The following is a 285,340-nucleotide window of genomic DNA, read 5'->3' as shown; positions in this document are numbered from 1 at the left end:
AGGAGCGGGGGGCGGGGGGCGGGAGCAGAGGCGGGAGCCGGGTAGGGGTAAGGGCTGGTGGAGGTTTAAATAGGAGGCCCTAGAACGGCGATCCAGCGCCAGCTGAGGGGCTGAGAAGGCCATCGAGGAGAAAAAGGTTGCAGACGTGACAGCGACAAGGCTCCGAGTCTGAACAGGGGTCTGCGAGTAGATCTATCTGATTCCCCAGTGGTCTGTGCCTCAGCGCTGATCAAGTGCTGATAGCATCTGTGCGAGAGTCGGTGAGTGTCCTGACAAAGCGGGGTGGACGACACCATCTGGGCTGGGGGATGAATGGGGACCCAGGTGAAGGTGTAGAGACCTCCTGGCTGGCAGTAGGTTCTGGCAGGTCCTTCATCCTGAGCATCTTTCTTGACTCCAGGGTCCTGCCTGTTCCTGCGATAGAGCTGCTATCCCAATTCTTGGTTCCTCAGACGGCGTCCGACACGATGACCCTGAATGGAGGCAGCGGAGCGGGCGGCAGCCGTAGCGCGGGCCGGGAGCGCGACCGTCGTCGAGGCAGCACCCCATGGGGCCCGGCACCCCCACTGCACCGCAGGAGCATGCCGGTGGACGAGCGAGACCTTCAGGCGGCGCTAACCCCGGGCTCCCTGGCAGCGACTGCAGCTGGAACTCGGACACAGGGGCAGAGGCTGGACTGGCCTGAAGGCTCCTCCGATTCGCTCAGTTCTGGAGACAGCGGCTCAGAGGATGGCGTTTACAAGGTGCTGCTGCTGGGGGCACCTGGTGTGGGCAAGAGCGCTCTGGCGCGCATCTTTGGTGGTATAGAAGACGGACCTGAAGCAGAAGCAGCAGGTGAGAGAACTGGGCTGTTTAGATTAGATGGTTGGGAGGCAGTGGAGCTGGACTAAAAGTGGCAAATTCTATGAAATTTCAAGGCATTTTTGAATCATGTTATTTCCGCGTCCAAGATGGAGAAACTAAAGGAGAAGAGCCACTTACTTACTCCCTACTTGCTGCCACCCCCTCTCCCCTACCCATGTGCTGGCCCTTGAAGAAGTCCAGGGAAGAAGTGTCCAGAATAGAGTGTAGAGTGCCCGATACGATTTCTCTGTGGCTTGGAGCAGAGAAATATAGCTGCCTGCTGGGGCTGGCAGAAACAAAATCCGGGGAAATTTCTAGAAGAGGAAAGTTAGGTGGCCAAGGTCTCCAGGGGTTTGCGACAGGCACTATGCTAACTCCAGCCAATATGATCACACCCACTCTGTACCCAGGCAGCAGGATCCCTGGACACTCAGTACTTCAATAGTTTGGGGACATAGAGATGGAGGTCATGTCCTCTAGTCCCTAGCTCCCAGGTTTGTCGTGTTGTTTGAGCATAGCAACCATCTGCTAGTGGATGAGAATTATCAGAGAACTCAGAGAAGAAGCAGGGGGCGTGGTCAGAAGAAGAAGGTGGACACTGGGAACTTTGACAGCCAACTGATAACTTGGCTCTTGGCTTCCTTCCTAGGGCACACATATGACTGTTCTATCACTGTGGATGGAGAAGAAGCATCACTAATGGTCTATGACATTTGGGAACAGGTAGGATGCAGACTGGGTCACAGAGAACGAGGGGAAGCAAAGCTGGAGAAGGGTCTTGCTAGGAATTACAAGGTCGTGTATGCATTTGTGTCCCCTCCAGGATGGAGGCTGCTGGCTGCCTGGCCACTGCATGGCCATGGGGGATGCATACGTCATTGTGTACTCAATAACGGACAAGGGCAGCTTTGAGAAAGCCTCAGAACTCCGGGTCCAGCTGCGGCGGGCACGGCAGACAGACAATGTGCCCATCATCCTAGTGGGCAACAAGAGCGATCTGGTGCGCTCTCGTGAGGTCTCTGTGGATGGTAAGCAGGCATTGGGTCAGGAAAGGGAGGGAGATCCTGGCTGGGCTGTGGGCCAGCTGGTCTTGGCTCAGCTTGAGTCCCTGGGGATCATCAGTGGCTAAAAATGTTCAGGAAGAAAACTTGGTGTTGGAGGGTGGGGGAGGTGTTGCTGGTCCATCAGGCTCCCAAAGGCCTACCTAAAACAAAGGGGGAGGAGGAACCAGATCTGCTAGGAGGAATGAGATGCGCAAGCACTTTCCACAACTGCTCATTGGGTCCATGCCTGACAGGAGACCAGAGTGAGGCTGGAGAAATGGGCAAACATGTAGAGAATCAGGAGGTCAGAACCCAATTCCAGGCCCTACCAGTCTCGGCGTAAGCCTGGTGCTTCTTCATCAGGCTTTAGCATCCTCCTTTGTGGCATGCAGTACCGAGACTTCAAACTAGGTGATCTTGCCTCGACCCCAGTACGTTGGGCTATTTGTTGTAGTAGCAAGTCATAAAATACATAGCTGCCGTCAAATAATCTTGTTTGCCTTGGTCCACTATTACAGAATACATTTTAAATGCTGGGCTTTAAATACATGAATGCCTTTTTGTGGGCCACCATAAACTTTGGAGGCATATTCTATCAAGTGACCCCAGCAATGTTTGGGATTCTCAGTATAGGAAATGGGATCTCCATGTGTCTAGGAAGGATCTAGGGTTCCTTCTGTTATCCTTGAGTCATAGCTGCCGGATATGGCCAGGGTTTGAGTTAGCATTCTCCCATCGCTAACTGGTACATGTCTGTCCCCATCACATAGAGGGCCGGGCCTGCGCAGTGGTCTTCGACTGCAAGTTCATCGAAACCTCCGCAGCACTGCATCACAACGTCCAGGCACTGTTCGAGGGTGTTGTGCGTCAGATACGCCTGCGCAGGGACAGCAAAGAGGATAATGCTCGGCGACAAGCTGGCACTCGGCGACGGGAGAGCCTTGGCAAGAAGGCCAAACGCTTTCTGGGCCGCATAGTAGCTCGCAACAGCCGCAAGATGGCCTTCCGTGCCAAGTCCAAGTCCTGCCATGACCTCTCTGTTCTCTAAGGCCCAACGGCCCCCTTGTTTGTGGGCCAGTAGATGGATGGAAGGGCTGGCCCAGCCAACTGCTCTAAATGTCTCAGAGTTGGCCCACCCTCCGTATTTCTCAGAACTGTCAACTATGCACAGCCTGTCTCACGGTCATGGACAGATAGTGCTGACCAGGGAGGCAACTCCAAACGGCCATTGAGGCCTGGGCCTATGGAGATGCATGTGCAGGCCCACGTGCATACCAAGCAGCCTGAACCCTGCTCTTGGACAGGACTCTGCCTTTCTCCATGTGGGTGTCTGCCCTGGAGGGAGGCTGTTCTATATGCTTGCTGTTTGTTTACATGCAGATTTTTGTAATAAAGACTATTTCCTGACAAGCCAGGGCTGTTTGAGTATGTTTCTTTCGTGGTGGCTTCAGGAACAGAAAGAAATTCTGAAATTGAGAGGTAAGGTCTTCCTGCCCAGGTGACCTAACGTGTGGTCTCTATGGCCCTAGTAGTTGGCCTGGACAGAACAGAGGGGAAGTCTGTGATATAGGTAGGAGGAGTGTCTGAGAAGCAAGAGACAAAATACCGCTCCCAGGCTAATCTAGATCCTTCTGCACTGGGGCCTGGCCTTTTCTAGCTCACTGAAGATTCTATTGCTTCCTCGTGCAAGAAGGGAAACTGAGGCTGCCTGAGGAAGCACACTTTGCTTTGGATCTCACAGCCTGGCAAGACTGTGGGCTCAAGATCTGAGGCATGTATTTCCTCCCTGCTCCTCCTAAGAGGTGGAAATCAGCCAAAGTAGGGGCCTGGGGGGGAAGACTCCAGAGATAAGGTAGCTAGTGTTTAAGAGTAGGTGTTGAGGGAGGCCCCTTCGGCCACTGGTGGCTTCTCCGGCTGATTATACGCCACAGCCTCTGTGAGTGCCTATGCTAATGCATTGACTAGTTTGTCTTTGGCGAGGACAGCCCTCTACAGCTTTCCCTGTCTGGAGTGGATATTTCACATTTGTGTAAGAATGTGTCCCTGTGTGCCTTCACTGCTTCCCATCCATCCATGCCTTCCTAGAAATTGAGTATATGACTTGCCCTATAATACTTTTCTTTAAAAAAAAAAATCAACCTGGAGCCTCACTCGTTGTAGGCAAGTTCATTACCACTTAGCTCCATCCTCAGCCAATTCGTTTTAAGATAGGGTCTCTCTAAATTGCCCAGGCTGGCCTAGAACTTGCAGCCCTCATATCTTGGCCTCCTGAGTAGCTGAGATTGTAGCCCTTACCACGAGGCCAGTTCTCCTTTAAGACTCTTTCTCTTTCCTTCCTTCCTTCCCTCCTGCTGTGTCTGTTTCTCTATGGCTGTGTTTGCATATACACAGACTGGTATGTATTTGGAGACTAAAGATGGATGTTAGGTATCTTCCCCAATCACTTTCCACCATATTCTTTGGAACAGGGCCTCTCATTGAACCTGTAAGTTAGCAGTTGGATAGCCTGGCTAACCAGCCACCCCCATGAATCCTCCTGTCTCCACGTCCCCAGTGCTGAGATTACAAGAACTTTACCTGGCTTTGACATGGGTGCTGGGAATCTGAACTCGGGTCCTTATTCTTTATTGAGTTATCTCCTCGGCCCATCTTCATCCTTCTTGGTACAGGTGGCAGCACAGAAGTTTACCTGATGTGTGTGTGTGATTTCAGTTACCCTTGGTTGACCACAGTCTGAAAATATGAAAAGGGAAATGCCAGGAACCAAGAATTCATAATTTTTAAATTGGATGATGATCTGAGTAATGTGATTAAGTCCTAAGCCATCCAATTCTGTCTCCCACAGGATATGAATCAGCCCTTGTCGAGAGCGTCCATGCTGTATATGCTACCCACCTGTTAGTCACCTAGAAGACATCTCGGTTATCGGATTAGCTCTCCAGTGTCACAGTGCTAGTCATCAGACAACCTTTACAGGGTAGTGACACTGGCAGTTTATATATGACAAAGAGAGGCTATGAAGTCCTTCATTTAAGTGAAAAGGCATGTATTGGAAGAAATAGCATACATAGAAAGTTTAGTATTATCCCTGCTCCAGGCCCCCACTGGGAGGTCTGAGAGTGTATTCTCCATGGATAAGGAAGGCTCCTGAACATGTTTTCAGCAGCTAGCATAGCCACTTGCTGATGGGCAGAAAGTGACTGAGTGGGGACTGATATGTCCCACTCATTTGGAAATGTCTGTTCATTTCCAAAGCCTGGAGGTAGCCTGGGGCAAGGGCCCATATGTTTCTTCATTCCACAAATTCTTAGAACACTTTGAGACCTAGACAGAACCCTGTTGCACCTCACTCAGTATCACAGAGATGTTTGAAGATGGTTCCTCAGTGTGTGTGTGTTAAAAGGAACTTCTGAGACTTCCCCTCATCCTTCTCCAGGCAGCGTTAACTGCTCAAAGCTTTACACACACACACACACACACACACACACACACACACACACACACACACACACACACACACTGAGGCTTATAGAAAGCTTGCTCTGCCATGTGAAGGTCCTGAAGAGGAGCCCAGGCCCTGGGCAAACAGCTTAGCCTCTCTGTTCTCCAGGGTATGACGAGGGGACAGTTCCCTTTTCATAATGAGCGGGTGGGATAACAGTGGTGTATGCTCAGAGAAGTTCTGGGTGTTGGTTAGTAGGCCCTTGGTATATATGAGACCACCTTCAACAACCCCACATACAGCACTAACCTAGACTTGGTGCCTCAGTGATCCTAAAACAGACGTTCAGCTTGTCCTGGACCCGCTTCCATCCCAGAATGCTGACCAGATACACCATGAGAAGTCCTCAGGGGAGACCCCAAAACATGGAAGGAAAGTGAGAGGAGGGAGACCAGGATCTTCATACTCTCCACCCTCATCTGAGATTCCCAGAAAACAAAGCTTCTGCGGGGTCTGCTTTTCAGGTCTTACTGGGGAGATGAGGAAGCCCTGGTCAGCCCTGTAACTCCCTCAGAGTCACCTGAGCAGGCTCAATCTTCTCCCTTTCTGCTTAGAGACATGAGACAGGTCGGAGACTCACCCTTGTCTGTGTTCAGGAGTCAGTGTGAGGCTAGGGGAACTACAGGGTAGGTTTCTATTCCCATCCACTGATCTCTCTGATGAATGTTCTAGCGTTCCTGGAGCTTCATCTGCCCTTCGGGTTACACTCCCAGTTCTTCCTTTAGCTCCACAGGCCACTTGGGAACAGATGGGGCAGGACAAGGTCATATGCTACCCAGAAGGACTCTAAAACTAATAAATGGGAGACAAGCTGGTGTCTTCTGGGCAGTTCATGGTATGGAATAGGGGAGCCTAATCCAGCCTGCGAGTGTAACCCCCTGAAGAAGGGGTTATCAGTGCTTGTCCCTAAGCGTAAGCAGGAACTCTCTGTCCTGTTGAAGGGTGGGAAGAGCATTCCAGGCACAAGGAACAATTTCTGGAGAGATCTAGCTACAGATGCCACTGTACAGCGCAGAAGTGGGGCCAAGTCTGAAGCCACAAAATAGAAGTTATGTCCAAGCCCAGAGGGCCAGGAAGTGCTCATTGGGCTGTGTCAAGGGGGCAGTGACAGACCAAGATCTGCCCACCTCCTAGGGCTGGCGGTCACGGATGCTGAGCAGCCATGGCTTTCCAAAGTCAATAAGTAACTTGGGGGGACTAGGTGAAGCCAGGCCTGCTGCTGTGGGCCCAGTGGCATTTTCCACTCCTGAGCAAGCGTGGCCAGACCGCCTACCTGCCTAACTGTCCACCTTGCCTTGCCCCACCTCGCCCGATTTGCCAGAGCTTCCTGAAGAAAGATCTGTCTCTCCTGGAAACTGAACCAAGGAAGAGGCTTTGGGCATCAGTAGGTGAGTGCCTGAGAGCTCTTGGGTGGGTAGGACTGAGGTTGGGAGTAGGGGCACTGCCCTATCCTTCAGATGTCTGGGTAAGAATATTCGGGGATCCATCTTGCAACTCTGTGTGTGTGTGTGTGTGTGTGTGTGTGTGTGTGTGTGTGTGTGTGTGTGTGTAACGTTGCACATTCTTAACTCCCTGCTAAGATCTGCAAAATATAAGCGGAGAACAGAGTTCCTGCCTTAGGGGCAGTCTGGTATCCAAAGGGTGGCACTGGAAAACAGGACAGTCCCCAAAGCCTGGGCCACAGGTCCTCTGTTGCTGAGGGAATAATCATCTTGTGTTCAAGTCCTCCATGACCTTGGTCAGGCTCTGCCAGTCAGTCCTTACCTGAAACATGGAACAATTGCAAGAAATGATAGCTATCTGTCTAGCTTCTTGTCATTTCTGTGACTAGTGGGCTGCTGAATAATTGTCACCTTGGGAATCTGGGAGCTAATGGGCTCGGGGAGATATGGCAGGCAGGAGAAAGGGGTTTGGAGGTGAAAACTTCTATGGCACTGTTTGGAAGAGCAAGATCGAAAAGGCAGGATGGTTGGGCCTCACTTGGTCTGACCAAGGAGGTGAACATGCAACAGAAAACCACAGGCCGCATGGAGAAGAGGAGACTAGACAATAGTGAGGTCCCTTCAGCCGTATAAAGAATAGAACTCTTCTTCCTGCCCTTCTGCCCTAGAGTCTCATTTCTGTGTCCCTTGGGCCTGCCTTGACCATGATCTCTGCCTGGCTGTGGCTACTTTGCTTCTCTGTTATTCAGGTGAGCTGGGCCCTGTCTCTTCCTTCAGATCTCAAACTTGGGGGTTAGCACCCTTGTCCCCAGTCCCACTAGACTCATGACACTAGCCACAAGAGTAGTATGAGAGTTGAGAGTTCAAAGTTGTAGCTGTGGGCCTGCTATGGGAACAGGAAGCCTAAGACCAGGTGGTGGATGGACTAAGATCTGGTAGGCCAGAGGGAAGGAGCAGCAACTCCCTCTTCCTGCCAGTGTCTAAGGAACAAGGTGAGAATTTCCCCACAGACTTTCACCGCTGAAGCCCAGCCTACAGAAAGCCTGCATACAGAAGTCCCTGAAAACTATGGTGGAAATTTCCCTTTTTACATACTCAAGGTGAGCTGGAGTGCGGGGTGGCTTCCCATTACCCCCAATACCATGCTTCTCCTGCCTCTCTCGGTCCAATTCTCTTTCCTGCTTTGGATCTCCTTTGAGTCTTGCTTCCTAGACACTGCATGGATTAGCGTAAGCAACTAACAAGATTTTAGACCCAGAGAAGAGCTGAGCTTAGAACAGAAAGGGTGGTAACTGGGTGTGGCGGCAGGTGTCTGTATTCCAAGCCCTAGGATGACGGGTTTGATGCCAGCCTAGGCCACATGGTCAGACCTTGTCTAAAAAGCAGAAGAAACACGGTTGGAGAGGTTTCAGTTTTAGACTGAGGGTGTCAGGGAACATGGGGGAGTGTCAGGTACTAGAGGAAAAGTTCTCCCTTTGAAGAGTTACCAGGTTTAAGATTGCATGCAGGTGCCTGCTCCTTCTGAGACTCTGTTTCCCCATATTTAAAATGGAACCTGTAGCTAAAAGTGGTATCCCCTAGCCCAGTGGTTCTTAACCTTCCTAATGCTGCAACCCTTTAATACAGTTCCTCATGTTGTGGTGACCCCCCCTAAACCATAAAATTATTTTGCTACTTCACAACTATGATTTTGCCACTGTTAGGGATCACAAGGTAAATATATGACATGCAGGATATTGATATGCAATCCTCGTGGGTTGTTACAACCCACAAGTTGAGAACCACTGAGTCTGACCCTGGCCCCCTAGTTCTTTTGCCTGTTTTCTCCCACCAGCTACCACTACCCTTGGGGAAGGATGAAGGTCAGATTGTCCTATCAGGAGACTCGGGCACAGCAGCTGAAAACACCTTTGCTGTGGATCCAGATTCTGGCTTTCTGGTGGCAACGAGGGCCCTGGACCGGGAGGAAAAGGCAGAGTACCAACTCCAGGTATGACAGAGTGAGACACAGGGGAGGGCAAGCAGGCAAGACCGAGATGGAAACCAACTACCCTTCCCTTCCAGGTCACCTTGGAGTCTGAGGATGGACAAATCTTGTGGGGTCCACAGCTTGTGACTGTGCATGTGAAAGATGAGAATGACCAGGTACCCCAATTCTCCCAGGCCATCTACAGAGCTCAGCTGAGCCAAGGCACCAGGCCTGGTGAGTGACGTGGGCAACATGGACAAGACATCAGACAGTAGAGAGACAGTTGCCACTGGCAACTCAGCAGGATTCTAGCTGTCCCCCAAGTTTGTTCCACTCCATATTCTCCAACTCCATCAATGGTTCCATCTATCTTGGAGTCTCAGTTTGCTCATTTGTGAACTGGGATGAAAAGCAGGCTCGCCTCCAGAACCCTGGTACAGTAATGAACACAGAAGCTCTGAGGAGAGAGAGGGAGGGGAAGACTCCCTGTCCATACCACCCCTTATAGTGTATCCCTACCCCCCCCAGGGGTCCCCTTCCTCTTCCTGGAGGCTTCTGATGGGGATGCACCAGGCACAACTAACTCAGACCTTCAATTCCACATTCTGAGCCAGTTCCCAGTTCAGCCTTTACCAGATATGTTCCAGCTGGACCCTCAACTAGGGGCTCTGGCCCTTAGTCCCGATGGTAAGCATGAACTCAGTTTGCTTGAGGGAGGGGCAGGGAATGCTGGAGAAGGGGCCTCTGAGCTACAAGGGTTGGGTGGGTTGGAGCCAAGATGGAAAGAAAAGGGCATTTTGGCAGAGGCCAAGGCTGAGTTGCTTGCAGCAAGCTTAGAGATGGGATTGATAGAGACCAGATCCGAATGGATGAAGGAGCTGTAGATAAAACGCCCCGGGGATGGTATCAAGATAGTTCTACTTCTGGGTGTTTGATCAGAGGCACACGTTAGAAATAGAAGAGAAAGTGACTTGTACCTTAACCCCAAACGACCTGCACAGCCCGTGTGTCCAACACTTGCCCATCCATATACTCTTCTATCCTATAGACGCTCCACCTAGTCGATCACCGATTCCCTCAGCCTAACACCTACCTATCTGCCCTCCTCCCAACCCTGGTCATCCAGCTACCTCACCAGTCCATCAGCCTTTCACTATGGAGGGAAATTGCAATCTGTCAAGCACTAGTTGGGTGCTCTAACTGGGATAAGAGAGATGGCTCTGTGGTTAAGAGCACTGGCTGCTCTTACAGGGGCTCTGAATTTGATTCTCAACACCCAGGTGTCATTTCATAATCCATCTGTAACTCCAGTTCCTGGGAATGGGATGCCCCCTGCTGGCCTTTGCTGGTACTTGGACTTGCAGATATATACACATAAATAATAAAATACATCTTTAAAAAAAAAAAAAACCTCTCTCATCCCTTAGTATTTTTCTTTCTTTTTATCTTTTTGAGTCTTTTTTGTTGTTGTTGTTTTTACAGGCAAGTTTTCTTTGTGTAGTCCTGGCTCTCCTGGAACTAGCTCTGTAGACCAGGCTGGCCTCAAACTCACAGAGGTGCCTCCCAAGTGCTGGAATTAAAGGCATACACCACCACTGGCTGGCTTCTTTTTGAGCCTTTTTGTTTGTTTGTTTGTTTGTTTTTGTGGGTGAAGCTTTTAAAAATATTGTGTATGTATCTATATAGAGAGGTAGAGAGAGGGGGCATATAGATATATAAATATATTATGTGTGTGGGTATCGTGTGTGTGTGTGTGTGTGTGTGTGTGTGTGTGTGTGTGTGTGCGCGCGCGTGCGCGCGCGCGCGCTTCATGCTAGTAGAGGCCTGAAGAGGTCCCTTGGACATGTTACAGATATTTGTCAGCTGCCATGTGGTGCTGGGAATATAGCATGAGTCTCCTAGAAGAGCAGTCAACGCTCATAACCACTGAACCATCTCTCCAGGCCATCCCCGCAAAGACTCTTTTGAACCCCTGTAATATGCTTGTCTTTCTGTTTGGTACTGAAGATGCCTTGGGCCTTGTTCCCTGGGTCCATGCTCAGCTAATCGTCCGTCTAACCCTTCTAGGAAGCACCACCCTAGATCATGCCCTTGAAGAGCATTACCAGCTATTGGTACAGGTCAAAGACATGGGCGACCAGCCTTCAGGCCACCAGGCTATGGCGACCTTAGAGATCTCCATAGTAGAGAACAGCTGGACACCCCTCGAGCCTGTTCACCTGGCAGAGAATCTCAGAGTGGCATACCCGCACAGCATTGCCCAGGTGAGAAGTGGCTGAAGAAACCCTGCAGCTGGTGCAGCTGGGCCGGAGTCACACAGACACTTGGGAGGAATGTTCAGGACTCAGCTTGACCCCCATTCCTTCCTTCATGTCACGCTATGGAGTGGACGGTGAGGCCTCAAAGAGCCAGCATACAGTCCGTCACCTGCTAGCCTCTGGCAGGTGTGAGTTTGTCTTCTGACATCCCCAGCTTGCCTAAGGCTTCCTCGGGGAAAAGAGCTGCCAACTCTCACTGCCATGGGGATTGTCACCCAAGCCGGAAATGTCTCCAGCCTTTTCTAGTAATGCCTTGGGGTCAGGCCCAGAAAGCAGGAAATAAAATAACTTAGGCACTTAGGCACTTTGGCAAGCTCCAGGCTTGGACCAGGGTACGGCTGTCGTAAGTAGCAAGCCACACGCTCCTTGTCTGGGAATCAGTTGGGGAATAAGGGCTGACATGGATCCTTCCTGCCTCTTGGCCTTCACTCCACATCCTCTGCAGGTGCACTGGGGTGGAGGGGATGTGCATTATCAGCTGGAGAGCCAGCCTCCAGGACCCTTCGAAGTGGATGCAGAGGGGAGGATCCACGTTACCATGGAACTGGACCGAGAGGCTCAGGCTGAGGTGAGGTGAGAGGGAAGCCCAGGGCAGAATGGAGTGTGCTCTGACACATCCCCCCACAGAGGCGGAAACAGTGAAGACATCCCAGAAGAGATGGGGCCGGTCACCAGAAGCGACTTGAATCCACTCCAGGCTGGAGGCACCCTTGGCCCTAATCTGAAGTTCCCCACTGCCCACCACAGTACCAGCTCCAAGTCCGAGCTCAGAATTCCCGTGGTGAGGACTATGCAGAACCCCTGGAGTTGCAGGTGGTGGTGATGGATGAAAATGACAATGCACCTGTCTGCTCCCCACATGACCCAACAATCAGCATCCCTGAGCTCAGCCCCCCAGGTGAGGAGCCAGGAAGGGTAGAGTTCCTAGAAACCATCCATCTTGTTTCTTTGGGATAGGTCTAGCCTCAGAATTGCACCCACGCATGCACCAGGAAGTGGGTGGGGATGTTCTCTTACAGGAACTGAAGTGGCCAGGCTCTCAGCAGAGGATTTGGATGCCCCCGGATCACCCAATTCCCACATTGTGTATCAGTTGTTGAGCCCTGAGCCCGAGCAGGGAGCTGAAAACAGAGCCTTCGAGATAGATTCGACCTCAGGCAGTGTAACACTGGGAACTGCCCCACTCCATGCGGGCCAGAATGTCCTGCTTCAGGTGCTGGCTGTTGACTTAGCAGGATCAGAGGGAGGTAAGTACCCTGACGGTAGGTGACCTTGGCCCATGCCCCCTCTGCTCCTACTGGGACCTCACCAACAATTCCTCCCCTCCAACAGGCCTCAGTAGCACATGTGAGGTGGCAGTCATGATCACAGACATCAACAACCATGCCCCTGAGTTCATCAATTCCCAGGTAAGTTGATGACAAGGTATTGAGATCATTGGAAGGGGACTGACTGGTGGTATTTACCAAGCATCTCCATCTCTCCAGATTGGGCCTATAAGTCTTCCTGAGGATGTAAAGCCTGGGTCTCTGGTGGCCACACTCGTGGCCACTGATGCTGACCTTGAGCCTGCTTTCCGCCTTATGGACTTTGCCATTGAAGAAGGAGACCCAACAGGGATCTTTGACCTGTCCTGGGAGTCAGACTCTAACCATGTCCAGCTCAGACTCCGGAAGGTTAGGATGTGGACAGGTGGGGAAGGGTCACAAGTGTGCCACCCTGATGCACACAGTGACCCAGAACTTGATGGTTTCAGAACCTCAGCTATGAGGAAGCTCCTGATCACAAGGTGGTGGTGGTAGTGCGGAATGTAGAGGAACTGGTAGGCCCAGGTCCAGGCCCTGCAGCCACAGCCACGGTCACTATACTGGTGGAAAGGGTGATACCACCCCTCAAGTTGGACCAGGAGAGCTATGAGACCAGCATCCCAGTCAGCACCCCAGCTGGCTCCCTCCTGCTGACCATCCAGCCCTCGGACCCCATGAACAGAACCCTCAGGTGAGCCAAAAACCCTGGCACTTGCCTACCCTGGACTTTCCATGCTTCCCAAGGATGACTTCAACACTCCCAGAGAAACTCATCTTATATATGGCCCAAAATAGTCCTCAAATGATTACTAATGCCAAGGTTCTGACTCTTGAAGGGTCAGGGCTGGATAGAGTGGGCAGACATGGAGGAGGTGTGACTAGAGTCCATGGGAGCTTCACTTAGTCCTCCTTAAGGGAGCACCACCACCCAGATTGAAACTGTACCTGGATCTTTGCCCTCCAGACTTCTTGGCTGGATGCTCTGGAACTAGTGAAGTTGAACCAGATGCTGCCTTCCATCCGCAGGTTCTGATAATCCTCCCCCCAACTATAGTTCAAACACCTTATCACCAACAAATTCTAAAACTGGGCAGCTGGGCTCACCAGCACTGGTGTTGTCCCTGAATCACAGACAGAATACAGGAATTGAGTACCCAGCCGTACCATCCTGGGGGTTTCTGGGAAGCACCTGTATATTGTTCCAGTGCCTCCCCAAACACCCCTTCTTCTTTGGGCCTCAGGTTCTCCTTGGTCAATGATTCAGAAGGCTGGCTCTGCGTCAAGGAGATGTCTGGGGAAGTATACACAGCCCAGTCCCTGCAGGGTGCCCAGCCTGGAGACACATACATAGTGCTTGTGGAGGCCCAAGACACAGGTATGATCATGCAGCAATGGAGTCTTCTCAGGGGAATAAAACTCCACTGGAAACCTTTACATGAAAACCATCCTTCAAGTTGACACTCACAATCCCCCAACCCTGTCCCTTGGGCTTCTCAGGCTATCAACTGCAGAGACAGACAAGGCAATGAGCACTAGATTAGGAAGGTAGAAGGAGGGCCAGGAGCTGTGACTGAGGCAGGAATGCTAAGAGCTGAGCCAAGTGGAACACTGGAGCCAGGAGAGGGGGACCATGGATGGCGCCTTAATAGAATAAGCAGCTAGCCCTGGGAAGGCAAGTGGGGAAGGGTACATCAGGAGTCCCATGAAAGTCACAAGGGATGCTTTGATCAGTAGCCAGGGCCCGTCTGGGCGGTAGCACCAACAATAGGACACGTTTAGCATCCAGAAAGACACAGGTGGCCCTGATAGTTGTTCAAATAGTGAAGGAAGGAGGAGGAGACTGGATGGAAAGGAGAGTTGGGGTGCAGGAGTATGAAGGGAAGCAACAGAGTAAAACAAATGGGCTGTGTGGGGTATGTGAAGACCAGCCCAGGTTCTCAGGGGCTCACCCTCACCTCCCACAATGCAGATGAACCAGAAATGAGCACTTCCACCACCATTGTGGTCCACTTCCTGAAGGCTTCTCCTGTCCCAGCATTGATTCTGGCCTCTGGGCCCAGCCGACACCTCTGTACACCCCGCCAAGACTACGGTGTGGTTGTGAGTGGGGTCAGTGAGGACCCTGACCTGGCCAACAGAAATGGTCCCTACAGCTTTGCTCTTGGTCCCAATCCCACTGTGCAGCGGGATTGGCGCCTCCAGCCTCTCAATGGTACGTGACAGGGGAAGGAAATAAGGCTGTGAAGGGTGAGTTCATTTGGAAGTGAGAGAGGGTAGGGTTGGAAGTTGGGGAGCAGCTTGGCTGGAGCCTGTCCAGGCTAATGACCCTAGCCATTTTCTGTAACCCAACAGATTCCCACGCCTACCTCACCTTGGCATTGCACTGGGTAGAGCCTGGTGAATACACGGTACCTGTGGTTGTCCACCATGATGCCCAAATGTGGCAACTCCAAGTCCAAGGTGAGGCTGGGACTGGGTGCAGTCAAAGTTGGCATCTTTAATTTCTGCGGGAGCCATTGGGATACAGGGGGAAAGAGCCTGGCTATACACAATGCACTCTCACGTAGACAGCAAACTCCAATGCACATTTCTTCTCTGGGCCGATGTACTTGTGTGTATCCTGCCACACACACAGAGGAGCAATCACCTTCACACCTGTGTAGGTGTGCACAAAAACACGTATCAGCCAGTTTTCCAGACAGGAGGTTCCAAGCAGCTGGGAGCCTCCCCTAATACTCGCATCTTCTTTCTCCACCCCAGTGATCGTGTGTCGCTGCAATGTGGAGGGTCAATGCATGCGCAAGGTGGGTCGCATGAAGGGAATGCCCACGAAGCTGTCGGCGGTGGGTGTCCTCTTGGGCACCCTGGCAGCGATAGGTAACGAGGTTTTTTGTCTTTATTCTGACAAACTTGCTCTTTTGATGGTTTTCTTCGCCGGTTCTAGTACAAGGTTGTGAAGGCTGTACAAGGCTCTTGGAGGTCCATTTGAACAGCTCACTGGCTTTCCTATGAACTCCCCTGATGTTGTAAAAATATAAAAATAAAAAAGTAAAGTTGTCTTTTACCCTGCTAGCTCTGGCACCGTAGCATCCCAAGATATCTGCGAGATATCTTGGTGGAAACACATCCCAACTCCTCAGCAGCCCAGAGTCTCCTGCCGCCGCACACTTTTCTACACTCAAACTGTCACATAAAAGAACACACAACACAATAACCTTTGACCCAATTGATAAGATATAATTGCCCACTTAAACATACAAAGCCCGGTACCACCCATCCCTTAGGAACAGTAATAACAACCTGTAAATACACAGAGCAGAATCTTAACATCACCTGCCATGGCTTCTCACCCTCTCCTCTCTCCTGTCTCCTCCCTCTCTCTAGTCTCCTCCTCTTCCTTCAAACTTCTCTCCCGCCCATCCTTCCTTCTCCTCCAATGACAGGCCTCCTTCTGTCCTGTACCTGCCCTTCACCTGTACTTTACAAATTCAATGGGGAGGCTCTGGTGAAGTCACCTGATTCCGGACTAGGCAGCTGTCCTTGGGGCAGTGGAATTAGCATCAAAATACAGATAACTTCAGGGCAAAAAACAACACTCCCCAATCTGACCCCAGAGGAAATGTGAGTGGGAGACAACTGTGCCTTAACCTCTTTGACCAGACTTATAAATATTATATATATATATATGTGTATATATATGTATATATATGTATATATGTATATATATACATATATATTATATATTTAAACTTATCACTAAGTTTGTCCCCAGGTGGCCTGGACCTTACTGTAGCCTAGGCAGACCTTGAATTTAGCATCTTTCTGCCTAAGCCTCCTGAGAAAGGGGGCTTACGGGAGCCTGGGAAGTTGGGATGTGCTTTGACCTTGGTGAGGTAAGAGAGATTCCATCAGACACTAAGATTCACTCAGCACAGCTTGGGGACTCTGTCTAGAAAATGCCATATTAAGCCAACAGCACTGTCGAGAGGTTTTGTGAGGTGCCCTTCTGATCATCCCCTCTAAGGGCTTGGAGAACTAAAGCTGAGAATGGTTCATTCTGTCCTAATGCTTACCCGTTCTTCTCACACCGAAGGTTTCATTCTCATTCTTGTCTTCACACACCTGGCCCTGGCGAGGAAGGACCTGGATCAGCCGGCAGACAGTGTGCCCCTGAAGACAGCCGTGTGAGTGATCTAAGCAGCCCCAGCTGGGAGGTCTACCCCAGCTCCATTTGATCTCACTGAGAGAGGACCCAGAACCCAAGATGCACTGGGGACCAAGAGTCCTTCACCTTGTTGGAGTGGAGACACTGTCACCAGGCATGTCCCCAAAGCCTGAGCACTTACTTTACAGGACAACCATGGGAATACTCCAAATGGCAGCTCTTTGTCCAGTAATAAAGGCTCAGAGAGCTAGACTGGACCCTGTAAAGAATGTCTGTCCTGTGTCTGCACATCCCTGTGTGCATATGTGAGCACATCTGCCCCTCCACCCACGGCCCATCTCCTGTCTTACAAAATATGTCGGCAGGCTGGGTAGGGTCCCGTGTGAGGAAGGACGCAAGGACATCATCTGGGGTGTTGGTAAAAACTTGGGGTCAGTGTAATGTGGGTCTCCAAGAAACTACCAGCCACAAACCCTAGGGTAACTATAAAGGTAAGATGAGGAAATGTCTTTTCAGGAAGCATTCCATGTGTTCAGGACATCTCTGTGCTGTGGGAGCACCACACTGTCTTGTGAGTGTGCATCCTCCATTCATGTGTGTGCACACTCAAGTCCCTGTTCATGAGCCACCTACATTCAGGAAGAGTGGAGGGCCCTCAGCCTCAGGAAGAGTGCTGAGGGCCCCTTGAGGCAGGGACAAGAGAGCCTAAGCCGGGAATGGTTTCTTCTGTCCTAGTGCAGGCTCCACACAACTCTGGGTCTCACCCACAGGAGCACATGGGCACATGTATGGAAATTTGGGGAAGGGTATCATTCACATAGACAGTTTTGAGGTGAAGCAGGAGGCTGCAATGGTTTACCCCAGGGCTGCCTCAGTCCCAGGTGAACCCTACCACTTGCCCAAGATTAAGAGATGTCCCCTGTGGCCTGACAAACACCTCCAGACTAATCTATGACCCCCTCATTTCTAGACTGACCCAAGGTAGTCCACATGCTCCCATCCTAATGATCCCTAGGGATCTAGAGAGAGACTTGCTGTCCCAGGTACCAAGGGTTGATGGTGATAAGTCATGGGGAAGAGAAAAAACAACACTGGTGGGGCCCAGCCCTATTTTTAGGAGATAATCTCTCTGGCAGTTGCTATGAGATAGGAGCCAAGCCCAGGCAAGACGACAAGGCAAGCATCCTGGCTGGCCTGAAGGGGAGCCTGAAGATTCAAGAATCACTCTGGATTCAAGAACCAACACCTCACACACCTACACTGGAGATTCCACTGGCCACCCCAGCCCAAGCAGGGCCTTCCCCACCCAGCTAACCCCACTCCGTTCTCTGCTTGATTTATACCCACTGCATGCAAAAGACTCTTTTGGAGGTAGCACCTCATCCTATCTCTCTATCAGCCTGCTAGGATTGGATTTTTGGCCCCATATTCAGGTAAATAATCTCAAAGGTTGGAGAGGTTAAGAAACCCAGTATCTGGTAGAACCAGAGTGCAAGACACACCTGTGTGACTGAGGTCTATGTGACCCCTAGAGAAGTGCCCTCATCCCTCAGCTGGTCTCTCTGCTGCCTCAAGATCCCCCAGTAGTGCCTTAGAGATCACTTAACCAGCTCCTTCTGGTAAAACTGGGAAGGTAGACTGAAAAGAGGAGGGTTTGTACAACATGCAGTTAGAATCCTCCCATTCACTGGCTTCTTGCTATGGATGGATCTGAGCAGCTTGGGGGTGAGCATAGAGGTGGGCAGACAGGGATGAATAGGTGCGTGGATTAGTGGATAGATGGATGATGGGTTGGTGAGTAGAGAGATGGAAAAGCAGCAAGGGAAAAGATGAATGACTGGAACTCAGAGCCAATGGAGACATCTGGGATCAGGTAGAGGGTGACCGCTACGGTCTCAAAAAACTCTCTGAGCATCTGTAGACACAAAACTTCCCCATTATGCATATCTCAACTATAGACAAGAAGGGAGCATCCTGTAGGACCACAGCATGCCTGACTCACAGGAGAAAAACATGAAGGGAGAGTCAGTGAATGCCTGAAAGGATTCCTATTAGTGGCATTATGCAGCAGGCAGAGTCCATGCTGCACCATAGTAAGACAAGGTGTGCATGTGGGTGTGCATGTGTACGTGTGTGTACATGTGTGTGCATGCATGTGTGTGCGTGGGGGTAGGGGATGTGTGATCAGTATGAATAGAAGAACACGCCACCATGCCTGGCTCATCCTTGCTTGAGTATCTCCAGACAGATCACTTCTTCCCTCTGAGCCTCAGTTTTCCGGTTTATAAAACAAAGTTTCAGAGAGAACTATATTATGTAATTTCAAAATGCATTTCACAGAGCCATGCATGTTGTAGGGGTAATTATGGCTTTCTCCAGAACACAACAAATGTCTGCAGCCCCACAGTCACCGTCCCTAGAGGCCCAAACTCTGGGGAAGTACAGAGAGAGGACCAGGGCTAGCACTCGTTGGTGTTGTGGGTGTCACTGGTGTGAGCTCTCACTGGTTCTGTGGTGTAAGGGGTGTCACAGAGTTCTGATTGGGCTGGGGAAGGTAGGGTCTACACAGTAGGGGGGCTAAGCTCCTAGTTCTCCCAGGCCCCTTTCAGAAGCCTAGGGCCAGATCAAAGGGACCCAGCACTGAGGCCCAGGAGGCGGACTTGAAAAGAATGTAAACACAGAGATATTTTTAAACTTTTTCCAGCCTCAGCAATAGAGCACTTGAAGCTAGAGGCCCCAAGGTCAATCCAGACCTCACCCCCAAAGAATGAAGCAATCCTGGGACCCCAGAGACCCATATGCATCCGCCCCTATCCCAGAACTGTAGCTTGGGCCTCAGGGAAGAAGGCTCTTTACATAGTCTCACTTCCAAACCATCCTGCTGCTGTGGGAAGACGTTTCTAGTTTATACTTTGAGAACTTCAGAGGGGTGGCAGGACCCCAAGAATACAAGAATGGTGGAGAGCCACCTGCAGGGCTAGTGTTGAGAGACTGAGCTTGGGACCCTTTGGTGGCCCTGCCACTCTATCAAGGCTCATGGCATGTGTGAACCTGTGAGTGTGTAAGTGTGGTTGTGGTCTCCTATGTGTGGTTCGAGAATGTGTATGCAAGAAACCCATACCTTAGCCCTTCTTTCCTTAGCATCTCCAACTGCCTCCCTGGAACTCTGGGGGTTGGCAGACAGAAGGCAGACTGGAGGGTCAAGGAGGGAGGGTCATCTGAGGATGAGGTGAAGAGCGAGAGACTGGGGAAGAGATGTGGAGTGGGACAGGTTGCTGGTCTGTGTGGTGAGTCCAGCTGAGAGAGTTATAGAGACTACTGATGAGAGGACGTGGGGAGGACATGGGGACTCAGATGTCTTAATTACAATCAGGTGTCACAGTGACTCAGAAATAGGGGAACAAGGCTTCCTGGATCTCTCCCATTCCCATGTCCCAGCTACAGTGACCACGGGTTCCATGACTACAGACTTCCCTCAGAGTCATGTATGTGGTCCTTATGTTCTTGCAGGAGTGCGACAGGACACCGATGGTGATAACATGACATACATCTTCCTCCATGGGGGACAGAGGGATCCTGGACTGTCTGAATCCCCACTGGTAGAGTCAGTGTTGTCGATCACGTTCAGAACCTAGGCAGAGTTTTCATTCAAAGGGACCCTAGCTCAAGGAGCCGACCCAGCTAGCGGTCACTCGGCCCTTATAGAATGCTGTGCCACTTTGTCCTGAGAGAGACAGCATCCTCTAGGGCACATAGCTCCCCTCTGGAGGCTGAGGCACCCAGTGTGGCTTTGGCTGCCTGATCCTCCTCTAGAGCCTCAGGAGCTGAGACCGAAGCTGCACGCACTTTACCACATGCAAAGACTTTGGGCCCAGGGCAACTGGCAGCTGGGTGGGGTTGGCACTGATGATGAGGGAACTGAGGAGATGCCCTGTGTGTACCCTCACCAAGCTATGCTATTCTTACTCACTTAGTGATGGCAGTAGGGACAGAGATAGTGACCAGTGGGAGAGAGTCATGAGCACAGGCCCCTTATCTGACACGTTCCCTGGAAACTTGGCAGAGGCAGCTGGGCTCTGGAGGCCCAGGCAGAGGGGGAGCAGGTGGTCACAGGATGAATGGGGGTTGGGTTCTCTGCAGGAGCTGCCTCTCCTACAGCAAGGCAAGGTCCTCTCAGAACTGACTGGGACTTTCCAATGAGATTTGTTTCTGTGTAATCTTTATCCCAGACCCATCCAACCCAGAGCAAACCTCCTTCACCCCCATCACAGAGCCTTTGCCTATTCAGAGGACATGTTGCTGGCTCAGTGTGGGCACTGCCTCTAGTGAACAGCTCTGGCCTGGGTGCTGTGGCCCTGCCTGCTTCCTAGCTGTGAGACCTTCCTTAGGAAAGGCTTGAGTTTGGGGTCGGGGCAGGCATTGTTCGTTTATTTGTTGAGATAGGGTCTCATTTGTTCTAGGCTTGTCTCAAATTCTCAACGAAGCAGAGAATGATGGCCTTGTAATTTCTAACTTCCCTGTTTCTGTCTTCTAACAGTTGGGATTGCAGGTCTGTGTTACCACGCCCAATTCATCCAGTGCTGGGGATGGAACCCAGAACCACCTGTGTGGCAGGCAAATGCTCTACCAACAGAGCTATGTCTCTCTGAGTCTGAGTTTCTGCTTCCTCATCCCTTTCCCAGGTTGCTCTACGGATGGTAGGATCAAACAGTTGGGAAGGAAGGTTAAATGTGTAACTTGTATAGGGGTGTGTGTGTCTGTGTATTTGTGTGTTTGTGTGTAGTGTGTGTGTGTGTGTGTGTGTGTGTGTGTGTGTGTACGTGCACATGTGCTCATGTGTGTGGACTGGGATGGAGAAAGGAGGTCATATGGCCCCCACCTTTGGAGACTCCCACCCATGGATTTTCCATTGGCACGTCGGCACCCTCTCCCCCAAAATAGGCCCTGCAAGCCGAGGGCGACAGTGCCCAGACTGAGGGGTCTTTTTTTAGCCGCCCTTTGGTTGTCAGCTCTTGAGCAGCTGCTATTTCCAGCCCCAACGCCTCAGGGAGTAGGGCCAAGTGGACTGAGGCTCACTCAGTGAGCCTGGCTGGCTCTCTGACAGTATCCCCAAGGGGCCAGCCCTGCTGTTGATACCCTGCAATGCAGCAAGATGTCTGGGGGCAGAGGACTCAGCATCTACCTCCAGAGAGCGGCAGATATTGCGAAACCCAATCACATTTATGGAGTTCATTCCAAGGGCCACTCCCCATTCTCCACCCAGAGAAGAGCACCTGTGAGGATGGCTGAGATAGTACAAAGGGGTAGACACATGGCTTTAAATGAGGTGTTGGTGAGCAGCTACTAGTATTGTTGTTACTATAGTTACAGCTGTTCTAATTTTTGTTACTATGGTAACCTAATAGTCAAGTTTTCTTCCAGTGTTTTGTTTGTTTTTGTTTTTGAGATAAGAGAGGCTTGCTTTCTCTGGGGTTTCAAACTTTTAACTGGTCCACCTTAGTCTTCTAGCAATGTGATTCCAGCATTCTAGTCATTTACCATTATTCCCAGCTTCCTTCCGGTCTTTCTATCTGAGCATCTTTCCTTGACGTGCTCAAGACATACTTCCTTCTCTGTAGACACGTATACATCTATCAGTAGCAAGGAACCCCATGAGGGTACTTCATGTCTATGAACTGCCCATTCTCTATAAATACTTTTGGGGTCCATAAGTCATTGGTTATGGAGCACTTGACCTTTCAGAGTTCATTTGAGTGTGCTCACAACCTCTGTCACCTCCTAATACCATCAGACACTGCCCCCAAAGCATCTCAACACCCTAAATTCTGAAAGTCAAGTTCTAGGTGTTAAATCTCCAAATGGCCTCTGGATTATAGAATCTTCTAACTAGATTAATTGGGGGTAGCTACACAGAAGAATTTCTGACTGTCCAAGTGCATTAGACATCGGACGTCAAGGACAAGTAATGACGCCCTGGGATCTCTGGCCATGGTGTGCATGGACATAGAGGTGTAGAGTGCTGGGATAATAGATTGTAAGGATTCTGGGAAGGGGTTAGGGCAGGGAAAGAAAAGGAGCATGGCTGAGCCAGGCCTTCCCCTTCCAGTCGGGGCATTTCCCAGTAGGGCAGCAAGATCACTTGGTGCTAAGGCCACATGATCCAGTATGTCCCAAGTGGTTACTGCACAAGGTGAGACTTCCTTGTTACCCGAAGGATAAAAATAGGTCCCAGGTGATGGCCTGCAATCCTGCCCAGAACCACCAGGGTTATTTTGGTGACAGGCACCAGGCCAGGCTAGGACCTTGGTCAAGAGGCACTGGGCTGGAAGTGGCTTCCTCAGCTTGTGGGCACACTGCCCTCTGGGAACTTCTAAGCAGGAATGGGAGAGAGGTACCATGTGCTATCAGTAAGTCAGGGCTCTAACCCTGGTGCAGTTACATGGCTTCAGCCAAGCCATGTGGCATCTTAGAGTTTCCACTTCCTTCTCAAATGATGTGAAGACCCCACCCCTGCTTTTAGAATGGCTGAAAGAACTGGTGAGGTCAATAGACAGCACTCTGTAGGTGTGTAAGTCCGAAGCCCAGTGCTCAGAGACAGAGAGGTCAAGGGCCTTGCCTGAGTGGCCCAACAACAGAAAGAGCCCTGTTGCTTCACTTCTGAAGGAGTAGGAGCCATGCACAAAGCACACCGCTAAAAATGCTTATGGGGATTTTTCCAGGAACAACTCCATCCAACCGGAGAATTCTGTTCCCAACCCTGCTGCCCAACACCCTGCCTAAGGAAACATTCCGGCCCATTCTGGTTCCACCCAGCTTCTGCTCCTTGCCTCCTAAGCTTAATGTGCCTCATGTTATATTTTCTAGCTCTGTATGATGGGGCCTGAGAGGCTCAAGGCTGCTGGGTGCCCTGGAGGACCTCACACAGATTAGTACTGAGCACAGAACAGCACAGAGCACACACAGTTAGTGAACCCTAAGACACCACAGCCTTCCCCTGTTTCCTTCATTCAACATGTACTAGACTTTTTCCTAGACACACGCTCTGGCTTCAAGTGAGCATTGATAAACTGGCACGCTGGGTGCTGACTTGGGGACAGCTGGTACTTGACTTAGCTCAGGATTAGGATATTGAGAAAGATAGCTAGAGAGGGAAGGGTAGGAAATGTCTCAGAGAAGCTCAAGGACTAAGTTCCTCAAGGCTGGAACTTGAGTCTTATGTGGCCTGATTAATATTGTGGCTAGAGGCATAGGCTCAGGGGAGGGTGAACTGAACCTAATTATGCACTGACCCAGACTTGAACCTTGATCTCTCCCTAGCCCAGACCTCTTCCTTCTACATCTACCCCTTGCAGGGTTGGAGCCTAAACAGAGATTCTTTAGGGGAGAACCAGGCTGGCCAAGTGGAATCCCAAATACGGATGTTAGAGGATCTGCCAGGGGTGCAGCTCTGCTCTTTCCAAGGTGACTTTTCACTCACAAAATGCACCATCTGCCCACAGAGGCTCCTAGAGAGCTTTAGACACCTAGAGCCAATAGTTGCAAAGTTCCTGCTGGGTCCCAGCTAGACGGTGCCTCCCCCTGCCTCTGCCACTCTGTTTCTACTTAAGCTCCAGCCCCTTCCAGCTCTGGTCACCATCTCTACAGTGAGGAGGGGCCTCATGGCCAATCCCTGAGGCCGGTGCCAAGGTTTATGAGCCAATGCAGAAGTCTCTGAGAGAGCCATATGGGTGGAAAAAGTTACCCAGTTCTAAATCAGCCAGCCTTAGAATGATCTCATCCCCTTCCCAAGATAGTCTCACTCCCCTCCCCCACCTCTCGCCTGGCCAATGGGGTAAGTCACGAGGGAGGAATAAGCTTGAGGGACTTGGAGGATTTCAACTTGGGGTCGCACTGGAGATTCTGTTGATCTCCCACTGAGCTACCTATTTATAATATCTTCCATAAAGTTTAGCAGTCATCGTGTTTGTTTTTCCCAGTCACATTTAAAGCCTGCTGAAAAGGCTGCTTCAGGGTCTGTGTCTTGTGCTGGGTGAAGTCACATCAACACTGTTCCTCTCTTACAAACACGGATGCCATGATCATTTTTGTTCGAATCCCTTGGCCTGGCTCACCCTTCCTCCCTCTCTCTCTCTGAGATAAATTTTCACAGGTGTTGGATAGGAGAGCAAGCCTCACTGTGTGCCTAAGGGTTTCTGGGCCCATCTCCAAGTCAGAGATGCCAGACCCAGGGCAAGATGAGGGGACTGAGTCAGAAACCAGAGCAAGACCATGGGATTAGTGTTGTACAAATATAAAAATAAAAAAGTAACGGTGCCTTTTACCCCGCTAGGTCCGGCACCGCGGTGCCCCAAGATATCTGCTAGATATCTTGGCAGAAACACACCCCAGCCCCACACTTTCCTACACTCAAACCCTCACATAAAAGAACACACAACACAATAATCTTTGACCCAATTGATAAGATATAATTGCCCACTTAAACATACAAAGCCCGGTACCATCCATCCCTTAAGAACATTGATAACAACCTTTAAATACACAGAGCAGAATCTTAACATCACCTGCCATGGCTTCTCCCCTCTCTCTCCTCTGTCCTGTCTCTTCCTCTCCTCCTCCTCCTTCAAATTTCTCTCCCGCCCATCCCTCTTTCTCCTCCAATGACAGGCCTCCTTCCATCCTGTACCTGCCCCTCACCTGTACTTTACAAATTCAATGGGGAGAAAGTTCTGGTGAAGTCACCTGATTCCTGAGTAGTGACTAGGCTTCGGTCCTTGGGGCAGTGGAATTAGCATCAAAATACAGATAACTCCAGGGCAAACCACAACAGATGAGCTGAGAGAGACAGGCCCAGGTCTGCTGACCCCTCTTGCAGGCTGGAGGCATGCGCTCCCTGGGTTCCACTTGCTCTCTTAGACCCAAAGGCCCAGCAGGTTGGGGATACAAAGAGAATCCATACATAGGATCCCTTGCTAGGGGTTTTGTCTTTGTGGTTCCTGCCCCATGTGCAGACAGAAGTTCTCACCTCTGTCCTTTTCCTTCCAGTTCACCCCCTGCCGAGTGCTACCCTAAACTTTTGCTTATGTTGCTCCTGTGGGCCCACAGCTCACGCCTTCCTAAAGTGCTGTAGATCGTTTGGGTTGCTGGTGAGGCACATTCCTACTAGAAGAATAAGCATTCGATATAGTTGTGTGAATATGAGGAGGGAACTTGTGACGCCAAGCACAAGGCTTTGAAGCCCAGCCCTTCCTCACTGTTTCTATGAGCTTGTGTTTATCTCTGCAGCTTCAGTTTTCCTGAATATAAAATGGGAGAGTGACATTTCTTCCAGGGGTTGTGTGTGGGTTAAATAAGATACCACATAGTGTTGGGGTTGTTTTGGTTTGGTTTTGAGAGAGGGTCTCAGGTTAGCTTATGCTGGCTTAGAACTCAATATGAGGATGGCTTTGAACTCCTGATCCTCTTGCCTCGGTCTCCCACATGCTGGCATTACAGATCTGTGCCACAATTGTTTTTGTTTGTTTGTTTGTTTGTTAGAGTTTTAATACATAGCTCGGGCTAACCTGGAACTCACAAACCACAAACCTCTTGCTTCAGCCTCCCAATTACAGGCTGAGGTGGATGGGGATAGAGGCATACCTCACTTAAAGAAGATAATATGTGCAAAGCGTTCTGCACACCATCTAATCAGAACATACAGAAATGTAGTCAGGTTTATTCTTTTAAATGGTCAAAAATTGAGCCCCTGTTATAGTCCCTCCCTGGAGGAGTGGAAGAGTGGGTGGAGTCAGATCACGCATAGCCCCACCCATCAGGAAGGGACTGAGATGTTTTCCTCCCTTAGAAGCAGGAAACAGTGTTAGGTATCTCTGACAGCTTATTTTTAATAGAAAGAATCCACAGACTTGAGTGGGGCTGTGGTAGTGCTCTAATCTTAGCTTTGGGATGGAGAGAAAGGAGGATCGGAAGTTCGAGGGCCAGCCTGGGCTATATAAGATTCTACTTCAAAGAAAACATCATCAAAATAAAGGGGCTGATGAGTGTAGCTCCATGGGAGATTGCTTGCCTAGCGTGCATAGGCCCCTAAGTTAAATTCCTAGTACAGATAGATGATAGATAGATAGATAGATAGATAGATAGATAGATAGATAGATAATAGATAGATGATAGATAGATGATAGACAGATGATAGATAGATAGATGATAGATAGATAGATGATAGATAGATAGATGATAGATAGATAGATGATAGATGAAAGATAGATAGATAATAGATGATAGATAGATAAATGATAGATAGATAGATAGATAGATAGATAGATAGATAGATAGATAGATGATAGATAGATGATAGGTAGATAGATGATAGATAGATGATAGGTAGATAGATGATAGGTAGATAGATAGATAGATAGATAGATAGATAGATAGATAACATACAGATAAGAAGGAGGAGAAGAAAATAAAAGAGGAAGAAGAGGAGGGGAGGAAGACTAGGAAAGAAAATGGAAAAGACAAAGTTAAATTTCCAACATAAACAAAACTAGAGCTGTATAATATAATGTGCATAGCATATATGTTTATACTTTATATACACATATACATATAGTATAATATAATATAGTTTAATAAAGTGTAATCATCAATGGTTGAGATGGCCACTTTACCTCCGCAGTCCCAGTGAATCCTTTACTCTACTCTCTTGTTTACAAGTAAGTCCCTAAGGTCCCCAAGATTCAAGGGAAGGGGAATTTGAGAGATCAGGCCAGCCTCTAATCCCAGGAGCTGGGAGGGCTGAAGAAAGAGGATGGAGCATTTAGAGCCAACCTGAGATATATAGCAAAACCTATCTCAAACAAAGAGGGAAAGGGTAATTACACCCCAGCGATGGACAAGCAGAGTGTGTTGAAATATCATACAAATCACAATCAAAAGCAAAAGGAAGAAGATTCTAGTCTCTAGCCCAGGAGCAGCCAGAAGAATAGCCCAATTCCTGGGAAAATGTGACTTTATCTTACGGAGAAAGGTCAAAATCTTCCTCTTTTTCTTTTTCATTCTTTCATCCTAACGTTTTGCTCATCTATCTACCTATCTAACTACTATCTACCTATTATCTATTTATCACCTATCAGCTATCTATCTACCATTTATCCATCTATGTATCTATTTACCTATCTATCATCTACTTTTGTAATTCTGGGATTGGACCCATGGCCTCATAAGGGTTAGGTAAATGCCCTACCACTGAGCTACATCCCCAGCCTCCTCCACAACATTTTTTTTTTTTTTTTTTTGGTTCTTTTTTTTTTTTTTTTTTTTTTTCCGGAGCTGGGGACCGAACCCAGGGCCTTAAGCGCTTCCTAGGCAAGCGCTCTACCACTGAGCTAAATCCCCAACCCCCTCCACAACATTTTTAAATGAATTTATATTGAATGTACACATCATGCCAGATGCTGGGCTGATCCATGGTTATCCAGGGGAAAGCCAGACCAGAATCCTGGTGCTGCAAAGAAAATAGGCAGACAGATGAGATGGGAGACATTTGGAGAGATGAAATAGGACCGACCATCCAGGGCTAAAAATAGAAGGGGTTGCTTGGGAGAAAGACCTAGAAAGACAAGGGGTCTTCCTGATAAGCTGTGATCTAGCATAATTGGGCTGAGAGATCTGGGTAAACCAAGAGGAGGTAGAAAGTGCCAGGGAGAACAGCAAGTCCAAAACCTTGATAACATTCTAAAAACACTCTACATGACTCTGGCAGGGAGGGAGGCCAGCCTACAGAAGAGGAATCTGAGTTCTCAACCAAAGGGTCATGGAAGGGGGAAGAGAAGGAACGGTCAAGTTTGACCTGTATGGTAGCTGCATCTGACTGCAGGGGCAGCTTCCATTTGAGACACAGAAGTGATTTGGACTATTCTTAAATCTGGGACAAGAAGAGTGCAAAAATTGCAGAGACTGGCAGGCTGTGGCACTGGCCATAAAGAGCAGTTTGTTAGATTTACTAGGTAGTTCACAAAGGAAAACAAGTACTTGAAAACAACTCGTCCAAGTGGCAGCCACTGTACATACCTGCAACCTACGACCTCCTGCTCTGGCAAACCTGGGCTACAACAGCCCCTTCCCCATAAAGCAGGACTGGATGGCCGCGGCACAAGACAGTCCCCACTTAATCTCAGCCCCAAAGGTGCCCAGGGTCCCCTGAGTCTTCCTGAAGGTATATCAAGCTACACCCCAGGGAGACTCCGCTCTAATTGGAATTTTAGCACTCAGAATCTCATCAGCTTGGACAACCCTCCTCAAGCCAGCTTCTGCAGGCACCAGCACAGCTGGATGGCGACATCTAGAGGCAGCCTCCTTGTCTGCCATTGCCTCATACACAAAGCCGACCGCTCCCTACCCTAGTAACCTTCCTATCGCAGTACCCGCGTCAATCACTAATCCAGCCACCAGGTGACGCTCAAAACACCCCATTCTCCTATTCTTCCATGTTACGGCCCTATTTGGAGGTGGTGAAATCCCAAAGTAAACTTTGGATCTTCTTCTCCCAGCGACATGCTGGCTGAGGATGGTAGTCCCACCACCTCACCCGCCACCATGCTGTTTTGTGGTTTCAGAAAGCACTCTTCTCTCGGGGCCACAGTCCACTCCTCTGACTCACCGACTAGACTCATGAGATGTCCCCGGACCCAAGTGAGATTATGATTCAGCCTTTGCTTGCATCTCCTGCGGTGGAGCTTCTTGTAGCTAATTGGCCATTTCTGTCCATCTGTCCATATCTGTGTTCTGGTACCAGATCCTCACGGCCAAACTCCTCTCTTCTCTTTGCCTTCATGCCACAGCTCACTGTTTTCCTCCTATTCTCCAACCTCCTCTTTTTGCTGGTCCTTCTCTTTTCCTTGGTGTCTATCTATCCATCTTTCCTAACTCATTTCACAACCAGTTTTTGTATCCCTGGGGTGGAACAGGAGTGAGTATATGGGAGGGACAGGAGGTACTTAACCCGCATCTGATCATGACCTTTACCTCTTAATCCTTGAGTCTCCACAACACCATGCCCAGATTATCCTTTACAATCCTTTTCTGTCCTGACAAGTCACTTGAGGGCCCCTCTTTGCTCACAGGTCCACGTTTAGAAAACTTTGTTTCCAAATTCCTAGGAGTTTCCCACTGCCACTGCCTCAGGGAAGCCTGGTCTCCAGATTTGACTGGATCAGATCTCAGGCTTCAATTTTTGTGCTCCTTTCCCTGGATGTCTCTTCCCTGTCCCATGTTGCCAATATCATGAGCTTCTTAGCCCCTGTCTAGCCTAAATGACCAGCTCTGGGACACCCAAGGCTTGTGCATTGTGGACAGAACCACAGCCCTGGGAAAACATCCGGTGTTTCTTCCGCAGGGAGCTGGGGGTAGATGAGATGCTTTACAGAGTCTGGGAAAGGCAGGCAGAGTTGTGGACAAAGTGGGCTCCAGGGGGCCCCTCCACAGACTGCTCTCCCAGAATCCCAGCCTGATTATTCCCTTTGCAGTGAAGGTCAGAAGAGGAATCCTGACGTCCTCACTAGGCTCCGATGCCCCATCCAGCTCATTGCTCAGACTAAGTCATGTACGCAGAGAGCAGAAAAGGTCAGAGGCCAATGGGACCAAGACACTCCCACAGTCAATAAAAATTCACCAGTCCCAGATGGAGTCAGTGACCCGGGAACCTGGCCACTGACAACTCAGAGGGCCACCAATGCTCGGCACTACTTAGGGGAATTTAGTAACATCAAGTAATAAAATAAAAATTCTAGAGATGAAAGGTTAAATCTATACATTTAATATTCCCAACTGGGTGATGGTATCCATACCTGTGGTCCTAATGGTTTGGAGATTGGAGCATGAGGATCTAGAGTCCAGGCCTGTTGGCAAAACTCCTGTCTCAAAGAGAATCTGTGAGCACAGTGGGGTGGGAGGGGGGTGTTGAGGGGACTGAGTGTAATGGCTTTTAATCCCAGCAAAGGCAAGTGGATCTCTATGAGCTGAGGCTACCCTGGTTTATATAGCAAGTTTCAGGCCAGACAGGGCTGTATAGTGAGCTCCTATCTCAAAAGCAACAACCAAGGATTTTTGTTTGTTATCTTTATGTTTTTTTCCCTTTCTGCTCTTTTTTATAGTTTTTACATTTTCTGTCTTCTAGTGTGTGCAGGTGCCCGCATGCAGATGCCCCCATGCAGGTGTCCCCATGCAGGTGCATGTTTATATGGATGTGAATGCAGGCATCTTCTGTGTGGAGACCAGGAGATAATCTCAGATGTCATTCCTCATTAGTAATACACCTTGTTTTCTAAGACAGATTATCTCTGGAGCTTGACAATTCGACTCACTAGGCTAGGTGGCCAGTGAGCCCCAAGGATTTGCCAGCCTGTCTCCCCAGCACTGGGATTAAAAGTGCCTTGCTGTCAGGCCTAGGCTTCACCTGAGTACTGGAGATCTAGCCCAGGTCTTCATGCCTGTGCAGACTTGAGCTCTCTCCAGCCTGTGTCCTAGTTTTATACTCTTAAAAAAAAGAGCTGGAATGTGTAAACTGAGGGTGTGCAGGCTGATTCATAATAGCCAAAGCAGTATCGAGAGTTAGCACAGCCTTTTCTTTTATTATCAGAGATAGTGAAGGGGGAAAGTCTAAGACTTGTTGTAAGCATTAAAAAAAATTAGGTTTATTTTATGTATGAGTGTTTTGACTGGATGCACATATGTGCATGGTGCGTGCACAGTGCTGGATGTCAGAAGAGGGCCTAGGATCCCCTTGAACCGTCGTTATGGCTGACTGTGAACCACCATGGGGTGCTAGGAATTAAACCTGAGTTCAGATCCCCAGTGCTGCCAGGCATGATGGTGTGTTTACGCCCTTGACTGCAAAGTCATTTCTCCAGCCACTCCACCTACAGTTTTTAATAAGGACCCACTGAACATATCATTTTGGGTCCATTGAAGCATGGTGTCATCTTGGACTGGGGTCTTCAATTCCATGGAGACAGCAGCCTAGACTTTCCCCTGGGTACTGGCTTTATACTAACACAAAACCTGTTTTTACAAGTAGATTCTCAGTAACAATGAAATCCTAGCAGACCTTGGCCCAGCATGCATAGTGAGCCTCAGTCTTTTTTCTTCTCAGTTCTCTGCTCACATGGCTAACATAAATGAATACTCCTAAGGCTGTTAAAATGGCTCAGTATTAGGTGTACTACTAAAGAGGACCTGAATTTGATTCCTAATACCTACTATGCAGCTCACAATTACCTGTAACTCCAACTCCAAGAGAGCCTCTGCCCTCTTCTTGCTCCCCGAACATCTGCAGTCATGTGACATACCCACACGTAGTTAAAAATAAAATATTAAACATAAACAAGAACTCCCCATGTGCTTAGCAGCAATGATAAGTTTTAGTGCGCCAAGCTTCTCTTTGGAGTAGACTCGTAAATAGTCCAAACTCTTCCTTGGTCTGATAAAAATGTTGAACCCAAAAGTTGGCCTGACAGCCTATGGGCTAGAAAAATTAATGTTCAAACTAAAGGAAGCCAAATTTCATTTTGCCTCTTTTATTTAAAAGTTCTACTTAAATATCCTCAAAGGTTAGAAAATCGGTGTCAGATAGGACACCGGTACAGTTTAAAATACAAGTGCCAGTAATTATTAAAGTACATGGTTAATGATTGTTTGCAAGGAAATGCTTAGTAAGAAACACTTTCCAGGAGGCAAGTTAGACACTAGAAACCAAAAGAAGAAAGCACAGGACCTCAGACCGCTCAGGAAACTGTTACATGGTAACCTAAACATGCCTCCCCCACCAGGCTACACACTTGACCGTTTACGCTTGAACTGCATCACTAGCTTTGATCCTCAAATCCAAAGCTAGTGGCCCGCTTCTACAGCAGCTGCGGCACTTCAAAGACTCAGCACTGCAATGGCTCCATTCCAGAATATTCTGGTTTAACCTGGAAGGTTACAGCTGTCCAATGAAAGAACAGAAACTGATGGTCAAAAGGACAGAACCAGCCTCCTTTTGAATGTTGCCATTCCACATAATTATACCCTTCTTTATCTGAAGGTCAAGCCGGCTGCATTTTATCTTTAAAAGGTGTCGACTTGATTGTGTCCCAATCAAGTTTTGTGCCTAAAAGCTTTTTAGCTTTTATTAAATCAAATGTACTTCTGGGGAAAATGTGCATATATTACAACATCTCAAAGTTTACATTACAATAAATTAGCTTTAGCGTTACAAATAACATCTCCGAAAACTGAATCTTATTAACATGATCTAATATACATTCAAAACTATCATCTTTTCTACAGCTTTATTAACTTTGGAAATCAATAGCACTGCACTGTTTACACATAAACATCTAAATTATACCATTTCCATACGTTTCTTACTGCAAATCATAAACGTCACTTTAAGCACCAAGACATACTTCTTTCAAAACTTACATCTGCAATACTAAATGGTCAATCTCATTATTTAAATTTTAAAAGTCTAAAAATTGAAATCTCTGTATGAAAGGAATGATAAGAGCTTCGGAAGAACGGACGAGGACCATGAGTCTCCTTCCTCATTTCAGTGTCCCAAAGCAAAAGCTCGTTTGCCTCAAGAGAGTCACTGCCAAGACCCATAGCCAGGGGGACAGACAGCCACTGGTGAGTAACCAGAAGACAATACTCACTGGAACAGGCAGAAAAGCCGGGTACAGAGGCAGAGAAAAAGGTAGGCTATAAATTAGCCTTTCTCTCTCTCAATATTTCAGTTGAAAAGCAGGGACAGCTATTAGACAGTGAGAAAACACAGACTCGCTTGGAGATACAGATGGGAGATCTGTGTTCAATCAACTCCAGGATAAGTTACTCCAGGATAAGGCTCCAAGGATGATCCTGGGTTTAGCTGGCACAGAAAGCAAAGGGCAAAGAGAAAAATAAATGTCAAATAGTGCCTTCCATTCAAATAACAAACCCATAAACCTAGTAGTGACTCATGTTTGGGGTTATGTTTTATTTTCTGAGGCAAGGTCTCACTGTGTGGCCTAGGATGGCCTTAGTGCCTAGCTGGGACACACTATTTTTTGTAGAAGGGTCTCACGTATCTCTCTCGAACTTTCTGATCTTCTTCCCTCCTCCACTCAAGTGCTAGAATTAAGGCATTCACCACCACACCCAGGCTTCTCGCTTTTTATTTTGAGGCAGCAGAGTCAGGGTTGTTATTTTAGGTAGACGTTAGCACGAGGATTAAGAGAAAGAGGCACTCAGAAGGTAAGCCACACCTGAGAGCATAAGTGTGGGCCTCTCAGAAAAGAGCCACAGAAAGTAAACACACCCAAGTGTGGGTACAGGCTCAAGGTGAGCTGCCTACATTTTACTTTTGAGTAAAAAAATAAATAAATAAAAAAAATCTAAGAGATCAGATTCAGAACAAAAGGACCCAAAAGAGTTCTTTTTCTTCTTTCTTTCTTTTTTTTTTTTTTAACATAAAACCATTATCACTAAACAGGTACACTGGGAAATGTACAAAAACCGATTCTGGTTTTGTTTTTTGTTTTTGTTTTTGTTTTCTGGTGGGGACTGGAGGTCAAGGCAGGGTTTTTCTGTATTGTCCTGGCTGTCCTGGAACTCTGTAGACCAGGCTGACCTCAAACTCAAGAGATTCACCTGCCTCAGCCTCCTGAGTGCTGCTGGCATTAAAGGCATGCACCATCACTGCCTGGCTCTGATTTTTTTTTTTTTTCATTTTATTTATTTTGTGTGTGTGAGTTCATGTGCCTCGGTGCACATGTGGAGGTCAGTGACATCTTTCAACTCCTTTCATCACGCAAGTCCCACGGATGGAACTCGGGATTTTGAGACTGGCAGCCTTTACCCACTGAGCTAACCAGTTTTGCTAACCCAGTCTGAACTTGGCAGAACGTCTAACCTGCAAAGCCAAGGGGGCCACACCTAGTGTGTGGATGGCACAGCGGATAAGCAACAGAAAGGATCAACTAAGGAGCTTTGCCTACGGCACTGACAAGGGACAGGAAATTAAAATGGCCAAAAATAAAGTGTGTTTCCATTTAGGCACACATTTCCTAGAGTTCAATGCCACAGCCAACCAAGAGAAGAGGAAACGTATCACTTGAAACCGATTCGTATGGATTAGTTTTTAAGCAGACACCAACGACCCATGAGGACTATAGCCAGATGCATTTTAACTTTTTCACCCAACTATCACACTAAATATGGTCTAGTCTTCGGGGTGTAGCCATGGCAACTCAACAGGCAGGGGCAGGTGGCCCATCTGATAAGTCTCCCTCCTCCCTTCCAAGATGCAGAGAGAAAGCCTTGGCTCCTGGCTCTTCATAAGACCTTACTTTCACTTCTCTAGATCCAGGCTGAACTCTCAAGTCCACAAACCACTGAAAAAGTCCGTCCTGCCTAAATGTCCTCAATTACCACCCGACCACGTCATCTTTCTTCCAACCTTTGGATGATAGAAAGAACAGGTAAGGCTTTCCAGTAACATCAGGCTGAGGCCAGGCAGAATAGCAGAGGTAGGATTGTGTCACAGGGAATCAGAGTGTTTGAAGGCTATAATCAAAAGGAACCTAAAATTATGAATAACCCGTGGCTAAGCCTAGGGGGAACCATTTACTAAGCAAAAATGCCAGGAGTTAGGGATTAGACAGAAATCGCCTCCCCAGGCGGCTCCAAGGTTCAGAGGTGAGGCTCAACGGAGGGGAACAATAGCTACACAATTAAATTCAGCTGATCCAGAGGCCTAGTTCCTCTCATCCTCAGCTGAGGTCCCAAACATGCTTCTGGCAGTCCTGCTTACAAGCTTGAGATTCAGTTTTAAAATAAATTTAACCAGCATTAAAACACAAACAGCACAGAATATCCAGAATATTATCACAGTCGTTTCATATAAACACACACACACATACACACACACACACACACACACACACACACACACACACACACACACACACACACACACACACAGAGGGAAGTTAGAATACAACACAGAAAAGTGCCCTGAAGATTGCTTTGTAAACCTAGGGCTTCCTAGTTAAAAAAAAAACAAACAAAAACTAGAGCCAAGAAGTTGCTCATAACGAGAGTTCAGAAGGATCACCTCTATAAAATTTGCAACTGGGTCTCAGAAGATCCTGAAGTTCTTTATTCTTAGACTCATGATTAAATTTATCCTTTAAAAGCACAGGATGACACAATTTAACAGTCTTTATAAAGGACATGGGCTACGTGAGCCTAAGCCAATTTTAGTCTTTATTTTGTCTGCTGCATAGAAGAGCTGACCAACACACAGGACAAAATTCGCTCCTAATGTCTTTTTTTGTTTTTTGTTTGTTTTTTTGTTTTTGTTTTTGTTTTTTTGTTTTTTTGTTTTTTTTGCACTAAGGATGGTTTTCCCTACCTTTCATTAATTACTCAGCAACCTATGTCTGCCTGTTCTTTACTAAGGTTTGGATTGCTCACTAAGGAATGAGTGGAAATGTTCTAAAATAAAGGGCATTCGTGTTAGCCTTGGCAACAGGGTGAGACTCTTAACCCTCCTTAAAATAGGTATCAATTGAATCTGAGTTAAAAAACACCACCATGACAGTGATGTCATCCCGGTACATCCTGGCCACATCCTCTGGCAGCGTCAACATGGCAGCCAGACGCTCTGGCTCCATTTCCCCGTACTCGTTGCTCCCGATGGCATGTCTGATCAGATGTGTGGCTGCATTCTGGTCAGCTGCATGGAGTCCGCTGGCTTTCCTCTGCAGCAGCAGACTCTGCATGTGGCCCAGGTTGGCTGGTCTTTGATCCAGGGCTGGCTTCTGGTGACCGACCTTGGACAGGTGCCCCACCACCAGCCTTACCACATCCTCATTGTCCAGCATGTCCCAGAGGCCATCTGAGGCCAGCACGAGGAACTTATCTTGGGGCCTCAGCCTGTGGTATGTGACCTCAGGCTTAGCAGTCAGGTAGGGTGGAGTGTGGTAGTGGGGCGGGGTAAACTGGTAGATGTTGAGGGCCTCGGTATCAAATCCCCTCTCTAGGACGTTCCGCTGCAACTCTTTACTCCATTTTAGCTGGACGTCCCCGAAGGCCCTGCAGGGTAGGAGGACACCCAGCAGCCTGTCATCTATGATGAGTGTCCTGTCCTCAGACTCGGGGTGTTCTCTCTTAAGCCGGGACAGCTCTGCCTCATTCCAGGCATTGTGGTCACAGGTAAGAGGTAAACATGACCACGCACCATTGTCTCCCTGGACACCCAGGATAGCCCGGCAGTCGCCAGCATTTGCTATGTGCAGGTGAACTCCGTCGACGTGGGCCATGCAGGCTGTTGCCCCAGAAAAAGCAACCTGGAGGGATAAGTTCTTCGTTACCTCATCTTCCAGAGGAGCCTGAATTTCTAGCGAGATGTCGGAGTCCAGTCTCTGGAAGGAGTACATCAATGCCTCTTCAGTGCTTAGTCCCGTTTCCATATGTAGGTCAAGGAGTTCCTGCCAATAGACTCGGAGGTGGTCCAGATGAACCGATGTGATATCCTTATAAATACTGTCTCCGGGGTGCTTGAGCCACTGCAGGATGGGCAGCAAAGGCTTCATGTTCTCCATGGCTTCCTCCATCTGCTCCAAGGTCTTGTGGGACATGAGGGACACCGCCATGTAGTAGAAAAGCCTCTCGCTCACCGCCTGTGCACACGCATGGCCACCATGCCCATCAAAAATACCAAACATCGTCCCCCTCGTCTGCACGCAGGAAGCCACACCTTGTCGGTCTTCCACTGGGGAATTGGCCGCCAACTGGTTGCTCTCAAACCTTAACACTGAATTTGGAACTCCACTGTTGAAATCCAGAACCTTGTGGGATGACTCGCCAGCTCGGAGCAGGTCACTGACCTGCTCGGGGCTGAGCTGCAAGTGGAAATCCTCTTCCTCGGTTGATGTGTGTCTGTAAGCTTTCCGCAGAGCAAAGCCACCATGTGGAGAACTGTCCTTCATGGCCAACGATGCGGGAGAAAAGAGCCTCCATTTCCCTTGATTCCTACTCGTGGCTGCCCTGGAGTACAAGCGTCTACCCACTCGTAACACAGCAATACAATTCCTTGCAAAATCGAAGATCCGGTAGGACGCAGTACTTGACATTCTGAAACAATATTGGCAAGTGGAGGTGGAGTGTTTTTCAGCCTGAAAGTTAAAGAGTTTATAAAAGCTTCAAAGTTCAAATTACTAAAAACACACTGACTGCTACAACATTCCTTTTGCTAATATGCTCTCTGAATTTATAGAGCCAATAAGGGGTCCCAGCCTTCCTCCCAGCCAATTTGTGTCTTCTTTTCCTCTCTTTCCTAAAGCCAGAGCCTATGACTAGCTCTTTTGTTCAGTCTCCCTTGCAATATTTAAGTTTTCCCTTTGGTATCTGCTCCCCCACATAATCTATCTACTCCATGAATTCCAGACATACAGCTGTTTACTAGTGGCTGTCCTGAGTCCATCCCTGTACCTGGTACACATTACTATATATTATATAAATATAGTACATAAATATTACCTCAACATGGTATTTTTTTGGAGCCCCACTGACGCTAGCTACTTAGCAGACGTACCGCTTCACTGTCTCATGGGCACTATATGACTGGCTAAAACATTATTGTCCTTTTGTGCATCACTAAGGACTGAACACTCGGTCTCTTCTATCTGATCTACCACTGAGCTACATTCCCAGCCCTCTTTTTCACACTCAGCCTTGAACTTTAGATCCTCCTGCCTCAGATTCCAGGGTAGCTAGAATTATAGTCACCAGATGCTGGTCTCAGAGTCCCTGTGTGATTTTTATTAGTCATTGTTTTATTTTTTGAGACAGGGTCTTATTCTATCACCCTAGCTGACAAGGAATTCACTATGTAGATCAACCTGTCCTCAAACTTAGAGATCTCCCTGCTCCGACTCCCTCAGTCCTGGTGCGTGCCACCATGCCAAGTTTTTACAACGTTTTGTAAAGATTTAATGAAATATGACACTTCCAGGCTGGTCATGGTGCTAACATGCCTTTAATTCCAGAATTTGGGAGGCAAAGATGAAGAGACAAATTGATCTCTAAGTTCAAAGCCAGCATGATCTACATAGCAGACTTATTTTGTGCGTTATTCTGGGCCAGCCAACGTAACAAAGTGAGGCCATGGGAATGGGGAAGGGGGCTAGGAACTGGGATTGTGGGTGTATGCTTTAATCCCAGCATTTGGAAGGGAAAGGGGCAGAATTGGAGGCCAGGTACACAGAGAAACCCTGTCTTCAAAGGAAAAAAAAAAAAAAAACAACAAAAGGAAGGAGTCACTATTTTTGTCCTTGGGGTATATTTTGTACAGATTATATCTTTGGGCCAACTACTTTGAATGTGACTCTGTATTAAAGACAAAGTTTTCAGTGATAGTACTATTTATGGATTTTGGCATAAAAAACATTCACGATTACTGGGAATTTGGAGTTTGTTTCCACTAACTAACCTGGTACCAAATTACATGGCATTTGCAGCCACCTTTCCCTTACTTAGTTCCAAAATCAGTAGGTCAAAGGGTATAAACGCACTGTCAAACTGATTTCCCAGAGCCATCCCGCTGAACTTGGGACAGATGAGGTCGGTCAGGGGCAGATGGCCTCAGACGCCTCTTGACCCTGCAGAAAGGACAGGCAGCCGTGCGCAATGAAACCCATTCGCCTCCAATGGGACAGAATTTAGGACCCCTTAAGAAACCAAGTCTCTTGATTTCTTAGCTGGATCGCAAGGCTCTAAGAACTCCCAGCTCCCGTTTAGTGGCTGAACCTTGGCTTTCCAAGGTATAAGACAGGAATCCAGTTGGGAAGTCCAGCTCACCCGTGCTCCAGTACTAGGAAGCTGGTGCAGGGAGCCGGCTAAGCAGCCGACTCCTCCACCAGTGCGCGGGCCCACGTGGCGCGTGCGCGCGAGTGGGGTGACCATGACCGGGGACCAGCTCGTCCCGCCCTCTCACCTCATCCCCTCTCCTTCTCCGCCCCATCACCTGAGGCACTCGTAAACCAGGCTAAGGAAGACGGTCAGTCCGCACCCCCAGTCGTCCCCTTCCTTACCTCGTATCCTCGTCCTCTCCTCACCAGCTCGCGCCGCTGACACTGGGCGAATCCTCTCAGCTCAGGTCCTGAGCACAGTTCCGCGGTTGCTGCGACTGGATCTTACTTCCCTGGAGAGGCCCCTAGTTGAGGAACCAGCACCAAAAGAAAACTCCCTCCCGCCATTCCTGATTGGCTTATCTGCGGAGGCGGGCCTTTGACGGACATTGATATTACCCAATGGATGAAGAAGGCGAAAGGACGGCAGAGGGGCGGGGCCGGGAGGGGCCGCCAGGCACTCTACCCCCTGGGGTTAGCATAGCTTTTGTGCTGCTGCTGAGCCACTAGGTCGTCACGTGAGACTCTTCTCCAAGCTTGCCTTATCACCACACCCTACAAGCCCAGAGCCAAGAGACCTCTCCAGTTTCTTACAGTCCGTTCTCACATAGATTCCTCCCAGGTTTTGTTCTATTCCCTCCAGGCCCCTTTCCAAAGTGCCACACCCTAATTATCAATCTTTTGGACACCTACCTTGAAGGCCTTATGGATGACTCCGGGTTCTACTTGCCCTGACCTTACTTTCCAGCCAAAGCTACTCCTAAACTAGCAATGGCTCCGCCGGCCCTAAGAGACCCAAGTTCAAACACTAAGGCCAATTTGATGCCTCCCTTAACTCTCACACCTTAATCCTATCATTCCTGATCCCTAAATATCTTCCCACCCATCCATTTGCCAATGTCAAACTCCAAGCCTCTCCAGCTCCCTATCACCAAATTACACTTAGTCCCAACCAATTATTCTTCCTTTACAGACAGCTAGAATGAGCCTTCTAATACTCAAATTTCTGATCTGAAGGGTTCATTAGCTCCTTACTAACCACCACTTTAAATTCACAATTACATTGGCCTCTTAGTGACAAGTGATGTTAGCTGGCACCTGAAGTCAAAGAGAGATAAGAGATAGAAGAAAAGCCTGAGAATGCTGTCTCCGGAAAGAAAGGCATGCTGGCCTACCTGAAGCCACATCTGAGGTAAAAGTGTCCCTGCTGTACTTCTGCGAATGCTGTGTCCCCTCACTCAGCCTCAGGCCTCTCAAGAAGGTGGTTGCTTGGGACTGTTTTGTTTGGTTTATGATTTTGAAGTAGGATCTCACTATGTAACCCTAGCTGGTCTAGAACTAGCTATGTACGGCAGTCTGGTCTCCAACTTACAAAGATCCACCCACTTCTGCCTCCCAAATTCTGGGATTAAAAATATGTGCTAGGTTGGGGATTTAGCTCAGTGGTAGAGCTTGCAAGGCCCTGGGTTCGGTCCCCAGCTCCGAAAAAAAAGAAAAAAAAATATGTGTGAAAGCCTTGTTTATCTTTTGGACTTCATTTTGGTTTTGTGATAATGAGTATTGAACCTAGAGCCTCCCACGTACTATCAAACACTATTACAGATAGGTCTTCATTTTTTTACCCTGTCCCCATCCCCACACCACACTACTCCTTCTTCTTTTTACACCTTGAGGCAAGTTACCAAAGTCAACCTTGAACCTATGACCCTCCAGCCTCGGCCTCAGGATCAGCCCTGGGATGGTTATATAGGCCTGCACCAAGAGGTGGCCCTAACTGGAAATTCTAAATCAGAATATGTATTAAGTTTCTTCTGGACCCTGGGGTCTCTTTCAGGCACATACTAAAAACCAGTTAAAACAGGCAGGAGAGAATAAAGAGGCAGGCTTTTCGTTTATTTTACAAATGCTTCATCTGGGAATATAGAAGGCTGTTCTTTAGAACAGAGGTGGGAAGTTGCTGCCGCAGTTTGAAATTAATATCATCAACATTTCTCCCTGCCTTTTCCTCCCTCCAAACTCATATGCCCCTCTTCTTCAAATGCATGGCCTCTTTTTTTCCCCACTAAGTGTTACTGCATGCATATGTGTATTTATATACATACGGTTCCTGAATATAATCTACTCAGTCTGTATAATGTTACTTGTATGTATGTTTTCAGGGCTGACCATTTGACACTAGACAGCAAGTTAGTGTGCTCTTCACTGGGAAAAGCCACCTTTGTCACTCCCAGCTTCCTTAGTTGACTGAGGCAACAAGTTTTAGTTGTTCAGCCCACAGTATGATTGACCTTGAGCTGACTCTTAGAGATACACAGATGCACCCCAGAACTTTCTAGAGAAAAATTATGTCATTCTGCTAAGTCTGAAACCATAGAGTTTTCATTTTTTTTATAAAATATTTATTTGAAGGCCAGGCATGATAGTACACACCTTTAATAACAGCATTCAGGAGGCAGAGGCAGGCAGATCTCTGAGTTTGAAACCAGCCTGGTCTACAAAGAAAGTCCAGGACAGCCAGGACTCTTTTACACAGAACAACTCTGTCTTGAAAAAAAAATTATTTGACGTAGGGGAGGGTGGTATATAATATATAGTGCAAAGCAAGGCCAGAAAAGGGCATGGGACCCCTAGGAATTCGAACCTGTGTGAGGGATGCTGAGCTTGCTTGTTGTGTGAGGGGTGGGGTTCAAACCCTAGTCCTTGTGATTTTACAGACAGAGCTCTTTAAAAAAAAAAAAACAGCAAGAACTCTTAACTGTTGAGCATCTCTCCAGCTACCAACTACAGTGTGTGTGTGTGTGTGTGTGTGTGTGAGAGAGAGAGAGAGAGAGAGAGAGAGAGAGAGAGAGAGAGAGAGAGAGACCGCATTATAGGTCCAGCAGTGACCAAAAACCCTTACTTCCAAAGTAAAACTGCATCTATGAGGATATGACATATAATGCAACTTTCACTTACAAAACTACAAATAAAGGCCAGGGAGATGACTCAGTGGTTAAAATTACTTGCCACCAACTCTACCAACCTGAATTTGATCCCTGGAATCCACATGGGGGAAGGAGAGAACCAGTCCCCTTAAGTTGTTCTCTTATCTCCACAAGCAAACTATGTTATGCATAACCCCCTTCTCACAAATAACTAAAGTTTAGAAGAAGCTATAAATACAGTCTTCATTATATATATATATAATATATATTATATATATATATATATATTCAGCAGCTCAAGAAGTCTATATGATCTCTGTGTCCAAAGCTGTTGTAAAAGACAAGGACTTGTTGGGGCTGAAGAGATAGTTCAATGGTTAAGAGCACTGGCTACTCTTCCAGAGGACCCGGGTTCAGTTCCCAGAACCCACATGGTGACTCACAACCACCTGTAATTAGAGTTTCTGGGGATCCAATACCCTCTTCTGACCTCCACAGGTATACACATGGTGCACATCATTGATGGGCAGCAGCAGCAGCAGCAGCAGCAGCAGCAGCAGCAGAAGAAGAAGAAGAAGAAGAAGAAGAAGAAGAAGAAGAAGAAGAAGAAGAGAAGAAGGAAGAAGAAGAAGAAGAAGAAGAAGAAGAAGAAGAAGAAGAAGAAGAAGAAGAAGAAGAAGAAGAAGAAGAAGAAGAAGAAGAAGAAGAAGAAGAAGAAGAAGAAGAAGAAGAAGAAGAAGAAGAAGAAGAAGAAGAAGAAGAAGAAGAAGAAGAAGAAGAAGAAGAAGAAGAAGAGGAAGAAGAAGAAGAAGAAGAAGAAGAAGAAGAAGAAGAAGAAGAAGAAGAAGAAAGAAGAAAGAAGAAAGAAGAAGAGAAAGGGTAAGTAGAGATCAACTTGAACTTATAGAAGGGAAAAAAAACCCAGCAACATTCTCAACCTCACTCAAAATCAAATAAGAATTAAAATGAGCTATTGGTTTAAGCGAATCAACCAAACAAATAATAAATCATAGTGGAGATAGCCGTGTGTGGTGAAGCACACTGATCATGACTTAGAGGCCAGTCTGAGCTACATACCAAGCCTTTGTTTTTGTGTCAAAAAAAAAAGCAGCCAGGGTGGTGCCTTTGATCCTAGCACTCCAAGGTGTCCTGAGTTCAAATCCAGCCACATGTACATAGTGAATTCCAGGACAGTCAGGGCTACAGAGACCCCATTTCAAAAACAAACAAACCAACCAACAAACCACAAAAAACTGATTATAACCCATTAGCTCCTCACTCTCAGTTTTTACCACATTCTGTCCCAGACCTCCAAAGTGCCCACAAGTTTTTCAGTCATCTTCACTCCTAGAACTAGCACAGCCTCAGACAGGTCAACCCCAACCAGAAGCAGTGACCTCACAGACTGTCCCCTTGAACACTGAGGACTTCCGTCCACCTTACAGAATCAGAACAGAGACAATCAAGCAGACTACAGCAGGACCAGGATTGCTGATGCATACAAACCTCTTGCCTCCTGCCCCAAATCTTCATCTATTTCTAGTTTACATCAATACTCACAGATGGATTGGATTTCCGGTTTCCATCTTTGCACCATGGCCACATCAGCTAAACTCCTTTCTACCCTTTCACCGCCAGGTTGCTTTGCTTTCTTTTGAATGAGTGGTCAGACCTGACAAATTGGAACCCTGAGAGTGGGGCCTTCTGTATCCTGGGACTTTGCTGTGCTTTCAATTTTGTAGTAAAGAGACAGAAGTGAACATTGCAATGTTTCTTTCCCCCTTTTTTGATAGCAATTTATTATGATTTAAAAGCAAGGGAAAACAAAGCAATAGCATCTTTAGCAAAGACCAGCATCAATGAAAACCAGCAAGGAGAACCAGTGCAATAGTGCATTCAGTGCAGACCAGTGTCAGCAAAGCCCAATGAAGACAAGCAAGGTGAACCAATACCAGGGCGTCATCCACTGTCTATTGGGTTATAGTTATACTCTTTCCAAGCATCATGTCTCCTCTCAAGTGTCCACTCCAGCAAAACATCACATGCTCTTTCACCAGACAGCTTCCAGAAAAACACCACATGTTTGTTCTCAGCAAAACATCCTCTTATAAGACAGCTTCTAGGGCTAGAGAGATGGCACAGTGGTTAAGAGCACTGACTCTTCTTCCAGAGGTCCTGAGTTCAAATCCCAGCAACTACATGGTAGCTTACAACCATCTGTAATGAGATCCGATGCCCTCTTCTGGTGTGTCTGAAGACAGCTACAATGTACTTATATATAATAAATAAATTAATCTTTTTTTGAAAAAGGAAAAAAGACAGCTTCCAGAAAAACATCAAATGACACAATTGAGTTTCTAAGGAAACCAGAAATTCTCATTTCAGTTCTCTGCTTAGATCTATATTCCTATTTTAAATTGGTTTATTTGTTCTCTTGATGTCAGGGATTTTTTTGTTTTTGTTTTGTTGTTGTTATTGTTTTAGTTGTCTTATATACTTTGCATATTAGCCCTCTGTTGGTCCCAGTCCATAGGCTGCCTCTTTATCTGATTGCTGGTGTCCTTTGCCTTACAGAAGCTTTTCAGTTTCATAAGGTCCCATTTATTAATTGTTGACCTTTGTGCCTGAGCCATTGGAGTTGTGTTCAGGAAGTTGTCTCCTGTGCCAATGAGCTCAAGGTTATTTCCCACTTTCTCTTCTATCAGGTTCAGTGTGTCTCTTCTATCAGGTTTTATGTTGAGGACTTTGATCCACCTGGAGTTAAATTTTGTGCAGGGTGATAGGTGTGGATCTATTTGTATTTTTCTACATGCAGCTATCCAGTTTGACTAGCTCCATGTGTTGACAATGTATGTGTGTCTATGTATGTGTGGATTTATATCTGAGCCTTCAATTCGATTCCATCGATCAACATGTCTTTGTGGATATGTGTGCAATGTCATGCTGTTTTTATTACTATAGCTCTGTAGTACATTCTGAGGGCAAAGAAGGTGAGATCTCCAGCAGTTCTTTTATTGTTCAAGATTATTTTAACTGGGATCTTTATGTTTCCATGTGAAGCTGAAAAATTGTCTTTTCAAGATCTGTGAAGAATTGTGTTGGAGTTTTAATGGAAATTGCATCAGATCCATAGATTACTTTTTGGTAGGATGGCCATTTTCACTATTAATTTAATACTACTGATAGATGGGCATGGGAGATCTTCTTATTTTCTGATATCTTTCTCCAACGTCTTAAATTTCTATCATATAAGTCCTTCACTTGCTTGGTTAGTGTTACCTCAAGATAGTTTATATTATCTGGGGCTACTGTGGTAAGTGATGTTTCCCTGATTTCTTCCTCAGTCCATTTGTCACTTGTATATAAGAGGGCTTATATATAAATCAGTAGGTTTCTGTGAGTTAATTTTGTATCCAGCTACTTTGCTGAAACTATCTATCAGCTGTAGGAGTTTCCCAGTAACATTTTTACTATCACTCATGTATGCTATCATAGCATCTGCAAATAGCAATACTTTGACTTCTTCCTTTCCAATTTGTATCCTCTTCATCTCCTCTAGTCATCTTATTGCTCTGGCTAGAACTTCAAGTACTATAATAGGTATGAAAACAATGAACAGCCTTGTCTTGTTCCTGATTTTAGTGAAATTGCTTTGAGTTTCTCTCCATCAGTTGACATTGGCTGTGGGCATGCTGCAAACTGCTTCTATTATGTTTAGGTATGTGCCTTGTATCTCTCAGCTCTCCAAGACTTTTATCATGAAGGGGTGTTGGATTTTGTCAAAGGCCTTTTCTGCATCTAATGAGATGATCATGTGTTTTTTTTCAGTTAGCTTTTATGTTGGATTACATTTTTCTAATTATATATGTTGAACCATCCCTATATCTCTAGGATGAAATCTACTCGATCACGTTGGATGATCTTTTTGATATGTTCTTGGATTCAGTTTGCAAGTGTTTTCTTAAATATTTATTTAATGTTTATGAGTACAATGTAGCTGTCTTCAGACACACCAGAAGAGGGCATCAGATCTCATTACAGATGGTTGTGAGCCACCATGTGGTTGCTGGGAATTGAACTCAGGACCTCTGGAAGAGCAGTCAGAGCTCTTAACCACTGAGCCATCTCTCCAGCCCCAGCAAGTGTTTTTATTCAGAATATTTACATCTGTGTTCATAAGGAAAATTCGTCTGTAATTCTCTTTCTTTGTTGGGTCTTTATATGGTCTTGATATCAGGGTAACTGTGGCCTCGTAGAATAAATTGATCAGTGTCCTGTCTATATTGAGTACAATAATTTGAGGGGTGTTGTGTCCCCGCCAGCGGGGACCCAGTTATTCAGGGTCCCGAAGAGGCTTTCTACCTGTGGGCCAAAATGGGGGTGAAGAGAAGAAGGAGACCAAGCAAGAGTTCTGTTGTCAAGGTCTCGTTTATTGAGAGGAATGTACAGCATTTAAAGCTCTGAGGCAGGAAATGAAGCAGGAACTGAAGCTTAGGGTGGGGGAGTTTGGAAGTTGGATATAAGGTGAATCACTACACTGCAAGATATCCTCCTATAACAAAGAGGCAACAGTCTTCCAGGGACATGTTCTTTGAAAAGGTGAACCCTTCTCAGGAATCTGCTCAGGGACATCCGGTGTTTTGCTCAGGCTGAAACATCCTGTCATTGCTCCCAGGGTCTTCCTGGGAGAGGCTCTTAGTTCAACAACCTCAAGTCTGTATGGCAGTCAATTCAAGGTTAAACCTCTGTGGCCATGCAGCCCAGAGTCAAGTAGCCACCTTGAGCTAAGCAGTCACTAAGCAGCTAGGCCCAAATCCAATACGGCTCACTGCAGTGTTGGTGTTAACTCTTCTTTGAAATTCTGGTAGAAGTCTACAATAAAATTGTCTGGCACTGTCCTTCTGGTTGGATTCTGCCACTCAGTCAAACAAGGATAGTTTATTATTGTGCACACACCCCAGGACTGGTTGACCGGGGTCATGGTTCAATTCCCAGAAACTGAACCATGACCCCGAGTTAAGATCCTACAGTCCAAACTCCACAAGAAACTGTATCAAGTTTCTTCACCAATCAGAATTTAGGGGTAGGAGATTTCTTTAGGAACTTGTCTTTGTTGTACATTTATCCTATTCCCATTGGTTGGAGTATTCAACTGTGATAGGGGACTTGTCTTGTCTAACATTCATGGACTTAACTTGTCAACCATGATGTCAGTTACCCACATACATGTCTCTTTTGGACAAGTAGGATGTCTATTTCCAGGGAGGTCTTGGAAACTTAAACTTTACTGGACCATTCCTCAAAATGAAAGTCTTATTCCAAAAGTTTCTTTTTTTTTTTTTCTTTTTTTTTCTCAGAGCTGGGGACCGAACCCAGGGCCTTGCGCTTGCTAGACAAGTGCTCTACCACTGAGCTAAATCCCCAACCCATTCCAAAAGTTTCTTATATTGGTTCAAATCTCTCTCTTATGTTGGGTCTATCCCAGGGGTAACTTATACCATAAAAGCTTACACACAGGAACAGAAAGTGATGATGGCTGGTAATTGCAGGTAACTATACAAAACAGTTCTATTGACTTTTACCATGGTTTCCAAGGGCACAAAACATAACAGGATATATAATCAATTTAGCATTAGAAAGTTTCCTAGTGGACTGGAGAGATGGCTCAGCTTTGAACCAAAAAGGAACTCTAGGAGTGGGGACCAGGAGGAGGGGCAAGATTTGGGATGTAAATAAATAAGATAATTAACAAAATATGCAAACAATAAAAAAGACAGTTTCCTGGTAACAGCAGAAAATATGAGAAAGTTTCCTTCTGATGGGCTAGCCAAGTAATTGTTACCTAGGCCTTAAATGTTTACCTAGGCCTATACACACACATATGTTGTTGTAAAATTATAAAAAATAAAATGCTGTCTTTTATCCCCCACTAGATCTGTCACCACAGTGCCCCAAGATATCTGCTGGATATCTCGCCAGAAGCACACATTCCAATTCCATGGCGGCCCACATTCTCTTACACTTAAATCTGCACATGAAAGAACACACAGCACAATAACCTTTGATCCAATTAGTAAGATATAATTGCCCACCTAAACATACAAAGCCCAATACACATCCATCCCTTAGGAACATTCGTAACAACCTGGAAAGGTACAGTGTGGAATCTTAAAGTCAGCTTCCATATTGTCCCGCCACAGCTTCTCTCCTTCCTCTCCTCTTCCGTTCCCATCTCCTCCTCTTCCTTCAGACTTTTCTCCTGCCCATCCTTCCTTCTCGTCCAATGACAGGCCTCATTCTATCTTGTACCTTCCTCATCTGTGACATCATTCCACACATATACACATATACATATGTGTGTGTGTGCTTAAATTGCTTATCTGATCTTGATCTAACTTTAGTAAGTGAAATGTATTGAGAAAATTATCCATGTCCTTTAGATTTTCCAATTTGGTAGAGTATAGATTTCTATAGTATGTACTTAATGATTATCTGGATTTCCTCAGCATCTGTTGTTAAATTTCCCCTTTCATTTCTTTGCATATTCTCTCTTAATTTGTTAATTTGGGTATTCTCTCCACCTTTATTTAATTTACATAATTAGGGTGTGTTGATCTTATTGATTTTTTTCAAAGAACCAATTCTTCTTTTTTTTTTTTTTAAGATTTATTTATTTTATGTGTAGTAAGTACACTGTCGCTGTCTTCAGACACACCAGAAGAGGGCCTCAGATCCCATTACAGATGGTTGTGAGCCACCATGTGGTTGCTGGGAATTGAACTCAGGTCCTCTGGAAGAGCAGTCGGTGCTTTTAACTGCTGAGCCTTCGCTCCAGCCCCTAAAGAACCAACTCTTTACTTCACTTGTAAAAGTAACTTGTTTGCCAGATCTAACTGTCATCCCAGAGGCTTACTGCTGAATAAACTTACCCTTTCTAGTTCTTTCTGAATTCTGGCTGATTGATTGAATTCAGCTGAACTCAAAACTCCTGTCCAAGCTGATGGGTTAAAACTGGCTTCTTTTGGCTTCTCACTGAATTGCTCTGCTTGAAAAAACTGCCTCTGAATTCCATAAACTGAACAGAACTATTGAAGGATTCTCACTGAAGTGTAAGAGCTTTTAAGAGGCTTGGCCTGGTAGAAAGTAGGTAGGTTATGGGGACCCACCAGCTTTATACCCACCACCTCAGGTCAAGATTAGGCCAAGTCCCAGCTTCCCTCCTCGGATCAAGGCTAGGCCAAGTTCCATTCTCCACCCACAGTTCTCCAGAGGAGCAGGGACATTCTTGAAAATCCAAAGAATGTACTGACATAGTCACTTGACCCTCTGGTCCAAGATAGAGTTCAAATGCTTGTCACATGCTTGCTAGCCAATAGATTCAAAGGTCAATTTGCTTAGCCAATAAGTTTAAATTATAACCTTGCTGGTGTAACCTGTACCCCAAAAAGTATAAAAACTGCTTGTGATAGCCGTTCGGGTTGCCTTCCAGTCACTGGCCACGAGGGACTGATTGAAGGCCGACCCCCGTGTGCCAGAAAATAAACCTCTTGCATTTGCATTGAACTTCATTCTCCTGTCTCACTTGGGGGATCTCCCAGTAGTTAAGACTCACTTGGAGCCTTACACTATATGAACTCAACTGAACTCCATTCCCGATGCACTCCATGCTGCTATTAAGTAGCCTCTTTCTTCCTGTCTGTTCTCCTGAGAGTTGGGCATATCCTCTCTGACTCATTCTGTCAAATCTTTTTCTGATTTGTCACTTTGTTTGCCACTCACTTCCAAACATGGCTACATCCTTTTACAACTAACTTTCACCTTCATTGTTTGGGATTAAAGATGTGTACTAAAGGGGAGTTAGAATTCCAGTCAGAGGGAGTACAGTCTGAATCCCAGAGACCTAGTTCTTTGTGTGTGGTCCCTTGCACATAGCAGCCAAGTTGCTGGATTAAAATTCCTTTAAGATTTATTTCTTTTTTTTTTTTTTTTTTTTTCTTTTTTTTTTTGGAGTTGGGGAAAGAACCCAGGGCCTTGCGCTTGCTAGGCAGGCGCTCTACCACTGACCTAAATCCCCAACCCCAAGATTTATTTCTTTACTATATAAAAGTACATTGTATCTGTCTTCAGACACACCTGAAGAGTGCATCAGTTCCCTTTACAGTTGGTTGTGAGCCACCATGTGTTTGCTGGGAATTGAACTCAGTACCTCTGGAAGAGCAGTCAGTGCTCTTAACCACTGAGCCATCTTTCTAGCTCTAAAATTCCTCTATATTCACTGATTAATGTGTTGTTTGTTTCTATTTTATTGATTTCATCCCTGAGTTTGATTATATCTTGCCATCTACTCCTTCTCTGTGTGATTTCTTCTTTTTGTAATAGAACTTTCAAATGTACTGCTAAATTACTAATGTGAGATCACTCCAACTTCTTTATAATGGTATTTAGTGCTTTTATTTGTCAGAGGTAATTGTCATCCCAGAGGTTTACTGCTGAATAAGCTCACTCTTCCTGGTTCTTTCTGAACTTTGGCTGGGTGGTTCAATTCAGCTGTTCCTGATCAAAACTCCTATCCAAGCTGACTGATTAAAACTGGCTTCTTTCAGCTTCTCATTAGCCTCCAAGTTCCATTATGTTGTGTATCCATTTTCACTCAATTCTAGAAAGTCTTTCTTTAATTTCTGTCTTGATCAGTTTTCTTTCAGTAGTGAGTTGTTCAGTTTCCATGGATTTGTAAGCTTTCTGTTGTTAATATCCAGCTTTACCTCAAGGTGGTCTGATAGGGATGTGGGGTGTTGTTTCAATTTTCTTTTAACTGTTTAAACTTGCTTTATGTCTAAGTATTTGGTCAGTTTGGAGAAAATCCTCTGAGGTGCTGAGAAGAAGATATATTCTTTTGTGTTTTAGTATAATGTTCTATGAATATCTGTTTGGTCCATTTGGTTTATAAGATCTGTTAGCTCCAGCATTTCTCTGTTTAGTTTTTGTCTAGATGACCTGTCTATTGGTGAGAATGGGATATTTAAGTCTCCTACTCCTAGTGTGAGGGTCAATATGTGATTTCAGCTGTAGTAGTGGGGTTTTTTTTATTTTGTTTTTGTTGCTGTTTTGTTTTGTTTTTTAATATATAAAATTGTGTGCCCTTGTGTTTGGAGCAATGTCCTTTTGGTGGATTTTTCTTTCGATGAACATTTAGTATTTTTTCCTATCTCTGACTTGGTTTTGTTTGAAATCTATTTTGGCAGATATTAAAATGGCTACACCAGCTTGCTTCTTAGGTCCATTTGTTTGGAACATCCTTTCCCATCCTTTTACCCTGAAGTGATGTCTATCCTTGATGTTGAGGTGTGTCTCTTGGATGCAGAAGAAGAATAGATCCTGTTTTTCACATCTGTTCTGTTAGCCCATGCCTCTTTGTTCGGAGATTGAGACCTGTGTTGTTGAGAAATATTAACATAGTGAGTTGGAAGGCCAGTCCAAGATTCCGCTTCAAAAACAAAATAAATCAGTACAACGTAGAACGGTCAGCTCAGTAGGAACATGGGTCTCTTGGATAATTCCAGCACAGTACCCTTCTTCCTTAGCCATGCTGTCAAGATTTACTTTGTGAGGAAAACTGTATTTGAGGTCACATTTGCACCAGAAAGACCTGAGATACTGCCCAAATAGCAGCATCAGGGAGAAACTTGAGGCTTTGCAAAAGCCTTGGGTGTCTGTATTCTTTGAAAATTAGCAGAGGAATTTAGCTTTGCAGTGACATCCTTGCTACCCAGCACCTTTAGTCTTTCTGGTTTGCTAACTCATCCGAACACTAGAAAACTGTCTCTGCACTGGAGGATTGCAGTGTATTTAGGTTGCTTTATCTGTAAAAACTTTTTAACACATACTGAATTCTGTAGTTTTGTAATTATTTTTTAACTATTCTTAGAATTTTTTTTTTTTTAATTTAGGGGCTGTCGAGTTTTTTAGGCAGGTGTGCTGTGATGCATGGTTCTGGCTGTTCTCTGGTCTGGACTCTGCTTCCCGTCATTCTTTAGGAGAGTCCTGCACTGCAACTGGCTTTTTCTGGCTTTGGTTTGGTTTTGTTTTGCTTTGCTTTGCTTTGTTGTTATTGTTGCTGCTGCTGCTGCTGCTGCTGCTGCTGCTGCTGCTGCTGCTGATGTTGTTGTTGTTGTTGTTGTTGTTGTTGTTGTTGTTGTTGTTTTGTGAGTCTTGGGGATCAAATGTAGGTATTCAGATTTTGAGACACTTTTACCCTGGGTTGCCTGCCTGTCCCCTCTCACTTAGAACTCTGAGCAGAAAGAGCAAAGTGTATCATGAAAATGTCTACCTGACGTTAAACCTTCAGCCTGAAGGGTGAGTGTGAGGGGACCTGGGAAGGAGCGGGGAGAAGTGGCGTTTATAAATCGCAAGGAGGTAGAACTGGAACAAAGACAGAGGCCGGCACAGGGCATCACAGAACACTCTTCAGCATCAGACCTACCAGACAGGCTGGATGGAGCAACAGGGATCCCCCTGCAGTTGACTCTTTGGGGTGATTTCAAGAGAGGATGGGTAATGGCTGGTTTTTATTCATACTATGGCACCACTTTTGTATCCCATAATATAGAAAGGAACCTACATGTAGCCATAGTAAATAAAGTTTAGTGCATACACACTGTCAGTGCTCGCTTGTTCTGAGTTACTCTCCGGCTCAGATGGCCCCGGAGAAATATGGGTTGTTAGTTAGAGACTAACTAAAGAGCCTCTCAAGAAGTGCCCGAGCCCACTTGTCTGGAGACTGAGGGAAGAGTGCAGGGATGGCAGTGAGAGATGTGGATGTCACAGGTCTCAGAAATGTGACTGAGCACCTGACCAGAGGGCCAAGGCTGTGCCCTGAATGACTGCCTTTGTGGTAGGAGTTAAAGGTGTTAACCCACTGCTTTCTCTGACCACTGACTCTGAAGAACGTGCAGTTTACAGCTTCAGTCCTGTCACTGCTCGTTGGCACTGTGTTACCAGGCAGCAGGAGCTCCAGTATTCTGGTTACTATACATCCTCCCTCATCTTAAAAAATGTATTTTCTCACCCATTCAGAGCCTGCCCTACATGTGGCCCATACATATACAGCCACCAAACTAGATAAGATGGATGAAGCAAAGAAGTGCAGGCTGACAGGAACCAGATGTAGATCTCTCCTGAGAGACACAGCCAGAATACAGCAAATACATAGGTGAATGCCAGCAGCAAACTACTGAACTGAGAATGGGACCCCCATTGAAGGAATCAGAGAAAGGACTGGAAGAGCTTGAAGGGGCTCAGAGATCCCATATTAACAACAATGCCAACCAACCAGAGCTTCCAGGGACTAAGTCACTACCCAAAGAATATACATGGACTGACCCTGGGCTCCAACCTCATAGGTAACAATGAATAGCCTAGTAAGAGCACCAGTGGAAGGGGAAGCCCTTGGTCCTGCCAAGACTGAACCCCCAGTGAACGGGATTGTTGGGGGGAGGGTGGTAATGGGGGGAGGATGAGGAGGGGAAGCCCATAGAGAAGGGGAGGGGGAGGGGGGAATGTTGGCCCAGAAACCGGGAAAGGGTATAACATTTGAAATGTAAATAAGAAATACCCAAGTTAATAAAGATGAAAACAATTTTTAAAAAATGTATTTTCTCATATTTTATGCATATAGGAGTTTTGCCTATGTTTATGTCTGTGCACCACTTACGTGCCTGATGCCCTCAGAGGCCAGAAGAGGACATTGACTGTCTGGAACTAGAGATACAGAGAGTTGTGAGTGACCTTGTGGGTGCTGGGAATTGAACCCCAGTCCTTTGCAAGAACGACCAGATGTCTGGACTGCTGGGTCCCAGTTAAAGGAGATAGCTCGAAAAGCTCAGTTGTCACATACTTCTGCACAAGCTTGGATTCATGCCTAGAGGATTAATCCAACCATGTAATTTAGTTGGAGGAGTAGGTTAGGGGCTTATGGTAAAAAGCACAACTTTTGTTCAATATCCTGTCCTGTTCGGGAGGGAGCTATTTTATTTGATAGCCACTTCCTTCCGTTTTCCTTCCTCCCTCCCTTTAGATGAGATCTCTGTTAGATTTCTAGACAGTGTAGAGACCATAATCTGACCTCAGCAGAGGAAACTTTATTTCAACCTCTCTGAGTGGAGAAGTCTGCAGAAAGGGATTACTTGGAGTTTATATAGAGGTTTCAGGTGAGTGAGGTAAATGCAGTCTCAGAGAGCCACTTGGGGATCCGTAGTCTCTCTTTCCCAGTGTTATCTACTCAATTGAGACAGACTGTTTTCCTGGAGAGGCTGTTTCAGCAAAAGGCTTCCTTTCTGGGGCTCACTGAGAATGGTTTGAGCACAGCCACCTGTACCCTCCCAAAAATTCTGTTTTTGCAACCAAGGCACTCTATCAGTCTTACTACGTAGCTCAGGTTGTCCCTGAACTTGCTGGATAGCCCAAGCTAACTCTGAGTTCATGATTCTTCTGCCTCAGCTTTCTTTCTCTGTGCTGAGACTACCCAGACACAATACCAAACCCAGTGGGAAACATTTTATGTCTAGGGAGCCAACTGTGGTGGTTTGAATGAGAATGGCCCCTTTAGGCTTATATATCTGAATATTTGATCCCCAGTTAATGGAATTGTTTGACAAAGTTTAGGAGGTGTGGCCTCACCTGAGTAGATGTGACCTTGGAGGGAGTGTGTCAGTAGGGATGTGTGTTGAAGCTTCAAAAGCCCATGCCAGGTCCAAATATCTCCCTCCCTATCCTCTCCCTCCTCCTCTCCCTCCTCTTCCTACTCTTCTTCCTCCTCCTCTTCCTCATCCTTCTCTCCCTCCTCTTCTTCCTCCTCCTCTCCCTCTTCTTCCTCTTCCTCTTCCTCCTTCTCTTCCTCATCCTCCTCTTCCTCCTCTTCCTCCTCTCCCTCCTCCTCTTCTTCCTCCTCTTCCTCTTCCTCCTCCTCTCCCTCTTCCTCCTCTTCCTCTTCCTCCTCCTCCTCCTTCTCTCTCTTCTCTTCTCTTCTCTTCTCTTCTCTTCTCTTCTCTTCTCTCTCCTGTGTATCAGGAGATAAAGCCTCCAGCTACTGCCCATGCCTGTCTGCCATCCATGGTGATCATAGACTAAGTCTCTGAAAAATGTAAGCAAGTACTTAATTAAATGTTTCTTTTATGAGAGTTGCTTTGGTCATGGTGTCTCTTCACAGCAACTAAAACACCAACCAAATTGCTATTTGGTCTTCTGAGGGGGAGCCAGGGTATAGGTTAGGGTGAGGGGGCCAAGAAGGTTGGGGATTTAGCTCAGTGGTAGAGCGCTTGCCTAGCAACCGCAAGGCCCTGGGTTCGGTCCCCAGCTCCGAAAAAAAAAAAAAAAAGGGTGAGGGGCCAAGGGAAACAAGGGCTCAGCCTTTTTCATATGCCTCCAGGGGCCCAATATACTCTCTGGACTCTTCAGCACCTCCACTCACACATACACATAGTTTTTAAAATTGTAAAGATTTTTATCTTCTTTTATGTTTATGAGTGTTTACCTGCATATATGTATGTGTACCACCTGTGTGCCTGGTGCCCTCAGAGGTCAGAAGAGAACATCGGATTCCCCTGGAACTGGAGTTACAAATGGTTATAAGCCACCACGAAGGTGCTCAGGATTGAACTCGAGTCCTCTCCAAGAACAGCAAGTGCTCTTATCTGCCAAGACATTTCTCCAGTCCTATTTAAAAAAAAGAAAAGAAAAACTAATAATCTAAAAACTAAAAAAACAACTAATTATTTGGAAGTGACATAGTTGGATGAGCCTTGCAATTATCATTTGCACTTCGAATTGCAAATGATTCATATTCTTCCGTGAAAGTGGGTTTGGAGACGAGTGAAAGAACGGTCTTGGAAATTGTGGGCGTGGGAAGAGGAAGCAGAAGAAGCCCTTCCGAGTAGTGTGTGTCCAGGCTGCGCTTTCTCTTGCAATCGCTATAAGCAGAGGCTGCCAGCAGAGGGCGCCTCAAACTCGCACATGGAAAGGTAAAGAGGTTCCAGCTCAGGGAAACCGTAGTACCTCCTATGTGAGCAAGCAAAGGCTGGAATCCAGTTTGTGCTATCTAATGAAACAGTAACTCTCCAGGAAATTGCGAGTGCCAAGAGTCCCTCTCCGCCTCTCCTAGGGAGGCCCTGACTAGAGCTAGCCTGTAGTCAGCTCCAGGCAGAGAGAGGGACCAGCTGGCAGCCTGGAATGTGCATGAGGATGGGAACGTGCAGGGTGTCAACGTCCCAGCCTCCCCTGGCTGGAGTAACCCGGCCTTGGCCTGAGCAGCTGCACCCTGCATCTAGATGTAGGTAGAGTGTGGGGCTGAAATTGGCCGGGACAGAACGTGAAGTAGAAAAGGCTGATTGTGACCAAGAAGAAAGGGCATGTTGATAATGGTCTGCGCCTCTCTCTCTCTCATTTTGCTAGCCTAGCCTATTTATCTAGAAAGAAATGTTTAATGGGGCAGGAAGTTAACAATGCTTGGTCTGGGATGTGAAACTGTAGGAACTGTCACACTATTTATGTTTACATTTCCTTGACTACCTTGCATTGGGGGAGATGGGGTAGAACACAGCCCACTTTCCTACACTTGCACAGAAGAAATGGCTCAAAAGTGTGGACTGGGAGCACCCCTGGCCCCTGGGATTGGCATTTTGTCTCTCTGTCTCTGCCTGAGTGAGTCTCTCTCTCTCTCTCTCTCTCTCTCTCTCTCTCTCTCTCTCTCTCTCTCTCCCTCTCTTTGTCTCTCATGCATATCCTTCCCCCTTTCCTTCCTCTCTCTCTCCCTCTCTCTCCCTCCCTCCCTCCCTCCCTCCCTCCCTCCCCTCCCTCTCTCTCTCTCTCTCTCTCTCTCTCTCAGCTATTTCCCAGCTATTTATATTTATAGGGGCTGGGTGTGCCAGTGCCACAGCTCACTCAAGAAGTCAGAGGCTTTGCAGGACTTGTCTCCTTCCACCACCTAGAGGGAACTCAAGTCCTCAGGCCTAGGGGAAAAGCCTTTAGTAGCTGAGCCCTCTAGTGGCTGGGTGCAGCTGTTGTCCTCTGGGAAATCAGGCTCTCTCTCTGGTAAGGCTTTGGTGGAGATTTGAAGTTAGAGAGGAAGAACATTTCCTACAAAGCAAACAGCAGGGGCAAGGTCCTAACTTGGATGGCCTTGGATCCTATGGCTAGTCCTGCCTGCTCTGTCTCCAAGCTGTTGGGCCGAACTGGATAAGTCTCAAGAGCACGACTTCTCTGTGCTTCCCCTGAGTTTGGCTCTTGTTGGACTTGATCCCACAAAATGTTCTAAGATAAAGAAAGGGCCCTGGCTCACTCCTCGAAAGGAATGGCAGTCGGATAGATTTTCTGCTTATTAGTCCCAGTGGCCTAGTTCAGACTCTGTGGAATCCTGCAGCAAACGAATTCCATCCCACTGTGCAGCAAGTCTGAATGTTTCATAATGGAATACCTTTGCGGTAAAGGCTCTCGTGTCTATAGAGCTCATTTACTTTATGCTTGGTAAGGTGCCTGTTGTTGATTTTAGTCACTGTTATTAATGCATCCCATTGTCCAGGCTGACCTTGGCCTGGCTTTGTAGTCCAGGCTGGCCTCGAGCTCACATCCTCCTGCCCCCACACTCTAAGTATATAGGTTATAGGCCCGTGTCATTGGGCCTGGAATGATGATTGTTTATGATTGTCAGTTTGACTAGATTAACAAAAGCCTAGGGGATGGGTGGACTGCACCTATGAGTGTGTTCATAGTGGTCTTTCCAGCAACACCTAGAACATGGTAACCAGGTGAATGATTTAAACCCTTAATGGCTTTGTAATAGGCTGGCATTATTGAGAGCTGCTGAAAGGTAGAAGATGGGACCCCATTGGAAGGAGTAGATCTCTGGGAACTTCTGTTGGGGGCTGTATCTTGCCCTTGCTCCTTCCTAGGAGCCATTTAATCTGCTTCCTGTGTACCCTTCCTGTGTGAATTGCCCTCCTCTGTCATATTCTCTCTGCCTTGATGACTGGACGTTCTAAGACCATAAGATCAAATAAATCTTCCCTCCTATAAGTTGCTTTTCTTGTAAATTGGATCTCAGCAATACAAAATAACACCTATGTCTTAGTCAGGGTTTCCATTGTGGTGAAGAGACACCATGACCAATGCGACTCTTTATAGGGACAACATTTAATTGGGGCTAGCTTACAGGTTCAGAGGTTCAGTCCATATCATCAAGGCTAGGAGCATGGCGGCATCCAGGCAGACACAGTGCTGGAGAAAGAGCTGAGAGTTCTACATCTTGATCCAACTGCAAACAGGAAAAGACTTGTAGCCACTTGAGTTCTACTGTCAACTTGGGTGCCCCCAAATTAGTTTATAGAGGAGGATCTGTATGTAGCTTCTGGGCCCTGTCCCTTTATTTTGTAAATAAAGGTGCCTGCAGCCAATAACTAGGGAGAGAGAGTTGGGATTTAGGGTTCCTGGGCTTGGGACCAGGAGGGAGCAGGAGAGAAGGAGAAAGAGACATGCCATGCCTTACATGCCTTAGGGCTAACAGAGAAGCTGGGGGTGTGTAAGCAAACTGTTGGAAAGACAAACATTCTTTCATTAAACAAAGCCTGCAAGCTTCTACTTGGTCAAGCCTTCGTAGAAGACTGAGCGCCCACACTGGGTGCTTTTTCTCCCCTATGGAGCACTAGGGTGTCTCCATTAACCCTGAGGCTTGTGAATGGACAGACAGACCCTTAATCACAATTTGCACTTGATTCTCCAAGAGTTTGGAAGCTCTGGCATGGGCTATCCTGTGTGGTGGGAGAAGCTTACTTAGGTGGGGCCTTAGGTCAGGTGGACGTGAGAGAATTGCCATTGACCGGAGATGTGAAGTGGGCAAGGGACCTCTGCTGAATTTAGGGTCCCCATTTCTCCATTCTCATGAATGCATTTGGGCAGACACCTCACCGCCAGCTGTAGGGTGATTGCAGAATGAAGATGGGGGATGTACGTGATGTGTGGGGGTGGAGCTGGCCTCCTTTCCTTGGCTCCAGAGTTATTTCTGTCTGAAGAATTAGGACCTGTGACTGTAATCAGGGCACCCCCATCTCCAGGCTATGATGAAGACTGGGTCAAATTTAATCTTTTTTTTTTCCTAACATTAACCTCCATCTTCACAGAGCTACCTCCAGAGCTTTGCCCTTCCCGTTCCTCTCCCTGGAATGTCCTCTATGCCCCATGACTTTGGGGGATACAGCCATCGAATCAGTCCTCCATGCAAGCCCTTTCCTCTGTCAGTGACACTGGCTAGCTGTCCACTGTATCCACTGTGACTACCTGGGCCAGCAGAGAAAGCAAGAGCGGAGAGCCCCAGGAAAAGCATTACCAACAGCAAAAATATGTCAATAGCTTGTTAGCCAGTAACCTGCTGGTTCTTTTCCCAATAGCCAGGCTCTGCAGAGACCCCTAGCGGGTGCATTACTAACTAGAAAGAACCAGAGACCAAAGAGCAGCTTTACATAGCTTTACATGTGGCCACCAGGGGGCGTGAACATGGCAAGAAGCCCCAGAAGGTCTTTCTCACTTCACAGAGCAGGGGTGTGGGGGGGTGTGGGGCGGTGAGTGTGTGGGTGTGTTTATGTGTGTGAGTGCGTGGTGTGTGAGTGTGTGTGTGTGTGAGTGTGTGGTGTGTGAGTGTTTATGTGTGTGTGCATTTGTGTGTGTGTGGCATAAGTGAGTGTATGTGTGTGCGTGTGTGTGTGGGTGTGTCTGTGTGTGTTTGTGTGTGGTGTGTGAGTGTGTGGGTGTGTCTGTGTGTGTGAGTGTGTGTGTGAATGTGTGATGTGTGAGTGTGTTTGTGTTGTGTGTGTGTTTGTATATGTGAGGGTCTGTGTGTGTGTGTGTGTGTGTGTTTGTGTGGTGTGTGTGTGTGTGTGTGTTTGTGTGGGGGGTGTGTGTGTGTGTGTGTGTTTGTGTGTGTGTGTGTGTGTGTGTGCACTTTACCTACTTCCCAAACTAGCTAAGCACTAGAAAATGACATCATTTATCCTGGTACACATAGCAAGTGTTGGGAGGTCACTTACCTCCTTTTAAGGACACTAAGGAATGACATCAACTGAGACTTAGCTTTGAGGTAGGCCAATCCTGTCCCCATCTAAAACATCTATCCAAAGTGTGTCATCTGCAAAATGAGAATAGCATCTCCCTCTCCAGGTGTGCTGCATATGCCATTAATCTTGGGAGCAAGGCAGGAGAGTCTTGAGTTCTAGGCTGGCCTGGGCTACACATTGAAATACTGTTTCAAAAAAAACAAACTGTTTCAAAAAATCCTGGCACACACCTGCAATCCAAGCCCCCAGGAAGTAGAAGCAGGAGGATAAGGAATTCAAGGCCAGTCCTGTTTATGTAGCAAATGTGAAGCCCACTTCAACTACACAGGGCCCTGTCTCAAAAACAAAACAAAACAAAAAAACTGGAGGCTGGAGAGATGGCTCAGTGGTTAAGAACATTAACTGTTCTTCCAAAGGTTCCTGAGTTCAATTCCCAGCAACCACATGGTGGCTCACAACCATCTGGAATGGGATCTGATGCCCTCTTCTGGTGTGTCTGAAGACAGTGGCAGTGTACTCACAGACATTAAATAAACAAACAAACTGATTTGAATCTGATTAAATGGATCATTGGTGTGTCACTCGTGTGCCACAAAGAACAGGTCCTCGGAGGCACCAGAGAAAGGTACCGCAAAATAATTTGTGCTTCACATTTTAAGTAAGTGTAGCATGAGGGATATGAGGTATCTTCTACATTGTCATCTGTCACTGGCTATTATCTTATATTTAATTACACTTGTTAGGGCTCCTGAATCCTTTTGGTGTGTTATTTAGGTAAGGGTCTTGCATGAAATGTCCCACAGAGGCCACAGAGACTGGGGGTATGTTTCCTGTATGGCCTGGAAGAATAAGAGCTGGATGTACAGGGTCCCAAAGAACACGGGTTCTGGAAGGCATTCTAGGGAGTATCCGTGTGATGGGTGGCAAAGCCCATATAGGATTTCTGAGCTATCTGCCTCCAAAACCAACCTGTTTCCTCTGGACCTCGCTAGTGAGACCAACTCCTCAGAGCTTCCCCCTCTGCTTCAGGCCTGCCCCTCAGTTCCTAGAGTTCATCCTAGAGTGTTTAGGAGAATATTGAGAGATTGGTACAGGTTGGAGAGACTTCTGGAATTTGGAGCAGCCAAGGGTGCTGGCCCCTGAAACTGTGGGTGCTACCTGATGTTCAAAGGAGTCTTAGAACTCACTATGTAGACCAGGCTGGACTCAAACTCACAGAGATTTATCTGCCACTATCTCCTGAGTGCTGGGATTAAAAGGTGTAGTTACAGGCAATCGTGATCATGATGGGTGCTGGGAATTAAACTTGGGTTCTCTGCACTAGAAATATGTGCTCTTAACTACCAAACCATCTCTCTAGCCCCAATTTTTCCTTCTTTTTTTTTTTTTTTTTTTTTTTCGGAGCTGGGGACCGAACCTAGGGCCTTGTGCTTGCTAGGCAAGCGCTCTACCACTGAGCTAAATCCCCAAGCCCCCAATTTTTCCTTCTTTAACACCTTTCAGTCTTTCCAATTTTGTTATTAGTAGAATCAGCACAAGGCCCACACCAGAGGTTGAGTAAATACCAGCTACAGATTTCATTTTTTTCAGCTGTCATAACCGTCAGCCAAGATAAACTTCTTTTGTTTATAAACTACTCAACCTTGGGGAATTTATTATAGCAATGAAAAAGAGTGTTTAGAATTTTACTGACTTATTTACCACCTGAGGTAAACACCCAAGGGAACACTCATACTCTTCTAATAGTCCGCTGCTATGTAATGGAAATCTTGAATATGAGTGACTTCATTGTATCACCTTTACATATCTATGCACATCACATACAAATGACATCATTTGTGTATGTAAATACAGTTTTGGTTATGGCTGCATAACTGAATGTCTATGTTATGGAACACCGTTCTCCAGGTATCACACGACCTTTGGTTTCTCGAAATCAGAGCAGCCATTACTACCACATGAGACCCTTGGGAAAATGAGCCTACTAACCTTTGCTTGTGAAAAGGAGGAGAGATCATAGAGTGAGATTCGGACCCTGCCTGAGGCCTCCATTAACTGGGCAGACAGAGGCTCTCTTTAGTGGTGTGGCCACAAGTAATTAGCTCATACAATTAAGCTCATTTGTTCACCAAGATCAGTTGAGTGGAATCTTTTCTCTGGTCTGTTGTACCGTATCTAGAGTGACTAGACATTCATTTATCTCTCCCCAGAAAATGTAATGCAACAATATCTTACTACATATCATAAATTACTGTTCTTGCTATTACAAATAAAACATTAAATTGGTTTTTTTTGAAATTGTATGTATGGGTAAATTTTATACTTTGAAGTTTTTATTTGAGGCTCCTACTAGGAGACAATTTACTAATATGAAGACATGTTAGAGGGGTCATTTTTCTTCTGTGGGGTAGCCACAGGTAAATTGTACATCCTCCAATAAGTAATTCCACATCACGCTCATGCAAGGAGCTGTCACAGGATATTTGATCACACTATGAAACCTGAAATTGTATTATTTAGTGAAAAAAGCTGTTTCTAGTTGTGGTGTGACTCAACCCTAGGATACAACGTTAATCCAACTAGCTGGAATACACACATACTCTTTTTTTATTATTATTATTATTAACTTGAGTATTTCTTATATACATTTCGAGTGTTATTCCCTTTCCCGGTTTCCGGGCAAACATCCCCCCCTCCCCTTCCTTATGGGTGTTGCCCTCCCAACCCTCCCCCCTTGCTTCCCTCTCCCCAACAGTCTAGTTCACTGGGGGTTCAGTCTTAGCAGGACCCAGGGCTTCCCCTTCCACTGGTGCTCTTACTAGGATATTCATTGCTACCTATGAGATCAGAGTCCAGGGTCAGTCCATGTATAGTCTTTGGGTAGTGGCTTAGTCCCTGGAAGCTCTGTTTGGTTGGCATTGCTGTACATATGGGGTCTCGAGCTCCTTCAAGCTCTTCCAGTTCTTTCTCTGATTCCTTCAACGGGGGTCCTGTTCTCAGTTCAGTGGTTTCCTGCTGGCATATGCCTCTGTATTTGCTGTATTCTGGCTGTGTCTCTCAGGAGCGATATGCATTCACATTTTGATCATCCGTCTTGAGTTTCATTTCTTCTAGGCATCTAGGGTAATTCAAGCATTTGGGCTAATAGCCACTTATCAATGAGTACATACCATGTATGTCTTTCTTTGATTGGGTTAGCTCACTCAGGATGATATTTTCCAGTTCCAACCATTTGCCTACGAATTTCATAAAGTCATTGTTTTTGATAGCTGAGTAATATTCCATTGTGTAGATGTACCACATTTTCTGTATCCATTCCTCTATTGAAGGGCATCTGGGTTCTTTCCAGCTTCTGGCTATTATAAATAAGGCTGCGATGAACATAGTGGAGCACGTGTCTTTTTTATATGTTGGGGCATCTTTTGGGTATATGCCCAGGAGAGGTATGGCTGGATCCTCAGGCAGTTCAATGTCCAATTTTCTGAGGAACCTCCAGACTGATTTCCAGAATGGTTGTAGCAGTCTGCAACCCTACCAACAATGGAGGAGTGTTCCCCTTTCTCCACATCCTCGCCAGCATTTGCTGTCACCTGAGTTTTTGATCTTAGCCATTCTCACTGGTGTGAGGTGAAATCTCAGGGTTGTTTTGATTTGCATTTCCTTATGACTAAAGATGTTGAACATTTCTTTAGGTGTTTCTCGCCATTCGCATTCCTCAGCTGTGAATTCTTTGTTTAGCTCTGAACCCCATTTTTTAATAGGGTTATTTGTCTCCCTCTGGGTCTAACTTCTTGAGTTCTTTGTATATTTTGGATATAAGCCCTCTATCTGTTGTAGGATTGGTAAAGATCTTTTCCCAATCTGTTGGTTGCCGTTTTGTCCTAACCACAGTGTCCTTTGCCTTACAGAAGCTTTGCAGTTTTATGAGATCCCATTTGTCGATTCTACACACATACTCTTAATAGACACCTTTAATCCCAAACAGGGAAGGTAAGGTAGGTTGTAGAAGGAATCACCCATGCTTGTCAGTGATGTCTAATTGAGTGGCAGACAAAGTGACGAATCAGAGAAAGATTTGACAGAAGAGAGAGGAAAGGGAAGCTACTTAAGAGCTGTGCAGAGAGAAGAAAGGAAGGAGAATGAGAGGTAGGAGCAGTTTAGCCAGGACAATTGTACAGGGACAGTCTAGAGAGAGAGAGAGAAAAAGAAGCAGCCAGAAAATGAGGAGCTGGAAGATCAGAACTGATTGCTGCAGTTAGTTTGAGGTCAAGAAAAACTGAGAGAAGCCAGATTGAACCAGTCAGCTTGGAGAGGAGTCTGAGCCAGTCAGTCAGAGCTCAGAGAGAACTAGAAAGGGTGAGTCTATTCAGCAGTAAGTCTCAGAGGCTGAAAACATTCTAGGTCTAGATAAGATTGGGAGGCTAGAAGCTTCCAAGGCCTTGTCTAGGTTGGTGGAAGGAGGAAGTAAAGCTCTGAGAACAACAATTACTTCAAGAGAATAAAAGTTACTGTTACAAGAACCCTAATTAAATCCAGTAAGTCATAAAAATAAATAAATAAATAAATAAATAAATAAATAAGGCATGGAAGGAGGGCAACTTTTGGTAAGAAGGGGTTTAGAAGGAGTGGGAAGGGGTCAGGGAGGGTCCTGAGGTGAATAGGATCAAAATGCACAGTATACATGTACAAAATTGTCAAGGAAAAAGAAATAAGCAAGCACCTGAAAACCCTAAAATGTGGCTTCTTCCTCACATTGCATAATGTAAGTGAAAGAGCTAGAACCTGAGAAGGACTGACGTGAATGTCCTCCCTTATTACAGGTTCAAAATCAGGCCAGTGTGCTTTACGCTGCTGGTGTTGGCCAGGAAGCATCCATGAACCCCAAAAGACCACCCGGGAGCCATCTCTGATGTAATGAGTCAGGGTCTCTTCATTACAAGAGGCTTGGGCTCTCCTCCAACCCAACCCTGACACAGCAGGACAGGAAGGGAAGGCAGAGCAGCCTCCAACCACCAGCAGGGCAGGTTTTATAAGGGATGGGAGTAAGTGAGTGGGTTCCAGCCTGGCAAGTATGTAACTGAATGTCTATTGTAAGCCGACAGGTGAGTGCGCTGCAGTAAGACCACGAACAATCACAAACCGTCTGAAAGAGCATAGGAACAATCAGACTCGTTTTGATTGTCTGTTGCCAGGAGGTAGCTAGGGAGTGACTCTCAGGTACCACCAAGGACAAGCCGTGGGGTCCTTCCTGATGCTTGGGTGCAGCTCAGGTTCAGTTTGAGGTCAAGTTCTCAGACTTCTTTTCCCTTTAAGATGGAGGCCAGTCCCGAGATAGAATAGGTTGGGCCTCTCACAGGAAGTCAGAATGGGCACTTCTCTGAGGAGAGAGTTATTTAGTGGGGCTATTGTAGGGTTGAAGTAGAGGAAAAATACTGTGTTGATCTGGGTGTTGGGTACACGGGTCTGTTCAGTCTGTTCATCAAGGGATGTACTTTTCTATATGTAATTAATTTAGAAATTAATTAAATTTAAAATTTAGAAGGATCTGGGAGGATATATTTGCCAAGGATGTAGGAAGCTCCACACCACAAATGAGCAAGTGAATAAATGATAAATATGAAATTAATAATGTTACAAAAAACAAGTCAATATTACATACCCATTGATATATTTGATATATCACATTTCAAATAACATGGAACCCTCTTTTTTCTGATAGTTTTGCTCTCTTTGTTCTTTCCTTGTTGCTATAATAAAAACCTAGCCAGGGGGTTGGTGATTTAGCTCAGTGGTAGAGCTCTTGCCTAGCAAGCGCAAGGCCCTGGGTTCGGTCCCCAGCTCCGGGGGGAAAAAAAAGTAAAAAAAAAAAAAAAACCTAGCCAAAGCAACCAAAAGAAAAACTAGGTTTGTTCCGGTTCATGGTTCAAGGTTTGTCCGTCACGGTAGGAGATGTCAAGACATCAGGAGCTTGAAGTGACTGCTCCAATCACTACCACAGTCAGGAAGCAGAGAGCAATGAATGCAGGATGGTGCTTATTTCTCCATGCATACAGTCCAGTATCCCAAGCAGGAAATGGTTCCCCCACAGTGGGCAGATCTTCCTAGCTCAGTTACATAATTAAGATCTCCCACAGGTGCAACAAGAGGTCCAATTCCCTGAAGTTAACACTAATTATCAGACCTTGAGACAGAGTGTCCACTGTATAGCACTGGCTGTCCTGTAACTCATTGTCTAGAACGGGCTGACCTCGAACTCACAGAGATCCACTTGCCTCTGCCTTCTGAGTGCTAGGATTAAAGGCATGGGCCACCACCGCTACCAACACCACCACCACCACCACACACACACACACACACACACACACACAGAAAATATCTTTTAGATCTGGGATGTTCCTCCAAAAGTCTATGTGATCGAAAGCTTGGTTTCCATCAAGGTACTTATTACGTATTGTACATATAGGCATATTATAAACAAGAGAACTGGGTAGAGGGATGGTTCAGCAGTTAAGACTGCTTGCTGCTAAAGTCCCAGGGCAGGCAGGGTTTCACAGAGAAACCCTGTCTCAAAAACAAAACAAACCAAAAAACAAAGGGGAAGAAGAAACAGGAGGAGGAAGAGGAGGAAGAAGGAGGGGGAAGAGAGGAGGGGGAAGAGAAGGGTTACTGCTAATTCCCAGCACACATGAATGGCTTACAACTCCTTGTAACTCCAGCTGTAGAGGATCCAATGCCTTCTTCTGGACTCAGAATGCATCAGCACACATTTCATGCACACACACACACACACACACACACACACACACACACACACACAAGAGAGAGAAAGAAAGAGAGAAGACAGAGGAGGAGAAGGATAAAAGGATTACATGGCAAGTCCTCAGATCTATAAGTATTTGTTTTATTATTTCAACTTTACTCTAAGTCCAAAATTTTATTTAAAGGTTTTACATAATATTTTCAAAGGTTTGTCAAGGAACGCTGGGCCTGATTGCAGAGCTGCAAGTGCTGGCCATTCCTTTCTCTGTTTCCACAACTATCATGGCGGTTTTTCGGAATATCAGTGTAAAGAGGGGAAGAAGCCACATCATCTGGTCTGGCGTGGTCTGGTCTTACCAGTTGCAGAGGCTGAGGGCCCATCACTAGGCTGATTCCCTCACACAAGGACTCAGCAAAGCTGAGAGCTTGGTAGAGCTCTTGCTAGTGAACTGACACCTGATTTTTTTTTTTTTTTTTTATCTTTGCTCCAGGCTCCTTATGGTTAAGCTTATTTTCTAGCACTTCTCCATATCTCCCCAACATGACCTCTGACCTCAGACCTCAGGGGTGCCAGACTCCAGATAGGCGCCGTGAAGACTGAAAAGCTTCAGTCTGACCTGTTGATACCCTGACCTGGACCTCCTCGAGTTACTGGAACTGTCAGTTAATGCTAACCTAAAGTGGTCAGGTTGGAGCTGAGGTCTCCAGCCCACCCCCATCTCTGGGGCAAAGGTCACATGTGAGTAACTCTGCTCCCCAGAACCAGAGCAAAACAGGGTGAGAAGCTCCCCTTCTAGGTCCTTTGAACCATTCCCAGAAACCACAAGCTTCTGGATTTAGCTCTGGGGCCAGATCTCCAAAGGCTTGGCCACTCCCAAAATGCTTACCTGTCCCCACCCAAAAATACATTAGAGCTCCACTCTCCAGGGGAGCAATCATTTCCAGGCGTCAGCTTCTTCAAATGTACAGACCTCACTGTGCGCGGTAGGGGTCAGGGGTCACAAACCCTGGCTACGTGAAAAACAGAACAGTGTCTTTGTTTTCCATAAATGAATTAGATTTACCTCTGGGACAATGTTGCCGGCAGCTGGTGGGAAACTCAGCCCCAGCACTCTCTTCAGTGATAGGGAAAGGTCTGGAGGTCTTGACAGTGGCTTTTCCAGTTACCAAGAGCCTGCTTGCTTGCCCAGTTCTATGCGTCTTTTCAATTTGGGGGCGCCTTAGGGACTCACAGCTAAGATCCATAGCTCTTTGCCCCCTATCTCCACCCTACATCTATGTGTATCTCCGGGAAATCTGGTTTTGCTCCTCCCCTAAGTTTTATTTTTCAAGCTCTACCCCCACTCCCCCTTTTTTTTTACAAGTGGGGAAACTGAGCCAGGCTCCAGGCTTTAATCTCAGCACTCTGTGGGCAGAGGTAAGCTGAGGCCAGCCTGGTCTCAGCAAATTCCAAACCAGCCTAAGGCTACACAGCAAGATCCTGCCTAAAATAAAATTAAAAGTGGGGAAACTGAGGCCTAGGGGACAAGTCACATAGCAGAGTACAGCAGACTGAACCGGTGATGATAAAACTGCCCCTGTGGAAATGTTACTGTGTGTTCCTCAGGGGACTTAGGTTCATTCAAAGCCCATGTCTTCACCGTGAATCAGGAAACTCAAATAGAATGATTTGAGACCCGAGGCAGGCAAGCAGGAAGTTGTTTGGGGACATGGGCCTTTCTGATACAGAAGACCCTCCTGATGGAGACTAGGAGTCCTAAGTCCTAGCTCTCCCTGACAGCTTGCTTTGTTCCCTTCGTGGCCTCTGTCATTACATTCGTCTAATAGCATTGGTTCAGATGCTCATGGCTTCATCTGGCTGAAGGTGTTATCCCCCCAAACTCTACCTGAACATTCAGGAGCAGTGGTAGCAAGATCTCACTCTCCCACTTCATCAGGGAGCCTTGGTAAGCAGGGACAGGGTACGGTGCCCTCCAGAGAACTTACAGTTTGGAGTCGAAGCTGACAGAGAAGAAGGGGAGAATTCCAAGTCCTTCTTCATGAAGACCTGAGAGAACTCGGGCTCACTGGCCTTAGGTGGTCCCCTGCTCACTGTTACATAGCCCTCAAGACAAAACCACCTGAGGTAAAGCTGGAGCGATTTAGATCTCCAGGCCCAGACTTGAGCCCCTCCTACAGGTCAAGAAGGCGCGTGGTACAGTTGGTCAGGACCTCACCTGATCAGATTGTGCTGAAATTTCTTGTTTATATGGTAAGCATGTGCCTAGTGGTGCCCAGTACTTCCTGAACCCAGGGAAGAGCTCTCTTCCTTCAAGCCAACGGTTTTGCTATTCTCAGACTTCTGGGACTTCCATGACCCTCAGCCAGAAGAGAAAACCTCCACTTGGCATTGGTAGTCCCTAAAGCCTGAGGGTCTCTGAGTCCCCCAGACCTCCTCTTAGTGACCCCATGCTGTGGGCAAGAGCTTTTGCCCTATCTGCTCCATGTTCCCACCTCTGAGGCTTCCATCCTTCTACAAGGATACCAGCTACTCTGCTCTTGGCCACTCTTCCAGGAAATCCTCCCAGGATGACCAAGTGTTCTCAACACAGGCAGGATCTTTCTTGGGGACATGGCCACCACACCAATCCCCAACAGCTTCCTGGAGCCAGCTCCTTGCCTAGCAGAGGTCTTTCTATATGGGAACAAATGTTCTGCCAGGTGCTAAGGCAGGGCTAGCAGGGTGGGAGTGAAGGAGGAAGAGGCACATGTTTCCTAGCTGAAGAAGGCCTGGCATGGGAGCCAACTTGACATTAAATGACAGTGTCTGCTCTTGTGAAGGAGACAAAGCCCAAGAGGAGGTCTGATTCCTTTCTACAACCACTTTGCCTGGTTGTAGGACCAGAGAGGCTTCCCAGAAGCTGTGTCTGCAGATAACCCAGTAATGAGTGATGTATTTAAGACAGCACTATCTAAAACAATTGCCCCGAGTCACATGTGGTCTTTGAGCACCTGAAATAGAACTCCTTCAAATAGAGAAAGGCCAGAAGTATAAGGACACACCAGATTCCAAAGGTTAGCACAGAAAGTAACGCAAAATATCTCAATGATAGTTTATGTTGATAATGCATAAAAACTGGGCGGTTTAGGATATATTTTAAGTTAAAATAAAACAGATTTTTTTATTCTTGATGCAGTGGTAAGAGTTGAACCCAGAGCCTTCGGTTACTGGGCAATTGCTCTATGACTGAGCTGCACCTCCTACTCTAAAATTTATTAGTAAAATGACTTGTTTGGCATATGCCTAGCATGCTTGAGTTACTCGGTTCCATCTCCTGTACTAAAACAAAAGGCTATTTCCGTTTACTTTTTTTATGTAGCTATAGGAAAATTGGAAGCCACGGATGTGGTTCACATTACGTCATTTCCATTTTACAGAGGAGAACAAACAAGCTTTGCAGAGCGTGAATGGCATGTTCTACAACGTCTGCCCTCAGGTTTGTGCCTCAAAGGGACGACTATGCCTAAATGTTCCATGCCCGTAGTCACCTTGCTCTTCTCGCTGACTTGTGACTGTCAGCAGTACATTCTGCCTTTGAGGGCAGCCATAGCATTGGTGCTGAGACCGGTGGGTGTTAGAAGTCCCTGTGATGTCCCCACAAGAGCAGCCGTTGTCATTTAGGATTGAACCTAGGCTGATATTGCTGTCTGCCCTTTCCCTCTGTTCCCAGACAACTCCAGCTACAGCCCAAGAGCCACTGCTACCTCGGCCCCTATCAACTCAGACACTGGCTGCTTCCAGGCAGCAACTCTTACCAGTTTCCTTCCACCTCATCCAACAGGAGCACCCTAAAGGGTGAGTGTCCACAGCCAGCTCAGTCCATAGGGGATATTCCCAGGTTCCTGCAGGAGCAGCTATAGTAGTGACCATGACATTGGGAGCAGGTTCTTTGTGATGAGAGCTCCAGGAGCTGTTAGCTTCATGGCTACCTCCCCTCCCCATCTCTCAGAGAAAAGAGCTCCTCTAGGGTCCTGGACTTGGTTCCTCTCTGAGGTATTTGGGAAGGAAGCCTGTGGTCCTAGCCAGCACACAGATTCATTTATGCCTTACATGGACCTGTGTCTCTGAGACCCACCCTGACTAGCCAGGGAAGGCTTCTCTGGGTCTTGTGAGCAAGCAGAACCTATCTTGTCTTGTATCCTTGAAACGTAGGGAAGAGCTTGCTCTGGATGAAGATTCAGGACCTAGTCCTAGGTCCCCAGAGGCTAGGTTTGCTGGAGGCATTTGGCATCCAGCTGGGTCATCCCATTTGGATGTAAAAAGGGTTTTAGGCTGTGATTGTAACATAAGGAGGCCACGCTGGGTTTTTAAATAGTTTTAAATTTAAAAAATGAATTAAGAGGAAGGGCTTGTGGAGTAAGGATTCTTGGCAGCCTCGGGATAATTATAAAAGCAGCTCCAATTTACTAAGTCCTTTGCAGTGCCAAGCCTGAGGTGCCCCAACCCCCAGAGGAGCTGGCTGGACAACGTCTTTGGCACACCCAACAGAATGGGACTATATGGGGTATTTCAGGAGAACACCATCATTCCCCACTCCCTCCTTAGATCCAGATGCAAGAGGGTGGTGAGACGTATCTATTTCAATGCCTGCTCTGCTGTTTGTCTTCATAACCTCACCTGTAAAATGGAGTAGCAGCAGTTCTCAGACAGTACAGAGCTGGACCTCTGCCCCAGGCCCTTCCTTGCTCGTACAACTCGCACTGCTCGCTTTACTTCCTCTCTGCCAAAGCCTCGGCCCCCCAGCTGGGGGAAAGGTGCCTCCAGATACATGCCCCCCATCTCCCCACCTCCCCACCCCCATCACCACCATTTCTATGTGCCTGAAAACTGGAGAAAGAAACCAGCCTGAAACCAGAGCACAGCTATGCCTGGCCCTGGGCTAGCGCAGCCACTGCCAAGGGCCTCCTCTCTCCTATTCTCCCAGCCTCGCCCACTCTGGAGGCAGATGTGTCCTGTGCCTGGGAACAGGAGGCTTTACCTTTCTTTTTCTCTCCCTCCCTCCCTTCTTGCCTTTCTTCTTCCTCTTCTTCCTCTCCCCCTCCTCCTCCTCTTCTCCTCCCTTCTCTTTCTTTTCATAGTATTGTGGATTGAACCTAGAACCTCATGCACGCTAGGCAAGTGCTATACTAAGCCACATCCCCAGGCTTCTTTTTATTTTTAAAATTTTTACTTATTCTTTGGAAACTTCATACACGTATACAGTTGTGGGGCCAGGGAGCTGTAGGGCCAGGAGGGGCAAGAGTAGGGTTGAAGTGTGTCTAAACCCAGGAAATCTCGCTTGAGATCCGCAGGAATAGGATAGCTGCTCCCACTGCCCTAGACTGGCATGTCCCTGGGCACGTAACCCTGTGCCCCCAACCCTTGCTTCACCAGTCACAGAGCCAGTATCCAGGCTAAACTTCCTTTTCCCTTATGAGCTCATGTCCAGCAGCACCTCCTTATGCTAATGAGGCATCCCCAGCACCCTGGCACCGGCCAATGATGTACACTTACCCCAGTAGCCCCTCCTTTGGGGAAAGGTTTAAATAGCCTTTGTTTCCTCCCACTCCCAATAAACTAGACTCCTAAGCTGTTCCAGGGTACATGTTCTTTGCCTGCGTACTCTCTTCTCATTCACTGTCCACCAAGATCCTGCCTGCACCCGCCATGTGCAATAAGCCTGACTACCCACAGGGAGAAGTGGACACAGGCTGGCATATAATATATTTTGATCTCCTTCACCTCCTACTACCTCTGCCCAACTCCCTATGGGACCCACCAATCCATCTCACTGCAAACTTCAGCCATTGTTATGAATAGCCCACTAAGTCTCATTAATGTTGACCATGTGAGAGGGAATGTAGAGTCATCCACTGGATCAGTAACCACACCCCCCCCAAAGAAAAATTAACCAACAACTGCCATAGCTCCCCAGAGAGGGATGGTAGGTACTCTGGGGACCCCTCCCTCCTTTTTGCTCTTTTGAGACCTAGTCTCACTGACGTACTTACCAGGTTGCCTTTGAGTCTGCCGTCCAGGCAGATCTTGAACTCACCATTCTGCTTCACCCTCCAAAGTTGTGGGACCATAGGCCAGCCCACACCGCCAAGCCTCGAAAGCTCCCTTCTAACCTTCCAGAACTCAAAGTTAGAGGCCCACAGCCCACGGGCACCCTGTGACCTGGAAGGGCCTTTCTTGGATAATCAAAGTGACAAGAGCTGGGGATATAGCAAACAGGTGACCTGCTGTCGGACTGCCAGCCCTGCTCTTAGCCAGCCTCTTTCTCCCCAAGGTGCCCCTCAGCTGTCCCTCCCCACCCATGCCAAATTTGTACTTCACTGCACTGGTCGCTATCCCAGGTCCCCACCTCTCCAGACTCGGCCCTTTCACTGTCTGGTGCCTGTTCTGCTGCCTTACTGGGGCCATAATGCTCACCTAGACTCTTAACCCAAACGTGAGCAGCCACAGGAGCTCCCTGGACTAGAACTGAGACTGGTCAGAAGAGAGGAAGTGCTTCTGGTGTCGTTTTAAGGGGACACTCGTTTTCAGGTTTTTGTAAATACATTTAGAATTAGATTTTGCGCCACCTTAAATTTTCCTTCCAGCAGCTGATAAATATGGGCACGTAACACAATCCATTCCTCTCAGAGTTCTGTCCTACCTTCTACCTGGGGACATTCTCTGGTCTCTTCTTTCTCACCTGATCTCTGCTTTTCTCTGTCTCCTAGCCACAGGCCACTATTTCCTCCCCTCACTCTGCAGGGATCTGTCCCATTTGCACACCTGGCCCTGCCAATGGCTCCTTAATAGCCCCACCTCCACCCAAACTTTTGCCTTATAGATCAGTTCTATTGTCACTTTAAGCTCTCCCTTGGGAGCCTTACAATTGTCCTACCTCAAACTCCTCTGGGCCTCAGAACACTGGCTAGAAATAATACCTTCTCCCAAAGAGGGAGCTTCTCACACTGTTCCCACAGCTTCTACCCCAGTCAGTGCTAGTCCCTTCTTGACTCACTACCACCCGCTCCCCAGAGCCTAGAACAGTACTGGACACAGCACAGACACTCGGGGAGAATCTGTTCCATGAATAAATGAATTTATTTGCTAGTACATGAGTGGCTTGTTATGTAGGTGGCTTTGGTGGCTGGGTAGGAACGAAGGGAGATAGTATATAAGCAAAAGCCAGGGCCTGCCCGTGGCAGCAGATGGCTGGAGGAGGCCACATCGCCTCCAGCATCTGGGTGCTATAGTAATGGCCTGGCAGTGAGGTGCATGTATGGCAGAGGCCTGCAGAAGAGGTAATGCAGAGTGGGCAGCTCTGCCCACCTCTAATTATTGCTTGAGTCTTTATGGCTGAGACAGCTGCCTACCCCCCGGGGAGCTGTGTCTTGGCCATCACAGTGTGAACTCCAGTTGGGGCTGCTGATACAGCCAGCAGGGAAGACAAGAGGAAGTTCTCAGGGCCTTTGGGTCTGGGGGAACAGAGGCAGTCCAGGCTTGGGCTATGCTCAGTTCCTGTTCTTCCAGCCTCCAGGGCAGCAGGAGGCGACCCCCTACTCAAGAGTTCTATTCAGAACCCTTCAATGTGGTCAAGGAGCAAGCCAGCTGAAGGAGGGCCTGTAGCACCCTCCACCCCTCCGGAGCGGGCCTCAGATGTTTGGTGTCTGCTGACATGGAAGCCCTTGGGAGGATGGTGCCCCAGTGGCTGGCTGGGTGGGTGGGAAATTCAGGACTGGAAGGATGCTTTGACCACTCGGCCCTTAAGCGGCTGTGGTGGCCGGAAGTTGTTCACCATATGAATCCTCTCATCGTCCTCTGAGGTGAAAAGCAGGCTCCGAAATTTCTCCATCTTAAGACAAAAAGGATGGTCAGGGTGGGGATGGGCGGGGTGCTCTTTCTCTCTAGGATCCCAGATGCTGCTCAGGGAGCTCTACCCTCTGCTTCTCCTGTGTGACTCCACTCTCCCAGCCCTTTCTTTTCTTTGAGAGTCAACCTTAGTTATTTGCTTCTGAATGGGCCCCTGAACAGGAGACCAGAAGGCTTGTTCTGATCTTGTCCAACTGAGGCATTTGGGCAACTGCAGCTTTCTGACTGCAGCACTGTGATCCCAGGATCAGGCCACTTCCCTTCCTGCCGTGGTTGGGTCCTCGGGACTAGCAACCAAGCTGACATCAATCAAAGATCCTATGGTTTAGTAGTCAAAATGATGGCCAAACGGACAGGCCCAGACCACATCTTGCTGGTTGGGAGTCATCCTGCCAGGGCTGGAATCTGAATGTTTGTATCCGTGGAACTCTGGGAAGACTCACCTGCCTCTCAGAGATTCTGATAGGCTCGCGGAGCACAATCCAAGTGACACTTTCGCTGAGTGGGGGTGTGGTTAGGGAGCCAGGATAGGTCCAGTAGTGCCGGCTGGTGGGCAGCAGGCACTTGGGGTTGAAGCAGCTGAACTGGGCTTTGGTGTCCTGAGAAGGATGAGAACCCAGGAATTAGTACAGAGCTCCTACCAAGACCAGCCCAGGGGTTTCCTTGCTCATTGCTTTCAGTAACATTTGGGCCTCTTCTTGACATGATGATGTAAACTGTAGGCAAATAGCTGTGACCCTGGGTGCTTCCTCCCAGCCAGGGCCAGGCTCTCTGGTTTGCTTACATGTAAAAACTGTGGCTTCGGAGGCTCTCTGGTCATCCTGTTCATACCCTTCCCATTGGATGCCCTCACTGGGAAGAGGTGCAGACCACCGTCCATATGATTAGATGTCTTATGCTAGGCACCCATGGGGTCCTGATGAAGAAGGCCAGATCCGTGGCCTGAGGAACCAGCCCTCACACTGGGTCTTAGCTAGGGGTGATGCCAGAATGCAAAAGTGAATGGGCCACTCCATGAGCCAGTCTCAACCACCCTCTCTCACCAGCTGGCCGCTCCAGATAGGAACAGCAAACCTGCCGGTCTCACCTTAAACCGAACCATGTAGAGTGCATCTGTCAGGCGGTTCATGCTCGGGTGCTCGTCTCCTGTCTGTCCGGAAGAAGACGGTGTGAGCCCTCATCCCTTCATTCCAAAACTAAGGGAACATGAGTCTCCCATACTCTTCCCAGCCCTGGGGATCCACCACCCACCTCCAGGAAGATGCCAACCACAGCCAGGCCATCAGGGGCTGCAGCCGCCTCCCCAAAAGTGCTGTACTTCTTGGCATTCCAGTGAACCAGATGAAGCTGGAGAGGCAAGAACAAGCCAGGCCAGGCCAGGGCTGAGTGCCTCCAGAAACAGCAAGGGCATGAAATCAGTCTTCCCTTGCTCCCTCTGCAAGAGGTGGGGCTACAACCTCAGGATCCTAGAGAGTCCCTGGAGAACCACAGGCAGTGTCCATCCCATTCTGGGTCTGTCCTAAAACTCCAGCATGTGTAGTTCAGGTACGTGTGGACAGCATGCAGATGGGGCGGTGGGGGGGGGGTTCTCCTAAAGGCTCCAGGTGCTCCTCCACATGTTCTTCAGAGCCCTTCTACAGGCATTCTTGAACCCCAGCCAACCCCACTATCCCATATACCCTTCTTCCCCAGGCAACAGAGGGATGCAGTGAAAAAGATCTCACCTCACTGGGGAAGGACTTGCCATCCACTGTGTGCTCTGAGCCCACGTCACGCTTCTTGCCCCAGTGGAAGTGGAGCTGCTTGAGACGATAGGGCCCTTCCAGAGGGCCCCCGGCAACCACTGTGGAGAGAAGTGTGATGTAGCCATTTATATAGGAGAGCATCAGCTTGGTGAGTGACAGTGCCAGGACCCAGGCAGTCCAGGTAGGGACTGTGTGCTGTGTGTGTGTGTGTGTGTGTGTGTGTGTGATGTTGGGAATCAAACCTAGGGCTGTGTGTGTATCTGTGTGTTTGTGATGGTGGGGATCAAACCCAGGGCTTTATGCATGTTAGACAAGCACTCTATTGATGAGCTATATCCCAACCAAGGGCTTGCTCCATAATTTATCTGTCTTGGGGATTGAATTTAGGGCCTCAAATATTGTAGGCAAGCACTCTACCACTGAGCTAATCGCCAATGCTTTTTGGACTTTTTTATTTTGAGGTAGAGTCTTGCTAAGCTGCTAAGTTGCTACTGTTCTCCTGCGTCAGCCTCCAGAGTAGCTAAGATCACAGGCACGCACTACCAAGCCTGGCTCAGGACTGTATCTTCCATGAGGAAAGCTTGCTGGATAGGACATGGATTTGTCCCTCCAGTCCCTCCAGTGTGACTCCCAGCCTGGGCCAAGGCAGAAGGTGTGAGAGCCTACTGAATAGTTAAGGAGCCTGTTCTGATAGAGTAGGGCTTTGTATTGGACCCTCCCAACCAACTCCAGTCAGATTTCCTGTGGAAGCTGGCCTCCAGTTTCTCAGACCCTTTGTTCCTACAACAATAGGCACCCCATTTCTGGGGGCCTGACCCTCGGCTGAATGGGAACAAATACTTTTTTAGTTATCTCGGTAGCTCAGGAGGCACAGAATTTATTTTGGGACCAATTTTATCTTGCTTTTGTTATTATTTTATTATTTATTTGAGACAAGGTCTCACTACGTATCTCAGACTGGCCTGTGGCTGGCCTTGAACTCACAGAGATCTGCCTGCTTCTGTCTCCCAGTGCTGGGAATTAAAGGGGTGTGTCACCTTGCCTGGCTGGAAAGGAGGAAACTGAGGCAAGATCACATACCCACCGTGCAAACCCATAGCTTCTGTGCCCCACCAACCAGGCTTCATTGCTTCCCTCCAACCGGAGCCTCGCTAGAACATGCCTTGGAACAGGAGGCTCATTCATGAGAGTCCCTACATCCCCAGTCAGTTCTGGGGCCTCCTGTACAAACAGCCTCTTTGGAGGACCCCAGCCATGGTGATTTTGTAACTTTCTCACCTTCAGAGCTGGTGATCTAGGGCTACACATAAGGCCTCTTGGGACTGATAGAATTTCCATCTGAAAGAGATCTGTGTGTGGAAAGGCTCTGCCCTACTAGGCCTGAATGTGAGCTCCTAGGATCAAGTGACATCTCTAAGCTCAGTTCCACTAGGCCACTTCACAATTGGTGACCAGGACAAAGTCCAGAGGTCCATCTCTGCTACTTTATGTCAGAAGCAGGCTATCCAAGGTTATAGTACAAAAGAGATCAGGGCCTAAGCTTGATGGCTCTGCACGGAACATTAGCCTTCTGTGGTCCGGAGACTTGCAGATCCAGCTGCAGGGTTCAACCTGTCTGAGCATACTTCTCCTAACCCTACAGGATGGTGCCAGAGGGGTGTCCCACTTCTTACTTTGTATCAGTGGTTTGCAACCTCCCTAATGCTCTGACCCATTATACAGTTCCTCTTGTTGGGATGACTGCCCCCTACCATAAAATTCTTTTTGTTGCTACTTCATAGCTGTAATTTTGCTACTGTTATAAATAGTAATGTAAATATCTGTGTTTTCTGATGGTCTTAAGTGACCCTTTTGAGAGGGTCATTCGATCCACAGTTCCAAAGGATCAGTTTCCACAGACTGAGAACAGCCACTTTATACGATTGCAGACGTTCTGCTGCTCACTGCGAACTCTCTATGCATTTGAAGCTCTGTGGGTCTCAGCCCACTTGACCTCCACAGTAACCTACAGTGGATCATGGCAGAGATCCACCTGTCTTCCTCTTTCCACTGGCTCCCTGGGGAAGCAGAGCTCCAGCCAGGCCTATAGTGTGAATCCTCAGACCAGTTAATCTAAATACTCACTGAAGACTATTCCCTAAGGCCTCTGCCTGGGCATTTGCCTTGGAAATCTGGACTCCGGTCCTAAGACAAAGAGGCTGAGTTGAACCTCTGAAAGGCTGTTCTAAGGGACAGCCATGAAAACTGCTCCAACATAACTGCCACCCAGGGTCATCCAGGGTCCCTTATTGCCTTCCCGAGACTCTTCTTAGAATACAAAACTAGGTAATATGTAGTCTCTTTTTTCCAAAGCTCAGCTAGGCTTGCCTCTTCTGGAAAAACTACATCCCAGTCTCTTTTCTTTTCTTCTTCTTCTTTTTTTTAATATCTAACAAGGGGACTCAGAGCTAAGTAACTAAAGTCATTCTCCTTGTGAAAGGCTGGGCTTTCTTTTCTCCTGATTTTCTGTTTGACAGCTAAGTTCTCCTGAATGCTTTCATTGGTTAGGGGTCAGGGAAGAGCAAAAATAAATAAAAATGATAAAATAAATTATATTTCCTTACATAAAAAAAAACCTCTAACAGTTTCTCTTCTCACCCCACTCACTCTCTCACAGACTCTGTGATAAGAATGTTTGTTCCTTCACTATACAGTTTTTCCTAAGGCCTTGGCCTAGGATTTATTCTGGAAACCTGGACTCTAGTCCTAAAGCAAAGAGGCCTCTGAAGGTATTGCCACAATTTCCTGCAGGCCTCACTCTAGACCATTATGAAGAGGACCTTGAAGGTCAGGGATAAGTTGGAGGGACCTATGAAGCTGTAGCAGGTATGTTCCGGCGAATAGACTGCTTCTCCATAAACTATGTCTGGGGCTCTGTGTGAAACTTTTTCTAGAGTCAGTATGAAGGGGTGCTTTGTCCTTTGCTCCTAGGGGTCTGCTAGGCTTTCTCCCCTTACTGAGGATTTGCTAACCCATCTGATGGGGTGGCAGAGAGGTATTGTTGATGGGATCACTAACCCAGGCTGGCCTCAAACTCACTATGTAGCCAAGGCTGTCCTTGAACTTGTATCCTTTCACTTCCACCTCTGGAGTTCTGGGATTACAAGTATGTACTAGTGAACCTAGGTTTTATGAGATGCTGGGGCTCCAACCCAGGGAATTTTGCATTTTAAGCAAGCACTGTCCCAACTAAGCTGTATCCCTAGCCCCAGATGGGTTGATGCAGGGCCTTGTGCATACTGGGTAATGCTCTACAACTGAGCCTCAGTCACTGTAATGGGTTCTTGGGAAGACCAAATGAGAGGCTAGCAGAATTCTTTTTGTGTGTTTTTATTTGAGATAGGGTTTCTCTATGTAGCCCTTGTGGAAACTTGCTCAGTACTAGACCAGGGTGGCCTCCAACTCAGAGATCTGCCTGCCTCTGCCTCCTGAGGGCTGGGCTTAAAGGCATGCACCACCGCCACCCAGGTGTGGCTGCCTGAATTCTAGCATGTACTTGGACACAGAGAACACCTCAGTCCTCCTCTTCCTTTGGGGGCCTGTCCTGATCACAGTGAAGAGGGCTGGGGTCCAGGCCACAGGCAGGTCAGTGAGTGGCTAAGAGTGAAAACAAAACTGATCTGAAGCTCTGAGAGGAGCAGAAGGGAGGGGTTAGCATTTCTTGAACATCTGTTTTACTCAGGACTATAAACATCATTTCAATTTTTTTTTTACTGCTTCCTCTATGTCTGTAGATTTTATTGCTCCATTTTATGCAGTGAGGGGCTGAGGCTGAGCTCCAGGCTTTACCACAGCCAGTGAGAGTGGAGAGCTTAACTTCCCTACCACAGCAAGCTGCCCCTCCTAAGACTGCCCGCCCGAGGTGGTGTGAGCCCAAAGGGGATGGATTGGTGCCAGGTCTTGGCAGGGGCCACTTACCGGTTCTGTCATCACTGTCATTGAAGTCCACCTGAACAGAGTGGCCATTGTTGGTGATGCTGAGGGACATGCAGGCTTCATAGAAAAGCTCCAGTGGCTGTAGGCTGGGTGAGTACACTGCCTGGCTGGATATGATATTGATGGGTGACTGGCGGTCTCCCTGGGCGATGGGATACAGCTTGTGCCAATTTGAAGGGCCTATAGGTAGAGAAGGGTCAAGGACTCAGGCCAGCCAAGCTTTTGGGGGATAAGACAAGCTCTGGGGAGCACAACCCTGAATCCTAATCCCACCTCTTTCATTTCTTCATTCACCTGCCATTACCTTGTCAGGGAAACAGCTTTCAAATCCCTCCCATTCCCTTCCCCAACATGGATATGAGCCCAGAGAAGTACTGTAGGACAGGGCATATAACACAGCCATAAGCTCAGAGGTGGTTCCAGAGAGTAACTCCACCCAACCCCCAGCAAACACTCAGGGAAGCCCTTGGGCATCTGAAGCCTCTCTGTTTTACTTAACCCTATCAGCAATTTGGCCTCTTCCTGTACCCCAAGGAACTTAGCACATACTTGACATTTGGAATAATAAAAACTCTCATCAACCTGGCTTTCGGTAGGGGATGTGTTTTCTCCTCACAACCACAACTTTGTAGGGTAGAAAGCAGCATGGGGTTTATGTCATAAATGAGAAACTGGGGGTCAGCCATGCCAGCCATGTGTGCTTATGTATGTATGTATGTATGTATGTATGTATGTATGTATGTATATACCAGTATAAGCACACAGCATGTCACATGCATGGGTATAAACATATAGCATCTGTATGGACTGCCTCTACCTGTCTTCTTCAAACATGTGCTGACAAGTCCATATAGATCTTCTTGTGTACATACATATATGCATGAATATGCAGTGACCAGGACTGAGCAGATCATGAAGGTCCAAGCTTTTCCTGCATACACCTCAACCCTGAGGAATACATCTGACACATACACACATACACCCTCATACATAAACACCTTCTACTGGAATCCCAATGAAGGGACCACAGAGGACCGCATACCCATGCACACATATACCCAAGAATGCATGTATGTACACACACACACACACACACACACACACACACACACACCTGCATGCACACCCACAGGCACCCACCACCTGCCTCCCAGAGACTCCATCTGCAGTGGGGAGGCTCAGCATCTCCCTGGGGAACATCCTGAGAGGCAGCCTATTTTTAGAGCTACTGCCAGCTGGTGCTTCTCCCCCTTTTTGGCTTCTTAAGTTTTCCTGAGAAAACAGCAGCAGGTGCCGACAGAGCTGTGTCCCCAATGGATGACTCAGAATGGTGGCCCAGCCCTAGTGGGTTATTTTTGAAGCCCTGTGAGCGCTGCAGCGTTTGGGCACCTCTGTCCTCTGTCCTTCCCTTTCCTGAGCTGGACCGTTCAGGTCTGACTGCGTGAGGGGTAGGTGCCTGAAGAGAACAAGCTGTTCAAGGATGCTCAAAGCACAGAGCTAGAGGACAAGGCTAGTAGGAAGGTTAGGAACGGGCACTGGGACTACGGGGGCGGCAGGGCGGCAGGGCGGCACTTAAAAGTGGATCCAATGCATTGCAGGCAGAAGATGGTCTTTTATTAACCTGGCATTTCTCTGCCTCTCTTGCCATCTCTGCTGGTCTCTGTCACCCCCTTTTACCCTGAATGTCACTGACCAGTCTAGTATGTCCAAATCTAAGGTTGTCCTTCCAAAAAACATGATTCTTAGTCTTTGAGGGTCCCAAAGAGGGCAGAAAATGCAACAACCATGGGATTCCCTCTGGTCAGTTGCAATTTCCTACCACAGACAGTAAATAGCCCAGGATGTTCAATTGCTCTCACAAAGTCACCATCCCTGGAAAAAGTGGGGCTGGAGGAATAGTACCCCCTCCAGCACTTGCTCCCCTCTCCACTTTCCTGCCTGGGTTCCCCTCCTGACAATCAGGATCCTGGGTGATCATCCTTCTTCTCTGGGAAATAGAGAAGCCCTTCCTTGCCCCGCACCCTATCTCTTCTTGGCAAGAAACCCACCCAAACGGAGCTGACCTGCCCCAGACCCACACTCAAGCTGTCTGGCTCACCATACTCTCTCTGCATGCCTAGGAAACTAAGGTAGAATTGGGGAACGGTCCTCTTGGCCAGACCCGGTACCCATGGCCCCACTCACTTAGGACACACTGAAACACTCTACTAGGTGTAGAAACCCAGACGTTCCCGTTGTGTCCCGAAGTGCCCTTCTCCCTCTTTCCCCGCATACCAGTCTGTACCGCAGCTCGGACACTCCAATGGGGAAACTCTTTCGTGGGGACACGGAGCCCAGCTCCGGGGAGGTCCTTGCATACCCGTTGTGCGCGCTCCCCGCAATGACACCCGCGCACGGCGCTGCGACTCGGCCACCCCCCTCCCGCCCCCGTCGCCCTAAGCCACCTGCAAGCGCTGCGCACGCCGGGGGAGCGAGAGTGCGGGGCCGGGTGGGAGCCAGCGCTGCAGTCCCGCGCTGCGCGGAGGCGGCGGCCGGACGCGCTCAGCTACCCAGTGGTTCGCGGGCAGGCCCGGGGCCAGCACGGACTTTGCGCCCGGATCAGAGGAAGCAGGGCAGGGGTTGGGTTCTGAGGACTGCACGAGAGAGAGAGGTCCGAGTGGGTTCTGGAGCGTGGGGCTTGCGGGTTCCGAAAAACCTGGTCGGACGCGCGGGTCGCAGTGAATCCAGCTGGGTGAGAACCAGGGGTCTGCGCCTACCGTCGTCCTGGCCGTAGCCCCAACAGTGGTGGCCGGTCATGCCGCTGCTGTCTCCGCGGCCCTGCACCTGCCGACTCCGTTCTGTCCGCTCGCTCGGTCTGCCGCTCCGGCCTCGCTTGCTGCTGTGGAGCAGCCTCTTAAGTGGCGGCGGGCGGGGAGGAGGCGGTTCCCCAGGGACCCGCCCCCACCCCCCAACAGTGCAAAGAGGCTGGTCCTGCCCTGCCCCCACCCGCCCACTGGCCAGTGAAGTCCCAGGTCGCGATAGGAGGTCATGAAGAGATAAGCCTACTCCTCATCTCTTATCGGTTCTGAGTCCCCACCACCCTCCTTCCCTTTTTGTCAGCACATATAGGAACTCTGGGACAGGAGATACCATCCACATTGAGGACTACAGGATTTCACACTGCATCCTCCACCCCAGGCTTATCCATCATTGAAGACCTGGATGTTGGGTCCCCAGATTCCCTGCTCCACTGACCCGCAAACGTCTAGAACTGAAGCTTACTTAGCCTGTTTTTCCAGATGCTGTGGTGGTGCTGGGTCAAGCTTTGGGTCCTTCCTGTGATATAGCCACCTCTTCCAGCCATAGCGCCTATACTGCTGCTATAGAACACAATAGGGGACTGAGGCAGGAAAAGGTCGGATGACTTGCCCAAGGTCGGCTAGCTGGAGCGTCAGGCGTTCATACCCAGTTTGTCTCATTTCAGAAGCTTCGAGGACAAGGGGATCCTGTGGATATGAGGATCTGGGCATCTTGGAGTAGATGTGGGAAACAGGCATAGGATTGGCAATCTTTAAACCCTTGGCCCAAGGGCAATTAGAACCCTGAAATAAAAGTAGAAAGTAACAGCATCAACCAGTGTGCTGGCAGGAGGCTAGACCCACTGAAGACATTCTAGTGGAATCGCAGACCCAGTCTTGCCTCCCAGCCTCCTCTCATGCTCTGGAGCCTCCCTCCCTCCTTCAGGGACTTTCTGCTTGTCTTCCTAAAACGTGCTATTTGTGTGTTCTCTTTGCCTCTTCGTGGACATCAATGCCCCTGCTGGGCACTAAGGCCCTTCCCTTTGTAGTCAAGGTACCTTAAGACCTGCCTTGGCCCAACCTTTCCCCATCCACCAGCCCTGGTCCTTGCTGTATCCCTCGTCTTGGTATGTCTTCTGTCTTCCACCCACTGACTCCAGTAGGCCCAATCTGACTCATCTTAACATGTGGCCTTGTGCCAAGGATAAGACTGTTTCTGGATAGGCCTCAGCAGACAGTCTGGGGAAGATTAACAGATGGGTGGATGGAAGGACAGACAAATAGTTGCACCCAGGGCCCTATGCCCAAGAGAACTGATGAACCATGTGTAAAATCTCTCTGCTGGTCAGACATTGGCCAGGGGCTGCTGTTTTTGTTTCTGCTCTTGGCTGACCTTTCATCTCACCTACCTGGCTCCTCTGTATGCCTGACTCTCTCAATTTCCTCTTCCACTTCCCTAGATAAAGATGTTTCATTAATGGATAGCTCGTCAGCTGAGCTGACCTCAGTGATTTGCTAGACCTCAAAGTTGCCCTCTTTGACCCAAGAGCAGAAAGGGGCTCTCAATACAGATCTGACCTCAGGGTAGGGGTACAAGACTCATACTCTGGATACTGGGGTTGATCAGCAACCATAGAGATTCTGACAATACTTGTTTATCGTTGGTTTGAGACAGAGTGTCTTTCTGTAGCCCTGGTTGTCCTGGAACTGGCTCTGTGGACCAGGCTAGACTTCAACTCAGAGATCTGCCTGTCTCTGCCTCCCAAGTGTTGGGATTAAAGGCATGTACTCTCACATCTGGCAATTCTAACATTACTGAAGCTCTAGATCTCCAAGCTAGAAACATCACCTACAGCTTGGCAAGGCAGTGGCCTTCAGGGGAAGTGTAGAGTCTGTCGACTGCAGTGAACAGAATACTCTTTCCCTGAAAGAACTACAATCCCTTCAGGATCTTTGGATGGTACAGAACCTGTTGTCCCTTCTTCTTCATAGCAATTGAGGCCTCTTCTATATATATTTATAATACTTAAAGAATAAAATTGGGTGGCTGGGTGGCTCGGTGGTTAGGAGCACTCGTGCTTGTGGAGGGCCTGGGTTTGGTTCCCAGCCCTGACACGGAAGCTCACAATTGTCTCTAAGTCACAGTCCAGGGGATCTGACACCCTCTTTTGACTCTTACAGGCACCAGGTATGCAAGTGTATATATATACACAAGCTTAGAAGCAAAAATACACACAAAATATGAGATGAAGTAAAATGAAATAGTCTTTAAAAAGAATAAAGTTGGGGGCAGGGAGCTAGAGAAATAAGTCAGCAGTTAAGAGCATGTGTGGCTCCTGCAAAGAGCCCAGGTTGGATTCATTACACCCCATCAGTCTGTGACTCAAATTCAAGTAATCTGACACCCTCTTCTGGCTTCCTCAGGCACCAGACATGCAAATGGTGCTCGGACACACATGCAGGCAAACCACTCATACACATAAAAGTTTAAGAAATAAGAAAATTGCAATTCTCCACCTCGATGTGCATCCACTATCACCTGCATAACACCCCTGGGAGAGAGATTTGCACCCCATTTTACAGATGAAGAGCTCAGGGCCAAAAGTACACAGTGAATGACAGCAGAGCTGAAGATCCAGGCTGCTGGACTCCTCACTCACGCCCTTTGAAATCACTGCAAGGGGGAAAGTGGATTTCACATTCGTTTCTCATTTTAAAAGCATACAAAAGGAGTCAAGGAAAGCAAAGGAGAACGTTGTGTAGATTCTAGGGAGGAGACCAGAGATGGGAAGAGTCGGGGGGATACAAAACGAAAGTGGAAAGAGCATTTACAGAGGAGTCTCTGTGCTTAAAAGGATTAGAGTATGGACAATATATTATACCAAGCAGAAGATCCAATTCTTTCCTGCAGCCATTCCCAGTAATTTCCCCCTGGTGCTGGGAATTTAGGTACGTATGAAGATCCAATAATCTGCCCTTTCAAGTGAAACCCCAGCAGCCCACTCAGGTCAACTTGGGGTAGACTGTCTCCCATCAGGACACCTCCAGGTTCAGTTATGTGCTCTTTTTAAAGCTGTGTTAATTTCTTTGCTTGAGAGGTTACTCTTTGGTCTCAGAGACATCAGTGGTGCAGGGGACAGGGGATGTGGGAGTATGAGACAGGGCTGAAGGAAGAGAGTGTGGGCAGCTTGCAAAGCCATGTCTCATTTGTCATATAACCTTGGCCAGGTCTCATTTCCCTTCTCCAAGAAGAGAGGGGTTGCCCCAGCCTTGCCCATTTTCTGGGGATCTCTGTGGACGAATATTGAAACAACAGATGTCCAGTGCCTCACCAACAGGCTGAACAATGCCTCCACCTCACTCCTTGCTATATATAGGGCTTGTGGGCTAGGCTGGAATCCTTACTTTTAGTACTAAAAAGAAGCTCTTAGATTTGATCCCTAGCAACACACACACACACACACACACACACACACACACACACACACACCACATACAGCTCCACTTCCAGTTTGATTGTATGTGTATACATATGACGTGAAGTAATGAGCCTGGAATGTAGACACAGATAGACCAGGCAGATGCTGTTCACACTCCCAGGATCACTGGCTGTGTGACCTGGCGCAAACAGCTTCACCTCTTTGAGTCTGAACTTTCACTTCCTTTATTTATTGATCTGTAAGATAAGATTAGAGAGCCTAGGAGGCTGAAAAGATGGTCAGATGCTATGGTAACTATGACTTCTGGCACCCAGGATACACTTCTCTGGGTTTTTTAAAGATTTATTTATTTTATGTTATATGAGTACACTGTAGCTGTCTTCAGACACACCAGAAGAAGACATCAGATCCTATTACAGATGGTTGTGAACCATCATGTCGTTGCTGGGAATTGAACTCGGGACCTCTGGAAGAGCAGTCAGTGCTCTTAACCACTGAGCCATTGCTCCAGCCCTAATTCTCTGTTCTTATGATGTCTATCCTTTCACTTTTTCTTAGTTTGTTGGGCACATTTAAAACCCCAAACATCTCTTTTCAAATTGTAGAATATATTTCTACTGCAAAAACTTTGTAAGAATCAGAAAAACATACTTAAGAAAATGTATCTGTTTGTTTATTTTTGAGACAGCCTTTCCCTTTGTAGCTCTGGCTGTCCTGGAACTTGCTCTGTAGATCAGGCTGGCCTTCAACTTGGAGATCCACCTGCCTCTGCCTCCTGGGTGCTGGGATTAAAGGCATGTGCCACCACTGCCCAGCTGTGTGTGTGTGTGTGTGTGTGTGTGTGTGTGTGTGTGTGTGTATATGTGTGTGCGCGCGCTGGTTTTCACTGCATCTGTAAGCCATGTGTGCCCCCAGTACCCTTAGAGTATAGAGGTGTCAGTTGCCCCTGGTAACTGAAGTTATAGATGGATGTGAGACACTGTGTGTGTGCTGAGAATAGAACCAGGGTTCTCTGCAAGAACAGCCAGTGCTTTATAACTTGCCAGCCCCTGTAAGAAAATTTAAATCACTGCCCTGGTTAGGGTTAGGGGTTAGAGGTATGGGGTTAGGGGTTAGGATTAGGGGTTCCACAGCTAATATTGTCAGTGGCCCTCAGGCCAGGTTTTTCTGCTAATTTGTTTTTTGGGTTTTTTTTGGCAAGTAATCAAGATTTCATATATAACCTTTTCTCTTACTGCCCCTAAGTTAGCATGTCAATGCTTGACTAACCTTTCAGAACTTTACACTTACTATTCATTCATTGCTCTGGTATACTTTCTAGTTTTCAACATTGCAGAGTAGCATTGCACTGAACATCCTTTCTTCATTCATCTTTGTATGCGTGCACGTGCACATGTCCATGTATGTGTGCGTGTGCGTGTGTGTCCAGATGCCATGGAACATATGTGTAGATCAGAAGACAATTTTCAGTACTCCTCTTTTCTTCCACCATGCAGGTCCTGGCTATCAAACTCAAGCTGTCGATTTCAGTATTAAGTGTCTTTACTTGAGAAACCATCTTTCTAACTCCAGAACTTCATGATTTGCTTATTTGAGACTGACTCTCCCTATGTAGCTCTGGATGTAGCTCTGGTTGGCTTGGCACTTATGTAGACTGCACTTGTTATATAGACCAGGCTGCTGGCCTTGTACTTGCAACTCGGCTTACCTCTGCCTCCCAAGTGCTTGGATTAAAAGTATGTAATACTGGGGGTTGGGGATTTAGCTCAGTGGTAGAGCACTTGCCTAGCAAGCGCAAGGCCCTGGGTTCGGTCCCCAGCTCCGAAAAAAAGAAGAAAAAAAAAAGTATGTAATACTACACCTAGACCTCAAACAATCAGAACTCAAGAAAATATGGTGAGATGGCTATATGGCTAAGAGCACTGGCTGCTCTTCCAGGGGACCCAGATTCAATTCCTTTATTTTTAAATCTTTTAAGATCTATTTATTTATGTATTTGGGTACTTTGCATGTATATCTGCACACTAGAAGACAACATCAGACAGGGTTGTGAGCCACCATGTGGCTGCTGGGAATTGAACTCAGGACCTTTGGAAGAGCAGTGAGTGCTCTTAACCACTGAGCCATCTCCAGCCCTCCAGGTTCAATTCTTAGCACCCACACGGTGGCTCACAATCTTCTGTAATTGCAGTCTCAGGAGATTTGGTGTCATTTTCTGGCTTCCAGCAGTTCCTGCACATAAACTCACTCAGGCTCACATACATAAATAGAAGTAAGTAAATGTAGCAGGAGTCCTTTATCCTTCTTTTAACATACATTTATCAAACACTTTGTAAAGGTTAAATGGGGAGCCAGTTGTGAACATCGTAGATGTTGCCTCAGGCTGCTCATGAGGTTAGGGGAGGCGAGACCGTGAGCACCTGGGAGGAAAGCAAAGGTGGCAAGGGCAGCAGGGAAGGCTAGAGGTCAAGCAGAACAATATACATACTGTTTTCTCTCTCTCACAGGCAACAGGCTGTCCTCAACCCCCGCCCCCACAACTATAGATCCAATGTCTCTGGATAGAGATCAGTAAGGATGGATGAAATAACAGACTTGAATTGGGCTTGACCAGAAAAATCAGAGTATTTTTTTTTTCTAATTCTTAAGTTGGGCTATTTCCCTCTCCCAATCCAAGCCTATTCTCTCTGTGTGAAGCAGGTTGGGCATGTAAAACCCATTAAATATTAGTCTTTCCCATAAAACACTATAAAAGTTTTGCTTACCAAAGGGAATTAAAATCTTTTTACCACCCCCACGTTGTGAAACCTCCACCCAAATGTTTTAACCCTGTCCTCCTCACACATGGGCTAAAGCTTGCTTCTACAAAGGCCCTTCATTCTTTTTTTTTTAAAGATTTATTTATTTTATGCATATGAGCACACTGTCTCTGTCTTCAGATACACCAGAAGAGGGCATCGGATCTCTTTACAGATGGTTGTGAGCCACCATGTGGTTGCTGGGAATTGAACTCAGGACCTCTGGAAGAGTAGTCAGGTGCTCTTAATCGCTGAGCCATCTCTCCAGCCCTGCTTTATTCTTTTAACGGAAGTGACTACAGTGATAACCCCCTCTTTAATTTTTTTCTTCCCCCTTTCTTTCATTTCCTCTGCACTCATTCTTTTAAAGGGCTGGAGAAAAGGCTCAGCAGTTTAGAGCACTTGTTGCTCAGTACTCAAACTGAATGTTTCACAACCACGTGCAACTCCTATCCCAGGGGGATGGCCCATAGTTAATGCACTCACATGTGAATCCTCACACATGTCCACAATTAAGAATAATAATTTTTCCTTAGAGGAGAGGCAGCAAGATGGCTCAGCAGGTAAAGGTTCCTGCCAAACTGGAAGACTTGGATTTATTCCTGGAACCTGTGTTGAAGGAGAGGGAGGAGAAGTGACTTCTGCAAGTTGTCCTCTGTCCTCCATAAGTGCACCGTGGCATTTTTGCACATGCGCCCATAAATAAATAAATATTAAAAAATTATAAGAAATGCATGCTCTGAGGTGTCCTTTTACAGTTAACAACAACTGAATGCTTCTCAAAATCACACATTCGCAGGCAGTACAACACCCTCTGCCCTGCGCCCCCCCTCCGCACTTTCCCCTACCTCCATGTAGTTCTTTCCAATTACATTTGTCGACCTTTCCTTTCCTGGTGACAATGTGCGTGAGAGAGGCTATGTAGTGCACTTTCACCTTTCACTTTTGACCTTCTCACATTCCCTGGATGGATTTTATTATCTCTCACGTTTCACCTGTTTAACTAGAGAAAGAATGCGACAAGGGACACATATAATAAGCTGGGAAAGCCTTGTCCCCTTCTCTCCCACCAGTTGGGTTCCATAGGGGTTGGGGAGGGAAGTCACAGCAGGATGTGCCCTCATTTTGGTACTGACACCGTGCCCAGGGGAAGTGCATTTGTTAGCACAGCAACATTACTGTCAAACTGAGCCATCTCTTTCGTCCCCCAACCCCACAGGGCTAGAGGGATTGTGTGTGGGGATGTACACTCATCATGTCCTGGGATAATAATCTCGGGATGTGCAGGCAGATATGGCAACCATGAATCTGGAGACTCCTGTAGGATTTGAGATAAGAGGAAGGGAATCTTTATTTGTGACCAAGCCTCCTGTTACCTCCTGTCTTCAACTTGCTCATAAGCTCCTCCCTTAGCATCGGCCACCACAGGACAGTCATCCTGTGTCACGTGGATCAATGGTGGTAACTGCAGCATTAATTTCCTCCTTGCTCATGGGCTTCACAGGCAGCCCCAGCTGCTTCTCACACACCGCCCCCTCTCCCCCATCCACTTTTCACTTGTTACCTAATGCTGTTGAATATTGTTCAAAAGACTTTTTCTATTGCGTCACCACGGAGACCATTCTTGGAGGGAAGCAGTGCAGCGGGTCCTCTCTGTCTACCCATCAGGCTAGCTTCTCTATATAGAATATATAGAATATATAGAATATAATATACAAGTATGCTGGTGTATTACTGTTCCTCTTGGCGGACTCTCAGGAACTGTGAACTCACCCAGAAAAGGATTAAAGTTTATCAGTGATAAGGATTATCACTTGATTTAAAAGACGGGGTTCTCCACAATTACCGCAGGTATAGAGAAACTGTGGAACACAACCTCTAGTTTCCCCGGCTTCCCAGTGACGCGTGCGCATTGCTGCGGCGGCGCCCCCTACTGGCGGCGCGCAGGAGGAGGTCGCTTAAGGGGTCTTAATGCGCCTGCGTGAGAGCGAGTAGGTGGAGGCCTACTTACGCGGCTCTGCTGTTCGTGGGGCAAGCGCGGCCATGGCTCAGCAAGGGAAGATACTCAAGGAGCAAAAGTACGACCGGCAGCTGAGGTGAGCCGGGGTTTCCGAGTAAGCAAGCCGGCGGGCTTGCAGGCTCTCCGGAGGTCGGCGGGGCCTAAGAGCCTAGGCGGCGTGGGCCGGCCTCCCACAGGCCTGCCGCTGCGCCTGGCCGTGCGGGGCGTGGGGAGCCGGCGCTCTGGGCTCTGGCCACTGGGCAAAGTGCTTGGCGAAGGCCGGATCGCCCCTTCCCGCACGGCTGCGCCACGCTGTGCGCGGTTGGAGGTGCACGGTGTCACCGCGAATCTGGGCTGCACGGTACAGCAGTCCACACTCGTTCGCTAACCGAGGGGGTCGGGAGTGCCCCATTCCGACCCCGACCGCAGTGTGCTGCGCCCTGTCAGGTATTGTTCTACGTCCGCGCATAATGCTAGCTTCACCTGAGCAATCCCTGTTCGTAATTATACATTTTACACTAGACACCTTTCAATTATTTGAAAGAAGCCGGACGGACGTGGTAATCCCAGTACTTGAGAAGCAGAGGCAGGTGGATCAGAAATCGAAAGCCAGTCTAGGCTCCATAGGAAGACATTGGGGACAGGGAGAGTAAAAAGAGTCAGAAAATAAGTTTTGCTACTAGTGCCTTCCCCCTCCCACCTTTTATATTGAGAAATGGTCTTATTCAGTCCAGGCTGGTCTTGAACTCAGACATCTACGTCCCAAGTCCCAAGTGCTCAGATTGCAAATGTTCACTGCCAGGCCAGGCTCAAAACTAAGTTTTTGCTCTTCTCTCCCTTTTTTCTGTCTTTCATGCTTGAGTGGCCTGGACTTGCTATGTAGAGCAGACTGCACTCTAACTTGCAGCAATCCTCCTGCCTCTTTGTCCCAACAGCTGAGATTACAAGTGTGGACCATCACATCCAGTTTATTAAGTGCTGAGGGTGGAACTCTGGGCATCGTGAACGCTTGCCAAATTGAGCTACATCCCCCAATCCCAGAATCAAATTTAATAATGTTTATAATAGTATTCCAAAAATACTACAATTTCAACGTAATTACCGTTAAAATTACCAAGCTAAATTTTTGTTGTTGTTCACAGTGACTTATAAATCAAGTACCACACACATGCGTAAAGAATATTTTAATTCATGCTTGCTGCGTTTCTAGTACTCAGTAACCATGTGTGAATACCTTAATGGACAGAGAATATCTAAACCATCAGGTGGATTCTTGGATTACTTTTCCATCCTTGTCTCTCCCCACCTTATTCCTTACTTATTGAGTATATTCAGTGTGTTGTGTCAATGGAGGGTATAAAAGTGCTTGCCACCCTCCTGCCCCTCTTGATCCCAAGAGAACTTACACTATGTCCCTGAGGATGGGAATTTCTCTTTGTGCTGACCACCTCGTTAGCACTCTAACAGAGATTTGGGCACTCAGTTCTGAGAACATCCTTGAAGGCAGACGTCCTTTGATACTGATAGGGAAACTAAGACTTGTAAAAGTTAGGTAATTTGCCTAGAGTTATACATGTTTTCAACTTGGGGTCATCTAGCTTTTTCAGGCTCATCCTTTGTCCAAGCTTCTAGAGAGAGAAATGAGGTAGTGGAACCCCTATAACAACTATGAGTTCTTTGTTTTTCTTTTCTTTTTTTTCCGGAGCTGGGGACCAAACCCAGGGCCTTGAGCTTGCTAGGCAAGTGCTCTACCATTGAGCTAAATCCCCAACCCCACAACTATGAGTTCTTACATACTCTTGTAGGTGTTGTGGGTGTAGGTAGAAGGATAGGCAGCAAAGCCGAGAAGATACTTAAGGTTACTAGGACACCTGAAGAGGATTTTTATTGAGTCCAGTTCCTTAAAGTACTACATTGTATCTGTCATAACAAGAGCTGCTTATTGCTGTAGCCTGTCAGAAGGAAGCAGAGACAAAGTTGAGTAGGCAGGTAGCAGCCAGTGATCAATTCCTGGCTCTTAGGCTAACAAGAAAATGGATGGACCAGTACTCTAGGGCTCATTCTTCACCTACCCAACCATTTATTACTCAGATAAGACTGTGCCCCCATGGAAAAGAAAAAGTCTCTTTCTGATCTCTGATTTTTTTCCAAGCTGTTCTTCTGTTTGCCAGCTCTAGGCAAAGCTCTGTGCCAGCAGCTTGGTCTGGGACCCTTTAAAGTGATGACTGGAAGCTCAGTAAATGGAAAATGAAGTGGTGCAGCTTGTGGTGATAAGCTTTATTTATATTGGTGACAGGGCAAGCTCCTCAAAGTCTTTTGTATTCCCCGGGCATCTGATAGATAGTATTTGTGTGGCAATGGCATTTTCAAATAATTTGGTCTTCCTATTCTGAAGAGAAAATAGTAGATTAGTTGGTTGGGATTTTGGAAGGTATGTATGTGTGTCAAGGAATTGGGGAATAAAGGTGGCAAGATTGGCCCCAAAATTATGATACATGTGTGATCATGAACTTTGCCTTGTAGTGATATGCCGGTATCGATCAGGTTATAACATGCACTTCTAATTCTTGTTGCATCTCTGTGTTGTTAATGTATGCATCTCTTAATCTTCCTATTAGAAATTAGGGTGTTCATCAGCTATTATATTTTTATATATTATATATTATAATTATATAATATATATAGTATAATATATAATAATTATATTATAATAATACAATATGCAATATAGTATATAATTTTATATATTTTTATAAAATATATATGATATAATATATTTATAAAATCTATAAAAGAAAATATATAAGTATATAATATAATATATTATAATTATATAATTATAATTAAATAATATATTGTTTATATATAATATATATATTTCCATCAAACAATATATCATTTTCCCCTTCCCTTTCCCTCTTCCAATCTCTCCCATGTACTCCTTGGTCCTTCTTGAAATCATGGCCTGTTTTTTGCTGTTACACTTACACACACACACACACACACACACACACACACACACACACACACTATGTAAGTACAACATGCTTAGTCCACTTAGTGTCAGCTAGGTGTATATGATCTTAAGGCTGATCACTTGTTATTCGATAATCAATTGGGCACTCATCTGTGAAGGAGACGATTTGGTGCTCAGTATCCCTTAGCTGCTGTAGTTCTTTTTCTATGGGTGTGGGCTCATGAGATTTCCTCCTTCCATGTTAGCATGTGGGATGGTGGTGTAGCAGCCACATTATTGTGGTACCATGGATGTACCTTCCCCGTCACTTCTAGGAGATGTAGTCTCCCAGCAGATTTCCTGGCCCTCTGACTCCTACAACCTTTCTGCCTCCCCTCCCTTCCTTGACGCCCTCTTAGCTTTAGGTACAGAAGTTGTGCTGTGGGTGTATCAGTTGAGGCTGGGCACCCCTTGGACACCTGTTCCCTGCTTTTTGACCAGTTGTGCTTTTCTGTAATGATTTCCATTTGTTGCAAAGAGAAATTCCTTTGATGAATAGTGATAACTACATTTATCTGTGGGCATAAGGATAAATATTTAGAATGCGATTAGGAATTAGCTGATTTAGTAAAATGATGGCCACAGATTTTTCTCTATGGACATCTGTGAGGCCTCTAGCCCTGGGTCATTGGCTAGGTTTCCAGTAACAGTTATTCTCTCTTGCTGAGCAAGCCTTAAGTCCAACTGGACAGCTGTTGGTTACCGTCAATATAAGAGGACCACTACTGCCCCCTCATGGTTGTCATTACATGCTGGTCATCACCTTTGTGATTCATAGCTATTACAGCTAGAAGAACTGTCTGTGGCTCTCTGCCTTGTAAGTTTGTATATCACAAAAGCTGGTCTTCCTACAGAAGGCTTCCAAGTCAAACCTAGCTGAGGTTCTCCAGGTCTTGTGTCTGAGGTGCGTGGTGTCCTGAGGAATAGGGACTTAACCTTTAGTGACTTGAAGGCAACCAAGGGCAATAGTAATAACTCTTATTATCTTTTAAAGCACTTCTGCAGAACTCAATGTGAGGCTTTTTCAGATGATAATAAGTAATTTCCCTTGATAAAATTTTTGCTTGTTTTTGTAGATGTCACAGGGGAAATGCCTTATGGCAAGATCTTAAATGTACTGGATCTGTATCACTTGAAGAAATGAAATTGAGAGCAGACTAGGTTTTAGATGCAAGATGCTGCCTTTATTTACTTATCTGCTTATGTATTTATTTATGTTTGCATTTGAAGGAGATAGGGCCTCACTTTGTTGTTCAGGCTGACCCTGAACTTGCTTCAAAAGATTCTTCTGCTTGAGCTTCTTGAATGGCAGGGACAAGAGGTGCATGCTGCTCTACTCTGCTAGCTAACGCATTTCTTTAATGTTGATGAATATCCCTAGACTTTCTGTTTTATGAATTACCTGGTTTGAAAGAAGTAACAGGTTAGAAAGGCAAAGCTTAGTAATACTGATTATATCATGCGAAGTATGGTTGATTAAAGTTCTCAATTATGTTGTCATGCAACCCCCACATTAATGTCAGCTCCTGTACCACACGTTTGCTATGGTTGTTAAATGTTGTCTTATGAGAGAATACTGTGAGTATCACTGTTCAAATAAGAGAGCCATACTTGAGTGAACTTTTTAATGTTCAATTTGTGTTTTGTTTTATAGGTTGTGGGGTGATCATGGTCAAGAAGCTTTGGAATCTGCTCACGTTTGCTTGATAAATGCCACAGCTACAGGAACGGAAATTCTTAAAAACTTGGTACTGCCAGGTAATGTGACACCCATGATGGTATTCTAGGTGACTCCTTTAAGACTCTGACACAAAGTTATATATTCTTGGGCTGACAGGGTGGCTTAGTGGGTAGTTGCTTGCCGTTAGGCCTGACAAGTTGAATTTGCTCCATCAAGCCTGTATTGTGAAGAAGAGAACCAACCCCTGTTGGTTGGCCTCTGACCGTCTCATGTGTGCCTGGCACATGCGCACTCAGTTTCAAACAGTAAATATAAAAGCAAGCAAACAAGAAAAAACAAACCAAAACATATTTTTGACTGCCTTTTGTCTCCCTAGGTATTGGATCATTTACAATTATCGATGGAAATCAGGTCATCGGAGAAGATGTTGGAAACAAGTATGTCTGTCTTTTAAAATGCAAACGTATTAGAGAGGACAGAGCACGCAGGGTGAGGCTGAGCATTCTCCCTTGTGACCAGATGTTAGATATGGTGAAGAAGAAGGGACTAAAGCTGATGTGTTGAGACGGTCTGGCAAGCCGGCTGTTAGCAGATGGGCTCACTGTCACTCACTGTCTGTCACTGTCCTTACTGCTGTCGGACAAAGCAGTAGTCGTTTTTCTCTTACCTGTGACTTCTGAGTGCTTTCTAAGTCCTGGTGTTAATTCCTTAGTGTTAGTAATGATTGTATGTAGGGATTGTAAGAATAAGAAAATGGGGGTTGGGGATTTAGCTCAGTGGTAGAATGCTTGCCTAGCAAGAAAGGTCCTGGGCTCGGTCCCCAGCTCTGAAAAAAAAAAAAAAAAAAAAAAAAAAAAAAAAGAATAAGAAAATGAATTCAATCCCAACACTTGGGAAGCAGAGGCCAGTGGATCTCTGTGAGTTCAAGACCAGCCATCAGCCAGAGCTAAACGAGACCTTGTCTTTAAAAAAGGGAATAAGAACAGTATCATTCATTTTTATCTTTTTAGTCTGATATATTTCTCATTGTACTATGAAGCTGTATAAAAGCCTCTTTATAGGTGATCTACAGTTTGTCCTTTTTTTTCTAAGATTTATTTACTTCATGTATATGAGTACACTGTAGCTGTCTTCTGACACACTAGAAGAGGATGTCGGATCCCATTACAGGTGGTTGTGAGCCACCATGTGGTTGCTTGGAATTGAACTCAGGACCTTGGGAAGAGCAGTCAGTGCTCTAAACCTCCAGCCCGACATTTTGTTCTTTACATATAGTTATACTTAGATTTTCAGAACATTTCCAAATTTGATTTCATACTTATTTTCAAGTGTTCAGAGTCTAGGAGTCTCTGATTATATTTGTCTATAAACAACAAGTAAGTATTAATTCAAGGAAAATCAGAATTTAGTTCATATTTCCTTTGGGGCCTAGTATGTTCTGCTATCTACAGCACAACTCCCTTATTGGTATCTGTACAATAATAAAAGCTCTATTATCGTTGCTTACCTGGCTGACTGTGCAGGATGGTGTGAGAATGATACAATCATCACTTTCTGCTACACTAAGGAATTTTCTTCCTTACAGAGCCACGTACTTTGCCATAACATTGGGCCCTGACTCTCATCAGCAGCCGCAGTATGGGCCCTTGGGATGTGTGGCAGGAAGTCTGAATGAATCTTTTATAATTTCTTGCAAAAGCAAATAGTTCACTACAGCATTTCCCAGGTGTCTGCAGAACATTGGTTATAGGAAATGTTAATAGCTATTAAATGGAGCAGTGGATTTCATGGTCAAACGAGTTTAGGGGATGGGTCAAAGAGGTTACTATAAACCTCCTTACTGTAAGACGTTATTATCAGGTACATTATGGCTTTCCAGGGAGGAGATACACCTACCCTGTGGTGTTTCCTCCTTTTCATTCTTGGGACTCCTTCTCTCAGGGCATGTTGGGAAATATGTGCCCTAGAAAAGACTGGTTTCCCATCCTCTTCCTTCAGGAAGGCTTACAATCTGTCTGGAAGTGGTGTTTGTGGGCTGGGCATAGCTCAATGGTAAAGTACAGTAAAACACACATTTGCTTTAGCTTTTGAGTACAAGGCACACACTATTATAAATGTTAAACAACTTTTGCTTTATAGCCATATAAATCTTGGCTTTTTTTTTCCTATCCCCTTCAGTTTTTTCCTTCAAAAAAGCAGTATTGGCAAGGTAAGCAAGCCCCTGTTGCTGAATATGATTGTGTGTGAGCATCTAATAATGCCACTGTATCTTGACTGCTAAAAACGTTTTGACTTTAATTATTTTTTGAGGGAAAAGTTGGGTTAGCTCACTTTCTAATATGGTAAATCTCTTGGTAGTTTAAGAATCTAGAGTACTGCCTATGACTTTACACTGTCCTTTATTAAAGTCTTGAGTAGCACTGATGTTCAGTGGATAGAGTACTCTTTGTTATTATTGGGGAACTAGCTAGGATAAAGAAAATCAGCCACTGTATTAATGTACTGCATACATTTATAATAATATTAGTTGTTATAGTCTCTGATTATCTAAAGTGTTCAGATCTAAAATATATATGATGTGCCTTTCCTATTTGTGTGACTCACCACAATAGATTTTTAGTATTTTATTATTCTGATGTATACTTCTCTACCTGTACTATAGTTTGGAAATAAGTACATGGAGTTAGCCAGAAAATCCTCTTTTTATACTTCAAATGAAAACCTTAGTTTTTCTACTATACACACACGCGCACACACACACAAACACATTTTTATACTAAATGAAAACCTTAGTTTTTCTACTACACACACACACACACACACACACACACACACACACACACACACACACACTTTTATACTAAGCGAAAACCTTAACTTTTCTATGACACACACACACACGCATTTTTAAAATTTTTTCCATTTTTATTAACTTGGGTATTTCTTATTTACATTTCGATTGTTATTCCCTTTCCCGGTTTCTGGGCCAACATCCTCCTAACCCCTTCCCCTCCCCTTCTATATGGGTGTTCCCCTCCCCATCCTCCCCCCATTACTGCCCTCCCCACAACAATCACATTCACTGGGGGTCCAGCCTTGGCAGGACCAAGGACTTCCCCTTCCACTGGTGCTCTTACTAGGCTATTCATTGCTACCTATGAGGTTGGAGCCCAGAGTCAGTCCAGTATAGTCTTTGGGTAGTGGCTTAGTCCCTGGAAGCTCTGGTTGGTTGGCATTGTTGTTCATATGGGGTCTCGAGCCCCTTTAAGCTCTTCCATTCCTTTCTCTGATTCCTTCAACGGGGGTCCCATTCCCAGTTCAGTAGTTTAATGATGGCATTCGCCTATGTATTTGCTGTATTCTGGGTGTGTCTCTCAGGAGAGATCTACATCCAGTTCTTGTCAGCCTGCACTTCTTTGCTTCATCCATCTTGTCTAGTTTGGTGGCTGTATATGTATGGGCCACATGTGGGGCAGGCTCTGTTTTTGTTTTTGTTTTTGTTTTTTCTTTTCTTTTTTTTGGAGCTGGGGACCGAACCCAGGGCCTTGTGCTTGCTAGGCAAGAGCTCTACCACTGAGCTAAATCCCCAACCGTGGGGCAGGCTCTGAATGGGTGTTCCTTCAGCCTCTGTTCTAAACTTTGCCTCCCTATCCCCTTCCAAGGGTATTCTTGTTCCCCTTTTAAAGAAGGAGTGAACTTTCGCATTTTGATCATCCTTCTTGAGTGTCATGTATTCTGTACATCTAGGGTAATTCGAGCATTTGGGCTAATATCCACTTATCAAAGAGTGCATACCATGTGTGATTTTCTGTGATTGGGTTACCTCACTCAGGATGATATTTTCCAGTTCCATCTATTTGCCTATGAATTTCATAAAGTCATTGTTTTTGATAGGTGAGTAATATTCCATTGTGTAGATGTACCATATTTTCTGTATCCATTCCTCTATTGAAGGGTATCTGGGTTCTTTTCAGCTTCTGGCTATTATAAAAAAGGCTACTATGAACATAGTGGAACACGTGTCTTTTTTATATGTTGGGGCATCTTTTGGGTATATGCCCAAGAGAGGTATAGCCGGGTCCTCAGGTAGTGCAATGTCCAATTTTCTGAGGAACCTCCAGACTGATTTCCAGAATGGTTGTTCCAGTCTGCAATCCCACCAACAATGGAGGAGTGTTCCTCTTTCTCCACATCCTTGCCAGCATCTGCTGTGGCCAGAGTTTTTGATCTTACCCCCTCTGACTGGTGTGAGGTGGAATCTCAGGGTTGTTTTAATTTGCATTTCCCTTATGACTAAAGATGTTGAACATTTCTTTAGGTGTTTCTCAGTCATTCGACATTCCTCAGCTGTGAATTCCTTGTTTAGCTCTGAACCCCATTTTTATTTTTTTTTCTTTTTTTCGGAGCTGGGGATCGAACCAGGGCCTTGCGCTTGCTAGGCAAGAGCTCTACCACTGAGCTAAATCCCCAACCCTTGAACCCCATTTTTAATAGGGTTATTTGTCTCCCTGCAGTCTAACTTTGTGAATTCTTTGTATATTTTGGATATAAGCCCTCTATCTGTTGTAGGATTGGTAAAGATCTTTTCCCAATCTGTTGGTTGCAGTTTTGTCCTAACAACAGTGTCCTTTGCCTTACAGAAGCTTTGTAGTTTTATTAGATCCCATTTCACACACACATTGTTATACTAAGTGAAAACCTTAGCTTTTCTCTGACACACACACACACACACACACACACACACACACACACACACACACACACACATATATATATATACCAGGCACACATGCATACACACTTTTGTATTTCAAATGGAAGCTGAGGTCACATTCTGAATGGAGTTGCACTTACTTTTGTGGTTAGCCACTCTTCTATGGGATTGTAGATGTCAATGGTTAGATTGAATCTGAACGTGATCCAGCATAACCCTGCTTGCTGACTATTTTTGTCATTCACTCGATCAGAAAAGTCGAGGGCAAATAACGTGGTCATTTAAGAACTCTGATAGTTTAGTTCAACTCTGAGTGATGCTCTACTTGGACCTCAGTTAAATCCTGAGTAGAATTGTCATGTGTGCATGGAATTTGGAAAGTTTCGCAGTGAGTTTTTCTTGATCTGTAAGTGTGGGGATCAAATTGTAGCCAAGCATTTTCTAACCCAAATCAAATGCTTTGTCTTTGAAAAGAACCGAGCTCAAGCTGCCATGGAATTCTTACAAGAGCTAAATAGCGATGTCTCTGGAAGTTTTGTGGAAGAGGTATAACACATATGTGAACGTTATTCTTTCTTTGCTATAGTATGTTTTAAAAGATAATTCAAACCTCAGAATGTAGACATTTTGAATCTTTAGATGTATCATTTTTATTTAGTTGGAATTTAATTTGTCAACTCATTTATATTAAAATAGCTTATGTGTTTCTGCCAACTTCAATATGTGAAATTGTTGAATTTTTCCTCCCTTTGTCTTATTTAGAGTCCAGAAAACCTTCTAGACAATGATCCTTCATTTTTCTGTAGGTTTACTATTGTGGTTGCAACTCAGCTTCTTGAAAGGTAAGTTTTAGATGTTACTATTTTTCTTAGTTGTACTTGGTTTACATAGTTTTCCCTGTGTACATCCTTTTGTATACATATTTTGTCTTGTTTCTCAAATTCTTAAAGAAGCTTTTAATTTGTAGCTTTTGTATAGGGAATAAAAAATTTAGATATTTGGATATATTTAGAGTAGTTTAAGTGAACATTAGATTTTACTAAGTGATGAAAAATTAATTAGAAGCCAGGTATGGTAGTATACACTGTAGTCTTATAAACTCAGGAGCCAGAGAGAGAGGATCAGAAATTCGAGGCTAGCCTGGCCTACATAGTAAGTTTGAGGATAACTTGAGCTGCATAGTGAGATCCAGTGTTTCTGAAACACCAAAACCAAGAAAACTAAAATCAAAGTAGTTACTGATTACAGGAGCATTTGTAGGTGTATGGGTTTTAGAGATGTTTCACTATCTTGAAAATGTTTAGCTAGTGTGTTCACCAGCAATCTTCCCAATACTGCAGACTAAGGTTTCACATCCCTCGAGTGCTGTGCAGCACTTCTGAGTTTGTTGCCCAGTGAAATTGCTTGCTTTCACTGTATTTTTGCCTGTTTGCATTAGACAGTTCCATGTCTGGCATATATTTGCTTGCTTATGTTCTTACTTTGCCTTCCTTTTCAGTACATTACTACGTTTAGCAGATGTCCTCTGGAATTCCCAGATCCCTCTTTTGATCTGTAGGACATATGGCCTAGTTGGTTATATGAGGATTATTATAAAAGAACATCCAGGTAAAATTGTTAAGCATATGGAACTTGCTAATGGTTGCTTGAACAGTAATTTTAGAAACTTACTAATTTAAGAAGTCAGTTTTGAATTATAAAATAAATTTATAGCAGTACAGGTTCAAAGAGGCAATAAGATTCAATAGTTTTTTAATTTATTTACTTTTTTATATGTGTATAGATATTTTGCCTACATGTATGACTGAGTACCAAGTGTATGCAGGTGCCTACAAAGGCCAGATGAGGGCCTCATATCATCCAGAACTGGACTTTCAGATGGTTGTGAGCCTCCATGTCAGTGCTGGGACTTGAACCTGGGTTCTTTGGAAGAGTAACTACTGCTCTTAACCACCAAGCCATCTCTCAAGCCTGATTCAATAGGTTTTTGTCTGCATTTCCCTACATGGCATTAATAATGGATGCAGACCAGAGACATAAAGTACACCTTCTTTGTCTTGTTAAGAGGCTCAGCAGCTATGCAAATGCCTGGTTTCTTTTACTCCCCAACCCAAAGTAGGGCATTTATGACTGCCAAAGTATGGGTCACTTTGACACAAACATTATATCAGTGGTTCTCAACCATCAGTGACCCACTAATCATAAAATTATCAGAGTACTTACATAGTGGCTTAATTGTAACTAAAGCATAGCATAGTAACATACAGAATAAAAGTGACTGTAGTTTTGCCATTCCACTACACCACTGTTTCCCACCTGTCTTTTGTTTCAGTCTCATGCTAGCCTTAGGTGTCCCCATTCCATGTCCAATTACACATGATAAACCTTTTTCCTAGCTACTATTCCTAAGGAAACAGTGTTAAAGGAATCCAGAGTTATTCATAGGCATGACTACATCAGCTCAGAGCTGATATCAGCTCTTCCTAGAGAATCTTAGTCTTAGAGTTTTATAAAACTCACTGTCAGTATTGAGTACAAATTCTTCTAAGTAAAGCGTTTTCATTCTAAGTCAGCTATGCTATGAGCCAGGCACTGTGTTGGTGTAACAGTAGCTATTAACACTGACAGCCTCATAAGGATTGGTGTCACGTGGGCAGCTAGGATAAGCTTTTGGTAGGTAATGTCAGCCATTTAAGAGTTGAAAGTGGAAAGTGACAGGGTAACATTTTTGTTTTAAGTTGGCTGCACTAATGTTAAGCTGAGAGAGAGTGAACTTCGAGGAGCCAAGACTGAAGGCTGTTAAGTTTGCACTGATGTGATGGGAGGAGGGTAATGGAGGGAGGAGGAGGGAGAGAGGGTTAGAGCCTCTAGCTTAGGGGGATGCTAGAGGAAGGGGTAAGAGGAGGCAGGTGGTAATGAAGGTTAGCATTGTTGTCTGGTGTCTGCTTTCATGTACATGATTTCATTTACTCTTTACAGAACCTTTAAGTGGATACTATTATATCTGCACAGGAAGATAGTTGTTACTTGTCTAAAGTGACAAAGCAAGTGGCAGAATTATAACCTCATTACAAACTCACTGAAATTGTACCTTGTTTTGTATCCCTCCTATGGAAAGCAGTGTCCAAAGTCAGATCAGGAAGTTGGGAGTAACTGACATTGAGTAAAAGAAGCAATCAAGGCTAGAGCGAGACTCTGTCTCAAGAAAATAAGTATAGGTTTTCAGCCAGGTGCACTGAGTCATGCCTATAATGACAACAACCAGGATGATGAGGCAGGAGGATTGCCATGAGTTCAAGGCTAGCCTGGGCAATAGAATAAGGCTCCATTTCCAACCATCCAATTCACAAAATGTGTGTGTGTGTGTGTGTGTGTGTGTGTGTGTGTGTGTGTCTGTCTGTCTGTCTGTCTGTCTGTCTGTCTGTCTGTCTTAAGTTCCCATGATGTAGTAGATTACTAAAGAATTGAGTATCTTTTGGGATTATTTGACAGTAATAGAAACTCATCCAGATAATGCATTGGAGGATCTACGACTAGATAAGCCATTTCCTGAACTGAGAGAACATTTTCAGTCTTATGACTTGGACCATATGGAAAAAAAGGTTAGTGTGTGTGTGTGCGTGTGTATGCACGCGCCTTTACAGAAACCTATGCATGCACCTGTGGAGGTCAGAGGTCAGCCTCAGGTTCTCTTAGTTGCTTTCTACTTTGTATTTTGAGACTGTCTCATCACAGTCTGGAGCTAGCCGTTCATCTAGTTTGATGGCCAGTGAGATCCAGGATCTGCCTGTCTTGACCTCCATTCACTGAGGTTCCAGCTTATAGCCATGTCTGGCAAGCACTTTACCCACAGAGCTACTCCACGACCACTCAGAAATCATTTCTAGGGGTTGGGGATTTAGCTCAGGCCCTGGGTTCGGTCCCCAGCTCCGAAAAAAAGAAAAAACAAAAAAAAAAAAAAACAAAAAACAAAAAAAAAAAATCATTTCTAAAACCAGTTTTATTAAACCAGTTCATTTGCCTGCTTATTACTTCGTGTGGATTAGAAGATAACTGTCAATATTGGAAATAAGATGGGTTGGGGAGAGTTAATATTAACTCGTGCTGATATCTTCTTCAATTTGTATCTCATTTTTAGGACCATAGCCATACTCCATGGATTGTGATCATAGCTAAATATTTAGCCCAGTGGTATAGTGAGGTATGTCTTTTTTTTTTTTTTAAATTATATGTGACTGTATTTTCAAGATGTGATAAAGGGTTTCTTTTGATGGTTATGGGAGGTTAATATTTTCCCTTAGGAGGGTGTACTGCAAGCGGGAGCTTTTCAGTTGAAGTCTAGCTACCACTCTCTCAGTACTGATATTTTAATTAACAAATTGGAATTTCAGTAAATTTCATCCTGAAATTACTGTGGAGAATGAATGTAAAAAAATGGCCTGCAGTTAACTCTTTTCAAATTAAGCAAGCCTATTTCAGTGGTTATATAATATTTTATATATAATACATTATATATTATTTGATAAAATCTTACTGTAGAGAATGGGGAAGATGTAGGACACTCAGTTTCCATATTTGGAGTTTTGATAACTAGATCTTTAAATATTTTAATCAATTTAGACAAATGGACGAATTCCTAAAAGTTATAAAGAAAAAGAGGACTTCAGAGAATTGATAAGACAAGGTAATCTTCTGCATTGTAATTATTATATAAAGCATATAAAGTATTACATAGTGAAAAATAATTGCTTGAAGCCAATATTTATTGGACTTTCTTGTCAAATGATACTGTCCTGAGTTCTTATTTTGCTTTCCCTGGGGGTAAAGGAGCCATTTCTTAAAGAGTTTAAGAACAAATTACAGCTGTACTCCTGTTAAGGGTCAGCAGTGTGATCCTTTGTTCAGAGCCCGACAAGGTTTTTCTCTAATGTTAGGAAGCCAGAGTGGAAAGAGACATTTAAACTATATGTAGACAGGCCTATGTCAGCCCGGGCTGGAAGCCTATACTTTTTTTTTCTTGAGACAGGTCTCACTCTAGCCTTGTTTTGCTATTTTTTTTTTGTTTGAATAGGGATTTTAAAGAATGAGAATGGAGCTCCAGAAGATGAAGAGAATTTTGAAGAAGCTATTAAAAATGTGAACACAGCACTAAATACAACTCAGGTATCAAAGGAAGGAATTGCTGAAACCAATATGTTTTCTGACATTTTCGTATGTGAAAGCTGATGTAACAGTTTAACCTAATATTGCTTTGATGTGTATAGTAAGTTAGAAACAAGTACCTATAAGTTAGCTTGACTGATTAAGACAAGGTCTATTTATGCAGCCCAGGCTGGTATAGACCAGCAAACCTGTGATACTTCTGCCTCTGCCTCTCAAGTGTTGAGATTACAGGTGTGTGCCATGCCGAGCCCAACACATCAGTTTAGTTTTAATGAAGTTTTCAGTCCTGCGTGGTGGTGAACGCCTATAGCTTCACCACTTGAGAAGATGGTCAGTAGTCATCCTTACATAACAAGTTCAAACCAGCTGGGGCTGCATGAGACTTGGTCTCACAAAAAAAAAAAAAAACCAAAACAAAAAACCTCTATTGTCCTCATTAAAATTGCGTCAGTGCTTCAGCATATAATCAAAAAAAAAATCAATTTTTTTCACTTAGAGAAATGTATGAATTATTTTAAGTATGACTTATAAATAGTTGGGAATTCAGAGATAAGAATTACAAGTGGTATTTTGCTAGTCAAAAGCTACATTTTGGGTTGTTGGGGATTTAGCTCAGTGGTAGAGCACTTGCCTAGGAAGCGCAAGGCCCTGGGTTCGGTCCCCAGCTCCGAAAAAAAGAACCAAAAAAAAAAAAAAAAGTACATTTTGTTGCCTTGGTTTTTCTTTCAAGGCAGTTATTTAGATGTAGTTGGAGATGCTCTCAATGACTTGTACATTTCAGAAACTATAAGCTGCGTACGGTGGCTTACCTGGAATCTTGGCACGTTGGGGCTATGGCAGGTGGGTTCTGAATCTGAGGCCTGAAGCCAGCCTGGCCTGCATAGTGAGTTTACACCAACTTAGAATACATTAAAAAAGAAATTGGAAAAATAACTCAGACTTCTATTATCATTACTACTACCACTACTCCTACTTCTCCTCCTCCTCCTCCTCCTCCTACTGCTACTAATTTGCAGTTTGCTCAGTTTTTTTGTGTGTTTGTTTTTGAGGAAATATAGAACAGGATGCCTAGACAACTTTTATAGTTTTCTGACAGGCACCGTGACATTCTGAAGACCATGAAATGGTTCCTGGGTGTATGCCTTGTAAATCATTCTAGCTGAGGGACATCTTCTATCCTAATTGGAGACAATGTTGAGAATGTATATGTATACCTGTCAAATTGTTCATGTTAGGTCTGCACTTTTTTCTGAAAATAAAATGTAATAATCCTTTTGTAAAACTGAGGAATGATTGTAAAGCCAGGTGTGGTGGCACATGTTGTAATGCCAGCCCTGAGGAGATGGAGGAAGAAGCTTGAGGCCACGTTGGCTGCATACTGAATTCTAGTCCAGCCTGGGCACAAGAGCCCTCACTCAAAAATCAAACAGAAAAAAATGGTTCTAGGAGTTGGGGGGCAATACACTGAACAGTTGGATATCAATGTCTGAACAAAGTTAGAATGTGAGAAGGTAAGGGGTCTGGGTTTAGGGGCAATATTAGAGAGGGAGCAGGGAAAGAGGAAGAGGTCTGAGTGAAGTGCAGAGACCTGTGGCAAGAGCGTCTCAAGCAGAGGGCAGTGCAAGGTCACAAAGTGAGGTGAAGTTTCACTTCCGTTATAGGATCAGTAGGAAAGTCAATTTGATTGAAGAAGAAAGAAAGTGATAGGAAGGATTTGAGTTTGGAGAGCCAGGAAGGGCCATATCATGACAGAATCTTGCAGACTGTTGAAGGATTTTGAGCAGGGAAGTAGGAAGGTCTGTTTGGTGTTGAGATAAGATCTCACTATATATAGTGATAGCTGGCCTAGAACTCCGTAGGCCATATTGGCCTGGAGCTCACAGAGATTCACCGGCCTCTGCCTCCTAGTGCTGAGATTAAAGATGTGTAGCACTGCCTTGTACCATTCAAAAGACTGTTGACTCTTAGGAATGCAATAGAGGGTGTAGGGTTGGAAGCTAAGACACCAGTCAAGAGGTTATCACTAAGAACTCTTATTTTGTCTGCACAGTGGTAGAATCAAAGCCCATAGTTTGTAAAGTTTTTACTAGTGTGGTGATCTCATGAGTAATAAAATTGAATAAACTTATTTTTTTATTAGAGAGGTTGTCTCTTTGAACAGCCTGGAATTATGGTGCTGAATTTCAGGATTTTCATAAGCTGGGACACCATGAATAGCTTTAAATCTAGCTTTGTAGGGATGTCCATAATCCTTGTTGTTTTCAGATATAAAGTATACAAAATGATTTGTTTGACTTTTCCTTTACTCCATGGAGATATAGGAAGGCTTGTCTGGAATGTTAACTGGACAGGAAAGGATTTTCTTCTGTTCTCTTTCCCATCAGAATCTGATTATAAATAAAACTCAATACATCAGAAGTTGATATTTTACTGCACGTTGAAAATGTAAAGAACTTATTTGAAGAAGTAGTATTGAAAATAAAGGTGGACAAAATTCTTAATTTCAGTAAATGTTTTGTATTCCTTTGTTAGATCCCAAGCAGTATTGAAGATATATTTAATGATGATCGCTGCATAAATATCACCAAACAGGTAACAGCAAGAAGGAAAACTCAAATTGCCTTCAACTCTAGCTTAGAATACACACCTTCACTGTCATTTTTTTCTTGTTCTTTTAGACCCCATCTTTTTGGATTCTAGCTCGTGCCTTAAAGGAATTTGTGGCCAAGGAGGGTCAAGGAAATTTACCTGTTCGAGGCACAATTCCTGATATGATTGCAGATTCAAGCAAATACATAAAATTGCAGAATGTGTAAGTGACTTTTAGTTGTTGTTATTTTGTATGTTTTTCAAAACAGTGTTTTTCTGTGTATCGTGGTTATCTTAGAATTAGCTTTGTAGACAAGGCTAGCCTTGAATTCAGCTGGGATTAAAGGAATGTAGCACCATCAGTGCCTCATCACTGGTTTTAAACTATGCATAACAGGCTACTTAAATCTGCCCTCCTAGAGAGACTCGGTCCCTGGCTTCTGACAGAGGACCCAAGAAAATATGTTACATGAACACCTTTCCTTCTTGAAGTTAAGTCCAAGGAAAATCACATACTTCAAACCTGTCCAATAGTATAGATCATGAAAAACTTTAATATCTAGTTATATTTGACTCTGTAAAAATGATCAGTATTAAGGTTGAGTCTCTCCCAGGTAAGGCCATACCTTTTTAGGGTGAAGGTGGTACTATTGGGGGTTGAACTTGGGTCCTCATATACATGCTAAGTAAGAATTCTACCTCTGAGCAATGTCCTTAAAGTCAGATTGGTTTCTATCTTCCATTGTCCTTTCCCAAATTTTCAGTATTTTGACTCTTAGAATAGGACAACTAACCAAGATGTGTCAAACACTGACCAAGATCATCTCTGTATGGCAACATTTGGGCCTGGAAGAAACCACCCAGGCCAGTTCCCTTGGATTCATCAGCACTGCACCTCAGTTACAAAAAAAGTAACAGTCATGGAGACCCCATCTTATGAGTCCATGTGTGTCAGAGTAGGGGTACTGGATAGTAGATGTTTATCTACAGTCATTGACTCCTTAAGTTATAAAAGGTTAATGATTAAAAGAAAATGACTCAAAATAAAGACTGGTGTTACCTGGGTAGATTTAATCTGGATGCTGCAGGGTATAATGGGAGTCTTGGTTTTAGAGGACTCCAAAGTCTCCTGCCAGCTCTTCAAAGATGCCTAACTACTGAGAGGTGCCACTGCTGGCATTTCTCTAGCATTTTCACATTTCATATTTCCAAATATTTTTTAATTAATTTTTGTTCACTTAAAGATAACTTTAGTTTTGCTAATTTTAGGAGTCTTTAATTATAGGGTTTTGCTGTTGTTCTTTTCCAGTTATCGTGAGAAAGCAAAGAAAGATGCTGCTGCTGTAGGTAATCATGTTGCCAAATTGCTTCAGTCTGTTGGCCAGGTAAGTGGTCAAGACATGGCATCTCTACAGTGCTGCTCCCTACAGCGTGGAACGCAGCCAGGGCGGGGTTGGAGATGGAAGGCATCTGGCTTCCTTGTCGCTAACGAGACCCTGTTACCAGTGAACAGGTGTTTGTAATGATTTCCCGGCTCTTAGGAAGAGCTGCTCATCTTACAGCCAGTGACTCTGTGCTGTTGTTGTTTGCCTGTGTTCGTGCGTGAGAAAAACCTGCATCTGTCTCTTCATAGGCACCAGAGTCCATTTCAGAGAAAGAATTAAAGCTGCTTTGTAAGTCCTTTTAACTTTCCTATTTTGCTTGATAAAAATATGCTATAGAGGGTGTTCTTGGGAGTTTTAAATGATTGAAATTCTTGAAGAAGGGCGTGTCTGTTGTTAAGTAAATTTTATTTTATTTTCTTGTAATATAAAGGGCATTTTAAGACTGGGCCATAGCTATTTATTTGACCTGTGTTAAAGCGATTGTAATGGAATTAAGAATTTGCCATTATAGTTCATGGCTGTGTTTCTGGAGTTTTCTCCCTAATTTTTCAGGAGGCAAAAGCATTTTTCTTTGAGTCAGTTGCAGGTTGGTGAGATAGCTCAGTGGGTTAAGTGCTTGTCTTGCAAACATAAAGGCCTGAGGTCAGCTACTCTGAGATGGTGAGCTTTGAGTTTGTATGAGACTCTGTCTCAAAGCACATAGGTGGGAAACTAATAAAAACAAAAAGACAGATCATACATTGGAGATTGATAGAAGATACTCAGAAGCAATCTCTGCCACCACTTGTATGGGCAAGCACATCCATGATAGACCACACACAGAAGCAACAGTTTCATAAAGTTAGTTGCAGGTGGGGTTGGGGATTTAGCTCAGTGGTAGAGCGCTTGCCTAGGAAGCGCAAGGCCCTGGGTTCGGTCCCCAGCTCCGAAAAAAAAGAATCAAAAAAAAAAAAAAAAAAAAGTTAGTTGCAGGGTTAGAAAAGTGGCTTATCATTTAAGTGAAGGAACCCCAAGAACAGGTTCATGGGCACAGACAATTATGTTTTATGCCTTTCTTACACACCCAACAGAGAATATAACCAAGGCAGGAGTTGTTCTTACCATTAATAGTCAATATCTAAACCCCCAGTACTGTGGCCACTCAGTAAAATTTTTAATAAATAAATGCTTCAATTTTTTATTCTTTTTAAATTATGTGTATGTGCCTATCGTGTATGTGTGCACCTGCAGAGGTCAGAGATGTCAAATCCCCTTGGAGCTAGAGTTATAAGTAGTCATGAGGTACCTGATGTGGGTAGGTGCTGGGAATTGAACTCAGTTCCTTTCCATTAACAGCCAGCTCTTAACTGCTGATCCATCTTGTAGCCCTAACTTCTTGTTCTTAAAGTGACCCATAATTTGGCATGTTCAGTTGTCACAACCATCCTGAAGTCTTTCCTGTTTCCAGGTAGCAATTCTGCATTTCTTCGAGTGGTAAGATGTCGGTCTTTAGCTGAAGAGTATGGTTTGCATACAGTCAACAAAGATGAAATTAGTAAGTATAACAACCAAATGCTAAGTTAAAAGATATTAATAAAATGTGTATAATAGTGTAGAATAAATGGTGCTTTAAAAATAATGTATTTTGTATTTTATGCATTTACCTGAATGATTTTAATTTATTTATACTATATAAAATTGTGTTTAGATTACTGAGTGCATTGTGTGCTGTATAGAAGAACTAATATTGGGCTGGAGATGTGGCTCAGTGGCTAAGAGAACTGGCTGCTCTTCCAGAGGTCCTAAGTTCAATTCCCAGCAACCACATGGTGGCTCACAACCATCTGTAATAGGACCTGACCCCCTCTTCTGGTGTGTCTGAAGACAGCTACAGTGTATTCCATACATAAAATGAATATATAAATCTTTATAAAAAACAAAACAAAACTAAACTAATATCATGTTTCTAACTTGGTAGATACTCCAGCTAGGGGTCCATAAACACACACACACACACACACACACACACACACCCGTGTTATATCTTAATGTATTATTTATAATTTTATACTTTATGTTAGTAAAATATTTAATATTTTTTGCTAATATTCTTATATCCTGAAACTTAAGGATAAATTCAGCCTTTTGCTGCTTGTGTATGTTATTTAGTTCTACTGATTTTTCTTTCCCTTTCAGTTTCTAGCATGGATAATCCGGATAATGAGATAGTCCTGTATCTAATGTTGCGGGCTGTTGATCGATTTCATAAGCAGCATGGCAGATACCCAGGTAAAAACAGCAGTTGATTTACCAGATACAAAGAAAATCTTTTGACTTTGTTGTTGTTTTGTTGTTTTAAGACAGGATTTTACTTAGCTTGGGCTGGCCTTGAACTTGTGATCTTCCTCTATCAGTCTCCTAAGTATTGTATTTATAGGCATGAATTATAAGATTCACTCAAGGGTTGGGGATTTAGCTCAGTGGTAGAGTGCTTGCCTAGGAAGAGCAAGGCCCTGGGTTCGGTCCCCAGCTCCGAAAAAAAAAAAAAAAAAAAATAAGATTCACTCAATAAAATCTTGAATAAATACTTGACTTGATGCCAGGTAGAGTGGTACTCAGTTTAAATCCCAGCAGTGGAGGCAGAGGCAGGCAGATCTCTGAGTTTGAGGCTAGTGTGATCTACAGAGGGTTCCAGGACAACCAGGGATATGTAGAGAACCTGTCTCAAAAGAACAAACCAACCAACCAACAGAACAAACAGGAAAACCCACTTGACCAGAATTTTAGTATTCTGTGGGCATTTAGAGGAACTATTATTTGATTTTTTAAAAAAGGATTTATTTATGTATTTTATATATATGAGTGCATGCCAGAGGAGGGAATCTGGTACCATAACCAATGGTCATAAGCCACCATGTGGTTGCTGGGAATTGATTTCAGGTCTTCTGAAAGAGCAGGCAGTGCATCAACCACTGAGCCATCTCCCCAGCCCAGTGCTCTATTATTTGACCTTTAAGGCTGACTACTTTCAAACTGTTGATTCTAAACTGTTGGGGAGGAGTGTTGGTTGAATATGTATAGATCACTGATATGTCTCTTTATATTCGTCTTTTTAAAGTGTGTGTGTGTGTGTGTGTGTGTGTGTGTGTGTGTGTGAATAAGTGTGTGTGAGTGTGTGCGGGTTTGAGTGTGTGTGAGTGTGTGTGCGTGTGTGTGTGTATGTGTGTGTGTGACTCAGTGTGTATGTGAGTGTGTGACTGTGTGTGCATGTGTGAGTGTGTGTGAGTGTGTGCGTGTGTGTGAGTGTAAGTGTGTGTGTTAGAGACAGGGTTTTACTCTACAGTTTAGTTTGCCCTTGACTTACTGTAGAGCTCACACTGGCCTCAGTCTTGTGGCAATCCTCCTGCTTCCATCTCTTAAGTACTAGAATTATAGACATGGCTACCACAACCAGCTCTTTAGATTTTTAAAGCCTGGCCTGGAATTTGCTGAATATCACAGGCTGGCCTTGAACTCTTGGTCTTGCTTCATCCTTCGGAGGACCATTTATAAATGTGTACCACTATTTCCAGCTCATAGTTTACTCCCATAACTTGCACTGAGCTTAACCCGAAGGAATAGGAAACCCACTAGCAGTATATCAGTGGCTTCTGAACTTTGAACTCTGTAAAGATACTAAGATTTCTTTGCTCATTACTTTTTGTTGTCTGCAAGGGTAATAATTGGAAAACTTGTATAATCTTAAAGATCCACAGTGCTCAGAATATTTTTATTGGTAATCATAATTGTCCAAGATTATTGTATAGCAATATATTCTAGGTAGATAATAAAACCAGTTGCCCCAACTAATAAAATAACCCCAGTTTATAGGCACAGTGAACAAATTTTACCAGACGGAAAAAAGAATCATCAAACATAATTGTTTTATTTGTATCATTTGACTGAAATGTACTTTGGTTATTTTTTACATATCAAACCATTCAAAAACTTAGTGGTATAAAACAACTTAGAATGAGAGAGAGAGAGAGAGAGAGAGAGAGAGAGAGAGAGAGAGAGAGAGAGAGAGAGAGAGAGAGAGAAAGAATATGAGAGAGAGAGAGTGTGTGTGTGTGTTTAGGTCTCAAAAGCTTAGTGGTTTAGAACAGGTTAAAGTGTGTGTGTGCATGAGTGTACACATGTGTGCATTATTAAATGTCTTCTTTAGTTCCTATTCACATTATTTTTTGAGAAAAGGTTTCTCACTGCACTGAGAACTCACAGATTGGCTAGGCTGGCTGGCCAGCAGGGCCTAGGTGTCCTCCTGCCTTTGAGTTTCCCAGTGACAGGATTATGGATATGTACCGCTATGCTCGGTTTTTAAAGTGGGCTCTCGGGGATTGAACTGGGATTCCTCATGCTTGTACAGCAGCACTTTGCCCACTGACCGACCCATCTTGTCAGCCTCTCAATAAATTACCTCTGGTGCTTTATTGTTTGAGCTGAAGCAGTTCTTTTTTAAGAGGGAGGTTCTTCTGTAGTGGTACCATACCTGGGCTTGAGATTCTGAAGGCTTGACTGAGTTGAATATCTAAGAGACCCCTCAGTCTCTACTGAGACGTTTGGCACCTGGGTATGCTGGTTTACCCACTGTATGATGCGTTCATTCAGGAGGCTGAAGTAGAAAGATTGCTGGGAATCTGAGGCCAGCCTGGGCTGCAGAGTGAGACTTTGTCCCAAACAACAAAGAGAAAGAATAATGTCGGACTGGCTTAGTGGTAGAATGCCTGCTCTAGCATTCCTAAAGCCCGGGATTACATTTCCTACATGAGAAAACAACAAAATGCTTGTGTTGTATTCTAGCTTTGCTGTTCCTGAACTAAGTAACTTAATTTGTCTTTGTCCCAGCTTTTCTATCTGTAAATAGAAATAGCTGTGGATACTTAATAGAGTTCTTAGGAGAATTAAATCAGTGCATAAGCATGAGGTATGTAGAAGAGTACCCAGCATCTACTAATGTTCAGTAAATGTTATATATCGTAAGGGCCCTTGGTGCCATTAAATCACTTGAACTGGAAACAAAGGGCTGGGGATCTAGCTTGGTTTGTTGTTGTTGCATGAACGAAGCCCTAGGTTTGGAGATCTTCCTCACCAAGAAAGTGTGTGGCTGTTATCTCACCCAGGAGGTAGAGTCAGGAGAATTAGAAGTTCAGGGTCACCCTGACCACATACAAGTTTGAGACTAGCAGGGATTCATAAGACTTTGTTTCCAAAAAGTAAGAAAATAAAATTTTAAATTAAAGGATATAAGTAAGGTATTTTCTCTTTAATTCTTTTATCAAATAATTATTGAGTATTTTGTGTTAATCTTCCAGAACAACAATTATTATATGCTGTCACTAAGTCATATTTACTGAACTTAAATTTGTGATAGATTTTAGTTTATGTCTTTATTTACAGATTTCTGATATTTTCAAGTGTTGATTTATGTTTGTTCTTTAGTTTCATACCTTACTGTTTTGATTAGACCACCTGAAACTAAGTAAGAGATAACCATTAGTTTGAATCACTTTTTTCCCTGAGACCTGGTCTCTATGCAGCCCTGGCAGCCCTGGCAGTCCTGGCACTCACTAGGTAGTGTAGGGTATTCACAAACGCACAGAGTTCCACCTGCCTTTGCCTCCTAAATTCTGAAATTAAAGATGTGTGCTACTATATCCAGCCCACATACTTATTTTAATGCAAATGTATATATTATACATAATATAATACTTGTTTTTAGGAGTATCTAACTATCAAGTTGAAGAAGATATAGGGAAGTTGAAGTCCTGTCTTACTGGCTTCCTTCAGGAATATGGGTTGTCTGTAATGGTGAAGGACGATTATGTCCATGAATTGTGAGTATCCTTTAGAGCATATAGAGATAATACTCTCCCAGCTTGTTGTTATGAAACTAATAAAAATGTATACTCCATCCTTTCTGTAGTTGCCGGTACGGAGCTGCTGAACCACACACCGTTGCTGCATTCCTGGGAGGTGAGTTTTGTAGACGAGATGACTTATTTGTCATTATACAGTTATTATTTGTATTAGCTTTGTTTTCTTATCCCTTGTGATTAGGGAGGTCAGCAAACCTGGCTGTTAAGCTTACGTTAGTCTTTGCCCTCCATACTGCTCTCCTTGCCCTCCGGCTTCCTGTGCCACCCATAGCAAACCACTCCTGGAGTCTTTAGTCCTTTTGAAGACCTATCATGAGCCTCACTTAGCTCTCTGGGTACACGGACACACAGACCTTCTTCTTCCTCCTCTCCCTCATGTCTTTCTGCCCCATCAGTTCTTAGAAACAAAGACTAACTAGACTAAAAGGCCCTGTGTACCTTCTTTTCTTGAGACATGCCCTAGATCTTTGCACCTCAGGGCCCAGTTAAAACCTGCTGTTTCTTTCATAAAAACTCCCTTTGTCTGTTTGCTCCCACTGTTTCTTCTTTGCTCCAGTTAAGTTAGCTACTGTAATTGCACCATAGATCGGACCTTATAAACATCAGAAATGTATTTCTTATGGTTTTCAGAGCTTCAGATGCCAGCATAGTTAGAGCCCATTGAGAGAGATCTCAGCACCTGACTCATACATGGTGTTTTTTTCTCACTTTGCTCTCACATATAAAAAGAACCCAGCAGGATCTCCTTTATAAGGGCATGAATCCATTTGTGAAGGCTCCACCCTCATGGTCTAATCACGCCCCAGAAGCCCCATCTCTAATACCATGCATCGGGTTCCCACATGTTAAAGTCAGGGAGAAGGGGAGAGGAGCACAAACATGAAGCAAACGATCTCTTTTGAAAAGTGACTCTCCTGCCTGCTACTTCCAATAGTCTGGTCTGTTCACTTATGATATTTTCTTTTCTAGATGTTGAAAGCGGATCAGTTTGATTAATAGTCAGTGTTTAGAATGCTAATAATGTAATCCTAGGAAAGCCATATTTGGAGTAAACAAACTGAAGCCTAATTCTGGGTAACTTATTTACATAAAATCATTCTTTCATGTCTAAATAGTAAAGTAACCTGCAAATTCATAGAAAAGGGCAAATTATTATTTATTTAGATAGGCCAGGTTCTAAGAGACACAATCAGAGATGCTTAATGAGTGTAAGTAGAGGTCTTTAGTTTTAAATGTGTCTTGTAATGACTTTTAACATAATTCTCCGAGGTTTTCCCTATTTAAACGTGAGCTACTTCTCTGCACTTTTCTTTCTTTTCTTCTTTATCATAGCACTTGGGAAGCAGAGGCAGATGGAGCTCTGTGAGTTTGAGGCCAGCCTAGTACATAATGAGTTCCAGGACAGTCAGGGCTATGTAGAAAGACCCTGTCTCAAACAAACAAAAATAAGTATTATTATAGTCTTTTATTTTGTTATGACTCATTAAACTATGTTTGTTTTAGATTTTAAACAGCTTTGCTTTCTTTATGGTTTTTATTTGTTTGTCTTTAGTACTCGTCTATGGTGTATTCATCATAGCCTAGATCCATGTGCACCAGGCTGGCCTCCAACTCCATTTGTATCTGAGACTGGCCTTGAACTCTTGGTCTTCTTGCCTCTACATCCTCAGTCTGATGAATATAGTCATTCATTATCACACCTGATTTTTTTTTTCCCCTGAGACAAGTGTCTCATTGTATAGCCTTGGCCAGCCTGGAATACACTATGTTGAGCAGGTTGGTTTAGAACTCACAGAGATCCACTTGTCTTTGTCTACTGAGTGCTGGGATTTACAGCATGCACCATCAGGCCCAGTCTGGTATATATTACTTAACTCCTAAAATTTATTCTTTTCAAACACTTTTCTCCTTTTTCCTACAGGAGCTGCCACTCAAGAAGTTATCAAAATAATCACCAAACAATTTGTAATTTTTAACAATACTTATATTTATAGTGGTATGTCACAAACTTCTGCAACTTTCCAATTGTAGAATAAGCACCCCGTGTATATGTTAATGGTTGAAACTGTAATTGTCTTCCTGTTGTGCTTTAGTTTGTAAACATCTGTTTAAGGACAGAAGTTGAATTGTTTCCTTAATAAAATTTTTTCTCATTTGTAATATAGTCTTGTTGTTTGGGATGGTGAGGAGAAAGCATCACTTTGCTGAAGAATCAAAGCTAGCTCTTTGTAATTCAGTTCATTAATACTGGTTTGCTATTTTGCAATTACATTTCATGGATATGTCTGTTTCACTAAAAAGAGTAAAAAATTAATTAATGAATTTAAGATCTGGATTTTAGCTGTGGACATTTAAAGATCATTACTTATTAAAATAGAACTTTAAAAGAAGTATTTCAGGAACCTTATCAGAAAACAAAAGCCATTCCCTTGTACTGTCAACCTTTATATATACCTAAAGTTTTGCCACTATACCTACATATTCAAATTTTATGGGGTTGTCCCATCCATAAATTTCATTTTATCAAATAATCATTACTGGAATAATAACATTTATCAGCATGTTAGATGGGAAAGAAAATTCTGTAAAGTGAAGAATACTAGCAAACTAGAAATTCAAAATCGGGAGCAGAACCTGCTTCTGACTTACGGCTGGCCGGCTGAATGTGTTAATGTGACTCGGCATCTTAAAGCCCTAAATTGCCTGCATAGAATAGTTATCAAAGGCTGTCTCCTATGTGAGAACCTGTGTTATATTTGACAAGGGGCACTGGGGGAGGGGGCCATAGGGATTTTATTTCTCGGATACCAGTGTGTCATTCTTGTTTGGCTGTGTCTACTTTATCAAGTGACTTTCGCACAGCAGAGACTGCCCTCTGACAGTACTTCCATCTCTCAACACTCCCATTGGATGAATTCTTTTAGGAAGCATGACAGGACTAATGTTAAACGACGGTACACCTTAACCACATTTACAACACAGAGCTCTGGTTCTTGGGTCTACTCAATGAGGAGCTAGTTTGGCCAGAACCAAAAATTATGGTTTTTGGAGTTAACCCAGTGAAGGGTGTCATCAATGGAATATCCAATGCAACCAAAGATAGCCTGGTATCTGGCAAGGTCAGGAGGGAGCAAAGACCCCTTCCAAGTTGCAAGTCCTAAATATTAAAGTTACATTACCCTCAAATCGTAACTTTCCCCCATCTAAAACCCGGCACCTTGCACTGGACTCCTTCTGCCCTCGGAACACTGTTCGGCCGGAAGTCCCGCCCAGCGGATGTGAGCCTTGCTGGGAAACCCAGTCAGGCGTCGTGGTTTATAGGCTGCCAAGGGGAAGAGCTGGTGCGGGCCTGACAAGGCTCTGGGTTGCAGGAGAAAGGCCACGGCTTCTGCTTCCCAGGTTTCAGGTCTTGCTCAGCTCAGTCCAGCTTCGCTGTCTTGCCTGCTCTCCTGGGGCAGAGCTATGGTGCTGGCGTGGCCCCGCTTCACTGGCTCACCTGAGGAGATGGATTGAGCTGAGGAGGGCAAGGGCTTTCCTGAGCTGGTGCCGGGCCGGGCCTCAGTGGCACAACGTGTGGGAGAGAAGGCGGTCGCAGTCTCATTAGTCCGACGTCTGTGTGCGTCCGCGCTGCTGCAGGTGATTCTGGTGTTGGGAAAGCGTCGGGTCCACGGGATTTCGTTTGCGAGAAAGAGGACGGGACCACGTGTCCAACAGCAGCTGAGGCGCGAAAGCTGGGAACCGGTGATTGCTCCATTGAAGTCCGCCAGAGCCGGGCTTGAGAGCAGTGCATGGTGCCCCGCGGAGAGCTGTGGAGAAGTCTTGGGCCTGCTGCCCTCCCTACAGGAGTTCTTCCAATTCTTTAGGTGAGCCAGGCCTCCATAACCTAGAGCGAGAGTGAGGGAGCCTTAACTATAGAAAGAGGATGGACCAGGGCGAGAGGTGAGGGTTTGGGCCCTCACATCCTATCCGTCCCGTAGAGCAACTGGTTCCTGTTACCCTCAGTATTTTCTGGGACCTGAACGACTTATTTCTCACTCTCTTTAAACTATTGTAGCAGAAAGTTGATAGTGCAAGTTACATGCTTGCCTTTTTGCTCCCATTAGAGGATGCCTTCCACAATATAGGATTCCAAGACAGACATCCACCTTGGACAACTTAACAGGTGGCAGTTAATACTAGAATATTCAGCTTGCCAGACTCACTCAGGAAGATATTTTCTCTCTCATGGGGGAAGGGGGGAATGTAGATTTTTTTTCCACAAAGTTTTCAATGTGACCATTTTTCGAGTATCAAATTTCAGGGGCTGACCTGTTGCTCATTGATAGATTCTACCTTGAGTCCCATTCCAGGACCAAAGAGGTGTGAAGAACAATAATCAGCTAGTTTTCTAATTTATGTTTTCTACTAGTTTTCCTAGTAACGTTTATGCTTGACTTTGTTGGTTTGGAGAGTAAATTGAGTAAAACCTGTTAGGATTGTGTGTCCTATTTTTAATTTTAAGCATAATTATTTAACCTTTTGAAAATTAAAGTTGGTCCTTTACTGCAGATATTTACTTTAATTACATCCATTTGTGTATGTATGTGTATGTACGTGGTACGTGTGTGTGTGTGTGTATGTGTGTGTGTGTGTGTGTGTGTGTGTGTGTGTGTGTGTGCACATGTATGGGTTAGCACATGTATGGTTAAAGATAACCAATGAGAGTCTGGTTTTGCCTACCCTGTGGATCCCAGGGATCATCCCTCCTGTGTTTGTGAGGGGTTTTGTTTGCTTGCTTGTTTTGAAACAGTCTTTCCTTTTATCTCCTCCTTCTCTCTTCCCCTCTCCCCTCTTTCTTTTCTGAAACTTTAAATGCAGCTCAGACTGGCTTCAAACTCATGACCCTTCTTCCACTCCCTTTCCTGCCTGAAGATTACAGACATGCACCATCATGCCCAGAATATTTCATTCTTTACATTTTTTAAACATGGATTGCTTCATGAATTTGTGTCTTATTCTTGTGAAAGAGCCGTGCTCATCCCCTCTGTATCATTCCTATTTTAGTATGTGTGCTGCTGATGCAAGCATATGGTCCAGAATATTTCTTAGAAGCCGATGTAACTAAAAATGCCCTATCTTATAGATGAAATATAAGGGAAAAAGACAAGCATGGAAAGTGAGAATACAAAGAATACACAAGGTGAGAAATCACGAATCATGACTTATATTAGTTTTATGTGTTTTATAGTTGTATAATTGTGGATATATTCACATGTGTATGTGGTATGTGTATATATATATATGTATATATAAAACATACTAATAACATCTAGAAAACAAAAGAATCATTCATCAACTTAATATATGTTCTATGACATTATTCTGAGAGGACACCAACAAACATCTACTTACCCCAGATAGGGAATTGCGAGCAGATCAAAGTTAAGGATACCACCAAATCCAATTGATAAGCCAGTGAGCTTCCTGGGGCTGCATACAAAGTATATGAATGAGGAGGAGTGACTTACAGAAGCAGAAATGACTCAAAGGCAGCTGTACCATTAGAGGCTTCCCCCAGCTCATGAAACCTGGGAAACTGGAACACACAGTATAACCTGCAAGCAGCTTAACAGGTTGGAAAGTACCCCTTTCGGGCAGCTCAGTTGTTCTGTCTCCTCCAAGCAGTTTAGTTGGTCTAAGCCTTTTTGAAACAATTCTTTTGGTCTGAGAGTGTTTCTCAGCAGTCCTTACCACTTATACACGAGGAGGGAGGGGACTAGCACATCAGATTAGTTTCAGGGACTTCCTTAAGCTTCTAGGTTGTCTACTTCCTAACTATTAAGAAGGCTTATCCTGGGTTTGTTTTGTTTGTTTGAGATGGGGTCTCTCAATGTAGTTTTGCCTGACCTTAAGCTGACTATGTAGACCAGGCTGGCTTTGAATTCACAAAAGTCCTTCGGCCTTTGCCTTGGGAGGCAAAATGCTGGGATTAAAGCTATGCAGCACCATCATAGGTCTTAATGAGCTTCCTTGCAAGATGGTATATAAACTTAAAGCAAAATAATATACCACAGCATACATTTGGACACCTGCTTTGTGCCTACTGTGAACAGACACCATGACCAAGGCAACTCTTATAAAGACAACATTTAATTGGGGCTGGCTTACAGGTTCAGAGGTCCAGGCAGCCATGGTACAAGAGGAGCTGTGGGCTCTACATCTTATTCCGAAGGCAAACAGGAGAAAACTCTTCCAGGCAGCTAGGACAAGGGTATTAAAACCTATGCCCACAGTGACACACCTACTCCAACAAGGCCACACCTCCTAATAGTGCTACTCCTTGGGCCAAGCACATACAAACTATCACAATGCCTATAATATAGTTTCTGACATCAGAAATTATGGGAAAGTCATGCTGATACTTAGAGTGGCAATGAGCTGGGTATGGTAGCTCATGCCTTTAATCCCAGGACTCATGATAGAGAGACAGGCCTATCTCTGAATACAAAGCCTGCCTAATTTACATATTTCTAGGCCAGCCAGGACTACATAGTGAGACCTACTAAATTTAAAATCCATATATTTTTTGCTAGGCCAGACATAGGACTACATAGATGAACATGTTTTTGTGTCTGTCTACAATGCAAAATTGGTTTTTATTTTGTGTCAGGCTCTCACTAGAAATAATAATCCCCAAAATCCATTATGATGCCTGGTTTATGTTGTGTATGGTTATGTTATGTAGAGCTTTGTAGTAGGCAAGGCCTTTACCAATTGAACTACATACTGCATCAATAACAGTAAGTTTAAAAGGTACAATGGCTTCATTGGCGTTTATTTGACATGGTGGCACTTTAATTTATCAATGCCTGAGGGTTCTTCATGCAGAAATGCAGATGAATATGTTTGTGTCTGTCTACAATGTCAAGATTGGTTTTTTATTTTGTGTCAGGCTCTCAGGTAGTCTAGGTTGGTCTCAAGTTCATTATATGGCACAGGATGACCTTAAATGTCTGATCTTCCTCTTTCCCAGTCCCCAGTGCTGGGATTGGAGGCATTTGCAGTGATACCTGGTTTATGTTGTGCTGGAGATTGAAACTAGAGCTTTGTGGTAGGCAAGCCCTTTACCAATTGAACTACATACTGCACCTCCACCATAAACACTAATTTAAAAATTTTATGTATATGGTATTTTGCTTGCAAGTATATTTGAACCACTTGCATACCTAGTATCTGCATAAGTTTGAAGGCTGCATCAGATCCTCTGACATAGTTGTAGACAGGTGTGAGCTGGTAAATAGTGCTGGGTTTGATCCCAGGGGATGAACACAAAATTGAATATCTGGTTTGAAAATATTTCCCTCTTGTGGAACACAATGTGAAACTCACAATGAACCAAGAAGTTTTTAAAATAGAAAAATTATTTCCTTCTAGATTGAGCTGCTTTTTTCATTCTGCATAGTATCTTGCAACATAAAGGTTTTAAATGTTAAGCCAGGCATTGTGATGCATACCTCTAAGACATGCCTTTGAGACAGAGGCAGGCAGTGAGTTAAGGTCTAGCCTGCCCTACATAGTGAGTTTCAGAGTGGCTAAAGCTACGTACTGAGGCCCTATCTCAAAACAAATTAACAAACACTCAAACAAAAAAATTAAATTTTAGGTCCATTTAGTCATTTTTTTAAACGATTTATTTATTTTAATGTATATGAGTATACTGTAGCTGTCCTCAGACACACCAGAAGAGAGCATCAGATTCCATTACAGATGGTTGTGAGCCACCATGTGGCTGCTGAGAATTGAACTCAGGACCTTCAGAAGGGCAGTCAGTGTTCCTAACCACTGAGCCATCTCTCCAGCCCCTTAATCATATTTTCTTTTATTGCTTTGTAGCTTTTGGTATTGTGTGCATTTTCTTCAGGAATTGAAGGAACTAGTTTACTCAGCCCAAAAGAGGTTAAATGAAGAGGAAATGTGACAATTGAATAGTTAGGGAGGTGCGTTGGCTAAGAGGAAAGAATGTGATAGGAAATCTTAAAAGACTGAGAAGGACCTGCTGAATGGAATGGAGGAGCATATCTTAAAATGTGCTGGAATTGAAAAGCACCGTGTCTTATTCAAAATTTTCTTTGGCATGTTATCAATGTGACGTTGATACCCAGATGATGTTGATAAGTACAATAATTATGAATAAATGTGGGATGTTGCCCAAAGCCAACTCAGTAATAACCTTTGTACTACATATTGTTCCAACAGATTATATCACAAATCGTTTAATTGAAACAAACTGCTAGGTGATTTTTTTTACAAATAGACTAAAGATTGATGTATCTCAGATTTTTGTAGTTATGCATCTTTTTATTTTTAAGTTTGCCCCTTGTAAATGTTAGTTCACGACACCTATGCCAAAGATGTCAAGATGGCTCAGCACATGCTGCCATGTCCGACAACCTAATTTAATCTCTGGGACCCACATGGTAGAAGAAAACTGATTCCTACATAGTATAGTCTGACCTCCACATGTGCCTCCTCATAAATAAATAAACAAGTAAATAAGTGAATAACAATAAAATACTGTTAAAGCCAAAACAAAAGAAATAAAAAACTTAAACAAAACAAAACAAACCAGGCAGTGATTTTTAATCCCAGCACTCAAGAGACAGAGGCAGGCAGATCTCTGAGTTTGAGGCCAGCCTGGTCTACACAGGGAGTCCCAGGTCAGCCAGGGCTACCCAGAGAACCCCTGTCTGGAAAAAAACAAAACAACCACAACAAAGGTATTCCAACACCTATATGTCATTTACATAATAAAAGGATTTTATTTTAGTTTGATAGGTTATCTTGACTGGTTTTCTTTCAAATATGAAATCCATTCTATTCCTTGGATAAACCAACTTGGTCCTGGTGCATTGTTAATATATTGTTGTATTCAGCTTACTAAAACATCTTATTAGATGTTTTATATGTACATGAAGGATGTTAGTCTATATAGTTTCCTTTGTTTCTAATGATTTTAGTGTTGATACAAGGGTAATGCCAACCTTAGAGTAAGTTGGGAAGCCAGGCATAGTGGTGTGCCCTGGTTACGGAAGAGGCTGAAGGCATGAGGATCTTAAGATTGAGATCGGCATGGAGTATAGTGAGACCTATTTTTTTAATTGGGAAATAACCTTTTAGATACTGTTTCTTCTTTAAATGTTTGGTGGAGTTGTCAAATGTAAACACCTGAAACTAGAGTTTTTGTTGTGGAAAGCTTTGTAACTAAGATTTCAGCTCCTTTCATAAACATAGTTTTATTCAGGTAATGTGTTCTTGTGTGGGCTTGGATGATTTCCATCTTTGAAAGCAATTTACTATTTTATCTAAGTCATTGAATCTGTATGAAGTTGTGCAAAATGCTATCTTCAGGTGATCTGAGGTGATTGAATCTGAGGTGATTGTTTAATTACAATGTCTCTTTCTATAGTTTAGGCTGGCCTGGAACTTACTATGTAGTCCTTGAATTTGTGGAAATCTTCTGCCTCAGCCTCCTAAATGCTAGGTTAATGGGCGTAAGCCATCATATCTGGCTCTTGTCTCAGCTGATACTGGTAATTTGTGTCTGTACTCATTTATCCAAATTAGTCTGGCTAGAGAAAGAGCAGTGTTATTGACCTTTTTAAAGAATTCTCTCTGTGTAATTTTCAAGTTTATTTTTATGCATATTGATATTTTGCTTGCATGTGTATCAGTGCATTCCTGATGCCCAGTGAGGTCAGAAAAGGGCGTTGGATTTCCTGGACTAGAGTTACAAACAGCTGTGAACTGTCACATGGGTGCTAGGAACTGAACCTGAGTCCTCTGAGGAACAGCCAGTGTTCTACACCACTGAGCATCTCTTGGGGCCCATTTTCTTCTATTTTTCTGTTTTACTGACTTCAGCTTTTTCCTTTATAGGTTTTTCCTTGCTTGCTTTGGGCTGAGTTTATGCTTTTTCTAGTTTCTTAAGGTAGAAGCTAAGGTCATTGATTTGAGAGCCATATTTTTTCTAACATGGGTATTTAGTACTATAAATTTCCTCATAAATACTTCTTCATTAGCATCCTCTAAGTTCTAATATATTATGAATTATTCAGTTCATTTAAAGTGCCTTTTAAGGATATCTTTATTAGATTATAAAGCAAATATATGCTTACTTCCTTAAAAAAGCAAGCATTTCAAAGGTGTACAATTATGAAATAGAATTTGAATTGTTGTTTAAAAGAAAACTTTGTTTTTAAAATAATAAATTTTCCTCCAGTAGAAATGAAGACTGACCTGAAGTTACTGTTGGAATGTCTGAAGTATCATATGGGCAACCCTTTGACACAAAAGGAAGTTTTGATCACTATTCATTCAGTTTGTAAACAAAATAGTAAGAAATAATAATTAACTTTATTCATATTCTATTTTTTCTCCTTTTTTCCCCTTTTCCTTTCTCTTTCCCTCCTTCTCTCCCTCTTCTCTGTGACGATGCTTGCCTCTATCTTCTCTCCCTTCCCTCTTTCTTTCCTCTCATCCATCAAGTAACCCAGGCTGGTGATAAGCTTGATCCTCCTGACAGCCTCACCAGCCCAGGACTGCGTGCCTGTGCCACCGCAGCCCACAGCCCCTCTGATTCCGGCTTTGTAGTACAGTAATATATATATATATATATGCATGGTGGCTTCTTGTATACTTAGTGTGTGTTATATTTATTCATTTGATTCTTTTATCCTTAGCAGAGTAAATATAATTTCTTGTTTTATTTGCAAATCTTACAGGTGATGCGGGTATTTATTTCCGGGAAATTGGTGGTTTGATGTTTATAATAGATCTTGCAAAGTCAAGTGAGCATAGCATGGTAAAAGAAGCAGCCTTATCAAAGATTAAAACAGAGACTGAAGGAACACCCATTCAGAGCCTGCCCCACATATGGCCCATACATATAGAGCCACCCAATTAGACAAGATGGATGAAGCAAAGAAGTGCAGACCGACAGGAGCCGGATGTAGATCGATCCTGAGCGACACAGCCAGAATACAGCAAATACAAAGGCGAATGCCAGCAGCAAACCACTGAACTGAGAACGGACCCCCGTTGAAGGAATCAGAGAAAGAACTGGAAGAGCTTGAAGGGGCTTGAGACCCCATATGTACAACAATGCCAAGCAACCAGAGCTTCCAGGGACTAAGCCACTACCTAAAGACTATACATGGACTGACCCTGGACTCTGACCTCGTAGGTAGCAATGAATATCCTAGTAAGAACCAGTGGAAGGGAAGCCCTTCCTTGAACCCCCAGTGAACTAGACTGTCGGGGGAGGCGGCAATGGGGAGGGTGGGGGGGAACACCCATAAGGAAGGGGGGGAGGAAGGGGATGTTTGCCGGAAATAACACTTTAAGAAATACTCAAGTTAATAAAAAAAAAAAAAAAAAACCCCAAAAAAAAACCATTAAAAAAAAAAAAAAAAAAAAGCCTTATTTTAGGATCTATTGGGAAGAAAATGGTAAAATATAAAATATTATTTTTATGTGCATGAAATGATTTTAAATAAATCTTTAAATTTTTTCTCTTTATTTAAAGGTGAATGTCCCTACACCTGGTTGACTCACATTATTTAGGGTTATTTTTGTTTGTTTCCTGTGGAGGTTTTTGGTGGTGTTTTTGGTTTTGTTTTAAGTCAAATTTGCTATACAGCACAGGGTGGCCTAAGTGCACAGTTGCCCTGGTTTGCTTCCAAAATATTGCTATTGCACCATTCCTCATGTTATTTTTGAGCTTTGAAAAGACTCTTACATCTTCAAAAAAGTTTTTTTTTAATATCATAAATATTGTTTGTCTCTCTGGTTTCCAAGCAGATATCTGAATTTTCTTAAGAAAATTTTCTTTTTTTCTCTTGCTTTGTGTTGTGGTAAAAATTAAAAAGGGGCTGAACCAGTTCCCACATGTACGGCAGTTGCACCCTTCACCAGTTCTGGCTCCATTGGGACATTGGAACTAGTGCTAATTTATCTCAACAGCTCCACGCTGCCTCCATCTACTTTCAGATCTGCTGTCTGAGAGCCATTCCAACATGGAACCCTGTCAGGGCGCCCCACCCCACCCCACCCCACCCTCACAGCTCTCTTGGCTGGTTTCCACCACGTCAGGCATACACATCCCAACTCTGTGGTGACCTGGTGCATCCGGCCACCATACACTCTCTTGAGCTCAATTAAGTCACCACATGAAAGAACACATCACACAATATCCTCTGATTCAATTGGTAAGATATAATTTGCCCATCTAGACACACAAAATCCTGTACACACCCATCCCTTAAGAATAGTCATAACAATCTGTAATAAGTGCAGAGAGGAATCTTAACATCCACTGCCATGTTCTCTCCACTCCCACTCCTCTGGCCTCCTCTGCCTCTCTAAAACTCTTCTCTCGCCTCATCCTTCCTTCTCGTCCAATGACAGGCCTCGTTCTGTCCTGTACCTGCCTTCCCCTTCATAATGACATCAACCTATAGCTTTGTTTTGTTTTTTTGTTTTTTGTTTTTTTTTCTCACTTGGCCTCTCTTTTCACTTGGGATGATTTTTGTTTGTTATTTGATTAGGATTTTATTGGCCGTTCTAGAGTATTTTAAACGTTTGGAGCTTAGACCAAGTCATTTTAACTTTAAGGTATTGCTGGGTTTGACAACTAACCAGAGCTCCCAGGGACTAAACCACTACCCAAAGAGTATCCATGGACTGACCCATGGCTCCAACTACATATGTAGCAGAGGATGGCCTTCTTGGGCAACAATGGAAGGAGAAGCCCTTGGTCCTGCCAGGGTTGGACCCCCAGTGTAGGGGAATGATGGGAAGCGGTGAAGGAGGGGTGGATGGGGAGGGGAACACCCTTATAGAAGAAGGGGAGGGGGATGGGATAGGGGGCTTATGTCCGGGAAACCGGGAAAGGGAATAACATTTGAAATGTAAATAAAAAAATATCCAATACAAAAAAAAAATTGCTGGTTTGGGACTGGGTAGATGGTTCAGTAGGTAAAGGTGCTTGCCAACAAGCCTGATGACCTGAATTTGATGCCTAGAACTCATATGATGGAAGGCGAGAACCAACTCCCATAAATTGCCCTCTTATCCACAAGAGTGCTATGGCATGTCTGCACATATGGGTGAGCACACACATGTGTATTTGCACATACAAATAAGTAAATAAATAAATGTAATTTTGAAATATGTTTTAAAATCTGCTACTTAAGCATGCACATCTTCTTAGATTTGACTGTTTCTAATACATGCCAGTTAAATGACCTCAAGTTTAGAAGCATCCTCGGTTTGACAACTTTTGTGTTTTGTTCAATGTAGTTTTGCAATGGTTTGTGCTAATATGTTAAAATGATATTGTATTTTGTGTTTCAGTTTACTGTCAGCAATCGTTGTGTACTTCAGAATTATTTCAAGATTTAACCTTGTTCTTAACTAATGATGATTCAAACACAAATTTGAAAAGAATGTCTGTCTATGTTCTTTTGGTTCTGGTGTCAAATAATAGTAAGTACATTCTCATGAATGCTTAAATACATTTTAATATATTTTTGGAATAGTCATCAATACTTTTAATCCAGTCATTTTTATATTAGTGCCTTTATTTCTTTAAAGATTTATTTATGTATTTTATGTATACAAGTACTTTGTCTGCATGTACATCTACACATCAGAAGACAGCATCAGGCAGTTGTGAGCTGCCATGTGGGTGCTGGGAATTGAACTCAGGACCTTCAGAAGAGCAATGACTGAACTGAGCCATCTCTCTCTAGCCCTGCCTTTATTTATTTACTTACTTATGTATTCATTTTTTGAGACAGTATTCACTATGTAGATGAGACTGGGTCTTGGACTCTGCTTCCCAAATGTATTAGTAACTTTTTATTTCATTGATATGTGAGAGATACTAGTTCTAAGGAAGAAATTAATAGTATATGCATTTTTTAAAGATTTATTTATTATATATATATATATATATACACACACACACTGTAGCTGTCTTCAGACACCAGAAGAGGGCATCAGATCCCATTACAGATGGTTGTGAGCCACCATGTGGTTGTTGGGATTTGAACTCAGGACCTCTGGAAGAGCAGTCAGTGCTCTTAACCACTAAGCCATCTCTCCAGCCCCAGTAGTATATACATTTAATCACAATATCCGTTAATTTTAACAAACAGTGAAGTGATTTGTACTACTTAATCTTTAGAAAGAAAAACAAGTACTCAATGAATGGGTTGACTTTTCAATGAATTGATTATTTTGTTACAAGGTTTACTATTTGTCCCCAATGGTTTTCATTTTGGAATAATTTTAAATTATTTAGATTAATTTTTAGATTAGTACATATACTTTATATATGTGTATAAATTATCAAGAGTTTATATAGTTAAAACTTCATGTGTGTACAAACATACATATGCAGGTGCACGTGTTTGTGCTTGACGTAGAAGCTGGAGGTTGGATGCCTTCCTCAATCAGTTTCTTCATTTGTTTTGCCTTTTGAGGCAGAGTCACTTACTGAGTCTGAAGCTTGGCAGTCTGGCTAGCCTGGCTTAGGGTGAGCCCCGGATCAGACTGGGGTCAGACATAAGCCTCTGCACCTGACTCTTCTTCATTTTTCACACAGCGCTGGGGATCGAGCACAAGCCCTTAGGCTGCCACTTTACTGGCTGAGCCATCTCCCCAGTCCTCCATGTTTTAAAATCTTGCTTCCTTTAACTCTTGTAATTGTTAGCTAATTGAATTACTTCTAGATTTTTTTGTGTGCAGCTTTGGAAAATCTGAAAAAGATTTGCAGTTTTTCTAGTTTAGAGATCTTCTTCATATTGTAACAGAACTATAACTTAGAATAAGCAGTTTGTAATTTTTAGAGGAAAACTGAATGTTGTAAGTTGCTAAGCATAGTGTATTTTCTATAGGAAAGCTGCTGTAGTATTTTTAAAAGAAATTAAAAATGTGTGTGTATGGATGTTTTGCCTACATGTATGTCTATGCACCATGTGCCTGCCTGGTACCCATAGAGGCCATAGGAGGGCATCAGATCCTCTGGAACTAGAATTGCAGATGGTTGTAAGCCACCATGTGGGTGCTGGGAATTGATCCCAGGTCCTCTGGAAGAACAGGAAATGCTCTTTCTTAACTGCCAACTCATCTCTCCAGCCCCTTGATTATAGGTTTTTTTCCTACTGTAATTCTGTATACTCCAGAATACTTTGAAGTACCTTAAAAGCTAATTAAGATACCATTTAAGTGTCTTAATTTGTATAAAATTATTTTTAAATAAAAGTCATGTTCATGTAATGTGGCTCTTTTTTTTTTAAGGAATGGACAAACTCTTGTGAGAGAAATGGGTTGTATTGAAATTCTGTCAGAGATGTTCAAGTAAGTAAATAAAATGTCTTATTAGTCATTGCTTAGGACATTAGAAAATTTATGGAAATTCATTACCTTTTCTTTTTAACCCAATAGGACAGTTCTTTCCAATTATGAGTTGAACTTGTCAGATAATAATGATTTCCAGAGTTATCTGTTATGGTCTTCAGTGTGCAGTACTCTGTGTGAGTGTGTCAACAATCCTCAAAATGGTAATTATTTCAACAGTATAAATCCAAATATAAAAACAAATCGTGACTGATATTTTGCAAAAAACAGATTAAAATATGGTTGTTAATCCTCCTTTCAGATGAGAATCAACTACTTTGTTGTTCACTTTTTCCATATGTAAATGAATGGCTAATGAATTGCATGAAACCTGAGATAATTCGACCTATATGTTCATTTATTGGACTTACTCTTACAAATAATAGTAAGTATTCATTATTTTCTAGATTATATATTAGAAACATATTTCAAAGCATAACAAAAGTCTACTGAATTCAGTTGAGTTTGGTGCTTCTAATTTGGACCATTTTGGATAGGATATTCAAAATGCTGGGAGTCAAACTCAGGTCTGCTGGAAGGATAACCAGTTTTCTTAACCGCTCAGCCATCTTTCCAGTCCTCACTCATGATCTTACCAGAGCTGTGTGTTTGTATAATGTATATGAGTGCTCTGCTGCATGTACACCTATGCCAGAAGAGGGCACCAGATGCCGTTACAGATGGTTGTGTGGGTGCTGGGAATTGAACTCAGGAGCTCTGGAAGAGTGCTCTTATCTGTTGAGCCATGTCTCCAGCCGCATTATCATAACTTAGTAAAATTATAGTAGAATCAGTTTTATATTGTGCAGTTAGAAAATTCTAATGACTTGGACAAATTCTTTAAAATATAGGAGTTACTAGAACTTTAAAATGTAGATAATTTGAATATTCCTCTATCTGGAATGTCTATTTATTCTCTTGTTTTCTTTATTTTTGAAGGATTTTTAAAAAATGAATATTTGCCTGTATGTCTGTATGTGCAGTGCCCTTGGAACTAGAGTTATAGGCCATCGTGACCTACCATGTGGGTTCTTGAAACTGAGCCAAGGTCCCCTTCCTTCAAGAGGAGAGAGTGGACTTAACCAAAGAACCATCTCTCCAGTCCCAAGTTTGTTATTTTTTCAAGACAGGGTTTTGTGTATCTCAGTCTGGCCTTGGTCTTGTTGTGTAGCAGAGCTGGCTTTGAACTGGTTCTTTCTCTTCCTGAGATGACAGTTGTGTGCCATTACACCTGACTCCACAGTTCCATATCAAATAGAACTCACAAATGAAAGCTTTTATAGACACAGGAGAATATCACAGCCTGATGGTTTTACTGGTGAATTCCAACAAACAGGTCAGGAAAAAAACCCTGAAAAATTCTATATAAATTATTCCTAAAAACAAAAGTAAAAGAAACACTTCTGAATATATCCTGTAAAGCTAGCATTATACCCAAGTCAAAAAAGGCATTTCAATAAAATTATAAGTCTATTATGAGCATAGGTATAAAATACTATCTCTTTGTCTGAGACAGAGCCTCATGTGATCTGTGTAGTTGAGGATAAGCTCGACTCCTGACCTTGCTGCCTCTTCTCCCAGATGCTGTAATTACAGATCTGTGCCATCATCCTGCTTGACTTATCTGGGGCTGGGAGTTAAACTCACTGCTTTGTATATGTTACACAAGTATGCTGACTAATGCTGAGTTACATTCCCAGCCCTAGATACAAAAATATGTAACAAAATATTTACAAATCAAATTAGGATGATGCCACCAATTCCAGTCTGTCCTGGACTACATGGCAAATTACAGGCCAGTCTGAGTTCAAAAGAGTTTTGTAAATATTTAACCATATGGAGAAAGGATAATATGTTATGACCAAGTGACCTATCTCATAGAAGTGCATGATTTGTTTAACATTGTAAAACCATAATCACATGCTAGAAAAAAGAGGAAATACTTTCCTTTTAGAGGAAAAGTATTATGCATGATGTAACATGTCTTCATAACAATAGCTATTTTTAAAAATTATTTTTTGTCTTTTTAAAATATTTTTCATTTATTTTATGTATATGAGTACACACCTGCATGCTAGAAGAGGGTATCAGATCCCATTGCAGATGGCGGGTATTGAACTCAGGGCCTCTAGAAGAGAAGACAGTGCTTCTAACCACTGAGCCATCTCCTCAGCACTATAATAAGAACAGTTGGCATCTTTATTTCAATCACAATTAGTTGGGAGCAGGGTCACTCAGTGTCTTAAATGAGGACTTTCTCATCCTGGGGCACCAGTCTTGGGGGCCCAAAATTAGCATTAGAGTACAAGCAGTATTAGGCCAACTGTAAGCAGTATTACTTCAAGAACATAACAAAATAAATAGTATTTCTACATGCCCCAACAAATTATTGGAAACATAAAACTATCATTTGTGTCTCTTTATGTATGTTGCGGGCATGTACTCATATATGCACATGTGGCTTCAGGTACACTTCCCTGTACATTCCAACGTGGAGGTCAAGGAGTAACTTTGGGTATTTTCCTCTATCACTCTCTTCCATATCTTTTGTTTTTTTTTTTTTTTTCCTTTTTTTTTTTTTTTTTTTGGAGCTGGGGACCGAACCCAGGGCCTTGCGCTTCCTAGGCAAGCGCTCTACCACTGAGCTAAATCCCAACCCTCTTCCATATCTTTTGAGACAAAGTCTTTTCACTGAAACTAGAGCTGGCTGTTTCACCTAGACTTGCTGGTCAAAGGCTGAAATCTGCCTTTGTTTCCCTAGCACTTGGGGTATAGGCACACATCTTAAGTATGTTGTCACTGTGATCCAGTTGATTGATAGAGCAAAATATTGCAACGTTTCAGAATTAATATGTAAGTCATGGATGCATGATGTTTGTGGATAGGTTTTAACATTTACTTTATGTAGATGTGTATGATTGCTTGTCTATATATGACTATGTCCATGCCAGCACCCACAGAGTCCAGAAAGAGTTAGACTAAATGAGACCTCATCTCAAAAAATAAAAACTAAACTTTGAAAACCACAAACAAACAAAAACAAAACCTACCTTTTAGAAAAATATAATTAAAAATACTTTGTAGTGAAGAAGCTATTTTGTAGTCACCATAATGCTGAAAATGTTGCTTAAAATGTTGTCCTTAAAACTAGGATGGCCCAGCAAGTAAAGGCTCTCACCGTCAAGCCTGACTGTCTGGGTTTGATGCCCAGGATTTGTGCAAGTTGAAAAACATGTTTCCACTCGAAATGTACATAAGAAATACTCAAGTTAATTAAAAAAAAAAAAAAAAAAAAAAAGAAAAACATGTTCCAAAAGTTGTGCTCTAACCTCCACATATTGCTGTAGTATTTGTATGCACATGCACATGAATAAGTAAATTTAAAAATTTTTTAAATTTTAAATGAAGTTTTTTAAGGGCCATGAAGTCAATGAGTAAAGGTGCTTGCCGAAAACTGACCCCACAAGTTGTTCTCTGACTTGCATATGCACTCCACTGCATGCAGTTTCTACTTTCCATAAGAATAAATAAAAAGTAATCCCATATAAATAAAAAACATTATTTTTGTTGCATTGTATAATATTTTAGTCCCTTTCTCAGATAGTAGCACAAACCTCTACTTCCAGCACTGGTAGAAGCAGAGAAATCAGTCTTAGCAACATAAGGAGTTCAGTGTACCCTGTACATGAGGCTGTTTCAAAAATCAAAGATAACTAAATAATTAATATAAACACAAAATATGTTTAGAAAGGGTCAGTGGATAGAGATGTAAATGAAAATGTTGTATGTATACGTTTCTGATTTCAGTCCCACCAAATAAATAAGTGAGCTGTGTTAAATTCTGGATGTGATATTATTTTAGGCAGATATCTCTTTTATTTACAATATAATTAATTTTTGCTTTTAATCATCCTGCATTTAAATCATCATCCTCAGAACTAGACTAACCTAGGAAAAAGTTTTGTGGCAGGATTTTAGCTACCAGCCTCATATCTCTTGGTCACGAGCCTGTTTGTAGGATAGAAGCTGTAGAGAGACTGACTTCAGATCCTTTCTTACCAACATTTTCAAGCTGGAGCATGGTGACATGGGCCTAGAACATCACTTGGGAAGAAGCAGCACTTGGGGAGAATCTTGAATGTATAGCCAGCTGGGCTAAATATTGAGACTGTCTAAAATATAAACTTATATATACATAATATATGAACATCATTTTTATATATATCTGTTATTGAATCTTTGCTCAATTATATGTTGGAATTTTGTGCTTGAAGAAGCAAAACACAGGTGTAAATAAAAGGCGTACATGGCAGGGCATGATGGCATACTCCGCTAATCCCAGCACTTGTTAGGCAGAGGCAGGAGGATGTCTATGAGTTCAGGGCCAGCCTGGTCTATATAGTGAGTTTCAGGATGGACAGCCAGGAATACATAGAAGAAACCCTGTTTCTCAAAAAAACAAACAAACAAATAAAATTGTCTGTGGTTTTGAAACAGTGAGGCACAATGTTATTTGTAGAGCAAAGCAGTCTGAGTTAGGAGTTATGCTAGAGTTTATAAAATAGGCAACTTGCTGATCAGAATACCAAGATAAAGGGATGAATCTGTTCTTTCATTGTTGTTATGTTGAGTTAGGATCCTGCTGTAAGTTCAGGCTGCAGCTCACTATCTTTTGCCTCGGCCTCCACAGTCCTAAGACAATAGGAGTAGAGCACTTTTCCATTCCCTAACCCTACTGAATTTACTCTTTATGGTCCTACTGAAAGACCAGTTTATTAGTTAGGAAGGGCACTTTATTCACAGTAAAGAACAGGCCAGTTCTCAGAAGTGAAATGAAAGATTTCCTACACAAAGCAAAGCACTGTCTTACTGTACTGTGTCAAGGGGAGTGTTACTATTTGTGTGTATGTGCACATAAATAGACAAAAGTTGAACTTTTAATTCCTTAATTTTAGAGAGTTTCAGTACTTGAAAAGCCAAGTAAAATGTATTTAATTTAAAATGGTGGAACAGTACACCTATTGTCTTTGAAATAGTAATAGTTTTGCTATTTTATTTCTTAAGCACATGTTCAGAACTGCTTTGTGTCTTCCGGTGGACTGGATGTTTTGTCTCAAGTTCTTGTGCGGCTGGAGTCTGATTCACACAGTACTTTTTCCAGTGCTAAGCTTGCAGTGGTAGTGACAAAGACCATGGATGCATGCATTACTGATAACTGTGAGTGAAAATGCGTAGTCAATTTCCTATAATCGAACTTCGTTTGAGCTGAGCATGGTGGATGTTGAAGTACTACATTAAGTGCTATTGTGGGCAAAATTTCTGGCTTCTTAGAAATGGAAAGGATGCATATCTAAGTCTGACTTTAGATCCAATGAGAGAATCAAAATAAGATCCTCTTATTCGTCAATCATTATTTCACTTAAAAAGTTGTCTTATCTAGATGTAGTGCGTGCTATGGAGAAAACACAATGAGACCTTGTCTTTAAAAGAAAAGCAACCTTAATAAAAATTTTAGAGGATTAAATCAAAAGGCATTGAGATATCAGGAATGGAAAACTCAATTTATAAAATTTGGGGGATTATGTAAATAATTGAATTTGAGCAGGGGAGGTGGTTCAGGAGTTAAGAGCTCTGGCTACTTTTTCAGAGGACCTAAATTTTGTTCCCAGCACCCAAGTTAGACAGCTCACGACCACCTGTTACTCCAGCTCCAGGGATCCAACACTTCTGGCTTCTGCAGGCACATGGCATATACTTATATAGAGACACATACATAAAACTCAAAAAATTGGGGTTGGGGATTTAGCTCAGTGGTAGAGCACTTGCCTAGTAAGCGCAAGACCCTGGGTTCGGTCCTCAGCTCTGAAAAAAAAAAAAACTCAAAAAATTAAAATATGCCTTTATGTGACAATCTACCCAGTGCATGAATGCATGAATGAGCAGCAGAACTAGAACCACGGACACATCTGTTTCTCCTTTGTATAAACACTTAGAATGGTAGTCTGTAAATTCTTATAAAAAGAAAGTCTTTACATTTACAAACAACCGAAAAAGTAGATGGCTGGGTTTTTAAAGATGTGTTTTATGTATATGAGTGTTTTACCTTAATGTTTTTATGTATACCATGTGTGTGCCTAGTGGCCATAGAAACCACAAGAAAACTTGGAATTGGAGTTACAGGTGACTAAGCTACGATGTCAGTGCTAGGAACTGAATCTGAGTTTCCTTCTATAAGACCAGCAAGTTCTCTCTCTCTTTTTTTTTTTTTTTTCTTTTCTATTTTTCGGAGCTGGGGACCGAACCCAGGGCCTTGCGCTTGCTAGGCAAGCACACTACCACTGAGCTAAATCCCCAACCCCCAGCAAGTTCTCTTAACGACTGAGCCATCTCTCCAGCTCCTAGAGGCCTACTTAATAAACAGTTACTGAGTACCTCCTGCATGTTCAGATTTGGAGATAAAAAAGTTGTTGAGATGTATCCTTTGACCCATGAGGTGTATCAGCAGGTAGAGGTTCCTGCAGCCAAGCCTGACAACCTGTGTTCAGTTCTGGGACACATGTGGTGAAATGAGGAACCTGACTCATGGATTAAGTTGTCCTCACCTGCATGTTTGTACCATGGCACATGTACAACTGCACACACAAGCACAATAAGTAAAGTAAAATAAATTTTAATGATATATAGTTCCTTGAGTAATCCATAACCTTTGAATATCGTTCATACCAGTATTATTAGACTCTGGATGAACTCTTTTGAAAGCCCTATAAAGGCCATGCAGGGTAGTGCACACCTATGAACCCAGCATTTAGGAAGTAGAGGTAGAAGAATCAGTGTTCAGGTTTAATAATAACTTAATAACTTAATAATAACTGCTTAATAATAACTTTTAAAGCCAGCCTAAGTGGTTTAAGACCCTTTCTCAAACAATCAAAAATAAAATAAATTTATACCTTACGAAGAAAAGTATAGCTTAACATAACCTCCTTGATTCTTGTCCCTTTTTTTTTTTTTTTTCCTATTTATTTTTTTTTTTTAGAGCTAGGGACCGAACCCAGGGCCTTGCGCTTACTAGGCAAGCGCTCTACCACTGAGCCAAATCCCCAACCAATCTCCTTGATTCTTATCACAGTTTATCATAGGTTTATATGTCCTTTAGTGCATCGTTAATATCAGTAGCATCTTAGCCAGATAAGAGAACATTTTGATCTTAAGCACGGTCTGATTATCTAGCAATGTCCTTACTGTCCAGTATAGATATATAAGGTAAGAGTACATATATTCAGCTTTTAGGACTATAGAATTAGTTCATATTTACAGCTCATGCAAAGCAACTAAACAACTTGAAAACATTTTTTAAAAAGCACATAAAGGGTGCTTAGTCATGATGGCACATACCTTTAATTTCAGCACTGGGAAGGCAGAGACAGGTGGATTTCTGTGAGTTTAAGGCCAGCCTGATTACATAGAGAGTTCCAGGTCAGTCAGGACTACATGGAGAAACCTTGTCTCAAAAGAACAAGAAAAGAATATATAATGAGGACTATAATAAGTCATCATTATCTTGTAATATATTTATTTAAATTAATATAATATGTTGGCTTCTACATAACATTTATATATTAGATATTATATAGGCCTATGATATTCTTCCTAAATAAGCTCTGAAAACATTTCATATATGTATACTTAGAAATCTTAAATTTGTAATTATTTTTTTCCTATATTAAACTAGCAGCTGCTTTTGCAGTGATATTATCTAAATACCACATCGTTTCTACACTTATGGCATTACTGCTACATGAAAGTCTTGATTCAGGAGAAAAATTCAGCATCATACTTGCCATTGGTCACTGCACAGAGGATTGTGGTGAGTATTAATTAAGTGTGTGTATTAAAACAGAGGGTGGACAATCACAGAAAAACACACATGGTATGCACTCATTGATAAGTGGATATTAGCCCAAATGCTTGAATTATCCTAGATGCACAGAACACATAAAACTCAAGAAGGATGACCAAAATGTGAATGCTTCACTCCTTCTTTAAAAGGGGAACAAGAATACCCTTGGGAGGGAATAAGGAGGCAAAGTTTAGAACAGAGGCAGAAGGAACACCCATTCAGAGCCTGCCCCACATGTGGCCCATACATATACAGCCATCCAATTAGATAAGATGGATGAAGCAAAGAAGTGCAGGCCAACAGGAACCGGATGTAGATCTCTCCTGAGAGACACAGCCAGAATACAGCAAATACATAGGCGAATGCCAGCAGCAAACCACTGATCTGAGAACAGGACCCCTGTTGAAGGAATCAGAGAAAGAACTGGAAGAGCTTGAAGGGGCTCGAGACTCCATATGAACAACAATGCCAACCAACCAGAGCTTCCAGGGACTAAGCCACTACCCAAAGACTATACATGGACACACCCTGTACTTCAACCTCATAGGTAGCAATGAATAGCCTAGTAAGAGCACCAGTGGAAGGGGAAGCCCTTGGTGGGATGTTGGCCCGGAAACTGGGAAGGGGAATAACAATCGAAATGTAAATAAGAAATACTCAAGTTAATAAAGATTAAAAAAAAAACCCAGAGGGTGGAAATATGTTTTTGCTTCTTTCCCATTTTAAAATCCAGCTTTCCTTCAAGTCATTTAAGCTCCTTATTTTCTTTCTTATACTCTATTTGGTTAGTCACTGAAGCTCCTTGTCTCTCTCCAGTTTCAGTCTTCTCACCATGTCACTATACAAATCTAATCCTGTTATCTCTCACCGAAAACCTTGAAGGGTCAGCTCTTCTCACCTTCAGTTAAAACTTGAAAGGTTTGCTTTCCTCTTTCTGTGTCCATCCCAGTCTCCTGTAACCCACTCCTTCCTACAGTCTCCACTCCGCTCTAACCGTCTCCCTCCTTGCCTCACTTTCCCGCTTCTAGTCCTCCCTTCTCTCTCGTTTCTTCTGCTCTCTTCCCTTGGTTTTTGCTTCCTTTACTAGTTTCTCTACTCTCCTTTCTCCTAACCTTTATGAATGTTATTGTTTGTGTGTATGCATAAGTGTCTCTCTGGGGAACCACAGAAGCCAGAAGAGGAGGATAGCAGATCCCCTAGAACCTGGTTACAGGTGGTTGTGAACCACTTGACTGGGTGTTGGAAACCAAACTTGGGACCTCTGCAAGAGCAGCCAAGTGCTCTTATTCAGAGTCATCTCTCCAGCCCCACTCTTGGTCTTTAAAAAAAAAAACAAATGAGAGCTATTTACTTACTGGTATGAGGTTTGGCCTGTTGTGCCTACATTTTAGAAATCATTTTCTTTTAGAATGTGGCTATTGGTTAGAAATCATTTATGAGACTTATATAGTTTATCTAAGCAGGTTACCACCTAAATCAAAAACACTTTTAAAATTCTTTATTTTAAAGTTTGAAATATCATAATTATCATAGTAATGAATCATTACCTTATACATATGCTTTATCAAAAATATCCGCCATTTTAATTTTTGATATTTTTACAGAGAAAAATCAGTATGAACTTTTGAAAAACAATGGACTTCCAATGATGATACAAGCCTTAGTTGAATTTAAGAATGAAGACCTAAACAAAGCTGCCACTTACGTGCTTCTCAACTGCAAAAAAATTAGTAAGTTTACCATGACTTAGGAAAATCTTAACTGGCCGGGTGTGGTGGTCACACCTTTATCTACCCTTGGGCTAGCCTTGCAGAGCTCAATCTTGCAGAGGTCAATCTTGCAGAGGCAGATCTCTATGAGATTTAGGCCAGTGGCATCTACATAGGGAGTGCCATGTCAGCCAATGCTACATGGTAAGACTTTTATCTAAAACAAATAAATCCAAAATATCAGCTGTCCGGTATATTGACACACATTTGTGATTTCAGGACCAGAGGCAGATCTTTTTGAGTTACATAGTAAGATCCTGTTCTGAAGAAAAAGGAAAGAAAATAACCAAAGTTGCTAAAGAGAAATTTATATTTGCTCCAGTGAGCCAAGCTTTTTCACTTCTTGGTTATGTTTTCAGGCTTGGAAAGAGCATGTATCATTTGGAAATGACTCTTAGGATGTTGTCAGCATACTCATGCCTATGTTGAGGAGAACATGCAGATAGTAGCAGCTGAGAGAATTTACTGTTTTATGCTTTGTGATTTATTTCTAAATCATAAGGTACATTTGCTCATTTATGCAAATACTGAGGTTTTTGTTATATGCTGAGTACCATGCAAGGCATTGGGATTGAGATACAGTTATAAGGAAGCTGTGTACCTGTAAGTCTAAGTAAAGTAAGCCTAGTCAAGTAAAGAAATAGTAATTCTAAAAGCCGAGACTTTAAAAAAAAAAAAAAAAGGGAAAAAAAAGGATAGGGAATTTAGCTCAGTGGTAGAACGCTTGCCTAGCAACCTCAAGGCCTGGGTTCGGTCCCCAGCTCCGGGGGAAAAAAAAAAAAAGCCGAGTCTTGGTATTATTATAAATTGGCATAAAGACTGTGAGGGAATAGATTGTGGATATGTGGAAACTTATAAGCAAAGCTGTCGGATCCAGATTTAAAGTAGTAAAGGTTTTGGGAGAAAGAATCCAAAGTCACAGAATGAAAGTAATTCTTGAACAAAGATCTGAATTGCTATGGGCAAATATCTTAGGCCTAAGCCACAGGTCTTAGCTTAGGAAGGAGCCTGGCACGGAGAACTGATGAACAGTCTAGCTGGAGCCCAGAGAGCTGGTTGTAGCTATAAGATTTCTTTGTGCACAAAAAACTATAAACATAATAAATTCTTACAAAGATGGTGTTTTAAACATACGTATGCCCCTATTTTGCTTTCTACTGTTGTAATAAGTACTATGACCAAAAGCAACTTGGGGAAAAAGAATTTATTTCAGCTTACACCTTACAGTCCATCATGAAGGGAAGTAAGTTCAGGTACTCAAGGCAGGAACCTTGAATGAGGTTCAATGACAGGAGCTGAATCAGAGGCCACAGGGGTACTGCTTACATGGCTTGCTCTGCCTGCTTTTGTATACAACCCAGGACCACCTTCCAGGAACGGCATCTCCTCCAGAGATCTGGGCCTTCCTACCTGAATCATTAACCATGAAAGTACTCCCCAGACTCACACAGGCTTGTCTAAGGCAGTCTGATAGAGGCATTTCCCAGTTGAGGTCCCTCTTCCTAGAAGACTCTAATCTGTGCCAAGCAGATGAAAAGGGAACCAAAACAGTCTACTTTGGGTGGAGAGATGCATCTGAACAATAGCGTGTATGCTTAGCATGTGATTGGCCCGATTTTAATGCTTTCATTCCAAGCAAACTACTTTAAAGCCAACAACCTTGTATCTGGAATAATATTTTCCTATAACTATGAAATGTAGAGTCTAATTTGTGACTAAGTCCTGAGTTTCTGCTATTCACTCTTTCCGTTTATTTTCAGTACCAGTTATTATATATGGATATATAGTTTAAAGATGGAATAGGTGAAATATGTAAGTTGTTTAAAGTGTGACAGTAGCATTTCTAATAATGATAAACTTGTTATTCCCTTTCCCCTCCCTGCCCCACACCATCCCATATCACAAAGCTAGGAAATTATCTCAAAGTCTAGGACAGAATTCTTTTGGTGAAAATGAAACAGAACTAAAGGCCATAAATGAAAAAGAGATTCTTGGAGAACACTGGCAAGCAGCAAATGAAATTATATGCAGACTGAAACGATTTGAAAAAGGAACGAAAGAGGTGAGTTTTTCATTTCACAGAATATAGAACTCTGTGTAAATATTTTTAAAATAATATAAAAATGTTTTCTCCAGTTGTTTTTAAATATGTTTAATGTAAGCCTAGTGGTGTAAATTTTAAAAGTAATACTTAAGGACTGAAGTTTGGACATAAAACAGATTTTTTACATTTATTTTTATCTTTATCACTAAAAATGATTCTATTTGTGTGTGTGTGTGTGTGAGAGAGAGAGAGAGAGAGAGAGAGAGACAGAGACAGAGACAGAGACAGAGACAGAGACTTCTTATGCCTGAAGATGCTAGAAGGACATTGGATCCCCTGGAGCTAGAGTTAAAGGTGCTTGTGAGCTGCCTGATATGGTTGCTGGAACTTGAACTCATATCCTCTAGAAGAGCAGCAATACTTCTTAAATACTGAGCTGTCTTTCCATGCCCTATCCACAGATATAAGGGAGCCCTAAAAATGAAAGGGGGTGTTGAGGTCCCTTGAGCTGGACTTAGGGGTGGTTATGAGCCATTTGATGTGGGTGCTTGGACCTGAACCCTGGTCCTCTGCAAGAGTAATGTGCTCTTTTAACCACTGAAGTGTCTCTTTAGCTCCTAAATGATTTATAGTTTTAAAACTTAATATACATGGGTGTTCTACCTGCATTTATGTCTGTGCACCATGTACCTGCCTGGTACCCAAGAAGACCAGAAGAGAAGAGTGTGTCAGATTCCCTGGAACTGGAGTTATAGATAGTTGTGAACCATGTGGATGATGGGAATCAAACCTGAGTCATTCTGGGAGAGCAGATACTGCTCTTAACCCTTGAGCCATTTCTCTAGATTCCTCACATGATTTTTAAAGAAGTGTGTGTGTGTGTGCGCGCGTGTGCGCGTGCGTGTGCATGTGCATGCATGCACACATATGCCTGAGGAGGCAAGAATTAGGTGTTAGATCCCCTGAGATGGAGCTACAGATGCCTGTAAGCTGCCCAATGTGGATGCTGGGAAGTGAATTCGGGTTCTCTGGAAGAGCATCAAACTTTCTTAAGCACCGAGTCATCTTTCTAGCCCCCCCCCCACAAATGATTTTTTAGAAAGTAGAAATGGTAACAGAAAAGGCAAGCTTTCTAAAAGATAAAACCAAGAGCTCTAACATCTGAATAATAGCTCAACAAAATTAGAAGAAACAATGTAATTTTGATCCCTCTGCCCCACTCCCATTCACAGGCACAGAATCTTGTGTCTAAATTGCAGGGCTATGGTCAATAGATAATTCCATCATCATGAAAGCATCACCCAAGATTACTTAGATGGTAAGGGTCAAGAAGAGGACATAAATTTAAGAGGTGAGGGCCTAGTGGTTCACAGCACTTGCTGCTTATGCAGAGGACCTGCAGGGGTTCATTTCTTAGCATACATGTGGTGGGTCACAACCATCTGTTAACTCCAGTTCCAGGGGATCCAACACTCGCTTCTGATCTTCACAGGTTCCAGATATGCATATAGTGAATATACACATGTGCAGGTAAACGCTCATATCTGTAGATTCAAAATAAAGCAAACTTTCTAGAATGGGGGTGGGATGGAGCACATATAAGACTGCTGCTGACTGAAACAGTATACTGTTTGATAGTAAGTGGGTTGTTTAGTTGGTTGGTTGGTTGGGGTTTGGTTTTTTTGGGGTTTTTTGTTTTTTTTTTTGTTTTTTGTTTTTAGAAGCAAGGTTTCACTGTGTATTCCTTGTTGTCCTGGAACTCACTCTGTAGACCAGGTTAGCATTGAATTCCCAGAGATCTGCCTGCCTCTGCCTTCTGAGTGCATTAGGTGTACATTACACCTAATATTTTTATTGAGGTGTAAGTCATATATAAATACATACATAGAGTATGTGTCGGGGGGGGGGTGGGAGGCGTGTGGCCACACTCATGTGCATGTGTTCATGTATATCCTATTCTCCACGTCTTGTCCTGGAAACCTGACTGGGGTGACACTGCAATAAAGAAATGACAGACACTGAAGTACAGACAGACGCACGTACAGAAAAGTTGAGATTGGGTGGCCTGTGCTTCCTCCGATGCTGCCACCTACTCAGCAGCCTGCCAGCTCCTGGCAGAACACAGGAGGAAGTGGTAACCACTCTCAGTGGGAAGCCTTAGGTTGCAGTCATCCTGGAGGAAGAAGCTACAGTTGCTAGTTCTTACATACTGGTCCATTGTTAGTAAACACTCATACTGGGGCCGGAAGAAGGCCTTGTACATTCCTCTGAGCCTCACTGGGGATTACTCTGCCACTCCCGTGAGTTTAAGGCATTGGGGTCCTTGACATAGCTGTGCCCATGTCAACAGTACACATTCACTCAGGACTTTTCACACATTGTTGGATACAGTGGTACACGTATGTGTGAGAAGACTGTGGAAGTCAGGGGAGTCTTTGGCTTTCCACCTTCTGTTTGAAACTGTTTCCCATTGGCTTGGAACTTCCCCACATATACCAGGATAGCTGGCTTAAAAGCTTCCAGGGATCTGCTGGGCTCCACCTCTTGTCTCACCATCGCTGGGATTACAGGTGTGTACCACCAGGCCTAGATTTGTGTGTGGTTTCTGGGGATCTGGATTCAAATCGACATGTTTTTCAAAGCAGGTACTTTACTGACTGGGCCACCAACAGCTTGAGATGTAATTTTCTTCCTATTCACTTGTTACCTAATTCAGGAGTTTTTAGTGAAATACATTATTCATTCTTTTTCATTGTAATTTTAAATATATATTTTTTCCATATCAAACTTTCTTTACTTTTTTGAGATCAGGTCTTACTTTGTAGCCCTTGCTGGCCTAGAACTTGATGTATAGATTAGGCTGGCCTCATACTTGTAACAATCTTCCAGCCTTTGTCTCCTGTGTACTGGAATTATAGGCATGAATGCCATGCCCTGGCTCCATTTCAGTCATCTTTAAATGCACAGTAAGGTGATATTAAGGACACCTCATAATGCTGTACAACCATGTTCCCTGACCCTTGTCTCTAGAACTTCTGCTGTTTATTTGTTTGAATCACGGTGGTATGCTGGCTGACCTGGAATGCATAGGCCAAGTTGGCCTAGTACATGAGCAGGTTTTTTGCCTCTGCTTTCTGAGTGCCGGGATTCAAAGCTTGTGCCTCACTGCCCGGCTATGTTACAGAGTCTTACAGAGAATCTGAATTTTAGAAGAAGCTGATACTTAAAAGAGATGACTTTTAACGTCTATAAAGCTGTAGGACTGGCAGAGCCATATTTTTTGGGGGGGGGTCTTTCTTCCACTCTTCTTTATCCCTTTTCCACCTTTCAAACCTCTAACACTCTACCACTAACCCCTAATTTATATATCCCCAGAATTCCAAACATCAAAAATCACACCCCTGCTAAAAAGCAAATCATAGTCAGCTGCTATGGACAATCTAAAGCAGTCCTGTATCTCATACCTGGGATTAAAACAAAAATGTATCCTATTTCTGTGTTTTAAAGAAACCAAAATGCCAAGAAAAAAAAAAAAGCCCACCTTACAAACAGACTGGTTTGTAAGATTTTCCATACTGTGATGTCTTTATTAATGTATAATATTGAGGTTAACAGTGACGCATGTGTGTATTGTCAGCTGTCCTGGCTAGTTTTATGTCCCCTTGACAGAAACTGAAGTTCTCAGACAAGAGGGAGCCTCAGCTGAAAATGCCTTATAAAGTGGGCCACAGGCAGGCCTGGGGGCACACTCTCAACTAGCAATGATGTGGAAGGGCTCAACTCTTTGTGGGTGGGGTCGCTCCTGGACTGGTTGTCCTAGGTAAGAAAGCAGACTGAACAAGCCATGTGAAGTAATCCAGTAAGCAGCACTTGTCTGTGACTTCCACATCAGCTCCTGCCTTTGGAATCCTGCCTTGTTTGCATTACTGTCCTGACTACTTTGCATCATGAACAGTGATTTTTTGGTCATGGTGTTTAATCACAGCAGTTGTAATAGCTAAGACAACTACTATATTCCCAGAACATAGTCATCGTTCTAAACTCAAACTCTGTGTAACTGTTTAAATTATCTAATATTTGTGCTAATAAAGACATGGGAGGTGTAAACTGAAGTAAAAACAAGCTAGCTCAGTGAGATAGCTTTATTTTCTCAACTATATACAAAATATCTACTTACAAGCTGATTCTACAACTAAACTGCCATCTTTCTAGGAACCTCTTTCTCTCTCTGTCATTCTACTGAGCTACTGTATTTTTCTCTTGAGTTCTCCAAATGCAAGAGGAGAACTTAGCTCTCTTTCCTAGAATTCTGTTTTACCTGTGCCCTGCCAGCTGCTTCAATGTTGTTCTGCAAGCCCAAAGAGAGAATCCCTATCTTTTACCTAGAGCTCCTTCCATAAAATATCCAAGCCAAAAAAGAGGAGAGCTTTCAAAGGTCCAATGACTATAAAAGAAGTCTCTTACTCCTCTCTACACCCTTGACAGGCTGAGCCTGTCACCATCTTGGAGGGGGTACTCCAAGCCAGGCAGTAGGGGCTGACCCATTCACCTTTACAGAGGGGTAGCTCAAGACTATCCAGCTGCCTTTCCCTTGGGTCAGAGAGCAAGGACCACAGGAACTCTCCCAAGCAGCTTGCCTTAAACTAGTCAGGGACTTTCTGTTCTTTAGCATTCCTGTCTATGGAGGCTCTTAGAGGCACACCCAAACTGCGGCTCTTTATAAAGCACCTAACTGCACCTGACAAATGCAGTTATCTATTTAGGTTTCCATGGTTTGCCAACAATTAGATTTCTATGTGTCATAAAATATCCTGTAACAAGTCTGTGCCCATTAAATAACTCCTAGCTCTTTAATCTGCTTCCACTGGTAGCCAATGTTCAAAGGACAAAACTTATAACAAAATACATACATTAAGGAGAGCTTAAATTTTAAATAAAAGTATGAACTGGTTTATTACTTGCTTCACTTATTATAAAGAATCTCCCACCAGTCATCGTGGTGTACACCTGTAATCCCAGCATTGAGGTGGAGGCAAGAGACAGGAGTTCAAGGCTATATAGTAAATTTGAGGCTAGCCTAGGGTACATGAGATCTGTGATGTGTTTACAGGCATCAGAGGTGAGTAAGCCTACCAATGTTAGAGTCCCATGGTGTGTGCATGGTGGTCAGAGGACAGCTGTATAGAGCCAGTTCTTTCCTTTACCTTTATGTGAGCTCGGCTCATCAGATTTGATTGACTCTCTACTCACTGAGCTGTCTCATTGGCCTGTATTGGAGTTTTTTCATTCACAGCCATCAGGAAAAACAAACTAGATTCTAGAGTGAAGTGCCCCCCCCCTTTCTTAATTCTTTTTAATCCTGCTTCACTGCTCCACTGTGTTGCAGCCTTTGGTGTTATTCTCCTGTCCAAAGCCATTCTAATCCCTTGGTGTGACCTACTTTCTCTCATTAGAACCTTTATAATCCTTATCCCTAGCATTTTTTATTTTATTTTATTACTATTATTCTCTGATATATGATATCTTAACCAAAGTTTCCCCTCCCTTTACTCCTCCCAGACCCTTCCTCTCTCAACATTTTAAAGTTCATGTTGATGTACCTTTTACGGGATTATATCTTAGGTAGTCAGTTTTGGAGTTAATGTTCTCAAACCTGCATAGGTTATTCGCCTGTCTCTGTAGCTTTGAAATTTTGTTTAGCCTTTATTTCTTATTCCATTGCTGCCTGTTATTGTGGGTTTACTCCTTTTAGAAAACTGATCTTGGACTGGAGATCTGGCTCAGTGGTTAAGAGCACTGACTGCTCTTCCAGAGGTCCTAAGTTCAAATCCCAGCAACCACATGGTGGCTCACAACCATCTGTAAAGGGATCTGATGACCTCGTCTCGTGTGTCTGAAGACAGCTACAGTGTACTTACATATAATAAATAAATCTTTAAAAAGAAAAAAGAAAAAGAAAAAAGAAAATGATCTTTAACAGTTGGTGATGGTGTGTGTCTTTAGTCCCAGCACTGGGGAGGCAGAGGCAGGTGGATCTGAGTTCCAGGCTACCCTGGTCTACAAAGCAACTTCCAGGACAGCCAGAGTTATACAGAGAAAGCCTGTCTTAAAAATGGAACAATGGGGGTTGGGGATTTAGCTCAGTGGCAGAGCGCTTGCCTAGCAAGCGCAAGGCCCTGGGTTTGGTCCCCAGCTCCGAAAAAAAAGAAAAAAAAAAATGGAACAATGGTGGTGGTGGCAGCAGCAGCAGTAGTAGTAGTAGTAGTAGTAGTAGTAGTAGTAGTAGGGGGTTGGGGATTTAGCTCAGTGGTAGAGCGTTTGCCTAGCAAACTCAAGGCCCTGGGTTCGGTCCCCAGCTCCGAAAAAAAAAAAAAAGTAGTAGTAGTAGTAGTAGTAGTAGTAGTAGTAGTAGTAGTAGTAGTAGTAGTATAAGTCAAAAGAAAGGAAGAAAACTAATCTTTAATAAGTTTTGTAGAGGACCAAAGTAAAACTACTTAATGCATTGTTATTGGAAACTACTCTTTTGCAGTGTTCTTTGGGATGAATTTGTTGATAAATATTATGTATAATAAATATTATGTATTAGATATTATAATACCACAGTTAAAAACATTGGCATGTAAAAGTAATTTATAGGATTTCTTATACCTTCAGATTTTATTATAAAAGATGTACAGAGATAAATAAAACAAAAAAGAAAAGGCACAGTGGTACTCATCTTTAACTCCCTCTGGAGGCAGAAACAGGGGTTTCTGTGTGTTTGAGGCCAGCTTGGTTTATCTAGCAAGTTGTAAATCAACCAGGGCTACACAATGAAACACTGTCTCAAAAATAAATAAATAAATAGGACATTGAGTCATGCATACATGAATAACTCCAGCCAGTAATGTGCATACTGTCTGTTCTTCACATGCTTTGACTGTGTCGTGAGAAAAGGAAGATTCTGCAGTGCACTTTCAATAGTATTTTCTTTTATTACAATGAAATAGAGTAATTTTCCTACGTTTAAGAGCTAAGTATGTTTCCTGTCCAGTGGACTGTTTGTCTCCTCTGCTTACCTGCCCATGCCATTGTTGATTTTTTCCTTAGGTAGGTGTTTTTCTAGTGCTTTTTAAGAGTTACTCTGTGCTCTAGTACATGCTTTGCATATGCTTTCCCGTTCTGGGCTGCCATTGGTTTTACTTCTTGCTCTTTGCCTCCTAAGTCCATTCTCCTTCACTGTCCTTGGTCTGTAGGAGATCTTTCAGAGATATTTTGTGTATTAATTTTTCCTTTTGTGATGTATTATTGTGTACTATTTAGAAAGGACTTCTACCCCTTGAGAATTCTTTTTATGATGGATGTACTTTCTTTTTTTATGTCTGTCTCTGTCTCTGTCTGTCTGTCTGTCTGTCTCTCTCTCTGTGTGTGTGTATGTGTGTGTAAACTAGTCTTCTTCTACCATATGTGTCCTGGGGATCACACTTAGGTTGTCAAGCTTGTCAGCAAGCATCTTTATCAACCTAGCTATCTCCCTGAGTCTATATAATTTCATTTAACATTATAAAAATATTTGGTTCACTTTTACTTTACTGTTGTAAAACTGTCATTTGGCTACATTAATTTCCCACATAGCTTCTCAGGTATCCTAATATCATTTATTAAGTAAATGATTATTCCTCCTAATGTAAATTATTTCTTTTACTATAAGTGTTATATAATCAATCAAAAATTTTATATTAAGGAAATGTAAGGTATATTATAAGGAAATTATTATACTGAAATTATTTACTTGCTATTTCTTGCATTGTAGCAACAAGAAGATAGCAGTGAACATTGTATGGATAATACCCCGTCTATGAAAGTAAACATACAGACCAATTCGAAACGTCTATGTGGGGATAGGATTGGAGGTACCAGAGCAGAAGATAAGGATACAAACCAGACTAGACAGCTTCACAGCTCTAAGCCCAGTGGAATCATGTCTAAAGCTTGTGCAAATGAAAACCAACCAAAGACTCTGATAAAGGACACAAATCCAGTTAATCCTCTCTATAGAGCGAAAGGGCAAGATAAGATTTTACCCAAAACCACTCCAAGCTGTGCTCAAAACCTAAACGAAGAAAAAACTTTTGACCAAAGGGATTCTGTTTCTCAATCCAGGTATAGTTTAATGATCATAGTGCTTGCTTAGTCAATAAGTATTTATTGTGTGCCATGTTGTTAAGCACTGTGGACACAGGAAGGATTAAAGATGGTATTGGGAGGAACCTAACGTAAGTTAGGTTTTCTTCATTTCGTTTCCTTTTTTTCAAATGTATTTAACCTTTTACAATTTCATGTGTATAAAATGTACTTTATCATATTTCCCCTTCAGAATAATCTTTTCCTCTTGCCAATCCCGTTCTTCTTCCTAATAAGTCCCCTTCCTACTTCCATGGCTTTAGTGCTTGTGTATCTGGATGCCTTTAATTAGGGTTGCTTGTCATGAGCTTGAATGTGAGAGGGGAAAAAATTGGGATAGGATCTACTACATCCCAGGCTGGCTATGTGTCTGAGGATGACCTTGAAATTTTGATCTTCCTACCTCTATTTCCCAAGTGCTGGTATCTGAGGCAAGGATAACCACACCCAGTTTTTTGCAGTGCTGGAAATTAAACCCATGACATGCTGATGCTGGTTAAGTACTCTATCAACTGAGCTATATCCCCAGCTCTAAAGTTAAAAAAAAAAATGACCAATGAGTTTGGTTGAGGAGTTATAGAGGCTAGTTTATCAAAGGTAAGTTCTCAGGATTTGGGGTTTAATTCACAGGATATAGGGAACCACTAAGGACTTTTTTTTTTTTTTGCCTTATTTTCTTTTTATTTTGAAACAAGATCTCATGAATCACAAATACCAAAAAGCAAAACAAAACAAAAATCTCAACAATCTTTCAACTACCTATGTAGTCCAGGATGACCTTGAACTTATCTTGTGTGTACTACACACCCCCACCCCCGTTTAAATGGGGCTGGTGATCAAAACCAGGGCGTCGTGCATCTTAGGCAAACATTCAACCAATTGAATTACATCCTAAGCTCCTGGAGACTTTAAATGAATGAAATACTTGTGCTAGGTAGTTTTGCATTTACCTAATGAAAGCTAAAGTCACCTGAATGGAGGAAACCTCAATTAAGGAAATACCTCCATAAGATCAAGATATGTGAAAGCCTGTAGGGCATTTTCTTCATTAGGGATTAATGAGGGAGGGTCCCACCCATTGTGGGTGGAGCCATCCCTAGGCTGATGGTCCTGAATTCCATAAGAAAGCAGGCTGAGCAAGCAGTGTGAAGCAATCCAGTATCAGCACCCTCCATGGCCTCCATATCAGCTCCTGCTTCCAGTTACCCACCCTGTCTGAGTTCCTGTCCTGACTTCCTTCAGTGATGGGCAACAACATGGAAGTTGAAGCCAAATAAACCCTTGTCTCCTCAACTTGCTTTTCATCACAGCAATAGAAACCCTAAGACAATAATCAAATTTGAATCTTATAAATTATGCTTACAAAAGAAAGTTTAAATTAAGTCCCTATATTTGAAGTAATAATGGGAGCCTGAACCTGTCAACAATGTTTCAAATACTCATTTGCAAATTTACTGTGGTGAAGGGAATAGTGTGATGAAAATCAATTTGGGTTTGCTTTTGTTTGTTTTCGAAACAGAGTTTCTCTTTGTAGTCCTGCCTGTCCTGGGACTCTATATAGACTAGACCAGCCTAAAATGCAGAGATCCTTTTGACTCTGCCTCCCAAGTGCTGGGATTAAAGGTGCGTGCCACCACCATCCTGCTGGGTTTCCTTTAGTTCCCCTAATTCCACAGGTAGCAAGCAGAATGCAGACATGCAGCTTTCCTTGTGTTTGTCTGACAGCTGCTGTACTTAAGATCCGATTACAGGAAGACTTACCAGGCAGCTGGAGTACATTGTCACTTCCTTTGCAAGGCTTTTTTTTTTTTTTTCAAGTTCAAGGACAGTTTTATTAGAGTTTGAAAGGAAAACAAGTCAGGCAAACTGTAAATCTCAACAGCTGCCAGGGGGAGAGATGGAGTTAGAGGTTGCGAAAGTTGGCATTCCGGGCAGAGAGTTAGTAGGAGCTTTGTGATGGAAGAGGAGGAAGATGTCAAAGAAAGAAAAAGTCCAGAGGTTGGGGCTTTTTTTTGACCATTGTCAAAAAAAAAAGAAGGAATAAAAGAAAGTAAAAAAAAAAAAAAAAAAAAAAAGGAAAAAAGAGAGTTTATGCTTTTGACAGTACTCAGAAAATTAGGAGGCTTAGGAGTGTGGCAAGGGTCTGTCTCCAAGACCATTCTCAAGGTAATTTTAATCTTATTTCTCATGGGTAGGAGACTGACCTCAATGCCCAGATGTGTTTTAGGGCTAGCTTTCCTGTCCTCTGTTCTAGATCTTAAAGGAGACACCCACACACATTCATATTCATATTCATATTCTCTCTCTGTCTCTGTCTGTCTGTCTCTCTCTCTGTCTCTCTGTCTCTGTCTCTCTGTCTCTCTCTCCCTCTCTCTCTCTGTCTCTCTGTCTCTGTCTCTCTGTCTCTCTCTCCCTCTCTCTGTCTCTCTCTTTCTCTCTCTCCCTCTCTCTCTCTCTTTCTCCTCCCCCTCCCTTGGATTGGCCCTGTTTTTATTAGAGTAGAGGCAGAAGTGAAGAATTAAAAAATTAATAATAAGCCGCCTAACTACCCAAAAAGAAGAAGTGGGGTCTGTGAGAGCTTGAACTTTTCACCCTCCCTGCTGCACAATGGTTCCAGAACATTCTTGCATGAAAAGTTCCTGAATAGAAAACTTAAAATAAAATGTATAAAGGGGCCACAATATAAAAAGAACCCTGGGTAACAAAAATCTGTAGTGTTTTTAAGTATTTGTCTTCTGTCTTCTTTTTGCTTTCTGAGTTCCCCAAAGAGTCTATTGGGTCTTGTGAGTTCTTGGGGGCTTAACCCTACTTTTTCAGGGATAAAAAGCCAAGCTTGTTGATGTAGTAAGTCTTAAAATAAATAAAATTATAAAAAGAACCTTCTGTCATTTCAACAAAATTCCTTACAACAAAATTCTAGGCAATTAACTTTCAAAGGGAAAAGATTTATTTTGTCTCCTGCTTCTGAAAGTTAAAGTCTGAAATGGTGGGCTAGGTACCCTTTGATTTAGGGTCTCTAGCAAGGGCAGCACAGCATGGCAGGTGCATCTGTTGGAGCAAACCACCTACCTCATGATCCAAGAAACAAAAGAAATAGGACAAGCTAGAGTTACACAGTCGCCTTCAAGGATGTATGCCTGGTGACCTTAAAACCTTCAAGAGGGCCCCACCCCTGAAGGATCTCAAAATCTCCCGGTACTGCCCAGGGCTTGAGTAATGGGCTTTTGAGGGGCATTTGATGTTCAGATTATAGCAATAGGTTTTGGATCCAGCTCCATCTGCCTGTTGGACATTGAGAATCACATAACTGTTTAAAATGTCCCCCACATCATAGAACCTTTACTTCTAGTAACATAGTATCCACTTTCTTTCAGTGACCATGTCCTTAAACATCTGACCCATACTGTCAAAAATAGAAAACAGCAGGTACCAGAAACAGGTATGTTTTAAACTGTTTGTTTGTTCATAAGAAAATAAGTAGTGGATGGCTAAAACTCAAGTGTAAATTGGTACACCTGCCCTATATAACTCTGGCACACCCACCCTTAGCACTACTTACTCATAGCCAGAATCTTTCTCTTTACCCACTAATATGACTGGATATGTAGTACTGAGAGAAAAATGTATGAAAATCTGAGACTTAATAAATCTTACACATTTCAGAACCTTTTCATTAAACAAAAAAATCTTATGGATTTTTTTCAGATCCATTTACCTTGTGTTTAGACATAATAGATAAAGAAGTTGGTTTTCAAGAAACTGACAACTGTTCCAGAATGTTAAAATATAGATGCCCAGGTAAATATTCTTAGTAATAATTTTATAATTGAATCTGTATCTGCTATTAGTTAACTAGAATTTATAACACTTCTGCCTTAGTGATTTAACTTCATGTCCTTTGAATAAATGACAACCTGAATCTTGAATGAAAGCATTCAAGTTAGTGTTCTCTATTTTGCTTTAGGTCATACCCACATGAGTAAGTGTAATTGTATGTCTATTATTTATTGTTTTGTTTTTATCATAACACATCTATAACTTTAAATGTGCAAGATAAGTATGCTTTCAGAGAGTAGAGAAGTATTTACTCTGTATTATGCTCTAAACAGGTATTAAGTATGCCATACATAATTTTATATTTATAATTTACTAATGTTCATAATGTACCATGCCCTACTACTGATTTTTTTCTATAAAGTCTCATTGTACTGACCCCAGCCTTTCTCTTCACAAACCTACCATTTCTTTATTTTTCATGCTCACTTTTTAATGACCCTGCTTTATAGAAAAAAAATTGAGGTTACTCCATGTTCAGTTCAGAACATCACTATTCTATTTTGGATGATAACATGCATCTGTTACTCTGAAGCTGATGTATAACCATAATATGAATCCCATATCCTGTTTCTTCTGTCTCACATAAATTGTAAATTGTAAACTCCGTTCTGCAGTCCCTTCCTTTAAATCATCACACCTGTATTCCAGAGCTGGGAGGTGGTGGTAAACACCTTTAAGCCCAGCACTTGGCAGGCAGAGGTAGGCATCTCTCTGAGTCTAAGGCCAACCTGGTCTACAGAGTGAGTTTCAGGACAACCAGGGCTACACAGAGAAACCCTGTCTCAAAAAACTAAGAAAACTGAGAAGTGGGTAGAGTGCAGACTGACACAGGGATGGTTAGAGCCTAGGAACTCCAGTCTAGTTTAGGCAGTGTGTAGTTACTTCCTCATCTCTCAAACATACAAACAAGCAAGCAGACAAAGCCAGTGTCAGTTACAGTTCAACTGCTGTGAAAAGACACCATGACCAAAACAACTCTTATGAAAAAAAAAATCATTTAATTGGTGGCTTGCTGACAGTTTCAGAGATATAGTCCATTATCATTATGATGGGAGGAGCAGGACAGCATGCAGGCAGGTGCTGGAGCAGTATTGAGAGTTACATTCTGATCTGTAGGCCAAAAGAGAGACTCTGGACTTTCGAAACCTCAAAGCCCCCTTCCACCAAGTGACACACTTTCTCCAATAAGGGCACACCTACTCCAACAGTGCCACACCTCTTAATCCTTTTCTGGTTGTGCCATTCCCTGTGACTAAGTGTTCAAATATAGGAGCATGTGGGGGCCATTCTTATTCAAACCATTAATATGAAAAATGTGGTTTAAACTCATTTCTTTTTCTCTGATTTTGAGACAGGCTATCACACTGTAACCCAGTCTGGCCTGGAACCTACTATATAGCCTAGGCTAGCCTGAGATTCAGCTGTGAGCCACCACTCCTAGATTAACATAATATTTCAGGGCTAAAAATGTGGACTCCTTGGTTTAAGTTGTTCATGTCTAATAGATGCTAATTATCGGTGTACTTTCCTTATAAATGCCACAGTATTTATAGTGCCATGTTGAATTCATTGTGAAATATCTAGATAAGAAGTTTGGGTTGATACATCCATTTGTCCTACTTGAACCATGCTTATTTTTTCTCATCTTAAAAAAAGTACTTGGTACTATTTGTTTTCCCTTTAAATATTCATCTGCTCTACCTTTCTTTTTTTAAGATAGAGGGTGAGAGGCCGGGAGGGAGGGGAGCCTTCCTTGCATGTATGCCTGTAAATCACTTGTGTGCCTGGTGCCTAAGAGGGGCAGCCAAAGTGTCAATTACCCCAGAACTGCAGTTACAGACTGTTGTGAGCTGTCATGTTAGTGCTGGGAATTGAACCCAGATCCTCTGAAAGAGCAGTTAATGCTCTCAACCACTAAGCCATCTCTCCAGCCGTGAGAGAGATCTTTAAAGATAGGTTTTGATTGTGTAGCCCTAGCTGACTTCAGACCTCAAATTTGCCCTGAATTTTCAGCAATCTTCCTGCCTCTGCTCTCTAAGGGCTGGGATTATCAGCATGTGTGAGCATGCCAGAGCATTCTTCTGGTTTTTATTGTTGACTCTTCTGATTCCTTCTCTCTCAGTACAGTTGCTCCCTTAATCCTCTAAAACCTAGCACTTGTCCTCTTGTCCACTATCACACTCATTCTTGCCGTTTCTGAGGATTGAACCCAGGACCTCACACATACTAGACAAGTATCCACGATTGCTGTGATCTTTGTCCCTCCTTTCTTGACATTCTACTTATTTTTATATGTTAAAGTTAGGTAAAGGCTCTCTTTCCCTCTAAATCCAGCTAATTAATTTAGTTCTTTTTGTCATTCCACTGAACTTTAAACTTTAGTTTACCTGGAGCCTTTTCCCCTTAAAACTCATTCATTATTAACTCATTATTTTTTTATTTAGGTTATTGACATGGGGTTTTACTTTATAGCTCTGTTATCAGTGGCCAGGGTTAGAGTCAGATGTTTTTAGGTTAATGACCTGTTATCTAAAGCATTGAAAATAAGGGCTCACATAAATATGCAAGAGTAACAGGTGGCTTTATTATGAGCCAATCAATAGTATAGATTAGAGAGGAATACCCTGTAAAGATTGGCAGTGGACTACACTAGTTAAGAGTACTTCAGGGCTCCAACTATCTTTGGAGCTCAAGAAAAGGAGTTTAGTTGGTAAAGGTAAAGCATGGGCACTTCTCTCTCTCCTCATAATGCATCTAATTTTAATCATGTGGTCACTCAACTATGCATAGGCATAGGGTGGTAAATAAGGAATTCTTCCTAAAAGTTTATTTGAGAACAGTTTGTTAGTGCATAGCAGTCAAAGCTGGATTGTCCTTTCTATTCCTCATATTCAGATACACTGGGAATATATTTGAATAGAAACTCTTTACACTTAGGGCAATGGTTAAGAGCCATACTGCTCTTGAAGAGGACCTGAGTTTAATTTCCAACATTTACTGCTCACAACTACTTGTAATTGTAGCACTAGCAGATCTGGCACTCTATTCTGGCTTCTATAGCTGTCTTAGTTACTGTCCTACTGTTGTGATGAGACAATGTGGCCAAAGCAACTTAGAAAATATTTACTTGGGGCCTTGCTTACAGTGGGGACAGGGTGGGGGGGAGACAGAGAGACAGAGACAGACAGACAGACAGAGAACAGAGTCAGAGACAGAGACAGAGAGAGACAGAGACAGAGACAGAAAGAAAGAGAGAAACTGGGCCTGGCATGGGCTTTTGTAACCTCCAAAGTCCACCCCCAGTGACCCCAAGGCTGCACCTCCTAATCCTTCCTAAACAGTGTACACACACACATACACTTAAAAAATAAGGGGCTGAAGATTTGGCTCAGCAGCTAAGAACATTGGCTACTTTTTTAGAGGGCCCATGTTCAATCCCTAGCACCCACATGGATGTTCCCAATCATCTATAACTCTAATTCTAGGGGATCTAACATCCTCTTCTGACTCTGTTGGGTACAACATGTCATTGGCACACAGATATACATGCAGGCAAATCAGCCCCCCTCTCCTCCCAGTACCCCCTCACACATATCTTTCCCCCCATTCCACCATTCCACCTCCTCTTCTCCTTTATGAAGGGGAGCCCCCATGGTTGTTAGTTGCTCCAGTACACACAAATACACACACACACACACACACACACACACACACACACACACACACACACACACACTCTGCAAAACTAGGTGCTTCCTCTTCCACTGAGGCCAGACAAAGTGGACATACATGGGGATGGGATCCATAGGCAGGCAATCAACAGACTAAGGGACATCCCCTGTTCTAGTTTTGGGGGGACCTGCATGTACACCAAGTTGCTCATACACTACATATGTGCAGGGAGCCTAGGTCCAGCCTGTGCTTGATCTTTGGTTAGTGATACAGGCTCTGGGAACTCCCAAGGGTCCAGGTTAATTGACTCTATTGGTCTTCCTGTGGGGTCTCTGCCCTCTTCCGGTCCCTCAGTCCTTCTCTCAACTCTTCCATAGGACTCCCCGAGTTCCATCTAATGTTTGGCTATGGGTCTCTGCATATTTTTCTATTGGCTGCTGGGTGGTGCAGGCTCCTGTCTACAAACATAACTGAGTATCATTAATAGTGCCAGGGATTGGTTCTTGCCTATAGGATGGGTCTCAATTTGGGGTAGTCATTGGTTGGCCATTCCCTCCGTCTCTGCTCTCTTTGACCCTGCACTTCTTGTAGGCAGGACACATTTCAGATTGAAGGTCTCATAGGTAGGTTGCTGTCCTTATCCCTCCTCTGGGAGCCCTGCCTAGCTAGAGGGAGTAGACACTTCTGGATCCATATCCCCCATTGCTAGGAGTCTCAGCTAGAGTCGTCCTCATACACCCCCTGGGAACTCCACCCATCCCAGGTTTCTGGCATGCCCCCTGCCCCACCACCACTGATTTCCCTTCTTTCTCCCCTGCTCTCCCTACATCTGATCCCCCACTGCCCTGATCCCCTCCCCATCCATTCTTTCAGCCAATTCCCTTCTTTCATCCTCCAATACTTATTTCATTTCCTCTTCTGAGTAAGATTCATCCATCCTCCCTTGGGTCCTCCTTGTTATTTGGCTTCATTGAGTCTATGGATTATAGTGTGGTTATCCATACTTTATGGCTAATATCCACTTACTGGAGGCTGCATACCATGCATGTCCTTCTAGGTCTGGGTTAACTCACTCAGGGTGATATTTTCTAGTACTATTCGTTTGTTTGTGAAATTCATGATAGCCTTTTTTTTTAATGTCTGAGTAGTTTTACTTGTTTAAATTAACCACATTTTCTTTGTCCATCCTCCAGTTGAGGGACATGTGAGTTGTTTCCAGTTTCTGGCTATTACAATAAGGCTGCTATGAACACAGTTGAATAAGTGTCTTTGTAGGGTGGTGGAGTATTTTGGGGGTATATGCCCAGAAGCGGTATAGCCAGGCAAGTAGAGCTATTCCCAGTTTTCTGAGAAACCACCAAATTGATTTCCAGAATCGTTATACAGGTTTACATTCCCACTAGCAATGGAGGGATTCTTCTTGCTCCACAACCTTGCCAGCATGTGCTGTCCCTTGAGGTTTTGTTCTTAGCCATTATGATGGGTATAAGGTGGAATCTCAGAGTCATTTTGATTTGTATTTCCCTGTTGACTAAGGACATCCAACATTTCTTTAGGTGCTTCTCAGCCATTCCAGATTTCTCTGTTGAGAATTTCGTTTAGCTCTGTACCCCATTTTTAAATTAGGTTATTTGGTTTGTTGGTGTCTAACTTCTTCAGTTCTTTGTGTGTTTTGGATATTAGCCTTCTGTCCAATGTAGGGTTAGTGACGATCTCTTCCTAATCTGTAGGCTGCCTTTTTTGTCCTATTGACAGTGTCCTGTGCCTTACAGAAGATTTTCAGTTTCATGATGTCCCTTTAGTCAGTTGATCTTAGAACCTGAGCCATTGGTGTTCTGTTTAGGAAATTGCCTCCTTTATCAATGTGTTCAAGGCTATGTCCCACTTTCTATTCTATTAGATTTAGTGTATCTGGATTTATGTTGAGGTCTTTGATATACTTGGCTTCAGTTTTTGCAGAGTGATGAGTTTAGATCTATTTGAATTCTTCTACTTGCAGACATCCAGTTAGACCAGCACTATTTGTTGAAGATGCTTTCTTTTTTCCATTGTATGTTTTGGGGTTCTTTGTCAAAAATCAAGTGTTCATATGTTGTGTGTGTTTATTTCTGGGTATTCAATTTGATTCCATTGAGCAACCTGTCTGTTTCCAATACCATGTAGTTTTTATTACTGTTGCTTTATAATACAACTTGAAGTCAAGGATAATGATTCCTACAGAAGTTCTTTTATTGTTCAAGATTGTTTTAGCTATCCTGGGTTTTTCGTTTTTCCATATGAAATTGAGAATTGTTCTTGCAAGGTCTGTAAAGAATTTTGTTGGAATTTTTGTAGGGATTGCATTGAATCTGTAGATTGTTTTTTGATTGATAAGATAGCCATGTTCACTATGTTAATCCTACCAATTCATGAGCATGGGAGATCGTTCTATCTACTAATATCTTCCTTAATTTTTTTTTCAGAGACTTGAAATTCTTATCATAGAAGTCTTTTACTTGCTTGGTTACAGTTATACCAAGATATTTTATATTATTTTTGGCTATTGTGAAGGGTATTGTCTCCCTAAATTCTTTCTGAGTCCATTTATCACTTGTATAGAGAAGCACTACTGATTTTATTTTTTAGTTAATTTTGTATCCAACCACTTTGTTGAAAGTTTTTATCAGCTGTAGGAGTTCTCTGGTAGAATTTTTGGGGTCACTTATGTATAATATCATATCATCTGAGAATAGTGATACTTTAACTTCTTCCTCTTCAATTTTGTTTCCCCTTGATTTCCTTTTTTTCTTTCCTTTGTTTAATTGCTCTGACTAGAACTTCAACTTGTACATAGAAGAGATATGGGAAAAGTGGGCAGCCTTGTCTTGTCCTTGATTTTAGTGGAATTGCTTAAGTTTCTTTCCATTTAATTTGATGGTGCCAATTAACTTGCTGTATATTGCTGTTATTGTGTTTAGGTATGCACCATGTATCATTGATCGCCCCAAGAATTTGAACATGAAGGGGTGTTGGATTTTGTCAAAGGCTTTTTCAGTATCTAATGAGATGATCATGTGTTTTTCTTTCAATTTGTTTATATAGTGGTTTATGTTGATGAATTTTCATATATAGAATCACCCCTGCATCCCTGGGATGAAGCCTTCTTGATCATGGTGGATGATGTCTTTAATGTACTCTTGGATTCAATTTGCTAGTTTTTTATTGAGTATTTTTGCATCAATGTTCATAAGAGAAATTGGTCTGAAATTCTCTCTTTGTTGAATCTTTGTGTGGTTTTGGTATCAGGGTGACTGTGGCCTCATAGAATGAGTTTGGCAATGTTCCTTCTGTTTCTATTTTGCAGAATAGTTTGAGGAATATTGACATTAACTCTTTTTTGAAAGTCTTGTAGAATTCTGTGCTAAATCCTTCTGACCCAAGGGTTTTTTGGTTGAGAGACTTTTAATGACTAGTTCTATAACTAGGGGTTATAGGACTGACAGTTCAGATAGTTTACTTGATCTTGATTTAGCTTTGGTAATTGGTATCTGTTTAGAAAATGATCCATTTCGTTTAGATTTTCCAGTTTTATAGAATAAGACCTAATGATTCTTTTAATTCCCTCAGTGTATACATTATTAATGTCTCCCTTTTCATTTCTGATATTTTAAATTTGGGTACTGTTAGTTTGGCTAAGGGTTTGTCTATTTTGTTGATTTTTCAAAGAACCAGATCTTGGTTTTGTTCTCTTTGTTTCTCATTGATTGGCTTTAGCCCTGAGTTTCCTGCTGTCTACTCCTGGGTATGTTTGATTCTTTTTCCCCAACCCCTAGGGCCTTCAGCTGTACTTCTAATTCATTAGTGTGAGAGCTCTCCAGTTTTCTTTATGAGGGCACTTAGTGCTATGAACTTTCCTTTTAGCACTGCTTTTATAGTGTTCCATAAGGTTGGATAGGTTGTGCCCTCAGTTTCAATGAATTCTAGAAAGAATTTAATTTCTTTATTTCTTTTCTTACTCAGTGATTGTTAACTAGAGTGTTGTTCAGTTTCCATGAGGATGTAGGCTTTCTGTTGTTTCTGTTGTTGTTGAAGTCTGATAAGATGCATGGGGTTATTTCAATCTTCTTGTTTCTGTTGAGTCTTGCTTTTGTGACCAATTATATGGTCAATTTTGGAGAAGATTCCATGAGATGCTGAAAAGAAGGTATATGGTATATTCGTTTGTTTAGACTGAAATGTTCTATAAATGTATGTTAGGTCCATTTGAATCATAGCCTCTGCTGGTTTCATTATTTCTCTTTTTAGTTTCTGTCTCAATGACCTGTTGATTTGTGAAAGCGGGCTGTTGAAGTTTCCCACTATCAATTTGTAGGGTTCCATTTGTGACCAATGATTGTTCAGAACTGAGATGTCATCTTGGTGGATTTTTCCTTTGATGTGCATGAAACATCCTTCCACACTCTTTTGATTACTTTCAGTTGAAAGTCTATTTTATTACATATTAGAATGGCTACTCTAACTTGTTTTTTTAGGTCTTATTTGCTTGGAAAACCTTTTTCCAGCTCTTTATTCTAAGATAATGTCTATCTTTGTTGCTGAGATATGTGTCTTGTATACAACAGAATGCTGGATTCTGTTTACACATCCATTCTGTTAGCCTGTGTGTTTTTACTGAGGGGTTGAGTCCACTGATATTGAGAGATATTAATGACCAGTGATTGTTCTTCCTGTTATTTTGATGTTGGTGGCAGTAGTGTGTCGTACACACCATACTTCTAACTCAAGGTAGATCACAATTTTGATACTGGAACATTACATTGTACCACATTCATCATATTAACAACACTTGATAGAATTTTGGTGTTGTTTTTGAAAGATGAGGTATTTATTTAACACCTAGGCTGGCCTGAGAATTTATAGGTAGGTTTAAGTGATCCATGCATTTAAGCTCTACCTCCCAAAAAGCCAGGACTATTGGTGTATAACATTTTGCCTTGCCTGATAGCATATTCTTTTATTTTTGTTTTGTTTTCTTTTCTTTTGAGATACTGTTTCTCTGTATAGCACTGGCTGTCCTGGAACTCTTTCTGTAGACCAGGCTAGCCTTGAACTCAGAGATCTGTTGGCCTCTGCCTCCTGAGTGTTGAGATTAAAACCACCCAGTTCTGATAATATATTCTTTTAAAGCTAGGTTTTAGAAATTTTTTGATTAAAAAGTAAGGACCACATAAAATATCAATGTGGAAAAGGAAATGAGTATAATAGTATCTAGGTTTATATAAAATTAAGAAGTCATGTTGTCTCAGTTGCTGTTCTATTTGCTGTGAAGAAATACCATGACCAAGGTAAAAGTAACTCTTATGAAAGAAATAATTTAATTGAGGACTTGTCCATGATCATCATGGCAGGAAGCATGGTGGCCTGCAAGCATGGTGCTGAAGCAATAGCTGAGAACTTTACATCCTTATCCACAAGAAGCAGGCAGAGAGAAAGAGTCAAATATACAGAGACAGAGAGACAAAGACAAAAGACTGTGCCTGGCTTGAGCTTTTGAAACCTCAAATCCCACTGCCAATGACACACCTCCTCCAGCAATGCTACACTTCCTTAATCCTTCCCAAGAGCTCCACTAACTGGAGACCAGACATTAAACATATAAACCTGTGGGGGGGGCATTCTCATTTAAACCACTACATGTGTCATCCCTAATAAGTGTACACTATGTCTGACTGGTCTATCTGAATATGAGAAACAGGGCTGGAGGGAGGGAGAAGAGATTGAGGACATAGCGACATTGGTAAAGTACTTGCCTAGCAAGCATGCAGAACTGATTTCCATCTCAGCAGCCACATAAAAAGCTGACACATACTTGGGGTTTTATTGTTGTTGTTTAATTTAACTTTATTTTATTTTATTTTATTTAAAAAAGATTTATTCATTTATTATATATAAGTACACTGCAGCTGTCTTCAGATACACCAGAAGAGGGCATCGGATCTCTTTAAGATGGTTGTGAGCCACCATGTGGTTGCTGGGAATTGAACTCAGGACCTCTGGAAGAGTAGTCAGGTGCTCTTAACCGCTGAGCCATCTCTCCAGCCCTTAACTTTATTTTTTACTTATCACTTTACATCCTGTTCACTGTTCCTCTCCCGGTCACCCTCTTCCACAATCCTTCTCCCATTCTCCCTCCCCTTCTATTCTGAGCAGCTACCCCGACCCGTGTATCCCCCCACCCTGGCACTTCAAGGTGCTTCCTTTCCCACTAAGGCAGCCAAAGCAGCTCAGCTAGCAGAACATATCCCACATACAGGCAACAGCTTTTGGGATAGCTCCTGCTCCAGTTGTTTGGTACCCACATGAAGACCAAGCTGCACATCTGTTACTTATGTGTGTGAAGGCCTAGGTCAGACCCATGTATTGTATGCTCTTTGGTTGGTAGTTCAGACTCTGAGAGCCCCAAGGATCCAGGTTAGTTGACTCTGTTGGTCTTCCTGTGGAGTTTCTATCCCCTTAGGGACTGCACTCCTTCTTCCTATTCTTTCATAAGAGCCCCCAAGCTCCACCCAGTGTTTGGCTATGGATGTCTGCATCTGTCTGAGTCAACTTCTGGGTGGAGCCTCTCAGAGGACAGTCATGCTCAGTTCCTGTCTGCAAGCATAACAGAGTATCATTAATAGTGTCAGGGATTGGTGCCTGCCCATGGCGTGGGTCTTAAGTTGACATATACCTATAATTTTTCCCGGGTCCTAGACTTTTCTTCCAAATAAACAAATGAATGAATGAATGCATGAATGGTGGATGATGGCTCCTGAAGAATACCAAATGAAGTTGACCTCTTGCTTCTGCATGCACACATACATGTGCATGTTCACCTACATAAACATGTGTGCATACAAACAGATACTTCCCTGCCCTTTTACATGATACAATGAGAAGCACAAAATATTATGTATGAGGAATTTTAGCAAAACACTTGAACCTAAATTTGATGAATCATTAACAGAGTAAATAAGAACATTTTTTAAAAATGTCTCACTCTGTAGTACAGCTTGGCTTTCAAATGTTTGCTCACTCTGACAGTCTAGAGACAATTTCTCACTATATAACCCAAACTGGCCTGGAGCTCATAATCTTCGTACCAAAGTCTCCTGAGTGCTGAGCTTATAGGCAAAGATCACCACACCTGGCTCTACACAAACACCTTTAATAGACACAACTAGGATGTAACCAGCAAATCCTTTGAAAAGCCATGGCAGAAATCACTTCTTTTCCAAGGAAATGGCAAGGAGGGCAGGGAGGACAAATAACAGCTTTAAATTAACCCAAACATTGGGAGTATGTCTTAGTGGTAGAATACATACTCAATGTATAAGGCCCTGAGTTCTATCCCAGTAACAAACAAAAATGATATCAACCAAATGTACTGGTGGGTCTTGTTTGGATCATGATTCAAAGAACCAAAATTTTGGAACACAAAAAATGTATAAGATAAGGAGAGCAAGGAGGGAAAGGTAGAAGAGAGAAAATGAGAGGGTTTGTTTTAGAACTAAGCATGATCATGCATGGCTGTAATCTCAATATTCAAGAGGCCAAGGCATGAGCATTGTTGCAAGTTCAAGGCCAGCCAGGGCTATTAAGCAAAATCCTCTCTTTCCAAAGCAAAAGAAACAAACAAAAAATTTGAAGTAGTGGGGAACTTTGAGCCACTGTGGTGATTTGAATAAGATTAGCCCCCATAGGCTCACATATTTGTATGCTTAAAGAGTAGCATTAAGAAGTGTGACTTTGTTAGGGTAGATATGACCTTGCTGTAGGACATATGCCATTGGGGGTGGGCTTTGGGATTTCAAATGCTTAATCCAGGGTATCTTCCTCCCTCCCTCTTTCCCTTCCTCCCTCTCCCTTCTTTTTTTTTTTTTTTTTTTTTGTTTTGTTTTTTTTTTTTGGGGCTGGGGCCCGAACCCAGGACCTTGTCCTTTCTAGCGCAGGTGCTCTACCACTGAACCAAATCCCCAACCCCCTCCCTCTCCCTTCTTGTCTTAGGATTTCTATTGCTGTAAAGAGACACCATGACCACAACTTTTATAAAGAAAAACATTTAATTGGGGCTGGCTTACAGTTTCAGAGGCTTAGTGCATTATTTTCATGATGGGAAACATGAAGGTGGAAAACATGGTGCTAGAGAAGGAGCTGAGAGTCTACATCTTGATCAGCAGTCAGCAGATGAAGATTGTGTGTCACACTTAATCATAGGAAATCTCAAAGCCCGCCGCCATACTGACACACTTCCTACAACAAGGCTATACCTACTCCAACAAAGCCACACCTCCTAATAATGTCCCTCCCTATGGACCAAGCATTCAAACGCACGAGTCTGGGTACTATTCCTATTCAAACTACCACACTGCTGCCTGCTGATCCAAATGTAAGACTCTTGCCTCCTTCTCCAGCACCATATCTGCCTCCATGCTTCCACCATGATATAATGGACTAAACTTTTGAACCCATAAACCAGCCCCAATTAAATGTTTCCCTTTACAAGAGTTGCTATAGTCATGGTGTCCCTTCATAGCAATAGAAACCCTAACCAAGACAGGTACTGTATTTAGATTATAGTGTTACTTTCTTAGGTGGTAGTTTTATATATTTAAAAAGCAGAGTCCTTATGGTAGAGATGTATAGTGACATATTTTAATGCAAAATCTGTTGTCCTCGTGGATATATTAGACTGGGAGAGACGTCAATAAAATTTTACTCTCCGTGATTTAATAATTATGAAGTTGGGTAAAGTATACCCATATGTTTGTTGTGCTTTGTCCTTTACTCTTAGGTGTTTAAGATGTCCCACAATAATGTTTAAAGCAAACAGAAAAAATGATTGAGCATAAAGGCCATGTCTGTATCACTTTTCTGTTGCTGTGATAAAATACCATGACTAAGGCAACTTACAGAAGGAAGGTTCCAGAGCATGAGCTAAGATCTCACATCTTGAACCACAGGAAGGAAGCAGAGAGAATGCATTGGGAATGGCACCAGTCTTTACATCCTCAAAGCCCACTTCAAGTGACACACTTCCTGAGCATTCTCAAAAAGCACTACCAGCTAGGGACAAGTCTTCAAACCTTTCAGTTACACCACACACCCTTTTTAGGTACCTTCCCTTAATGGCTCAAAACCAAACCAGTGTAGATGCTTCTTGTTTCCTTCTCTTTTCTATTTATTGGAGACAGAGTCTCCTATGGTTCAGACTGGCCTCCAGTTCACTGTGTAAGCACAGATAGGCAAGAACTGATCTTCCTACCTCTACTTCCTAAATGCTGGGATGACAATGTATGCACAATTTTATGCTGTGCTAGGGATTTAATCCAGGTTTTATGCATGTTAGACAAATATTCTACCAACTGAGATAATCCTTATTTTGCTCTTTCCTTTTCTTTTTTCCAGTACTGACAGTTGAACCCAGGCCTTTGCACATGCTAGATGATCACTGTTCCCTGATTGGAGTAGCCCTTTAATTTTTTTAATTTTTGAGATAAGTTTCACAAAATTGCCTAAACTAGCCTTGAACTTGCAAACCTCCTATCTACCCTGGCCTTCTAAGAACTTAGGGTTGTATACATGTATCACCACAGTGGATTGCATACTTCTTTTCTGTGTGGCCATAACTGTTCACACCTCTGCCCCATTACTTCTTTGTATTTATTTTCTTTACTCTTTGGGATGGGTTAGGTTTCTTGAAATACCTATCAATTCCTAATTTAGTTTATCATCATAGAAGTTATCTGATTTCACAGTTATATACTTTTATAACATCTGTATATCAACTTAATTTGTTTTCTTTTAGGTTGCATAGTAGTAAGAAAACTCCTCAACAGCCGAAATTTTAGCAAGCTTTTGCACTCTTGTCCATACCAATGTGATCATCATAAAGTCATTATGGAAGCTGAAGACAAATATAAAAATGAACTAAGGAAAGCATTTATCTGTGCAAAAAGTAATTCATTCAGCAACTTGAACTGTAATTATGGCTATACATTTGGAACTGTCATCTAAAATACTAAGTTTGTTAACTAGGGTATAAAGTAATGTTGAGAGGAAAACCCTATCTCTAAATAACCAGTAAAAAAGATGTTCTAAAGTAGATTTAGCTTAGTAGACGCCTAAAACTTCTTCGTAAACTTAGCGTGGAAGCAGGTACCTATATCCTCAGCCTTCGGGTATGGTGGCACATGTCTTTTATCTCCACACTCGGGAGGCAAAGGCAGACAGGCCGGCCAACCTGGTCTACATAACTAGCTCTTGGACAGCCAGGGCTACATTGAGAAGCCCTGTCTTGCAAAACAAAAAACAACAATAAAAAAAAATCAAAAACCCGAACAAACAAAAAAGAGATGGGGCTAGGGAGATGGCTCAGCAGTTAAACACATAAACACACACGCTGCTCTTGCAGATGCTCAGGTTCGGTTCTAGCACCTACATGGTGGCTCACAACCATCTCTAATTTCAGTTTCAGGGAAGCCGACTGTTCAGGGAAGCTCTCTCCAGGCTTCTACAGTCACCAGGCACAAATGTGGTATATAAGCAGGCCAAACAGTCGTATACAGTAAGGAATATAATAAAATTATTTATAGTTCACTAAGGATTCCTACTAGAAGACAGCAATAAGTATCAACTAACAGAATTGATATGTAACTATTTAAATTTCTATTTTAAGTATACTAAATGTTTTCTATATTTTTCAGGAATTTTGCTGACTCCCTGTAGAAGAAGACAACTTAGTAAGGAATCTACTGCCTCTGAAGAAATAAGTAAATATATTTAATTTTTAAATAAGCTCAAATTTTACATATTCCTAAAAAAGAAGAGAGCAGCTGAATTAACTACTTAAAATGATCCCTTGGCTTGTATGAGATTATACCTACTGAAAAGAGACACCTTCATCCATCCTTCATAGTGTTTACTTGTTGCCAGTCACCTGAGGAAGGAGCTCTGGGAAACTGATCTTTTCTTTTCTTTCTTTGTTTCTTTCTTTTTCTTTCTTTCTTTTATATGAGCTACTTGTGCATGCGATGCCTATGGAGGTCAAAAGAGGACATTAGATCCCCTGGAATTGGAGTTCTAGACAGTTATAAGCTGCCATGTGTGTTCTGGGTTTGAACTCTAATCCTCTGATGTTTTTAACAGCTGAGCTATCTTTCCAGCCCTGACATTTATTAAATATCTGCTGTATGTAAGTCGTTTTATAGCTGTTATTTCTCTTAATTATGTTAATCAACTGGTAAATCACAGAACTTTGATTCAAATGTAAGACATATAGAAATGCTATATCCTGTGGTTCAAGTTTCAAGCAAGTTATTCTACGTACAAGTACTTCAGAGAGACTTTACAGAAGGCTTCTTTCTATTGATATAACTATAGTATTTTAAATGATAAAAATTAAAGAGTCAAATGGAATAAATCTTAATTTCCTGTTTAAAAGTAAAATCTTAAGTTAGTTTTAGAAATGTTTGTTTTGTTTTTATTGTTTGAGACAGGGTTTCTCTCTGTGTAGCCTTAGCTATTCTGAAATTAACTCTGTAGACCAGGCTGGCCTCAAACTCATAGAGAGAGAGCTGCCTGCCTCTGCCTCCTAAATGCCATCACAACCTGGTAGCTTATAGAATTTTAAGGAGTGGGGATGAGTCAGCTGATGACAAGCTGTGCATGCATGAGCACCTGATTTTGGAACTCCAGCACCCACATGAACTGGACATGCTGGCACATCTCCAAATCTGGTAGGCCATGCAGCAAGAGAACCATTTTGAAAAAATCAAGGTGACAAGCGACAATAGGAAGAAACCCAACATTGACCTCTGGTTTCCATGCATACTGATTGATTGTTATATAATCTTAATTTAACCATAAGGTTAACTGTCTGGCTTTTCACCATTCCTATTTATCAAAGAGGTTTCAAGAGCATTGTTATATTCTTCTTGTCCTAGTCAGCTACTACCTTTAGATTAAGAATATGGCAATGGGATCTATTATTTGTTATTGTCACCTGGAGATTAGTAATATTAAGGGAAGTATTCTGTTGTTTAATACAGACTTTTAGACTTGGTATATCTAGCAAGCATTTTTATCTTACTTAACATTTATTTGGTTATTTTCACTTCCAAACCTTGAAAGCTACCTAAAATTTACTTTATACATCTTGAGTTGTCTTCTACATGAAGAGCTCTTCATGGAGTTAGAGAAGTAGCTCAGCAGATGAGAATGCTTACTGCTCCTGAACAGGATGTAGGTTTCCCAGCACACATGTGAGCTAGCTCATGACCGGGGCATTTGATGTCCTCAGCCTCCGAAGGCACCTGCACTCATGTGATACAGACACTTATGTAGGCTCACACATGCACATGCACAAATAAATATACAATAAGTCTTTTCATGTAGAACCAGGTGTGGTGGTGTGTTCCCATTATCCCAGCCCCCAAGGAGGCAAAGGCATGATGATTGCTGAAGTTCAGGACCAGCATGGTCTACATAGCAAGTTCCAGGCTAGCCAGGGTCCATAGCAAGATCCCGTCTCCCAAAGAAACATAAAATGAACAAAAAATTAGGTAAGTTAAAATTAAGTACAATGCCACTCTTTTAAATATTGCATACCTCACTCTCCCAAGTTCTGGGAAAACAGGTATGGAACACTATTGATGGCATAAAACACATGTTTTTCCAAGTAACATTTCCAAGTATTTCTGTAGTATCTATTACACAATGGAAATTTTGTCCCATACAGATGTGTTGCACTTAGAAATTTTGTTCTTAGCTAGGCATGGTGGTGCATGCCTTATACCTCAGCACTTGGGAGGCAGAGGCAGGCAGATCTCTGTGAGTTCAAGGCCAGCCTGGCCAATAAAGTGAGTTTCAGGACAGCCAGGGCTATTGCACAGAGAAACTTAGTATTGAAAAACTAAAAGAGAAAGAAAATTGTTCTTGTCAAGGGCCTGACATCAGAATAATAGTTTTTTCCAGTAACATGTCTTCAAAGCAAATATATAAATAACAACTAAAAATTAGTCTATAATTAATTTATGTTGAAAATAATCAGTGAACCTCCTGAAAAATGAGCATAATTATGGTTATGCACTAATTATACAGAATGATCCTAAATACTATTAAATGGCATTCAGCTTAAATACCAAATACTAATTTTTATAGGTTAGACTTAGTTAACTAAAAATAAGCAGTTGATAATTTGGCCTGCTTTTTAGAATTTTTTAAGAGTGTTGTGAAGAAGTATGAATTTAAGTCTTAATATCTTTTAGATCAAGCCTTGTTGCTCATTTTCTTCTGCAACACATAGACTAAGAATAGCACTAAGGCTGGGTGGCATGACTCATGCCTCTAATCCCAGCACTAGGAAAGCTAAGGCAGAAGATTCACAAGCTTGAGGCAAGTGTGAGTTATACTGTAAGACTTTCTAAAAGTATAATGATAATAAAATAATATAATAATAATAATATATGTTTTAAAACCACACTCAAAAAGCCATGGAGTGAGTGAAGTCTTGAAGTGCAGTCTTCTTCAAAGCTACCCAGTCCTCTATTGTAGAATTTGTAAGTCAGGGAGATGGTAGCCTCAGTGAAAATGGGGGCCTTATAACACGTTAAGGCCTCAGTATTCTAAAAGCTATAATGTACCCAGTTCTGATTACAAAAACGATCAAGTCCTTTATCAGGTGAAGCTTCAAAGAAACTTGGGTTGCCACAGTTTTCCAGTATTCCCCAAAATAAGGAGTAATTTCATACACAAGTTTTGAGACAGTTTTATCAACAATAACCTCCCTTAATAAATATTGGTGATTGCCTACTATCTTTGGATACTATTCTGAGCCTGGGGAATGCAGTGGTAACTCAGCTACTCAGAAGCCTCTCCCTTTGTGGAGTTTGCATTTTAAATAGGAACTACTAAATAATAACACTGACTTCTCAGCTTCTACTGGGAAGGTATTCTCTTGCGTTTTAAACATTCCCACTTTTATTGGAATGGACAGCCAGCCAGCAGTGTTGTCTTATAATGATGAAATTTTATACAACACTTCCTTCTACATCCATCCATCCTTCCTGTGTTTGATCCTCAGAACTCATGTCAAACTGAAGAAAACACTGACTCTACAAAGTTGTTTCAACCTCGACATGCATGCCTAAGGCATGAGTGTGTCCATATATATTACATGTAGACAGTAATAATAAAACTGTTTCCTACTCATCAGAAGATAATTGAAATAACTGCTTACCAATTGTGTATTCTTTCTATTATAGAAATTGTTCATCAAAAACCAAATAGTAAAAAACTTCCAGGTTTGGAAGCACAGGCCTTCAATACCAGCATTCCAGAGGCTAAGGAAAGAAGATCCCCAGTTCCAGGCCAGGATGGACTACATAGTGAGTTTGAGGCCACCCCAAGCTACATAGGAAAAGCCAGTCTCAAAAAAAGAAAAAGAGAGAAAAAAGAAAACCTACAAATTTCTTTTACCATCATGTGACCTGTTTTGTTTTTACACGTTGATAAGCTGCACCTTACAGGTAGTATGTGTGAGTTTTTCTTAAGTGAACATCAAAATTCTCTTATTCTTAAAAACAATGAAAACTGGTATTCAAAACAACAAATGTTGGTATTCTTTGTGAAGTTATGGAGCCTTTGAGAAGACTGTATCTGTAAGATCAATAAACCATTTACTAACCATCCTCACAGCAATGCTGCATTAAAATCTAGTGTTTATAAACTTACTTTTCTGTTGATATGTGTGGATATTATTTCAGTGGACTGAGTTATAATACTAAAGCAGTCACAGTAGTAGCACCTAACTTAATAGTCTTTTAAACTGAAGTAAATTTCTATTTGATAAAATGTCCCTGGCATCAAACTGTCTCATTCTGTAGTTTATATCCCAGGCATAAGTTATACATTTATTTGAGTCTTAAGATTTCTTATTTCAAGTATTAATATATTCTATACTTCATTCATTACAGAAAAAAGAAGAATTCGTAAAAACTTTACCAAGGAAGAAGTAAATTATCTTTTCCATGGAGTTAAAAAAATGGGAAATCATTGGAATTTGATTTTGTGGTCTTTCCCGTTTCAGAAAGGAAGAAGGGCTATAGACCTTGCTCACAAATACCACAAGCTGATCAAAGGTCCCAGCTGTGGAAGGATTCAGTCCTTGGACTCTTAAAATAAGAGTTCCATAGAAGATACAATATGTTAAAAATTCTCCTTAACTCTGTGGGACAGGAAATGATGAAACAGAAATAGTTTAAGTTAAATGGTTGTTTGTGATATAAACTCTTTAAAATGGTACGATAATTTATAAAGGAAGTGCATTTTCAGTGTGAAAATTAGAACTCCTCCGCGAAGCCAAATGTAATGTGCCTTTACTTTTCCTTATGGTCAAAGAACATAGATCAGAAGAAAAAAAGACCAGCCTTTAAAACATCCCTTACCATGATATTGCCACAAATACTGTATTTTTGTCCAGTGCCAATGTCCAACTTAGAACTGAAACAAGTTTCTCAAGCTGTTCAGTTAAGGCTCTCACCCAACAAATAAATGTTTGACATTTTGTTAATTGAAATGATTCCTCCTCTTTTTCTTTTTCTCTAGACAGGGTTTCTCTGTGTAGCTTTGGCTCTTCTGGAACTTGCTCAATAGACCAGGGTGGTCATGAACTCACAAAGATTGGTCCACCTCTATATCCCTAGTGTTGGTATTAAAGGCACGAGTCACCACTGCCTTGCCAGGATTCTCTTCTAAAGGTTAATTATGAAGTTGTATTAGCACTTTCATATTCTGTAATCTGAGTTTTCTCTTTCTACTATGTTTACAGCTTTACTTATTTACTCATTACACTGTATTGATTTGTTATGTATATGGGCATAAGTCAGAGAAAACTTGCAGAAGTTACTTTTTCCCTTCTACTATGAGGGTCCCTAGAACTTGAACTCAATTTGTCAAGATAGGCTACAAGTGCATTTACTCACCATGCCGTCTTACCAGCCCTTTGTTTTAGCTGTTTTGCAGTGTCTCTCATTTCTCCCTCCTATCCTTCCACATTTCCCCCCTCATGTTAATGAGCTTCAGTTACTTCACGATTTAGCAAAACAGGGTCATATCCTCTGATGAGCATAGTCACTTCTCAACCTATTATTGTCTATTAGTAATGTATGGCCTAAGAAGGGACTCAAGTTCTCTGCTAGATGCAATTTTATGAACCTAATTTTCATGTTTTTTTGAGATTCTATGGAGCCAACTTTCCAATCATAATTAGTATAGTTAAACCTTTTTACATTAGAATTGTGGTAATTTTGAAATATGTCCTATATTGTTGGGTTTGTTTGTGATACCATTTTATGTAGCCCAGGCTGACCTTGTACTCAGTATATAGCTTAGAATGACCTTCTCTGTTTTGTTTATTGATTTTTTATGTATATGACATACATATACAGATCTGGGGCTTGACCCTAAACACTGCGTTTGCTAGTCACCACCGAGTTACAACACCACCAGCTTTTTTGAGACAGTCTCTCACTATGTAACCCAGGCTGGTTTTGAATTCATTATTCTCCTGCCTTAGCTTCACAGGTGTTGGGATTCCAGGTTTCTGCCACCATACCCAGTTTATGAGATGCTAGACACACAACTGTGCACCATACTCTGTGAGTGATAGCTCTAGCCCGTGGTATGGCCTTGTTGTTATATCCCGCTATAGGACTTTAAGAACTGTTACATTTCCGATTTTGTTAGATTTAGTCTGAGCTGTTCGTCATCCAGTATTTTTGGAAACACTTCTGTCTCTGTGCTGCTGCGCTCTCCTCCGAGTCACAGATGGCAACCGAATCGGCTGTGGCAGGCTCTTGCATCTCTGTAGCCCCTTCTCTCCACCTCAGGCCAGCCTTCTCTGTTTTTCAGACATGGTTTCATGTAGACCTGACAGGCCTTGAGTTCAAGCTCTTCCTCTCTTGGCCTCCCCAGTGCTGGGCTATAGACATGGCCACCACACTGGGGTGTTGGTCTTTAATGAGCTTCAGTGTTATCATCCAGCCTTTGTTTTCACCTTCTTTTGCTATGAATTGTCAAATTCTCTGTTGAGATTTGCATTCCCCATGTCTGTACCATCCTCCCCCTGATATCCCTGCAAGAAAAGAAAGCTACCATATGCGTTTGTATCTGGTGCCATTTTCTCCTTTTGCAACAGATCACATTAGAGAATTTGTGTGTTAACTAGACAGAGAGGAAGGGGCCTCTTGAGGGAAATACCTGCATGAGATCCATGGACAAAGTGCTAAGGCATTTTCTCAATTAGTGATCAATGGGGAAGGGCCCAGCCCATTGGGTGTGGTGCCATCCCTGGCTGGTGGTCCTGGTGGGGATTTAGTTCACTGGCCTAGAGTTTTCAGCTCTAGTGTCCTGTAAAGACTCATCTTCTGCTTATCCTTTGATGACGTCCAACAGTGCCTGCCCCTCCCTCCAGTTTTCTAATTTACATTCAAGTTGGTGAACTACATGCCCATGGTTGGATCCAGTAATTTATGCTGTTAAGTTCTGGCTGAGCCAGAATCACTATCTTTTTAACTGAGACCTCCTTAGGTGATTGCTTTCCGTGCCCTGCCCCATTTCCTTTGATATTTATCAATGCCTGTACAGTTGCCCTGATCCTTAGAGAACAGCACGAGGAGCTCTCAGGCAGAGACCATACCTAAAGTTACCCCTGATAAACACAAGCCTGTCTTTCTTTTCTCCATTTCTTCTCCCCCTTTACATCTAGTCTCCCCCCCACTACCTTCTTCACTAAAGAAAAGCAGTCACAGCTTCTTGTTCTGCTGTGAAATAACGACTCTCTGAAAAATACCATTAAAAAAAACAAAAAAACAAAAACCTTGCAGGGCACTGGTGGCACTCCAGCACTCCAGAGGCAAAGGCAAGCAGATGTCTGAGTTTGAGGCTAGCCTGGCCTACAGAGTGAGTTCCAGGATAGCAAGGACTATACAGAGAAATCCTGTCTGAAAAAAACAACACAACAACAAACTGATGAAGCAAAGCCAAAAGAATTGTTAACTATGGTGGTAAAAATCATTCACAGTTAATGAAGTCTACAGAGGAGGAGATGAAAAACACCATTCTGAGCATTTGTGATAAACTTTCAATGAGCATCTCGAGAACTCAACCAAGTTCATTATCATATAATAGTTTAATGAACATCGCTAAAGAGATGGCTCAGTGTTAAGATCACTAACTATTCTTCCAAAGGACCTGGGTTCAATTCCCAGTACCCCACATGACAGCTCACAACCATCTGCAATTCCAGTTACAAGGGGGTCAGACACCCTCTTCTGCCCTCCACACGCGCTGCATTCACATAGTGTACAGATGTGCATGCAAACAAAGCACCTATACACATTGAATAGAAGTAAATAAAAATAAAAAAGAATAATGACTTGAAGTGGCAAGATACTACCTTTAGAACTGGGTCTTCGGTTATTTATTGCTGTGATGAAATACCATGACAAAAAAAAAAAAAAAAGCAAGTTGTAAAGGAAATGATTTTTTTCAGCTTACATTTCCAGGTCATAACCCATCATTGGAGGAAGTCGGGATCTCAGGCAGGGCTAAAACCTGGGGGCAGAAGCTGATGCAGAGGTCATGGAGTGGTGTTGCTTACTGACTTGCTCAGGCCAGGTATGGCACCACCCACAATTGATCAGTAATTGAGAGAATGCTGGATCTCATGGAGGCATTTCCTCAATTGAGGCTCCTTCTCCAATGACTCTAATTGACACACAAAACTAGCCAGCACACAGGGTCTCACTATGTAGCCTTGGCTACCCTGAACTTGCTATGTAGATCAGGATGGCTTCAAATTTATAGAGATCCTCCTGCCTCTGCCTCCTGAAAGGCGTGTGCCAGCATCAAACCATTTTTAAATTAATTTCTTTGAAAAAGGGTCTCACATAGCTCATGCTCAACTTAAACTTGTCAAGTAGTTTAAGACCTTGAATTTCTGACCCTACCACTACCACCAGCTGCTGCTTATAGTTGCTGGCATGAAAGGCATGCAAATCTATGTCCAGTCACTTTTTTTTTTCGGTGAATCTTCGTTCATGCTGGGCTACATCTCAGCCCATTTTTTTTTTAAACTTCTGAGCTGTGGTTTCCTCACCTCATTTTTTAAGAGTGAAGCAAGATTCAGTGAGATCGCTTACAAATAGGTTGTCTAGCTTGAGTTCATTCCAAAAGCTTGGGCTTGCCGCGTCTCGGCCTACCCTGCAGGCGTCGCCAGCGCGTCCTCGATCTGGTGGTGCCCGCGGCTCCACCTCCCGCGTTAGGCTGTCCGCCTGTCTGCCTGACCGAGCAACGTCCCTAGTTGCGGCGATCCCGCGACCCGCAGGCGCACGCGGACATAGCTGGCCCGTCGGGACGCGCTGGATAACGAAGCTTCTGCGGCGTTGCGGGCGGGCAGCGCGGCCCTGCCGGGGTCCTTGCGGGTCCTCGGCGGGCCCGGGGGAGGGCCCTCTTTGTGGCTGCAGTTGGCAAGATGGCGCCGGTGGGGGTGGAGAAGAAGCTGCTGCTGGGTCCCAACGGGCCCGCAGTGGCGGCTGCCGGCGACCTGACCAATGAAGAGGAGGAAGGCCAGAGTCTATGGTGAGGAGCGTATAGAGTCTCAAATGGTGCGGCCAGACCGGGAGCGGGCCGGAGCGGGCAGGACCGTGGGCAGACATTGACGGGCAGTCGTGGGCCGAGCGGTCTAAGGCGGTCCCGCTCTGACCACTCTTGTCATTGTCGCTGCAGGTCTTCGATCTTGAGCGAAGTGTCCACCCGCGCCAGGTCCAAGCTGCCGTCCGGCAAGAACATTCTGGTGTTCGGTGAGCAGCAGGGTACTACCCTGGGGCTCAGGGGTGGGTCAGGCGGCACCCCTCCCATAGTTCCCAGCCTTCTCCACCCTTACTGCCAGCTTGCGCTTGCCTGCCCAGGAGGGCACGCTGGACTCTAACAGGGTAGCCAGAGAGTCTCCAAGCTCACACCTCTACTGACCCCCTAAATGCATCTCTCTTTGGAGTCCAGTGATGTGGTGTGGGCTTGTGGCACATTCCCTTAGTCGTTTGGCTGAGCCTTCAGCCTTAACTCGGTTTATCGGTTAGCCTTGTGCTCACCAAGTTGAGGATGTGGAGAAATAAAAAAAAAAAAAAAAGAGGATGTGCAGGCCAGATGGAGAAGATGGGAGGAACTAGGTTACCTGTACTGGGAACTGAGGAGATAGATGTACGAAAGTCCTCTTGAGCAGGCAGCAGAGCTTGGACGTCAGTCCCAGGAACTTTCTTGCATGAATCCTGCCCTCACTGCTAGGTTGTCCCGTCAGTCATTTAACCTCTTTGGCTTCAGTTATCTCATACCAATGAAAGGGATTGTATGCATTCACCTGCAATGCTGTTTGTGGAGTGGGAGCAGAGGACTGAGCAATGGGACGGTACAGTCTTAGACACACTGCAAGAATCCCATTCTAGCAGAGGCAGATGTGTGCGTGGTTGCATCAAGAGCAGACTGTTGTGGGCGCATCACACTGATGTGTTGAGAGAGAATTTGTGGGATCAGGTGTTTTGAAGGGTAATTGTCTAGGTACAAGCACATGGAGATAACAGGGTGAAGCATTTGGACACCGTTAGAAGTTATTTTGCAAAAGAGGATAAGATGAGGTCAGATCATGAAGGTCTGAAGGACTAATCATCTTTCCTGGAGACTCCTGATTTTCAGATTTTATCTTCCTCCATCCTTGTCCGTCTGTTTCTCTCATCCAAGTGATGGCTAGTGTGGTAGGTTTTAGCCAGATTTGTGCTTTAGAGAAGTAATTCAGGCTTTGTTGGGCCAGCTAGATCAGAATGAGCAGGAGCTGAAGTCAGACTGACAAGCAACCTGTGTGGTCCAGGTGGACTGTGGCCAGCGTGAAAAGGGTGAGCATTGTAGGGGAGGATCTTTGTGGACTGCCTTTCATTTCATATGTTCTCGAATTCCATAGTATTGAATCCGAGGATGTCCAGTGATGTTTGGTAATGATTCTAGTTCGTGTTTGAGGTTGTCTTGGAAGGGGAGAGTGTTGGCAATGGATAGTCCTAGAGAGATGAGAAAACACTTGCTACTGAGACTGTACTTAGGAGTTTCACTTAGGTCAGTAGTTCTTTTTCCCCAGTTTCCAAGCCTTTAGGATGCTTGTGAAGTTGTTCTGCAAAGCAAATGTGTGTAATTAACATAAGCATCATGACTTGAGACAGAACCAGATTTTTATTTCAGTGTTCCTAGACTTTGGGGGTTAGTTGTGTTTCACAGAATTCTTGCTTTTGCTGTGGCAAAGATGTATTTATTTTGTGGCCATCTCTGACTTTCACTTCCCTAGATGTTTGTCTTAGAAAACATAGGTAGAACTGTTGGGTTTGCTGTATTCCTTCCCTCGAGAAGTGAGGAGAATTGTAGCAGAGGGATCGTTTGGGATCTTGGGTTGGGTGCCTCTGCCAGTTGCTCTTTTTTTTTTTTTGGTTCTTTTTTTTGGAGCCGGGGACCGAACCCAGGGCCTTGCACTTGCTAGGCAAGCGCTCTACCACTGAGCTAAATCCCCAACCCCTCTGCCAGTTGCTCTTAAAAGCAGGTCTCCTTTGTTCATGGGAGCCAGTAAGAGAGACCTTAGCAGGCTTGCTTGGTTGTCCCTTACTGTGTTAATGTTACGACCCTACAGTCTTCGTGTAGAGTGATACACAGTATACTTTTGTCTTCTTGCAAATGTCATTTGTAGGTGAAGATGGTTCTGGTAAAACAACTCTCATGACCAAACTCCAAGGAGCAGAGCACGGCAAAAAAGGAAGAGGCTTAGAGTATCTTTACCTCAGCGTTCATGATGAGGACCGTGATGGTGAGTGACTGTTCCTCCATTAGAAAGGTGACGTGTAGGGCTCTGACTCCTACATGTCCAGGCTTTCTGTTACGCCCAGAGAATGGGTGAAATGTATGTCCTTTGCAAGACTTTACTCACTGTTTTAGTTTGCTTTTTTGTTTTGGGTTTTTGAGACAGGTTCTCTTGTAGCCCTGGCTGGCCTGGAACTCACTATGTAGACTAGGCTGTCCTTGAACCCTCAGAGTTGTTACTTGGTAATGACTCCTTTATAGTTTTCAGGTTGTATATGCTCAGCTGTTTCCAGGACTGGAGAATAGTTATTGGTGCCTGGGTCTTTTTCCTGTGAGACAGTTTATAGTCTGGAGTTGAAATGAATTGGTTAATTTTCATTTTTTATATTTGCTCTCGTCCATTTAAATACTAGTAATCGTGATGTTAGGGTGTTTTTATAACATGATCTCCTACTTCCTTATTGTTAAATTGAAGAAGATAAACTAAAAGCTGCTCCAGCACTGAAGCTCTGCCCTCTCTAAGAGCTGTGTAGTAGAAGACAGAGGCTCTTCCTAAAGCTTGGACACCTCTTTGCACTAATTGAGATCTCCAGGAATTTTATCCCTGCTCCCTTGACTTCATCTTGTTGAACATTCGTTAATGGTCCTGAAAAGAAAGCAGAATGTCAGCCTGGTGTCAAGGCCTCTGTCAGAAGAGTAAGCATCGGGTGTCCTGTCTGGACCCATTGGAGTCTGCTTGTATCACCAGCCCACTAAATCAAACCTAGAGGACCTCGCATGTTTGCATCTTTTGCTTCCTGCCTTTGTAGGCCTCCATGGTTTTCCTGGGAAGATATTGGGCTTGGGAGTCAGACCAAACTGGTTCAGAATGCCACACCTATGTTCAGCAGTAATGTGGCTTCTGATTACTAACGTAATTTCCTCCTGTAAAGAAGAGGATGCTGGTACATTTTGCAGGTGGACAGAGTGTGTGTGTGAGAGGCGTACTGGAGACATAGTGAAAGCTTCCTACCTTTGTGGTGGATGCTCTGAGCCCCTTCATCCTCTGGTGTTTCCAAGACTGAGGCACATTTCAGGACACAGCATCCCAGTAATCACATTTACATGTCTTTGAATTGAAGTTTATGCTAACATCAAGTTCAGATTCCTATGAAGGCTTTTTCTTTCTGTATTTATAAGACTTTCTCTCAGCTGCTTACTTAACGACAATCCTTGTTTGATGGAAGAGTTGCCCTTACCTGAGGTTAATTATACATCTTTCAGCCCTAGCCTTTTTAATTGTGGGGTATAACTGGGTTGTAAGTACACATTTCATAGACAATCACCTGCTAAAGAAACTAGTCTCTGGTTGTATCTGGGTTGTGGTAGGAAATTATATGTCAAAGGACCACTGCCTCTCAGATATTGTCTACTGCTGCATGTGATGTGTGATCACCACACATGGGGGGAATCATGTCTAGTTGATGTTGGCCGGAAAAGCTGAAGAAACTGCTTGCTGAAGGATAGGCGTATAAAGTACAAAGTATGTTTGGAGTCGATTCACAGACCCAGACTTAAAACACAAAAATATACTGGTTTGGGACCAGTGAGGTAGCTCAGCAGGTAAAGTCCATTGCTGCCAAGAGAGCCTGAGTTTGATGGAAGGAAAAAAATTGACGGGACAGGTTGTCCTCCAACTTCACTGGGGAACCTTCACTGGTACTGAGACACATCCTCTGCCTATACTCTGAGGAGCACACACAGCTCTAAATAAATGGTATAAAAAACTTTAAGTAGGAGCTGGAGAGATGGGTCACTTGCTACTCTTCAGAGGAACCATCCCAGCACCATGTCTGGTGGCTCCCAGTGGTTTATAACTCTAGCTTCAGGGGATCCAAGGCCTCTGGTACCTGAGAGCACTTGTGCTCCTGTGTACATAGCCACTTGTGGGCTGGCACACACATAATTAAAAATAATAAAAATAATTAAAATTTAAAAAATAATTTAGAGGTTGGAAGTACAGCTAGATGTAGATACCTTTATGCTCAAACTCATCCAAATGTGTTTTTATAGCTATTAATAATTGGTTATACAACAAGGAAGCTAAAGGAAGGTAGATTTTAAAAGTATATGTTGAAAAAGGAAGTTAATGAAATGATGTTTTGATGTTAGGAGTTCCCTCTCAAGGTACTTTCATAGAAAAAATAATTAAGGAATATGTTTGAAATGTTCTAAAAGTATCCTATTATTTTAGAGAATTGTCTTCCATAGTTGAATTATCACAATTCCCAGTTCTTAGTATATTTGGATTCAGCTGTAACTTAAGAGTTCCCTTTAGTCCACGTAGATTATTCTCAAGCCAACATCAGACATTAATTTCATTGTATTTGTAAGTACCTCCCTAAGTATATCTAAAAGGTAGAGATGCTTGGAATGTATAACTGATTATCCTGACAGATTGACTGTAGTTGCTTAGTGTGACACACACAGAAGGGTTTATTCACTTGGCTTGCTCACCAACTCAGATAACTGATATCTTAGGACAGTGGATTCTTTAGACTGGGGACAGTTCATCAATAAACGTTTGTGTCCTTTGGTTGTTATCAACAGCAAATTATTCTCACTCTGCTTCTTAGAGTCTGTTGAAACCTTAGTTAGAGAGTCATCCTGTATGTGGTTATCTAAACTTTTAAAAGCCTAGGCATTTCATTCTGTACTAGGCTGGATTTGCTATCCACTGGGTATTTGGCTTTCCTGGGCTAGGCTTTCTGTGTGACTTCATTCCCTTCCTAATGCTGCTGTTCTCATAGCTGTGCAATATTCGCTGTCAGATGATAATGTGGCTTCATTCCTCTCCCCAGATCACACGCGCTGCAATGTATGGATTTTGGATGGAGACCTTTACCACAAAGGCCTGCTGAAATTTGCAGTTTCCGCTGAGTCTTTGCGGGAGACCCTGGTCATTTTTGTTGCAGACATGTCTAGACCTTGGACTATAATGGAATCTCTACAGAAATGGGCTAGTGTTTTACGGGAGCACATTGACAAGATGAAAATTCCACCAGAGGAAATGAGGGATCTGGAACGGAAGTGTGAGTAAAATTCACTAGTCTTTTTGGATTATTGGGGCCACCTTCTTCCTTTTCAGGCAAGAGGGTTTATTTGGGATGGAATTTGCATTTGTTTTGAAATATGTGTTTCAGTTTTTAAAATTCAGTCATCAAGAATAATTTGAAGGGCTAGAGAGATAGTTCAGTAATTAGGAGTCCTTGCAACTCAGGTTCAGTTCCCAGCACCCTTATTAGTCAGCTCACAACTGCCTATAGCTCCCATTTTCAGGGGACCTAGCATACTTATAGTGTACATTCAGTCAGGCACTCAAGGGCACGCACACACAAATACAACTAAGTAAATAGATAAGTAAATAATAAAAAAGAGCACCTTGGCCTGATGTACTGGTGTGTGCCTCTGATCCCAGTACACTGGAGGCAGAGGCAGAGGCAGGTGGAGTTTGTGTATCAGTAGGAAGGTTTGCCTTGTTTTGGCTTATGGGTTCAGAGATCTCAGTCATGGTCACTTGGCTATTTCTAGGCCTGTGGTGAGGCTATCTGTCACTGCAGAAGGGAGGCGAAGATGGGCAGAGAGAAGGGGAAAGGATAGCCTCCAAAGGCCTTCCTTAGGGCTTCTTCTCCTTGGGTAGTTCCCCCTTCTAATACCCATTGAGCTAAGAGCACATGAGTAGAAATCTACTGAGAGCTTAGTGGATTTCCCTTCAGTCATATCAGCTAGGGACAGAGTCTTTGAGGACATTTTCCCTCAAACCCCAAGCCCATGTTTCTGGAATCCCATGGAGATTCCATGTCTCCTCTTGTTGATGGGCTTAGTTAAAAACCCCTAAGAAGAGAAATCTTTTATTTCTGACTAGATTCTTTTGGAATCTAGCAAATATGATTGCCTTCAGGAATAGGAAGATTGTTTTCAGTGAGAGGGGTCATTAAAATACAATAAAAGTTATTTTAAGTTTAAAACCCTTCTGAGAACAAAGAACTAACAAATTAAAGGAAGTTTGGTGGGTTTTCAAATGTGGTTCAGAAGCTTGTTTTTCCTTCCTTTGCTTCTGTGCAGTTACATCAGCTTCTGTCCCTATGCCAGGGAAATGGGAGGGGCAGGGAGCGGAACCAGCAGCCGCAGCGTCTTGGCCAGTGTGAGCTTGGTTGCCCTGGCTCAGTGCCATGGGATGACATCACCCCCTTGGTGAATTAATGAGGGCTCTGTAGCATGGCACACATTATCTGCACGCTGTCAGGAAAGTTTGATGGTGCTTCTCAAATTGACTTTCCTACTGTACATCTCCTGTAGCACTTCATCTTGCCCCTGTCTGTCATCAGCTCAACTGGAGCTTAACACCTTACTCTTCTTCCAGAATCATCCTCACATGGGTATGATCGCCATGCCGTTCATCTCACCTCTCCTCAGCCACTGGCCTTTTTAGATAATGCCTCTTTTTCTTGCAAAACAGAGTTGCTAAAGACAGCTCAGCAAAATAGCTGAGTCTGAAAAGCTGTTCACAGACCACTGCACACAGCTCCATGCCCAGACTGGTGAGCGAATGTGCCGCAGACTTCAGTCAGTTTTGTGAACTCAAGTTTCTTGGGTCTGACACCCTTACAGAGTTTTATTAAAATAGGAAAGGCCACATTGGCCAATGGTGTCACTTTCTCAAATAAGGAAAGTGCTAGGTGCCGACGTTGTTCTAGATGCTGTGAGGATACAGCAGACAGGGTACCTATTCTTGGCACGCTTGTGAAGGAGACACTGAATTAATTTAATGGTCTTAGTCATTGGCGTCTAAGTCACTGAAGATTAGATTCAGCGACATATGACAGAAAACTGGAGAGGAGGATAGAATGGCTTAAACAAGACTGTGGTTTATTTGTCATGGAAAGGAAATCTAGAGGCAGGAGGGCAATTTGCAAGTAGGGCGCAGCCCTGGGAAGACTGCTCCAGAGCCCTGGATCCTCTCTACTCACTGCTTTGTCATTTTGAGGGTGTGGTTCTTTTCCTTTGACAACTAGAACTCTAGCAATGTGTCTGTGTTCCAAGCACAGAAGAGCAGAAGGCAATGCTGAGGTGCACCTGCCTGTTCTCCTTTAAAGGGGTTGAGAGTAGAATCTGTTGGCTTTTTGAAAAGTGTGTGTGAGCTTGCACATGTATGTGCAGCATGACTTTCGAAAGCTTCTCTCCTTCCGTTGTGACTCAGTGTTTCACAGTGAGCCCTTTTCCTTGCTAACCTTCTCACCCCGCTTGCTAGTCTAGAAAGTGTCTTAAATTCTGCGTTGGGTTAGGGGGAAGAGGGGAGAACACTGGAGGACATCTAGCAGTTGCTGAACCATGTGTGTGTAGGGGGGCATCTCTGCTGTCACTTTCCCTGATCTGTGATATTGGGAATGGTAGCCGTGCCTTTGTGCTTGGTGTTGAAGAGCGCTTGTGTTCACGCCATTTCAGCTTACTTTTGGGAAGTTAGTTCTTCATATTCTTGCTCAGAGGACCGCTGCCTTACAGATTAATTAGACTCTTTAGTATTTTCCTGTTAAGATTTATCTTAGTTTTAATTATAGGGGGCACAATATGTGTGCCTTTGAATGCAGGTGCTAGCAGACTGCTGGGGGCCTCCTGGAGCTGGAGTTACAGGAGGGTGTCGGGCAGTGCTGGAAGTGGACTCTATCCTTTGCAGGAGTGAGATGTGCTCTTAACTGCTGAGCACCTCTCCAGCTGCCATTAGTATTGTTCTCAACAAGTGAGCACTGCTTTACAGTCAGGTTCCTGTCAGCCTCTCTGCTGTGGAGCAGCTTTGTGATCAGCCACTGTGACCCAGAGCTGGCAGAGGGACAGCAACCTAGAGCTGCCAGAAGGTGGTGCTTGTTGCTGCAACAGCTGGACAAAGACATTGTCAAGAAGGTTTGGGTTTGTTTTTTTGTTTTTGTTTTTGTTTTTGTTTTTTTTTTTTGGTTTGGTTGGTTTGATTTGGTTGACTTGGTTCGGTTTGGTTTGGTTTGGTTTGGTTGGCTTGGCTTGGTTTGGTTTGGTTTGGTTTGGTTTGGTTGACTTGGTTCGGCTTGGTTGCCCTGGCTTGGGCTGCTTGAGGGAATACAGTCCTCCATCGTGGTGAGGAAAGCACAGCAGCAGGAACCTCAGGCCGCTTTTGGTCACAATCGATCTGCAGTCAGTAAGGAGAAGTGAAGTGTAGTGCTCAGTTAGTTTTCCCCTTTTTCTAAAATTTAGTCTAGATACAGAGACTCTGGGATGGTAGGCCTAGATGGAAAACTGTAAACCATTCTGGAAACAGCCTTACAGACACACCTAGAGGTGTGTCTCCTACGTGACTTATTTATTTGCTTATTTTTTAAATGTAGGGTCTGTGTAGTTCTGGTTCACCTGGAATTCACTATGTAGAGTGGGCTGGCCTTACAGAGATCTACCTGTGGCTCTTGACCCCTTTGGGGGTTGAACAACCCTTTCATGGAGGTTGCATATCAAATATTTACATTATGATTCATAACAGCGTAATTATAATTATGAAGTAGCAAAGAAAACAATTGAATAGTTGGGTGTCACCAAACATGGGAAAGGAAGGTTGAACCACTGATTTAGACTAAGTAGTTTTTCTCTCAGGACTTGTAGGCTACTCTCCCATGTGACATATGCAGAACACAGACCTGAAGGGCTCCTGGAATAGGTGATCCAGCTGACAGACACACACACACACACACACACAAACAACACACACACACACACACACACACACACACACACACACACACACCCTGCTCTTCCCACTGTACCTTAGCTCACCTCTGTCTTGTTCCTGGCTCTGCCCTGCTCCCTCTTGGGAAAACCCTGGACAAATGCCTTCTCTGTTCTTGGACAATGAGATCTTACCCTGTCAGTTAACCATTGCATTTTTTCATTGACTTAACCGTTAAAAGAGTCTTTAATTCCTTTAAGGTCCTACAACAACATCAAATTCTCTGGTTTTGTCCAACATAGAATGGAGATGACCTTGTTAGGTTTCCTTATGTTGAAAATGAAGTTTCATGATATGTGTTAGTCTCTGCCTTTGTGAGAGCATACTTGAGGAAATAAAGGAAGGGGTGTCGAGATGGCTTAGTCTATAAAGTACTGCTATGAAGCATGAGGACCAGAGTCTAGTCTTCTTATCCATGTAAGGGCTAGGTGTGGTAGCACACAGCGATAGTCCTAGTACTGGGGAGGAGACCGGGACATTGCTGAGGCCAGCCAAGGCTAAATTGGTGAAATCCAGGTTCAGCGAGAGGCCCTATGTCAAAAAGGGTGCCACACTCAAGCACTTGTGTACACACACACACACACACACACACACACACACACACACACACACAGAGTGAGCTCTGTCTAGCTATGATTTCAGAATTTTTATGCACTCACTGGTGGCTTGCTCTGTTGCTTTGGTAGAAAAAAGTTGTTCACTTGTTAGTAGATAGGGAACAGAAAGAGAAAAGAGGGCCTGAGGGTGTAGCTTGGTTAATATATGGTTGTCAGTTGGTAGAGGGCATGCATGAGGCCCTGATTTCAGTACTACATAAACTGGGCATGGTGGCTCTGCTTGTAATCCCAGCACTAGAGAGCTAAAGGCAGGAAGACCAGGAGTTCAAGGTCCTCCTCAGCTATGTAGTGAGTTTGAGGTCAGCCTAGGCTACGTAAGAACACACACAGTCAGGGGAGGGAGGAAGGGGGAGAGGAGAATGAGAGCAACTGTCCTTCAAAGGCACACCCTTAATAACCCACTTCTTTCACATAAGGGGTCTGGTATTACTTGAAAGACCGTGAGCTTCTCCGTCATTTCAGAAGCACAATGATGAACTAAAATCTCAGTTTTAAAAAAATGTTTGAAACCTGTTCTATGGGTGTAGAGTGTACATCTTTTTCTTGATTTTCAATAGCGATCTTATCTATTTATCTGTCTATGTATCTGTCTGTCTATCTATGTTTGGGGGAGAGAGGTTCTGCTTGCATGTATGTGTACCATATGTGTAGTGCCCATGGAGACCGGAAGAGGGTATCAGAGCCTTTGGAACTGGAGTTACAGACATTGTTTTAGTCATTGTGTGGGTGCTGGGACTCAAATCTGGGTCCAAGAAAAGCAGTCAGTGCTCCTAACCACTAACTCATGTCTCCGGTCCCCTGCCCTCTCTCCCAGTACTTTCAGTTACATTTATGTTGCCTGGTTTTAAGGAAAGCATATTAAAAGGCCTTGGATCTTTTTCAGTCCTGTTAGGTTTATTAGAAAAACAGAGCTGCCTATTGGCGCCTAAGCATGGAGGGCTTTTCCTACCCTGTGAAGGTCTGAGTATGGTAGCTCACAGCTGTAATCCTAACACTCAGCAGGCAGAGGGAGGGAGGGAGAGTAATTGCTGCTAGTTCAAGGCCAGTCTTGGTCTATATAGTGAGTCCCAGGTCTCTAGTGAGACCTTTCCAAATACAAACAACAAAACCCATCATTCTAACCCTGAAGTGCTCTCACGTACAGGTTCTGGTCTGCAGGCCTTGTGTTCATAGATGCTTTTGTTTTATATTTGTATTGCCTTTTTCCCTTAATTTTCTAAGCCTAAGATGTGTTTCTATTTGCATCTGTATAATTTTTCTCTTTTTCTTCTATAGTTATGAAAGATTTTCAAGATTATATCGAGCCTGAAGAAGGTTGTCAGGGTTCCCCACAGAGAAGAGGGCCTCTGACCTCAGGCTCAGATGAAGACAATGTTGCCCTCCCTCTGGGTGACAATGTGCTGACTCATAACCTGGGGATCCCAGTGTTGGTTGTGTGCACAAAGGTACGTCCAGGGAGTTGTGACCTTGACTGGGTTTGCCCAGTGAACAAGAAAGAGTTTTAGAAGTGTTGATGGAGTTTCTTCTCAAGGGAGAATTGGGTTTATTCAGGGATCATTAAGTTATATGAATGTGCCAGGGTAGAACATAGTGTGATTTCGTGTTGCTGCAGACTTGACAGTACCCAGTTCAGAAAGCCCTGTTGACCTCAAGAGCAAACTCAAGTGAAAGCAGTTTGCTTATGGTTCCAGTTCATCTGGTCCAAACTATGGTGAAATAGCATAATGAAGTAGAAATAGAAACTAAGCTTAATATCAGAGAAAGTTGTCTCTTATATGAGGGGGGAGGTAGCTTTAAAAACATTTTGGATTTCAAAGTTGCTTTATTCTAATTTTTACTAGGCAACCTAGTTGCCCAGCTGCAGGTTCCCCCAGTTTCATGCTGTTCTTGGGACAGATGAGGTGCAGTGCCCAGCAGGGGGAAGCGCAGGGCACAGTGCACAGTGCACGGCCGGGTGACCTCATTAGATGTTGAAAACATTTATGGGGTGAGCAGGGTTATTATATCTATACTTTGTGTCTAAACTGAGGCCCAGGATGGAAGAGAACTGTCTTGTTCTTTTACTCCCTTCTAACATTCCTCTTGGTTCTGTCTGTCCTGCAGTGTGATGCAGTGAGCATCTTGGAGAAGGAGCACGATTACCGAGACGAGCACCTGGACTTCATCCAGGCGCATCTGCGGGGATTCTGCCTCCAGTGTATCCTTGGGACGCTGTCTCGGGCCCCGGAGCACATGCTCTTCCAGAAGGGGTGTCGTCAGAGCCCCTCCTGAACAGAGTAGTCTTTTCTTTTTCTTTTCTTTTCATTTCACTCAATTATTTAGGGTGGGACATGTGAGTGTGGAGGTTAGAAGAAAACTGGGGAGTCATTTCTCTCTCATCGTGTGGGTTCCAAGTCATGTTTAGGCTATCAGGAGTGGCAGCAAGCACCTTTGTTCAAGTGCCAACCCATCTGCCTACCTCATGGGCTAGTTTTTACTGTGAGGTGGTGGTGGATTGAAAGGGAATTGTAATCTATTAGTTTTACAATTTTGCTATGTTTGAATTTTGGAATTTTGTACATAATAACTTTGCTCACTTTGGAAGTATTTTTTTCTTCTTGTTTTGTTTCATTTTGTTTTGTTGTTTTGATAGAGTCTCACTGTGTCACCCAGGCTGACCTGGAGCTTGTGATCTTCTGCCGCAGCTTTTTGAGTGCTTGGATTACAAGCGAGTGCTGCATACCCAACTTAGTTGTCTTGTTTTGAAGGCTCTACTTTTGATAGATTTCCATATTAAAAAACTGATGCATAACCATTTTATTTCCCACTTATATTGTTCGTACTTAAAAATCTTATTAAACTTTGCTCTTAAGCAGAGAGGTATAATTACCAACATGGTTACTGGTTTAGATGATGCAAGTGTTTCTCATGTTTTATGATGCCATATCAACAACTTTTTGAGTCTTCTGAAGTTGGTACCTTAGTTCCACACTGGTGACAGGTACTTTCTTTGAGCCCTTTGTTGGCACCTCTCTGAAGCTGTCCCTGATGGTAAACTTGGTTCCCTTGTGCGCCCCTGCCTGGGAAGTAGCCTGTGTGCTCTGTATGCTGAGTGTAGTGTTCCACTGATTTTGCTTCTTAGAAAGCAGCCTTGGGAGTGGGCAGCACTGTAAGTGTTAAAAAGAAAAACAGCCGCATCCTACTCCTGCCTCAGCATGAAGTATTATTTAGTGTGGTTCTCTGCTCCCTCTGTTCCTTGGTAGTTTTTAAAGTCTGCATGCTTGGTTGCTCGCATGCAGATAAGACAGTAGATCACCTCATGCTTTAAAGATTATGGGTGCAGTTGGTTTTTGTCTCACAATGAATTGGTTTTCCTTAAGCAAATGGATCAGATGGAGCTGCCTTGATTTACACCTCAGTGAAGGAAGAGAAAAACCTTGACTTGCTGTATAAGTACATCGTTCATAAAACATACGGCTTCCACTTCACCATACCCGCCTTAGTTGTGGAAAAGGACGCAGTTTTTATGTGAGTTCTTTGGAGGTGGTGGTATTTAGCGCTTCTCTTTAGAGTCCATTTTCAGTGTGGTGCTTCTGTCTGAAAGAGTGCTTGGGCTGGCCCTCAGGTGGGAGACAGGTGCAGCTTCCGCTGTCTGCTCCTTCTGCAGTGACTCATTTGGCTTAAGGGAAGTGGGTGATGTGGTCAGAGGTGCCGAATTCCTTCATTGAGAGAAAGTTGCCTGACTATAGGCAAGCCACTATATGCACTACTGTCAGCTCTGGTGAAGCATTGGCTGTGAGGAGAATTGAAGTTAGAGATTTCAGTGTGGTGACCCATGTGGCTTGTGAAAGCATCTGGTGACTGCCCTTGACAGGGGTGAAGGCAAGCATCTTCTCAGTGTCCCCATCAGTGTGGGCCTCAGCTCTGCTCGCTACTTGCTGGCATCTGCATTATAAAGCTTCTGGGATTGGTCCTCCTGCCAGACACTTAAGTACCCAGTTTTCCTGAGCCCATGTCGTTTCTCTCAGAGATAATCACATTGCTGTTTCGGCATATGACGGTGTTGTGGTCTTACTTTAGCAGATTGATGTTAAGATTTGATAGCTCTGGACTTGGCAGTTACAGTTGTTCATTCAGCAAACCTTTCACAGCACCCCCTAGATACCCAGGTTCTCTGCCGAGGACATAAAAATGAATGGGGTACACCCCTGTCACAGCACAGAAACAGACATGTTCTAAGGAGGAGGGGACAGCAGTGGGTTAATGGGATGGGGCCAGAAGACCTGCTGCTGGAAGATGAGCCCTCTCTCTCAGGCAGACCAGCAGGAAGGAGCCAAGGGTGTTGGGAAGGCCGATGCTTCAGGAAAACTAAACAGGTTACCCCCTGCATATTTGGAGAGACTCACTCGGACTGTTTATGCCCTAGCTCTGAAAAATTGCTCAGAACAGCAGACAGGCACTAAAGCAGAAACTCAGTAAGGGGTCTGCTTCTGTACTCACTTAGTTTTTTGTCACGGGCTCCTGAAGCAGGAGTTCTGGTTGGATTTAGGGTTAGTATGGAATGAAGATGCATCTTATGCCTCCTTGAGGCTTATAGCATCATAGATCATGAAGAACCTCAGCTGTGCCCAGTCCCTTTTTCACTATTGTGTAGGAATTTGTACGGTCAGCAAGGCTGTTAGGGAGAAGCATCCTGGATGGCACCCTTTTGATAATATAACTGTGACTAGGAGTTGAGGGAGTGAGAGGGTTGTGAGAACAGCCAGTTGTCTTCTTGAGCTCAGAAGTGTGGACAGTGTGTAGTTGCCGCCTTAAGAGTGGGAAGTGGGAAGTCTGATCCAACCTCGTTTTTTTTCCTGCCTCATGATGTTGAGCTATGTGACACCCACATGGGAACCTAAGGCTTCCTTATGACTCTTGTCGGTGACCCAGGATAGACATAGGCCATAGTTTCCCCTTGGCTTCAAGGCACATCTTCCATGCCAGCAAAATTAATGAACTGTTCATCGGATAATCGGTATAAAGAAGTGTCCTCAAGAAGGACAGAATGCAAAGGAGAGCCAAAGCCCAGGAGTAACGGTCCTCTCTGGATCTCCTCCTTTGCGCATAGTTGCTCTAAGCAGGATCCCACCGGCCCTTGTTCTCACACTGGGGCAGTGACTTCCACTGACTCTTTAGGCCTAGTTTCCTCCCTGAGTCTGAAGCAGGATGTGTCACGTTGATCTGATGGAATGGGTGTGCTTTGCCTTTTGTCTTAAGTACCCAGAGCTACGAGACACTGACAATACCTCCAGACTTAGAGCTGTGAGAAAGGACCTCATGAAAGAGCATCTTATAATCTGAAATGTGATTGAGATGTGTGGGAAGGCAGGCTCAGGCAAAGCTCACTGATCAGTGTCTCCTTACTTTTAGACCTGCAGGATGGGACAATGAAAAGAAAATAGCTATTTTACATGAAAATTTTACAACCGTGAAGCCAGAAGATGCATATGAAGATTTTATTGTAAAGCCTCCTGTGAGAAAGGTACCTCATTCAATCCCTTGCAGGCCGTATGTAGGTGGTTTGAAGTTATGCAAATGAGACCTGCTGTTCCGGGAATGGCTCCCTGTATGAATGTGAGTGACGGATGGTCATGTACTGTCAGTTGTGTCCCAACAGCACTCCTACCACTTGTGAATTACTTTAGCCAGATCTCTCCCTTTGGGGTCTCCTGCTGGAAGACTGTGATCTGGGAGGTGCTTGCTGTTTAGGACCTGCCAGACTTAAACACAGATGGGTTACATGCCATGGCTAGTTCTGGGAGCAGGTCTATACCTAGTTAGAACAATGTAACTTCAGTCTCAAGAAGAATCCCCCAAGCCCATGTGGAGGCCCAGACCAAGATTCTTGTAGCATGAACTCTGACGTACATTTGAGAATTTTCATTGCCTGTGGTCACAAACATGTATCATTTCACAGCTGGTCCATGACAAAGAGTTGGCAGCTGAGGATGAGCAGGTGTTCCTGATGAAACAACAGGTAAGAGGCCTTCTCTTGCATGGGATGCCGTTTCTGGAGGGGTTTGGGACTGTGTGTTTGAGAGCTCGCAGAGGCGTGGAGGTTAAGATGAGGTTTCCTCTTTCCCTACTCTCTCCACAGGTAGGGATTGGAGCACGTGCTTCATGATGCCTGCCTGCATTGCACATTGTCCTACAGGGATGGGCTTAGTATGTTCTAATGTGCCTTGGAAAGATTTTTTGACTTACTTCTTGAATTGACAATTTACCAAGTGGCCTGGTTCACTCCCATTTTTCCCACAGTATATAAAAGTGGTAGTTAGTACTGCAGTCCCTTAATCTCAGCGATCGTGAGGCAGAGGCAGTCTGGTCTACAGAGGGAGTTCCAGGATGGCCAGGGCTTTTACACAGAGAAACCCTGTCTCAGAAAACATACATACATACATGCATACATACATACATACATGCATACATACATACATGCAACCCTGTCTCAGAAAACGTACATATATGCATACATACATACATACATACATACATGTGCTTTTACATAGAGAAACCCTGTCTCAGAAAACATACATACATACATACATGCATGCATGCATACATACATACATGCAACCCTGTCTCAGAAAACATACACATATGCATACATACGTATATACATGTGCTTTTACATAGAGAAACCCTGTCTCAGAAAACAGACAAACTAATGTAGCCAAAGATGGCATTGAATTTGTAATCCTCCTGCCTCTGACTCTGACGTGCTGGGATTACAGGTATGTGTCATCTGCCTGTAATTTTTTAGCAGTGCTGGAAACCTAGCTCAGCCTTATGCGTGCTAGGCAAGTACTCTACCAACTGAGTTACATCCTTAGCCCCAAACTGACCATTTTACTGTAATATTTTATTCATTTTTTTTAGAGAGCATCTTGTATGCATACAGTGTTTTTATGACACTCTCAGCTTCTTACAGATCCACCCTGACTCCCCTGTGATAACAGTTTTGAACACAAACCTGTTGTAAACACTTCTCTCTCACTCAAATTGTTAGATATATCACCATCTCCTAAGGGTACAGCCAGTCCCTGTTAGTTTTTAGCAATTTTTTCCACCCCTTTCCCTTTTCTGTGGCCTGCTTACTTTCTTAGCTTCTAAACTGGTTTCTGGGGTATCTTCATATACCCGGTGCGGAGTGTAGGTTATTTTGCATTTGTAGTGTAAAGCATGAGTCTGTGTTGGCGCCCTGTAGTAGAGTCGTGGAGTCAGCCCTTTCTCCAGACCTCAGTTCATGCTGCAGGCCTTGGTTAATGGCCAGTTTGTCCCTCTCTTTGCAGTCACTCCTTGCCAAGCAGCCTGCCACGCCCACAAGAACCTCCGTGAGTACCTTTCACCAAACAGAGGGTTATAGCCCAGTGTCATGGGTGCCTTCTAACTTTACACCGTTATTGCAACAGTTTATATGTATGCGGGCTTCTATTCTATTTTAAACTGAGTTGGTGCCCCTAAAGGCCCATAGCCAGAAATACAATAGAACCTCAGAAATGTTTGATGAAAGACAACTGATACTCCGTAAGCTTTAGTTCCTTTCTCAGGAGACTGAGCTGGGAGCACACCTCCACTGTACTGCAGATACTATACCTCAGACATGAAGATGTGTTGACTTCGATTTTTGTATTTTTTGTTATTTTTATATCTACGTGTGACGTGGGCTGGTTTTGGACTTAGGAATCCCCTGCCAGAGGACCCTCTGGCTCTCCAAGGACGCAGGGTCGGGGTGGACCAGCTAGTGTACCAAGCGCCTCCCCAGGAACATCAGTAAAGAAGCCAGATCCAAACATCAAAAGTATGTATGCTGTCTTAGGGGAACGACTGTAGGCCTAGGCCCACGGGCACATAGCAGTAGCTGTGGCTCTCAGGTGGGAATCCAGGGAAGCTAGGCTGATGGTTGTCCAGGAAAAGTTATGTTCCAGCAAGTAACCATGTGCACCAGCATTGTGTAAGGCCCTGCAGGTGCCTTTAGGAAAGACTACAGCTTAGGCAGTCCCTGTACAATGTATATCTTGTTTCCTTTCTTAGCTTTGTATTAATTCTATTTATGAGTTGGCTATTTTTTCTTTTGTTCTTACCAAGCCACTGCTTACTGACACACAATGATATTGGTTGTAAATTCTTACATGTTCAGTAAGCATCCCGCACTTGGGCTATGAGCCTTGCAGGCTTAGAAAACTGACGTGCACGCACTAAGGACACAGAAATGACAAAAACAAAGATTTCTCTGTGACCCTCAAAGGTGGGAAATGCAAACTTTTTTCCACTGGTAATCTTATCACTGCCCAGTTAACCTCAGCTAACAGAGACCACAGTGAGTGTAATCAGTGCAGTAGGAAGCTGACAGCCACAGATGTGCAATTTAAAGTTAAGGACCACTTTTCCTGTTTCAGTTTGAGTGACACTTCATTGTTTTTCTTTGTGTTTCCTTAGATAATGCAGCAAGTGAAGGGGTATTGGCCAGCTTCTTCAATAGTCTCTTGAGTAAAAAGACAGGCTCTCCTGGAAGTCCCAGTGCTGGTGGAGTGCAGAGCACAACCAAGAAGTCAGGTACAGAAGGAGAGCCCCAGAGCTTCAGATCCTTAACAGAACAGTGCTGTCAAACAGGTGCACACGGCAGCAGTCACTTTCACCAGCCCGCACACCTCCAGTGTTCTGGCTAGCTATGAACAGAACCAAGCCTTGTGTTAGCAATTAAGACTGCATGAATTCTTGTGGAAGACCTGGGTTTCAATATCCACATAGTAGTTCCCACCACCCCTAACTCCAGTTCCAGGGCATCTGACACCCTCTTCTGACCTCCTTTGGCACCAACTGGTGCATGGACATACAGGCAGGCCCAATACTCATGTACATAAAGTAAATCTATGGGGAGGGGGAAGAATTTTATTTGCTTCACAGTCCCTAATCTTGCAGGGGCTGGAGCCTGTGAACCTGCATGGTCTTACCGCTGGATCCCTCTGTGGCCCAGCTATCTGTCCTTCCGTTTAGGCTGGTAGGACAAGCTAGTCTTGAAGGTTTCTAAAAATAAAATAGTTATGTTCTTGGGAATCACATGCTTTCTTAAACTAGAATACATTGATTTCCTTTTCGTGGGGCCAGGGATTAAACCTAGGAGTTGATGAATGCCACAACAGCCCACATATAAAGGGCATGTTAGGCATATGCTGTTCATGTGCTCTCTAATTGATTTTTCCAAGGTAGACAGGGATGGTAGAAGATCATGTTGTCCCTAGGGCAGTCTGATCCTCTAGCAACTCGGAGTTCATAAAGACCCAAGAATCTGATCTGGGCCTCAGCTTCGACCTTGTGTTTGTCCCTCACCAGATAAGGGTCATTGTCCAGGCCCAGATAGTGTTTGACAGTAGGAATAGGAGCACAAGCATTGTGCAGGATGAACTAACTGCCTAGCCTCACTCTCATCATAAAACATGGTATTTCCATGTGAGTCAGCTTAAACTAAACTGAATGACTTCATGGGTAGGGTGTTTTTGTTTTCTGAGAATCAAATCCTGCATGTTTTGCCAAAGCTACATCATCAACCCATTAATCAGTCTGAGGTGTTGTAGTAATCAAACCTGAGCACCTGTCTAGGAAACAACATAGTTTACTACAAGCCTGAAATTCAGATGGAGACCTCCAGGGAGACAGTGGAGAAGGTACACAGGGATTAGGGATGGGGGCTGAGGGGTTCAGAAAGACCCCTTGAGTTTGGCACAGAGGCATCCCTAGCTCCTGCCGAGTTGGAGAACCCAGACCTATGGCGCTGGCGGTAACAGATTAGGGTCTGTTGTTACCCTTGATGAGAGGCTTTTCTCATTCTGAGGATGCTTCACTAGGAATGATGGCAGAAGTCTGTATGATTCTGAGGCCAGCCTGGTCTACAGAGTAAGTTCCAGGACAGCCTGGGCTATAAAGAGAAATGCTACCTACAAAAAAAAAAAAAATTTCTCACACTGCTATTTTGTGTTTGTTTGTTTTTTCTCTCTTTCTTGTTCCATTTCCTTACTTTAAGGACAAAAGACTGTGTTGTCAAACGTTCAGGAAGAACTGGATAGAATGACTCGAAAACCAGACTCCATGGTAACGAACTCTTCAACAGAAAACGAAGCCTGACCCTCCTTTGAAAGTGCATATGTCAAATGACCAAATACCTATGTATATTCATCTGATAAGACCAGGATTTTTCTGATATGGCACATGCTATCAGTTTTTGGGGTAGGGGAGATGAACTTTAAAAAAATACATATACTTCATTGGCTTGTCCGAGTGTGAAGTGCACATTTAGGAAGGTTATGTGTCAGGCCCCTTGTTAGGGATGTCCCTTGGACTCTTGGGCTGCGATTCTCTTGTGGGAAGTAAGCGCAGCTGGGCTTGTAGAGTGGAGAGAGGAGGCCCACTTTCTGTCAGAGTGGAGCGAACGAGACTAGGAAGTCAGATGGATGGTTTGACCAGTTGCGTGTTAGCAAATTCACTTGTTCTTGGGAAGCAGGTTAAGTAGCGGAAAGTCCAGGAAAGAGAAAGGTTCAAGAAGGACAAGAGAAGTGCTTGTGGGGAAGCTGATGGTTGAAGGAGATGGAGGAAGGAAGCAAGTGAGCGAGAGATCGGCATTAATGAGTACGTACATGCACAGTAGAAACCAAATAGCATCAGTTAAGACCTAACAATTAGAAACATTTCCAAGCTAAGCACTAAGCAGAATGGGAACTGGACTTGTTCTGATTGCATCTTTAAGTTATGGGAAATGTGTTTTATTTGTGGTGCCTCAGTAAGGTGGGCTGACTCGAGTGGTGAAGACCGCAGCTGCCCAGGACCCACATGCTTGGCCCAGGCCATGTCCCTTGTCCTTGAAAAGATGCTGGGCTCTATGCACAGGTAACCTGGGGCAGGCGGTCACTGTGTTATGTTCAAAGTCAGCACATACAAAATTAGATATTTTAAATAGTTCCTGTTCTGTTTTGTTTAATTGTTACTTTAACTACCACAGGCTGGCAACTAATAGAAATGGGTGGTTGATTGCTCATTGGACCGTATTGGCAATGTCCTATAGCAAGTTTGGGGGAAGTATTTACTATCACTGTATTCTGGCTATTTGGCTTGTGCCAGTTCCTGCCTTAGAGCCTGTGGTAACTTTCCCTGATACAGAAAGGTTCTTTCTGTAGCTCCCTGGTCGAATCGTTGCTGACAGACCGAAAAGTGGGTGCTTTATGTGGAGAATGGAAGGGGTAGGCTTGTGTTTGTCATAAACTGTAGCGCTTCTCTTACAGGCGTGTGAGTTTTACATGTCTTCCATTAGGGGCATGTTCATGAACACTGTCATGTCACACCACCATGCTGAGGATAACCTCTGTAGATTGGAGATAGCACTTTGAGTTTTCTGTGTGACACAGCACATGTAAATGCAAACACTACCATGACTTTATGTATAAAATATTTGTCATCCAAACCAAGGGGAAAAACCACAGTTCACTTCCGTGGAGTTTACTTTTTTTATATGAATGTTTGTTGTTGTGTCTCGGCATAATGTTCCTAATGTCATTACATACATGCCAGATTTGACTAACCACTAACGTAGTTCTGGGCGTAAGTTAACATCTCGTTATGTGACGAGGCTCCTCGACTGGGAGTCACTTTGTAAAGGTCGGAACACTGTTAAGGAGGAAGCAGCGTGCTAACTTGCCTCTCTAACAACAAAAAGATGTTTCTTGTGCCGGTTTTACTATTGAAATATATTTTTTCCTTTTTTAATTCAGTTTTTTTTGTTGTTGTTATTTTGTTTTTATTTTTTTAAACATGCATTGTGGCTTCAAATGACCAGGTTGTCCAGGCGATGACAGGAAGCTGACTGGAGTAGAAACTGTGGTGGAGGATCACCTGATCTCTGTAGCAGCCAGGGCAAAATGAGTGACCTCAGAAACTAGGAATTCTTGCAAAGACATGTGCCTAATAGTGTGACTTTTAAATTTTGATACATTTAAAGTGTATCATTTGAATGGCTAGGCACTTTTTGTGTTGGTGTCAGTTGTGCTCTAATCAACATGACTCTTGTAGAGGAGACTGATGCATGTTACTGTGTGCTCAGGAGTTACCAAAGTCACCAGCTTTGGGAAGCTTCCAGGTTCTTTAGGGGTTTGAGGAGATGAGGTAATTTTTATTATTTTAGGATTCTCAAGCATTGGAACCAAAGGCCAAATAATAAACAGCCTTTACTTTTTAAAGTAAAATTAATTTTATTTGCAAGAATACACTTGTATGGTAGACTATAACAGACAATTTTATGACTATTTATACACATTATAATGATTACCTCTGTTTGTCTTTAAATGGATAACTTTAAGTAAGCCCAACCTAAAAATTATAGCCCAAATGAGGGCTATGAATTGGTCTTTCCTAAAAATCCAACAGATATGCTGCTAGATTATTTTGTTTTATTTGCACTTTTTTTTTTTTTTTCTTAAATAACAGAGAGGGTTTCTTTGTATTGCCCTGGCTGTCCTGGAACTCATTCTGTAGACCAGGCTGCCCTCCAGAGATCCGCCTGCTTTTGCCTCCCAAGTGCTGGGATTGGCTTGTGCTACTATGCACAGCTGCACCTTTTTTCTCTTTTACTTTTTTTTAATTGGCGTTTTAAAACAGTATTGAAACTGAAAAGACTGTCTTCTGAACTTGGTGAAGGTGAAAGTGACCTCTGTACATCGTGACCTTAACAATGCTGATGCTGTAAGTGAAAGTTCACTGTTGTCTCTCTGCTAAGTTCATTGGTGTTTTTAACCTAAAATTAGGACTGCAGATGATCGCCCGCTAGCCTTAGTCCAGGATGTGGCTCTGTCTGGGTGCAGTATGCAGTCATGTGGAACCTTGCTTTCTAGTGCTGGGGGGAAAGATGTCTAACTACTGGCTTCAATAAACAAGAATCCAGACTGCTAACAGGTTTTGGTGACTTTGTTTTTGATAAAGCATCCCACTAGATATCCGTTACCTGCTGATCCTGTGTGGGTGTGTGGCAAAGCAATGTGTATACCTCGGGCTGGTGAGTTGGGTCAGTGCCACCAGGCTGCCGTGAAGCTTGACAGCCTGAGTTTAGTCATCAGGACCTACTTGGCAGAAGGAGGATTAGCTCCTTGAACTTGTCCTCTGACCACCACAAGAACATACACAGTAAGATAAACTTTGAAAGGAAGGAAGGAAAGAAAGAAAGGAAGGAAAGAAAGAAAGAAAGGAGAGAAAGAAAACCAAACATTTAAAATACGTACTTCTCTTACTTGAAATAATCAGAAGAAAAGTGGTTAGGAGCACTTACTACTCCTCCAGCCTCCGAGTTTGGTTCCTGTAATTTACTTCAGACAACACAACTGCTTGTAACTGCAGCTCCAGGAGATTTGACAGGTACCTCACACACATACATACAAGTAAAAAGTATTTCAAAAAATAAAATCAGAGCCAGGTAGCGGCGGTGCGCACCTTTAACCCTGACTTGGGAGGCAGAGGTGGGCGTATCTCTGAGTTCATGGCCAACCTGGTCTACAGAACACGATCCAAGACAGTTTGGGGCCAGATAAAGAAACTGTGTCTCAAAAAACTATAATAAAATAAATCAGAAATGTGTTTTTCTGTTTACTCTGGTTTTTTGATAAGGGGTCTGCCATCTAGCACCAGGCTAATGTCAAACTTACATCAATCCTGCCTCTGCTTCCTAGGTATTGGGTTTATAGCAGTCCGAGCCAATAGTCAGAAATTCAGATAAAGCACCTTAGGGCTGTGCTTCAGTGGCTGTGGCAACAGAGGCTTTTTGGGCAGCCGTGTGTCGCTTTCATGTTCTCAAATGTGCAGAGTGATTTAGGAGCGTCGACTCCTGGAGAAGCTTTAGAGCAATGTTATGGGCCTTTCACTGACTGATTTATTAAGGTTTTAAGATTTATTGTTATCACTTTAGTTATGTATATGGTGAGTATATGTACACAAGTGCAAGTGCCCACAGAGGTCAAAGCTGCAGATGCCCTGGATTACCATATGTGGGTTCACCAGTTGTGACCCACCATATGTGGGTTCTGGGAATTGAACTTAAGACCTCAGGAAGAGCAGTATGTGCTCTTAACCACTGAGCCATCTTTCCTTTCCTATTCAGGTATTTTAGAAGATTTACTTTTATGTGTGTGAGTATTTCGCTTGTGTATATGTCTGTACACCATGTGTGCCTGAAGAGGCCACAAGAGGGTGTTGCATCTCAAGGCTGGAGTTACAGAGTCGTGTGCTACCATGTTAGTGTTGGGAGTCTTGCCTGTGTCCTCTGGAAGAGCAGCGAGTGCTCCTAACTGCTGAGCCACCTCTCCAGTGCCCATTAGGTGCTCTTGTGTGAGGTGGTCTCAGTCTGTAGCCCTGGCTGGCCTGGAGCTCAGAAAGATTGCTCGCCTTGCCTCCTGAGCGCTGGATTTAAAGATGTGCCCCACCATGCCCGGTCCAGCTCCCTTAAAAAAAAAAAAAAAAGATTACTTTGCTTTTTATTTTTCTTTTTTTGGTGTGTGTGTGTGTGTGTGTACACCACCTGTGTCCTGGAGCCCTCAGAGGCCAGAAAAAGAGTATTGGATCCCCTAAAACTGGAGTTATAGGCAGTTATGAGCCACCATGTGTGTCCTCTGCAAGAGCAGCGAGTGCTCCTAACTGCTGAGCTTTCCCAGCCTCTGGTTACTTTCTGGTGCTGGTGGTCTTTGTAAGATGAGCACCTCCGCTCCTGCCCCAATGAGCAGGACACAGTAGAATCTAAGGAAGTGGGTTTGGGTCGCAGCAGTAGCTCATCTGTTAAGAGCGCACACTGACTTGAAGAGGATTGGAATTTTGACTCCCAACATCCATATCGGGCTCACGACTTCACAGCTTCAGCTCCAGGGAAGTCGGACACCTCACCTCTAGCCTCCATGGATACCTGCGCTCACATTGACAGCCACACATAACACATAATTAAAAATAAACATTTGAGCACATTGAAGAGATTTATTAAGGATAAAGAGCCGAGTGGGGGTTTTAAGGGCGACATGTCCCCTGCCACCCTTTGTTTTGAGACTTGTCATGAGCCCTGCTAGCCTAAATTCTTCGTCCTTCTGCCTCCAGCTCCCTAGTGCTGTAATCCAGCAAGCTCTACTCATGAATTAAATTTCTGATTATTGAAGTCTTACCAATTTTGCTCCTTAAGTTTTTGTTTGAAAAATTATAAACCGCGTTTGTTTTTTTAAGAATTATTTATTTAGTGTGTATCTATCCTCAGACACACCAGAAGAGGGCATCAGATCCTGTTACAGATGGTTGTGAGCCACCATGTGGTTGCTGGAAATTGAACTCAGGATCTCTAGAAGAGCAGTCAGTGCTCTTAACTGCTGAGCCATCTCTCCAGCCCCCAAAAATTATAAACTTAAGGTGAAAAGAAATGTATTAAAACCACACCTACTCTTTTATAGAGACTCAAACTATTGCTCTCCTTCCAAGTTACATTCTCATTCTGTAGCCTAGGCTGACCTTGAGACTCCCCTCCCCTGCTCCCCAAGTTCCAGAATTATTGGCATAAGTCATGGTACTTTGCCTTGGTTTTATCCATTTATAGCTGTGCCATATACCCTCGCTTCTCCACCCTCCAGCTCTCCTCTCAATACATACTCTTGTGCGTCTTTCCACCTAGGTTTTTAAAGAGCAGCCCTTTAGTCTGGGGTTGTGGTACACACCTGTCCTTCTGTCTGTTGTGAAACAGAGATCAGTACTTTACAGTCATACTTGGCTGCACATCGAGTTCATGATCAGGTTATGAGACCCCCTTCTCAAGAAACGAAAGGTTCTGGTATCTGCAGTTTTATCATTTATTAAATGTGAAAGCGGTTTGTGTATTACTGAAATACTATGTTTTGTTTTGTTTTGTGTGTGTGTGTGTGTGTGTGTGTTTACCAAAACTGGGAAACTTCATACTTTGCAGTCCATTTCCGTGTCTTCATAAAGATGGGGTGAATGTCTCCAGTCCTGAATAGTAGAAGAGGTTCGTTTATGCCTGACATATGGTAGGGTTTCAGTGTTTCAGTGTGATGATCCTAAAAGTCCCTCATTAGCATGGCTGCAGCAACCTCTTCCTTAACCCATTCCTTCCATTTATGGCATGCTGGTTTGTAGTTTAAGGGAGTAGAGGTTGGAGGGAGGGATAAGTCCCAGCACATTCCTACAGGATGCAGCAGCTGTGGCAGCGAGGTTGGTATTGGCATTACATCCCTCCCTGTTCCCCTGCTCCTTCCCATTCCCTGCAAGGCCTCTAGACAGCCAGCGAGATGGGAAGTGCTCTCTCCTGATGGGCTGTCTCTTCTGATGAGTCAGGGGTGGAAATCGGGCGATGAGAGACAGCAATGGGACAGCACAGCTCAGGCCCCAGGAAAGGCTGCTGCACCCAGGTGGTTTGAGGTTAGTCAGGCCTGGGTACCAGTGAGAATCTCAAGGTGAGAAGGGAGAACAGGAGCTTTGCTGAGTAACAGGGTTTGCAAAGCCCCAATTCTGGAGGGATGGGATCCCAGAGCTGAGGGGAATCACTATGTGGGATGACATCCCTTAATCTCTTGGTCATATTTCAGATAGTAGTCTTGCCTACCAAATGTCTCCAACCTTGTTAAATTCCTTTGTGTCTGAACTGGTGGCCCCTGCCTATTTTGTCTTCTTGGGTGTGTGTGCACCGTGTACGTATCTGGTACCCAGAAAAGTCAGAAGAGGGCTTTGGATACCCTTGGAGCTAGAGTTAGGCCTTCAGGAGCCTCCACTTAGATGCCGAGGCTCAAACCTGGCTCCACCAGAAGAGCACAGTGCTCTAACTGCATAGATACTGTTCCAGGCCCAGCCTAAGCAGTTCGAGACCCTGTGTTATAAACCTAAATGGTACTCTTCATCAGAGAAATGTGTCCTTGTAGCAGACACAGACCATTGCAGACAACCAAAGCCAATCAGAACACAGTTATGGGGCCTGATCCAAATGGTCACAGCTTCCACACCTAAGGCTAGGGACATTTCAGAAGAGACAACAGAAAGATAAGAGCCAGAGAATCAGAGAGTTTGCTGTGAAATTATGTCCCTGATAATGTCAGAAGCTACACCCACAAAGTCTCACCAACAGGACTGTCCAATCATAAACTGAGCAAGAGCAACAGTAAACAGTGGGGGTGGGGTGGGACAGACTATAACAAAGATGCCATGGCACCACAAGGCCTCAACCCTACACAAAGACCTAGACACGACTAAGGAGGCACCAGGCACACACAGACATACACACATGCAAGCATATACACATAAAATAAACCTCGTAGCAGATTTGCAGCTTGGTCTTCATGTGGGTCCCCAACAACTGGAGCAGGGGGCTTACCCTGACTGTTGCTTACCTATGAATCCTGTTCCCCTAACTGGGCTGTCTTGTTTGGTTGGCCTCAGTGGGAGAGGATGTGCCTAGTCCTGCAGTGACTTGAGGTGTCAGGGTGGGTTGGTACCCGAGGGCACCTATCCCTTCTCAGAGGAGAAGGGGATGGGGAGAGGGGCTGCGTGAGGGGGTACAGGGAGGGGAGCTGCAATTGGGATGCAAAGTGAATAAATAATGGAAAACTGCGTGAATCATTAGGGATATAACAATGATAGAGCTTGTCCAACTTCTTTCCTGTGACATCAAATAGACCCTAGTTCATGTATAGAATGGAATTCCCATTCCTAAAAGGCTAGGGTTTCAGAAAGGCAAACACGTTTAAGCTTTTATTTTGGGAAGAATTCAATAATTTAAAATTCCGTTCCTTTTTAAGACAGCAATTTATGTTAGAGAGTGGGGGTGCCTCCGAGCATCTGTCAGCAGCCTGTGTCATGTTACTATGTTCCTGATATTTTAAATACTTGGCACAATTCTACTGTGAAGTGATTCCTGACCTATTCAGACTCATCTGACAAACACTGGCCTGAAATTTTAATTCTTGGGTGTTTATAGGAAACGAGAAATAGCTACAAATAAATAACTGCAAACATTTTAAATCTCGAACATGGAAATCGTGTGCATGCAGTGACAGTATTTTAAAAGGTGGTTTTGTGTCCCGAGGGAACATCTCTCCCCCAACAGCCCCAAGGGGGATGAACAACCCTGAAGTTTGGTTTGCTGTGCAACAACTCAAGATATCCCCAGAATAAAATTCTATGATGCTAACTGCCTACTAATCCTGCTTGCAAGACTCAACCTACCCTTCCCTAAGTGTGTTCTGGAGAGCATCAAGCAGGTTTGGAGAACTCTGGAGTTCACTGCACTAAACAGGCTTTTGTTTAGATTTGCCTTGTGAGTGACTGGGTAGCATGAACTGTTCAGAACAGCCTAAGTGTAGTGTTTCCCTCTCATCCTCCAGGTTCTGCAGAATGGGCTCAACATGCTCCAAGAACTTTTGCCTACAGAGCGCCAAGGCTCCAGCTAGGTCTAGGGTCCTCTCAAGTTTCAAATTTGGATTGTGGTGGTAGCACCTTCTTTGACTCCATGTCTTTTTTTTCCTGCCCTCCTTCCTTTTTGTGTGTAATAGGACAAACTCAGCAGTGCCCACCTAGGCACAGAGGAAAGTGAACATTTCCCTGCAGGTGGCGGCAGGCCTTGTCACCCAACACATTCCCATTCAGCTGCTCTGCCAGATGGTTCCCACTGCACTCAGAACCCTAATGGGATTGAGCCAGACTAGGACAGCTGCAGAAAAGGGAAACTAGCTCACAGCTGCAGCCTTGACACCTGGGCTGCCTCAGCTGGGACCCAGACTTGAGTGTGAGTCTTGGTCCCAGAAATTGACAGTTGAGTGGTCAGGGGAAATCCCTCAGCTCCTCGGTGTCATCCTCCAAAGAAGAGAGAATCTGACCTGCCCCTCAGGGAGAGACCCTAAGTACTGTGAGACCTGTGCCTTACTATGAGACCTGTGCCTAGCAATGCACAGTGTCATTGAATTATGTCAAGGACAGAGGTTAGAACTTAGAGATGGTGACAAAGGGCCAGGGAGGAAGTTACTGCCAAGATCGCACAGGAACAGATCTGGGGTCATGAATCCCAATGTTTCTCTGATTAGGCCTCCTCCCTAGGCTGCATGATTTCTATCCCAGGCTGAGAGCATCAAATACCAGGCCTTAAACCCAAAGAGCTAAACTGCTAGTTCAGACTGAGCGAGATAGCTATTTTAAGGAGACAGGCTCTCAGCGAATCATACATTTCATCACCTGGGCAACTGCCTGTTTTCATGGGTAAGGCAGCTCTCTGCCATCTGCATGCGTGGGCATCTGGAGATATGGATATATATGTAGCCTTGTGCCTCCTTCCTACATCTCTGGGTAGCTATGGTCACCCTCCAAGGGACCATCGACATGGTCTGCTGATACTTAAGATGCTAGTCATGGAAAGTTAGACATGGTGCCCACTCCGTCCAGACAGGGCTAGGGTCTCTGATGCATCAGGTAAACACCATAATATCTCTTAACTCCACTCTCGAATGCTAGAATCTTCACAGGTCCTCTCCCCATCCCCTACCCCCCCCACAACAATTTGGTCCTGAGGCCTCTTGGTGGGTAGCACATGGAAGATGGGGACCCGTGGGTGTGAGGGGAGCTGAGGAGCCCTGGAGAAAGTGTTCAGAACTTCAGTAGGTGAAAAGCCATCTCCTGTGTTTGGGAGTGGAATGGCCTGGCATGGAGTGTTAGCCATTGCCATAGGGAGAAAAGGACCCTCCTGCAAGATGTCAGAGCTGAAACAAGCTGAGAAGCACAAAGCCATAGAGTTGACCGGACTCAGGATGTGATGATGAATGCTGTCAATTTGATGGGATCTGGTATCACTAAGGAGATAATCAGAGATTATCTTTATTAGGTTAATTGAAGTGGAATGGCCCACCCTAAATGTGTGCAGTACTGTTCCCTGGGCTGGAGAACTGGCTTGCATAAGGTCTGCCAGCACATGCCTTCGACACTCAGGAGGCAGAGGCAAGGAAATCTCTGAATTTGTGGTCAGCCTGATCTGCAATATGAGTCCCAGGCTAGCCAGGACTGCATAAGGAGAGACCCAGTCACAAAGACAAAGGAGGCAGGATGGGCGTGTGGCTCGGCAGGGTATTGGCTGCATAGCTGCATCTCCAGAGGACCTGGCTCAGTTCCCAGAACCCACGTGGCGGCTCACAACCATCTGTACTTCTAGTTCCAGAAGATCCAACACCCTCTTCTGGCTTCTGTGGGTACAAAGCATGCATGTGGTATGCTTACATACATGAAGCCAAAACACCCATACACACAAAAAAATAGTAGAAAGAACTCTTTTGTCAAAAGGAAAGGAAGAAATCCGACCACCCACGGCCACTGTTCTCTGCTTCCTGACTGGGTGCAACGAGACCAGAGGCCTCCAGCTTCACGGCCAGGGATAACTCTCTTCGATGGATAACTATCTACCCTTAAACAGTAAGTTGAAATCAACCTTCTCTCCCATACGTTGCTTTTGTCAGGGTGTGCACACGGATGCACTGCAGCCAGGTATGGGTGCGTGAGCCAGAGAGGGGGTGAGCCAGCCACATGACAGACACCCATATAAAGATGAGTCTGGGGGTTGGGGATGGGAGAACGTGCTGTGTAGAAACGGGGGGCCTGCTCATTCACAGAGGATAAGCAGGAATCAGTGCCAGAGGAGGGAGAAGGGTGGGATGGGCAATCAAAAGGGAGCGTTGGAGGGAATGAGGCAAGACAGTGTGAACTCAGGCAGGAAGGCAATCGGGCATAGGTGCGTGGGGCTACCTTAGCATCCTATAGTGAAAGGCCCAGGAAGGGGCGGCGAGGCCATATATACCAAGCAAGGCAGCTGCCTCACCATACACAAGGTCCTGGGTTCAGTTCCCAACACAGGAGAAAGTGTAGGGAGTAAGGAGGAGAGAAAAAGATATGGAGGGAGGGGGAGAGGAGAAGAAGAAATGAAAGGGAGGAAGGACATTCCAAGTTTTCCCCACTCTAAACAGGCAGCTGTAGTAGCCTTGGATTTCCACAGATTTTTGAGGCAGCCATTTCCTTCTGCCACCTTAGTCCCCAACATCATAGGGATGTGGGGTTGCTGAGAACCTGTCCCTAGAATTAGTCCAGTGAACATGGCAGTTTGAGAACCCGTACATTCTAGAGAAAACATCCAGGGTAGGATTCTCATCAGCTCATCTCGTATCATGTACTGAGCCCAAGGCAGTAGAAGGAAAGGTCTTTCTGTTTCATTCTTCCTGGGTGGGCCTCCTTGTTCCAGACACGGGGAGCCCTGCCATTAGCAATGGGATTAGACCCTGAGCAAGATCACGAAGATTATGAGGTTCTTCCCCAAACCTGGTTCTCAAGCAAGAGCCTACGGGTCCCAATACATAGCCTGGCTCTTAGGGTGAGTCATCAGTGCATGACGGGCTGTGGGTGTCTCCTGCTGGTTACCTCAATGGCTTCCTGAGGTTCCCATGGCTAAATTAGTCATGCTTTGGCCCAGCAGGACACCAGTCTTGGGGATAAACAAAGTCAGTTTGCACTTTTCCTTGTGGTCACATTTCTAGCCTTTGCCCAGGAGGAGAAGGAAGAAGGCAACCAGGAGAAGTCCCCTGACAGCATCAAATGCCAGCAGGGTATGGAGGCCCCTGGGGACACAAAAAGTGGGGTCTCCCAATGGTGGGATGTCACCGAAAACCAATGAGAGTTACAGGATGGATTGGTTTGAGTTGTCCTTGGTCACAGAAGGAATGTCAAAGTGGAAAATCCCGGCAAGTACTATTTTTAGAGAAGCCTCGGAAAGCATTTTTCTGGCCAAAGGGACAAGTTTTTTTTTTTTTTTTTTTTTTTTTTTTTTTTAACAGAAACAGCAGTTAACTCTAACCCTTAAACCAACCACTCTTGCCTGGAATTCTTCAGACCCTGGCCCCTCCTAGAGCCATGTGGAAATGTTGCTGGAGGAATGTGATGCTGCCACAGAGGAGACTTGAATCTTTCAGATAAAAGGATCAGTTATACTGGTAGCCTCCTCCTTGGGAAGGCCTTTGGAAAGCAGAATCACTTCAAATGAAGTAGTTAGTCTTCAAACATCAAATGTACACTTTCTCATTCGCCTAGCTCATGCTTGGTGCTGATAATTGTGTTTTGAGATTTATTTTTTCTTCCGACGTTGGGAATCTAACCTGGAGCTTTGTGCATACTCAGCAAACATTCTACCACTGAGATGCATCTTCAGCTCCCTTCACTTTTTATTTTGAGACGAGGTCTGCTACCCTGGCTGGCTTTGAACTCACTCTATAGCCTAGGCATGCCTCAAGCATGTCATCTCAACTTCCTAGGAAGATTACAGACCTGCGCCCCACACAGTTTACTGATAAATGTTTTTTTTCAAGATTTACTTTTTAAATGATGTATATGTGTGTGCCTATGTGGAAGTATGTACACTTGAGAACAGGTACCCTTGGATCCCCTTGGAGCTGGAGTTACGATGGTTATGAACAAGGCAATGACAAGGTTATGACAAGGGCAATAAGGATTGAGCTTGAGTCTTCTGCAAGAGTAGTATGTACTCTTTTTTTAAATCTTTTTCCTTCTCTCATATTAACCTCCTGACTGCAGTTTCCCTTTCCTCCTCTTCTCCCAGATCCTCCCCCTTCTCCTCCCCCCCCCATCCACTCTTCCTCCATTTCCCTGAAGGAAATGGGCAGGCTTCCCAGAGATACCAACCAAACACGACATGTCAGGTTGCGATAAGACTAGGCAGAACCTCCCATAATAAGGCTGGGCGATCATCATCAGAAGCGTCACCTAGCAACTGACGGGAACTGATGCAGAGACCCACAGCCAAACATTAGGCGGAGCACAGGGAGTCTTGTGGAAGAGGGGGAGGAAGGATCACAGGAGCCAGAGGGGTCAAGGAAACCACAGTGTACACTCTTAACCGATGAGCAATCTTTCCAACCCAAACCTTTTTTTTTTTCTGAGACAGAATCTTATATGTTCTAGGCTGCTCTCAAGCACACAGTAATCCCCCTGCCTTAACCTCATAAGTACTAGGATAATAACTGTGCTTCACTACAATAGTTTTAACAATAATCTTTAAAATAAAAAAAGATTAATTTTTACTTTATGCTTTGCCGGTCTGCGTGTATGTCTATGCACCTTATCTGTGCCTGGTGCCCTCAGAAGTCACAAGAGGGTATTGGATCTCCTGGACCTGGACCTACAGACAGTTGTCAGCTGCCATGTGGGTGATGGGAACTGAGCCTGAGTCCTCTGCAAGAGCAGCCAGTCCTCTTAACTGCCGAGCTGTCTCTCTAGGCCCTTTAATGATGATCTTAGTCTTCTCCTCCTATCCCTTAGGCTTGAAACCTTCTTGCCAATAGTCTGTATTTTTCTTTAGACACTGAAGTCTCCGGGAGCTCCTGCTAGTTACAAAGTATATATGTTACTCATGGTAGATGAGACCAGCTAGCTCACTGAAGCCATAGAAACACCTTTCCTGCTTCCAACACTCACAAGGATGTGGCAGGTGTGGCCTGGATAAGGAATGAAGTGGAAGCCTCTCACCTCATCATGGTCAGGGACTTCCCCAAGGACAGGGTCCATGGGGGCTCAGAATCTGGGCAAGTAGTTCGTTTTGTGGCATTTGGAATCTAAACTTGTAGGCTTGGTGCTTTGAAGCAGAGAAAGCTATGGATTATGATGCTCACGGAAGTGCGTGTGTGTGTGTGTGTGTAGGGGTACAGGTGAGGAATTCCAAATTACTAGATTTGGAGGCAGCTGCCTTTGAAAGGAGCCAAGTCCAGACCTAAACAAGAAGCTGAGGGATTTAAGAAATGCCAAAGTTCAGTTCCTCAGAAAATTGGACATAGTTTTACCTGAGGACCTAGCTATACCACCACTCCTGGGCATATACCTAAAAGATGCCCTAACACATAACAAGGGCACATGCTCCACTATGTTCATAGCAGCCTTATTTATAATAGCCAAAATCTGGAAAGAACCCAGATGTCCTTCAACAGAGGAATGGATACAGAAAATGTGGTACATCTACACAATGGAGTACTACTCAGCTATTAAAAACAATGACTTCATGAAATTCATAGGCAAATGGATGGAACTAGTCATCCTGAGTGAGGTAACCCAGTCACAAGAAACATGGTATACACTTACTGATAAGTGGATATTAGCCCAAAAGCTCAGAATACCCAAGATGCAATTCACAGACCATATACGGCTCAAGAAGAAGGCAGACCAAAATGTGTATGCTTCAGTGCTTCTTAGAAGGGGGAACAAAATATTCACATGAGGTAGAGGGTGGGAGGGACTTGGAAGAAAGAGAGGAAGGGGAGGAGAGAAAAGGGCAGAATCAGGTATGAGAAGAGACAGAAATGATATACAGAGGGTCAGGAATTTGAACAGAGGTGTGTAGCAATGGGGGATGGAGAACTAGGGGTAGCCATCAGCAAGTCCCAGATGCCAGGAAAGCAAGAGGCTCCCAGGACCCAACAGGGATGAGGTTAGCTGAAAAGCCTAACAAAGGGGAGGAAGAACCTGTAAAGACCATATCCAGAGGTTAGGCGAGGCCCCTGTTGGGGGATGGAGCCACCTCAAAATTTTAACCCAGAATTGCTCCTGTCTAAAAGAAATACAGGGACAAACAGAGGAGCAGAGGCTGAAGGAAAGGCCATCCAGAGACTGCCCTACCTGGGCCCAGATCCATCCCACATGCAGCCACCAAACCCAGTCATTATTGCTGATGTCTTACCAATACAGATGAGCATCAGACTGAGCATGGGGACCTCAATGGAGGAGTTAGAGAAAGGACTGAAGGAGCTGAAGGAGTTTGCAAGCCCATAGGATTAACAACAATATCAACCAACCAGAGCCCCCAGAGCTCCCAGGGTCTAAACCACCAACCAAAGAGCACACATGGAGGGACCCATGGGTCCAGCCACATATGTAGCAGAAGATGGCATTGTCTGGCATCAATAGGAGGAGAAGTCCTTGGTCCTGTGAAGGCTTGATTCCTTAGTGTAGGGTAATGCATGGGTGGATGGAAGGGGGAGCATTCTCATAGAAGCAGGGGAAGGAGTAATGGGAGGGGGGAAACCCAGAGAGGAGATAACATTTGAAATGCAAATATATAGAATATCCAATAAAAAAATAATAAAAAATGGCAGACTTGGGGTTGGGGATTTAGCTCAGTGGTAGAGTGCAAGCGCAAGGCCCTGGGTTCAGTCCTCAGCTCCAAAAAAAAAAAAAAAAAAAAAAAGGCAGACTTGATTCAGTTCTCCTGGATCTGCTGTTTAGTAAGGGTGCTTTGAGGTGAGCAAAGTCTGCAGTCAGCTGAGTGGAGAGGAAAGGGGGACTGGCTAAGAGCTTGTTCAGGCTTTCTCACTGCCTGGATGGATGGAGAAGACTTGTCCCCTGGTACTTGGGTCGAAGCATATTTGCAGGTATGAGCTCTTTCTTTCTGGGTGTTCCACCTTGGCTATTCTGAGCAGTTCATCCTGGATCCACTGGGAATAAGGTAGGAGCCTGCTTTCTGGCTGGGATCTTCCCTCTCTCCGGCATCTTGGAATCAAGTAGCATCTGGCTTCTCCATCAGCCTTATCCAAATCTGCTTACGCTGAGTCAGCCCTGGACTTGTGGATCAGTCCCTGTAATGGGGACCTCTCCAAGTGCTGCCTGCTTCCCCATCTGTTCCTAACTTCATCTTGCCTCTAGCACTAGCCGACACACAGAGGCCCAGCTACTGCTAGGGACTCTTGATGTATTACAATCTACCACTGAAGAGAGGATCATAAGACCAGGTTTTGTCTACTATTTAAGGATCCGTGTGGGATTCCCAACAACACCCCTTGGAAGTCTACGAACTTCTGTTAAAAATCAGAAGAGAAAAATTTGAGTCTGTCTCTGGAACTAAAAATAAACGTAGGCTAGTGTCCAGGAATGGAGAACAGTTAATAAGTACTGGAGAGAAGCCTCCAATCTTGCTTCTGCTCCATCCATCTCATGCATGGAAGCCAGAGAGAGTCCCAAGAGACAGGCCACTGGACTGCTCTACTGCCAAACACTCTTCTGCTTGGAACCCACCCTCTGGAATGCCTCACAAGGTCCATGCTGATGTTCAGCTTCGGGCCTCATCTGTCTGTCTTCCCCTTCACTTCTGCACTCACTCCTCACTCCTTTCTATCCCTCCATAATTAAACTTATTTATTTTTAAGATTTGTTTTATATGTCTGAGTGTTTTGCCTGCATATGTATATGCGTATCGTGTGCATGTCTGGTACCCAGGTGAATGTGTATCATGCGTGTGGCTGGTGCTTGTGGAAGCCAGAAGGCAGCATTGGATACCTTGGGACTGGAGTTAAGGATGGTTATGAGCCATTATGTGGATTCTGGGAATCAAATCTGGGTTTCTCTGCAAGAGCAGGCAGTGCTTTCTTAACTATTGAGTTGTCTCTCCGGCCCTTGTCTGTCTGTCTATCTGTCTGTCTGTCAAAGGACAACTTGCAGGAGTTGGCTCTCCTTTTACCATTTGAGTCCTGGGTCATCGGATTTGTCAGTAAGCACCCTCTCTTGCTGAGCCATCTTGCCAGCCTTCTCTGTTTTTGTTTGCATGTGTTTTAGATAGGATCTCACTATGTATCCCACGCTGGATTAGAATTCGCTTTGTAGACCATTCTGGCTCCAAACTCAGAGCTCTGTCTTTGCCCCCAACAAGTGCTGGAATTAAAGGTGTGCATCACCATGCCCACTCTTCTGTTTTGTTTGTTTGTTGACAAGGTCTTGAACTGGTTCTGCTTCCCAAGAGTTGGAATTACAGGTGTGCTCCAAGCATCTTCAGAGTATTGTTCTCGATCATCTCTGGGCCTTCCCATATATTGTTCTCTTTGTCCAAATGCTTTTCCACCTCACCATCCTGGTGCTCATATTTCAGATCTCTGCTGAAAGTAGGACCAGAACATGAAATCCTTTTGGTGGTGACGCATATAGCGCTGTGAGCATCCTCCTCTACTGAGGATGGAAGAGGTTCATTCACTGTTCTGGGCATTGGGGGAAGGCGAGTCCTTCAAATAAAGCACTCATGCCCTTCAGTTCTTGAAAATGTAACTGAATGACCATTGTATGCATGTATGTATGGATGATGTATGTATGTATGTATAATGTATGTATGTTTGTATGTATGTGCATGTTTGTATGTATGTATGTTTGTGTGTATGCATGTATGTTTGCATGTTTAAATGTATGTATGTTTGTATGTATGCATGCATGTATGTATATTTGTATGTATGTGTGTATATGCATGTATATATGTTCGTATGCTTGAATGTTTGTTTGTTTCTTTTTTGGTCTACATTTCCTCCTTTAACTTTATGGAAATTTTTCTCTTGGTCTATGTTCTATGTCATAGTTTTTAATATTCAAGAGTATGTATGTATTGATACATGTTAAACAATATATGGATATTTATATGTATATCTATATCTATCTATACAATTTATCTTCTTACCCCTTTGAAGTGTGTCATTCAATGACACTAAGTACATCAGCAATGTACATGACTGCCTGACCATTATCTAGTTCTAGAAGTTTCTCATCACTCAACTGGAAACTCCATACTTAATAAACCATTATTCCCCGTTGTCCATCACTTAGTCTGCTGCAAGTATTGGTCTGCTTTTTCTTCCTATGGATTCGGCTATTCTGAATGTTTCATACAAACAAGATAATGCAGTCTGTGGTCTCTTGGGTTCGGCTACTTTCACTTAGTATGTTGTCAGAGTCTATCCATGGGTTAGCATGAACCCACAAGCCAGTGCCCCTTCTTGTTCTTTCTGGTTTTGTTTTATTTAGAAACGGAGTCTCCCTATATTTTCCTACCAGTACTGGAACTCACTATGTAAAACAGGCTGGCCTTGAACTCAGCAATCCTCCTCCTTCTTCCCCACAAGCACTGGGATTAAAATGTACACCACCACACCTGACTTTTTAATGTCCAGTTCTTCATCATGTATGCCATACTGTGTTCACCAGCTGGTCTGCTAATGGGCATTTGGGTTGTAAGTTTTGCTTCATGAGGCACCTGCTGTTGATTGTTTCAAGTATATACCCAAGAGTGGAATTGCTATACAACATGCATGCGCGCGCGCGCATGTGTGTGTGTGTGTGTGTGTGTGTGTGTGTGTGTGTGCGCATGTGTGTGTTATTATTGTTGATAATGATGGTGCTGTGTATGAATGCACATGCCATGGCACATGTATGGAGGTCAGTGGACAACCTTCAGAAGTTAGTTCTCTCCTTTTACCACATGGGATCCTGAGATCAAACTCAAACTTAGTTTATCAGGCTTGGTGGCAGGTGCTTTTATGGAAGGGACCCCCCCCACTCCATTTTCATTTTGAGGAGGGTTATTTGTTTGTCTGTTTGTTTGTCTTATTATTATTTTTTTTAAGACAGCGTCTCTCTGCATAGCCCTGACTGTTCTGGAACTGGCTATGTAGACCAGGCTAGCCTCAAGCTCAGAGACCCACATCCCTCTGTTTTCTAAGTGTTGGGATTAAAGCCATGTGTCATCACACTAGAGTTTTATTTAGCTTTCATATTTATTTATTTTAATTGTTTATGTATATGAGTGTTTGCTCACGAATATGTGTGTACACCATGTGCATCCCCAGATGACCGCAGAGGTCAGAGAGCACATCAGACTCTCTGGAACTGGACTCACAGATGTTTGGGGGCCAAACTGTGGGTGCTTAGGTCCTCTGGAAAAACAATAAAAGATCTTAACTATGTAGCAATCTCTCCAGCCCATTTTATGAGGGGTGGGGCAGGGCCAGGTTATGAATATATGTGGGTTTGCGCACATGAGCGCGTTGTCCCATGGAGTCCAGAAGAGGGCACCAGATCCCCTGGAACCTACCCCGCTGCTGAGCTGTTTCTCTTCCCCCTTTTGTTTATGAAACGTCGCACTATTTTCCCAGGCTTCTCTTGAGTTCATGGTCTCAAGAGATCCTTATGTCTCAGCTTCCCAAACAGCTGAGACTCTTAGCACATTCCTGGCTTCCCTATTCTATGTAACTGTTTGGAGAATTGTTAATCTGTTCACCACAATGGTTGCACCATTTTATATTCCTGCCAGCAGTATGTGGGGTGTCAGCTTTTCATAACCTCACCAACACTGATAGTTTTCTTCTTTCCTTTTTTTGGACAGGGTCTTATTCTGTAGAACTCACTATGAAGCGGAGGGTAGCCTTAGAGTCCCATAGGTGTGAGCTTTGCCCAGCTCTGCTTCTCTCAGTTCTGCTATTCTTGCAAGTGTGAAATGGTTTGGACTTGCATTCTCTTCATAAGTAATGACACTGAATGTTCTCCCATGAGTTTGTCCAAGAGGGTTTTCTTTTACTCTTAAAATTCTCCTTGTGCTCTTTATTTTGCTCTTTTCTTCTTCCTTCCTTCCTTCCTTCCTTCCACCTGGAAATTTTCCTGCCTCAACCTCCTCAGGGCTCCTGCTTTGGATTAGCCCTGCTTGGGCAGTATCTTCCTTCTGTCTGTTTCTCTCTCTCTCTCTCTCTCTCTCTCTCTCTCTCTCTCTCTCTCTCTCTCTCTCCCTCCCTCCCTTCCTGCCTTTTTTTCTTTTATGTATATGAGTACACCATAGCTGTCTTCAGACACACCAGAAGAGGGCATCAGATCCCATTTCAGGTGGTTGTGAGCCACCATGTGGTTGCTGGAAATTGAACTCAGGACCTCTAGTAAGAGCAGTCAGTGCTCTCAGCCACTAAGTCATCTCTCCAGACCTTAAGAGACCCTCTTAAACCTCTTTTTTTGAGCCTCTTTTACCTGAACTCACCCTCAAAGGCCACATTCCCACAAAAGCTGTGAAGAAATTAGTGGAGTTTATTGAGAAGTGCTTCATACATTGGCGGCGACTTCCACACCAAGTGTCTGTGCACGGATCACCACTATTCCTGGAGAGAAGCTGCACGAGGGTCTAGCAGCTGTGCCATACTTAAGCAGACTGATTCAGAGACACTCTGTGAGGTTCCTCCATCATGCTACAGGAGCGGGAGAGAATGGAGGCCTCAGTCCAGTCTCACGGCGGAAGACCCTGACACTAGGGAAAGACGGTAGCTTCTGGACTTTGGCAGTCCCTCCAGCCTGCAGGCCATTCGGCTTGCAGTGGAGATGAATTTGAAAATACCATGGAGTATTTGAATCTTTTCTATTGTGCTGTAACATTTTCTTCTTTTTTCTTTTTCTTTGAGACAGGGTTTTTCTGTACAGCCTTGTAGACTGGGCTGGCCTTGAACTTATAGAGAGATGCCTGCTTCTGCCTCCCAAGTGCTCAGATTAAAGGCGTGTGCCTCCACCTGCAGCCTGGTTATGCTGTAATATTTTCAATAAACCCAGGGATAACACACATGTGTGTGCACACACACTGAAGTGGAAACCTCTGGTTCTTTGGGAAAAGTCAGTTTTGTCAAATGATATGTTGCTAGGGCACACAGGTGAAAGCATGTTTTGCTATAGCAAACACATGAAAGAAATTATTTAAAAAGAATATAATATGACCCCATAGACCCCACAATTCACTTAGGTCTGCTTCACCAGTCTTCACTGACAACACGCCATGTATTGGTTCGCCTTACATTTTGTTGTTGAGATTCGTTTGTGGAGATGTCACAGGGAGAAACTTGCCAAAGAACTCATGAGGTTCCTGCTGCCTTTTTGATGCTTCTGTGGAGTAGGTCTGGTTGGCGAGCCTCAGGATTCCTCCTGGATTTGAACTGCCCTTGCTGGATTGTGTGTGGTGGCTGCTGAGTGGACTGGACTGCAGTTGCTGATTCGTGTGTGGTGTTTGCTAGTGGACTGGACTGAGAACAACAAAGATTGGCATCGCCCCAAAGAATTATTTCTAAACAGGTCCACTTCCCCCCATATCCCAATAACCTTTTTCTCCCCACTATGTCTGGTGGGTGGTGGGCTAGAAGAGAGGTTGAACCCTTATTAAATTAGGTTGAGAACATTATATGCCTACATACACACAGACTGCAACTTGTCCTGAGGTCTGGGGTACGGGAGGAGATCCAGGGGTCCTTTTATATTTCTTCAAAGCTTTTAATGGATTGTCTTGTGTTTTTCCTGCCTGCTGTGACCCTGCCCCATCCCCCCCACTTCTAGACTTTGCTGGCGCCCCTGAGCCTTTTGTTCTGATATGTAATCTGGGTTGTATTTCAGCCTTTCCCACGACAAACCTGGATGTCCATTCTCTTAGATGTGCCGTATCAGTTGCTGCTTGCGCATTTCTTTCCAGTGTCCAGTGTTTTATTGTCTTTGTCCCCTCTCCTACTCCTGGTCTCTGTGGTTTCTATAGACCTCTGCAGCCACCACTTCAGGAGGATTTTAAGAGAGAGGGGAGTTTGTCTTTGAGTTGTTTAAAAAGCTGTCAACATTTATCCTTGGGGTAGCAGGACTCTGGTGCATGCTTTTGGAGGTCAGAGGGCGACTTGCAAGAATTGGCTCTCTTTCTTCGCCCGTGGGTCACAGGAACTAAACAAAGGTGATCAGGTTTGGTGGCAAGCACCTCCACCCACTGAGCCTTGTCGACATCCCTGTTCTCAAGTCTCAGCATATTGCTTAGCTTACATTAAGTGTTCCCCCAAAATATTGGGTAAGTCAAATAACACAAGTATCGAAACAGCTCTAGAAACAGACCATATAATTTATTCACTGAGTATTTGCGTGCCCTTGGACAATCCCCTTCCACTCTGGAACCTTTGTCTCCATTTGTGTAAACTAGTAATGATTGTAACACCTCATCCGGTGCCTTCCCCAAGGCCTGGAGCAGAAGCTCTGTCTGCGTTCCGGGTGCTGGAGGTTCAGTGTCAAAGTGACAATTCTTAGAAAGTCAGTGTTTTACTTAAGCTTAAAATTAGTCTTCACACTTGAATGACAAATTGGTCTATAATTAATGCCTCCGGGGCATTTGTGTGTCACCTAGCTTGATGCTTAGAAGTAGCAAAACTTTTCTCATCCAGGATAGGGATATTATTAATAGTAATATTATTACTTGCCAAGGTCCTACTGTGTGCTCATATGCCTCCCATGCCAGGATGCTGGATCCCAGATTGACACTGGGGTTGTGTGGATTCTGTGGGTTCCATTAGCCCCCGACCTTTCACCCTCCTCCTCCCCTCTCCCCGAAAGCTGTACCTCTGGCACAGAGTAGGCTTGTCTAAGGGTGCCCAGTGTGGGAACACACGTACTTAAACCCTGCTGTGTCATGTAGCTGCTGTCAGGTCCAGATTGGAACAGCCACTGTGCACTCTGGGAAGAGACAGAGCTGATCTTTATTATATTTACATTTAATCACATATTGAGGGACTAGGTTCTTTTTCTGCACCGTGTGGGTCCCTGGGATCAAACTCAGGTCCTTAAGTTTGGTGACATGTGCTTTTACCCATTCATCTCCCTATCCGGCATAGCCTCTTCTTAAAATTTATGTGTGTGTGTGTGTGTGTGTGTGTGTGTGTGTGTGTGTGTGTGTGTGAGAGAGAGAGAGAGAGAGAGAGAGAGAAAGAGAGAATATGAATGCATGTGAATGCAGGTGTCTGCCAAGTCCAGAAGAGGGTGTCAGAAGGTCTGTGAGCCACAGGAAAGCTCTTAACCTCCTATCCATCCCTCCAGCCCCAAGCATCGTTTTCATCTGGAAGTCCCCTATAATACCTGCAGAAGATCCCACTTTCTCTAAAGCAGGCTCTGAAGCTGCGGGCAGAGAAAGCAGCTGTGACTCCTTGGTCAATCTCCATCCATCCTCTCCACTCTTTTTTCCTCTTTTGCTTGACTGGGCCTTTCTTTGCTAGGGCAGCCGGCGACCACCAGAGTCTAGGCCGGATACCCGCAGGTGAGGGTGTGGTGGGGGCGTGACTAAGGCGCTTCACCGGCCCGCCCCAACCCTCAATGCCCCTCCTCTCCCCGACGACCCCCCGCCCCCAGCCCTCAGCGCCCCGCCCCTCCCCGCGCCGGCCGCAGTCTCCGCCCCCTCCCGCCCGGCGCAGCGGCTCCCCGCCTCCTTCCCTCGGCGCCGCTCCCGCCTCCCCTTTCCGCTGCCGAGGCGGCGGGGCCGAGCCCCAGCGGACCGAGCCGCGGCCGCAGCGGGCGGCGGGCGCAGAGGAGGCGGCGGGGTGGTCTGGCGACGGCGATGCGGCTGCTGCGCTGAGCCTGCCCGCTCCAGGCGCCGGGGGAACGGGCCGCGCGGAGCGGCAGCATGCGGGGCGGCGAGGAGCTGGACGGCTTCGAGGGCGAGGCCTCGAGCACCTCCATGATCTCGGGCGCCAGCAGCCCGTACCAACCCACCACCGAGCCCGTGAGCCAGCGCCGCGGGCTGGCCGGCCTGCGCTGCGACCCGGACTACCTGCGCGGCGCGCTTGGCCGCCTCAAGGTCGCCCAAGTGGTAGGTGCCGGGCGGGGCTCCAGGTAGGAGCCGGCGGGTCGGCGGCCTAGCCCGCGCCTTCTTTACCCGCACCGGGCCGCTGGCGGAAGGCCCGGCGGACCAGAGTCAGGTCCGGGCTGCACGGTCCCCACTCCGCGCACCCGGTACTCTGAGGTCCTTAGGCTGCAGTCCCTGCTCCTCTGGGGACCGCGCCCTCGGCCGGAGTCTGCCTTCTGCAGCTCCGAAGCCTCAGGGGTGCCTGGTCCCTGCACACCTGCTCCGGGGCCTACCTGTGCCCTCCCTGCTTCGTTGACGAGGTTGGTGCGCGGAGCCGGTTGTTGCGAGGGCCGTGCCATCCCCTGGCTACTACTATGCTTAGCAACTTGTGGCAGGTTTTCCTGTTCGCGTAGCCCCCAGACGGTTCTCTGCTAAGACAGGCCGGGGGCTGTGGCATGGTTTCCTCCTTGGCGCCTAGCAGGGTGCCCAGCAGATGGTGGACGCTCAATAAATATTTGTTGAATGGAGGCATGTAGCCCAGATGCAGTGGGGGAGTCAGATCTACCCACAAAGCCTCCAGTCTTTACTGCGACGTTAGCTTCCTTCATAGCATCCCGTAGCACTGATGGCTTGTTGGGACTGCCCAAATTGGTACCCAGAGTTAAGTCACTCTGGGAGGGCGGCCAGTTTGGGAGGTGGCACATATGGGGAACTTTCTATTGGACTTAGACGTTCTAGAGGACCCCATTTCTTGGGGTCCTCAATTTTTTTTAGCCCCCAGAGTATTTGGTTCAGGGGCTTGTGGGTTCTGTTTCGGTTTTATGGTTTTGTAGCAGGTCCATCTGGGCAGTGGACCTTTGTTGTGGACTGGGCACGGTTCAGTTTAGAAAAACCTTCGTATCCCTCCTACTCTCTGTCACAGGTAACCTTCCACCGAGGCCTCAGAACTTGACAGACTTCTCAGCCAGACAGAGAAGCCATTTGCACAGAACTGCAATATACTAGCACTTTCTTTCAGGGAGCGTTGGGCCTGTTTTGCTTATTAACTGGGTGCATGCGTTAACCTTTCTTGGGAGAAATACCATGTGTGGACACCCTTTAAATAAAGGTCCCCGTGTTGGTAGGTTGTAGAACCATGGCGAGTTTTCTCTCGTGTGTGGAAGGCTTGGTCTTCTGATGCATAGTTTTGAAGGACTTTAATGAGAAATAAGTGGAGTAAGTTATCTGTCTTTAAATTTTAAAATCAGCTTAATCCAGTCATCTGGAATGTTCTCAAGGGTGTAATGCTTCTGTTGGGCAAAGAGAATGTAGATGTGTTGAGGGGTATGTAATCCTTTTTTTAAAAGCGGCTAGCTAATGTTTGAGTACAGTGTAGATAATTGGAAGTAAGAAAAGGGCAGGGCTGAGCTTGGAGCCAGGTGGACTACAAGGCCTACTCAGGGACCTTCCTAGTTTACTTAGCAGACCTTTGGAAGTAAATAGAACTCTTAACTTGACCCTCAGAATGGAGATGGAGTGGTTTGTGCAGAACACTATCAGCTCCCTTCTGGGACTTTGCTGTTTCCAGGAGCAGAAGCTGGAGCCAACCATGTTTACTCCTTTGGAAAGGTGTGGTTGTGGGGTAGTCCTTACTTTCCATGTGGAAGGACTTTAGGAGCCAGCCTTTAAAATCTTTCCTAATTGCTGAGTGTGTCTACTCTGTGCATTGTGTACTGGCAAGTGACAGGTCACAGGAATGTCAAGGAAAGGTCACTTGAGTGATGTGGCAGTTCAATGGTCTTGCCCTTTGGGTTCTCAGCCTTGCTAAGTGTTAGGGCTTTCAGTGCGCTCCACCTTCCCTCAAGAAAACAAACAAGTTCTGAGAAATTAGACTTGAAATTTAAACTGGAAAATAAACAAAAGTCCTTCTGAGGGTCCTTCTGAGATGCCATACAGTTCAGACTCCGCCCAGAGAGAAGGGAAAGTACTAATTCTTTCACTTCAGTAAAATCTGGCCTTCAAAAGGCTTAGTATTTATAGCTATTGTGATGTGTGGCGTAAGGAAACTGTAGATCCTTGCTTTTCCCACACTCAGTCCAGCAGCGCTACCCTCCTAGGTCTCTAAATTCAGCACACTCAGACCCTTGAAACCTATTTAGATTTTAACAGGTCTTCCCAGGTGGCCCTCATGAACACAGAAGGCGGGAGAGATGGCTTGCTAATTAAAATCCATTGCCATCCTTCCAGAGGACCTAGCACCCAGGTCTGGTGGCTCACAGCCACTTACAACTCTACTTCTATAGGGGATCTGATGCCATCTCCGGTCTTCTGTGACACATAGGTGGCATATACTCACACAGACCACATACTTACACATAAACATAAAATTTTAAGTCTTAAAAAAAAAAAATCCAGGTTTGGAGAGATGGCTCAGTGGTTAAGAGCACTGATTGCTTTTCCTGAGGTCCAGAGTTCAGTTCCCAGCAACCACGTGGTGGCTCACAACCAATCTGTAATATCTGATGCCTTCTTCTGGTGTGTCTGAAGACAGCTATAATGTACTTATATATAGTGAATATATAAATCTTAAAAAAAAAAACAACAACCAGAAAACCTGTAGTCGGGAATTAGCACTTGTCTCTGTCTTAGCCAGCAGTGCTCTTCCCTTAAAAGAGTGAGGGGGTAAACTTTACCCCAGATCTCTGATCTTTAAATCTCTAAACTCTGCTCCACCTCTTTCCTCAGTGATAGAATGAGGGAAAATGGCTAATGGAGCGTTTTAGGAATTGTAGGAATTAAGGAGTTAAGGTAACGTAAGGTGCTCTCTAAGGTGACTCAGAGGCAAACCTGAGCGTTTGCATCTCAGGGTTGGGTATTGGAACATCTTTTACTTGGTGGGCAGCCTTGTCAGTTTCAGTTTATAACCTGGAGCCAGTCAACACAGCCGGGGGATTGTTTTATTGTACTCTTGAGATGTGTGGGATGTGATGGTAAAACAGACAAAAACCAAACCTGCGTTTCCACTACAGCCCAATGGGAATATAAAGAAAATATACGTGGCATAAAACAGCCACATTTCCACAGCTTCAACTCAGATAAACACTGGCTGCCGCCACTGAACAGAGCCTCTTGGTCCCAGATCCCATAGTTACTCTAGAAGGTCTGGGCCATTTGAGGTTTAATTGTGACAGACTTTGGTGTCCACGTGTTTGGAGGGCTGGGGAGATAACTGTCAGTAAGCAATTGCCTCAAAAGCCTGAGGACCTGTGCTTGTAAACCCAGCACTGGGGAGGCAGAGACAGGCTTGGAGCTTGCTGGTTTGTCTTAATTGGCAAGCCCCAGCTTTCAGTGAATATTCATGGGGTGGGCCTAGGATGACTCTGTTAGCTGCTTCTCTCCTCTACCTCTCAGTGTTCTACAGGGATGAAATGTAGTTTATCAGGTTTGGATCTCTGAGTGGCAAGCATCTTTACCCACTGATTCGTCTCACCAGCCCCAGGATTCACCCTCTGAGAACTGTTGTCAGCAAACTTGGAGGGAAAGGGAACTTAGTTCTGGAACAGGGTAACTAAAAACTGTAACTAACGTCCTACTTATGGAAACAAATGCTTTCAGATAGGGGCCAGGCAGGGATCCTGCTCTTCATAGTCAACAGCATACTGAAAGCTCTATCTGGGGCAAACGTGGGTGGGTGGGTGGGTGGGGAGGTAAGTAGGTGTGGACGGATGGGTAGGGGTGGATGGATATAAACTGGAACTTATGCTCAGGTGGCATGAGCAACTCTGTAGATAACTATCTGGCAAAATGCTAGAATTAATAAGTGAATTAGCAGGGTTGTCATATGTAAGATCAACATGTAAAAATCAACCATATTTCTGTATCCTAGCAATGCATTATTGGAGATTCGAATTTTAAAAGAGCCTGGTTTAGTGGCTCTTACCTGTATGTAATCCCAGGGCTGCATTGAGGGCTGCGCTGGGAAGGTTACTGTGAGTTCGATGCTAGCCTGTGCTGAAGAGTAAATCTCTTTGGCCAAGAGAGAAAAGAATAACGAAAACAGTTGCTAACTTTGGAAAGGATGAAATACTTAGACAGAAATGTACCACTGTATGTAGATCTCTACTCTGAAAACTTCAAATCACTGGAGAAAGAAATCATGTGAGCTAAATGAGTGGACAGACATACTGTATAATGGACTGGAATGCTGTAGTCTTCACACATACCAAAAACTTTCTTTTTTTTTTTGGTGTTTCAGAGACAAGGTGTGTCTGTGTAGCCCTGGCTGTCCTGGAACTTGCTCTGTAGACCAGGCTGGCCTCAGAGATCCACCTGCCTCTGCCTCTGGAGTGCTGGGAGTAAAAGTGTGGGACCACCACACTGACCTTCTCAGCAAGATTTTTGTATAGAGAAAAGTGGAGTCTAAGATTCATGTGGACAGTCCAAGTGGCTCAGAGGTGACGATGGAGAGAGGTGTTTGTGTTGGGTGGGGTGGCAGGAAGTTCCCTTGGGAATGGACTTTGTGTCTCTTATCAGGTGTGAGTCGTGCCTGGCCACTGCAAATCTGCAAAGCCCTGGGCTCCCTATCACTCCTGTTTACAAAGCCTCACACACTCGCTGTCATCTGAGTGCTGCTCCCAAGTCTCCAGTTCATATCCTGGAATCCAGTACTAACGAGATGGCATGGGAGAGCCTCAGCAGGGTGAGGTACAGCACTGGGGAGGCTGAGGCTAGACGATAGTTTGAGGATAGCCTGGCCTAAAAAAAAAAGGTTAACGTGTGGGTAGTCTTGTGCGCTTAGTCCTCAGGAAGACCTTAGTACCATTGTCAGAAACAGTGAAGGTATCACCGAAGGTGTCACCTGTAAGAAATAGACTTTCACCACGAACAAAATCTAATACCTTATCTTGGACTTTGCTACTTCCAGAGTTGGAAGCTGTACATTTTTACTGTTTATGTCTTAGCCAGTCTAGGGTACCTTGTCATAGTAGTGATTAGACTATAACAGCTGTATCTCTCTGGTCGTTCTTCCTCTGGATTAGAGAAATGGGTGGCTGAGGCCTTGAGTGGTAGGGAGACATTTTTCACTATCTGTCTCCCTTTGCATATTGAATTTTGTTCTACATGCAAGTATTTTCTCTTAAAAAGTACTGGGATATGTAAAAGCTGTATATGGCTAAGCTATTTGTAAATATATTTGAGTTTATTTCTGGGAGCATTGGGCTGGGAGGAAGAACCAGACCTAACTTCAACAGGGATTTTGTGTGTGTGTGTATACATGTATACATTACATATATATATACACACACATATATAATTATATACTAATTATGTATATTTGTAATATGATATATATACAGTTCATGATATATAATTGAAAACATAATAATAGAATATAGTCATATAACATAATATATGCATATAACATTAATAATATAATTGTATAGTAATTAATACGCAATATATTATATACTTTATATTATCTACTATATAATATACATATGGAGATAGTTGTCAGCAAAATGTTTGCATGTAAGCATGGAAGATTATTTTTCTCTTTTTTTCTTTTTTTTGGAGCTGGGAACCGAACCCAGGGCCTTGCACTTGCTAGACGAGTTCTCTACCACTGAGCTAAATCCCCAACCCGGAAGATTGTTTTTAAATAGTTCTCCAGAAGCCGTTTAAAACCCAGGTGTGGTGGGGGACTTTGGTAATCCCAGCACTTGGCAAGTGGCTCATCCTGGGGCTCCCTGACTGTCCAGCCCAATCTGCAGTTTCAGGCCAGTAAGAGGCCCTGACTCAGAAAATATTGTGGACAGTATAGGAGGAATGACATCCCACGTTGACCTCTGGCCTCCACACACAAACACACATGTGCACACACATCTGCACATATATCTGCCAGCATACACTCCACAAAGATATTTTAAGAATGACTGACACCAGCTCTGCCTTAGTGCAGATTAATTTTAAAGCTAACATATCAGCCATAATCTGCAGTTCTCCCTTTACCCTACTCCATAATTTGGAGGTCCTCGGGGAGAATGACTTACATGATACTGAACATTTGAACAAACGAGAAGCTTAAATTTTTTTATTTATTTATTTATTTTTTTTTAGTATATTTTCTTGCAAGGGGTGGTGGCTCAGAGGTATGGTGGCTCATGTCTTTAATCCAGCACTCAGGAGGCAGAGGCAGGCAGATCTGAGTTTGAGGCCAGCTTGTTCTTCCTAACAAGTTCCTGGTTAGGGCTACAGGAACAAAATACATTTTCCTATAAAACCCAGGCATTCAATATGGTAGCCAGTGGTACTCAAGCTAATGGGAAGCTTCTATTTGAAAGGAATATTATCTTTAAATAATCTTAATAGGGTCTGGAGATGTGGCTCAGTCCCTCTCCACTGACTGCTCTTCCAGAGGTCCTGAGTTCAATTCCCAGCAGTCACATGGTGGCTCACAACCATCTGTAATGGGATCTGATGCCCTCTTCTGGTGTGTCTGAAGATAGCAAACAGTGTATACATAATTTGTATACATAAAATAAATCTTAAAAAAAAGAAGCTTAAGGACAATAAAAGCTTTGTAACTATTTTATTTAAATGATTTGTTTTGTGGTGCTGGGATTAAGGCATCCACCATCATGCCCAGCAAACTCTTAATGTTAAGGGAAATTAGAAAAATCATCTTAGTATGACAGACTCAGATGCACAGAATCCTGGATATTTCATGTATGTGTATCTGTGTCTGGAGAGGCCAGAGGTTGATGCTAGCTTGTCCTTGATCACTAAGCATCCTGTACATCGAGGCAAGGTCTCTTCCCTGAACCTAGAGCTCACTGATGTATCTAGAGTTTGCTCTGGAGATTCCCGCATTCCCTTAGTACAGGGACTGCAAGGGGATTGCCCCACCTACCTGGCATTTACTTGGTAGGCAAGCACTCTGTCCTGAACCACTGTTCTAGATGGCACATGGTGAGGAGGCTGACCATGGTCCTTATGCTTGTGTGCCCAGTGTGAACCATCTTCTCCAGACTGGGATTTCTGTTCTGAAAGGTCACATAAGTACCTCTGAAGGAAGTCCATGTACTGGGTTCTAGGGGTTTCCTTGCTGCTGCTTGCTTGTTGTTATGACCACATCTGTAAACGTGCTCATGAAGCAGCCTGGATGCTTCTTTTGAATGGTTACCGGTTTTGTTGTTAAATTTCCAGGGGTGCAGTTACTACTTCAAAGGTCAATCCTCTGACATTTCTAAACATCACAAACCCAGACTTGTTTAACATGTCCCATAACATATGTGAGATCTGTGTGTTCCTGGTCTGTACTGTGCTTAACCATACACTACAGAGATGTGCAGTGGTGAGCTGTGACCTCTGTGAGTCCTTGTGGCTTCCCCTGGGGCACCAGGCCCAGTCGCTTCTTTCCTGACAGTCCTAACTGTGTTCCTAACTAGAGGTTGGGACGTGCCAACGATTCTCAGAGTCCCAGGAGGAGAAACAAGGGTGGGTTTATATGCACCTCTGAGTCCCAGGTGCTTCTCTCTCTTGCTCAAGTGATGGCTGCTCTATGGTTGAAGCATCCCCAAAGTTGTGTTACAGGTTTCATTTCTCAGTGCCAGAGTGTGGGGAAGTAGAGTCAGGTGAGAAGTGTTTGGATCCTGGGTGAAGAACACCATGAACCGTTGACTGCTTCTTTCCAGTGAGTTTTCTGCTCAGCGACTGGATTAGTTTCTGTGAGAATGACTTGTTACAAAAGAGGCTGCCCCCTCCCCCCTCCAGCATGTCCTCTCTTACACACACCTGCTGACCCCTCTTCTTCCCACCAGGATGTAACATGCGGGGTTGAAGTCAGGATGCATTAATTATATTTCAAGTCTAGTGTAATGTAAACCAAAGCACCGTTAGGTACATTTCTTTCCTTTGACTGGAGCTTTTCTAATCCTGATTTTGTGTTGATCAGGAGCCTTGGTCACCTTTTTGTTATTGATGTGGAGGTGCTGCAGGGGTGGGGGTGGGGTGGAGTGGCACAGGGCCTCACACGTGTTGGAGGAGCATTGGACCAATTCCTTCACTAGCATGTCCACTGGCACCCGTCTACCTCACTCAGTCCTATACTTTGGCTTATCACTCTGCCGTTACTCCCATTGTGAAGATTTTAAGGTTTTACTGTGTCCCCAGTGCCCCATATCACGAGGCACTGACTAAGCAGATCAGTATACATATTTGTGTGATGAATGAGGAGAAAATGGGATAATTACTCAGCATAGTTTAGAAGGTCAAGGTGTTTTAAATACAAGGAATTTATAAGGGGAAATTAATGTATGTCGGTAAACTGCCAGATTCAGTTTTAAGTGGAAAATGTTAGGGAGAAAGCATGGAACTAAGATGGCATAGTAATGACTTTTTCTCTTTGGACTTTTTTTGTGAGGAGTGTCTACTGCTCCTGGGAAACTGAAGCTTTTGCTTAGAAGACAGATTTTTGTAAAAGCAGGGGAAACCATTGGAAGTTTTGCCAAGTTGTTTGCTTGGAGACGTGTAAAATGAAAACCAGGGATCCTGCAATTATTAGTGCAGTTGTTTGCTTTCTGATAACTCTGTTTAGATTTAGAGCTGCTCCTGTCTGCCAAGCTGGGGTCCTCTGGTACCCCTTAGAGCAGAGTAGATGCTTGGAGCCAAGAGTTAGGCTGAGGGTCATGGCGGCTCTCAGAAAACCTTCTGATACAAAGCAAAGAGCAGCAGCTCCAGGGGCCTGGGGAAAGCCATAGGCAGTGATGTAGTCCAGGATCTGACTTGGAGGCTGCGGGTGTGGCTCAGGGCCCTAAGTTCCTTCCTCAGCAGCACAGACACATGCAAATACCCACACATGCGGCTGAGTTTGGGAATTGAGTTAACAAGCCCCTAAGGTTGTCAGTTTCACCAATCTATGGTAGTTCTGGGGGATTTCTTTGCTGCCACTGCAGTTTGATGATGGGGTGCAATGGAAGCCTTCATTTTTGTGGTTTCTTCCCATTGATTCCAGCGCAGCTATGAAAAACAGTGTAAGGCTTAAAGATTTCAGTGCCAGTGGGAAAGAAAAAGAAAAGGAAGGAAGAAAGGGCAGACAGGCAGGCAAGTGAAATGGAGGCTAAGGGTTTTTCTTGTGGAAATCCCTTCAGCTGTGTGCATCCAGGGGTTTGTGAATGTGTAGAACTTGAGATTCAAACCTGTGCATGGTGGCAAAGGCAGTTCAGCCACTAAGTGCTTGTCACACAAGCTTGATGGCCTGAGTTCAATCCTAAGGTCCCAATGTGAAGGAGAGACTCAAATTTGAAAGCTACCCTATGATCTCCAGGATGCAGGCCATGGCACATACACGCATCCCTTACATAGCACATGCAGAGTAATATTGAACAAGAAAAAAGAATTATAACACATCTGCCCTTGTGGGCATTCGGGGTCAACCCTGGGGCTTCCTGCATGCCAGGTCAGTGCTTTAGGGTTGAGGTTCATCTCCAGTCCAGTGCCTGCATCTTCTTAAAGTTCCACTGAGATATTTGCTTTTACGGAGGACAAGGGAGAACAGACTCTTCAGTCTCCCTGTCCTTTGGATTCTCCTCTAGGCCTAAATCCTGCCATTATAAACTGTCTGTGCTCTTTCCAAATTGAGATTATTTTAACGGATTTTGTTTTTTTAAAAAAATGGTTACTATAAAATATAAGCAGTTCTAGTAGTGAGAAAACCAGTAAAATGTTACAAATTGATCAAGGAAAATTAAAAATCATTACATTCCACTTCTTCTATAAGATAGAAACAGATATCACTCTTTTTTTGTGCCCTAGACAGAAATCGCTTTCAGTCAAACAAATTAGTTCCATACAATTCAACCAGTCATAAATTAGCTCAGAGACATGAACAGTGTGCAAGTTCCACAGAACCAGGTAATTTTGGAACTCAAATCTGACAAGATCTAGTTTTCCATTAGAAGTACTTAGAACCGTTTTACTCCATTTCAAAACTGTTTAGTGTATCCTGAGACGAAGAAGACTCTGACGGGGACTATGAGGGCTAGCTTTTTGTTTTGCTTAAGATGGTTTCTTTGTAACACTTCTGGCTGTCCTAGAACTCTCTCTGTAGACCAGGCTGGCTTTCAACTCACAAAGATCCTCCTACTTCTAGCTCCCAAGTTCTGGGTTTAAAGGAGTGTGTCACCACTGTGAGGGCTAGATTTTTACCCATGCTTACTAGGCCCTCCAGATTCCATCTGTCCCTTATCCCTTTCCTCCAGCCTGAAGCATTGTCCCTATATAGGACAGACATCCTTCTTGTTCTTGAGCTCCCCACTCTAGATTTCCTGTTTATCCCTGATCACTTTAATTCTCAAGTTAGATGTTCTCTGCTGTATGTAGGACTGTCCTCTGAGCCTTAGCCTGGCCTTGCTGGGCCCAAGTGACTCATGAGACTCAAGTGACTCAGGGGTCACCAAAGGCTGGGCAGAAGGTGTCCAGCCTGGTGCTTAGCTGTGGGCAGTGTTGGTAAATATTAGCCATTATTGTGACCACTTTGGGTCCTGTCTTCTCTGACCCCATTCTGACCCAGCTTCTTTTCCTTTCAAGTTCCCTCCATATACTCCACCTTGGTTGAAAGATTCTCGTTCCTCTTCAGTAGCGTTTGTCACACACTGCTGTTGCATGTTCCCTGTTCCCAGCCTGTTGGGCTTGCAAGTGAATGGGCTGGCTTAGGGGGGAACCCTCTCCTCATTTCTGCCAGCTATCCCGGCCCAGCCCTACCTTCCTAGTTTTTCTTTGCTTGACTGAACACCTGTGTCCTGTGACACTAGCTTAAATTGTAGATTTCTCTTTCTCGCTGGTCTGGTCCCATTGTTTTCTGTTCATTGTTCATTAGCAAACATCAGCACACCCAAGTTTTGGTTTTCTGGATTGTTAAAGTTTGGAAAAGTCCCAAGTCCAAGAAGAAAAGACCTACCTGTTTCATGCTGACCAAAACAGCAGTGATAACCTATGTTCAGGGTGACACTACAGTTAGAATTGCAGAGTCATAGGAGGAACTTGTATGTGCCCCTTCCTGTGTGTGTGTTTACAGGTGGCTTTTGGAAAAGCCACAGTTTTCCTCCGGACAGATGTGGGACAGTTGGGTGAAATTTGATAGGGCCTTGAATATGTAAGGTGTGTGCTGTACCACCCAGCTGTACCTCCCCTTATTTTTATTACCCGTTCTAGACTGTGGGAAGACTGATAAATTTCAGAGTCTTGGGTGGTATCTTTAGCGCGTAGCTTAGGAAGCACCATGTATGAGGAGAAGTCAAGTACTATCTGTGACGTTCTGTTTAAAGGGCTAGCATTGAGCCGCTCAGCTAGACTGCCCAAGTGAACATCTTGGAGCAGTCAGCTAGGAGGCCCCAGGGTTTGCACTGCAGTAACTCCTTGGTATTGGTAGATATAGACTTTTGCCTCTTGTTTTTTTGACTTCTGAGCTAGTTAAGCCAAAGCATGCTAACGAGGCAGAAAATACCCACATTCCTCAGAGTATGGTTGTGGAATTGAAGCTAGGGAAGTGAATACATTGTTGCCCATGGCTGTGTGTGGGAAGGAGGTCAGGAGGAAGGCCAGCCGGTCTAGTCCTACACTTGTCCCATGTAGCACCTTCACTGTATATCTGGGAAGTGTGGACTTTGAGGCCCAAGGTCTGCCACGCCCAAGCTAGGAGCCCACAAAGAGTGAATGATTGCCAGGAAGTCCCAGGGAGTCTACAGGACCAAGGGTTTGTCAAAACATCTGTGTTCATTCCTAGTTCTTGAAGGTTTGTTTGTTCTTTTGTTTTTAAATGACCAAATCAACATAGCTGAAGGGTTTAAAAAAAGTAAGAAAACCTAGCTGTTTAAAATAAATGTCTTAGTAGAGCAGCCGTACCTGACGTACCTGAGGAATACAGAATTTAGCCAGACTGGTTCAGCCGCCTCTCTCTCAGCATCTGCTACAAGTAGCTACGGCTTAAGTTGGGCAGGCTGTGCACTGCGTGGCTCGTTTGCAGGAGGGTGAAGGAAGTTTGATGAGTGCAGTTTGCATGCTCTGATTGCCCAGCCACAGGCCTGGCACCGGGGCATCAGCCGGCAGGGGAGGCTGACTGCTGTCTGGAATGAATGTGGTTCTGTTTGCTTCTTTCTTCTGAGTCAGAGGCTCAGTATATAGCTTAGACTGGCTCCCAGTTCTCAATGCTTCTGCCTCAGTGTCCTGAGTATTGGAATTATAGGTGTATAGATATATATGCCTTGCTATGCCTGCCTTCCCATCTTAGAAGGTTCTGTAGGCAGCAGTGACTGCTTTCTGCTTTCTTTTTTCCCTTTAGGGCTGGAGATTGACTGTCAAGCACTCTATCTATAGCTTGTTTCTTTTGTTTGTTTCTTTTGTTTTTCTTTCAGCAGCTTCTGTCTTATCCAATAGGGAAATTTATTTTAGACATAGCTTGGGCATGGTGTGAAGCCAGATAGGAAAGTAAGTTCTCAACTAAACAACACGTAAGCTGTAGGTATCTTCCAGACATACTATGTAAAACAGATTTATTTTGAATTGATAAACATGTGGCATCTTGCAGCATTTTCTTTGCTGTATGCAGATAATAGTATATTCAACACCACATAGTTCAGACAAACAAGTAACTGACTTGCTGACTTATTTCAACAAGTGTTCCTCTTTGTTGAACGAAAAACTTTTGGTACTCCCCCATCCATCCCTACCCCCTGACGGGGTCTATGTAATCCTGGAGCTTGTAGATCAATCAGGCTGGCCTCCAACTTACAGAGATCCTCCTGCATCTGCCTTTCTCTGACCCTTCCTTCCAAGTGCTGGGGTTAAATGTGCTCTCTGTTACTCTTAAAACCTAAGTTATGGGGCGGGGTGTAGCTCGGGCACTGGCTTCAGTCCCTGCTACCCTCACAGGAAAGTCCTGAAATTATCCTTTGAAAAACCAATGATGTGTGATAGGTACTAAAGATGGTAGAGAGGTGAGAGAATTTCTACCTATGTGCATGGAAGGGGCTTCTTCCTTCCTCCTTTCTGTCCCGTACCCATCTTCTCTTTTCTCTTTCCTAGGCTGGCCTTCCTGAACTCGAGCAGTCCTGTTTCAGCCTCCCAAGTAGCTAGGGCGCCAGGGTTCACCACTGTGTCCATACCTGTGGGTCACCAGGCAGCTTTAAGGTTACATTCAGGGTTGGGCTAACCGTACTGCCCAGGCACACACGCACTTGTTAGTTTCAGGCTCTGTCTGAGGAAGGAAACACCCAAAGGGTCTCTCGAACCTTGCAGGGCTTGAGGCACTGGTCATTTTCTCGACTGCCTGGTGAAGGGCAGCCTGTGACCCCGAGCCTCAGTGGCCTGTACCTCCCTTCAGCACATCAGACAATGCATTTGAAAGAGATCTCAGCTCTGCACAGCATTGTTCCGACTCTGCTTCTGCCTGAAGCCAGCGAGATACTTCATTCTCTGCCAACCTGCCAGCGTAGGGAGGGCATCCATCTGTCAGCCTTGTGTGCTAGAGGCTTGTGAGTATGACTGCCTTGGACCGAGAACCTAGGGGCAAGACTGGTGGGTCTCGGAGGGGCTGTGCCACTGGAGCACTGCCTGTCTTAGAGAGGTGAGGGCTGGCTACCATCAGCCTGAAGGTATCTTGGGAGTGTCAAGGATTGAGGGAAGGTGCAGACCACTGCCAAGGAAGCTACTGTTCTGAGGAAGGTGCCAGGCCCTGTGTAGTTGCTGTTAAGCCAAGAAACCCAGCAGGGGAGAATGCTGTGTTTTAAGGTGAGTGGAATAAACTGCAGGGAGCAGTCTGGGAAACCTTGCTGCCTTGCCTTGGCTTATTTGCAGAAGGAGCACAGCCTTGCTCCGAGTGCTGTATTAAGAGGCCTATGGAGCAAAGCACATTTGCAGCACATTTTGGTCAGTGCAGGGCAGCGTTCAGAATGTGCCCTGCTCTCTTGTGTGGTTCCCATTTTACAGTAGCATGACTCACACGGCTCTGAAGCAGCAGAGGAATCATGAAGGAGTGGCTGAGCAGAGTGCGAGCATTCCATGTTTTGAACTGTACCTGTAATGCATTGTGGTAGGCGATACATTTTAAATGTGACCCCATGCTAACCTGCTCCTGGTAGTTTGATCCCAGTGTGCATGAGACCATCTCTGTTTATATCTATCTGGGTCAAGTTAGAGGTGCCTGGCCAGCCTGCGTGTTGGGCGTACCCCGTTGTATGTTAACCCGCCAGGGTCAGGGTCCTGAGTATGGCGCACCGTGTGAAGAGCAGTCTGGAGTCCTGTTTCTTGATGTGATGGAGTAAGTGGGCAGCTCCAGAAGCTGGGGTGAGTGGGTGGGTGGGTCTCCGAGCTATGCTTCTGGCCCACTACTGGCTGCTGCTGCTGTCTGCCTACAGTCTCTTCAGGTTTCCTGCTTCCCAGCTCCTGCAGGCCACCTGCCTCTCCCCACTGCCTTTGCTGCTTTCCTGATTGCTTGTCCTCTGTGCTCCAGACCCCACAGGTTACCGCTTAAAGCCACTCCAGTTTCTCTGCTGATCTAGCCCCAGATATTGTGAAGGGTCTCTGGGGAATCTAGGGCTGCACAGGGCTTACAAGGTTCCTTTATGTCAGAGACCTCAGACGAGCACATTCATATTAGGAATTGCACACCGTACTGGACTATAAGCCACAAAGTAGGAAAGTAACCTCTTAAATCATGTGTGCCTTAAAAAAAAAAAATCAGACTTTTGTAGAAAAGTGTTTTTAAAGTAAAAATTGCTGGAGGCTCAGTGGTTAAGAGCACTAAATGCTCTTCCAGAGGTCCTGAGTTCAATTCCTAGCACCCACATGGTAGCACACAACCATCTGTAATGGGATCCAATGCCCTCTTCTGGTGTGTCTGAAGACAGCTACAGTACTCATATATACATAAAATAAAGAAATCTTTTTAAAAGTAAAACCTGCCAGTTTTCATGGCTACCAAGGATGGCCTCCTCAAATAATTGGGTGTATGCTGTGTGAGCCTTGTTCCTGTATGCAGGTTGCTCTGAGATACTGTGGATGCTGTTTCTTAACTTACCCTTGGATATGACAGTTTGGAAATTTACATTATCTCTTCAGAACTTTCCATGGAGATGGCTCTGTGGTTACTGTGCCGGCTGGGAAAGTGTGAAGCCGGAGTTGGGCTCTCTAGCATTCACATGAGGGTGCGGCAGCCTCTAAACTCGGATCTAGGGGGTGGAGCTGAGCAAGGCAGGTGGCTCCCTGGAGATCATCGGCCATCTGGTCTAGCTGATTTGATGAGAGACTCTTTCTCAAAAAAGAAAGGTGAAGGATGATTGAGGAGAGACACCTGATAGGACTCTGACCTCCATGTGTGCTCACCCATGTGTGCTCACCCACGTTTGCACAGTTGCGCACACACACAAAACTTTCCATTGAAATTCAGAGTGTGTACAGGCACGAGCCCCAGCTGTGAGTATGTAGCTTCTGGTAGCCCAATCTAGTGGGCTCTGTCTCCTTTAACTGTAGCATTTTGGAAAGGAAACTTTTGTTTCATGATTGAGTGACAAAAACTGAATATTTTTCTCTACTAAGAAACACAGTAACTAGAGCTAATTATCATGTCATGATTTTGTATTAAAAATTAGGAGACACCCACCATTTTCTTTTGAAAACATAACTCCAGCAACATTGACCCCGTGGGGGTTGGATACATGCTGACGAGGCTGGTGGTCTCCACTGTACAGCTGTGTTGGCACATGGACTTGTGTGTGGTTCTGAGTGTGCACACAGGACTTGTGTGCTGTTCTGAGTGTGCACACAAGCATCGATTTTTTTTTTTTAGCAACTCCACAGCTGGCCTACAGAGCAGTCAGCCCCCAGCACCCAGCCTTTGCCAATCACTCACTGATTCCTCATGACTACACTTTGTCTTTTCCAGAATGCCCTAGAAGTGGAGTTGTAGAGGGTATATTTTTGAGACTATCATTCATTGGCATAATGTATTTGAAACTCATTCATTTTGTATTTTTTGTCAGTAGTTAATTTCTTTTTATTGAATAGTTTTTGATTATGGTATATAACAACTTCCTTCCCCTCTTCCTGTCCCTTCCTCCCCTCAATTCCTTTCCTTCCATTTAGAGATAGTCTCACTGCCTAAGCCTATGTACACAGGACCATAGGTACCCAACTCTGCTTACGTTCCATTATTCATTCAGCTCTTGGAAGCCATTGGGTTGTGTGTAATTTCTGACAGTGATGGATAGAGCTGCTGTAGTTAGACATATACTTTTCTGTTTGTTTCTCTGGGTTAATGCCTGGGAGTGAAGTTGAACTAGACATGCAGCTCATTATAAAGCACTTGCCTAGCACTTGCAAAAAGCCCTGACACCCATGTGAGTGTACACCCAGACACACAAAACCTAAAAGGACTTAAGGGGATGGCCAAATATTAGTGTGCTTAGGCCTTGGTTCACTTTATACACAAGCACACGCGCACACATGTTTTCTAGGACTATGATTGTTGGGCTATAGGGTAAGAGTGTGTTTTAATTATTATAATCTTTAAATTTATTTTATGTGTCTGGTGTATTGGCTGCATGTATGTCTGTGCATTATGTCCATGCCTGGTGCCCAAGGAGGCCAGAAGAAGATTTCGGATCCCTGAAATTTTAGTAATGAACTGCCAGGTTAATGCTGGGAATTGAACCTGGGTCCTCTGGGCCCATGCTCTTAACCACTGAGGTAACTTTCAGCTCCCTGTTTTATTTAAGGACTGCATAAACTGTTTTCTAGAGTGGCTATATCATTTGTTTGTTTTGTTTTGTTTTAAGACATTTTGTGTGTGTGTGTGTGTGTGTGTGTGTGTGTGTGTGTGTGTGTGTGTGTGTGTGTATGTATATCCCCCTCTCTCCGTCCTACCTGTCCTGGCACTCAAATAATCTCTTACCCACATACCAAAATAGAAAAATAAAAATAAAAAAAGGAGCACACACACCACCAACAACACCAAAAACAATAACAAAACACAGAAATTAGGAATCATTGGTCATTGGTTATTGTTATCTGTGAATATCAACAAACTCAATTTGCCAATAAAAAAAAAAAAAGAGACTATGACATATCCCCAAAACCTAAGATAGAAACAATAACCAGCAATTAAGTGATTCCTTGTGAAAATTTTGCTCTAACCTCAATTTCCACATCCCTCTTCCCTGGGGCATCAAGTCTCTACAGGATTCAGTGCATCTTCCCCTACTGAAGCCAGACAATGCAGACCTCTGTTAGATAAGTTCCTGGGGTAAAGGCCAGCCCAGGCATGCTCTCTGGTTTTGGATCTCGCAGGGTTCTGGATTACATGATACTACTGTTCTCCCTATGAGGTTACCATCCCCTTTGTCCCATGAAACCCTTTCCCTAGCCCTTCCATATGGGACTTCTAGAGGTTGCACATGACACCCTTTATTCACGGCTGCATATTTCCATTCATTTTCCTGGCACCCAGGGCTTTTCTCCTGTCTTCCTCCATACCTGATTCTGCCCCCTTTCCCCTTCCCCATCTCTTCTGCCACTTAGAGTCAACCCCTACTTCTGCCTCACTTTTATTATTATTATTATTATTATTATTATTATTATTATTATTATTTTTTTTTTTTTTTTTCTCCTCTAAGTGGGAATGAGGCATTCTCACCTGGACCTTCCTTCTTGTTACAATTCTTATGATTTATGGTTGTATCATGGGTATTTGATACTTTTTGGCTAACATCCACCTATCAGGGGAATTCCATGGCTTGAGAGTGTGCTCAGTAGGGTTCATACCTAATTGGTTCATACTCTGTAGACCAGACTGGCCTGGAACTCAGATCCACCTGCCTCCGCCTCCCGAGTGCTAGGATTAAAGGTGTGCAACACCACCCCCGGCTATCATTTGTATTCTTACTGGCAGTATATGATAGTTGTAGGTGCTCTGCTTGGCCAGCATTTCATATCTCCCCTATCTATTCTGTTTGTCTGTCTGTTTAGAGGTAGGTCTCACTGTGTAGGCCAGGCTTGCCTTGAAATTGTGATCCTCCTGCCTCAGCTCCTAAGTGCTGGGATCATAGGCATGTACCTATGTTCTTTATATGTTCTGGGTATTGACATACATATATATATAAAATTTCTCCCACTCTGGAGCCAAGTGGTGGTGGCGCATCTCTTTGAGTTCAAGGCCAGCCTGGTCTACAGAGCAAATTCTAGCACAGCCAAGGCTACATAGAAAAACCTTGTCTTGAAAAGCCAAAACAAGAAAAAAAATCTCTGTAGTTCTGTCGTTCGCTCTGTGGATTCCTTTGTGTAGAAGCTTTATGTTTTGATATAGTACTAAATCTCTCTTAACTTGTATTTGCTGAATTCTTGGTGTCATATTTGAGGAATCATTAGGAGATCCAGTATCGGGAAGCTTCTGCAGTCCTTCCTCCTGAGGGTTTCATAGCATGGGGCTGTGCTGAAGCCCTCAGCACTTTGCATTCCTGGCAATTTGTTTACCGGTTGAAACCAATTACGAGGAAAGGAATGTTGACTTGCATCTGTGCTTGTTAATGTCTTTCCCTGTGATAAGTTTTTGCTCCGTGTGTTTAGAGGCTCTGTTATTGGTTGTAGCACATTTGGGATTGCTCTCTTAGAAGTTGGGTCTCTTGTGTGATGGTGCAGTATCCCCTTTCTTCTCGGCCACTTTCAGGGTGAGGTTCTCTTTGTCTCACTGCAGCTTTCCTAGGAATCCAGCTGTATAGATGCTAACATCTGGTCTGTTTCTTGTTGTTAATTTCGAGGTTTCCTTTTGCTTTCTCAAATTTGCAGAAACCATGTCATAGGGAGCTAAATTTTTACACTTAACTATCAGGCATATTTTAAAGAAGAGGAAGATTATGAATTACTTGGGTGTTTTTATTTGTATTTATTGTGGGTGGTTTTTTGTTTGTTTGTTTGGTTTTTGGTTGGTATTGCCTTTGTTTTTATTTTGTTTTGTTTTTTGAGCCAGGCTTACTAAGTAGCCCTGATTGGCCTGGAACTCCTGTGTAGCCCAGACTGGCCTCAAACGTATGGGTTTCTGTCTGCTCTGCCTCATTAAGTGCTCCATTAAAGGTATGTGCCACCAGGCTGGCTCCTGTTCCTTTTTTTGAGATTTGTACATACCTGAACACACACAGAATAAATAAGTTAAAAAGAAACCATTTCTGAGGACTAGTTCTTCTTGCAGGGAAAGAAGTGTCCCATTTCTGAGAGCTGTGGGTATCCCCATCTGCTTAGTGGCCTCTGCTCAGGTTTGCCATGTGAGAAAAGAGGAACACCTCGTCATTTTCCTTGTCCATGAGTGTGAAGAAACCCCTTGCCCACTGCCCAGACTATCTGCACCTGCTTCCCTGCTCTGGGTCTGAGGCTGCTTTAGATCTAACCTGAGAACACTGGAGGGAAACAGGTCCCTGACTGCTGGGTGGTGGTCTTCCCCCTCCTCCTAACTCGCTTCCCGAGCCCTGCTCTGAAACCCTGTCCCAGGCAGCAGTCAGCAGGCAGCATTAACTGAACTGGAATGTCAAAAGGTGTGATATTTGGATGCTGTCTAATTTGTTTTTATTGTGTGTAACTGACAGTCTGTTGGCTTGCTTCACTCTGTGGTGTTGTGATTTTTCTGTTTCGTTTTTATAGTAAGCAAATGTTTTACCTATCACTCTTGGGTAGGTGTGGCTTGTGCTAGGAATCCCGGAAAAGAGTTCATCCTAATAAGGCTGGAGCTTAGTGTTAGCATCTGCACATTAATGAATGAGTTTCCATGGAGGATGTGAAAACAAGCTTTCTAGAAAAGAGTGGTGACCTCTCACTCAGTCTCCCCACCAAAACCAATCTGGTCCCTCCCCTACCCCCCCCAGTCCCCAGATCATCAGGCCGGTTTACACTTGGCTGCTCTGCCCTCCCATACTCCTGCTGCTGAATCTTTGAACTTTCAGCTCATGCAGGCTAGAGTTCACCGACTCCGGGAAGCTGCCTCAGGGCCAGGGTGATTATAAATTCTCCTGTTGAGCGCTGCTTCAAATCTCCAAGCCATAAATAGCACAGGCGACCGAGGGCAAGTTCTGCAGGTTTTCTCTAATGGGTTTTAGAAATGTTATGTGCGCCCCCCCCCAGCCTGTGCTTTGGGCTGACACGGGACATTAATTATAGCTTGTTAGAGATGTCCTGTTACCTGTGGACATGGTTTTGTGGTTGGCTCATGGATGCTTTTCTGGTTGCTGGGTTAGTCACTGCTCAGCCATCTTACTGCATACTCAGTGGTGGAGCAGGGAGCCAGTTGGACATAAGTCCAGGAATAGGGCACAGGTGGCGGTGCCTGTTGGAGGGTAGCAGGTGACTGGAGAGGAGCAAGTCCCGGGAGGGCGTGTGTTGAGTGCTTTGAGGATTCAGAGAATCCTGGACCAACAGAAGGGATTTGGGGATGGTCCCCAGAGGAGCCCTCATCTTTGTGGCTCTCTGTTTTAAATTTACTTGTTAAGGAAGTCTTAACAAGCAATGCCAATTCAATTTCTTAAAAAAAGAAAAAGAAAAAATACCAGTAAGTCAGAAGAAGATTTCTGATCTGAATGCGCAGTTGGCCATGTGGGAACCTTTTGCCTGTGTGCTTGGATGCACTGGGGAAGGAACCCTGGACCTCAGTGCATGGATGCACTGGGGAAGGAACCTTGGGCCTCGGTGCGTGCTTGATGTGCATTCCACCACCGTCTCCCTCAGTTTCAGCTGACCCCTGTCAATCATTAGCTCTGCTTCCACACAGCTTTGCTTTCCCCAGAGCATCACCTCAAATACTGTCTATCATGTCACATGGAGCCTTTTGAATCCATAAATCATGGATCCCTGACACCCATCCTTGTTACAGTGTTGGTAATCCATTACTCTTCCCTGCTGAGTGTGTGTCTATTTGATGAATTTACCATTGTTCACTTGCCTATATTTATCGAAGAACGTTTGGGTTGTTATTAGATTTGGGTGGTCATGAATGGAGTCAATATGAATGCCAATGTAACAGGTCTGTGTGTGGTTGTAATTTTTATTTCTCTGGGGTTAATATTGAGGAGTGAGACTGCCGGGCCGTATGGTATGAATGTGTTTAATTCAGTAAGAAACTGCCAAGTCATTTTCAGAGCTGCACCATTTGCCTCCTTAACAGTGAATTACAGCCACCCAGAACACTGGCCATCACTTGGTAGTTTTAGATTGGAGCCACTCGAGTTGATGGATTTGAAGAAGTGTCAGTGGCTTGAATGTGCCTTTCCCTCATGGCCAGAGGTGGGAGTGCTGTGCTTACTTGTCACCAGTGGTTCTCATGAAGGTTGGGTTATGGATCTGGAGTGGGGCATATGTCCTGCATATGAGTGGACGGACGTCAGAGCCAGCTTGTAAGAGTCTCTCCATCTACCAGCTGGGGACAGGAACCGAATGTAAGTCATCAGGCTTGGTGGCACCCACCCATATTTACTTGAATTATCTTGCCAATTCTCAACATTTTTCTTTAAATTTAGCTTTTGAAGCAGAACTGTCTAGCACACACTATAGAAGAGTGAGACCAGATGTCCTCACCTTGCTCTGACAGTTCCGCACTCCACACTGTCCCAGCCCTTCTCGTCTTTCTCTTGTTATAATATTTTATTTAAAAAATTTTCAGCTTCAAAATATTTATTCACTTTACATCCCAATATCACCTCCCCTTTTCTCCCAGTACCTCCTCACTCAGATCTTCCACCCGTTCCTCCCTCCCCTCCTCTGAGAAGGAATTCTCTATGGTACCCCCCACCACACATATCAAATCACTGCAGAACTAGACGCCCACTGAGAACTCCTCTCCCACCAAGACCAGACAAGGCGGCCCAGTTAGGGGAATGGGATCCACAGGCAGGCAACAGAGTCAGGGACAGCCCCAATTCAGTTGTTGGGGGACCTGCACGAAGACCAAGCTGTTACATATGTGTGGGGACCTGGGTCCAGACTGTATATTTTAGCCCTTTAAAGTATATTTTATGAGTGTTTTGTTTGCATGCATGTTGGTGCACTGTATGTGTGCCTGATGCCTGAGAAGTCAGAAGAGGCTGGAAGTGGGATTACAGATAGTTCAAAGCCACATGTAGGTGCTAGGAACTGAACCTGGGTCCTGTGCAAAAGCTGTTAAATATTGAGCTCGCTATTCTGTGATGCTTTAGAACAAATCTCAGCTATCGTAATACTCAACTACAAATAAACACTAAGTGAACATCTTACCAGTTGAGGACTTTTCAACAGCTGCAATATCTGTAGCACATTTAAGTACTAATTCCTTGATGTCATCTACTAACTGACGTACACCCACTTCGAACCAGTAGCCTCAAAAATATCCTTTGCTTTGTTTGAATTAGGATCTAAACAAGACCCACTCATTTTATTTGCTTAATATGTTTTTTTTTTTTTTAAATTATTTTGACTGGGTGTGGTGGTACATGCCTTCAATGCTAGCATTTGTGAGGCAGAGGCAGGCAGACAGAACTCTGAGTTCAAGGCCAACCTGATCTATATAGCGAGTTCCAGCCAAGGCTACTGAGTGACACCCTACCTCAAAAATTTTTTTTAAAAATTATGTATACTGTGTGTATCTGAGTGTAAATACGTATATTGAGTGCAGGTGCCCATGGAGGTCCGAGGCACTGGATCCCTTGGATTTGGAATTATTGGGTTTGAGCCACCTGATGTGGGTACTGGAGATTGAACCTGAGTGCTGTCTGTGTAAGAACAGTAAGTGCTCTTAACCACTTAGCCATGCCCCAGGCCCCATTTCTCAGTCTGTAGCAGTTCCCATCTTCTTTGGCACTGTGTGTGGGGAGGGGTAGCTTGTGTGACAGTTAGAAAATAGCCTTGGGTTGATTATCACTTCTGTGTTGCCACTGAGTTTCTGGTGATTCTCCACCTCCCATCTTGTCATAGGAGCACTTTAATTACAGATATCCTGCTTATGGCAAACTCAGGCCTTACACTGGCACAGCGATCACCGTACCCACTGAGCCATCTTTCCAGCCACTCTGGTGTGATTCCTTTGTTGAAGAATTGAGGCCATTCATCAAGTGTCTGTCCTACATGTTGTCATTGGTTGGAGTCCCCCTGTATGATTTTACCCTATTCATTCTTCTCTGACCTGGTAAATGCTAGGACCCAGAAAGCTGTGTCCACGAATTGTGTGTCCCCCGCAGCCTTGTGAACAGGCAGTAGTAACTGACTGTCTCATGCCTAGTGAGAACAACACTGTTAGATGACTGATATATCTATTTTAAATCCCCCTAACCATTTACACAGGGCTTTAACAGCCATTGGTGACCATGGCTCACCAGTTGTTTCACATGGGCATGGGAATTTTGGTTTGTTTTGGTTTTTGTCTTGAGTTTCTCAGTGTAACCCTGGCTGTTCTGGAACACACTCTGTAGATCAGGTTGGCCTTGAACTGGCAGATATCCAACTGCCTCTGCCTCCCAGGTGCTAGGATTAAAGGCTTCATAACTGTGCCTAGCAAGAGGAGGCTTTGGTATTATCTGTTGATATGTTTGGTTGTTATTCCAGGAAGAAGATGCCCATTGACACCTACTGCCGGGGAAGGCCAAAGATGCTGGCACACATGGTATCACAGTCAGGATGCCACTCAAAACTAAGAATGATTCGGTCCAAAATGTCAGTAGGGCTGACATTCAGAAAGCTTGTTCTAGGGTGTAGCCCATGCTGCATCAGGAATTTGGAAGGATTCCCAGTGACTGAATACTAGAACTCTGAGCACCAAGCAAGGGCCATGGGAAGGGAAACCAGGAGGCAGAGGCAGGTTGATTTCTGAGTTGGTGTCCCGCCAGGGCTATATGGTGAGATCCTGTCTTCAAACAAACAAACAAACAAACAAACAAATGAAAACATACCATACTTTAGTGTCCTAAAGACAGGAACATTTTCTTGGTATCATTGCCCAAATCTGGAAGAGGACACTGTTAAGTTAGTGACTGTCCACTTCTTTCCTGTTTCCCTGATTGTCTCAAAGCTCCTTAAAAGGCAGTCCTAACTTGGATGTCGAGTTTAGCATCATGTCTCTGTAATCTCTCTTCCCTTCTGGAATGGTTTGTCAGCTCTTGTGTTTCATACCGTTGACATTTTGGAAGGATGCAGGCCAGTTATTTTGTAGAATGGCCCTCAATTTGGGTTTGTTGACGTTTTCTGCTGTTTGGATTCTGGTCACTTTGTGGTACTGTCAGGAAGACCACAGAAATGATGGCGCATTCCTTTTTGTGATCCCAGCCTACTGAAAGTGACGGGTGCCAGGCGCTCCTATTGCCAAGCATACTTTCCTGTGTTCTTACTATTCTCAGGGAGGGTACTGCTAGACCATGTAAGTCTTCCTTAAATGCCCATGCATTACTTTGAATGGCACAAGATCATTCTTACTCAAGTATTTTTATGATGGCTGCCAAAAAATGATTCTAGTCTGCCTTTCTTCCACATGAGTTGAATTTTGACTATAAGGAAGGACCAGGAACTTGATCCCCCACACTAGTCTCTGACATACTGGGCTTGCAGGCATGTGCTGCCGTGTCTTTTCTTGTGTCCTCATGAACTCATAAGCTTTATTCATAAACCCGAATACCTTGATGCTGAGAGTCCACTGAGCTGGTCTCTCAGCTCCCACTATGTTTTTTGAAGCTCAGATTGTCTCAGATTTGGCCACTGTGAGCTCCCATGTGCATGGAACATAGTCCCTTCCTTCTCTGAGCACAATGTGCAGGGAGGACATTTGGACTCTTTTGCCAAAGTCCTGGCCTGGTTCAGAAGCGTTGGTTCCTTTAAATAAAAAAGATAGTATTTAGAAATGAAAGTTTGGGTATGCCCCACACACTAACTATGCCTAGCTTTCTCCCCCTCTCTCCTTCCCTCCTTTCCTCCCTCCCTCTCTCCCTTCATCCTCCCTTCCTCTCAGACCCCCCTCCCCCCATTCCTTTCTGGTTCAGATCAGTTTCACTAAGAAACCTTGTTCTCTTCGGTAGAAAAGATATTTAAATGTCGGTCTGGGTGCTTATGCTTACTGTAAAGTGTTCTCATGACTGGGTTTGACTCTAGCCCTGCTATTAATGAGACAGAGAGGTCTAGGGCGGGTTGCGACATCTTTGCCTCATTTTAAAAACTGATCCCCAGCAAGATGGCTCAGTGGGCATAGGCAGTTGCTGTCAATCCTGATGACCCGACTGCTCTGGTTGCCTGCTGACATCCTGCCCCCTGCACCTCCATCCCCCATACAAATTAAAATGTTTAAAAAAATTAAAACCTTTATAGTCCTCACTGGGACTTGCTGGTCACCAGCTTAGCTGAATAAAACATGAGCTCCAAGATAGTGAGAGACGCTGTCTCTAGGAATAAGGACTCAATTGACAGAGTACACCTGACTTCCTCCTAGACTCTGTACATGTGTGCAAACACACACACCACATACGTACATGCCACACCCCACCCCACACCACACCACACCACACCACACCACACAACAAGTCATGATCTTGGGAGTATAACTCAATGGCAGAATACAAGCGCTGCCCAGCATGTGGGAGGCCCTGGGTTTAGACCCCAGTACTGAAAAAAACAAATCAAAACAAAACAAATCCAAGAACATCACACTTGTCTTCAGAAGAGGCAAATGGTTGCACATTCAACTGAGAATTTTATGGACTGCGAATTAGACCTCAGTTAAAAACCAGCAAACTTTCACTAGAACCCGGTGTGAAGAAGACCAGGCGTGTCCCCACCCCTACCCCCAGGTGTGTCGTGTTGGTCCAGAGGGACCCTGGGTGGAACACCACAGCCCCTCATGCCAGTGCATGAAAACATCTCGCTGACATTCTACCACTGGGAGTCACTTTCACAAAGCACAAAAGCTTTGTACTTCCTCTAGAAAAGTATTTTAGCCTTCTCTAATTCTCACCCCCAACAAATGAAACACAAAATTGCGTTACAAAAGCAAACTGAAATGGTCTTTGTTTTCCATTTTATTTATACCGATCAAGTTATTCCTTATAAGTATCAAGTTAAACACAATTGGTTTTAATGATAAGCTATTTGACATTTAAAAATTTTTTTTCTTATATGGTAAATGTATATGTCCAGAATAATGTATTGAAATTTATTGCATAAACTGTAAAATCATTTTCTCAGTTCCACAAATAAAGTGCTATTCTAATTAAAAAAAAAAAGTCAACTGTTCCTGCCTTTTGCAGGATTGATAAAGATTAAAGAGGAGAATGCTTTGACTGTCTGTTTCAGCCCAGTGAATGGCCCTTGCAGAAGCTGGACTTTACTAAGACTGCAGTGTCCATTTATAAATTCAGCACTGAACGGTTAGGCAAGGGTCAGAGTTTCGGCTATAGAGGCAGGTTCAGTCAGCCGGCTGCTAGCTTCCTAGGCTGGATCCATTCCTCCGTGGATCAGGCAGAGATGCTGGGGTCTCAAGGACAATGGGAGATAGAAAGTTGGGCTCTCCCTCAGCACACAGTTCTTAGGACAGTTGACTCTACCTTAGTCCATCTTCAGTGGGACGCCGCCACAGCCTTTGGTCAATGAGCAAAGCAGTGTCCTGTCTTCACTTGGTTAAGGGGCAAGCCAGAGCCAGTGGGATGGCGCTGGTTACTTGGAATTAAAGAGGAAAGGAAGAGGGGACGCTTTGCTTTGGAATCCTGTGGGGATGGACACTACCTTCTGGGTTTTCAGCATCACCTGTGAAACAGGGAGGGGGAGGAGGAGGGAGGAAGAAGAGGGAGGAAGGAGGAACAGGGGGTGGGGAGGACTCCCATGCAAACAGCATCTCTGAGCATCCTCAGCACAGTCTGGTTCGAAGACATTCTGCTCCCTGTGTCCTCTGCAACTGTGTTGTTTTGCTCCATTACTAATCTAAACGGTCTGGAGATGGAACTTTTGGGGCAGAGTGGCATTTGCTATAAAACTCTGTGGGTATTTTCTTGGCAAGAAAGATGCTGACCGCCCTGTGGCTCTCTGAAATTGTGTGCAACCATATCATCAGACCACAGAAGATCTTCCAGGGTTTCCTTTAAAAACAAAGAGAATATTTTGCACAACACTCTGTTCTCTAAGGAGTTGGATATCCCAAAATAAGCCTATCGTACGTAGTTTGCTGGGACTGTGATCCCGTGTGGCCAGCCTTTATTGACAAGCAACTCGCGGGTTGAATGTGTACCCAGTGCTTGCTCTTGCTGCAAATATAAATAGTAATGTGTTTTTAAAAGTGCCACTTCTATGGCTTTAGGACACCAACACTAAAATTATGTATCCAGTGGAACTTGCTTTGAAAAGCCTGTCAGAGCACTGGTTGAGCAGCTTCGGTGGTGAGCAGTAGCTTCCTAGTCCCTAGCCACTGCACCTTCCTAATGCTGCTGGCTGCCCTGAGCCCTTGGCAGGTTCCCTCCTTTGTCCTCTTCCCTGCCTTAACAGTATGGGACTTAATTGCTCCTATTGCTTCTCTCTCTCTCTCTCTCTCTCTCTCTCTCTCTCTCTCTCTCTCTCTCTCTCTGTGTGTGTGTGTGTGTGTGTGTGTGTGTGTGTGTGTGTGTGTGTGGCCTCAGGCCATCTCCACTCTTAAAGAGCATGTGCTTACCTTTTCCTGCTGCCTGCATTCTTTTTTCTTTTTCTTTTCTTTCTCCTTCCTGTTGGTTGTTTCTCTTTGAGATAGGGTCTCAATTATTTCTTAAGCTGGCTTGAGACTCACTATGTAGGCTAGGCTGACCTCGAACTTGATTTTTTTTTTTTTTTTTTTTGCCTCTGTCTGCTCAGTGCTGGTAGTACAGATGTGTACTACATTAACCAGCATCCTTTGCAACTTTTTTTTTTTTTTTTTTGAAACAGGCTTTCTTTGTGTAGCCCTGTTTGTCATGGAATTTGCTCTGTAGACCAGGTGGCCTTGAACTCAGAGATCTAACTGCCCTTGCCTTTCCTCCTGCTGGGATTAAAGGCATGAGACACCATACCAGGCCTCCTTAGCACTCTTAAATCCATAAATTTGCCATTGTTTATTTACCTGGAGAAAAATGGAGAACCCCAAAGTTAATCTGAAGAAATGGATTTGAAATAATTTTCACTTGCTGTGAGCTCCTGTGTTTTAGAACCACAAAAACAAAAAAACAAAGAAAAAAAAAACTCAAAACCAAAACCACCCAGCACCTCTGGCTCTTCTGTCGTCTGAGTGGTGGAGAGGGCACTGTTGGAAGAGATCTGCCTTCCTCAGGAGATGCTGCCCATAAGAGGAAAGTGCCCATGGATTTTCTTTCTTAGGAAAAAATGTGTTCCTATAGCAAGGTCCTTTGAAAGTGGTCATCACACATGTACTTTGCCAGATACTCTCTTGGCACTGACCACCCAGCTTTCATGCTGTGTTCTTGAAGAGAACTGTACTGATGGGTTTTCCTGTGCCCAGAGTGTACAAAGCTTCAAATAAGTTCTGTTCGGCAACTCATGTAAGAACTAGCCTTGGCCTTGAACAGGCGTGGGCCATGTAGGTGTAAGGATGCTAGAAGGTGTGTGTCTCAGAGCTGGGTAGCTCCCATACAGGTAGATGTGCAGTCAGTGTGAGCTGTTGCCACTTTGAGTGCCTAGCAGGGCACAGTGCTTCAGACCCTCTGCAGACATATGGTGTAGCTGGAGTTTTAATATCTGTTACTTAAAAGTGTGTGCACATACTGAGCAACTTCAGCTCTGCTCATGACTCAGAAGGGTAGGAAAGCCTTGCGCCTCTGCTCTCTAGTGCCAGGATGGATCCCCTCTTACTGTGCCCTGCAACCAGAGCCTGGCTCTGTCCTGTCCCCCCTGACTTCTCTGTTCTGTAGAGACTGACCCCAGGTCCTCTAGAAGAAGCCTAGGCTCATAGCAGTTGCTAACTTGACAGGATCTTGAGAGACAAACCTCTGGTTATGTCTGAGAGGAGGTTCTAGATTAGGTTAATTGAAGTGGACCGCCTCAAACATGGGGACATCTGTGGACTGGGCTGTGCATTCATCTCTCTCTGCTTCCTGAATGGATACCATGTGACTAGCCACCTCAAGTTCCTTCCTTGGTGGACTCTAAGCCAGGACAAACCCTTCCTTCCCCAAGTTGCTTTCATGAAGTATTTTGTTATAGCAAAGGGAAAACTAACACTGTGAGCGGATAAACACCTGTGTTGTTGACTACAGGCTGTGTCTCACTCTCAAAGAGGTCTCTCTGTGAGACGCCTATGAAGCACAAGCGGGCAGCCTTGAACTCCTGCTCCTCTACCTCCCAAGGGTGGAGATCACAGGTGCTGTATCGAGTGCTGTCTGGACTGGTGACATTTTATTTTGAGCAGGTTAGGATTAATAACCTTGCTCCTGAAGTCCATGTAGACACTGCTGTGCATTCACGTGTACACTGAGTTCCTGGCAGCCCTGACCAGGCTGAGGGCTGACCAGCACACGTTGATTATGTTTTCCCTTTATACACCTCTATTTAGTTTTATTAAGTATGCAGGGAAGCAGGAGTGGGGTTGTGTTCAAGATACATAATCCAGGTATCAGAGAGGAAAGAAGACTTGACAGCACACGTCAGAACCAGGAAGACACTGATGTCTGTGAGCTAACCAAGACCAGGGCTGTGGTTAAGGTGGACATGGCCTTGGGCTTAGTCTGAGAACCCCAGAGCTATGTGGCCACAGTGTGAGTTTCGGGTGTTCCTTCCCAGTTGGAGAGCCAGAGTACCCTGCCCAGGGAGCACAGCAGCAGAGTTGTCAGTGTAAACCAGCTTTAGTCATTTCAGCATCTCAGCCTCTGTGTAGAGCACGACTTTCAAAAGATGTTGTAAGCCGTGCGATATTCGTGGGCTTTCGTCTTTCATATCGTGTCTCATCAAATCCTTTGAAAGGCTAACCTGACATTCGGATTCAGACTCATTCTTGTAAGTGCCAATGAAGGTGTCAGGGCCAGTGTCTTCCCTGGGGGTCTTTGCCTTGAGAGGGAATATGGCTGGCTTCTCGCTGTGGGCCCACCTGGTCAGCCTGAGGTCCATTGGTAGTGAATGGGTATTTGTGTGGTCATCAAGCAGGCTCTGGAGAGGCTGAACTCTAAGAATAAAGAAATGGAATGAGCAAAGATGTACAGAATGGCTTTCATTTTCCATTAAAGTTTTTTGTTTCATTTGAAAATATTCATGAATGGTTTCAAAATTAAATAGGGATTGGTTCTTAGAGGCTATTAACGTTTGTAAGCCTGTGGGTTTTGTTTGTTTGTTTGTTTTAAGTATGAGGCCTAAGAACGGTGCTTTGGTAGAGTGCTTGCCTACTTTCATCCCCAGTAGCATGGGCAGCACATGCTTATAAGCTCAGCGCTCAGGAGGTAGAGGCAGAAGGATTCAGAAATCAAGGCCACCTTTGGTTTTACAGTGAGTTCAAGGCTAGCTGGGGCTACATGAGACCCTGTCTCCATGAACAATTGTTCATACATAGAACATTTTTTAAAATTAAAAATACACTGTTTGGAAAATAAAAGTTTAAAGCAATAGAATGCCAGATATCACATGTCTGTAATTCTGACATTTGAGAAGCCAAGGCTGGAGGATCTTGAGTTCAGAGGCCAGCCTGGGATTCAGAAAGACACTGTCTCAAACCAACCGAACAGCCTAACAAAAACAGTAGCAATCATTAACCCACCATATTCTGCCACGTAGAGGAAATGGTTGTTAACCACAGCTCCTGAGCTCTGGGGTCATAGGCTTGTGCCACAATGCTCAGCTTTGGGCAGTACAGGAGACTGAACCCAGCACTTTATGCTTGCTAGGCAAACACTCTGTCAACTGAACCACACATGGCTTTTTAAAATGGGTTAAATGGGGCTGGAGAGATGGCTCAGTGGTTAAGAGCACTGACTGCTCTTCCAGAGGTCCTGAGTTCAAATCCTAGCAACCACATGGTGGCTCACAACCATTTGTAATGAGATCTGATGCCCTCTTCTGGTGTGTCTGAAGACAGCTACAGTATACTTGTATATAACAAATAATTCTTTAAAAAAATGGGTAAAATGTTAGTGACCTCTAAGAGCCAATATTTTATTATTTTATTGATCTTTCTTAAACTTGGGTACATGTGGTCTACTTTTTAATATACGTGTATTGTTATATATACTTATAATTAGGTCTCTGACATGTGAATATATTATAAATGTATAAATGTGAATTTTAAGTGTATATCTTGCCTATACATTCATATACCCCATAAATGTTTAAAATACAAAAAGAGAGAACTCTTTGCTTCCCTGTCCCTCAGTCAGTCCTACACTGCAGAAGTGTTTTTCACTGTTTAATATAACACTTCAGTATATGTAAGAATATGTGTGTGAATACAAGCACCCTTATGTTTTTATGTATATTTGCCCTATGTTGCATGTTAAATGTATTTAGTATTGTGATATGATATGTGTAGTGCTGTATATGAGTGTGGTCACATGAGTACGAGGATTTGGATGTGGAGGCCAGAGGACATCAGTTCTCTCCTTCCACCATGGAATCTTGGAATCAAATTCAGGTCATTGGGATTGTAAGGCAAGTGTTTCTGCCTGCTGAGACATCTCACTGACTTTTTAAGCTGTAGCTCAGGCTGGCTTCCACTTTGTGCTCCTCTTGCCTCTGTCTGTTCCTCATGTGCCTCTATACTTAGCTTTTGTTTGTTTGTAGCTTAGGCTGATCTTAGGCTAATTGTGTACTGGAGGATGACCTTGAACTCCTAATCCTCCCCTCTCTCCTAGGTGCTGGGGTCACAGGCATGCACCACCTCACCCAGCCTTGTTACTTTTCCAGGTCAGCAGCACATGTGATGCCACCCCACTTCTCTGCCTCAGGTTCCTTACTGCTTTAGGCTTCCCTGTGTGCACGGAGGAGAGGGATGGCTCCGCTGTGTTGACTTATTGATAAATATGTGGAGGAGTCACCAGAGCACTGATTTCTTCAGGCTGTTATGATTGGAGTGGCCTTGTGGACTGTCTTACTGGGGTTATTGAACTGTCAGTTTAAAATCTGTGGAAATCTTGAGGTGCAATCTAACAGATCTGTATTCTCCCACACATGTGCTTGCTGTTTGTGATACTGCTCTAGGGTCATGCCCCTCACATTCTGGAGTAAGTTCTCTTCAGTGTGCTTTCCCCCTAAAACGAGCGCAGCTACAGAGCAGGTGTGTGGCTGTAGAAGCTACATTATGCTTCAAAACAAGAGACTCCATCTCTCAGGTGTCAGTCACATCAGGAGTCTCCTCTTGCAACCTAACACTTGGGATGAGTAGAAGAATTTTTGGGGCAGTTTGATGGCTCCATAGGCTTCAAACCATATTCCTCCTCTGGTACTCACATACTCCTGGTTGGCATGTAGGACATATAATCATTTGAGGAGAAGACCGCTAATTCAAATTTAATAATCCTCCACTCAACTTCCAGTTAGTTGAGCCCCTGGAACATCTCTGCTGTTTCCTTATCGTTCGCCACAAGGGGCAGAATTTTGAGTGGAAGGTGGTGGAGGTCTGAGTGGATTACAGTTGAAATAGCTAGCTTTCATAGGCTTTGCAAAAGCACAGCCACGTGAGCGCATTGCTGGGATCCCTTCCAGAATTTTGCAAGAGGCAGCAACAAGCGAGGAGCTCTGAAGCACTACCTTCATCTTCTGGAACAAGCCTGCTCTACAGAGCCATACAGAATGGGTCTGCAGCTCCACCGTGTGCCAGCACGGAAGACAGCTGGTTGTACTGGGAAGATACTACTCCAGGAAGGCCTTCGAAGTTGCATGCAAGCAGCACAGGCCTTTCCACTACTTAAACAGCATTGTTAGCTGGCAGCATGGCTCTGGGTGGAAAGTTGTGTGCTGCCGTCCTGATTACCTGAGTTTAGTTTCCAGGTCCAGCCAGCTCCACGAGCTGTCCTCTGAGTTCCACACATGCTCCCTGGCAAATGCACATTCAAATAAACATGCACACCCCACATCACTCCACACCCACATGATAAATATAATATAAATTTATAAAACTTTAAAAGTATTAATTTAAATATTAATTATTAAGTATCATTAATTATTGATTAATTATTAATAATAAAGTTTATTAATATAATAACTTGACCAGCCAGGCCTCCCCCTTCTCTCTTTCCCTTCCTCTGCTTTGGTATTGACAGTCCCAGCCATAGGTATTGGAGACCTGATAAACCTTGTCGATATGGACCAGCAGTCAGTGTTGGCATTATCCTGTCAGCTGGTAGGTGAGGAGTGAAGCTGCAGCTTTGCTCATTTATACGTCGTTATTCCTGTCGTGGGTTAACATCTACAAGACTGCTGCCAGTCCAGTGCCTGAGTTCTTTGGTGCCTTGACATTGAGGGCTCCCACACAGTGGCTGAGGTTTTTCTCTCTGGCTGGCGAGTAGGTGGCTTTGCTGTGCTGTGTGTCCCATCCTCTCCCCACTCCCCAAAATAGAGTGCCGAAAATGACAGAGTTCCTAGAAAACATCTAGATAGCTATCGTTAGGGATCATTTGAATCATACTCTGTAGATATATCTTTACGCACAAATTCTATATAATCATTAAAAATAGTGTGTTTCCCTTTATTAGAAATACCTGTGGATACCTTTTTCTGAGTTAAAAATGTATATTAAAATATGTATGTGCTGGGCTGCAAAGATGGCGAAGTGGTTAAGAGCACTGGCTGTTCTCTGTGAAGATGCAGGTTCAGTTTCCAGCACTCAGGTAGTAGCTAACAGCAGTCTGTAACTCCCGTTCCAGGGGATCTGATGCCCCCTTCTGGCCTCCTCAGGCACCAGGCACACATGTGATAGGCAGGTAATACACAAAGGCAAAATACCTGCATGCATAAAAAAATTAAATTATGTGTTTTTGTATGTGTGTGCATGAGTTTGTGTGGAGCACATATGTGCAGGAAGCCTTGGAGACTGTCAGATCTCCTGAAACTGGAGTTATGAGCAGTTGTGAACCAACCCTGGGTCATATGCAAGAGCAGCTATCACTCTTAACTGCTGAGCTGTCTCTCCAGCCCCTATAACATGTTTTTATTCCCTAATTTTTATATGGCTTATTATTATTCATAGAAATGATTCTTTGTTTCTCTTTGTGTTTGGAACACATTGAGATACCCACAGCGTCAGCTATGGTTTCCAATATGAGAATCGATAGGAAGCAGTAGAGTAAGGCATCGAGAACTGGCCCTGCCTCCTGGCCCTATCTCCTGCTCCTCTTTACCTCATATGACTCCGTATCTGTAATGGGTTGGTTACTGCCTATGTTAAAGTCTTTGGGTTAATGGTAACCAATGAAAATGCCCATCTAGTCGTTGATTCTTGGTAACTAGTGAGCCGCAGGTACTGCTGGCTAGTAGTAGCTGTATTATAAATGAGGTTCCCCTCTGTGTATTATCTATTTCTGGATAACCAATTCCACCTCAAACATAGGCCTAAAACAACAGTCCTTTGTTCCCCAGCTTCTTCTGAGGATCAAGCATTCTAGAGTCATGTGGATTAGCTGTGGTTCCCTTCTGTGATCCTCAACAGGATGTTGGCTTCCACGGTGGTTTTTCACCTGGCTTTCAGCAGAAAGCTGGTTTCGGGTCTTCCCATAGCAGTGTCTTCCTTCTGCAGCTCATTGTCCCCAGAGGGAGAAAGAACAAGGCAGCCTCCACAGTGATTTTTCTCGTTCGGGTGATGAAACCAAGTTTAACAGCTTAGCCCTGTGGTTTGTGCTACAGAACGAGAGTCAGAATAGTGCGAATCCTGTATGATTGTGGCCAGCTTGGAGGTTGGAGTCCACACTCCTGTTGGCTTTTGACTGTACTCACCCTGAATGCTAGTCTCCACCTCAGTATTTCTTCCAGCCTGGGCTTGTTTCCACGTTACCATGTCCTAAGCCCTCTGTCCATTTCTGCCAGTGTCCTTCTTTCAACCTCTCAGGCAAACCCGAGAATTACATTGGCCTCATTGCTTTTCACATCCTGTCGCCAGCTCCCATGGGGTTTTCCCTGAACATGTGTCCAGAAATCATCCTGCTCACCCTCTGGGCTGTCACCTCCTTGGTCTGTGCCACCATTCCCTCCAGGTTACTGCAGAGCTGCTCCCTCCACCTGTTTTCCAGTCTCTGTAGCAGTCTTTCCCATGCTATCTTCCCCCTACAGGAGACATATCATGCTATGCTTAATTAATTAAGCAGTGTTCCCTGGTTCTGAAAGAGCCACAGGCCCACTGCATTCCCAATCAATGGCTATGTGCATCTAGCTTTCCTTCCTGGGTATCTTCCTGGTGCTCACCATGCTGCAGCCCCAGAGGATTTACTCCTGACAGCTTCCCCTTCTGGGCCTCCTCTTGCTTCTCCCACCCCTTTGGCAGCCAAGCCTCCAAGGCCACACAAGTCTAGAGCTTCTACAAGCTGCCTGCTGGTTTCACTCAGCTCCGATGATTCTTTCTCCTCTGTTCTTATCACCAATTTCCCTTTTAGGGACCACAGGAGGGATTCTTGTCTGTTGTATTCATTGCTGTAATGAATGGCCTATCACATTTGCACATCCCTGAACCATTTTAAGAATGTAGGTATTACCTTTCCATGCAAATGTGATTGAAGTTAGGGTACCAGAAACATTTGTAAGCCATCTACACACTGAGTTATTTCTTGCCCAAGATTATTAGACAAAATCATTTTGGAGTCTCCCTTATGTGAGCCAAGTTGATACAAGTTAGGCATATAAATTAGACAGAGAATTAAGGTCTGCTCTGGAGAATTAGAAGGAATATGCACTTAGAGATCCTTTTTATTTCCTTTCATCGCCTATTGGACTAAGAAAACTTGTATTATGTGAGATGCTGGAGTTCTGAGAGGTTATTTGATTGTGGAATGGCACAAGTTTTTCTCTACCTAAGAGAAGCCCCTTTCTCTTAGCCATTTTCAAACTAGATACATTGTTATAACCACCACAGCCATCTGGGCACAATAGATTTCTTGAACTAATTCTTAAATGGAATTTTGTATTCCTTAACTGACAAACCTACATATCCTGTGCGTTGCCTTGAAATAGAAGAATAAGCAGACTGTGCAGGTTAGGTAAGGGTGACTTTGACAGCAGGAAAGGCAGAGCCAACTTTCTTATGATAGCGGGAGTTGGACAAAATCAGGAAGGGTAGGTTTGAGGCTGTTGTGTATCACCAAATCCCATTTGCTCTGTGCATATTACAGAGCTTGGTGCCATGGTAGAGGGAGTAAAATCAGGTCAGATAGGGAAAACCACAGGGAAGGCTTGAGGAGGAAATGTCTGGAAGGTTGGAAAGCTGTGAATGAGACTTCAGGGGAGAAGGCAGAGCCTCCTCATTTTGAACCATCCCATTTTAACCAAGGGAATGCTGTACTGCTGGCTCTAGAGGGCCTTGGAGCAGCTTGCCTCTGCTTCATTGACCTGTGTCTCAGTGGAGTGGGGCTGGATCTAATAAAGGATTGACGTGGGTAACTATGTGAGCAGAGGCTTGGAGCCCAAGGCAGATCAGTCATTAGGTATTAAGAGCACCCTTGCTTGGAGAGGGCCATAGCACAGCCTGGCTTCTTTTAAGCACTCTGGATGTTCATATGGTCATGTCCACTGGAGTCTCTTTAGTTTAATGATCTCTGAATTTTTGGGATAGAATATTAATTTGATTTTTCAGAGGAAATTGATTTCATTGGAAGATTTAAAATGTTGATATTTTTAAAAGTGAAATACCAACCCAGCTATTGATGAAACCCAGTGACCCACTTTCCAAAAGTGTGCAGAGCTGCCGAGGGCTGCAGGTTTGACAGAAGGAGCCTCTCTCAGGGCTTTGTGTCTCTTTGTCTCTAGCCTGTTACAGCTAAAGGAAGCCAGGCAGCTTCTGAAGAGGCAGCTTACACATTGCAGCAATAATTTCTTCCTCCAGAGGGCCAGTGGCTCCCAAGAGGGGCTGGCCACAGCATGCCTGGCTGGTTTCAGTGTGGTGATAGAGGGGCCGTCAGTGTTTTCATTAGGAACCTGTCCTTGCACTCTGATTCCTCTCCGTTCTGCTTGAACCAGGTCGTGTTTCTGTCAGTCACACTGTTCTCTGCAGAGGCGAGCCCTGACGCTCTGTACTGTTCAGTTGTATTTAACACAGCAGGCATGACTGTCCGTAGATCCTTACCAAATATATACATGCATGTATTTCCAATTCTCTTCCTAGATTTTAGCCCTAATTGCATTTATCTGCATTGAGACCATCATGGAGTGCTCCCCGTGTGAAGGCCTCTACTTCTTTGAGTTCGTAAGCTGCAGCGCATTTGTGGTGACTGGGGTCTTGCTGATTCTCTTCAGCCTCAACCTGCATATGAGGATCCCCCAGATCAACTGGAACCTAACAGTGAGTACACACCGGCTGTTGGAAGATTATTGACTGCTGCTTGGCTCTCAGGGAAAGTTGGACTCTCATCGTGTTTAGTTCTAGTTCATCTTGGTGCTTAAATATCCCCTCATACTCATAACTCAATTGAAGTTTCCTTATTGGGTTGAGTAAACTCACATAAGTGAATCTTAACTTAACGGCTAAACATAAAGAAATTGTGCAGGTTCTTCTGGGGTGTCATTTGTATTTACAGCCATCTGGAGGATTGGTTATATTGTTCTTATAGAATATGGGGAAAAATAGAATTTAATAATGCACTTACATATTTTTCAAACTAAACCATTTATAAATATTATAAAGAGCCATTTATAGAATATTGTTTCTGGCAGGTGTAATGGTTCACACCTGTAATTCTAGCACTTTGGGGACAGACGGGGGAATCACTACAAGTTCAAGACCTTCTTGGTCTACAGAAGGAATTCTAGACTTACTTGGGTAACTTAACAAGACCTTGTCTCAACAAATGACAAAATATTGATTCTGAAAGAATTAAGAATATGTATGAAAATAACCAGTAACCCAAGGGTACTGTCACGTGCAGAGCTGCTGAGGGCTGCAGGTTTGACAGAAGGAGCCTCTCTCAGTGCTTTGGGTTCTTAGCCCCATTTGACCCTCTTATCAGTTGGCCTGAGATGCTCAGAACTGGTCAGTCCTAGTGACCTAGAAGCTCGGATGTCTGTTAAGAAAGTGCGTTCTCAGTATGAGTTCCGTATTTTAGATGTCACACAGGAAAAACTGCTGGAAGGTTGCCCATGTGTAGTGTCTTTGGATTCTTGGAAGATTGGTCTAATCCAAATGAAATGAGAGCCTTTTTAAAAGGTGATTCTAAGCCAGGTGTGCTAGTGCATACCTTTTATCCCAGCACTTGGGAGGCAGAGGCAGGTAGATCTCTGAGTTCAAGGCCATCCTGGTCTATATAGCAAGCTCCAGGCCAGCCAGGGATACACACTGAGACCTTGTAGTGTGTTGTCTTCCATACGGTAAGGACCTGGGTTCAGTGCCCAGCACACAGACAAGTAACCCAAACTCTGAGTGGTAAGCAGTGTTGCCAGTTTTAGTTGGTCTTTAAGTCAAGCCTGGGAAATGCCACAGGTAAAGGTGTGTTGTAAACACTTCCTGCTCACTTCCTCTGTGAGAGTGGCATCTGAGGCACCAGGAAACTGGACTTCCAGGGCCTTAGTTGGAAAGTTCTTCCATTGTTTTGCAAATGACTCTACCTTTTCTTCTTTCTTTAGGATTTGGTCAACACTGGACTCAGCACTTTCTTTTTCTTTATTGCCTCAATTGTATTGGCTGCTTTAAATCATAAAACCGGAGCGGAAATTGCTGCTGTGGTAAGCAGACTGATTGGTTTAAATCAGGCTGAGTTTGTACCTTCTGAGACTTGCTCTCTTTTGTCCCCTGGCTTGTGTCCCATTCTCCCTCCTTTAGTGTTTGCTATCTTGGCCTTGGGAGACCAAGAGATAAGGGGTGGCGATGAAACTATAGAGAGGCCTCACTGTGTGTGCTCTGGGTTTCTGCCTTGCTGTTGATTAATGAAGAACAGGAATCACTTTTGTGAAGGGTGATGGAGGATGAGTGGCTTTAAAAACCACTGAAATGATATGAGCAGCAGGGTTGAACAGGTAAAAGGTACCTGCTGCCAAGTCTGGTCTGTCCCACCTCCAGGTCCCATATGGGAGGAGAGAACTGACGTCTACAGTTCTCTTATGTGCCATGGTGTGTACCCCTAAAATACAAAGTCACAAACACATGTAATAGAGAATTTGTTGAAAAACACAAACCTGACCGCCCTCTAACATGATCAGGAGATCCATCAAGCTTGACTAAATAATTAAAACCCTACTTCATCTTGCCTGGTACTGCTAGTTGAGAGGCAGTAGGAGGGTGTGGTGCTACAGAACATGGGCTCTGTGGCTGAATGTAAGATTCTCATGTAAGACTCTATTCTGTGTATATCATAATTTGTCTACAATATATTTTTACTTGTGGGATCAGCAAATTGCAAGCAATGAAAGAAGTACTTTTGTGGTTTAAAAATACAGAAAGTTCAAGGCCAGGCATGGCAGTACATACATGTAGCCCTAACACTCAGCAGGCGGATTGCCTTAAATTTGACATTATGGCTTACATAGAGAATTCCAGGTCAGCCAGGCCTATATAGTGAGAGCCTCAAAATAATATTATAGTAATAATACTAAATATTTTTCAAAAATGGGCTGGAGGGCTGGCTAGTGGGTTAGTGCTTGCCATGTAGGCATGAGGCGCTGAGCATAGTAGCAAGAGTATCCATAATCCCAATCCTAAAGCAAGGTAGGGAGAGGGAAATCCCCAGAAGCCCATGGTGTCATCTAGTATGGAGAAGGGAACTACATGTCACAAGACAAGTATGCAGGGCTGGAAGAACTGAGAGGTTCTTAGATAGCCCCTAGTGACCTGAGCTCTCCTGTTTTCCATTCCCAGGGCATCTAGGCAGTTAGCACACCCAAGCAAGAAACTGTCTTAAGCAAGGCCTGACTCCCATTCTGACCTCCACATGCCTGACACCTGCTGCCCCCACAGACAGGGAGATCGAGAGATTAATAAACAAGCTAGACAGTGGTGACTCACACCTTTAATCCCAGCACTCAGAGGCTAAGGCAGGTCCATCTGTGAGCTTGAGGCCAGCCTGGTCTACAGAGTGAGTTCCAGAACAGTAGGGATACACAGAGAAACCCTGCAGCAGCAGCAGCAGCAGCAGCAGCAGCAGCAGCAGCAGCAGCAGCAGCAGCAACAACAACAACAACAACAACAAAAGAACTAGATTTAAAAGATTTCAAAAGAACCCTCTTCAGTTTTCATGCTAGAATAGTTTCTGTGGGTCACATGACTATATCTTCAGCCAGATAACAGCTGCACATTGAGAAGGACTGGGGATCTGGTATTACTGGAAGGGGCTGCAGACAGCTTGGGTCCCTATAACAAAACTCAGCTTCTGGAAGACTGGAGACATGACTCAGCGGTTAAGAGCGCTGACTGTTCTTCCAGAGGTCCCGAATTCAGTCCCCAGCAGCCACATGGTGGCTCACAACCATCTCTAATGTAATCTGATGCCCTCTCTGGCATGTAGGTGTACATGCAGATAGAGCCCTCATACATAAAGTAAACAAATAAATCTTAAAGTGTGTGTGTGTTGGGGTGGGGCGCTGCTCCCCTTCAAGGCACAGGCACAAAGGTAAGCTGTAACTCTGTATTCTAGATATTTGGCTTCTTGGCAACAGCAGCCTATGCAGTCAGCACGTTCCTGGCTGTGCAGAAATGGAGAGTCAGCGTCCGCCAGCAGAGCGCCAATGACTACATCCGAGCTCGCACCGAGTCTAGAGATGTGGACGGCCGTCCTGAGATCCAGCGCCTGGACACATGAGACCGTCTGGAGCCCTCCCGCTGCCCTCTGCCCATTCTTCTAATCAAATTTTCTTTCTCTTAGCACGTCAGATTTTTGTGTGAACCAGCTGAATTTTGTCCTGTTTGGTAAAAATTCACTTTGGGAAAGGTTGCCTAGAGTGGCCCAGTGACTGATCTGTTGGGCATTGGGTGCCCGTGGGAGCAGCCAACTTTATTGAGTGCTCTAGGTCTTAACTGTCTGTCTCAGAACGCATGGTCTCACCTGACTCTGAGCCACCCTTTCGTGTGTATTTGCAATGAGTCAGAGCCTTATTAAATGGCATTGAGAAGGGAATTATATGTCACAAGACGGAAAGAAGCATGGGGTGGGACAGCCAGTGAGGTACTTGGACAGCCTTCTAGCCAACTGGGGTGCGTGTTGAGTCTGTTAGATCCACCCTCCCTGTGTTCTGTTCCCAGAGCATCTGGGCAGCCAGCATGGCCTGAGGGGGACTCTGAGGGGTCTGATGGATGGATGTGTTCCTGTAACTTCCTTACCAGGCTTGTATGCTACAGGGATAGGAAAAGCTAGTGTCCTGTGGGGACAGCTCCGTGGACTGACTCCCAGAGCAGTGACCATTTGTCTCCTGCCCTGCTGAGAAATCACTTGATTCTTCCTCATGTGAATTGCCTTCCTGTGGTCCATACTTACTTTCCGGGAGAGGGGGCTATTACATGTGCCGGGGTCCTCCTACCTTACATATCGTGGGGCTGAATTGCAGTTTTGGCAACTTTTACCTTCTCAGGTGAAAGTGCAGAAGAAACAGTCCTCCATTAGCCCGGGCACTTTGTCTACTTGCTGGCCTCATGGATCCCGTGTGTGTGTGTGTGTGTGTGTGTGTGTGTGTGTGTTAGTTACAGAGTGGCACACTCAAACTCACACTTCTGTTGTGTGGACACGTCTAATTTTCTGAATATCCGAGACAGCTCTAAAGTGATTCCAAGTCAGTTTTTCTAGGATTTGAAAATACTTGAATCTGTACCAGGACACATCCTTCTACGGATGTTCCACGAGGCACTGCTGTCATCTGGGCACCTGAGTGTCTTCACTATGATCAAAAGTCCTGGATTATGTTAGGAATCCTAGTTACATAGGCTTTTGGATTGGTTCTTGATAAACTGAAGATTATTTTTGTGGTGAATGAGTTAAACAGGCCCCTATGATACTGTAATTTTGTTGTTAAGAGACTAATTAATATGTCAGGTTCTCACTCTGAACTGTTGTTTACAGATCTTGTTGTAGCTCTAAGATTTTGTGGAGATGTGGCTGGCGAGAAGATAGCATGAGAGTAGAGAGTCCCCACTATCTCCTAAGGACTGGTCAGAACCCAGAAGTGGGTGGCAAGTGTTGAGGAGAGTCTGAGGAGGTGCTCCCTGGGTACCATGGCCCTGCATCATTCAGCGAAGAGCAGTGCTGAATAGTGAAAGAGGGGGCTCCTGTCAAACACCACTGCAGGGCTCAGGAGTCCACAGGAAATAGCCTGTGTCTGATTCGGGGCAGGGTGGGGGAGTACTAGGGGCTGGCTCCCTAAACCCAATATCCGGTGTGCTCAAGTTCTGCCGCAGTTCCAGATTGGCAGTAGTCCAGGCCCCATGTTCAGAGGATGACCCAGCTAGTCTGGTGTACCTCCCTCCCTGCTGCTCTTCTTCAGAGGGCAGCCTGAGTCTGGCCTTTGCCCGGCTCCTCATGGAGAACTTCCTGTGGCTGGACATGTTGAGTCAGTCCGTCAGGGCACATTGTGCTTTACCAACCTTGAACCTGTTGTGTGTTGTGAGGTGGGGGAGTGGATGACATCTTGATTTTTATCTGTTAGTTTATGTGATCATTTTGCATTTGTTGAGTATGTCTACATAATCAAACTCTGGCTTTTCTGCCTTGGAGAATTCCTTTTAAAATAGCGTTGCAAAGACTCGATATGTATCAGATGGGGCCCACTTGGAAGGACCACCCTGAGCTTTATCATGTTACTGGGCCTCAGGAAAAAGCCACCTTTGAAGTGAGGCAGAAGAAAGAAGCATTCAGACAGGGTTTCTGCTCAGTTTTCCAAGTCCCTTCAATAAACCCGTTTGATCCTGTGATGAAAGGAGGCCTCTGAGAAGTGTTTCGGCTGAAGGAAATGATCCTGAGACCCGCTGAGACCATGAATCCTGATAAGTGATAAAATGTGGTGGCGTCTTAGGGCCTAAGAGACTTGAGAGCAATTTGCATCTTAGTGACAGAATCATTGTAATATTTATATCCCAGTAACTATTTAATATCCTCTGTGCTATGAAGCTTCCCTATGGCTTTTGTGTATGTACTATTGAACTGGTTCCCGTTGAGCCAGAGTGGCGTGTACACATTCTAATAGGGTGGTGCACAGCCCCTCTTGCCTTTACAGCCAGTATGGTGAGGAAAAGCCATGAAGGGAAGATGGTTGTCTAGAGTGAATGCAGACACCTGATTTTTTCCTGTTGTGCTTCTGTACAAACAGAAGGTAATAGATTTGGGTTTTTAAAAATAACCTGTAAATTGAAAAAAAAAAAAAGGATATTTTTGTGTTTATTAAGTCTACTGTGGACCAATGTCGCTTAGGTGTGGGGCATTTTAAGCCAACCGTATCAGTCTGTTTCCTGATGGAATGGAATGGAATTCACTTTCTCAGTTGGAGAAAATGTGGAGAAATGCAGTTGTTGGGAGCATCTGGTATGTTCGTGGAGGTGTGGGGTTGAAGACCTCTAGCGTGTGGTAGTTTTTTTTTTTTTTTTTTGGTTCTTTTTTTTTCGGAGCTGGGGACCGAACCCAGGGCCTTGCGCTTCCTAGGCAAGCGCTCTACCACTGAGCTAAATCCCCAACCCCGCGTGTGGTAGTTTTGATGGCTATTAATTCATCTTCGGAGAAAGTGTATTTTGGCACTGTTTCTCTCACCTGGGTGCCAGCCACCACCCTTCTCCTCTGCCTTCCTTGCCAAAGGCTCAGAGGCTAAGACTGCAGTCAAGAAAACCTAAGATACGTATTGTCTCCTAGAAAGGGCAAACACAGTGAGGTAGTAAATTCTTTTCAGAGAAGTTCTGCTTAAAGTAGAGAGCCATGTGAGGCAGAGTGCTTTGTCTACAGAGAGCAAGAATGCACTAAACTGCCACATCTTGCTTAGCGATACGCTAGAACACCAGCGTGGGCAGAGCAGAACCAGCAAGGATGAGCTACACACTGATCACACGACCTGGGTCCTTCTGTAGACCCCTAGCAGGAAGACTTATGGGCAGGCCTAGTACGTATGCCGTGTCTTCCACCCCGTGCTAGATGCTTCAGGAGAGAATTTCATGACTCAGTTGAAAACTTGTTTTCAAGTTTCTTTTATCTTTGAAGTTTTCTGTTAGTTCAGGCAGTCTTAGAAGAGATGAAGGTCTAACTCTTGTCCCTGCATGTATGTGAATTCTTGCTTGAATGTGTCTTAGCTAGCCCTCTGTGTGACACAAACTCACCTTTTCTTGTGGATTTGCATGAACTATTTGGAGGAAATCTCTTGCCTATCTAAGAGGTGGCCTGAGGTTCATCCCTGCCCGTGTCAGGTTCCCTTTGGGTCAGTCTTAGGAGCATGGAGACTTGTGTCCAACTGAGTAGTGATGTAGGTGGTTCCTACTCTGCCATCTGTGTTCAGAACACACACAAGTCCCATGGTTAGTATGCTCTTGCCTAACCACCTTTTTCTGAAGATGTCATCTACCTAGCAATAGTGACATTAAACAGGTAGCATTGGAGGTGGTGGGAGGCATACACTTTCTACGTAGAGAATTGTTGGCTGATTCTCATGAGCTTAAAAAAAAAAAATGCTGCTTCTAGTGTGTGACGTTTCCAGGTACCTTTTAGTTCCTCATAAAGTTGAAGAGTCTGAGGCTCCTCTTGCTGTCTGGTTTTATCAGCACCAGCCCCATAGCAGGGCCAGCTAGGCAGAGCCTAGTTTGCATGACAGAGGCCTGGGGGTGGGGCAGGCTTCAGTGGCAGTAGTGGGGAGACATAGATGGCACTTGATATGTTCATAACCCCTGCTGCCCTGGAAACATGTCCTTAACCTCCCCCTCTTCAGAAGAGTGAGGTCTTTTGTGCTCCTGAACGGACTTGAGGGAAAGGGCTGAGTGTTGGAGACCATCATTCTTTAGTGCTGGCACCTGTCTAGTCTGGGTCTGCCTCAGGTGTATTCCAGACTCCTTAAAATCTATTGTTTCTCTCTTCTCGGCAGACATCTTTAAAGTAATCAGTTCTGTCTGGTTGAGAAAGTAATTTGGAATTTTTAACCTATCAATGTTTTTGTAGACATTGTCTCTGAAAGAAAATAGCATTCAGTGTTAGATCTAGAATTTTCTCCTAAAAGGAAATGTTCTACTGAGTCTCATGCTAGTCAGTATAGCATTAGATATAAGTTCTCAGGCTTTAGGACTCCCCCCCCTTTCTAGTTTTCTCTATTCCAAAAAAGCCGTAAGAGTAAAGGGGGTGCAAGGGTGCGAGCCCACTGAGCTGAAAGCAGTAGGCACTTCGCAGAGTCAGATTACATCATAGGTTCTTGAGCAGTGTGTGTATGGCATTAGTCACCTTGTCACCTCTTGAGCAGTGTGTGTATGTCACTAGTTAACTTGTCACCCTCTTCAGTCTGATATTTTAATTCAGGTGAGCCTTTGATTAGCGGTTAGTATCACTTGGATTGTGGCAAGCTAGCAGAAGTTGTTTGTTTATGACTATGGTAAGAACATGTCTGGAGCTACGTCAGGAGTGAGAGGCTTTTTTCTTTCATAATTGTGTCTGCTACCCCAGCAGGAAGTATCTTGCCCTTCTTTTTTAATCAGAATAGCTACCCAAGGAATCTGCCAGGAGAAAGGACAGGGAAAGAAGGCTTGTGATCACTCCAGCCCAAGGCAAGACCAGGCCTGCCAAACTCTCCCTTCTTCATTCACCCACCCAGCTTTGCTTCAGTTCTTTCAGAGCTGATTCAGAGTACATTTCATGGTACTGCATGGTACAGCGATTCAGGGCTTAAACAATTGACTAGGTCGGGCTGCAGAGGGCAAGAGTCATAGCCTGGGCCCACCTGTCCCAACTCTCATAACTTGTTTATGAAAACAATAGAAAACTAATTCAAATAATGAAATTGATCCATTTGCCTAAAATCATTGCTTCTTGATAACTAGGTTTTGGCATGGTTCCATGTGCTAGGGAGAGAAGCTGTATATGTTGAACTTTGTAGGAGTTTAGGAACCATGAAAGAAACACTAAGCTATTTATTTGTCTGTCCTTTTTTTTTCCTAAGTAGGCAATTCTGTCTCTGTATATTTTGACAAACAACCACTTCACCGTTGGTGCCTTCCATGTGTCACATAAGCACTCTTGTCAATCATGGAATTGGGGCCGGGATGCACATTTAGTTAAACAGATAACACTATTTTTGTAGCATGACTGTGTCCTTTCAATATTGCTTTCCACATCGGTCCTGACATTTGGGCCATTCCCTCTTAAACTTCTATGTATTTTTCAAAACAACCCCTTCCAGCAAGTCCTGTCCCTAGCACTGTGTTTTTCTTTCCCACACTGCACTTCTGCTGGTGTAGTCTGAGAGTCAGAGGAGAGTTCTGAAAAAAGTCACGTTCTTGTAATTCTGTTTGACACTGTTTGACTGTTTTAGACTGGAAGAACTGTTGCTCACCAACAGTGAGAAGAACGTGGTCTCATTTTTCACAAGTTTCAACCATGCACCACCTTCCTGCTTGCTGGGTCTGGTGAGAGCTTGCATTTTGTTTCTTGCATTGACTCCTGGGCCTCCCATTCTAGCCAGTCCCAGGCTGCTGTCTGGCTGTCTCCTAGGATGGGCTAAGTGCCGCTGTGTCTGGCAGCACCTCAGCCTTGCTCGGATTCACCACACTTGGGTTTAGGTGGTGGGTTTCTGGGTAGCCTCAATGCCGTAGGAGGTCCCGTGCTGTGGCGGGCTGGCTGGAGCCTGAGCACAGGGTGACCTAGCCGTCCATTTTGTTTTCCTCACTGCGCAACTTGGAGTTGTCTGGCCAGGAAAACCTCACCGAGCCATTGCTGAGTAAGGTATCCTCTGAGACATGAACTTGTAGCTCTTTGGTTTTTGTCCTTGGAAGAGTCAAAATATGTAATTCTGTGACAACAGAAGTCATTATGTGGCTGAATGACAGTTTTCTGCCAGGATCGGCCACGGCCACTCCATTTAACTAGTGGCACTCTTGGGAGACAATAGTTAGCACATTTTGTTTCTTGAGTTGGGTTTTCTTTGAGGCAGGGTCTTGCTAGGTAGTCCTGTCTGACCTCTAACAATAGCAATCCCCCTGTTTCTTCCTCCTAAATGCTGGGATAGTACACAGAAGTGTACTACCATACCCAGCTAAAGTTTAGCATGGGAATTCCAGGGTGAAGGCCGTTAACAAAACAAACTTTAATTTGTGTTGTTTGCAGTACTAAGCTTCCCATCCTGGCCCATCTGATGTTGCCACCATGGGTGGGCCTCCCCTGACTCCCGGGTTTACCCTGTGCATTTCAAATGATGTGGGAGCCATGGCATTTGCTCCTGTTGATTTGCCTGACAGCAGGCAAAGCCTCACACTGCCCTCAACCTCCCCACTTTTCCTTTGAAGGACCAATTTTTCATGGTACTTGTCTTGATTGTTTTCATATTGTTCAAATCTGTATTTTTGTATGTAGAGGGAAATAATTTTCTCAATACTAATCACTAATGATACTGTATTGTCATGAAGGAGTTCTTGTTTAATAAATGGACATATAAAATGCTTTAGTGTTTTCTTTCTCTCCCAAAGGCTTTGGGTACCACTTTTGCAACAAGCTTGCCCTGTGGCAGTGAGGTGGAACAGTCAGTTGGCTGTAAGCAGGCTGTAAAAAGGACTGGACCAGCTTGCCAGGCTGTGGGGCATTGCACAGCCTCTCTGCCTCTGCACATCTGACTGCCTGCATGTTTTCAGTACGTGTTCAGTGACAGTGACCAGAATGTTTTGCTACTTTGCTTGGGCCAGAATGCTGACTAGGGTCCTCGTAGCAGCTGCTCTGAGGTCCCTTACTCAACTAGTTCCTAAACCATTAAGCCTCAACATTTTGTCTGCCGTAGGACACCAACTTAACTAGAGTGTGTGCTTACCCTTTAGTGCCTGGACTACAGGATTGAGTAAGGGCACTAGCAGTGGCCACATGTTACTCTGATGCCCAGCAGAGTAAGTACTGTCTTGCCATTGATGCCAGAGCTGCCAGGACTCACTGTGCCTGCTTGTATGGAAACAGGCAGTTACTGCACAATGTGTCTGTAGGCAGTGGGTGGATTTCTTAGTCAGGCGCACTCCAAGCATGTAGTCAGTTTGTTTTAATCCATTGTGGCATTTTTTTTTAGGGAGGGGATTCACATGCAAGATAAGAAGGTTACAAATGCCCAAGACATGGGCCCAGAACTCTGGCTCATTCCTGGGGCCTCTTGGGTTACAGAAAAGGCCATTTGTTACATTGTTTCTGTATAAAAAAAATATAAAAAAAGAAAACCCCATCAAAGACACATACACAGTATCAGCCCCCAAGGGATAGAAGGCCCATGTCACCGGTGGTCCTGCCCAGGTGTCTGGAGGAAGCACTTTACCTTTTAGGATCCCCAGGAGGAGAGTGCTTGGCTGGGCCTGCCCAGCCACTTGTGACTTGGTCACTGCCACTGTACTGGTTGGCTCCCTGTCTGTGGGCCATGGTAAACAAGTCTTTAGGTTCCTTTTTGCAAAGGTCTCAGACCCCCAATGGAAGACTTGGCTAGTTAAGTTTCTCCCTGTTTCACAGTGAGGAGGGAAACTTCTTGAACAAAGATTCCTGAAAGTCCTGTCAACCGAAGTGCAGTGGTGAACAGAAACACTCTGTGCAGGCTGGGGCTGGTGGCCCAGCCTGCTGTGGTTTTGTCTGTCCCTGTTAATAAAAGGAAGTCTCACCCCACCCCATGCTGCTACATGAACTGCAGTGATTGGCTCTGTTTGGCGTGTGCTTCTGTGGGGCAAAGAGGTTAAAGGGGCCCAAGGACAGAAAGGAGAAGGGAGGATATTCAATGAGCCCTACCATGCTAGCTCAGCAGCACCAAGCCAACACAGCTAATTTTGAGTTGAGGCCTCAGTCTGCTCTCCCGTGGGCATTCCCTGCCATGCTCCTGTAGCCACGTGGGGACGGTATGGGTGAGAGGGCTGAGTGGCTCCCGTTGGCAAGCGCAGACAGTCCTTCAGTCAGAATCGGAGTCAGAGTTGGAATTCTCTTCTGGAAGGAAAACAGAGGGTGCTCACACCAGCCCCTGGGCCGTGGCGTAGGAATGGGGGGCACCGCCATCCAGCAGGAGACCTGGGCCCTGCTTCTCCTATCTTAGTGGCAGGCTGGGCACTGGGGCACAAGTAGGGAGAGTAGGCCCTTCTACTTAGCCCAACGCCCAGATGCTTCCTTCCCAGGTAGTCCAAGCACACCCAGACATCGCCTCTCACCTGCGATGTCAGAACTGTACACCTGCACTCCTTTCTCTACCCCCATTCAGCAGGACAAAGCAAAGACAATAATAATTATCCCTGAACTGAATACACTGAAAGATGCTCCCCCCCCTTTGTAAAGCTATTTTATGGTTTTAGCTGTTTATAAAGATTATTCTGTAGAACCTTCTGGAACTGTCTGCCTCATAAGACAAAGCACTGTACTCTAATGCCGGTCCCTCGTACTAGCAGGTGTTTTCTGATACTTGTCCCTTCCCAAGCCCTGCTTCTTCCCCCTCATCCATTAGCCAGGGAGGTACGAGTAGGACAGGCTTACTATATTCATATTCGGCATATAGGCCAAGAATACTTTAATTGCAAAACAACTATTTTACATTAAAACCACATAATATTCAAAATGTGTATTCATGGACATTTATGCTCTGATCCCTGAGCTGGCTGATCAGCATTTGCTACAGATCCCAAAGGCTTGAAGACAGACAGCATCCAGGAGCATTTAACTCACAGACCAGAAAAGAGTTTGGAATGGTATTCATTTTTTAGCACTGAGACAGTAACTGGGACTCCCAATGGAAAGTTGGTGGCCCCTAAATCTAACCAACTTGGTCTACTTCAGATATTTAGTATTTAATGGAGATCTTATGGCCAAGACCTGCCCTGAGCAATTCTTGTCTAGCCACAGCACCGCTGCCCTGCTCCAGAGAAGCACTTGGCTCAGGTGCACTTTCTTTGGAAAAAAGTCTGATCAAGCCAGGTAAGGGTTGCCATGAGCTTGAGACCAGCCTGGGCTATAGAGTGAGTTCTAGGCCATTTTGAGCTATACAGACTGAGGTCCTATTTCAAAAACAAACTCAGCCTAAACAAAATCGGGGCCAGACTGTGCCTGTGTTTGCCTGGGTGTTGTGGGCCTCCCAAGGAGGAAAAGAGCTGGGTCTAGTAGGTTGGTCCCAGAAGGAACAGTGTCCTGACTGGCTGGCTGCGCAGAGGGGTATTACGGAGCCTCCAGAGGTGCAGGTTACACCTGCTTTCCTCCCAAGCTGAGGCCCTAGCAGACTAACCTTGACAATGAAGGGGTATGACAGGTAGTCAGTCTGTAAAACACTTCCCATGTTTCCTTCAGCCTCAAACGAAGCAGGTGTCCCCAAGGAAGGGCAGAACTCTACAGCTGTCCTGAAAGTGGTCGGTCAGCTAGGTTCTTTATCAGAAACCACACAGACTGGCCACTCACCTTCTGTCCTATGGGCTGTGGTCTCGTTCCCAGAGTCTCCTTGCTTGAGGAATTTGGCCACTTCATTAAAGATCAGGTAGAAGTCAATGGCAAACACAATTGTGGCAAAAAAGCCAAAAACCTGTGGGATACATTCATGGCATATGGCAGGGGATACAGACAAGGTGGCTAGGAACATTGCAAGGACCTCTGGGAGACTGGGTATAAGCAAGCAGCACTGAGGAGTGACCCAACTAGGACTGATGGGCAGGCACAGCCCTTGAGTTACCACCAATAAGGGAAACGGACTATGGGCCTGGTAGACACCAGCCTCCCAACTGAGGACAGAGTAAGTCTCTAATTAGCAGACTGGAATGGCAGAGACCCACACAGGGACCCAGGGCCTAAGCAGGGGTGGGATGTGCCCAGGTTCCACTATGGAAGTAAGTGCCAAAGGGGATGACCTGGAGCATTTGGGAGGGATGCTGTTGGGTATCATCAGAGAGGGTTAGGGCAGCCACTCACTCCTGCTGCCTTGTAAGCCCCTTCTGAGTATTTGGCGACAGCGGTGATGGAGATGACGAAGTAGATGAGAGCAGCCGTGACACAGCGCAGGAAGTCCTGAGGAGAGAGGAACATGTCCACTCTGTTCTGATCTCTTGAAACGGGGCACAGCATGGGGAGCCAACACAACCAGCCCCAGCACCCACGGAGTCCCTGTCCGGGCTCCACTTGCACGTCCTGGCCGTGAATCTATTCCTCATGTGCCTCTTGTCTTGAAGACCTCCAGCAACTTACACTGCCTGTCCCTGGTCCAGCTGTATCTTCTCTGCAAATAGCAAATGGGTATAGACTAGCCTACAGTTTGCTCGGCAGAAATGGGAAGTGGAGAACATCTAGTTCCCCAAGAGTCTTGGCTTTACCACAGTGAGATTCATTTATGATCACAGTCTCTGCTTACTCCCTGAGGTGAGGCTGCAGTGCTGGTAGCTATGACTAGGTGATTACATGGACACTGGAGATTAAAGTCTAGAGAGTAGGGTCCGAGCCCAAGTCATTGGTGGCTTTTTTCAGTGATGCATCGTATCCACTAAAGGGCACTCTCTCGGGACTGCAAGTTCTTCAGGTGGTCACATAAGGTGGTCACATGCCAGATGACCAGACTCTAGGAAGTCCCAAGTCCTCAGTTACCCTGCCTTGCTGGAAATGGCTTGAATGCCTGTGGCTGAGACACATTCCTCCTCTAAGGTCAGAGCAACAGCTCCACCTGGTGGTCAGGAATCATCCTTAGGTGCCCAGTGTCACAGACCAGCTCAGGAGGCTCCTACCATGAGGACCGTGGTCACAGTGCTAATGGGTGGGCAGCGGTGGAGTTGTGTGAGTGTCCTGAATTATCTGAAGCTTTCAAACTGCTCACTATTGCTGCAGACAGTAGGGCTGAAATGTGGAACCCTAGATTCTTTGGGTGACAGCCAACCCCTTCCTTCTGGTTCCCCTGATCCTTACCATCATGGGCCAGCACAAGCCCTGCCACTTGTCATTCAGCTGCATGGCATCAGCAAAGAGGAAGTAGATGGCCAACAGAAACTCCAGAAGAGGCACCGTGAGGAAGGCAGATGCCGAGGATACCACATAGCAGACGAAGGTAATGAATGAAAGGCCCTGCGGAAGAGCAAGGATATTCAAATCCTCTTACCACCCCCAGCCCAGGACATAACCCCGAGTCCTATACCTTGCTGAATCCCTGCTAGGACCCCATCTCGAAGCCCCAGACTCCCTAGCAGGGTGCTTGTGGGGCTGCTGAACTCTTTTAGGCTCTATGACAGAACATAGCCAGCTTAGCTGTGTCCACAAGGGGGCGAGCCGGAGCTAAAATCTACTGCTTTCAAACCGTCACACCCAACACCTAATTAGGTAAACCTAACTTCATTAAGGATGTTGTGCATGCTGAAGTGGTTGCGGTGGAGACGTACTGACATCTACAGTTGAGTTTGAATGACTGAAAGCACAGGGAGGTGGATGGAAACGGGCGATAGAGAAGGCTGAGCAATGTTAGCCACTGCACAGTTCAGGTGCGGGGATGCAGGGGGGTTGATAGAGATGTCTTGCCACTCCTGCATCTGCGAGTCTTCATGAAAAGAACAACAATAGCTATGCATGAGGCTGGGGTTGCAGCTCAGCTGGTAGAGTACTTGTCTAGGCTACACAAAGCTCTGGATTCGATCCAGAGCACTGTATAAACTAGGCATGGCAGTACATGCATGGAATCTTAGCACTTGGGAGGGGAAGCAGAGAGACCAGAGGCTCAAAGTCCTCCTCAGCCTGGGATACATGAAACCCAATCTCAACAAAGTCATAACTCTCTTGGAGAGAGTACAGACATAGGGATCCTGCTGCACCATTCCCAGTCTATGTGAAAGGTGGGGCTAGCTATACCCCACCAGAAGCCTGGGCCACAATGCTCTAGGTATGGAGGATGCTAAGGCTCACTACTGCAGACTTTGTGCATGGCACGGAAACAAGATGAAGAAGATAGGTCAGTGGCTCTTCAAGCCCAATCCTTGCTAAGGTTTCTGGACTTCTCCGCTTCTGATAACCACTTGGGTGCTACTCACAGCCTCTCTATCTATCACTGTGGATGGGTTTGAGTCCATCTGTAGCTCAGCAGTTTAAGGAGAAATCCAGGAGTCCTGCGGGAGGTACCATGGGTGCTTCAGACAAATGAATTGATCTCAGCAACCCCACTCCCACCCCTTTCATTGAACATATCATGGGGGAAGCTGAGCTTCCCTTGGGAAAACAGGAAACTTAAGGCTTAGAGAAAGGCTTTCTGAGGTTGCCATCAGCCCCTACTGTATTTCCTTGTCAAAGGCTGCTCTTATACCTCTCTTTCTGTTACCATTCTCCTTAAGAAAGTCTGATTCTGGTGACACTCCCCTGCCCCAACACACACACACACACACACACACACACACACACACACACACACACACACACACACACACACACACACAGACACACACACACACAGACACACACACACACACACACACACACACACACACACACACACACACACACACACACACCCCTTGATTCCTGTTTTCTCATGCCCCGATTCTTGGTGGCTGCTTCCCCTAGCTTTCTATCCAGGTTGGACTCCCTACTTGCACGGGACCAAGGGGAGGAATGACTAGGGGTGGCTCCCCTGTACCCTATAAGCTTGCCCCTTACCCTTCATATTTTCCTAGGTCTGGATTTCTGGCACCCAGCTAGGGCAAGGACATCTTGTGAGTTCTGACTGGCTGGCACTCACCCCCTTTCCATGAAGGGCTACTGGGTAGGGTTGGATTGAAACCAGTGGCCAGTGGATTCAAAGTCCCCGCCCTATGCCCCCAGAAGCTTCCAGAGATCTGAAATGGCCAGTTAGAGAATGGGCGTTAGGTACACTTGGTACCTCGCTTAGGAACAAAGTATTAGGTTCTATTGTTGTCCTAGGGTGGACGCCTCCTTCAAAAGTCATGGGGTACAAGGGCAGAACCCCCGCCCCCATCTATCCTCAAGGCCACTAGATGGTCACCTGTCAAATTTCCTAGCAAAACCACTGTCTCTTCTATCTCCGACTCTAAGTGAGAACGGGTCGGATATTAAGTTGCTAGGAAATCTGAGCAACAAGTGGCTGTCACCATGGGCTGTTTCCTCTTTCCACCGTCCCTCCTCCCACCCCTCTCCCAATCTCCATAGGCTCCATGCCAGTTCCCGCCCCACACGTGATGATGCCGGAGTGTTGGGAGGACAAAGGAGACTTTCCTATCCGGGTGGGGACAAGCAGGGAGGAGGAAGGAGTACGGTGCGGGAGGGAGGAAGAAGGGCATGAAGTCACCCGCTGGCTTGCCACCCTGAGACAGTGGTCTGCCTGCACCTTCACTACGTGGCCCCGGCCTCACCCACTCCCCGGGGGCTCATCCCACTCCGCAGGATCTTCATCAAACAGGCGGCTACGTCTCCACTGAGGAGGTGGGAGGTTGTGCAGAGCGGGCGAGGCCAGAAGGAGCCGAGCGAGCGCAGCAGTCCCGGGGGCCCAGAGAGGGTGGAGGCGCTCGAGGTCACACAGCCGCCTGGCTGCCGCTCTAGCGGGGTCCAGGTCCCCAAACCCTGGTCTCTAATCCCTTTCGATGGCCTCGTGGGCTGGAGAAGCCAGGAAAACCACGGCTCGGGCCTGATTCTGATTCGAGCTCGCTACAGAAAAGCCGTAGCAAGTTTGGGGGCGGTGGCCCAAATTCACGCGATTTCCCTGCGCTGGAGATGCAAGGCCCGGGGCTGGGGGGCGCGGGGACCTGGCTTCACGCACCCGAGGAGCACGCGCACTCACCGACTCGGCCAGCAGGAGGCGACCTTTAAGAGAGCAGAGGAAGGCGCGTGCGGGCAACAGGGCTCGGAGCCCCGGCACTGTCCTGCCACTTCGGGGGCCCTGCGTGGACTCCGGGTCGGGCTCTGGCTCTGCGTCCCGGGGCCACATAGCGGCGCTATCTGGTCGAGCCTCGGCCTCACAGTCTCACCCACCGCCCTGGAGGGAAGCGGAAACCCGCTGTGCGGAAGAAGAAAAAGTTGAGTTAGACTAGGCCCGGGACTCATCCTCCACTGCCCCGCCCCCACGTCCCCCATCCCCACCCACAACTGCCCCTCGAACCCTGCCCCGCCCATTCTCCCTCCGTCCATTCTCTACGTAGCCCCCATATTTCTGGGACACTGCCCTACCCATCCGTCCCCTCGATCCTCCCATCTGCGCCTCCCCCACTGCCCCTGCCCATATCCTGCCCCATCCTTCCAACCACTCCTCTGCCTCTCAGACCTAGTCCGATCTGTCTTGTCTTCTCTATTTCCACTTACGTCCTTTGCCTCTTCACTGGCGCTAGGATCCTCCCCGGCCCCTTGGCTTCCATTCTCAGTTCCCCCTCCGTCCTGTCCGGCCCACTGACCCCGGCGCACCCCACAGTCCCTAGGACCCTTCACCCTACTCCCTTCCCCACCCGTGGTTTTTTGCACCACACTGCCCCTCCGATCATCCTTGGCCCTCTATCCTCCGGTCACTTCTCATTCTCCACCCCCCATACTGCTCCTCCCCCCAGCCCATCCCGGTCCTTCTCTGTGCCCAGTCTCTCACAGCCTCCTTTACCTGCTCCGCCTATCTTCTGCCCTATTCTCCCACCCCTTCCCATGCTGCCCACCCACCTCCCCCACTCACTATTTCCGCTCCGTCCCACCCCCTCTGACTCTGTACCTAGGTCCTCCCAGTCCCCCTCAAACCCCAGCTGCGGGGTTTGCTCTGTGTGGCTTGCTGGCTTGGAGTCTTCTTGTGTCGTCTGTCTCCTTACCCCGTCCTGACTGACACAGATCCACTTATCTGCCCCGAGCGCTTCGGGAGGCCGACCACCTGTCCCTGCTCCGCATTCTGCTCTTTAAGCACGAAATAACTTTCTACCCTAGGCACTTTCTGAACCTAGACAACTCCAGGATCCCCCCTCCACCACTCCCGCCCAGTCCTCTCCACTTGCAGAGTGCTTTCTCCCTCTTGGCTCCTCTTGGAGTTTTCCTACTACTTCCCAGGCCACGCTTCCTCTACTCCTTGGCTTGCCCATCTTCCTCTTCTATTTTTCAGGTCACACTCCCTGTCAGGCCTCAGCTAGCCCGTCCTTCTTCCTGGCCTCTTTTGTTAGCTGCCTCAGGCTTGGGTTTATTCGTTGCTCGACTAACCAGAGATCTGGAATTGTCCTTGTTCTCCCCCACCACTATCCCATCCCGGATGCTCTCTAACTACCACTAAGTTTGCACTCTTGCCCCCCATAACCACTATGAGGCTCTTTAAGAAGTCGCTGCTTTCTTCCTTGTCAGCTAGATAAACTTAAGTCACTAGTCATGCTCCCTCCCACTGTGCCTTCAGGAAAATTGATGCTTCCTCTTGCCACGGGGACTTTTTACATCTGTCCTTTCTAACCATTCACGTGATGTGTGTGTGCGTGCGCGCGGGCATGCGCGTGCATTCTCTTGTGTCTGGGTGCTGATAGAGACCAGGGACCATAGCTGTCTTTGGCTACTTTGTGGTTTCTTCTTTCTTCCACCCTTCTCCATACCTTTCCCTCCACTCTTTCAACCCTTTAACTAGATAAGAGAGAAAACTGGATAGAGAGTGAAAGAAAAAGGAAAGAGATCCCTGAATAAAGTCAGGGGCTGGAAAGAGGTGACATTGTTATTAGACCTTCCTGCTGATTAAGGGCATTGAGTTCCTTGGGGCAAGTTTGAGCTTTGCTGTCAAGAGATCTAATTTCTTCTTTGTGCACAACCTGCAACCAACAACAACCAACAGCCGACCCCGCTTCTCAGGACCCTAGCATGTATACACCCTCTGAGATGTCCCCAGAATGCCAAATGTCACACAATTGCATACATTATCTGCAGCTGGCAAAGCCACATCCTGCCAGAGCACAAGGCAAATCTTAGCTGCTGTGGACGATCTGAAGCACCTCCCAGATCCCACGCTTGGGATTACAGCAAAAACATATTCTTAGAATTCTATTTCTGTGTTTTCTAAAGGGACCGAAACTCCAGAATTCTCACAGGTGACTCTCCTATTATTTCTTGAGACAATATCTCATTGAACTTGAAGCACATGGGATTTCCACAAAACTCACGTGGTCAACGAGCCCCACATACTCTGTCTCTGCTTTCCCAGAACTAGAATTGCCACTATATGGGATCCAACTCAGCTGCAGCTGAGGTCCTCAGGCAGCAAGCATGCTGTTGCATGCAGTCTTTCCAGCCTCCACTTCTGCCATCTTACCTAGTAAAGGCTTCCTCCACGGATGGTAAGGCAGCATGTTTTCTCCAGGGAGACATTCCTTATAGTCCTTTGTTACATCCAGAAGTGGTGCAAGAAACCCAGGGTGTGAAGAAAACCCAGAAGCTTAAGGTAGGGGTCAGGCTGCACCAGGTTAGCCCTGAATAAGATGAGGTCTGGCATGGAGAGGTGGCTCAGCTGTTAAGACCACTTGCTGCTCTTTCAAAGGTTCCCAGCATTAATAGGGCAGGCAGTTCGCCACCGTCTGACAGTTTCCAGGCGAGGGAGAAGGTGATGACACCCCCTTCTGGCGTCTCTGAGTACTGCATGACATGGTACACTCAACCAAGCAGACAAAACACATATTAAAATAAAAGTAAAAAATGGCTCAGTAGGCTAAAACTAGGTTCCCAACCACCCTCAAAATTAAATAAATAAAAATAAAACAGTCCTGAGACTTACTGGATGGTTTAGAGGACAGCCAACTGGCATTAAAATGAAAGGAGAGCATTGATTAGCCTTGTCTGGGGCAGGACTTAGGAGAATGAGACTCTTGCCACAGCTTTCACTCACAGTACCCTAGGAAAACACGTGGGAGTTCTAAGAGAGGGCCCCACTTCTAATCTATGTTGTAAAAAGTGGCTATAGGGCTGGAGAGATGGCTCAGAGGTTAAAAGCACTGACTGCTCTTCCAGAGGTCCTGAGTTCAATTCCCAGCAACCACATGGTGGCTCACAACCATCTGCAATGGGGTCTGATGACCTCTTCTAATGTGTCTGATGACAGCTACAATGTGCTCATATACATAAAATAACTAAGTCTTTCTTTTAAAATGTGGCTGTAAATTGAAACTAAATAATAAGGAAATGGACCAGAGATTCGAACACATAACTTACCAAAGGGGAATGTCAAATAAATTAGCACATTGAAAAAGGGGTGGGATAGGGACTAGAGGTAGGGGTTGGTTCAGTAAAGGCCAGACCTTTCTTCTCATGTTTTTAAGTCTGTCTCCAAGGAGGGTAGAGACTAGATCATTAGGGCTTGTTGGCTTCCAGCCTAGGGAAGAAACTGATATCCCTACAATCAGGGAGAGACTATGCCTCAAAGAATAGGTGGGAAGTTATAGAGAAGGGAACTTGAAGCCCCTTTCTGGCTTCTACATGCAGAGGCACACACACCTTACACACACACATGTACCATATTCACACATATGTGTGGTAATTTGAATAGGCTTGGCCCATGGGAAGTGGCATGATTAGGAAGTGTGGCCTTGTTGGATGTAAATATGGGCTTGTTGGAGGAAGTCTGTCACTGTAGGGGTAGTCCTGGAGGTCTCCTTCAATGTTTATGCTCTGCCCAGTGCAGAAGAGAGTCTCTTCCTGGCTGCGAAGATGTAGAACCCTCAGTTCCTTCTCCAGCACCCTGCTGGTCTGCATGCTGCCATGCTTCCTGTCATAATGATAATAGACTGAACCTCTGAACTGTAAGCCAGCCCCAATTAAATGCTTTCCTTTATAAGAATTGCCTTGGGATTCTCCAACATATAACAAGGACACATACTCCATTATGTTCATAGCAGCCTTATTTATAATAGCCAGAAGCTGGAAAGAACCTTGATGTCCTTCAACAGAGGAATGGATACAGAAAATGTGGTACATTTATACAATGGAGTACTACTCAGATATTAAAAATGACTACATGAAATTCTTAGGCAAATGGATGGAACTAGAAAATATCATCCTGAGTGAGGTAACCCAATTACAAAAGAACGCACATGGTATGCACTCACTGATAAGTGGATATTAGCCCCAAAGCTTGGAATACCCAAGATACAATTCACAAACCACATGAAGCTCAAGAAGAAGGCAGACCAAAATGATGATGCTTCAGACCTTCTTAGAAGGGGGAACAAAAATGCTCATAGGAGGAAATATGGAGACAAAGTGTGGAGCAGAGACTCAAGGAAAGGCCATTCAGAGACTGCCCTACCTGGGGATCCATCCCATATACAGACACCAAACCCAGACAATATTGTAGATGCCAAAAAGTGCATGCTGACAGGAACCTGATATAGCTGTCTCCTGAAAGGCTCTGCCAGAGCATGACAAATACAGAGGTGAATGTTCACAGTCAACCATTAGAACCCCAATGAAGGAATTAGAGAAAGGACTGAAGGAGCTGAAGGGGTTTGCAACCCCATAAGAAGAACAACAATATTAACCCACCAGACCCACCAGAGCTCCCAGGGACTAAACCACCATCCCAAGAGAACACAGGGATGGACCTATGGTTCCAGGCACCTATGTAGCAGAGGATGGCCTTGTTGGGCATCAATGGGAGGAGAGGTCCTGTGAAGACTCAATGCCCCAGTGTAGGGGAATATCAGGGCAGGGAGGAGGGAGGGAGTGGGTAGGTGGGTGAGGGAACACCCTCATAGAAGCAGGGGGGGGTGTGGGATAGCGGGTTTCTGGAGGGGAAGCTGGGAAAGAGGATAACATTTAAAATGTAAATTAAAAAAAATCCAGTAAAAGAAAAAAAGAGTTGCCTTGGTCATGGTGTCCCTTCATAGCTAACTAGGACAGTATGTATCTGGGTGAATAGAAAATAAGCTGAGACTGCTGAGGTCCCTAGCTTGTGACACTATTTTGAAGGCCGTGAAGCTTGGCTAGAAGAGGGTCATCGCTAGGGGTCGATTTTGGAAGGTTGTAAATATCCCCTGGTTTTAACTGCTGCCACGTGCTCCCACTGCCATGGCTTCCGGCCTATGATGGACGGAAATCTTCCTGAGACTAGGAGCCAATCAAACCTCCCCTCTTTTAAGATGGTTTTGTCAAGTATTTTGGCTGCAGTAATGCAAAAGCAGGACTGATCATGGAGGCACGCAACGGGACACTAATACATTTTAGCCTCGTAAAATAGCTAAAAGGGGTGTGTGTGTGTGTGTGTGTGTGTGTGTGTGTGTGTGTGTGTGTGTGTGTGTGTGTGTGTATGTGTGTGTGCACATGCACGGATATGCTGGGGACCAAGTGTTCAAACATATGCGCCTAAGGGGGACCGTTCTCTTTCAAACTACACAGAGGGTTAGAATTCATAATGGCAGAGGGGAGGTAGCAGGTGACAGGCAACAGGAGCTACAGCTGAAAGCATCCTGGAGATGGAATGAGTCTTTTGAAACCTCAAAACCCACCTCTGTGACACACCTCTTCATTGGTCCCAAACAGATTCATTAACAGGGGACTCAGCATTTAAACATATGAGCCTATGGGGCCATTCCCATTTGAACTACCTGGGAGATTGGGTACAGCTAGGCTGACTATCCACTGCATCTTGCTACTTCCCTGATCTTGTTGACGTCTGACTCACTAATACACACACACACACACACACACACACACACACACACACACACAAAAGTTCTCTTCATTGCTGATGGCCACTAAAATGTTTCTGCAATTGCTCTGAGTTAACTTCTTGCTAAGGTCTGCGGCTCATTCTGATATAGGTGGAGGCTTCCTTAGAAGTAATCTCCCTACTGAGTGTGTTAGAGTTAGCTGCATATAAATATGCATGTGTGAAAAGACAATACATAGGGCCTTACTCGTGCTCCTCCAGAACTCTGCGGCAGAGAAGCAGTTGGTCTGATGTCATTGACCCAGAGCCTGCCCCCTCTTATCTAGCACCCAGTTTTGGTTATCTAACACCCAGTTTTAAGCTCCTTTAGTCATCCTCCTACTTGACCCAGATTCTGCCCTTACTTTTCCTTTGAACCTCAGCTTCTGTTTTCACATGTGAACAACTTACAGTTTTCCTGAGGGGGCCTTTCCTCTGAGAACTTCTGTATCAGTATGGTACATTCATCTTTTGTGTCTGGCTTCTTTTGCTCAATCTTCGAGAGTCACTCATGTTATTCTCCTCACTGGCAATCTTTCTAGGCTGTTGTCTGCTCGGAATATTTTAGTATACCATTACTGTTGGCTTGGCACCCAGGAGAAGTGTTCTTGGTTGCCCAGAAGAAGAAACAGTATGGAAGAGATGGCTCAGTAGTTACGAGCACTGGCTGCTCTTCTAAAGGTCTGAGTTCAATTTCCAGCAACCACATAGTGGCTCACAACCATCTGTAATGGGATCTGGTGCCTTCTTCTGGTGTGTTTGAAGACAGCTCCATATATATATATATATATATATATATATATATATATATATAAAGTAAATCTTAAAAAAAAAAAAAAGAAAAGAAAAAACAGTATAGGCAACTGTGTCTAGCTGCTTTCTCTCTGTCCTGCAGTAGCAGCAGGCTGAGGAGTAGGGATGTGTGTCTCTAGGATCTGGGTCTTAATACCAGATGTTGTCTCAGTCTCTGGGGAGATGTGAACAAATGTATTTAGCCTTGATAGGTCTCCAACCGCAGACCAAAACAATGATTCACCTGACACCCAACTTGGAGAACCAGTGAATTTACTGTGCTTTATTCATGGAGTGATAGGCGAGGGGATGTATATCAGTAGCATGGATGACTCAAAGCCACTGGATTACTGAAAATGATATCTCATGGAGGTTGCTACTACCTCCAGAGATGGGAGAGCCACCTATGGGAGGCTTGGCTAACTTGGAGAGTTCCCTTGGCCGGAGATCATTCACTGCCACTATGACCTTGGGGTAGGGACTTGGTGGATTTTGACAAGTCTCAGCTTTCCTGAACTGGATCTTGTTTACCACCCAGATCTCTTCTCCTTGAAGGAGGGGGATGTTTGTCTGGAGGATGTCCTGGCTAGTTCTATGCCAACTTGACCAAAATGTCTGAGAGGAAGGAACTTCAATTGAGAAGACGCTTCTAGAAGACTCAGCTGCAGGCAAGCAAACCTTAATCAGTGCTCAGTGGAGGAGGGTCCAGCCCACTGTGGTTAGAGACACCTTGGCATGGTAGTCTCAGGTTCTATAAGAAAACAGACTGAGTGGATAATAAGGAACAAGTCAGCAAACAGCACTCTTCCACGGCCTCTGCCTCAGCTTCTGCCTCTAGGTTCCTATTTGGCTTGAGTGTCCGCCCTGACCTACTTCATGATGAACTATGATGGGAAGGTGGAAGCAAAATGGACTCTTTTCTTCCCAAGTTGCTTTGGTCATGGTGCTTCATGATGGCAATGCTCACCCTGAGAGGAGATTGCTATATTACCCATGTCGGCCTACCTGCCTATCTCCACCAGCCTGAAACAGAGGCGGCAGCCTCTTTCTAGCTTACACGCTGCACCACAGCCTTGTGCGCAGCACTTGTCCATCAGACAGACCCTGCAGTTTGGTCAGCTTCAGGGATGCTCATACCATCTAAGATGAAGTCTAAAGGTATCTTGGGTTCAAGGCCCAGCCTGTTTTCTAGGTTTTCCTGACTGGGTTTGTTATACCAAACAAACAAACAAACAAACAAACAAACAAACAAACACCACAGATATTTGGGGCTAAAAGAAATGTGAGGGAGCCATAGAGATGGTTTAGCAGTGAAGGTGGCTGTGCCAGGTCTGAGGACCTAAGCTTGATACCTGGAATCCCCATGGTAAAGGGAGAGAACCAACTCTCACAAGGTGTCCTCTGACCTCCATATTCTTGTTAAGGCGCCACACACACACACACACACACACACACACACACACACACACACTCACACACACACTCAAATATTAACTCAAAAGTGTGTTGAGAGTTAAAATGGAGAAGCAGGGACAGTAAAGATAAGAAATGAAAGGCACGGAAGCTGGATAACAGATAGACAAGCTGACCAGATAAGGGCTCTGAGAACAAAGTCAGTATACAAAGGCCAGTTGATTCCTCCCAACATTCCCCGACTTGGGGAATATATACAGTATACTGTTGCCCTTTTCCATACTGTTCCTGATGCGGCTAACTGTAATTGGTCAAACTGTAATTAAGAATGTCTTCTAGCAAGAGGCTGCCACTTATTCCA

General features: G+C 44.4%; 9 protein-coding genes and 1 non-coding gene across 14 annotated transcripts; 6 read left to right on the top strand and 4 right to left on the bottom strand.

The window, feature by feature from the left end:
* The first annotated feature begins 69 nt into the window (after nt 1-69).
* Nucleotides 70-3,296, top strand: Rrad (RRAD, Ras related glycolysis inhibitor and calcium channel regulator). Its single transcript, XM_032887605.1, has 4 exons — nt 70-834; nt 1,493-1,566; nt 1,667-1,871; nt 2,657-3,296. Exons 1-4 carry the CDS (start codon nt 309-311, stop codon nt 2,932-2,934), a joined length of 1,083 nt encoding a protein of 360 aa, XP_032743496.1. The 5' UTR covers nt 70-308; the 3' UTR covers nt 2,935-3,296.
* A 3,357-nt stretch (nt 3,297-6,653) lies between these two features.
* Nucleotides 6,654-16,846, top strand: Cdh16 (cadherin 16). 2 transcript variants are annotated; one of them, XM_032887915.1, is made up of 18 exons: nt 6,654-6,776; nt 7,499-7,579; nt 7,841-7,930; nt 8,665-8,820; nt 8,895-9,033; nt 9,328-9,486; nt 10,867-11,063; nt 11,563-11,685; nt 11,865-12,015; nt 12,137-12,364; nt 12,450-12,526; nt 12,605-12,793; nt 12,874-13,115; nt 13,666-13,799; nt 14,394-14,636; nt 14,777-14,884; nt 15,185-15,301; nt 16,518-16,846. In XM_032887915.1, exons 2-18 carry the CDS (start codon nt 7,535-7,537, stop codon nt 16,610-16,612), a joined length of 2,493 nt encoding a protein of 830 aa, XP_032743806.1. In that variant the 5' UTR covers nt 6,654-6,776; nt 7,499-7,534; the 3' UTR covers nt 16,613-16,846. The 2 variants fall into 2 exon arrangements, with proteins under 2 accessions (XP_032743806.1, XP_032743807.1); XM_032887916.1 differs by lacking the exons at nt 6,654-6,776; nt 7,841-7,930 and having other exon boundaries at nt 7,535-7,579.
* A 17,497-nt stretch (nt 16,847-34,343) lies between these two features.
* On the bottom strand, nt 34,344-39,858 carry Pdp2 (pyruvate dehyrogenase phosphatase catalytic subunit 2). Of its 2 annotated transcripts, none has more exons than XM_032887897.1 (2): nt 39,704-39,858; nt 34,344-37,786 (listed from the first exon to the last, which is right to left on the bottom strand). In XM_032887897.1, exon 2 carries the CDS (start codon nt 37,742-37,744, stop codon nt 36,152-36,154), a length of 1,593 nt encoding a protein of 530 aa, XP_032743788.1. In that variant the 5' UTR covers nt 37,745-37,786; nt 39,704-39,858; the 3' UTR covers nt 34,344-36,151. The 2 variants fall into 2 exon arrangements, with proteins under 2 accessions (XP_032743788.1, XP_032743789.1); XM_032887898.1 differs by having other exon boundaries at nt 34,344-37,745.
* A 35,170-nt stretch (nt 39,859-75,028) lies between these two features.
* Nucleotides 75,029-83,773, bottom strand: Ca7 (carbonic anhydrase 7). Its single transcript, XM_032887983.1, has 7 exons — nt 83,660-83,773; nt 80,886-81,083; nt 76,908-77,026; nt 76,435-76,530; nt 76,271-76,333; nt 75,627-75,782; nt 75,029-75,166 (listed from the first exon to the last, which is right to left on the bottom strand). Exons 1-7 carry the CDS (start codon nt 83,697-83,699, stop codon nt 75,044-75,046), a joined length of 795 nt encoding a protein of 264 aa, XP_032743874.1. The 5' UTR covers nt 83,700-83,773; the 3' UTR covers nt 75,029-75,043.
* An 8,117-nt stretch (nt 83,774-91,890) lies between these two features.
* Nucleotides 91,891-118,523, top strand: Nae1 (NEDD8 activating enzyme E1 subunit 1). The gene is made up of 20 exons (XM_032887590.1): nt 91,891-92,014; nt 96,588-96,691; nt 96,991-97,051; nt 98,793-98,823; nt 101,803-101,874; nt 102,091-102,170; nt 102,827-102,936; nt 104,821-104,930; nt 105,467-105,529; nt 105,949-106,012; nt 106,400-106,491; nt 109,024-109,083; nt 109,170-109,303; nt 110,390-110,465; nt 110,714-110,753; nt 111,913-111,999; nt 112,641-112,733; nt 116,203-116,317; nt 116,407-116,456; nt 118,281-118,523. The coding sequence occupies exons 1-20, from the start codon at nt 91,962-91,964 to the stop codon at nt 118,388-118,390; spliced, it is 1,605 nt and encodes a 534-aa protein (XP_032743481.1). The 5' UTR covers nt 91,891-91,961; the 3' UTR covers nt 118,391-118,523.
* A 2,730-nt stretch (nt 118,524-121,253) lies between these two features.
* Terb1 (telomere repeat binding bouquet formation protein 1) lies at nt 121,254-174,780 on the top strand. The gene is made up of 18 exons (XM_032887981.1): nt 121,254-121,538; nt 126,621-126,731; nt 127,120-127,241; nt 129,745-129,887; nt 131,702-131,761; nt 131,849-131,964; nt 132,063-132,185; nt 136,865-137,017; nt 139,533-139,667; nt 141,305-141,430; nt 143,377-143,531; nt 151,306-151,655; nt 155,051-155,115; nt 155,382-155,474; nt 169,012-169,161; nt 169,910-169,975; nt 173,468-173,590; nt 174,179-174,780. The coding sequence occupies exons 1-18, from the start codon at nt 121,508-121,510 to the stop codon at nt 174,379-174,381; spliced, it is 2,325 nt and encodes a 774-aa protein (XP_032743872.1). The 5' UTR covers nt 121,254-121,507; the 3' UTR covers nt 174,382-174,780.
* LOC116886793 lies at nt 121,320-121,426 on the bottom strand. The gene has a single exon (XR_004386184.1). It is a non-coding gene; the product is annotated as a U6 spliceosomal RNA (small nuclear RNA).
* A 3,760-nt stretch (nt 174,781-178,540) lies between the features above and the next one.
* On the top strand, nt 178,541-201,446 carry Dync1li2 (dynein cytoplasmic 1 light intermediate chain 2). Of its 3 annotated transcripts, XM_032887355.1 has the most exons (13): nt 178,543-178,844; nt 178,992-179,065; nt 180,982-181,098; nt 183,932-184,162; nt 189,768-189,937; nt 190,596-190,689; nt 191,864-191,999; nt 193,884-193,995; nt 194,431-194,490; nt 195,806-195,847; nt 196,197-196,314; nt 196,953-197,069; nt 198,535-201,446. In XM_032887355.1, exons 1-13 carry the CDS (start codon nt 178,738-178,740, stop codon nt 198,633-198,635), a joined length of 1,479 nt encoding a protein of 492 aa, XP_032743246.1. In that variant the 5' UTR covers nt 178,543-178,737; the 3' UTR covers nt 198,636-201,446. The 3 variants fall into 3 exon arrangements, with proteins under 3 accessions (XP_032743248.1, XP_032743247.1, XP_032743246.1); XM_032887356.1 differs by lacking the exon at nt 195,806-195,847 and having other exon boundaries at nt 178,542-178,844; XM_032887357.1 differs by lacking the exons at nt 195,806-195,847; nt 196,197-196,314; nt 196,953-197,069; nt 198,535-201,446 and adding an exon at nt 194,611-194,898 and having other exon boundaries at nt 178,541-178,844.
* Nucleotides 201,447-221,609: 20,163 nt separating this feature from the next.
* Cmtm4 (CKLF like MARVEL transmembrane domain containing 4) lies at nt 221,610-265,576 on the top strand. The gene is made up of 4 exons (XM_032888163.1): nt 221,610-221,979; nt 259,205-259,381; nt 260,659-260,757; nt 262,662-265,576. Exons 1-4 carry the CDS (start codon nt 221,794-221,796, stop codon nt 262,824-262,826), a joined length of 627 nt encoding a protein of 208 aa, XP_032744054.1. The 5' UTR covers nt 221,610-221,793; the 3' UTR covers nt 262,827-265,576.
* Nucleotides 265,577-270,189: 4,613 nt separating this feature from the next.
* Nucleotides 270,190-277,184, bottom strand: Cmtm3 (CKLF like MARVEL transmembrane domain containing 3). The gene is made up of 5 exons (XM_032888164.1): nt 276,922-277,184; nt 274,056-274,211; nt 273,075-273,170; nt 272,571-272,691; nt 270,190-271,121 (listed from the first exon to the last, which is right to left on the bottom strand). Exons 1-5 carry the CDS (start codon nt 277,066-277,068, stop codon nt 271,087-271,089), a joined length of 555 nt encoding a protein of 184 aa, XP_032744055.1. The 5' UTR covers nt 277,069-277,184; the 3' UTR covers nt 270,190-271,086.
* Between the last annotated feature and the right edge of the window lie 8,156 nt (nt 277,185-285,340).

The sequence above is a fragment of the Rattus rattus genome, chromosome 17 (assembly GCF_011064425.1).
Source record: "Rattus rattus isolate New Zealand chromosome 17, Rrattus_CSIRO_v1, whole genome shotgun sequence".
Lineage (NCBI taxonomy): Eukaryota > Metazoa > Chordata > Mammalia > Rodentia > Muridae > Rattus > Rattus rattus.
The sequence above is the reverse complement of the archived record's forward strand: the minus strand, read 5'-3'. Positions and strand labels throughout refer to the sequence as shown.

Excerpts from the sequence above, each read along its gene's own strand:
- Nae1 (XM_032887590.1), top strand. The coding sequence starts at position 91,962 with ATGGCTCAGCAAGGGAAGATACTCAAGGAGCAAAAGTACGACCGGCAG. Across the intron at positions 105,530-105,948 it reads TAGCCCAGTGGTATAGTGAG|ACAAATGGACGAATTCCTAA; the intron begins GTATGTCTTTTT and ends TAATCAATTTAG. Across the intron at positions 109,084-109,169 it reads GCATAAATATCACCAAACAG|ACCCCATCTTTTTGGATTCT; the intron begins GTAACAGCAAGA and ends TTGTTCTTTTAG.
- Rrad (XM_032887605.1), top strand. The coding sequence starts at position 309 with ATGAATGGGGACCCAGGTGAAGGTGTAGAGACCTCCTGGCTGGCAGTA. Across the intron at positions 835-1,492 it reads ACCTGAAGCAGAAGCAGCAG|GGCACACATATGACTGTTCT; the intron begins GTGAGAGAACTG and ends CTTCCTTCCTAG. Across the intron at positions 1,872-2,656 it reads TCGTGAGGTCTCTGTGGATG|AGGGCCGGGCCTGCGCAGTG; the intron begins GTAAGCAGGCAT and ends CCCATCACATAG.
- Terb1 (XM_032887981.1), top strand. The coding sequence starts at position 121,508 with ATGGAAAGTGAGAATACAAAGAATACACAAG. Across the intron at positions 141,431-143,376 it reads TCTCAACTGCAAAAAAATTA|CTAGGAAATTATCTCAAAGT; the intron begins GTAAGTTTACCA and ends CATATCACAAAG. Across the intron at positions 169,162-169,909 it reads AGCATTTATCTGTGCAAAAA|GAATTTTGCTGACTCCCTGT; the intron begins GTAATTCATTCA and ends TATATTTTTCAG.
- Cmtm3 (XM_032888164.1), bottom strand. The coding sequence starts at position 277,068 with ATGTGGCCCCGGGACGCAGAGCCAGAGCCCGACCCGGAGTCCACGCAG. Across the intron at positions 273,171-274,055 it reads GCTTGTGCTGGCCCATGATG|GACTTCCTGCGCTGTGTCAC; the intron begins GTAAGGATCAGG and ends CTCTCTCCTCAG. Across the intron at positions 271,122-272,570 it reads CACAGCCCATAGGACAGAAG|AAGAGAATTCCAACTCTGAC; the intron begins GTGAGTGGCCAG and ends TTTTCCTTCCAG.
- Ca7 (XM_032887983.1), bottom strand. The coding sequence starts at position 83,699 with ATGACCGGCCACCACTGTTGGGGCTACGGCCAGGACGACG. Across the intron at positions 76,531-76,907 it reads GCAAGTCCTTCCCCAGTGAG|CTTCATCTGGTTCACTGGAA; the intron begins GTGAGATCTTTT and ends TTGCCTCTCCAG. Across the intron at positions 76,334-76,434 it reads TGGTTGGCATCTTCCTGGAG|ACAGGAGACGAGCACCCGAG; the intron begins GTGGGTGGTGGA and ends TCTTCCGGACAG.
- Cmtm4 (XM_032888163.1), top strand. The coding sequence starts at position 221,794 with ATGCGGGGCGGCGAGGAGCTGGACGGCTTCGAGGGCGAGGCCTCGAGC. Across the intron at positions 221,980-259,204 it reads GCCTCAAGGTCGCCCAAGTG|ATTTTAGCCCTAATTGCATT; the intron begins GTAGGTGCCGGG and ends TTCTCTTCCTAG. Across the intron at positions 260,758-262,661 it reads GAGCGGAAATTGCTGCTGTG|ATATTTGGCTTCTTGGCAAC; the intron begins GTAAGCAGACTG and ends TCTGTATTCTAG.
- Cdh16 (XM_032887915.1), top strand. The coding sequence starts at position 7,535 with ATGATCTCTGCCTGGCTGTGGCTACTTTGCTTCTCTGTTATTCAG. Across the intron at positions 12,016-12,136 it reads CCCTGAGCTCAGCCCCCCAG|GAACTGAAGTGGCCAGGCTC; the intron begins GTGAGGAGCCAG and ends GTTCTCTTACAG. Across the intron at positions 13,800-14,393 it reads TGTGGAGGCCCAAGACACAG|ATGAACCAGAAATGAGCACT; the intron begins GTATGATCATGC and ends CCCACAATGCAG.
- Pdp2 (XM_032887897.1), bottom strand. The coding sequence starts at position 37,744 with ATGTCAAGTACTGCGTCCTACCGGATCTTCGATTTTGCAAGGAATTGT.
- Dync1li2 (XM_032887355.1), top strand. The coding sequence starts at position 178,738 with ATGGCGCCGGTGGGGGTGGAGAAGAAGCTGCTGCTGGGTCCCAACGGG. Across the intron at positions 184,163-189,767 it reads GAGGGATCTGGAACGGAAGT|TTATGAAAGATTTTCAAGAT; the intron begins GTGAGTAAAATT and ends TTTCTTCTATAG. Across the intron at positions 197,070-198,534 it reads GAGCACAACCAAGAAGTCAG|GACAAAAGACTGTGTTGTCA; the intron begins GTACAGAAGGAG and ends CCTTACTTTAAG.